The following is a 228677-nucleotide window of genomic DNA, read 5'->3' on the forward strand; positions in this document are numbered from 1 at the left end:
GGCTTTCAGAGAGTCTTTTCAGGAGAAAAAAAATGTTGGAAGAACCGATTCGTTGCCTATTTGTTGTTGACTTTGCATCTAAACTGATCCCCTTAAAAGTATTTATGGGTATGAACGATAAACAATGAAAGGGATCAAAATAGGAATGTTTCATTTACTTTAACCTGGCCCATGCAGTGCACTTCAGGCCCTAGACTCTGGTTTGGACTCTGCGATTTCTACCTTCCTTGGCTTTGTTTGCTTCACTGATCGGAGTTCTGTGAATACAGTAGGTGCTTGATAAATGCTTATTCTGGTTATTGCCATTGATGCCTGTGGCAGTAACTGCAGACCGGCAGGCACCGGCAGGCTCCGGCAGCAACGAGGCGTGGGGCTGGAGGGCCCGGCTGTGGCATCCAACCTGCTCCATCTGACACACAAGCGGTGTGACTCTGGGGAAGCTATGAACCTCTGCGGAACTCTCTATTAGTAAGACGAGAGTGGTAGTAATAATAGCACCTCCCTCATAGGGTCAGAGTGAGGAATAAATGAAATAACCTGTGTAAAGAACCTAGTGTGGTGCCTAGTGTTGTGTAAACTACTCAGGGGACAGGGGACTAGTATCCAGAATATACAAGGAACTCAAACATCTCCACAGCAAAAAACCAACCCAATTAAAATATGGGCAAATGATCTGAATTATTAAAAGAAGACATTACAAATGTGCAACAAGTGTATGAAAATGTGCTCAACGTCACTAATCCTCAGGGAAATGCAAATCTAAACCACAATGAGCCATTGTCTCACCCCAGTACGATGACTATTGTCAAAAAGACAAAAAATAACACATGCTGGTGAGGACGCAGAAAAAAAGGGAATTTTTCTACACAGTTGGTGGGAATTTAAACTACTACAGTAATTCTGGAGAACACTATGGAGGTTCCTCAAAAAAGTACAAATAGAAGTACCTTATGATCCAGCAATCTCACTACTGGGCATTTATCCAGCAGAATGGAAATCATTGTATCAAAGAGTCTGCAGCCCCAGGTTTATTGCAGCTCTGTTCACAATAGCCAAGATACAGAATCAACCTAGTTGTGTGACTACATGAATGGATAAAGAAAATAAGGTATATACGTACCATGGAATACTATTCAGCCATAAAAAAATAATGCAATCCTATCATTTGTAGCAACATGGATGAAACTAGAGGACAGTATGTTAAGTAAGCCAAGAACAGAAAGGTAAACACTGCATGGTTCTCACTCATAATGTTGCCATAGGTGGCTATTAAGGTATTAGCAGGGCAGAAGAGGGCTTCCGCCTACCACTGCCCCAAACACACACCAGGAGTGTTGCCAACCATTAGGTGATGGTCAGGGTGGTTATTAACTGTCTGTCTAAAGTAATAATTGGTCACAGCTGGCACCAGTGAAAAGCAGTTTCCCAAGAGATAGAAAACACCTCTCATCAGCAGCTTCCCAATAAGATCTCAGGAACTGGGCGATTGGGGAGAAGGGACCTAAGACCTCGGAAGCATACCAATGTATAAAACCCCCAAGTCCAAAGGTCAAGGCGCACACTTGCTTTTCAAGTCACCCGCTTGGCCCTATTCCAAGTGTGCTTTCCTTCCTTTCATTCCTGCTCTAAAGCTTTTTAATAAATTTTCACTCCTGCTCTAAAAACTTGTCTCAATCTTTCCTTCTGCCTCATGACCCTCAGTCAAATTCATTCTTCTGAGGAAGTAAGAATTGAGGTTGCTGCAGACCCATACGGATTTGCCGCCGGTAACAATATGTGGCAGCTAAAACAGTTTATCTCAAAGAAATAAAAAGTAGAACAGAGGACAGTAGAGGCCTGGAAGGGTGGGAAAAGGGGAAATAGGGAGAGCTTGGTTAAAGTCTACAAAATTACAGCTAGATAGCAGTAATATGTTCTAGTGTTCTATACCACTGTAGGATGAATATGGCTAACAATAATATATTGTAAAGTTTCAAGCAACTAGAAAGAGCATATTGAATGTTTCCAACACAAATGAGTGATAAACTTTGAGATGATTGATGGATATGCTAACTACCCCTCTTTGATCTCTATACATTATATATATTGAAATATCTCTATGTACTCTGTGAACATGTGCAATTATTATTTGTCAATAAATTTTTTTTATCTTGATCTCATAGCATTAGAGAGTAGAATGGTGGTTACTGGAGGGTGAGGAGGGTAGTCGGGAAGAGGAGAATGGAGAGATGTTCGTCAGTGGGTACAAAGATCCAATTAGATTGAAAGAATAAGTTCTGGTGTTCTATTACACACTAGGGTGACTATAGCTAATAATTCTGTGTTGTACATTTCAAGATAACTAGAAGAGAGGATTTGGAATCTTCTAACTAAGAAGAAAGGATAAATGTTTAAAGTGAGGGGTATGCTAATCACCCTGATTTGATCCTTACACAACATATCCATGCATTGAAACATCACACTGTACCCCATAAATATGTACATTATGTGACAATTATAAATAAAACTTCTAAAAGGAGCTTAGTACAGTGCCTAGTATATAGTGATTAACCAATCAAGTATAGCCATTATTATTTATTATTCCTTCCTCCCAGTAGTAAATTACAGTGCAATGGTTAAAAGTAATCACTTGAGGCCCAGATGTTTGCGTTGGAACCTGGCTCTCCCAATTTCCACTGATGTAACTATGGGCAAGCAAGTTTCAATGCTCTGATCTATAAAATGGTAATGATAATAACAGAGAAAAATCTGGTGATTATATCATGGTATGGATAATTCATAGTGCTGTTTGTGCCTGGCACAGATCCACAAACCTACAATAAATAATAGTAGTAAAATAAAAATTCTAAGCAAGTGTATTTAGATTAACCACCAATGCTTAATTGTCCCCTGAGGTACTAATGTCTTTATCTAATTTCACTTTTCCATTTATTTGCTTATTGGAAGATTGATTCCTAGAGGAAGGCTGAATCCAGAGTGTCTGAACTCAGTGACAGCTTCCCACATGAAGGTCAAGGGCTGTCTGCAGCCCCTGGTGGAATCCAGGCTGCCAACGTCAGTCCTTCCACTTAGAGCAGTTCTTGTGCAGTCTTTGATGCAAGGTAATTTCGGAAGAATTGCCTCAAGGGTGTGCAATGGTGATGATTACTGATTGTGGCCTGGGTAGGTGGAAAGGCTACTCACAGGGACCAAATGCAATGACCTTAGCTCCCGTAGTTATTCATTATTGGAACTTGGTTTTCAAAGTAAGTCAGATGAAACTGAACAACGTTTGCAATAATCCATCACTGCTTGTGGGACAGGGAAGGGTTCTGGAAGGGACTGGACTGGAGAACCCCGCAGGCTTGAGGTAAGTTATGGGTTGGTGCTCCCTTGCCTATGGAATCATTCAAAACAATGTCCCTACAACTTATTGAATTAGAATGTCAGCTGGGTGGATTCTTTCTTCTCTGGCCACTCTTAAGGGACTCACATACTGTTGGATTCAGAAAAGGGCTTTTACAAATTCAGGGAATCACCTTCCCTTACTGAGCTCTAACACTAAGAACCAGAGGACCAATGCTTTTGTGAAGGTCAAATGACCTTTGAAAAGTGGGGGCCTCTTTTTCTCCACAAATGACATTCTTTTCTTTTCCCAGGGGCCTGGGGCTCCCCAAGTTTGTGGCACACCCTGCCTTCAGTGGCTCCTCAAGGCCTTTGCGGTAAAATCCACAGTATTTAGCAAGACAGTCTCCCCTCCCCAGGCATCTGGCCCAGTCTAGTTTCCTCTCTCGCCCCTCCCCCAGTGCTCCTCACCTGCTTATTCGGGTCTAATCAGGTGTCTTAATCAGCTTGGGCTGCCATCACAAAATACCATACTGGGGGGTTTAGACACAGACATTTATTTATCACAGGTCTGGAGGCTGGAAGTCCAAGATCAAGGTGTCAGCAGATGCAATGTATGGTGAAATCTCTCCTCTTGGCTTTTAGATGGCCTGACTCTCACTGCACCCTCACATGGCATCTCCTTTGCTTCTGTGAGGAGGGAAAGGGATGGGGTGTGTGTGCGTGTGTGTGTGTGTGTGTGTGTGTGTGTGTGTGTGTGTGTAGAGATGGCTGTCTTCTTATTGAGGCATGAATCCCGTCATGGGAATTTCATCATGGCCTTCTGCCACATGAGGACATGGCAATAAGGAGCCACCAGATGCTAGCATCTTGATTGAGGACCTCACAGCTGCCAGCACTGTGACACAATCCATTTTTGTCCTTTACAAATTATCCAACCTGTGACATTTTGTTACAGCAACACAAACAGACTGAGACATATGGTGTGGCTTCTCTTCCCACCCCTGTAGTGACTCCTTCTTTGCTAAATTCAGTGAGCATTTTTCAGTCCTCATCTTTGTGAAAGGCTATTTTGCTAGAGTGGAGACTGGAGCTCAGATATTGCTGATGATCAGAGTTGGCGTGTCTCCCCAATTGATTTACAACTGGAGCTTGGATACTGTTTTAAACCTGGGAGGAGCCTCCTAACCATCTCGATACAACCACTGATGTGACTACACTACAGATAGACTCTTTCCACTTAATTCTACCACTCTTGCTTTACTTCATGAGAATGAAAATATAATAATTCACCATGAATTCATTTGGGGAAATATTGATATTTTATTTTTAAAAATATGTATTTATTTAAGCTACACCTACTGGAATGGGAAGGATTGATATTGTATTTTACTTTATTTTGTATTTATTTATTTTTTTTCTTTTTTGAGACAGAGTCTTGCTCTGTTGCCCAGGCCGGAGTGCAGTGGCACAATCTCAGCTCACTGCAACCTCCACCTCCTGGGTTCAAGCAATTCTCGTGCCTCAGCCTCCTGAGTAGCTGGGATGACAGGCATACATGCCACCATGCTGGGCTACTTTTTGTGCTTTTAGTAGAGATGGGGTTTTGACATGTCGGGCAGCCTGGTCTCGAACTCCTGGACTCAAGTGAATCATCTGCCTCATCCTCCCAAATTGTTGGGATTACAGATGTGAGCCACTGCACCCAGCTGGAAGGATTGATATTTTATAACATAATTTATAATTACAGAAAACATGTGAGTCCACTAGAAATTAATAGATTTTGAAGATAATAAAATAGTTTCACTTATGGGGCGGGGCTCGGTGGCTCACGCCTGTAAGCCCAGCACTTTGGGAGGCTGAGGCAGGCGGATCACAAAGTCAGCAGATCGAGACCATCCTGGCTAACATGGTGAAACCCCGTTTCTACTAAAAATACAAAAAAAAAAAATTAGCCGGGTGTAGTGGCGGGCACCTGTAGTCCCAGCTACTCGGGAGGCTGAGGCAGGAGAATGGCATGAACCCGGGAGGTGGAGCATGCAGTGAGCCGAGATCACACCACTGCACTCCAGCCTGGGGGACAGAGCAAGGCTCCGTCTCAAAAAAAAAAAAGTTTCAATTATGTTGTAGTTTTGACATGGTTCGTTATAGGATGTGGAGATGTTAACACTACCACCTAGCTTAATTTTGTCATCTAAGACCTGAAAGGGTTGTGTCTATTAGCTGCACCCCCGGTTAGCCACATAACCTCGGGAAGGCGTCAGCCCCACTCCTCGTACAGCAGGAATGAGAACAGCAATGCCTGTTGGGAAGCTTGAGGGAGGCTATGGATGTGCAGCGCTTGGCAGAAAGTCTCGTCATGGAAGGTACCAGCAAATGTGAGATACTTTTATGATTTTATTTTGTCCAAAAGAAAGGGAATGAAAGGAGAGAGGAGGAAACAAGACTAATCAGGAGATGTGAAGGTGTAGTGGTGAGGGGAGGAGTCAGCAGGAATAAAGTCAGCGTGGAGCAGCCGAGGTGGGAGATTGCTTTCATCACTTCCCAGCATCTATTGCAGATTCCACCCTCAAACATTTTGTAAGGACCCTTTATTCAAGGTAATGTTTGAACTCTGCTGAGCCAGTGGCATGGGTCTCTGAGAGAATAATTAACTTAATTTGACTATCTGGTTTGTGGATGTGTTTACTCTCATATAAGTCAACAACATCCTGGGATTGGGACACACTTTCTGGGCACTGCTGGCCAGTCCCAAAATGGAACATAAGGAAGTGGTTCTTCTACTTCTTTTATTTTTGAAATCAGGTAGAGCAAAGATTTTTTGTATAATAATTATTTTTTCTCCCACAATGTAGTAAAAATACATATGCCATGGCTTTATGTGCAATTCATTTAATTTTTGATTCATGAAATTCCCAGTTCAAAATCTTGTATAAGATTGACGATTTCTTCCAAAAATATGTTTAATTTCCTTGTGAAGACTATCAGTGTGCTGGAATGAATGGGCAGAGAAAATAATGGGTGATTTTTCAAATCTAAATGAGTGGGCCCACATGATGGCTAGTCTAGATGAAAAAAAAAATAGCCATCGTAGCTAACTATGCAAAGGATGGCTACGGTCTTCGCCTGGTTCTCAGTTTGATTAATTTATATCAGTTCTGTTCAGGTGCCATGCTCCCCTCCCTTGCAAGTTGAAACAATGAAATATCTCTTTGAATGTATTCTGTTCCTTGACCAGTTCATGGAGTGGGACTCAGCATTTCTCTCTTTGTTGTGGCCTGAGTAAGGCTTTCCATCAGTGTACATTTGCTTCTTATCCCTGGAGAAATCACACACATCCATTTGCCAGATGATGTTGCAGATAGTGACTCAGCAAATACTCACTTAGTGCTTGGGTTAGGCCCCCACGTTGTTATACATACATATATGCGTACATACATACATACACACCTGTGTGTGAGTGTGTGTCCTTTACAAATACTAGCTTATTTAGCTTGTGGTGTAGGTAGGGTAGTATATTCATCCCCATTTTATACACAAGGACATCTGGACATAGAAAATCATGTTATTTGCCCAGTGACCAAACTCCCAAATCAAGGAAATAAAGGAACCTGGATTGAAGCCAGATTTCCAAGAAAAAATTTAGGACTCTTCTCATTTTTTCAACTATGTTCCAACCTTTGAAAAATAATCTAAACACATCCCAGTGTAACTGAAGAGCAGGTTAGTTGTTTGCCACTTGCAGAATCCAATTAAGAAGAGAGAAGTCGGCTGGGCGCGGTGGCTCACGCCTGTAATCCCAGCACTTTGGGAGGCCGAGGCGGGCAGATCACGAGGTCAGGAGATTGAGACCATCCTGGCTAACACGGTGAAATCCCATCTCTACTAAGAATACAAAAAATTAGCCGGGCGTGTTGGTGGGTGCCTGTAGTCCCAGCTACTCGGGAGGCTGAGGCAGGAGAATGGCATGAACCCCGGGGGAACGAAGCCTGCAGTGAGCCAAGATTGCGCCACTGCACTCCAGCCTGGGCGACAGCAAGACTCCGTCTCAAAAAAAGAAAAAAAAAAAAAGAAGAGAGAAGTCTGGTACAAAGAAAGTGATTTACTTCCAATGCTAGCTTAGGGGAAGAAATACAGGAGTCCTCTTGCACCACTTCACTTTTGGAGCAGAAAGTGGCACTTTTAAAAAGCAGGGGATGAAGTGAACAAGGGTGCAGGGGTCCATGCTAGCTTCAGAGTCTTATCTGTCAGCTGGTTGAGCTGGTGACTGCTGGTGCCTTTGTGAGCAGGCTGTTGTCTCTTGGTGCAACTCCCTGTAGGGTGAGAGTTCTGTAGTGGATATGCTTTGGTTTATAGATGGAATGTGAACTCAGGAGTTCCATCTTAAAGCACATGGTTAGATGAACTTGCCCTGAAGGGAGACTCTGATGAAGGGGAAGTAAAAGGCCATATTTGCATTTCTAAAGGGCTAAGCAGGAAATGGGGAACTAGGAGAATGAGGAAAAAAGAGAAAAAAAATAATGAAGCTATCTTAGAAAAATGGAGGTCCCCGGTCATACTAGTAGGTTCTCTTAAACAGCTTTATTGAGATGTCATTCACCCATTTAAGGCATGCAATCCAATGGATGTAAATATATTGAGAGTTGTACAGCCATCCTCACAATACATTTTAAAATGTTTTCATACCCCAAAGGGCACTCCACTCTCACTGGCTGTTGCCTCTCCTCTGCAGCTTCTGGCAACCACAAATCTATTTTCTGTTTTTATAGACTTGCCTATTTTGGACACTTCATATAAATGAAGTGTCCAAAAGTTCTTCATATAAACAATGTCCAGATGCTTGCAATTTAATCTAATTACCAGATACAATTTTACAAGTTGACTTTAGAATCAAATACATTTGAATTCTGTGGAAGCCATTCAAGAAAATATCAAAGAAAATACAGAGCAGGAGAAGATTCAGCGAAGAGATTTTTGGGGGAAATTGGTGTCCGTGTGTGTGTGTATGTGGGCAGGGGGTATGAATATTCTATTTCAGCCCATGGAAACTAGCACGTGGATCACTGTGAACTTATTCAGCGGGTTACACCCAAAGGCTAGAACAAACTTCTCTGCCACAGGATTAACATATGTTTTAATCAACCTGGGGGGCACATTCTCTCATAAGCTCTTTTGGAAAGCCAGGCTTTCTGTGGACGTGTTATCTTTCCAGTGTGCTGCAATGCCTGGGGAGAGGAAAATGTTTCTTTTACAGCCATGCTCAGTGAGAAGCGGAGAAACATCTTCCATTTCACAAATTACTAAGCTTTTACACATGCAAATATGCATACACATTCGCACACCACAGTGAGGAAGAAATTCTCACACCATTAATAAAATACAGTTACTTCTGTAGCAATATACATCTACATTTGCCTATAACATAAAAATGTTTTTTCTACTGAAAGATTTGTTTAATGTTTCTTCACCAGCAAATAAACCCTAACACATCTCATTGCCATATGAGCCCTGGAGGTGAATAAGAGAAAATAATCCTTGGGGGAAAATTATCGAATTAAAAAGAGGAAAATTTGATTCTGTTTTGGGATATTTCCTAGGGATGTGAGCTGGGGAGGCTATCTCAGCAGTGATGTGCTATGAAGCATAGTAACGTGACACAGTTACAGGTAACTTAAAGGTGGAAACAAATGGAAGTTTCTCTTTTGGAATATCAATTGTAGCCTGCTCTGCTACATTTCAAAAAAACATCTTCAGAAAGTTTAACTTAACTCACCGTAAGACAAACTTTATGGATTTATTGCATGTTTTGAAGTTATACTCTGAGCTATAGAATTTAACAAAGCACAACTCTTCTTGGAAATGAAAATTCCAATGGGAAGAAAATGCAGGTTGAAGACATGGATATGGGCCTAAAATATCGATTTCTCTATGATCTTTTGATACATCTCTCAAGTGCTTTTTAGTGGATTAGGTTTAGAATGCATCAGCCAACTCCTGCTCGATAATCCATTTTTGCTCGCAGCCAAGGATTCCTCCTAAGCCGTGTCCCATCTGTGCGGGACCCCACTGGAAGTTGGACTGTCCAACTGGCCCAAGGCTCTGATTGACTCCTTTCCAGATCTCGGCTTAGCGGCTGAAGACTGACACTGCCTGATTGCCTCGGAAGCCTCCTGGACCATCACAGAGGCTTTGGGTAACTCTTACAATGGAGGGTAAGTCCGTCCCCTTCTTAATCAATACGGAGGCTACCCACTCCACATTACCTTCTTTTCAATGGCCTGTTTCCCTTGCCTCCATAACTGTTATGGGTATTGATGGCCAGGTTTCTAAACCTCTTAAAACTCCCCAACTCTGGTGCCAACTTGGACAACATTCTTTTATGCACTCCTTTTTAGTTATCCCCACCTACCTAACTCCCTTATTAGGTCGAGACATTTTAACTAAATTATCTGCTTCCCTGACTATTCCTGGGCTACAGCCACACCTCACTGCCGCCTTTTCCCCCAGTTCAAAGCCTCCTTCACATCCTCTCCTTGTATCTCCCCACCTTAATCCACAAGTATAGGACACCTCTACTCCCTCCTTGGTGACAGATGATGCACCCCTTACCATCCCATTAAAACCTAATCACCCTTAACCCGCTCAATGCCAACATCCCATCCCACAGCGCGCTTTAAAAGGATTAAAGCCTGTTATCACTCGCCTGTTACAGCATGGGCTTTTAAAGCCTATAAACTCTGCTTACAATTCCCCCATTTTACCTGTCCTAAAACCAGACAAGGCTTACAACAGGTTAGTTCAGAATCTGCCCTTTATCAACCAAATTGTCTTGCCTATCCACCCCGTGGTGCCAAACCCATGTACTCTCCTGTCCTCAATACCTTCCTCCACAACTCACTATTCTGTTCTTGATCTCAAAAATGCTTTTTTCACTATTCCCCTGCACCCCTCATCCCAGCCTCCCTTTGCTTTCACTTGGACTGACCCTGACACCCATCAGGCTCAGCAAATTACCTGGGCTGTACTGCCACAAGGCTTCACAGACAGCCCCCATTACTTCAGTCAAGCCCAAATTTCTTCTCCATCCGTTACCTACCTCGGCATAATTCTTCATAAAAACACACGTGCTCTCCCTGCTGATCATGTCCGACTGATCTTTCACCCCAACACCTTCTACAAAACAACAACTCCTTTCCTTCCTAGGCATGGTTGGATACTATCACCTTTGGATACCTGGTTTTGCTATCCTAACAAAACCATTATATAAACTCACAAAAGGAAACCTAGCTGACCCCATAGATCCTAAATCCTTTCCCCACTCCTCTTTCCATTCCTTGAAGACAGCTTTAGAGACTGCTCCCACACTAGCTCTCCCTGACTCACCCCAACCCTTTTCATTACACACAGCCAAAGTGCAGGGCTGTGCAATCGGAATTCTTACACAAGGACCGGGACCGTGCCCTGTAGCCTTTTTATCCAAACAACTTGACCTTACCATTTTAGCCTAGCGCTCATGTCTGCATGTGGGGACTGCCACTGCCTTAATACTTTTAGAGGCCCTCAAAATCACAAACTGTGCTCAACCCACTCTCTACAGTTCTCATAACTTCCAAAATCTATTTTCTTCCTCACACCTGACACATATACTTTCTGCTCCCCGGCTTCTTCAGCTATAGTCACTCTTTGTTGAGTCTCCCACAATTACCATTGTTCCTGGCCTGGACTTCAATCCAGCCTCCCACATTATTCCAGATACCACACCTGACCCCCATGACTGTATCTGATCCACGTGACATTCACCCCATTTCCCCATATTTTCTTCTTTCCTGTTCCTCACCCTGATCACACTTGGTTTATCGATGGCAGTTCCACCAGGCCTAATTGCCACGCACCAGCAAAGGCAGGCTATTCTATAGTATCTTCCACATCTATCACTAAGGCTACCACTCTGCGCCCTCCACTACATCTATCATTGAGGCTACTGCTCTGCCCCTTCCACTACCTCTCAGCAAGCTGAACTCATTGCTTTAACTCAGGCCCTCGCTCTTGCAAAGGGACTACACGTCAATATTTATACCGACTCTAAATATGCCTTCCATATCCTGCACCACCATGCTGTTATATGGGCAGAAAGAAATTTCCTTACTATGGAAGGGTACTCCATCATTAATGCCTCTTTAATAAAAACTCTTCTCAAAGAGCTTTACTTACAAAGGAAGCTGGAGTCATTCACTGCAAGGGCCATCAAAAGGCATCAAATTCCATCACTCAGGACAATGTTTATGCTGATAAGGTAACTAAAAAAGCAGCTAGCATTCCAACTTCTATCCCTCACGGCAGTTTTTCTGCTTCTCATCTGGCCACTCCCCCACTGACTCTTCCACCTATCAATCCCTTCCCACAAAAGGCAAATGGTTCTTGGACCAAGAAAAATATCTCCTTCCAGCCTCACAGGCCCATTCTATTCTGTCATTTCATAACCTCTTCCATGTAGGTTATAAGCTGCTAGCCAACCTCTTGGAACCTCTCATTTCCTTTCCATCCTGGAAATCTATCCTTAAGGAAATCACTTCTCAGTGTTCCATCTGCTACTCTACTACACCTCAGCCACCGGCCCCCGCCCCCCACCCCGGCTTCCCTATACATCAAGCTTGGGGATTTGCCCCTGTCCAGGACTGGCAAATTGACTTTACTCACATGCCCCAAGTCAGGAAACTAAAATACCTCTTGGTCTAGGTAGACACTTTCACTGGATGGGTAGAGGCCTTTCCCACAGGGTCTGAGAAGGCCACCGTGGTCATTTCTTCCCTTTTGTCAGACATAATTCCTCAGTTTGGCCTTCCCATCTCTATACAGTCCGAAAACAGACTGGCCTTTATTAGTCAAATCACCCAAACAGTTTCTCAGGCTCTTTGTATTCAGTGAAATCTTCATACCCCTTATCGTCCTCAATCTTCAGGAAAAGTAAAACGGACTAATGGTTTTTTAAAAACACCTCACCAAGCTCAGCCTGCAACTTAAAAAGGAGGACTCTGTCAAGGATAGAGTCCAAAAACTTGCCAACCAAGCAAGTAATTACGCTGTACGCCCTTGGGCACCCTCTAATTGGATGTGCTGGATCCTCCCAGTTCTTAGTTCTTTAATACCTATTTTTCTCCTTCTTTTATTCAGACCTTGTATCATCTGTTTATTTTCTCAATTCATCCAAAACCATATCCAGGCCATCACCAATCATTCTATATGACAAATGCTCCTTCTAACAAGCCCACAATATCACCGCTTACCATAAAATCTTCCTTCAACTTAATCTCTCCCACTGTAGGTTCCCACATCACTCCTAATCCCACTCGAAGCAGCCCTAAGAAACATTGCCCATTATCTCTCCATACCACCCCCAAAAATTTTCACCGCCCCAACACTTTACCACTATTTTGTTTTCTTTTTCTTACTGATATAAGAAGACAAGAATGTCAGGCCTCTGAGCCCAAGCTAAGCCATCATATCCCCTGTGACCTGCACGTATACATCCAGATGGCCTGAAGTAACTGAAGAATCACAAAAGAAGTGAAAATGGCCTGTTCATGCCTTAACTGATGACACTACCTTGTGAAATTCCTTCTCCTGGCTCATCCTGGCTCAAAAGCTCCCAGCTGAGGCCCCCTTGGCCACCTGCTACCACAACCAGACAGAAAGCAGCTTTTGGACAGATTTGATTTCACAGAAAAATCAAGGCCATTATTTAGCCCAGGCTGTTCTTTTTTACAATGTCCTCTGAAATTCAGATGCCTGTCAACATCATGGACAGACATATTTCTCCCCACTTAATAGTGGTGTGTCACTGTAGTAAACCCAATACAAAAATTGCCCTCTTTTGTAGGGGAGCTTTTTACCCTCCAGTGTTTTGCTTAATTTTTGTGCAAGATGGCAACATACTTTAGTTCAGTTCTGATTTATTCCCAACATCATCAGTGCACCAAATTTTTTGTATCTCGAGGAGGGACCATTCAGAGGGTGCTTATCACCAGTTAAAGTGACAGTGTCACAACCAAAGTGCATATTGTAAGAAATCAAATAATGGCCTCCAAGTTCCATTTCTACTCAGGGATGAACAAATCAACATCAATCTTTGGAACACAGTTGCCACTGTTGGTGCCTTACTCTTCTATCATGACATGGCAATCAAGAGCAAACATACAATTTATTCTTATTTTAGGTTTTATGGTTAGAATAGGAAGACAGCTAGACATGAGCAGGAGGGGGAAGCCCCTGAGAAAAGGGAAGTGTGGAAAATCTCACACCCTAGAAATTGCCTGAGTCCTGCATGCGAGATATGAGCAGAGGAGGGGGAATACTTAGGCAGAGAGGAATGCCCCTTAACACGCCCAGCAATCGCTCACTCAGTAGTTACCTTTTCCAAGTGTCACGAGGTACATGCTGATAGGGAGGGAAGAGGGCAAAGGAAGAATTCCTAAGAGATACACAAGTGCAGTTAGTATAGATCTGAGTGCTATGCAACCTTCCTGGGGTAGCGGCAATGAGCAATGCAGCCGGTAGGTAGAATTCATATCTGATATGGTTTAGCTGTGTCCCCACTCAAATCTCATCTTGAATTATAGCTCCCATAATTCCCACGTGTTGTGGAAGGGACCCAGTGGGAGATAATTGAATCATGGGGGCAGTTTCCCCCATACTGTTCTCGTGGTAGTAAATAAGTCTCATGAGATCTGATGGTTTTATAACAGGAAACCTCCTAGGCTTGACTCACATTCTGTCTTGTCTGCCAACGTGTAAGACGTGCATTTCGCCTTCCACCATGATTATGAGGCCTCCTCACTCACGTGGAACTGTGAGTCCACTTAACCTCTTTTTCTTTATAAATTACCCAGTTTTGGGTATGTCTTTATCAGCAGAATGAAAATGGACTAAAACAGTATCCAACGCCAGGACGATGCATGCACATCAACTAATACTAAGGGAAGATCCCACAAGCCTAGAGTGGGGACTAGGCTGGGAAAAGGCTAGGACTTAAGGCAGGAGCAAGAAATCTAGACAAGGAAGAAAGGCAGAGACTTAAGACAGAGGTGGGAACTTCAGGAAAGAGTTTGACGTCATAGCAACTCAATGCAGAACTCTTGGAGAGCTGTTGGCTCTCTCCCTTTCAACAGCCTGCTCTGCCTTATCTTTCAGAGCGTGCTGTCTCTCTGTGTAAACTCTCTGCTCTCTATCTTCCTTCCATAAATTGTCTTTTTTGGCTAAATTAGTCACTTAGCAGAATTCTTTCTCCGAAGTAAGACGAAGATCTGAGGATTCTTCCACTTCCAGATAACACTGTATTCATTAATATAGTAACACAGGAGTGGTGACATCATTCTAACCTGTTTATCAATCTAGTTAATCTTTTAATATATTGAAATCTGTGAATGGAAAAGTTTTTTATATAATTTCAACTTTTGAGATTTGGAGGTACATAAGCAGGTTTGTTACATGAGTAAATTAGCCTCTTTTGGCCTCTCACCCTGTGAAGATTGCGTGACACTGAGGTTTGAGGCACAAATGATCTCATTACCCAGGTAGTGAGCTTCATACCCCACTGGTAGTTTTTCAGCCCCTGCCTTCCTCCCTCTCTCCCGGCTCTAGTAGTTGCCAGTGTGTCTTTTATTGCCATCTTTACATCCATGTTTTGAAGTGTTTTCTTCATTAAATATCTTGATTCATAGCTATGCATTCTGCTTCCAGTAAAGCAGAAAGTTTTATTTGACTAATATGAACCAAATAGATAAAAAAAGAACTCATGACAATCAGACTTGGTTAACTGACCATTTGATTAACTGAGCATTTGTTCCATTTGGATCTCCCACCTCTGGGTCAAGGAGAGCCTCTGGATGACTATGTGAATACCCAGGGGGCTTCACTGTTCAGTGTCACTAAGAAGCAGCTGGGGGCAGGAAGCATAGAAGAATGTGCAGCAAAATGTGAGGAGGAGAAAGAATTCACCTGCAGGTATTTCCATTGTCGTTGCACCTACGCAGGAATCTGTAATTCAGATGGCAAGTTATTTATTCACAAATTTATTAATGATTTAAGAGAAAAGAGGAATTTATAGAGTCAGGGTTTGGAACTATATTTGCTCACAGTATCTGAAGCCACACTAACAGCTTCTCATTAAGTTTTATTGGAGTCCCCTTTAGAAAAATACCCCAAAAGGAAGTTATTTATTTTTACACCGGACATAAACATTAGCAGCTATTATTCTTTGCTCTAGTTTTTAACATCATGATTATCAGTAAATGTTTGTTGAGGATCAGGTGAATGAAAGTGTCCTAGATAGATCTGAGCAATGACTTATAGCTGCAAGATCCAGTGCCTGCCCTTTAGTATTTAAGGTGTAGTCAAAGAAACTGGATATAATGTTAAAAAAAAAAAAAAAAAAAAGCCCAAGTGAGGTACTGCAAAGTGGCATAATCAATGCATGCTCTACCCAGATCCAGAGGAAAGAACAGTGCCTAAGGTTGAGGCAGGTAGAGGAGGCTCAGGGAGGAGGCAGGAACTGAGCTGGGTTTGGAGTTGAGAGAGCTCTTGACAAGCACCAGGAAGGTGGGGGATGGTGTGGTCCTGCACCCTCTGATGGGGACCATTAAGAGATCGAGTTGGCTGAAGCATAGGCTTTGTGTAAGTGATTGGCCTGGGAAGGTAGCTATGGAGGCCAGACTGAGCACACCCACGGCAGGACCACATGGATGGGGACGGGAGGGGTCAGGGGCCAGGGCAGGGTGGAATGTGGAGCAGAGGTTCAGAGGAGGTGATCAGAGTCGGGAGGTCATGGAGACGAGCCTCCAGAACTGGGAGACAGTAAACTTATGTCATTAAAGCCATGCAGTTTATGACCCTCTGTTATTGCTGCCCTAGCAAATGGATACAGGTAGCCATTTAGATTGTCTGCTGAGCCCACTAACTAATGTCTGCTGAGCCCACTAACTAATGACTTGATAAATATATACTCATGTCTGCCTCTCTGGGGATTTGTGATAGTTGTTTTGAGTTATATGTCATAAAATAGGATAGCTGCATCATCTGGTATACATATGATCAAACTCACTAAATAATGACAGATTTCTCTTCAGAATCACTCTATCAATTTACGCTTCCTCCATAGTGCAGGGCTATTGTCCGTTCCCCAGCTTCCTGAGCATTTTCAGATTTGTCAGATTTTTGTCATGTGCTTTTAGTATGCCCTGCATTTCCCCTGTCTGGAAATTACATATTCCAGACAATGAATATTCTATTCATAACAATGAATTTTTCTAATTGAAGTGTAGGATGATTCTCTTAATAATCAGAAGCTGTGCCATAAGTACTTTCTCCCACTGTTTGCTCTTTTTAATCTTTTATGCTGTTCTTTGATAAATGGAAACTTTCATTATTCTTTGATAAATGGAAACTTTTATTAATATTTTCCTTCAGAAAAAATGCATTAATCTTTTCCTTTATGGCCTATCAATAGAAATATATAGCTTAGGAATTATCTTCCTATTCTGAAATCATAGAGCTAACCCCACCAAATCTTCTTCAAAATGTTTAAGATATGCTTTACACATTCATGTCTCTGATTCACATAGAATTTTTCTGTATGGTGTGAAATAAGGACAATATTTGTTTCCCATGCTTCAGAAATATTTATTGTCTGATCCATTTTTCCCATTAGGGTGCAATGCCAGGGCCATGATACATCATATTTTCATGGATTCATATTTCCATTGGCATTTATAGTTGGCATTTAAAGTTGATAATTCCAACTTTTATAACCACAAAACATGACTTTGAAGAAAGGTATACAACTTTATATTGTCACCATATATGCTAGAATTGCATATATAATAAAATATTGTCACCATATATGCTAGAATTGCAATGTGTAGAACAACTACTATTAGAGAATATTGTCAGTTATAAACTTGTCACATAAATATATAAATATTATAGCTTAAATTTTTCCAGAGTATCTGTCTTTTGGTCTTGTTTCACAGACCCTGTCTTAAGCAAACATGTGTATCAGACAACTCACCAAATAATAATTTATATTTTGATTATTTTGCCAAATGTAGGTGCTATAAAATTCAAAGATTTTTTATATTACTTCAATTTTGATACGGGATATAAATTGATTTAATTAAATGTAGGAACACTATGAGGTGATTATTCTCACAAGTTAAGATATTCCACATCCCAAGTATGAATTTCAGTATTGAAATTTGTACATCATATTTTTAGATACTCAATATTACATAATTTCTAAAATGTTGCTTAATGTATATGGATTTATTAATTTTTTGAAAAAATGATTTTAAAATTCGGTTTTCATAAAAATATTTTATAGGCCCACCAATATAATAAAACTAATTTTTTTGATCAGCAAATAAATATGTTGTTAAATTATATCATTTAAATTATTCTTTAAAGCCTCCTTTCACTCTCTAGAGTACCCTAATTGGATAATAAATTATATAGTCAGCTTATGTGTTCCCAAACTCTTCATAGTCTGGTTTTGTAACTTTTCTTTTTACTCATTTTCCCTCTTTTCTTTCTATAATTTTTGTTTACTTTCTTGTTTTATTATAAATACATTACTTTGGATGAATAAACATTGCGTCATTATTTAAATTTTCCTTGCTGCTGGTTGTTTTCTTTTTTTTAAAACATGTCTACTTCACTGTCCCCAATTTCAACTTATTTTATATTTTTTAATCTTAAAATTTTGTTCATGAAAACACACACACACTTAGAATAACACTCCCAGGGCCAAAATCCTCTAAAGATGATTATACCCTTAGGCAAACTAAAACCAGAGTGAGATGCTGTTTAGTCCCTTTTGCATTGCTCTAAAGGAATACCTGAGGCTGGGTAATTTATAAAGAAAAGGGGCTTTACAGGAAGTATAGCACCAGCCTGTATTGCACTTCTCGTGAGGCCTCAGGGAGCTTTTACTCATGGCAGAAGGCCAAGTGTGAGCAGGACATCACATGGCAAGGGAGGGAGTGAGGGAGACGGAGCAAGAGAGTGAGGGGTGGGGGAAAAATCACACTCTTAACAACCAGAGTTAACCACTCTCAACTCAGAGCAAGAGCTCATTCATTACTGCAAAGAGGGCACTAAACCATTCATAAGGGATTCATTCCCATTATCCAAACACTTCCTACCAGGCCCCACCTCTGACACTGAGGATCACATTTCAACATGAGATTTGAAGGGGACAAACATCCAGACCATATCAGGTGCCAATTACACCCTGCAGAATAGATAAACTTAAAAATACAGACAAAACACTATTTACAAGGATGTAGAACAACTGAGACCTTCATATATTGAGAGTAGGAGTGTAGAATAGTACACCCACTTTGAACAACTGCTTTTTTCAATTTCTTATAACATGAAATAAATGTCCATGGGGGACTTTAGTAACGAATGCTTATGATGGTATTATTGATAACAATCAAAAAGTGGAAATCATGGCCAAAAATTGAAATTCTTACATCCATCAACAGTGAATGGGTATGAAGTTTGTTAATACTATTACAATGGAACGTTACTCAACAAGAAAAATGAGTGTGTTGCAGATATATATAACAACATGGAGGAATCTTATTGACATTGTAAGGAATGAAAGAAACCAGATACAAACACATACACATGTGTTTCAACATGATAAAAATTATAACAGTGGTTTCCTGCGTAGGAGGGTGTGCTGTGGGGTGAGTGTGTAATTAAAGTCAAGGGAAAAAAGTATTCTTGATTGGGGGAGGGGTTTACACCGGTGTCACAGTCATTGAACTCTACTTTAAATCAATGTGTTTTATGTCAATTGTAACCTAATGAAGATGGTCAGAAATCCCATGGTTTTTATTTTTAACATTTGTAAGTTCAAAAAAAAAAGCAGAAACTATAAGCAAATCTATATTTATACATAATCAATTTATTTTTCAGCATAACTAAATAATTGCTTTAAGCCAGTGATATATTTTGGGGAATAAAAATACAACAAAATCAATAAAAATTCTCTTTGTTAAATACAACAGTCTGTTGGGAGTATTTAGATTTTATTCAATTTTCTTTCCTTGCTATTATTTTACCATATAAAAAACTAAATAAAGTAAATAGATTTGATGCTATTATTCCCAACTCCTGTTAAGGAAACAAAGTTAAATAATTCTCTATGTATGAAAAAATACAAACAAAGAGCAAGTGGCGTCTACATTTTTTGTTACCAGCCAACAGGCTTTATGTTGGATGAATAGATCCCAAACTGTGTTTCATAAAACAGTAATTCCCCATAATATCTCTTTCAAAAAATACAAATTTTTGCAATATATCTTTGCCAATTTTTGAATAAACAAATATAAGGTCATGTATGAGGTATTTTAAGAAGTTGTGCACTATTTCTTGGAAAGTCAGGGAGTTGCTTACAACATCACTTGGTATATAAATGCATTGACATTTAGCCAAGGTGGCATTTTTCATAAGAAACCCGCAGTGGACATGTGTGCTGTCAAGTCTTTCTATGTGTGATTACATATGCATGTGTTTCTTTCTGTATATGGCTTTTAAATATTCATAATAAAGTATAAAGTAAAAAAGTAACATATCTTTTTATGTGTTAAGAGGTTTTAAAGTTCCATGGTTGACACAGTCAGAATGATTTTGTACATCAGTTAATTTACCAGTGAGATGCTTTGTTGTTTTCAATAATCCAAACATGAATTTTAGTATTCATGTTAATGCTCTGTCAGTGGATTTTAAAGAAGTGTTCATGAGCAAAAGAAAGAAATGTTTACAATACATAATAGATCTCATTGTTACTTTATTTTATTTGTTTGAGATGAAGTCTTGCCCTGTCGCCCAGGTTGGAGTGCAACAGCGTGATCTCAGCTCACTGCAATCTCCGCCTCCCAGGTTCAAGTGATTCTCCTGCCTCAGCCTCCCAAGTAGCTGGGACTACAGGCATGCGCCACCATGCCCGACTAATTTTTTGGATTTTTAGTAGAGATGGGGTTTCACCATGTTAGCCAGGATGGTCTCAAACTCCTGACTTCAAGTGATCTGCCTGCCTTGGCCTCCCAACATGCTGGGATTACAGGCATGAGCCACGGTGCCCAGCCTCATTGTTATTTTTAACATTCATCGTCTTGATGGTAGAAATGTTTTTGATACGTACAGCAATAATTCCTTCTTATAGAAATTGATACCTATTTCATGTATGGAATAATTTCCAAGCCTGCAACTTTCGGGACAGTGCACTATTCAAGGGCTCATAGAGGATCTGATTTATGAATATGAAATCCCATAGATAGTGCCTAAACCTAAAGGACCCGCTTTATGGTAAAAAAAAAAAAAAAAAAAAAAAAAAAGTGCAACAGTGAACATATGGCAGTGGGATCCATCCATTTACCATATCAACCAAAACCTCTCTGCCTGTAAGACTGGTCTCTTTTTTAAAAAATAAAAAATTAAAAAACTAAAAAGCTATGGTGTTGGTCTGGGGATGACACCTTCCAAAGTTTTGGCTCTGCCCTCAAAGGTGCATTTGGCTCTGTCCTCAAAGGTGCATTTTCATACTTTGAGTGAATAGCCATCACATGGTGCTTTGTCCCCACTAACTAGAAAACATGGATGATAAACTGGATATATGAATGGACAATGGCTAGACCATATATAAAAACAGGACGTTGACCCATAATCTTCAGCAACCAGTCCAGGAAACCAAATACGCTCTGTAACAATCAGCCCAAAACAGTCAGGACTTAATTAAGAACTTCGAGCTTCCTTAATTTTTGCCACCTTTATAACTTTGGACAACTAGAGAAAGCCAAATATGCTCCCCAAACCACATAGGATTCTACTTAGCCCATCTCCAGCTACCCTGGGCCAACAACCTCTTATCAGAGGATACCTGAAATCTTCCCTTTTTGTCCACTATAAAACTTTCCCGTTCCCCTGCCTGCCATTGAGTCTTTGCCAACTTTAGGGATTCTAGTGATGTTGGCTGCCTCCTCTCTGCTATAAAAATCTGTGAATAAAGAACCTCTGCTTGATCTCACTTGTGTGGTCTTTGTTTATTTCCACATGGACCAGGAACCAAAGGATAGAAGGAGGTGTAGGAGATTGGTCAGAGTGGTGGGAAAAGCTATAGGGAAAGGAGCAGGCCTTCTGAAAAGTCGGAAGGCTCTGCATAGCTTCGGGAGAGAATAAGCTGAAGGCAGCTGTTCTCTTACCCTGAGGGAGAGGGTGAGGAATAGGTACAAGGGAGCATAAGGGAATTTATCTTAAATAGGCTTGTTTACTTATGTTATCCAAAAACCGACCTTTGATCATCCATGCAGGTGACTGCTCCCTGAAAGGGAGAACAATAATGTTAATTACCTGCAGATTGTGTTTGCTCCCGGATTTCGGCATTGTATCTATACTAAATAAAAGCAAGCAGCTCCAGCTGTTCAAGACTGCTCACTCTTTGGCCACTAGTAAGTCTCCTAGCTGCTCTTACACTGCATACCTGTGTCTGAGTACTCCTTTCATCTGTCACTCGGCCAGGGTCTATGAGACAGACCCGGCAAGGAGGCATGACCCCTTTCATTATAATTTCTAGTAATCCATGCAGGAAATTGTTTCCTATCCCAAAACCTGTGGGCCTGCAGAATTAGTGGTTGCCTCAGTCTTGCAAGATGGGTAGGCACTTATACCAGGTAGTAACTATGTTGTTACTTGGTTACTTTGTCTTTTTTTTTCCATCCATAGTCTCATACCCCACTACCCTATCACCTGCACGCTGCCATAACCTCCCATATAAATTATTTGCATTCAAGTTCTTTTTCAGAGGTCTGCTTCACAGATAACTCAACCTAAGATAAACTTCAACAAGATATTTGTGTTTATTATAATAGTTATTCCTGCTGTAATTGATAGTCTTCCATACTTCAGTAACTAAACAAAGAAAAGTTTAATTCTTATGTAAGACTAAATGGCATGAGGGGGTGGGTGTTAACCCTAACAATTCAAGAACACAGATTGATGGAGGCTTGAAAAATATTCAGTGTGTGACTTTCAAAAGTGTCCTCAGCACCAAAATCCAACAAGCAGATGAACAAAAGAGCCGAAAATCATGCGAGTTATTTTTATTGTCCAGACATGACACTGACCAGAATTTAGTCATGTGGGCATACCAAACTGCAGATGAGGCTGGGAAATGAATTGTAGCTGCGTGCCCAGGAGGAAGGAGGTAGGTGAACAACTAAACAGACACTGCCCTGGATGTTCTTTTCTGGTAACCACATACTTGTTTTGTTCCTCTTCTGAGAAAACACACCCCAACCTATTTCCCAAGTAAGCTTCATCTTCTGAGGTGTACCAGCCTAGAACTGTCCTTCCCTTGGCTCCAAATATGCCCCTGAGTGATGGCAATCTAGAAATTTAAAATAAGAAAACCACCCACCACTATCCTTTCATACACCCAATGTACAATGTTGGAACAAAAACAAAGACAGCAATAAAAACTCATAATCAAGAGGAAGCATCAAAAACACACAATATTCTCTGGACATCATAATTTAGAAATCTTTCAGCAAGCCTTATGAAAGTCCCCTACCCTGGATGCAGGCACAGTTCATTAGATGACTCTATTCCTGCTCTCTGCAAGGAATGAGATCCCGTGTCTCTTGTGGCCCATGGATTCACCCTCGGTGAGATTCTTTGCATCCATTTTTCTCCATGGACACATCTGAAGTTGGTTTTGGCAACTTTCCCCTGCTTATGAGTTTTACGGCTTTCATGACCCACTTCATACTGGTACATACTCGACTATTTAAAATTTGTTTTAAAACTGAATGGTTAAAACTTTTTGAAAAATTGTCTCATTTCTTTAATTGCTTAATACTCTGATGTGTATATTTTAAATCAGTTTCATTTACCAATAATCAAACTTAAAGGTGCTTTGCTTTTTTTCCTAGGAATCATGTTCAAGTATAAGTTGCTTTTTTTCTGCCTGTCCCTATTTCATTCTCTTCAACTGGGAGTGATTTCATTAGTGCTACCTGCATTTCATTGGACAGAGATGAGTCATATTACCATATCTAATTATTAATATAAGAGAGGATGAGAACAGAAGTCTAGCTATGAGCTCAGAAGGAAAGGTAAATAAAATTATTGCCAATCGGTTTCTGCATTCTATTCAGCATAAAACTGTCCCATGAAATTTTAAGTAATTTTTATTTTGTTGAAATGATAAAACATGAAATTACTTAAATATTGAACGTTAAAATATATTAGGGTCCAATTCATTCATTTATTTATAAATATGTATTATCTAATGTGCCAGGCACTGAACTAAATGTTAGGTATACAGGAGTAGATAAAACACACAAAAATCCTATTTTATATGGAGCTTACATTAGTGCCAACAATTTATTTGACTTAAGATAAAAATGTGATGATAGACATTGAAAATTATTGCTTCCTAATTTGTACTCATTTGTAAAGATGATTATCTTCCTAGTAGAATAAAATTAGTTGGAGCAAAAATCATAGATGCTATATTGGACATTACCACTAATGAATTCTTTTCAGAGCAATTCCCTAAAGACATCCAAGTGGCAAACATAATTTTAATATCAAAGAAATTACTAGAGGGGCACAGCAGGAAAATTCATACTAAGTCAATTTAATTTAAATTATAAACTGCAGTAGGAAAATTAGTTTTAAAAAATCAAATGGAGAAGCACATGGAGAAAGTCGGTTCTAAGGTGGTTCCCAACATTAAAAAAAGAAACTCTTAATTCACTCCATTCCCTCTTGGCTAATTTACTTGAGTTTCTATAGAAGAAATGCCACAAAGGCATTTATATGTATGAAGTTTATGATTCAACAACCTATAAATTAGTTTTTGAGGCTCAGCAAAATATATATGAAGTCACTGAAAGTTGATAGAATTTATTGTAAAAATCGAAGGTTTTTAATGAAATATTTTAGGATAAAGATATAAAAATATTCATAAGAGTATTATATCATTTTTCTAAATTTATATAGGAATAATTTAAATGCTATTGTTCATTTGTACAATTCAACATGCTGTTTCTAAAGTTTATATGCAAATGCAAAACACCTAGAATGGTCAATAACTTAAAAAAACAACCAACAAAATTAGAGGACTTAAACAACATGGTCTGAAGATATACTATAAGGCCACAGTAATTATGATGATAGATATAAGGTTTAAAAACTAAAAAAAAAAACAAAATACTGTCTCCAGATGTAGACTCACATGTATTTGATAAATTAATTTGATAAATTAATTTTTGATAGCAATGACAAGGTAATTCAATATGAATAAAAAAGACTTTTCAATAAACATTACTGGAATTAATATTGAATATTAATATTCAATAAACATTACTGGAAAATGTTTTCAGTAAACATTACCCAAATGGAGAAAAAATTACCCTACAATATTTACAAAAAAATATTCAAGATGGGTCATAAGCTTAAATGTGTAAGCTGAAGCCATAAAGTTTCTAGAAGAAAATGTAGGAGAATGACTTTGTAATATGGAGGTAGAGAATAATTTCTTAGAGGAGACATTAATGAACCAAACTCGGTTCAACCAGAGAAGCAGAACTAGCAGGAAATGTGGATGGATGGATAGATAGATAGATAGATAGATAGATAGATAGATAGATAGACAGACAGATGATTTATTACAAGGAATTAACTTACACAATTATAACGGATGGCTAAACAATCCAAAATCCATAAAGCTGTCAGTAAGAAAGGAAGATCGTGAGGATGAACTCCATGCATATAGGAAGCTGTTGTCCACAAGTGGAATTTTTTCTGTGCTCTTTCTCTGTCTTTCTATCTCCCCTACTTTCTCTCACTTTCACTCCCTCTCTCCTACCTAAGCCCAGTTTTTAAGGCCTCCTAGTTGATTCACTCAGCAGGCTCACCAAAAGTTTCCAGAATAATCTCCCTTACTTATATCTGCACATTGGCAAACTATCCTCACAATGATACTGAGATGAGTATTTGAAAAACTGAAAACTGCTGGCGGGTCAAATTGATGAATCAAAAATTCCATGTTAAAGAGACAAAGTAATAAAATGAATTTCATTAAAATTAAACTTTTGCTTATGCAAAATTACCACTTAGGAAATGAAAAGTTAATCCACAGACTGGGAGAATACAGTCACAATACTTAAATCTTACTAAGGACTTGTATCAAGAATACATAAAGGACTCCTACAAATATGAAACACAAGTAATTCAATAATAACAGAAAAAAGTTTTAAAAGACAGTTCTTAAGGTAACATATATAAATGCCCAAGAAGTACATGAAAAGGTATTCAACATCTTTCATCAGCAAAGAAGTACAAATGAAAGCAAAAAACAAAGTATTTTTTGCCACCCCCTGGAATAGCAAAAATTACAAAGACTGAGACAGGAATAAATCAGGGTGGTCACAGGAGAATAGAAAATTCCAGGCAGCAGTTTCAGATGACTAGCAAAAGGAAACTGTTGGAAGATCTACAGAGGCTAAGGGCTAATAAAACCCTAAAAAACAGGGTGTGGACCAAGCCGGCTAAGATCAACTGAACCTAACATGGTGCTGGATTTGACCTAGGTTTCACTAGGACCTTATTATATGCTCATTACACACCCACTAGTGCCATGACAGTTCTGAGAACAGTCATATTTGGTTAAAAATGGGTGGCAACCACAGACCTGAGAAATCTCCACCTTTGCCAAGAATTTTCATGAATATTCAACCCCTTGGTTGAAGGGGCCCATAAAGGTAAAACCAGCTTGTGCATGTCTGTCTCTTGAGTACAACTCAACTGCGCTCTCTTTTCTTAAATGTCTACTTTTCCCTTTACAATAAATCTCTGTGCTTTCACTATTTCCTGACTCTCCCTTGAATTCATTCTCATGACAGTGTCAAGAGCCTGGATGGCCCTGGGGTCAAGGTCCCACTAGCATTCAGGAACCTCCCCCAGGCTGCCAGTATCATAACAATACCAAGTGTGGAGAAATGTTGCTGAAGGGAGTGAAAAATGCTACAACCAGTTTGGAATATAATTTGATAGTTTCTCATGAAACCTAACAATTCCATATTTAAGTATTTAACCAAGAAAATGAACACATGTATCTATATAAGTCTTGCAGATGAATGGTACTAGGGTCTTGTAGTAAATTAATAGGATCATTAGATTTTTAAGCTTGTTTTGAAATAACTTGTGTTTGTTTATAAATTTGTTACATTCCTATAATTTAAAAAGTCACTTATATTACAAGTCCCCAGATATCAAGACTGTTATATATCGTTCATGCTTCTTATAAAGACATATACACCACATACACGAGTCTATAAAAATGGGTATTTTAAACTTTCTCCTTTATTATTAAACAAAACAAGTAACTTTTGTGAATTAAGAAGTAACAGATTTTGTGATAAATCTACATGACTCAGAAAATATCATACAAATTGTAGTTTATCATACAATTGTGTAAGGGCTCAAATGGTTGAAATTCTCATTCTGTTTCCTCTAATTACCCCTCCTTCCTCACCTGTCTTTATGGAGAACACACATTGGGCAAAATATGTGTCTGTCCTACTGAGAAAGTTTATCAATTCTACCTCACAGAACTGAGAACAAATGCTGAGAGAGCTAGTGTTTTACCAAGATGAACTTAACCAAACAAAGAGATAGAAACCAAATGCAAAGCCAAGAGCCTTACATATAGATAAAAATGGAGGAATGAGAAAATAGCATTTATCCAAGAATCATGAGTTAATCGTCTTACCAGGCTTTAATCAATTTAATAATCAATATAATATTACATGCATAGTTCTTTGAAAATGTCAAGGAAAAATCTTTCCCATGGATTTTAACTGCTTGAATTCAGAGCATAGAAAACAGAAGAAAACTTGAGTGTAATATTAATAAAGACCCTTTAAAAAAGATGTTATATAAAAAGAAAAATCACAAGCCAATGAAAAATACAGGCAAAATTCTAAATAACATTTTAGCAAACAAAATCTATGCTTAAAAGCATAACACACAAAAAAAGTGAGATTTTTCCCTAGTATGTAACAGTAGTCAGACATTTTATCAAGACATTTACAAATAAGCCTAAAAATAGATGTCTGAGTGCTATTTATGAAATTCAAGATCTAGTCCTCCCATCCAAGCACTAACCAGGCCAACCCTGCTTAGCTTCCGAGATCAGACAAGATCGGGCGTGTTCAGGGTGGTATGGCCGTACTCAAGAGCTATTCCTAATGAACTAAAAAGTGTCATAAAATAAGAATACAAGATTATCACTGAAAAGAAGTTCACAGTTTCATGCACACACATAAAAAAGTTATAGGCCCAAAGCAATATAAACATGAGAGGCTAGGGGAGGTTAACAGCATCCAGTCTGGAGCCAGAGAACTTGAGGGTTATTCTGAGTTTCTCATTTCTCTGTGATCTTGAGCAAGTTATGGGATTCTCTTTGCCTCAAGTCTTTATGTTGTTAAATCAAGTTTAGACCAAAGCTGGCTTTTTACATATTTTAAGTTCAGCCTAAACGTTTCTCTGTACATAGTGAACTATAACCTCAATGAAGATGTAAACAGACTGAAGCCTATTTTTATGCCAATCACCAAGTTTTAGCCAATCAAGGGCTAACTGTTCAAACCATGTTCAAGTTCAAATAAGGCAAATGCCCGCTTAGCTGCAACCAATTTGGTTGTTTCTGTACCTCACACCTGTTTTCTGCATGTCATTTTCCTTTCTCTGTCCGTAAATCTTCTACCAGGTGGCTGTGCTGGAGTCTCTGAGCCTACTCTGGCTCAGGAGGCTGCCTGATTCACAAATCATTCTTTGCTAAATTAAACTCTTATATTTAATTCAGTTGAAGTTTTTTCATTTAATAGATGGCATCAGAAGTGGGATCCAAAGTAGATCCTCTAATGACCCCATGAGTGCTGAGTGACTAAGCAAGGTATCCACTGGACCCATCAAGGACTAAACTCCGATATTTTTTATCTTGCTCAAATTCCTATCTAAGGGGCCTAGGGAGTCATGCTCTACAAACCATAAATTCTCATCAGATGGGGTTTATTTAACTCTGTATATCGTGACTTACTTTCCAATCTGACTCTGGCACAACAAGGAAGAAAATCACAATATTTTACTCCAAAACATGTTTCTCTGCCATATCTTGAAATGGCCCTGCAAAGCTGTCCCTTATGGAAAAAAATTCACATTCTGCAGAGAATCCCCTTCCCACCACCCCTCCACTGCCTTTTTTTTTTTTCCCTTCCTTCCTTTCCAGATCCAGGGAATAATCAACTAAGAGCCAGGCATCCTTTTAGGTCTGATAAGAAACATTTCACAACCTGCTCTCTCTGAAGTCGGCTATCCGAGCGCTCCCTCTGCCCAATAAAACTTGGTCTCCACAATCCTTTACTTTTTTTTTTTTTTTTTGAGACGGAGTTTTGCTCTTCTTGCCCAGACTGAAGAGCAATGGCACGATCTCGGCTCACTGCAACCTTCACCTCCCAGGTTCAAGCAATTCTCCTGCCTCAGCTTCCCAAGTACCTGGGAGTACAGGTATGTGCCACCAGGCCCAGATAGTTTTGTATTTTCAGTAGAGATGGGGGTTCACCATGTTGGTCAGGATGGTGTCGAACTCCTGACCTCAGGTGATCCACCCGCCTCAGCTTCCCAAAGTGCTGGGATTACAGGTGTGAGCCACTGCACCCAGCCACACAATCCTTTATCTTAGCCTAAACATTTCCTTTCTATTTGTAAAAAAGTAAAGTAGAGGTTCCTCTTCAAAGACTTTCCTCCCCACCTAATTAGAAATAAATAGTAACTTCTCTTAGAAGCAAAATTTATTCAAAGACCTGTACTAACATTCTTAAATATCTGCTAGCCGTAATAAAGAAATCAATGTACTTTGTGTTCTCAGCTCCCACAATTTAGACTAAATATTTGCCCTGACATGCTTATACTGATCCAAGCAAGCATTAGGTCATAGCCAGTTTCTCTTCCTTATTTAAAAGTGTTTTTACCTTTCTCAGCATTCCACAAGTTACTTCCTCCTTCCTTTGTTTTCCTCTACCTTTGCCTCTTTAAAAAGTTCTAAGTTGTTAGCCAATCAGGACAAATACAGAATGTGAGGTCCCATTCCAGCCAATAGAAACCAGACACAGCAGTAGGGTGGACATGTCAGGTTATAAATGACCCTGTCTCCTTTGTTTGGTGAACTCTCATGGCAAAACTGCTGGTGAGTGTACCCTTTCTGCAGGAAGTAAAAATGGCCTTACTAAATAAATTTATGTTCAAGTGCTATTTCTTTATGGCACTGGGGAACAAGCATTTCAAACAATTTGGTGTCAATCCGTACAGGGATACATTCTCCTCTAGGGGTGGTCTCCAGTCCTCTCTCATGAGGGAGCATGCTGCCCTACCTCATTGAAGGTGCCTCAGGGATGAGAAATTGAGACCCACCTAGTGTGATGAATAAACCCGGACTCTCAGCAATGCAAAAAAAAAAAAAAGAAACTGGCCAGCAATCTAGCTTAAAGGATCCTCACATACTGCAGCAACAACTCTGTGCACAGACCAAGGAAGGAGAAGCCGCAGGAGCTGGTAAAGTATTTCCTTGATGGTCAGATGGTAAAGCATTCCTTGGTTAGGACATACCAAGGAGAGAGAAACTGCAGGGGTGGTAAAGTATTCCTTAGTCAGGATGTCTTGGAGGTTAGAAACAGGTGAGAAATCCCCATGAGGGGGGTTAAACCTCAGAAAGAGGTGAGAAATACCCAGGGTGGGGGTTGAACCTTAGAAAGAGGTGAGAAATCCCTGGTGGGGGGGGCGGGGGTTGAACCTCAGAAAAGGTGAGAAATCCCCGGGGGGTGGGGGTTGAATCTCAGAAAGAGGTGAGAAATCCCCGGGGGGCATTAAACCTCAGAAAGAGGTGAGAAATCCCTGGTAGGGGGGTTAAACCTCAGAAAGAGGTGAGAAATCCCCAGGGGAGTTGAACCTCAGAAACAGGTGAGAAATCCCCAGAGGGTGTTGAACCTCAGAAACATGTGAGAAATCCCTGGGGGGTGGGGGTTCAACCTCAGAAAGAGGTGAGAAATCCCCGGGGTGGGGGTTAAACCTCAGAAAGAGGTGAGAAATCCCCAGGGTGGGGGGTTAAACCTCAGAAAGAAGTAAGAAATCCCCATGAGGGGAGTTGAACCTCAGAAACAGGTGAGAAATCCCCGGGGGTGGGGGTGAACCTCAGAAATAGGTGAGAAATCCCCAGGGGGAGTTAAACCTCAGAAACAGATGAGAAATCCCCAGCAGGGGTTGAACCTCAGAAAGAGGTGAGAAATCCCCAGGTTAGGGGGGTGGTTGAACCTCAGAAAGAGGTGAGAAATCCCAGGGGTGGGGGTTAAACCTCAGAAAGAGGTGAGAAATCCCCGGGCAGAGGGTTGGTTGAACCTCAGAAAGAGGTGAGAAATCCCTGGGCAGGGGGGTGGTTGAACCTCAGAAAGAGGTGAGAAATCCCCATGAGGGGAGTTGAACCTCAGAACGAGGTGAGAAATCCCCAGGTGGGGGGTTGAATCTCAGAAAGAGGTGAGAAATCCCCATGAGCGGGGGTTGAACCTCAGAAAGAGGTGAGAAATCTCTGGGCAGCAGGGTGGTTGAACCTCAGAAAGAGGTGAGAAATCCCCGGGCAGGGGATGGTTGAACCTCAGAAAGAAGTGAGAAATCCCCATGAGGGGAGTTGAACCTCAGAAACAGGTGAGAAATCCCCGGGGGTGGGGGTGAACCTCAGAAAGAGGTGAGAAATCCCCACGAGGGGGCGCTGAACCTCACACAAACCTCCGGTAGTAAGAAAAATATTCAGAAGCCCCCTTTCCTTTCTTCTTGGGGGAAGAAAGAGTATCTCCACTCCCACCGGTCCTTCCCCTAGGGGAAGGGGAAGGGGAAGGAAAGGGGAAAACAGCAGCATAGGTGGCTGGCAGAGACAAAGGAAAGACCAGCAGAGAAGAAAAAGAAACTAGGAGAGGAAGTCAGAGAGAAAGAAAGCAAAAACAGCAAGCACAGAGCCAAACAGCCAGGCAGGCACACCAAGGGTTAAGTATCTCTCCCCAGCCCAGCTCTATGTGAAAAAGATGGTGGGGACAGGCACCTGGAGGAGAGCAGAGGAGGTGAATGGGCATAATTCTTGCAATTTGCACCCAGCACGAGAAACTAAGTGTAAGAAGAAAGGAAAGAAAGAAAAAAGGGGAATTGGGAAAAAAAAAAAAAAGAGAGAGAGAGAGAAACAGATGGCAGTGTGTGCACGGGGGCCGGGCCCATAGAAATCAGGAGAAGAAAGGGAAACGGGATGACAGAGAGAGAGAGGAAAATAGAGTGCAAATGAGAGAGAGAGAAATAGAAGGAAAGAGTAAGTAAGAGAGAAACCAGAAGAGACAGAAATCAAAGAAACACACAGAGGGTGAAACTAGGAAAAGAAATAGTGTAAAAAGAATGCAGAAAGTTAAGACATGTTGAAGACTGTCTGTGAAAGTCGTAAGAAAAACTATAAAAGGGAATTTATGCAAGAAATATTGTATAATTTAAAAGTAAGTATGCCTCCTGAATATAAATTATTAAAAAACAGTTTATGTACAAGGTATGTAAGAAAAATAAAATATACTTTTAATAACAGGATTATAAGGAGGCATAAGAATATGGATTTTACCTACATTAAAGGTTAAAAAAATTTTTGTTTTAAAGGTTTAAGCAAGTTTTAAAATGTTAATTGTAAAGGAAATTCTGTGTGTAAACATATTGGCTAAAGTTAAATGGGTATCATCCAGTTTTTCTGTGAACTGGACATTAAAATAAAAGCACAATATATTTTTCTTAAAGCACTAACCTGCTCTTTAACAAAAATTACAAAAAGTTAAAAAAAGTCTATAAAAGTTTCACCTTATAGTCAGACATTAAAACTGGATAATGTCTACAAGATTTTATTATAATTAAGTTTAACATTAATAGCACATTAATATAAAGGTAAAATTTAACTTATCTAGTATAAAATCATACAAAAAACATTGCCAAATATAAAATGGTGTTTAGCTTTCTTAAGGCCTGAAGGCAGCCAGGTAAGTCACAAGGCCCCTCATCCCCAAGGCCACAACGCGCAGGGGCGGTAAAGGCCACAAGAAGGCCAAGACATTAAGAGGGGGCAGGGCCACAGAGTCCCCTGGGTGGTGCTGAGCAGGAATGGAGCAGTAGGCATCACCATGAGGCCTCAAGCCCCAGTATATGCAGCAGAAATTATATACTTAATTTATCTTCCACTTTGCCTTCCCTCGAAACTAAAAGTCTTTCAGCACAGGTACCACCCCTAGAATTTCCCGTACATCAGCACCAGCCTGAAAACCACGTCCTCATCAAAAGCTAGAAAGAAAAAACTCAAGCCAGCCTGGGAAGAACCCTATTTTATGCTGTTAACCACTGAGACTGCCATCTGCACAGCTGAGAAAAAAAAAAAATTGGACCCACCATACTCAAGTCAAGAAAACATCTTCCTCTCAGAATCATGGGTTACTGTACTAAGATCAAGCCCTACTAAGTTAACGTTAAAGAAAGATTAATTTTCATATACCTTCTATATTTCTTCCTTTCCTTTCCTTATTCTGTTACTAGCTCCTTTATTATTAATGTAACTAAGTCTGACTCACCTAAGTCTGACTCACCTATTGCCTTTAATACTTGCTCTGTCATACCTTGAGGAAATGTAAAAGATCAACAACTAGCCTTTTTACACAAATATTTATGCCCCAGCCCTCTAATTGACACAGTTACCCCTAGCACTCATTGTTGTAATGACCTGCAGCCAAGACGCTGATTTTCTGCTCCTACCACCTGGCAACCTTGTAGTAAATGGGACTACATCCCTTAAACTACCCAGAAGCAAAGTTGGACTTCCACGAAAAGGTTTGTGCAGATCTAAAACCCCTCATCTATTTCACTAAAAGGACTACCCCTTATGTCAGCCTTATCTATATAACCCTGTCCCTCTCTTTATCACCCCCTCCACCTTAACTAACTCTAGACCTGCCCTTAGTCACTTCTATGGTATAAGAGTTGACATAAATAGAAAAGACTCCCCCACCCCAGGTATTTTAAAAATATATATTATTCCGCCATCTTCCCCTTCTTCAGTAGCCTCAGATCTAGATCCCACACCAGTTGCTCCTACATCTAATAAAAACTAGGGTGTCTATTGTAAAAATAAGAGATCTAAAACAGACCTTAGCCATCAAGACAAAATATCAAGATGCAAATGCCTGGCTGAAATGGACTAAATAATCCATTCGCACTTTAAATAAAAGCGATTATTACACTTGTACACACCGTAGGCCCGAGGCCCAGATTATCCCCTTTCCACTCGGATGGTCTCCTCGTCGACCAGATATGGATATGGACTGTATGGTGGCTGTTTTTCAAAATCCCACAGCTTGGGATAATCCAACATACTGAGCTCTCTCTGCTATTTCCTGAAATTCAACACCCTGCAGGTCAACCCCCGAGGGCAATCCAGCTTCCACTTCTGAATGCCAAGTTTACTTCATGCCTCCCACGGCAGGGGTAAAATTTAGTGTTCCTTGGAAGCATAAAAGGATGCAAGGAGCTTAAGCCTTTCCAAGAGCTTGTCCATCCGTCCTCCCCACACTCATTTATGGTGGTACTGTGGAAGACCTTTACTGGACACTCTGCCAAATAACTGGAGCAGTACTTGTGCTCTAATCCAATTGGCTATCCCCTTCACCCTGGCATTTCATCAATCTAAGAAGGTAAAAACAAAACACCACAGGCCAAGAAAAACTCTTGATAAGTCCTTTAATCCTCAGGTTTACATAAATGCTATTAAGGTCCTGTGAGAAGTGCCAAATAAGTTTAAAGCACAAAATGAAACAGCTGCAGAATTTAAATGCATGTTATTCTGGTAAGTATTAAAAAAAAAGACTAAATAAACTATATCTATTACAATCAGCAATGATTCATAAATTACACTGAGGACACCATCAAAGAGATGGCTAAGCAGTTAGGATCTACCAGCCAGATGGCCTAGAAAAATAAATTTTAAAAAATAGCTTTAAATATAATATTAGCAGAAAAAGGAGATGTTTGTGTCGTAATTAAAACTCAATCTTGGAACCTCTGCAGAAAAAAATTGATTCCTCAGCAGTGTCAAGAAAGCAAACCAGTTAACAAAGCTACAAAATTAATGGCTCAATTGTAACACAGTGGTGATGCGTCTAATTCCCCACAAAGACCAATAAATTAAATGTCTTATACAAAACTCAATATTGTAACTTTGTTCCTAATAATACTGCCCTTGATGGAACTATAGCAAAAGCGCTACAAAGGTTAACAGCCCTATCCAATAAACTTGCCTCAGGAGGTCCTGACCAGACATGTGCCCAAGGTGGTCAGAGCACAGTTTGGTTTTACACATTTTAGGGAGACATGAGACATCAATCAACATATGTAAGATGACCATTGGTTAGGTCTGGAAAGCCAGGAGGGGGCTTCCAGGTCATATACAGATAAGAAACAGATGGTTGCATTCTTTTGAGTTTCTGATGAGCCTCTCTAAAGGAGGCAATCAGATATGCATTTATCTTAATGAGCTTCAGATAATGGGAGGCAGGTTTGGACTAAGCAGTTCCCAGCTTCACTCTTCCCTTTAGCTTAGTAATTTTGGGGCCCCAATATTTATTTTCCTTTCACAATGCATAAGTATTAGGCCACAGAAACAGCAAAGTCTTAACAGAAATGGTGAAATCTTACTAAAGATAAGTTACCATGGAAGGTTCCAAATAAACAACACTGCACTGAAGAAATGCATTTGAAAAACAGGGCTCCTGAATTAGTCTCATCTAGGGATGTCTATTGATATTCAGAAGCTTCTAAAAAGATTTCAATATTTTTATTTAAAGATTTTATGAAAGGCAAAAAGCTTAAGAAACTAATTGATAACAAAAATTAAATCTGTTAATCTTTGCTAAGTTACTATTCCACCCTAAAGGTAGAAAGAAAGCTATCCTAGATAAGGTATTTATAAAAGTTAAGCCCTCAGGTAAAATAGGCTTGTTTCTTGTTCAGACCTATCCATGCGGGAGGCCAGGCATAGAGGATGCTTTCTTGGCTCTGTTCCATAATGAGTTCCCCCTTGAACTCAGTAATTTTAACCAAGAAACAGTGGCTACATTAAAAAGAACACCCTATTGAAATAAAATGCACCTTTCTGGAATTTAATTGGCTACTTTGAAACTCTTTTGTATAAGAAATTTCCATCTATAAAAGAAATCTCAATTTTTAAGGATGTCTGCCTACATACAATAGAAATTCTAACCATTCTTTTAAATTTAAATAATAAGTAATGCCTTTGTTTAAGGTGCCTTTCTATCTTAAGTGACTTTTTACTTGAGCAGTTTTTTTTCTCCTTGATTTGAACAAATAATGAATCAATACTTAGGCCAAGAATCTTAGCTGTGTGCTTATGAAATATACATGCTTTTTGTTACACCTAAGAGTTGCCCCTTTAGAAATGCAAATTTGTTGCTGAGTTAACAATTGCTTAGGGAAATGAAACAGGTAATAGAAAGACTGATACACCAAATGGAGAAAAGAAAACAGTATTTTAAAACTGGCAAAAGCTATAAGATCTGCTTCTGTTTGTTTGTATGTCTATATGTGTTATGTGTATGTGATATCTGGTAAATAAATCTAGTTTTTAATTTGTTGGTAAAATGGAAATGTCTTCAAAATTATCAGTTAAATATAATTAGATACCTGCTTGATTTGACTGTGAGCTTATGTCTTTGGCTTAGAGTCTCTGGATTCAGGGGTCTGGATAGGTGGCCATGATGACATCTGGAGACACGTTCTTAGAGTCTAGACCACCAGCTACAAGCCCAATATGGCCTCTTCTTCCTCTGCTTTCCCTGTTTTGCCTCCTGGCTATTGTGGGAGGGGTTGGATCCTCCAAGTATGGTCTTCACAGCTCTGGCTTCTGTCCTGATGGACTCAGGCCCTGACCTTCATAGTCCTCATGGGGGACACATGGTTTCTTGGGACTTAGAATGACTGGGAAGAGACATTAGGGAGGCTGGCTGTGTCACAGCTTCAAAATTCTTTTCAGTAATTTAAAATCCTAGAGTCATGTTATGTTTAATTAAGTAATAAAAAAATTCACAAAATGAGTCATGTTCAAGTTAAGATACTGAAATATTCATTATTACACACGCATTTAAGTCTATATACCTTGACATATTATTTCTATATAGTATAGAAAAGTAAATATATTTAGATCGATAATAAAAAATAATTTGAAGAACTCTCTAAAAAATTATAAAATGCTTTTTATCTACAAATAACTGATATGAAACAGTTCAAAATTACTTTCTAGAGTTTTCACTAGAAATAAGGGTTACTAACAGTTAAAAACTACTGTCAGAAGTGTTTGAACATGAGCAAATCCATCTTGAATAAGGGCTTCATAAAATGAGGCTAAGACCTACTGGGCTGCATTCCCAGAAAGTTAAGTCATTCTCAGTCACAGGATGAGAAAGAGGTTGGCACAAGATACAGGTCTTAAAGACCTTGCTGATAAAACAGCTTGCAGCAAAGAAGCTAGCTAAGACCCACCAAAACCAAGATGGTGATGAGAGTGATCTCTGGTTGTCCTCACTGCTACACTCCCATTAGCACCATGACAGTTTACAAATGCCATGGCAACGTCAGGAAGTTACCCCAAGAACCCTCTCTTGGGGCCTGGATTGGGACTCCTTTCCTGTAGCATCTTTCTGGTGACCACTAAAGGGACTATAGTGCAGAAAACCCCCACCCAAAAGATAACCGATAAGTGGTGGGGGCCAGTAATATCTTTCTGGTGAACCCTGAGGGGACAATACTGAAGAAACCCCCTGACCCAAAGGAAATAGACTACAGCACTGATTGGCCAACTTTGGGTAAGTGGTGGGGTACCCAGGTAAAGGATGGAATTGGGTTAGAGGCCAAACTTAGGGGAGTTAGAGTCTCTCCTAAGACAGAGTGTGTTAGAGGACGCTCTTGATAAAAGGCAAGGATACTTTACCCACCTTGGGTTAACGGCCCAGTTTAGGAGGGTTAGAGTCCCTTTTAAGATTTAAGGGGTTAGAAGCCCGTTTCAGTAAAGTCCCTTTTGGCTAAGAATGGGTTTGGTATTATGAGATGTTAACTGCTATTCTCTTTGGATTAATCAGCCTTGAACTCTTTGCTGAGGGCTGTGGGCATGTATAGGATTGCGGGACATGGGGAGCTTTTTCCTCCCTAAAAGGGGAAACTCGAGAGCTGATGAGACTGTTGGAAAATATCCCTTTGCTACTGACAAGCAGCCGCCTGAAATGTTCAGTGTCACTGCAATGGGTGCATCTTTCTCTGGCTTCCCTGAGCACCTCGCCTTCCCCACCCTGCCTCAAGCAATGCTTCCTCTCTCTCTCTCTCTCTGTCTCTCTCTCTTTCTCTCTCTCTCTCTGTGCAAACTGGTTGAATGAATGGTAAAAATCATTGTTTATCTCCTCTGTAAAGTTTAGATTAATGGAAAACAGGATCTGTGAGGCTAGTCCTAAGCTATAGTGAATCTGGTGTGCTTTGTGTGTCTTTCTATATTGTTCTGCCATAAAGAGGGGTATCGTAGGATGGAACATGGGTTTAGGACACCAGTAAGCCCACTCTTCAAGATGGCCCAGCAAACTGGTCAGTTATAAATTTTGCGGCAGGTCCCTAAAAACAAAACTGGATGAGATTTCCCTCTTGTCTTGTATATCTTGGGGAGCCTGACCTTGCAGCCATGTAGTGATATTTTCTCTTTTCACAGTGGTGGCCCAGGTTCAGGGTTCAGTTCCTGGCTTAGGGAATGAGTCCTTTATCTTATTTTGTCTATGTATTTATATATGTTGTGTGTGTAATATAAAAGAGCTTTAATCAAATGGTTTAATAAGAGCTTACATCAAATATTTGATCAGAAAAGTAAAACGTGTAATACCTTTTATTTAGTTTACATGATTTAAGTAATCTTTGGGATATAAAGAGCGTTTTAAAGATTATTGGTAAAATAAAAATATCTTTAAAATGTAAACATTTGGTCTAAATTATGTGGGTCAGATGTTAGGTTTTCTAAGTGATTTAAGGTCATAAACTGCTTCTTTGACTTTTGAAAATTGTTCATTTTACCTACTTTGGAGCTTTAGATTCTAGATAAGGCCTGGAAACATGTGGAGCTAGCCACACTCACTAGCTATGCTGGAAAGAGTCGGATCTTATCTGCACTTCTGTCTGGGTCCTAGGATCCACACCTGGTACATAGTTAAAATCACTTACTAACCAGGTTTTCCACTAAAAATAAAAGTTGCTAAGAGTTAACATTGTATGCATTGCAGCCTGGCAACAAAGCAAGACTCTGTCTGAAAAAAAAAAAAAAGAGTTGACATTATAACATGTAATTGAGACTACTGAAGAAACAGCTTTATGTTCAAGGTGTGTAAGGAAAGTAGAATGTACATTTGATAAAAGATTATAAGAAGGCATGGGAATATGGATTTCTTCCCTAAGTTTAGAGAGTTAAAGGACTGTTCTAAGTTAGGGTAAAGCTGAAGGTTTAAGCAAGTTGTTAAAGGTCTGTGAAATATCAATCTCATAGAAGAAATTATCTGTGTGAACATATTGGCTAAAATTAAAGGGATGATATTCAGTTTTTTGATAAATTGAACATTGGAATAAAAGCACAACAGGTTTTTCTCAGAGCAAAAACCTGCTTATAATCTGCTGTTTAACCAAAATTTTTAAACCTGCTTATAACCTGCTGTTTAACCAAAATTTTTAAATGGTTATAAAAGGTTTATTAAAATCTTACCTCATGGTCAAACTGATTAAGATTAAATACATTTGTCTATAAGGTTTTATTAAGATTTGGGTTTAACATAAATAGTACATTAATGTAAAGGTGAAATTTGGCTTATTGGGTACAAAAATCATGCAGGAAGCACTGCCAAATATGAAATGGTGTTTGGCTTTCTTTGGGCTATATTTGAATAAATATGTTATTGGTATGTAATCCAAAATAATGGGAAACTCCTATAATTCTGATATGACAGTATAATTATTAATAATTATAATCATTATATAAATTTTTGTATGCCACAGAAATAACCAAATTTCCTTATCACTTGTGGCTTTAATAGTGGCTGTCCTAAGACTTTTTATAATCCACATACAATTGTTGTCTTGTTTTGGTCCTCTTTAAAAGGTAGTTTTATAATCAACTATAGGACTTTTAACAGGTGCATTTAAATGGAGATTTTCTGATAACTTTGGAGATTGTGACATTAGAATAGAGAAAAAAAACTTTCAGAACTCTCATAGCTGAAATGTTCATGAATATCAAACAGAACTGCATGGACTGAAGTAATAGAAGCTATTTATAGCTTTTAACAATTGAGTATATGCCTGTGACCAAAATTTGAAGCATATTTGTTTCTCTCTACCTAATTTCCCCAAAATTTGGAAACTATTTGTGAGTATTCTTAATTTATGGCAATATAATTATTTGCATAAGTGCAATACAAATCTGTTTTATTTTCCATCAGGACACAATTGGAGAAACTGGTTATTTTATGGAGGCTTTAACTGGAATGGCATGCTTTCCTTTAAGGAATCAAATTTGACTTGTGGAGCCAATGAAAGCCCCTTGAGGAACCGGCCTCAGGCTTTGCCTACACAGTCCCTGTACAGGGTTTCTGTCCTGTGGTAAGTAAAGAATGTCACTTTCTAATAGCCCCAGGAGCCCCCAAGTTATCTTGGAACCCCAAAAGGAGAGGGATTTACTCAAGTCATAGGTATTTGAGGGTTCAAACCCATGGCAGGGCTCAGCTCTAAAAAAAAGTCTTATCTGAGATTCCTTATGGAACAAATAATCAGGCCAAGTATAAAAAAGCAAATCAGTTTTACCACGATTTGTCTTTAGTGAAAATGGGAAACTGGAGAGAAAAATATTATGTTTCAAGAACTGTGGTATGCCTGTTATTAAATTCTGGTCTCATCAGTTGTTTTTAAGTTTGTTTCTGCAATTTAGGCTAATCCTGGTTGTTCCTATGAACTAACCAGTGATCTCTGATTCCTGCTCAGAAGAAGCAAGAGAGATGAGTAATGTAAAAATCTAAATCAATATTCTAATTCTGGGCACATTAGAATCAGCTAGCAACCCCATATCAGCTTGGTTCCAACAGTTGCCAATTCATGGAAAGCCTTCTAATTTAGTTTACTTGAGATAATTTTACTTATTTTGTTTTACTGTTGTAAAATATATTGCTATTGTACTCTTTGTGTAAAAATGCAGAATAAGCTTACTGAATATTTTCTTAAATTGAACACTTATTAATCTTTCAAATAGTGCCTTTTGTTGAAACTTGGATTTTGAATGGCCCTCACCATACTGATGACTTGTGACTGAGCTCCTCACTACTCCACATATGAGAGGCAGGAATAGAATACCCATAATAGATAGACAGGAATATCATCACCCTTATTCAGCCTGAGAAAGTTAGAGAAGATGGATCTTCATCCTTCTGCAACTCTTAGGATTAAGGGTTCTCTTATAAAAGGGAACAGGGAAATGTCAGAAGCATTTGAGCCAGGGCAACTCCATCTTGAGGAGGGGCTTGGTAAAATAAGGCTGAGACCTACTGGGCTGCATTCCCAGACAGTTAAGGCATTCTAAGTCACGTGATGAAACAGGAGGTTGGCACAAGATACAGGTCATAAAGACCTTGCTGATAAAACAGGTTACAGTAAAGAAGCCAGCTAAAACCCATCAAAACCAAGGTGGTGATGAGAGTAACCTCTGGTTGCCCTCACTGCCCCACTCCCATCAGTGCCATGACAGTTTATAAATGCCATAGCAACATCAGGAAGTTACCTTATATGGTCTAAAAAGGAGAAGCATGAATAATCCATCCCTTGTTTAGCATATCAAGAAATAAGCATAAAAATGGGCTACCAGCAGCCCTCAGGTCTGATCTGTCTGTGGAGTAGTCATTCTTTTATTCCTTTATTTTCCTAATAAATTTGCTTTCACTTTACTGTATGGACTTGGCCTGAATTATTTCTTGCATGAGATCCAAGAACCCTCTCTTGGGGTCTAGATCAAGACCACTTTCCTGTAACACTACCAGATATGAGAGAAACAATTTTGTATACAAAGTGTATAAACAAAAGCAAGATATGTGTTTGAAGAGGAAAGTTATGAAGGCATAAAAATGTGTGTTAAAAATTTTGTCTGTTTTGAAGTAACTTAAAGGTTTCAAACTGAAGTAGTGAAAAAACATATAAAGCAAGGTGAATATAAAAAGTTGGATAAAACTGTAAAACAAAAGGTTTATGGAAATCTTGTGTGGTTAAAAGATGACAGCTTTGATAAATTAATTAGGTTGTATTAAAATTAGTTTTAGTATTAATATACTAATACAAAAGTAAAACTTGATTTTCTCTTTTGAATAAAAATTGTGTGTAGTGTTAATAAGAGTAAAATATTTTTATTAATCTTTTGTGTAAATTGCAAAAAGAAAAAAGATAAAAAGGAAAAATCAAAAGGTCTTTTGATTGTTTGGAAAACTGTTTGAGACTCCCTTATCAAAGAATACAAGTTTTTGTTTAAAAAAATCAATTATCACTTTGACTAAATAAATGACTATTGTTTTACAGTAACCTGTGATCCTATTTTGGTCAAATGTTTTAAACCTTTGACATATTTGAGAAGTATGTCAGGTTATATTTTGATGACTGTTATTAGTATATGTTCCAAAATTTTATGGGATTTCTAAACTTCTAATATGTCTCACTATATGCTAACAATCATAATCATGTTAGTATGTTGTCATTGTAGACCACAAAAATAACCAAATTTCCTTGTCAACTGTGTCTTTAACTGATTATTTACAGTCATTTCCACAGTTTATAACTTAATTATGATGCAGTTTCTGAAAACTTCACAAGCATGCAAAATCCTAGCATATAATGTCTTTAAGGAGGTTAATGAAAGGATGAAAGTACCCTGAGAAGCACTCCTCAGTAAAGGTTTCTAATAACTTTAGAATCATATCGTTTGGCCTGGGTAAGAATTCCTGGAACTTTATAATAGTAGCTCATTATGCCATAGTGTATTTTCACCAGGTAAAGAAAGTTTTTCATGGTTCACTGACTGAGAACAATCAACCACTTCTCAATCTAGAACCCTAGAGACTGCTTGGGTTAAACCAAGCAGGACAAATTTAACTGAATAACAAGAAAACACTTTGCCAGATTTCCATGCTAAATATATACAATTTGAATAAACTCCATGATTTAAGTCAAATTACCTATGCTAATTCATCAGTTATCAGTGCTATCCACCTAAATTGGAGAAACAACTGTTATTCAAGAGAATATAAGTCCAATGTTAAGCATGGGCTCATAGAAAATCAAGTTGGCCGCCTTGTCTTTCCTGAGTCCTTAGAGCTTTTGTTATTAAAAGTTATGCATTTTATGGCTCATCATAGAAAGATAAAATAATCCAACTTAAATATATATACTGGTGTGGTGACTTCTGTAAAAGGAAAATAAATCTTGAAACACCAGATCACTAAACCAAAGGGAAAAGTCAAGCTGGAAACTGTTTAGGGTAAACCTGCTTCCCGTTCTATTCCAAAAACACAAACAAACAAACAAAAAAAAACTACTAAGATGAAAAAGCTACATACCTCCCTCACAAGGAATTTTCCTGTTGACAAAGGACAGGCAGAACGCAAAGTCACCCCTCTGCTCACTGAGATAAATGCATATCTGATTGCCTGCTTTGGAAAGGCTCATCAGAAACTCAAACATATGCAACCATTTGTCTCTTACCTACCTATGACCTGGAAGCCCCCTCTCCACTTCGAGTTGTCCCCACCTTTCTGGACGGAATCAATGTACAACTTACATATATTGATTGATGTCTCATGTCTCCCTAAAATGTGTAAAACCAAGCTGTGACCCGACCACCTTGGGCACACGTCATCAGAACCTCCTCTGGACACATGTGAATCCTTAACTATGGTGAAATGAACTTCCTAAATTGACTGAGATCTATCTCAGATATTTGGAGTTCAGACTTCTAAATTGCTAAAATAGTTTGTGACCAAAGTTTGGTTTGTCAAACCCATATTCCTGAGAAGAAAATCAACACTTCAGGTGAATTCTGCTACCTGATGGGCCATTTAAACATTTAAAGAGTGATTTTGTTCAATTGTCATTTTCAATGCATGTTTTCTGGTTGTATAAAAGCTTTCCCATGAAAGAGGGCTGAAGTTATAATAGTAGCTCATTATGCCACAGTGTATTTTCACCAGGTAAAGAAAGTTTTTCATGGTTCACTGACTGAGAACAATCAACCACTTCTCAATCTAGAACCCAAAGACTGGCTCTTCTGAGAACATCAGAAAGACTGCCCTGGCTATCCACGTTGAAGCAAAACTTTGGGACTTTTAACCTTGTGTTCATAATCTCACAACTCAGTAGGGTCCCTCCACACTGTTGGAACTGCATACCTATTGGAAACCTTCAGGTAAAGCTAATCAGGGAAGTTTCTCCCCAAAAGAAGATGGCATCCATGATGTGAACAACTTTTTCTGAAGATCATGGAGCAAGACTTCTCTACTATCATACAACCTTTATCTTTCAATTTTTTTCCTTATCTATCCATTTTTTCCCTTTGTTTATGCCTCTATGAACAATAGAAGTGAAAAGGGGATCTGTTGTGTGCACTTATAGGGTTACAATTTTATTTGTGAAGGATTTTGCAGCCAGTCTTATACATGGATAACCTTAAACCTTGATAGATGGAAGATAAAGACCCAATGTATGTGAGAAATTTTAATGGTACATACATAGCCTCATAGTCAGTCAGAAACAGAACATTGGTCCATTCCTCTTAACCTACATCATGGGTTAAAGAGAATATTGCCAGATGATCTTCACCCTTCTAGAAGGGCTTCATTCGTTAGGTCCTTTTTTCCATGTATTGGAGTAAATGAGGCAATTTATCCCCCATGATAGGCTCTGTAGGAGATCCTACTATAAAGGCTGTGACTACACAACAGACTTGAAATTATCTTGTGAAAGTTATGCTAAATAATAGAATTGCTCTAAGTTACTTACTGGCTAAACAGAGAAGTATCTGGCACTTCTTGTTGCCCATGGAGAAACTTATCACATGGGATAGTATAAAGAATCAGTTATAGGGGATTATCAAAGAGACTACTTAATTGAAGTGAGTAGACTCTTTGTCTAGTTCATTCTTTGATCTATTTGATTTTAGTTGGTTTGGTTTAAGGGGACCCTGGCTAAGGAACATACTGCAAACTCTTGGTGTTACTCTCCTGATAGTCATAATAGTAGTCTCCCTGGTGCACTGTATTCTTGCAAAATTTTAAATGTTTGCAGGCAGCTATCTCTGGAAGTCAAATGGTCTCTCTTCAATTGGAATAACAATAGCTGAAAGAAATGTGTGAACATAAGCGCACCATAACCTCTGAATTACATGCTGAGACCAGAAACTCAAAATGATGGTAACTGAGAGTGGTGCTAAGGCCCTAAATTTTGGTCACACTCTCACCTAAGTAAGAACCTGAGCAGAATGGGGCAGTTTCAGGGGAGGCCATTGTTTTGGTCTGAGCTCATGCACTAGGCCCCAGCAGAACAGACCAAAATAAAATGAAGTCACTTATGCTGAATGTGACATAATCAAACTAAGACTTTAAGGAAACACATAGATCCTAGAACAGATCAGGTTTTGTTTTTTCCTGTACACAGGACATTTCAGGATAAGGAGGTACCCTCTACACAACTCTCACAAAAAACAATCTAAAGTCCTTGTTTCCACCTACAAAACATACCGTTCTGCTATTTCCCATTGAGTTTCAAGATGAAATAAGTACATTTACAATGATGATAGTGACATCAATGACTATAGTTTTGGTCATCCTCTCAAACTCAAAATAATTCACAAATCATGATTGCCCAATTAAAACTTTTAAATTAATTTGGCTAAAGCTTTTATTTTAATAATGTATAAAATGTGAATAAAAATAGTACATACCCTATAGGATTGTCATGAACCTTAAAAAGTATGCTAAATGTATGTTAAACAGACAAGTGCCTGATTCTTGGTAAACACTATTGTTCTGATTTATGGTTGCTATCATTTTTATAATTGTTTATACCAGATTGAAAGAAGAAATTATTAAAAGAAAAACTTTGGCTGAATTAAATTTAAGAGAGTTTAATTGAGCAAAGATCAATTCGTGAATCGGGCAGCCTCCCAAGCCAGAGTAGGTTCAAAGACTCTAGCAAAGTCACGTGACAGAAGAAGATTTATGGACAGAAAAAGGAAAGTGATATATAGAAAACGGAAGTGAGGTACAGAAACAGCCAGATTGGCTACAGCTCAGCATTTGCCTTATTTGAACACAGTTGGAACAGTTGGCTACCTTTGATTGGCCAAAACTCAATGATTGGCACAAGAGCTGCTATTTACAGTCTATTTACAACTTGATATGGTTTGGCTGTGTCCTCACCCAAATCTCATCTTGAATTGTAGCTCCCATAATTTCTACTTGTTGTGGGAGGGACCTGGTGGGAGATAATTGAATCATGAGGGTGGTTTTTCCCATACTGTTCTCATGATAGTGAATAAGTCTCATAAGATGTGATTATTTTGTAAGAGGTTTTCCTTTTTGCTTGGCTCTTTCATTCTGTCTTATTTGTCACCATGTAAGATGTGCCTTTTGCCTTCCACCATGAGTGTGAGGCCTCCCCAGCCACATGGAACTGTGACTACCATTAAATCTCTTTTTCTTTATAAATTACCCAGGCTTGGGTATGTCTTTATCACCAGCATGAAAACAGACTAATACACAACTCCATTTGGGTTATAATTCACAATGTACAGAGAAACCTTTAGGCTGAAATGCGTAAGGAGGCAGTGTATTAGTCTGTTTTCATGCTGCTATGAAGAAATACCAGAGACTGGGTAATTTCTAAGAAAAGAGGTTTAATTGACTCACAGTTCCACCTGGCTGGGGAGGCGTGAGGAAACTTGCAATCATGGCAGAAGGCATCTCTCCACAGGGCAGCAGGACAGAGAATGAGTTCAAGCAAGGAAAATGCCAGACGCTTAATCAGATCTCATGAGAACTCACTCACTATCACAAGAACACCATGGGGGAAACCACCCCGTGATTCAATTACCTCCACCTGGTCCCAGCATTGACATGCGGGGATTATGGGGATTACAATTTGGGATGAGATTTGGGTGAGGACACAAAGCCTAACCATACCAGGCAGCTTTAGGCTAAACTTGGTTAACAGTATCAAGAATATATGCACCTTCTCTTCTGAAGCCTGCCATTGATCTCATTATTAAAATCATTTCATTGAGTTTCATGGAGGAAGCTCTGACATTGCTCAGATTAGCATCTATTTTGAGTAGATGGTGACAGAAGCTGGGTAGGGAAACAGGAAAGATGAAGGACAGCAAAGCCAGCTCCCTTTTCTCTCTGGCCCACATAATTCAGCCTGTGAGACAGTGACTCCATAGCAAATAATCGTGGCTATTTTTTTATCCAAAATAAATCTAAGCCTCCCCTAAACACACATAATATTCAACAGTGGAAAGAAAAAAATATGAAACATCAATAGTCAGTCCCAGATAGGAAACAAGAAACCGGGAAACCACATATAGAAGAAATAGCAACAGATCTTGGCTGCTCTGCCACCTTCACCTAGGTCGCCGAGATCCTGAAACAAAGTTCAGTTTTCCCAACCCCTCCATCCCTCAGGTTATGTTCATTCATTGAAGAAATTGATGCAATATTTCCTAAGTGCCAGAAACTGTCTTTGGTACCAGAATTACCACACTGAATGCAGAGACAAAAATCCAATCCCTCAAAAAAAAAAAAAAAAAAAACTATTCTAGGTGACAAAACATTTAAGTACGGAGAATTCAGTATATTGGCTAATAAATCAAGCGAAGAAGAGGGATGGAATGTGCAGAGTTTGGGATGTGGCAATTGTAGAAATGGTAGCCAGGCAAGGCCTGAGAAGCAGCATTTGAATAATGGCCTGAAGGAAGTGAGAAAATAGCAATTGAAATACCAATGGGGAAGAACAAGATAGTCTGAAGAAAAAGCAAATCGAAGACCCTGGGCATGTCCCGAGTGTCCAAGTAAGGAAGCCTGTGGCTGAGCAAGGTGGAGCCGAGAGAAAGCAGTCAGTGTAATATTAATAGCAGTCCTATTATAAGACACACCAGGATGAGCTAGACTTTGCAAGGAATGTGGCTCTTACTATGCTTCAGGCATGTCCTTATTAAAACTGCCATTGCAAAAATTACGACACTGAGAAAATTATGACCATGAATGAGATTTGAGCTAACCCCACATAGGCACCCCACATCTTGCCTTTCCCTTAATTAATCCTGGGCTACTGGGCTGAGCTAACTTTGGAAGACATTTAGGCTATAGTTTAAATGATAAATAGGATTTGCCCAAAACTCACCAGCTTTTTAAAAGCGAATAGGAGGCCATCAGGCTGGGGATAGGAGAGGAACCTGAGTCCTGCTAAGGCACAGGCAGGAAAGATTGTCAGCCATTATTCCAGAGGCTATAAGATAAGCAACTTCCCTGGTTATTCCTGCAGACAAGACACTATTGTAGATTGGCCTTTTGAGATGTCTTTCAGGTTTTTTGCTTGTCTCACACCCATGGCTCCACCTGGACCCACCAACTCTGATCTCATGGCCCCATCTAGAAGCAATTCAGCCCACAGAAGGACAGATTTGACCCACTATGATTTCATCTCTGCCCTAACCAATCAGTAGCAAGCCTAGCCATCCCCACCCCTTTCCCCAAACTGAGTTTGAAAAACACCTAACCTAAGAGATTTGGAAGAGATGATTTGAGTACTAGATCCATCTCCGACATGGCTTGACCAGCCTTATGTTTATTAACTCTTTCCTACTGCAGTGCCATGGTCTTCATTTTACATACAGTGGGCAAGAAGAACCCCTTGGGCGGTTACAATATTTGTTTTAAAAATATCATTTTTGTTACTTAATAGAGAAGAAGGCAAAATCAAAATAATTTATGGATGAATCAGATTGTGGATGGATCTTATTTTATAATGGGAAGGGGGAATTGTTGGTCTGGAGGTTGTAAACCAAAAATAAAATTTGAAGCCCTCCCACTTGTCCTGCAACCTTCTAAATGGACTCATCCTGGACCAGGGCCCTCCAGATTTAATGTGAAAGACTGGTTCAGGCCATGACAGGAAGCGGGGAGTGGGACATGCCTCAGTATGCCATCTTCCCTTTTGTAATTCAGGAATAGCAGAACAGTATTTGACATAAACACAGCCTTTAATTCTGATAAGAAACATTTGCATTCTATTCTCTCTGAAGCCAGCTTCCCGGAGGCTTCATCTGCAGGGTAAAACTTTGGTGTCCCCAAATATCTTATCATAACCCAGATATTCTTTTCTATTTCTGATAAGTTTTTCAACCAATTGCCAGTCAGAAAATTTTTAAATTTAACTATAACCTGGAATGCCTACTTCAAGTTGTCCCGCTTTTCTGGACTGAACCAATGTACAGCTTAAGTGTATTTGATTGATGTCTCATGTCTCCCTAAAATATATAAAACCAAATGGTAGCCAAACCACCTTGGGCACAAGTTGTCCAGACCGCCTGAGGGTATATCACGGGCCATGGACACTTATCTTCGGCTCAGGATAAATATTTTCAAATATTTCACAGAGTTTGACTCTTTTTGTCAACAAGGTGTTTGAGAGAAATTTAGCGCATAAATTATGCTTCCTTCCTTTCTCAAACTCTTCTTATATCCCAAAACTATTTCGTTTCCTTTCTTGGTTGGATAAAGACATAGTTTTTTTAATTCCACAATATAGAATCCACGGAAAGAATAGCTGACCCTACATGACCTAGGAATTTTAGCTGCAGGCATTAAAGATCACTTTTAACAAAAAGTGATGGACATGATGACATGTCCATCGTATCTTTGATGACAAGTGATGACATGATGGACATGTCACAGCAGAAAGAGAATCTGGGCCTGATGGCTGTTTAGAGTCACCAGTCCAACCTCATATTTATCTGCCTTGAGTCCTCAATATGAGAAGAAAATAAAAGAACATCTCCATGGTTTAAACCTCTGGCAGTTAGTTGGTTTTGTGTTACTCATATTTGTAAACATTACTAACAGATATGCCTTTCTCTACTATTTGATCTTTTAGCCATGTGCATCCAATACTTTATTAAAATTTTAAATATTAAAATATTAAAATTTTAATATTAAAGTGTAAATGAGTTAATTCATTAATCTGCAGAGTCTCTGCCTGTGGAAAGTTATAGGCTAAATAGGATCAAAAGTCCCTTTTTCACTTACTTAGGGTACCACGGAGTATCCACAGAAAAGTTTATTATAAGATCCAGACATGGTTAGTACAACATAGAAAATATTTTGTCATTGCCCTTACGTTCAGTGATACCAGCTTATGGAAAGTAATTCTACTTAATTATATTCACTGCTGAAGACAAGATTTATGTTATTTGAAAACACATTATGATACATTAATTTGGAAAAAAATACCTACAATTATAGTGTAGAAGGAACAGAGATGAAAAGACATGGCAGCATTATTGCCATTAAGATGGATAAATTAGAGGTAAAGAGGTGATTTCTGGATAATTTAGTTTCTTTTGTCACTGAATGTCTGTTTAAAGGGTAGTTGATAAATTAGTGAATATTCAGGCATTAGTGATTATCCATGGTTAAGATACTCCCCTCTTGGGAGTACTTCTATGGGATATGTAGAAAATGCTTTTAATTTAAATACACTCTCTAAGAGTAAATCTTATGGCATATAAACTCCAGGCTTAATTGGGATATATCAAAATTTCATCTATTTTTCCAATTTTTTTCAAATAATACCACAGAGATGACCAAATACTCCAACCACACATGAGAACTAAGTTTCAGGGACAAGCATAGAAGATCTGAAGTAGAAGAGCTGAAGGAACCTGGAATACAGCAGTTTAAAGGCTGTTATAAACATAGCATGTGATTTGAAAATTCAACCAGCAAAGAAAAGCTATAAACTTCACATGAAATCTGACTTGCTTCTGGACTCCGCAGCCCATTATAATGCTTGTCAGCTCTATTTAAGTAGCTCCTCTCAAGTTGACTTTTAGGCTTTTTTTAAGTGTTGATATTGAAGATTTCTGAAGCAAAGCAAAAACAAAACTGGTGTTACTGATATCCAACTGTGTCATCTGTAAAGGTGAAGAAAATAGTATACTTTCTTCCTTTCTCTTGCTTTCATTTTTTTTCTAAAATAACCCCCCTCCCCCCATGAATCACTTATTTTTTCAGTTGACAAAGTCTAAAATTCTGCTTCCCACTTTGGGATTGATATTTGAATTCCTTATTGCATCTCAAACCTGTGAATTGTTTCAGGAATTATTTCCATGTCTTTGTTATATGTTCTTTCAGAGAAAACGAATCACAACACAGTAGCTGGTAACAATTAATAGTACAATATTAGAAAGCTCTTCATCTCAAAGGAAGGCAGAGTGTTGGCAAAGACTATTATGCAAATAATTGCCTCTTCTCTGAAAAATATCACCTTCTGCACACTAGGAAATCAGCATCCATCACACCATGACAAAAAGTAGAGCCTTTTTTCTTATCACCAGCATGGCTGAAGCATGAAGTTTAAAACACAGAAATTTCTGAAAGCAGAGGTTTAAAACCTGTTGAAGTTTCACAGCACTTTAGATAATTAACGGCCACCTACATTTACTCTGCTTGTTTATTTTATGGCTCAGAAATGTAGTAGTTCTCAGAAAACTGCCTTTGTGTACATACTGAGAATCATCAGTGTGTATATATCTAAGTCCTGATCCCACAAAGAGTAAAGCAAATATTACATTATGGATTTTCGTGAGGATGATGACTCAGTTGGGTGCTTTAACTTAATAAGGTAGCTCATGAAAACCACCTATTGTAGAAGTGCCCTGGTCTCAGAAGCAGGAACCTGCAGTCCCACAGGGCAGCTTTGCAGGAGCTCAGAGGCTGTGCCCTACAGGAGTTGTGCAATATGGAGGTACGTGGTCTTGTTAAAGGAATGCTACAAATTAGTGATTCAAAGTCACTTCATCTCTTAGGGCTTCACTTTACTCCTCTCTAAAATGGAAGATTTGCCTTTGGTAATCTTTAAAGAACTTTCTGACTATATAAATCCATGCTTTTCAAAAATCATTCTCAGATGATTAGTCTCTGAGTCAAAAAATCGACCTGTTCTGAATCATGCTAATATTTATTTAAAAGCCATAATATATAACCAAGAATCTCATAAAGCAAAAATAATAACAAGGTGTTGAAGAAGGTATTTGTCTTTCTGAAAAAAATCAAAAAGAAGAGCTAATATGCATATAATATCCTGAAATAGGATTAAACCAACAATTTTTGCTACCTCCACAGATTAGGCAAATAAAAGTTTTTCACTCTTTCCATTAAAACTGCTTGCATTTAATTATATTCTATTCATGAAAGAAAAGTAATCTCGTATGCTATGAGGCCACAGTTGTTTATTCTCCTGTGGATTAACCCTCATTTCACTCCTGAAAAAAGAAAAATGGGTTCCTACTTTCTGAATATAAAGTGGATTTTTAACCAAATGAGATTAAAATATGAAAAGTGATTTATCTTTGTTCTTCTCAGTCATGTTAGAATAGCCTGCCACTTTGTCACCTTGCATCAACCTGTCAAATTTAGTTACTGGCCTTATTTTATCTTTAGCTACTGTCTGTCTAGTCAGAGAAACACCTTTTAATTTCCTTAGATGGCCTTAAATACAGGTTTAATCTCCTCTCTTTCTCTTTTCTGCCATCGCAGTTGTCTAAGCTGTCATCTATGAGTTATTCTTTGCTAGATAAATGTTTTTCAAAAATAAAAACTAATTTTTATTTTTATCATTGCTACCACTTGCCCCTCTCAATGGCTTTTTAGTATTTAGACTGAGAATCTATAAGGTTTTACATAATCTAGACCTCTCTTGATGATTAGCTCAATGCTAAGCTCTAGTGACACTGGCTTCTTTCAGGTCCTTGACAAAAACCATGCTTTCTCACCAAGAAGTCCGTTCCATAGGTGTGGGATGACACACCCACTCTCTTTTAATCTTATTAAAACCTATTCTACTTTTATACTTTAACACCACACCATATCCTCAGGAATATGTTCCCGGACAACCTAACTCAATGCTATATCTTCCTTTTCCATAAACAAAAACATACACTTACCTAATACCAACCGCTTATTCTGAAAAGCACTTTCCTTAATTGTAATTTTATACGTATAGTCAGTTCTCATTATCCAAGGTAGTTATGGTCTATGAAGTTGCCACCAACACTGAGTTAGTGAATACTGAATAATTGTTCCAAGGAGAAATACAGGGTTAGTTTCCTGGGAGCCTCTGCTTACATTTTTGTCAATTGATCAATACATAACCTTGTTTTGTGTGTGTTTCTGGATAACACCACCTTATTTAATATGTACTGGTGATTAATTGACATTGAGCTCACATTGGTACTGATAACTCATGCCTGAACAAAGGCTTACCCAACATATGAATTTTCTCCCTAAGGTACAACATGGCCTTCTTGTGCTTAGAAACACTAGACGGGACCTCAGCCCTAGGGTTAGGCGCTGTTTTAAACAACAAAATCACCATAAAAAGCACAAAATGCAAAACATGTAGCAAAAAATAGGCCACAAAAAGAACACTGGTTTACACAGGGCTGAAACAAGATGCTTACTCAGAGTGTCACCTTGTTTGACATCAGCCTGGAGTGTGCACAGCAGCCACCAAAATTTTTGCCCCTCTGTACATGCCTGTGAATAATTGCAAAACTGCAGTGAGTACTAATCTTGGGATTATAAATAAATTTTAGCACTCAGGCAAATTTGCAAACACAGAATCTGCAAATAATGAGGATCAACTGTATTTACATAAGCATGTGTTTAAGGTCTATTTCTCCACTCTACTATAAGCTCCATGTAAGCAAGAATCATTTCTCACCACTGTGTTCCCAGCACCTGAATGACACACATAGACACACACACACACACAAAACACTTGATTCGTATTTTCATTAATAAAGCAGTCCTAGACATCACTATCAAAACAGTGCTTCCCATCCTGAAAATCTTTCACTTGGTTTTCATTCCCCCTCCATTGAAAATTCAAGTAGTTCGTGTTTTGACTCAAATCCTTCAAACAACCTTTATTCTATTAAAGAATAATACAGCACAACCTAAAAATCCAGTGAGTTGGGAAAGATATGAGAATACAATCATAAGGTCATCACTACTACAAAATAAAAAATATTTCAGAAACTTTATGTTCCATCTAGAAAAAGGCTCAGAACAAACGACTTTTCACCTCAAGTTAATATAAACAACCTTGAATCCAACATCTTGTCTTTCAAATCATATCTGTTGTCTACATCAGAAACCTGTGAGTCAACACTGGCTCTTTCCTACCTAAACTTGATGATTGGTTGATCATAAAGAATAATCTACTTATGGATTATTTTGACATTCTGACTTCCCCTACCTACTAAACAGCATCTCTAAGAGAATGTTACTAATTTTCATTTTGTTAGCCACTCTTCCAATAGACAAACAATGACTCATTAATCAACAAAATACCCCTTCACTCAGCCCTCACTCCATTCTGCCATCCACACCACCTCCAGCACTGCACAACTGCTGAGTGTTCTCACTAGGAAATGTGTTTGTCCTCAAATACAAATGTCTGTATCAGACGTGTTGGATGAATTATAACTTTAGTTTTTATGTAGTACATATACTTTCAAGATATATTAGCTAATTAGAGGCTGCTGGAAATTATTAATGGTGAAGTTATCTTTTTGGGTTCCCTGACATTTCACATAGAACGCTAGTTTCAAGCTATACTAGCAAATTAATACTGTACAATTTATATCATAAATATCTATAACTAAGTTTTTCTTATGAATTTAGGTTTAATAAATATTTGTAAGTTATTTTTACATGATTTCATTTTTTTAATTTGGTCTGTGGGAGATGTAATTTTCACATACCTGTAATGTAAAATTATAATTCCTAGTGCTATTTTATGATCTTAATTCATCTGATACATAGAAATAATAACACCTATTAAGTTTTTTGTCATATATATGTATATACATATGTATCATTAATAAAGTGATACTTGGAAAATCTGCAATATTATCTATACCATCTCTCATTAAGTAACATTATTAAGTTAACAATCACTTTTTTTTGTATTTTGAGTATATTAACTTGATATTCAACTACTCTTATTAAAATTGTACCTGTCAGTAAAACTAGCCAAATTTAAGATAAATGTTAATATTCAACAGAATATTTCAGATGTTTTTTTACTATAATTAATACTAAAATAATTTCCTTTTTATAACTCACCATGTATGTAGTTTTTATTGTGGAATAATTAAAGTATCTGTCTAGTCACTGGAAATTAGACTTTGAAATACAGTTTTAAAAGTTGGAAATAGTGTCCTGAGCTTTGTGCATTATGTTATTTTCTTGTATTTCAGAAAGATCACTCTCAATATAACTCTGTGAATGCTTGCAGCTGCACACTTTTGAAAGATCACATAAAAGTACATTTGAATGTGTAATCATTCTTGCATATGTCAGTATTTTACTTGAAATCTCAACCAAGAAAGGATAAAGCCTTGATAATCACATATAGCATGAGAGAAAAAACCATATATTTCTACTACACATCATATCATAAAGAGAATGGGCGTGGATTGAATGCTAATGACATTGGGACTTCTTTTGAAAGCCCATAACAGATCAACCAGGTTCTATAAGTTCTTCTGTAAGAGAACTCCATTTCTAGATAAATACTTCTCCTAGTTTTTACCTGTAACTTGGTATTTCTAATTTTATTTAGAATTTGGGTAATTTTAACATATTTAAACAGTACGACTATGTTAAAAAATTGGTATCCATTCATCTGTTGATGAATAACAGGTTGATTCCATATTTTGGCTATTGTGAATACTACTGAAATGAACATGAGAGTACAGATGTGACTTCAACAAACTGACTTCAAGTGGTATATATAGGCAGTGAAATACTATTCAGCCTTAAAGAAGGATATTTTGTCATTTGTGACAACACAAATGGAACTGGAGAACCTTAGGCTAAGTGAAATAAGCTAGATACATAAAAATAAATAACAGATGTTCTCACTTAATATATGGAATCTAAAATGATTCAGGTCATAGAGGAGTAGAGTGACTGTTACAGAGGATGGAGGATTTGAGCAGGGGGGTGATGGTTGATGAACACAAAATTTCAGACAGGAGGAAAAAATATATGTGTATATATATATAGTTCTATTGCACAGCATGGCGAATATAGGTTAATAATAGAGTATTAAATATATTTCAAAATTGTTAGGAAAGTACATTTCAAATGTTCTCATCACAAATATTAAATATTTAAGGTGATGGATATGTTAACTAGTTTGATTTACTTACTCCACATTCTATTTATAAACCAAAACATCACTTTGTACATCATACATTTATATAAAGTGTCAATTTATAATTCAACAGAAAATTTTCTAACAATAGGCTGCATAGCAAAATGAACTAAAATTAAATACAAACATAACGTTGGCTCTTAAAATGTCTAAAAGTAGAAAAAATAGTAATAGTTTTTAAAGTAAAACAAAAATAAATTGTTAACATGTGAGCAAATTCTTAAGTAGGTTCTTGTATGCAATCTTTTTTAAATTTTACTAAATGATTAGAGAATAGAAAACTTTGACTTGGAAAATATAGTCAATTTTTTATAACCATTGTAAACATTCCATACTTTCTGGGGCTGAATGAGATAATACATTTTTAGTATCAATAATTGGTGTCACAGATATTAACAAAATATCTCACTAATAATGGCTTTCTGTAAAGACACGTGCACATTTTAACTTTATATTCTAGGTACAATGTTTTTACTTAGTATTATTTTATTGCTGTATACCTATATTTTTTATTAATAAATATAGTAGCATTTGTATAATGTTGATTATTGGTCTTATTTGTACAATTAAATAGCTCAGTCTGCAGAGTTGCTTAAATTGTTGCATTTCTCAAAAACTTTCTCGTAATTTAGCATATTTTCCCAAATGCCATTCATTTTACAGGTAGGCAAAATTAAATATGTATACAACCACACCCTAAAATCTGTCATCTTAGTGACTGTTTATATGTTATTAGACATGGTATATCATCTTACTTACAAAACGCATAATTTTAAAAATTTGATATTTGTTAATATATTTCTTTCAACTACCCGAAGCGATACTAATTTTTCTTTTTTCCCACAAAATTAAAACAATATGCTCAACATAATTTGTTAGTTAATATTTTTCCCATCAGAACTCCATAGCTAATGATCTACTTGATCTTTTTGGTATTGAACTTTAAAAAGAACAAGTCATGTTCTGTAATTATTCTTATTTTTAAAAATATTTCAGCTCATGATGTTAAACCAGATACACGGATACTTATGTTACAATTCCAAATGATAATATCGGTTGTTTATATGGGTTAGAAATTGGTTTTATATTTTACTTTTGATTATTATTTTTTAGTATTTAGTAGCAACATTTATCAATATCTTGTCAGTTCAGTGTCATGACTATTTGTTAATAACATCTTTTATTTTTTCTATTTTCTTTACATTTAAAATATTCTAAGCCAGGTGCAGTGGCTCACGCCTGTAATCCCAGCACTTTGGGAGGCCGAGGAGGGTGGATCACGAGATCAGGAGTTCGAGACCAGCCTGACCAACATGGTGAAACCCCGTCCCGTCTCTACTAAAAATACAGAAAAATTAGCCTGGCATGGTGGTGCATACCTGTAATCCCAGCTACTCAGGAGGCTGAGGCAAGAGAATCTCTTGAACCCGGGAGGTGGAGGGTGCAGTGAGCTGAGATTGCGCCATTACACTCCAGCCTGGGCGACAGAACGAGACTCCATCAAAAAAAAAAAAAAAAAAAAAAATCCTAAATTCCCTTCTCACATCACAGACCTGACATTTGTAATGTTAATTCCATTCCTTACTTCCTTACTGCTTTTAATGGAGATTATTTCACTATGTTAATAGTAAAATGGAGTTACTATGTTAACTCTACTTTTCTCCAATTTTATTCAAGTGGTTATTTATTTTTACTTTGGTCTCATTTCATAACTTTTTTTCACAGTATCTATGCTTTTTTAAGAGAAGAAAATATTTGTGTCAAGCTACCTTCTCTCCTCTCTAGCAGATCTCATAAAGAATTACACTTTTCAGGCCGGGCGCGGTGGCTCACGCCTGTAATCCCAGCACTTTGGGAGGCCGAGGCGGGTGGATCACGAGGTCAGGAGATCAAGACCATCCTGGCTAACATGGTGAAACCCTGTCTCTACTAAAAATATTTAAAAAATTAGCCGGGTGTGGTGGCAGGTGCCTGTAGTCCCAGGTCCTGGGGAGGCTGAGGCAGGAGAATGGCGTGAACCCAGAAGTCGGAGGTTGCAGTGAGCTGAGATTGCGCCACTGCACTCCAGCCTGGGCGACAGAGCGAGACTCCGTCTCAAAAAAAAAAGAATTATACTTTTCAGTGTCAATATTAGTTTCCATTTTGGTTTATGTTGCAAATTTTTATGGGCCACACTTTGGCTTTGTATATTAAGTGAATTAATTTGTATAAGCAGAAATCTGAACAATCTAAATAATTGCTCACAAAATAGTAGATTATTTTTATTTTAATTGTCTTGCCATTTCTGCAGCAACTATTAAAATCTTACATAATCTAAACTCAATAGTCTGAATGTCATAAATGTCTTCCATCAAGTCAATGCACCAGTACTCCTGGAAGAGTTGAAAGATATCTAGAGCCATTGCTTTCTCCCCCGCCAAGATTTGAAACGGCACATTTCCTGTGCGGCTATGGGCTCATTTAGCCTTTATTCTCTTGCTAGGTTCATATTGTGGGCTGTGCATTACCCTAGCCACACACTTTGAGGAAGATAATGCCTGCCAGGTAACGGAAAATCCATCTTCTCAAAAATAAGTCTGGCCAAATTTTATGCTTTTTATTCTGCTGTAACTTATGTGAAAATCCTGCTTCTGCCATTTTGTTTTTAATAATACGTTTTATCTGTCTCAGTTACCACATGAAAAAAGCTACTACATTTTTTTGCAGGTGATTTTTTAAAATTCAGCAGCTGTCTATTAAGTAGACCTTAAGAAAAAATACCATTTTAAAAACTATCTTTTACCATGTATTCTTATAACTATTAAAATTGATGTTAATGTCTATTATAATATTATCTAATGCTATATAATGAGAACCCATCTATGCTTCTCTGAAAATATCCTGGCTTACAGATCTATCCAGCTTGAATTTTACTAATATAACTCCAATCATCATTCATTTTTGGTGTATAAATAAAAAAAGCACAACACAGCTAAATGGTTTTAAATGTATATTTAATCCCTATGGCCTCATTATACTTGATACCTTGTACCAAGGTAAGTAAATACAAGTATGGAAGAATAAATAGGTTAACAGATGAATGGATGGATGAATAGATAATACATAACTTTGTTAAAGCGTATTTAAAAACACCTAACTTATAGACAGATTGTTTGAAGCAATAAGCTTAGATTATTCTGTAACTTATAACATCTGATAAATTTACATTTTTTGCATAGTGCTCATATAACGAGAGGTATTCTATCTGTAACTAAATAAAAACAGTAAAATATCTTTAAAAGCAAACAAATATATTTCCTTCTTTTTTTTTTTTTTTTTTTTTTTTTTTGAGATGGATTCTCTCCCTATTCCCCAAGCTGGAGTGCAATGGCGTGATCTCGGCTCACTGCAACCTCCGCCTACCAGGTTCTAGTGATTCTCCTGCTTTAGCCTCCCAGGTAGCTGGGATTACAGGTGCCCACCACCAGGCCTGGCTAATTTTTGTATTTTTAGTAGAGACGGGGTTTCACCATGTTGGTCAGGCTGGTCTCAAACTCCTGACCTCTGGTGATCCACCCGCCTCGGCCTCCCTTTTCCTTCTTTCTTAAACATGTGCATATTTGTTGTAAGTGTTTGACATTTTCTGGCTATGTTTTTCTATTAAAGATCTTCCTTGAAAAAAAGTTTCAAAAATGGTTTTTTAAACTCCAACTTTTAAAATAAAAATGACATGTAATGGTAACTTTCAAAGTTATTGTTGATATGTGATATATTTTACAAAACTGAGAAATATATGTTAAATTTTAAAACATCAAATAAACACTTTGAGGATTGTGTTTAAATCTGTGTTATTTTCTGCTATATTTTGTGGCTTAATTTTGTGAAGTTTTACTCTGCAGTTGTATTTTGCGGCTATTTTGCTACGAATAATTTGTCAATTTTTTCTATTTCCCATGGAATTTAAAGACAATCAATTTCTCATTTATGAGAGCATGGCAGTATCACCTTTACATTGTAGTTAAAATAACAAAAGATAGAGAAATCACATCGTTTTCTGAGGAATGGAAAAAAATTGTGTCTTTCCTCTCTGGCATTTCTGGATGCTGTTTTATAATGTTTTTTAGATTTAGTCAGCATTTTTGAAAATTGTACAGATTAGAAATCTCTTAAGAAGTGCCCTGACAGCAAGAAAAGCCATGTTATCTTCTATTCATAAAAAAGATCATTTTGGAAAGGTACTTTCCTTCAGTAGCTTTTGGAGGCTTGGGCTTTTTTATATAATGTAGCTGCAAAATAACATTTTCAGATAAAATTTTAAAACTACAGAAATGTAAATAAATTGTATAGTGCCAACAAATAGGACTGTTAATAAATGATAGAAAATGTCTTAAATGTACAAATCCAGAAATATTACTGGCATATCATATTGAATTATAAATGCAGAGGTAACCTGGTGGCTGATAGAAAGAGAACAGAATTTGAGAACTACAACATTTATCTTATAATGGTATAAAAAAAATCAGGAGAAAAAGTACCCCAGGTATTGTAGGAACTTATGCAACTTATATTAGTATTCTGGAGCATGACCAAATTGGTAGTTCACCGATTATTTTGGCCTTTACCTATCATTAGGTTGCCTAGGCGAACGCCAAAATTTTTCTGGGTTAGCAAAGCTACCAGGTCATAGGAGGGAAATTCTGACCAATCACTTCCATATTATGCCTTTTGAAAATTCTAAACACAGAAATTATGTTAGAATTTGAAGCCAGCAAATTAATTCTGATTGGAAAAGTGTCATTTTCATACCTAAACCTGTTCATTTTAATCTCTCTTCTCATTTACTCTCATTCAGTTATTTCTCAGTTGCTTAATAATTAAAATAATTATTAAGTATGCATATATCACACTTACAAATTAAGAAGTTGGCCTCTTATACATTATCTCAATCTCTGCCAAATATAGACTTGCCTTCCTCTCACTTTTTTCTTGTTTACAGTTACCTTGCATTTCATGGAGCATTGGAAGACTCAGTTTCACCCCATTCATCTTTCAAGGATCAGCTCAAATATTATGTTTTCTAATACCACAGGTAAAAATCATTGACTATCCATCAAGACAGATTCTTGACTGAATTTTTAAAAATACGTTTCTACATGTTTTGAATTAAAAATTAGGACCAGTAACCCATATAAATATACATGTATCTTCAAAACTTAACATGTGATGTCTTTAATATTGATAAAACTATCTTATCCATGTACATTATCCATGTACATAAGAGTCATAGAAATGAAGACCAAAAATTCCACCCAAAGAATAACATTAATTCTTGTTGTGGGAAGCGAGGGACCCTGAACAGAGGGAGTGGCTGGAGCCACGGCAGAGGAACATAAATTGTGAAGATTTCATGGATATTTACCAGTTCTCAAATAATACTTTCATAATTTCTTATGCCTGTCTTACTTTAATCTCTTAATCCTGTTATCTTTGTAAGCTGAGGATGTATGTCACCTCAGGGCCACTATGATAATTGTATTAACCACACAAATTGATTGTAAAACATGTGTGTTTGAACAATATGAAATCAGTGCACCTTGAAAAAGAACAGAATAACAGTGATTTTCAGGGAACAAGGGAAGACAACCATAAGGTCTGACTGCCTGCAGGGTCGGGCAAAATAGAGCCATATTTTTCTTCTTGCAGAGAACCTATAAATGGATGTGCAAGTAGGGAAGATATCGCTAAATTCTTTTCAAGGAATATTAATAATTAATACCCTGGGGAAGGAATGCATTCCTGGGAGGAGGTCTGTAAATGGCCACTCTGGGAGTGTCTGTCTTATGCGGTTGAGATAAGGACTGAAATACATCCTGGTCTCCTACAGTACCCTCAGGCTTACTAGGGTGGGGAAAAACCCCACCCTGGTAAATCTGAGGTCAGACCAGTTCTCTGCTCTCGAACCCTGTTTTCTGTTGTTTAAGATGTTTATCAAGACAATACGTGCACCGCCGAACATAGACCCTTATCAGTAATTCTGCTTTTGCCCTTTGCCTTGTGATCTTTGTTGGACCCTTATCAGGACTTTCTGATTTTGTCCTTGTCCTGTTTCCTCAGAAGCATGTGGTCTTTTTTCTCCTTTTTGCCCTTTGAAGCACATGATCTTGTGACCTACTCCCTGTTCTTGCACCCCCTCCCCTTTTGAAATCCTTAATAAAACTTGCTGGTTTTGTGGCTCAGGTGGGTATCATGGTCCTACCGATACGTGATGTCACCCCCGGTGGCCCAGCTGTTAAATTCCTCTCTTTGTACTCTTTCTCTGTATTTCTCAGCTGGCCGACACTTATGGAAAATAGAAAGAACCTACATTGAAATATTGGAGGTGGGTTCCCCTGATAAATTCTTTCTTTCAGAGCACTAAAAATGTTTTGAGTAAAAAGGGAAGAAAAACAAGCTATCAAAATAAAGTCTCAGTGATATGCCACTTAGTTATGCTGTATAACTTCACATTAAAATTAAAATTCTACATTTTAAAATTCTCTGTGTTCTTGGGCTGCTTGATATTTGACTTAAAAGCAGTTAATTAAAGAGCGTAATTTTAAAAAGTAGTAAATGGGGTTTCAGTTTTGTCTTTGTTCGTTTGTATGGGTGCTGGATTGTTGATTAGTTTCTTAATGGGAATCTTTTAACTTAAATGGGAACGTGTAAGACAATGAAATTATGTGAAGCCTAGAGCAGCTTAAAAAACTGTCTTGTGCTCTAGTGATGTTATCACTTTATAGTAATATATTAGATTTCTCCCAAGAAGCTCAAGATCCTTTCAGTATTTCTCCTAATAGTAAAGTAGGGCAGGTGTACAGAGGGGAAATAGAACGTCTATACACCAATAATGGGAAAATTGAAAGAAAAAATAAGATACTTTATATCTATGTGAAACAGGATCAGAAACCAGGTCTCCTTTAGCTACTTTGGTACAGAATGAATGGTGCTCATACTTACAATTTTACTACCATTTACTTTGGAACACTCCACAGTGTAGAAATGGGCTCAGCATAAATGCTAAATATATCAATACAAATACTTCATGTCATGATGATTATATTTGGTCATTTCCCTTACGATCACGTCCTAAGATGGTTATTTTATAACACTTTAATATAAATGCTTAACCTTTAAAAATCTAGTTCTTTTGGAGAAAATCCCAGATGTGCATACAATTAGAAGCAACATCAAATATTTTGTGTTGCCAGATCACTAATTAAACTCCTGCCCATAACCTTTTTCTTCCTGAAATGCAACATTTACTAAATTATTTTATAATTATGCAAACAATGTTTTGTATAGCTTTTGCATTTTAATGAGTTTGGGGGAAACCAATTTAGAATTAAATCAGATTCTGAAAAAAACATGTGTTGTACTAAAGAGCTGCTGTCTAATTGTAATAACACTCTCTACCTTCCGTGAGTCTGTAATTCCTTTGCCATTTAAAACGTCACAAATTTTCTGCTTAATTTTTTTTTTTTGCCCTTTTATGGGAAGATGTTTAAATATTTAAATTCACAAAAGACACACAAGAATCTTCCAAAGTGAGGAAAAACAGTTCTCTCTCCCATAACCTTTTCTTTAATATTACCATTCAAACAATGAGAACACTTGGACACAGGGTGGGGAACATCACACACCAGGGCCTGTTGTGGGGTGGGGGGAGTGGGTAGGGATAGCATTAGGAGATATACCTAATGTAAATGATGAGTTAATGGGTGCAGCACACCAACATGGCACATGTATACATACGTAACAAACCTGCATGTTGTGCACATGGACCCTAGAACTTAAAGTATAATAATAAATAAATAAATAAATAAAATAATAAATAATATTACCTTTCAAAAATGTTTCTACTGCTCCTAAATTCTATTTGGTTAGATTAGCCTTCAGTACACTCAAAGTCCAGGGATGAAAGTAGGCAAAAATATAATGCCCAACTTTATTTCCTTGATTTCATCAATAATTTCATCAGACATTATACATAACAATATTCTATTAATAGGACTAAATATGTATTACTTGTTAAATAAAATGAAATTTATGTAGCAGTGGAATAATTATCTTAAAACGTTGGACTTTTAAAATTTGTTAAATATCTTTAGCCCTCTTTTGATTTCCTGTTTTTCAGAATGTAATGAGTATAAATGACCTGTAGGAAATGACAAACTTATGTCTCAAGGAATCCTATAAATAATCTGAATGAATAGCTCAAGTTGTGGCAAAAATTATGGGAAATATTTGGTATTTTAGCCATCTGAGCCTTCGACTAACGACTTTGTACCATGATCTGCTTTAAAGCAGAAAAATATAGAGGAACAGACAAAGAGGAGTCTAAGTTATTATAGGACTAAGAATACCAGATAGATACAAGCACACACATATGTATGTATGTATGTGTATGCACAATCATTGAAGACGTACATCTTTAAAAACATTACTTCTGAGACTTTTAAGTTTTGGTACAGTTCTTTCATTTTACTTACTTAATATTGACCCCCTACCATCAAACTTCTTTTAAGTATAAAGGTGAAAGAAAAAGATACTTAAGAGAATGTAGAATTCAACATACAAGAACTGCTTAAAAGTTACCATACATATGGTAAAAGACACTAGCTGGAAGTTCGGAAATGTAGAAGAGAAATAAGGGCAATAAAAGAGTCCAATGTGGGTAAATCTAATATTGGATGCATAAAATGGTAACAATGTCTCCTGCTATTTTAAAAATGTATGGAATAATATGTGTGCACATGTATCTGAAAGGGATTAAATGCAGTTAAATATTTATGACCTTTACCTTGCCTGGAATGTGTAACAAGTGCCAATTTCTATTAAAACATGGAAAGCTAATTACAAGTATTGCAATCCCTAGGTTAAGCACTTAAAGTGTAGTGAAAGCAAGTGTTAATATCAATAAAGGGGAAAGTGGACTGACAAAATAATCAATCAAAAATAATGAATAAAACAGAAAAATATAACACAGAATCGATGAAACAAAAAATAGCGTAGGCATATATTTAAACCTTAATATAAACTAACTACATAAAATGAAAGTAGGTGAAGTCTCCAAAGAAAGACAAAGACAAAAGTAGTATCCCATAAATGCAGGTTAAATAAGAAAATATGTTTATTTTATATGAATATGGGTTGAAATAAACAAGATAAAAACTTTTGAATATATGCTAAATAATATGGCTGAAATTTTTAAAGTCAAAATTTTAGAACTCTTTGAAACTTATTAAAACTAACTGGCATGAGGACCTGTAACTCATTCATATTGGGTTCGTGTGTATGTATATACATTTATGTTTATTATAAATAGATGTAAATGTTATATAGTAAAATTTCCAACTTTTTGCTATGCTTTAAAACCACACAAGAGTATCATATATAGATTGAAACATTGCCTTTTCTCTTGAGCACTACTCCCAAATATGTGGATATGTTATATTTGAGGTGGCATCAAAATATCGCTTTCTGAAAAATTTATTCAGGTAATTCTTACCCCCAGCCTGATATATATATCATAGAAAAAGACATTTTAAAGCATATGCATAAGGTAAATTGCTTCCAAATATCCAAGCACTATTAAAAAATTATCACATGCTAAGCCAAGTGTAATGGATAAGTCATAAGAATCCAACATTCCTAACTCCTCCCTCAATTCACACATTACTAACAAATCACAGCAGCATTTCTGCCAAACTTTAGGAATTTTTCTCAGCACCCTTCCTTTCAGCTCTCTTGGTAGACACTAGAAATTCTCTACAATTGAGATAATGATAAGAAATAATTTTACATTTCTGTATTTTTCAAAACAATTAAGAGCAAAAATATACCAAAAAGCAATGATTAGTAATCCAATTCTGTATTAATGATACAATGACACTGAAAATTAGTAACAAAAGAGTAAAAAACATTGCCAAGTAAATTTAGAAGTTTTGTCTTTCAAATGCCATATTTAGACATAAATGAAAATGAAAATCAAGTCTGAAATAACAGTCTATTTGGAAAATAGTACAAATAAGAAACTTTCATTTAATATTTTTAGAAAACAGGCAAAACAATACCCAAAGTATTTGTAGCTCCAAACTTGTTATTATTAAATAACAAAGAAAATAATAAATTGACTAAGGGTTAACAAAAAAGCAAAAATTAAAGAACACAAAGCATTGTAAAGTTTAGTAAAGATGAAGAAAGGATTCTATCATTAAACATATAAAGTATTAAATAAAAAGCAGAAAAAATCTTGAGAATAAATCTACGAAAATAAGTTCTTGAAAATAACAATGATATGGCCGGGCACGGTGGCTCACACTTGTAATCCCAGCACTTTGAGAGGCCAAGGCAGGCGGATCACTTGAGGACAGGAGTTCAAAACCAGCCTGGCCAACATGGTGAAACGCCGTGTCTACTAAAAATACAAAACAATTAGCCGGGTGTGGGGCAGGTGCCTGTAATCTCAGCTACTCTGGAGGCTGAGGCAGGAGAATCACCTAACCCAGGTGGCAGAGATTGCAGTGAGCCCAGATCACGCCATTGCAATCCAGGCTGTGCAACAAGTGCAAAACTCTGTCTCAAAAAAAAAAAAAAAAGGAAAAAGAAAGAAAATAACAATGATATGAAGAAAACTCTAGCTATTATAATGAGAAAATACAAAAGATGAAAAAAATTGATTTTGATTTTATGTCTATGTTTTTTCCTCTTGCTTTATTAGTTTTTGATTGGAACAGCTAGAATTTTACCTATCATCGAATTGTTATTCTATGACAATTATACTTTTAAATGCGAATGATATTATAAGTATCTCCAGTAATATACATTAGCAAATTCTTAGCAAACCCTAAGGAATTTTTAAAATTTTTCTAACCATTACAATTTATCCCACTTTATTTAAAATATTTTAGACTTTAGAGTCAGAAGTGCTTTCTATATCTTTGTATAAAGTCAGCACAAGATTGTAAGGCTGAAAACAGAACTTCTAATAAACACATCTAAAATAACAAAATTGTTAGTGCATGAGTATGTGTAATTTGCAAAATCTTTAAAAATTATAAAAGTAAATTGTCAGTGTATTAAACAGATATTTTGCTATATTATTACTTCCCCTTCTATTCCTTTTTAAAGTGCTTTAAATTAGAAATGAGATCATCTTATTTATCGTTTCCTTAATACCAAGCCAACACCATGTTTAATAACAAAACCTAAAGTTTTTTGAAACTCAGGAACAAAAAAATGGATGTTTACTCTCACCACTGATATTGTACTTTGTCTTGGAAATTTGATCAAATGGTATTAAACAGCAGCATAATACCAATTAAGTAAATAATAAAAAGAAAATAAAAACTATATTTACGGATATGATTCTCTCTAGAAATAATAAGAAAAGTTGTATCTTTAAATTATAAAGAACTATAGCAACTAAGCAAGATACACTTATCAGAAAAAAGGTAAAAAGCCTGTAAAAACTTCACTTTGTAAGTACTCAATCTTTTTTGCTGCTGCAAGAAGTGAAAATCAAAATGAGATGTAACCTGATACATAAGAATGGAGGAAAGTCAAAACCATAATGATTAATAATTGGCATGGTGAATGTGTAAACAAAATGGTACTACTACACACTGTTGGTGAGAGTGTAAATGAGGACAGAGAATTTGGTTGTACCAAATCAACAACCACTCACATGTATTTTTTTTTTGATGTAGCAATTTTCTTCAGGTTAGGTGCATTCATTTAAATAAATACTTTGAAGCCATTAAAAGTGAGGTTGCATATTTATCTTATTGATATACAGTGATGGTCAACATTCATGTGTAATTTTTTAAAAAGGAGGTTATAAACATATGTACATGAAATCCATTGTTTACTTTTCATAAAAGAGATTGTTCTTTCCATGACATGAAAGGGTAGGAAGTTGACAAAAACTAAAGGAAAATGCTTCAGGAGCTCGCCTCTGGGAATTTAGGGATGAATTCTCCTAGAGACAGATCAGCTTCATGGTGACTCATCTTTGGAGTCTACTAAAAGAGTTATGTTGCTTCAAAGATGAGGCTCATTTTCATAAGGAGCCAAATTCTCAGTAAATCGAAAGAGCGGGATCCTGCTTCTACCTTCAATAGAGATCTTAAGCCACTAGCTGAGTGGCTTAAGAGCCAGTATGGCTGAATATAGTGCAGAGTGATGAAATTGAGCTTGACGTGATCCTACAATATGTCTTGAAAGCCCTGAGCAGACACCAAAGGTTAATGGAATTTTTATGAAGAGGGGGATGTACATGCAGCTCCATGAGAGACAGAATATACAGGGATAAATGACACCAACAAAAACACAGTGAATTTAAGGCACAACCCCAGTGACTAAAATCAAACAAACAGAAAATCTTTTCTGAAGGACAACAACAATATCATGGTAAATTTTGGGGAAAACCATGAATACCAGCAACAGGCTTATATAATAATTCCTACTTTCTCCTCTTAGGCATAAATTTAAAAAGAAAATATTATATACAAAATGAAAGTAATTATCTAAGATATAAAAATCAATGTTATTTGTGCATTGGTGTTTTTAAAATATCAGAACACAAAATAGGTTACCCTATAAATTTATTTTCTGTAAAACTATCCATGAGGTCATAACAGAACTGGTGATTATAATGGCTAGGTTAATTCAATGTCTATTCAAAGTAGAGAGGCTGGAATGCGAAGGGAAACACTCAAGGGTAAAAATCTATGCCAGGCACAGTGGCTCACGCCTGTAATCCCAGCATTTTGGGAAGCCGAGGCTGGCAGATCACCTGAGGTCAGGAATTCAAAACCAGCCTGGCCAACATGGTGAAACCCCACCTCTACTAAAAATACAAAAAATTAGCTGGGTGTGGTGGCAACACCTGTAATCCCAGCTACTAGGTAGGCAGAGGTTGCAGTGAGCCGGATCTCACCATTGCACTCCAGCCTGTGTGACAAGAGTGACACTCCGTCTCAAAATAAATAAATAAATAAATAATCTAGCTAATTGGGTCAGTTTTGAACACCTAATATGAAGTAGTTCAATTCTTAAGTGGACGAGATAGTCTAGGGCAGTGTGATCACCCCAGCGAATGCTCTAGAAGTACGAAGGCACCTAGAAGTTTCTATCTTTGTATATACCTCCTTTTTTCCCCCTTTAAGTACTTATAGACTGATTTAGGGAAAATGAAACCATAACATGAAGGAATACAGAACAGTGAAAATTAGGCATCAATAATTGACACTGTAGAGTGGGAGCTGGGTTCCAGCTGAAATGCAAACGTGGTTGAAACATACTACTACACATCTACAGAAATAAAAGTAGACAAGGACAGGAAAAGGGCCTATGGAAAAAAATTTAATCCTGGAATTTTAAAATTTTTTGTTGCCAGGGTAACTTACACCTAAGAATAGAATAAAGTTGTCTGGCTGGCATTTTGGAGAATAGAATCATAAAGCTTTGCAAGTCAAATTTATAATATATAAGACTGTAGCAGAAAAGGAATTTGCTTTAGGATAGAAGCCTCATGGAAATTAGACAAAAACTAGCGAATCTATCAATAAGGTTTATCTCAGCCTCATCTCAAATAGGAAACGGCTGGGCTTGATGTTGTATAAGAACTTGAATCCTCCCGTTGGTTAAAGGAGAACTTCCTAGACTCCTCGGGTAATCAAGACAATTATAAATTTTGATGAGAAGATGGTTACTCAAGCCAAGAAGCATGAGAAACTCAAAATATCTGAAATACGAAGATTATGCTATATAAGAATTTAGCCCACTAGTTGAGAGGCCTTATTTTGACCATGAAAAAATTTTACAGAACAGTAGTGTTCAAAGTGTCAAAAGGACAAGGGAAGAAAATTAACTAAAAAAATCAATTTTGAGTTATTTACTAAATTATTATAGATATGAATAACATTCGAATTGCAAAAAGGTTATAACCTGAAAAAAATTCATTGAAAATATTCCCAGAGTTAAAAATCTTTGGAGAATTTCAGAAAATTGATTGGAATCAGTTTTAAATCATGTAGGATCCACTCAAACATGTGGCCTTACCGAATCAATGTATCAGCTTCTTCCTCCAGAGATTAGTGGTTTTCTGCAGAGAAGATTGGACTAGCTGGTTTCCTCATGCTGTGTTTCATGGTAGTTCACACTCAAAAGTGAATTTTACGTCTTAGGATCCATACAACTCCTCTTCGTTAATATAATTTACTGGGTTTGCAACAGTTTTCTTAAAGTGGTTCGCAGACCAGCCGCTTAAGGATCACCCCAGACCTGCTGAACGCTAGAGCTACCGAAAGAGAAAGTCCTCAGGTGGGGCCAATAATTGGTGTTTTACCAAGACCTCCAGGTGATTCTCATGAACATAAAGTTTGTGATCCTCTGGGCCAGAGATACAGAGACTGACATTTAATCTGGAAATTTGATTGTAAGGCTAACATTTCCAGAAAAATAAGTGATTATACTTGATATAAAAGACGTGGTAACATTGTTTTTAAAATGTTAACAAATGCCTTCAGAAAGCACATGAGTTTGGAGATGGAGGGAGAGAAATCAAATGGAGGGGGCAAAAGAGAGAGCAAGGATAAATCAAATGGAAAGGGAGAAAGGGAAGGAGGAGGGTCATATGATGGGCAGAGAAACCAGATTGAAAGAGAGAAATCAGATGGGGGGAATTCCACATGAAGGGAGCTACAACTAATAGAAGGAACCGGATAGAGGAAGAAAAGCGTGGTGGAGAGAAAGAGGGGCACCTGATTTAAACTGCCCCCAAAATATTCTGCTTTTAGCGGGATTAACTCTGCATCCCTGGGAAAGTTTAGACAGATCAGTTCCTTTACTTCTCACTGTGTGAAGAGTTAGAAGTAGGACTGAACATTTTGAAGTGAGGAAACCCAGAGGATTTTTTATATTTCAGTGGAAAGAAAAAGACACTATAGAAAATATAGGCCTTGCTGATAATATGGGCTTGTGAAGCTTGTGTTGGGTTTAATTTGAAAAGTGAAAGAAACAAAATAGTGTTTAACCCCACCTGGAGAAGTGGGCCATACCAATTTTCTATTACGTTCCAATAATAAGTATTATGTTTCCTAATAACAACCTGCTTTTGTTAATTTTTCTGTAATAAATAATTTATATTTTTCACACTAATTTTATAATTAGCACAAAAGAAAATAAGATATCAACACTTCCTTCTCCTTTGCACCACACACTTCAGCCTCCTGCCTCTCTCCCCTGACCCCCACAAACACCAACTCAGCAATCTGTTGCTTTCTAATGGCCATTGGTTGGAAGCTCATTGGGATGTTCTTAGGGAAGTCTTGCTTCTGATGCATTGGAAGTAGTCCAAAATTTCTGAAATGCCAAGCATTTTGGTTTTAAATTTATTTCCATGTTTTAATTTTCTGGTTTATTTTTAATTTATATTTTCATCAAATACTATGTAAATATTCCTACAATAAATACAAATATTTCTTATAGAATATAGTGTCTTCAGAAAGTAAAATATTATAGTGCCTTTCCATTTCTAACTTATCATGCCACCTATATGTAACTACTTTAAGATGTTTAACTATTTCTGTGTTTTTGTTTATCTCAATATTTCCAAATAAAATACTTTACATTTATTACTTAATTAAAAAAACACATTTAGACATTATTCATTGACTTTATCCTATGGAAGAGAAGTATTTAAATTTCTTACTCTCCTCTTTACCCCAAAACAGACACACACATACACACACATCCACACACACACACACACAGATACACACACCAAGCCCTTATTTCATTCTCCCAATATAAAATTAGGTTAATTTTGTGATAAATTCATATTCATTTTATATAATTATGACTTTAGTGATATCATTTATAGCTGAAAGAGGTAGTATGCATTTACTTTTACAGAACATTTTTGTTTTTCTGGCAGTTATTAATCACTTTAGTTTTGTTTACGTATTCTAAGTACCCAGTCATAATTACTTCCCCGTATCCCTCAATATGCAAAATACACTGGATATTCTCTCAGCCTCAGTCTTTTTGTCCTTAGAAGTGCCTCTTCTGAAGGGGTAGATCCTAGATCCGCAGTCTCACTGCACAGTGTCTTCCGGGGTGACTCTTCACCTTCATCCTGGGAAGGTTTACCTCCTATTTTCTGATTTGGATCCTCAGTTTCCTAAATTCCTCATCTTTTTCCTTACTTGACTTCCTATTTTAAGTGAAGTATATTATTTTTAGGTTGGACCCCTTGAGAACTAAAAATATGCACACATTGTAGATCTGAAAACCATTTTTTTCTACCTTTCTCTTATTACCTTGAGGGCAGTAATCTTAAGTTTTGGGGTTTTTTTCGAAAGTTTAACATGCTCCTCATCTTTGTATTTCCTCTGAATTCTCTCCCCACCTTCCAAACCCCAACTGACTTTGGTCTCTCGCTGTGAAGTTAGAGAATTTCTTAACATATATTGTTATGCTTCACTCTCCACTTATATTGAAAAATAAAAAACCAAAAACTGTGGTTTGAAATTCCGTGTATTCATTGTGAGTGGCTTTCCAGCGACTAACTTTATTGCACTGTGATCAAGCAGAGACCCGGCTGATTTGTTTAAGAGCTCTCTCTCTTGGAGTCTGTATTCTTTTTCCTAGAGCCAGTCAGTCAGTGACAGTCAGTTGGAAGTGGCCTGGCCACCCACATTTTTAGAGCAGTATAGGGAAAAAGACCTTGTTAGCTTTGTTTTGTGAGTAGCCTTTTACTTAATTTCTCCTCTATAGTATTGCACCACATCCCTGGGCTCTGTGTACTGCTCAAGAATGCAATGGGCTGTTCACACAGGATAAAAGAGAGAATTCAGGAGTTTAACTGTTTGCTCATAAAGCTTTCAACCAATTCTTTGATTTTCAGTCTCGCCATGGTCCCACCCTTAGGAATGACGATGAGTACAATGCCTGTCTTTTGAGTGTTCAGCTAGTTTAGTGGCTTTCTCTCTGCTACCCACTTAGTTTGATAGTTCTAATCTGTTGAGTAATCTACTTATTTATTCTACTGTTTCCTCTCCCATGCTCTTTGTTCCCTTTGATCATAATTTTAATAGGTTTTAGAAAAAATAGAAAACCATGTACTACATTGGCCATATTTAACAGGAGTACCTATAAATTTATCTTTAAATTAAAATGATACCATTTTGTCTAATGTACTGTAAATAATTTTTCTAGATGCTTGAATGTCTTTGTAATGTATGCCTTTATAAATTTTACATTTTAATATGACACCTGTATCTGTTTTTCCTGTAACTGCTTCTCAATCTTGTGTCATGTTTAGAAAAGCCTCCCGATTTTAAGATATACAAATACTCACTCTCATTCTCTTCTAGAAAGCGATAGTTTTATTTCATAAATCAATTGTCTGATAAATTTTTAATTGGTGTAATTTCTTTTCTACCATTGATTAGAAATGCTATTTATATTAAAATAAATTCATATAGATAAGTACATATATTTATATATAAGGTATACATATGCGTATGACTCATGTATGTGAGTCATAGTCTGCCTCAGTAGGTGTTGATTTAACACCCCAGAACATATTTTGATACCTTGTTTTAATGTATTTTCTCAAACTCTTATAGTTTTTTCTTTCTTTCAACTTTTATCCTCTATATATACATAGTAAAACAAGTTTTATTTTTGTTTTATATGAGACTATATAGAATTTATATCTGAATTTACAGTTTAAAACATTGAGACTTTCTACCCAAGAACATGCAAAGCAATTGAAAGCATTTAATATCTTTCTTAAATCCTTCATTATAATTTTGAGATTTTCTTTTGTTATGCATTTATAACAGTTTATTCCTAGGTATTTTATCTTTTGGGTTACTATTATAAATAAGATATTTTTCTTCATTTTATTTTCTAAGTGACATTTATTTCTTACTGGAAATCTATACATTTCTCATGTTGATTTTTCAGTAGACCACAATATAAAATTATTTTATTTCTAATAGGTTTTTAAATCAATTTTTTAATTTTACTATATTTATAATCATATCATCTATAAACCACAATAATCGTGTTTCTTCCTATCCAATTTATACTTCATTTTTTTGACTTGTTCATATACTTACCTACTTTCAGGAGCCTACATTAATAGCAGGCATTATTGATTGTAATGCAAAATGCTTTTAGTACATCAACATAAAGCTAAATAAAAACTACTTTTTATCTGGTTTAACACTTGCTGTCTTAAATTCCACCTTGATACATCGAGTCTGTAGTTCCAGCCTTGTTCTCATCACGATCTCTCCAGTAAGTTTTTCTATTATATATTTTCTAATTCTTCTAAGTCAAATTGTTATAATGAACCTCTTAAACAACCGAGAATTGGTCTGTTTTAGTTTGATTTTTAAGGTAATTTCATAGATGTTAGTAACCAATATATCTTTTATGTGTTTATAATATTTTTGTTTTCTGTTTTGAAATGTGAATTGTGTTTTATTTCTTTATTTTGTGAATTGATGATGTGATTTATTTCTTATAATTTTGAAATATTTGGTTTTGATCCTCTGTAAGTTATACTTTTAAAGGTGCATAATCTACTTAGTTTTGTGCTTCTTGTAACAGATACACTAAAATCAATCAGACCAATATTTTCTGTTAATAATACATTTCCGGTTTTTGTAGCACACTCTTTACTTCATACAATGGAATTCATAATGTATCCTACCTACACACCTAATATTAAAAATTAACCAAGATAATTCCCTAACTCTAATATAAACAACATAAAAGGCCACTAATTTATAAGACCACTATTTCTATGCAAAAATATTAAATAATAACTGAACTAGAAGATACATTGAAGTGGTTAGCTGTTTGCACCCATACACAGAATTACCGTGGGTTTGGCAGCCATAAATAAGGACTGATAATAGTCGTTTCCTAATAGATACTGAAGTAGGATGATGTATTTTTTTCAATATGGTTAAGAAATTCTAAGAAATTTCTGAATGAACAATAATATTTATTTCTTTAACATAAAAGATTCATTCCTGATATAGTCAATGATTATTAAAATTGTGTAAAAATATTTCATGCCAATATGTGATGTGAAATTCATATCTAGGCTTAGACATTTATATGTAGGTTTTATATACACATTAACATATGCTGCAACTTTTAGAAATTGTGCAATCCATGAAAAACGTTTTCTTTGCCTGAACTATTCTGTGCATTGAAAGATTTATAACATTCATCATTCACTACCCACATGCTAAATGTCAACTGTTCCAGCCGATTATTCTGAATATTGACAATGACTCTAGAAATTGCCAGGGTGCCCCCAGAAGACAAAACAGTCCCCCTGAAAGCACTGAGCTAAAATAAATTTCTCCAATTTACAAAAGCACTCATCACCTTTCACCTAACCGTGTACTAGTATGTCAAGCATTTTGTCATCATAATTAATAAATTCAAGTAAATGGTAATATATATGTGTACATTGGTACTCAGTACTAAGATAAATGGCTATCACATTGAAAGCTTTTCAGTGAGAAGTACATCAATGTTGATAAAATATCAGTTTTGATGAAAATTATAGTGGCCTACACATTTTATTGAAAATTTGAAAATATTCTGTAAAGAAATTTTCTTTGAGAAATTAAATTGGACTAAAATACTTTATGAATGTATTGCTAACTGCATTATTAAATGTGTAAATTTTAAAATATAGTTAAATTTGAAACAAGTGAATAATATGATAAAAAGTAAAAAGCAGAAGCCTACTGGGTAAAAATCTATAAGTTGAAAATATGATCTTATGTTAAAATATTATAATTATTAGTTTTTTATTAGTTATATTTTTAATGAAAAAATTTTCTAGGAATAGAAAAAATGAAATGTATTACTTTACTTATTATCCTGAGTCCTAAAGTTATGACCCAAATGCCTTATAAACTGTGGATGCTCCACTAATGTTGCTTTAGTATTGTCAACAAATGCATTTTAAACTTGAACAAGCTATGCTCAAGACAAAGGTCATCTTTTTAAATATTCTGCACAAAAGCCTGCATGAAATTCCAAGTCTTGGAAGATAATTTGAACAGCAATACAAAAAGATTATACCTATAAAAACTATTTAAATATAAATGAAAATAAAAATCTGGTTCAGGTAGTACAACATTACATAACATGCATAAAAACATTTTATTGTTTGCGATATGAAATTAAAGTATGAAAAGTCATAAAACCTGAAGCTATAATATAGTCATACTTTTATTTTAAATATATAATATACGTATTTGGGGAAAATATATGGAAGATAATTGTGCATAGATGAGCGAAGTTTCAACCCATACGAGAGTTGAAACTTTATTATCCAAAAGCGCTTCATTTAATGAAGTTTATCATAATAATTTTGGTATGTGTATGGGGAATACAATGATATGTACTCTAGAATTGCTTAAATGAATGATTTCTATATCATTTTACTGTCAGGATTTAAGAAGCAAGATTATTTGGTTTTCCAAGGCATAATAAAGGGAGAAAATATATCAGTGCATGTAAGTGCCTTGGACAAAAAGATTTAGACACTTGATCTAGTGGTATCAAGACTGGCCCAAACCCAAAAATATATTCAATATGGTGTTTTCATATGTAGTTCTATATCCTTTTTGTTTTGAAGTTAAAATGTAAGCACATAAAACTTTTACTTGAAGGCAGAAAACTTTGCATAGTATAGCAAAAATAAGTAAATAAACCTAAAACAAACTATTCAACTTGTTAATCAAATCACTGACATCATGGCAGAAATTACAATACTCTTAGAATAAATAATTACTAGACTTCTTGGATAAGAAATAATTTAAGAAAATCCTGGTCAAATTATACTATATTTTTGTGGCAAATTCACATAAAGCTCTATTTATACAAGCCTCCTGACTCTATAGAAATAGTTTTCGAAACTATACCTGATTTTCTTATGGACTTTTAGATTTTACACTTTGAAACAGAACTTTTGCTTCTAACTGCAAATTATGCTTTGGTTAAATTTAACATTACACAGAAAATGTGAATTTCCTAAAATAGCCTGTAAAGGAAACAGGTTTAATTTAAAACTTCCAGAAAGAAAGCCAGAAGACACATTGCTATAATCAAGCAACTTGTATGTTCAGAAAGTGAAAAAATAATTACTTTAGTACTTTAAAAATGTGTTCACCTTCTAAATGAAATAGAACAACCATGGAATGTGTTCTGAAGAGTGTATAATGTTACCTATGTATAGTACACTACCTGGAGACAGGTATCATGTCACATTGTCATAACGTTTTGAACAATATCTTCCAATTAGAGGATATTCAAAATAATAAATGTACAAATGAATATATTTTATTCTGTTATAATATTTCTGGTAGCAAGTAAGGATTGGTGACTTAGATATAAATTTGAGGCTTCAAAAAGAGGTGGGATTCATGAACACTTCACAGTCTGGGCCTGGTATTAAGAAATTATCATCCCATACTTAGCAAATCTTTCTGGTCTTAAGTAACAATAGGGCTGGTGTGATTTTTTTTATTTTTTGGATCATTAAACATTTTATAAATTCCCAGAAATTTATTTTGTTACGTTTAAAACAAATGAAGTTTTGGTTTTTCTGATAGTCTTTATTGTTTATCTATATTTTGTATTATTAATTTTACTCTTCATTTTATGATTTCCTTCTTTCTACTTATTTTATTTAGGTTTAGTTTCCTCTCTTGTCCATTGTGTTGAGGTGGAAGTTTAGGCTATTGAGGTATTTACAGCTGTAATTTTTTTCCCAAGCACTGCATCACCCACATCCCATTAGTTTTGGTATCCGTTTTCAGTAATCTCAAACTCTTTTCTAATTTCTCTTGTAATTTCATTTTGATCCATTGTTTAATATAGATTGTGTTATTTAACTTCCATATAATTGTAAATTTACCAAGTTACTTGTTTTTGATGTTTAATCTCATTCAATTTTGGTTAGATGTCCTTTTTATTATTTCAATTTTTTGAAATATATTACAGTTTCTTTTGTAGCACAGCGTAGCATACGATCTATCCTGGAAAATGTGCCATGTTGTTGGGTAATGTGTTTTATAGCTATCTGCTATTTCTAGATGATTCGCAGTGTTGTCCACAGGCCTTGTCTGTGTCAGCGCTACCTGCGGTGTGTGGCAGCTGCGCGCCCCTTCCCTGTGGCAGAGCTGGCTAGAGCCACTGCCTGAAGAAACTCGGCTCTGTCCTCCGCTCCGGGGAGGAGAATGTGGCCAGTGGATGCTGAGTTCCTTCTGTTGCCTTCCGCAGCCCACAGCTGTCACTCTGAAGAGCATCTCGCTGGCCTGCGCTTCTGCTTCCCGTTGCCTTCTAGGCGGTTCTGACCGTGACATCCCTTTGCTCCTCCGCTTGTGCCCTTGAATCCTACATTAAGGGAAATGGGGGTCCTGTTTTGAAACAAAATGAGAAAGAATCATAACCTTCAACTTCAAAACACTTCCAGTCTCCTGAAGATTTTTCAGATTCAGAGATCTCCACCCATTTTCCCAGAGTCCTTGAAATGTTTCCTGGAGCCGCGCCTCTCCCGGTGCTCTGGCTGGAGACAGTAGCAGGGGCTGTCTTCCTCTGAGTCCTCGTAAGCACCCAGTTTGGGGTGGAAGAGGCAAAAAGAAAACCCAGGAACGCCCCCACCCTATCGTTCTCAGGGTCCCCAGGGTCCCCCGGCTCCCCCGGGCTTCCTCTCTCCGCCTCTCGTCTTCCTGAGTTTGTTTGACGGGCACTGCCCGAGGTTTCCAGTTGCACCTGCGGGAAGGAGGAAACTGCGCGCCTGTTCCATCTTCTTAGGAGGGGAAGTCTGAGGCTTTTTGAATGACCACCGTGTAGCGCCTTAATTCTCCTTCACTCTCAGCAGTTTTGTCTGCCCCACCTCAGGAAGACTGTCTGTGTTCTTTCCTCCGTAGCCCGGGCACCGAAGGCACATGCCGTGCATGTAAGCTTCCTGTCTCGTTTGAGACTCTACTTGAGCTCATTATTGCTTCAGTTTAATCTGTGCACGTTTCACCCTAGGAGAGTACTGCCCAGATGTGGCAGCTTTTTCTTACATATGGTCCGAGGCTATTCTTGCCCTAAAACTTCAGATGCTCACATAAAACCATCCTTCCTAACAACACAGGCTTTCCCATTTCTACGAGGTTGACCTTTACACCTGAAGAGTCATTGAAGCCCAGCTGGTGATAAAGAAGTGAATATTTCAAAAAATGGAGGGAAGATAGAATCTGGTCTCTCGTTTTCAGGTGATTCCAGTTGCTTGATTCAGTCTCGCTGGAATGTCTGAGCATTTGTGGAAAAAGCCCTTAACTCGATTTGCCAAACCCCATAAAGTAGGAGCTGAACTGACATTTAAAATTGGAACAGCCTTCATTTTGGGAGGCCGAGGCGGGCGGATCACGAGGTCAGGAGATTGAGACCACGGTGAAACCCCGTCTCTACTAAAAATACAAAAAATTAGCCGGGCGCAGTGGCGGGCGCCTGTAGTCCCAGCTACTCGGGAGGCTGAGGCAGGAGAATGGCGTGAACCCGGGAGGCGGAGCTTGCAGTGAGCTGAGATCGAACCAGCGCACTCCAGCCTGGGTGACAGACCGAGACTGCGTCTCAACAAAAAAAAGAAAAGTTGGAACATCCTTGAGGTGCTTGCAGTCTTACTTGTGTCCTTTAAATCTTTCCTGGAACAGGGTTGAGACCGTATAAATGTATAAATGCATGCAAACAGGCAATGAACAGTGTTCATTCCAGCCTCATGTCGAAACCCCTGGAACACGTTTTCTCTCTTGTCTTTTTTTCCTCACTCCATGCAGGTCAAGTCATAGGCCTTTTTCTTTTTCTTCTTTTTTTTTTTTTTTTTTGTCAGATTCTCACTGTGTTACCCAGGCTGGAGTGCAGTGGCGCAATCTCGGCTCACTGCAACCTCCACCTCCCAGGTTCAAATGATGCTCCTGCCTTAGCCTCCCCAGTAGCTGGGATTACGGGCACGCCCCCACACCCAGCTAAAATCATAGGCTTTGTCAGCTGTACCCGCAGCCTCCCTATGCACCCAGCCACAGTTAGAGGGCGCTGTCTTGACGCTGACACTGACCCTTGCTCTTTGCCGTTGTGCCGCTCACTCTGCATCCCTATTCGCAGCAGCTTAGTCTTGCCTCTTTCAAAAAAATTTTAACCAACAATAATTGTATATATTTATTAGGTACAATGTGAAGTTTTGATATATGTTTTCATTGTGGAATGATAGAATCAAGCTAAATAACTTATTACTGCACAGACATCTTTTTTTGTGAAGAAAACATTGAAAATGTTATTTTAGCAATTTTGAAATATACAATACATTATGATTGACTCGTCAGCATGCTCTGCAGTAGATCACTAGAACTTCTTTTAAAAAAGTAACACATTTAACTTTATTTCTTCATTTTTCACTTAAAGCTTGATTTTATAAAACATAAATTTTTTCAAGAGTTCTGTATCACAAGACATTAAACCGCAGAAATATCCATTGCTTCATAGGTTCAAGTTATATAAATTAAATCTGTAAATTCATTCAATATGGAAAGCTATATGATGAAATAAATGTCAAAAGGACCCAATAGAGCAATATTGCATTGCTTATGGATTATTAGTTGCTTACAGGATCTAAACAAAGATTCTAAATATTTAGACTTCTTTCATTGTATTTTATATTTAAATATCTCCCTACCTGTACTGAGTCAAGCTACTTGACCAAAATGTCTGATTTAAGGAAGCATTTCATTTTATAGCAAAAGTTTTTCCATCTACAGTTACCATCTGCAAAGGAATTTACATTACGGTGCTGACAAAAACCTCCTGGTTCCTTTTGAACAATGTGCAGTAAATTCATTATGTCAACCCCATGGTAAGTCAAACAGATATCAAAAAATCAGAACAATTACACAAAGTTCAGTAAAGTATAATATTGGTTTTTCCCATGTAAACATTAATCAATGAAATGAAACATATCAGCTATAGTTGACTTGGTCTCAGGAAAACCACATTTGAAAATTACACTATCTTCCTAATGTCATCCTCGGTCATTGACAAGATTTTGTGGGCCACCACGCTGTGAGCTGTGTGGATGTAGCAGTAAATGAATAAAGGCAAACTTCCTCAGAATGGTTATGAACCGTGGTCCACACTCTTCCCATCTTCCAGGTACAACCAGATCTTTGCATAAATCAAAGATCAAATGAACAAGAAACTTCCACCAGTGGCAGAAATGTCACTAACTGTGGGGCATCTGATCGCAGGATGGATTTTGTCCTGGATAGCTTTCTGAGGCTTTTCTCAGGGTCCACTGTCGTCTTTTCTCAGGGCGCACTGTCTTTTCTCTGGGTTCACTGTTGCCTTTTCTCTGAGTGAACCATCGTCTTTTCTGTGGGTTCCACATCGTCTTTTCTCAGAGTTCACCATTAACATTTCTCTAAGTTCACTGTCATCTTTTCTCTGGGTTCACTGTTGCATTTTCTGTGGGTTAACTGTCGTCTTTCCTCTGGGTGAACCATCATCTTTTCTCTGGGTTCACTGTTACATTTTCTTTGGATTCACTGTTGTCTTTTCCGTGGGTTCACTGTTGTCTTTTCTCTGAGTTCACAGTCGTCTTATCTCAGGGTTCACTGTCGTCTTTTCTCTGGGTTCACCGTCGTTTTTTACCTGGGTTCACCGTCATCTTTTCTCTGGGTTCACTGTTGTCTTTTCTCTGGGTTCACTGTCGTATTTTCTCTGGGTTCATTGTCATCTTTTCTCAGGGTTCACTGTTGTATTTTCTCTGGGTTCACTGTCATCTTTTCTTTCGGTTCACTGCCGTATTTTCTCTTGGTTCACTGTCATCTTTTCTCAGGGTTCACTATTGTATTTTCTCTGGGTGCAAGGTCATCTTTTCTCTGGGTTCACTGTCATCATTTTTCTAGGTTCAATGTCATATTTTCTCTGGGTTAACTGTCGTCTTTTCTCTGGGTTCGCCGTCGTTATTTTTCTGGGTTCACTGTCATATTCTCTGGGTGCACCATCATCATTTCTCTGGGTTCACTGTCATCTTGTCTCTGAGTTTATTGTCAAATTTTCTCTACGTTCACCGTTGTCTTTTCCATGGGTTCACTGTCATATTTTCTCTGGGTTCACCATTGTCTTTTCCATGGGTTCACTGTCTGTTCTCTGGGTTCGCCATCATCTTTTCTCTGGGTTCACTGTCATCTTTTCTCTGGGTTCACCGTCATCTTTTCTCTTGGTGCCATCATTTTTTTCTCTGGGTTCACTGTCATCTTTTCTCTTGGTGCAGCATCATTTTTTCTCTGGGTTCACTGTCATCTTTTCTCTGGGTTCACTGTCTGTTATCTGAGTTCACTGTCATCTTTTCTCTGGGTGCACTGTCTTCATTAATCTGGGTTCACTGTCATCTTTTCTCTGGGTTCACCGTCGTTTTTCTGGGTTCACTGTCAAATTCTCTGGGTGCATCATCGTCATTTCTCTGGGTTCACTGTAATCTTTTCTCGGGGTTCACTGTCAGATTTTCTCTACGTTCACCATCGTCTTTTCTAGGGGGTTCATCGTCATCTTTTCTCTGGGTTCACTGTTGTCTTTTCTATGGGTTCACTGTCGTCTTTACTCTGGGTTCACTGTTGTATTTTCTCTGGGTGCAAAATTGTCTTTCCTCTGAGTTCACTGTCATCTTTTCTCTGGGTGCACGATCATCTTTTCTCTGAGTTCACCATTGTTGTTTTTATGGGTTCCCTGCCATATTTTTTCTGGGTTAACTGTCAAATTTTCTCTACATTGACCATCGTCTTTTATCTGGGTTCACTGTCATCTTTTCTTTGGGTTCACTGTCATCTCTTCTTTGGGTTCACTGTCATCTTTTCTCTGGGTTCACCGTCGTCTTTTCTCTGGGTTCACTTTTGTCTTTTCTCTGGGTTCACCATCGTCTTTCCTCTGGATTCACTGTCATCTTTCCTCTGGGTTCACTGTTGTCTTTTCTCTGGATTCACCGTCGTCTTTTCTCTGGGTTCACTGTTCTCTGAGTTCACTGTTGTAATTTTCTCTGGGTTCACTGTCATCTTTTCTCTGGGTTCACCATCGTCTTTCCTCTGGATTCACTGTCATCTTTCCTCTGGGTTTACTGTTGTCTTTTCTGTGGTTTCACCATCGTCTTTTCTCTGGATTCACTGTCATCTTTCCTCTGGGTTCACTGTTGTCTTTTCTCTGGATTCACCATCGTCTTTTCTCTGGGTTCACTGTTCTCTGAGTTCACTGTTGTAATTTTCTCTGGGTTCACTGTCATCTTTTCTCTGGGTTCACCATCGTCTTTTCTCTGGGTTCACTGTTGTATTTTCTCAGGGTGCAAGGTCGTCTTTTCTCTGCGTTCACTGTCGTCTTTTCTTTGGGTTCACTGTCATAATTTCTCTGAGTTCACTGTTGTCTTTTCTCTGGGTGCACCATCATTTTTTCTCTGGGTTCATCTTTGTTTTTTTTCTGGGTTCACTGTCATATTTTCTCGGGTGTGCCATCATCATTTCTCTGGGTTCATCTTTGGTTTTTTTTCTGGGTTCACTGTCATATTTTCTCGGGTGTGCCATCATCATTTCTCTGGGTTCACTGTCATCCTTTCTCTGGGTTCCTGTCGAATTTTCTCTACATTCACCATTGCCTTTTTCTCTGGGTACACTGTCGTCTTTTCTATGGGTTCACTGTTGTATTTTCTCTTGGTTCAGCATTGTCTTTTCTCTGGGTTCACTATCATCTTTTCTCTGGGTTCACTATCATCTTTTCTCTGGGTTCACTTCGTATGTTCTATGGGTTCACCGTTGTCAATTCTCTGTGTGCACCCTCGTCTTTTTTCTGGGTTCACCATTGTCAATTCTCTGTGTTCGCTATCATATATTCTCTGGGTGTACTGTCATTTTTCCTCTGGGTTCACTGTCATATTTTCTTTGGCCCCACAGTTGTATATTCTCTGGGTCACCATTGTCTTTTCCCTGGGTTCACTGTCATCTTTTCTCTGGGTTCACCATTGTCTTTGTTCTGGGTTCACAGTTGTCTTTTCTTTAGGTTCACTGTCATCTTTTCTCTGGGTTCGCAGTCGTCTTTGCTCCGGGTTCATCGTCATCTTTTCTCTGGGTGCACCATCATTTCTCTGGGTGCACCGTCATTTTCTCTCTGGGTGGGTTCACTGTCTTATTTTATTTGGGTTCACTGTCGTATTTTCTTTCGGTTCACTGTTGTATTTTCTCTGACTTCACTGTCATCTTTTTTCTGGGTTTACCATCATCTTCAGTCTGAGTGTACTGTCATCTTTTCCCTGGGTTCACTGTCATCTTTTCTCTGGGTTTACTGTCATCTTTTTTCTGGTTTCACCTTCGTCTTTTGTCTGGGTTCACCATCGTCTTTTCTCTGGGTGCACTGATGTCTTTTTATTGGCTGCACTGTCATCTTTTCTCTGGGTTCACTGTTGAATATTCTCTGGGTTCACTGTGGTCTTTTTTCTGGGTTTACTGTTGTATGTTCTCTGGGTGCACTGTCTTCTTTTCTCTATGTGCATCATCATCTTTTCTCTGGGTGCACTGTCATCTTCTCTCAGGGTGCACCACCATCTTCCTCTGCGTTTTTCTGTTGTATTTTCTCTGGGTTCACTGTCAACTTTTCCCTGTGTTCACTGTCGCCTTTTCTCTGGGTTCACTGTTGTGTTTGCTCTGGGTTCACAGTCGTCTTTTCATTAGGTTCACTGTCGTCTTTTCTCTGGGTTCACTGTCATCTTTTCTCTGGGTTCACTGTCATCTTTGCTCTGGGTTCACCATCGTCTTTTCTCTCGGTGCACCACCATCTTTTCTCTGGGTACACTGTCATCATCCCTCTGGGTGGGTTCATTGTCTTATTGCCTTTGGGTTCACTGTCGTATTTTCTCTAGGTTCACTGTCATATTCTCTGTGGGTGCACTGTTGTATTTTCTCTGATTTCACCATCATCTTTTTTTCTGGGTTTACCATCAACTTTACTCTGGGTGCACTGTCTTCCTTTCTCTGGGTTCACCATCATCTTTTTTCTGGGTTCACCATCGTCTTTTCTCTGGGTGAACCATTGTCTTTTCTCTGGGTTCACTCTTGTCTTTTCTCTGGAATCATTGTTGTATTTCGTATGTGTTCACCGTCATCTTTTCTCTGGATTCACTGTCGTCTTTATTCTGGGTGCACCATCGTCTTTTCTCTGGATGCACTGTCATCTTTTCTCTGGTTCCACTGTTGTATTTTCTCTGGGTTCACTGTTGTCTTTTCTCTGGGTTCGCTGCCATCTTTTCTCTGGGTTCACTGCCATATTTTCTCTGGGTTCACTGTTGTCTTTTCTCTGGGTGCACCGTTGTCTTTTCTCAAGGTTCACTGTTGTATTTTCTCTGTGTTGACTATCATCTTTTCTCTGGGTTCACTGTCGTCTTTTCTCTGGGTTCACTGTTGTATTTTCTGTGAGTTCACTGTCATCTTTCCTCTGGGTTTACTGTTGTATTTTTTCTGGGTGCACTGTCATCTATTCTCTGGGTACACTGATGTTTTTTCTCTGGGTTCACTGTCATATTTTCTCTGGGTTTGCCATCGTCTTTCCTCTGGGTTCACTGTCGTATTTTCTTGGGTTCATGGTCAGGGTGCCCTTTCGTCTTTTCTCTGGGTTCACCATCATCTTTTCTCTGGGTTCACTGTCATACATTCTCTGGGTTTACTGTCGTTTTTCCTCTGGGTTTACTGTCGTTTTTCCTCTGGGTTCACTGTTGTATTTTCTTTGGATTCATTGTTGTATTTTCTCTGGGTTCACTGTTATCTTTTCTCTGGGTTCACTGTCATACATTCTCTGGGTTTACTGTCATTTTTCCTCTGGGTTCACTGTTGTATTTTCTCTGGGTTCATTGTTGTATTTTCTCTGGGTTCACTGTTATCTTTTCTCTGGGTTCACTGTCATCTTTTCTCTGGGTTCACTGTCATCTTTTCTCTGGGTTCACTGTTATCTTTCATCTGGGTGCACCTTCATCTTTTCTCTGGGTTCACTGTCATACATTCTCTGGGTTTACTGTCATTTTTCCTCTGGGTTCACTGTTGTATTTTCTCTGGGTTCATTGTTGTATTTTCTCTGGGTTCACTGTTATCTTTTCTCTGGGTTCACTGTCATCTTTTCTCTGGGTTCACTGTCATCTTTTCTCTGGGTTCACTGTTATCTTTCATCTGGGTGCACCTTCATCTTTTCTCTGGGTTCACTGTTGTGTTTTCTCTGGGTGCAGCATCGTCTTTTTTCTGGGTTCACTGATATTTTTTCTCTGTGTTCACTATCGTATATTATCTGGGTACACTGTCATGTTTTGTCTGGGTGCATCATCGCCTTTTCTTTGTGTTCACTGCCATCTTTACTCTGGGCTAACTGTCATCTTTTCTCTGGGTTCATCATCGTCTTTTCTCTAGGTTCGCTGTCATATTTTTTCTGGGTGCAGCATCGTCTTTTCTCTGGGTGCACCATCGTCTTTTCTCTGGGTTCACCATCTTCTTTTCTCTGGTTTCAATGTTGACTTTTCTCTGGGTTCACTGTTGTATTATCTCTGGGTTCACTGTCATGTTTTCCTTAGGTTCACATTCTTCTTTTCTCTGGGTTCACTGTTGTATTTTTTCTGGGTTCACTGTTGTCTTTTTTCTGGTTTCACTGTTGTCTTTTCTCTGGGTTCACTGTTGTATTTTCTCCAGGTTCACTGTCTTTCTGTCTGTGTTCACTGTCTTTTTCTGTCTGTGTTCACTGTCATCTTTTCTCTGGGTTCACAGTCATCTTTTCTCTGGGTTCACAGTCATCTTTTCTCCAGGTGCACCTTTGTCTTTTCTCTGGGTTCACTGTCCTTTTCTCTGGGCTCTCCGTCATCTTTTCTGTGGGTTCACTGCTGTATTTTCTTGGGGTGCATCGTCCCCTTTCATCTGGGTTTACTGTTATCTTTTCTCGGTGTTCACTGTCGTATTTTCTCTGGATTCACCATTGTCAGTTATCTGGGATCACCATCTTCTCTTCTCTGGGTGCACCATTGTCTTTCCTCTGGGTTCTCCATTGTTGAAACTTTGGGTTTGCTGTCATATATTCTGGGTGCACCATCCTTTAAACTGTGAGTTCACTGTCATCTTTTCTTTAGGTTCACTGTCAATTTATCTCTGTGTTCACTGTCGCCTTTTCTCTGGGTGAACTGTCATCATTTCTATGGATTCACTGTTGTATTTTCTCTGGGTTCACCTTCATCTTTTCTCTGGGTTAATCATTTTCTTTTCTCTGGGGCCACTGTCATCTTTTCTCAGGGTTCACTGACATCTTTTCTCTGGGTTCACTGTCTTTTCTCTAGGTGCACCATCATCTTTTCATTGGGTTCACTGTTGTATAATCTCTTGGTACACTGTCGTGTTTTTTTCTGGGTGCACCATCGTCTTTTCTCTTGGTTCACTGTCATCTTTTTTCTGGGGTCACTGTCATCTTTTCTCTGGGGTCACTGTTGCATTTTCCCTGGATTCACTGTCATCTTTTTTCTGGGTTCACTGTCGTCTTTTCTCTGGGTTCACTGTTGTCTTTTCTCTGGGTTCACCATCGTCTTTTTCTGGGTGCACTATCATCTTTTCTCTGGATTGACCATCTTTTCTCTAAGTTCAGCATCGTCTTTTCTCTGGGTTCACCATTGTCTTTCTTCTGGATGCAGTATCATCTTTTCTCTGGATTGATCATTCTCTTTTCTCTGGGTCCACTGTCTGCTTTTCTCTAGGTGTGCCATTGTCTTTTCTCTGGGCTCACTGTTGTCTTTGCTCTGGATGCATTGTCATCTTTTCTCTGGAGTCACTGTCATATGTTCTCTGTGGTCACTGTTGCATTTTCTCTGGATTCAGAGAAAAGACGACAGTGCACCCTGAGAAAAGACCATGGTGCACCGAAAGAAAAGACAAGGGGGAACACAAAGAAAAAGTGACAGTGAACCCGGAGAAAAGGCAATGGTGAACCCAGAGAAAATACAATTGTGAACCCAGAGATCATTAAAAAGTCAGGAAACAACAGGTGCTGGAGAGGATGTGGAGAAATAGGAACACTTTTACACTGTTGGTGGGACTGTGAACTAGTTCAACCATTGTGGAAGTCAGTGTGGTGATTCCTCAGGGATCTAGAACTAGAAATACCATTTGACCCAGCCATCCCATTACTGGGTATATATCCAAAGGATTATAAATCATGCTGCTATAAAGACACATGCACACGTTTGTTTATTGCAACACTATTCACAATAGCAAAGACTTGGAACCAACCTAAACGTCCAACAACGATAAACTGGATTAAGAAAATGTGGCACATATACACCATGGAATACTATGCAGCCATAAGAAATGATGAGTTCATGTCCTTTGTAGCGACATGGATGAAACTGGAAACCAACATTCTCAGCAAACTATCTCAAGGACAAAAAACCAAACACCGCATGTTCTCACTCATAGGTGGGAATTGAACAATGAGAACACATGGACACAGGAAGGGGAACATTACACAGCGGGGCCTGTTGTGGGGTGGGGAGAGGGGGGAGGGATAGCATTAGAAGATATACCTAATGCTAAATGACGAGTTAATGGGTGCAGCACACCAACATGGCACATGTATACATACGTAACAAACCTGCACATTGTGCACATGTACCCTAAAACTTAAAGTATAATAATAATAAAATTTAAAAAAAAAGAAAAGAAAATACTACAGTGAACCCAAAGAAAATAAGACTGTGAACCCAGAAAACAGATGATAGTACACCCAGAGAAAATAAGACCGTGAACCCAGAAAAAATATGACTGTGAACCCAGAGAAAAGACGACGGTGAACCCAGAGAAAGGACGACGATGAACCAAGCAAACAGGTAGTGAACCCAGAGAAAAGATGACAGTGAGCTCAGAGATAAGACGATGGAGAACAAAAGAAAATACAACAGTGAACCCAAAGAAAATACGACAGTGAACCCAGAGAAAAAATGACAGTGCACCCAGAGAAAAGATGATAGTGAACCCAGAGAAAGAAGACAGTGAACCCAGAGAAAAGGTGACAGTGAACCCAGAGAAAAGATGACAGTGAACCCATAGAAAAGAAAATGGTGAACCCAGAGAAAAGACGATGATGAACCCACAGAAAAGATGACAGTGAATCCAGAGAAAATGCAACAGTGACACCAGAAAAAAGATGACTGTGACCCAAGGAAAAGATGACAGTGAACTCGGAGAAAAAAATGACAATGCACCCAGAAAAAACACGACAGTGTACTCAGAGAATATACAACAGTGAATCCAATGAAAAAACGACAGTGCACCCAGAGAAAAGATGACAGTGAACCCAGAAAAAAACATGACGGTGAACCCAGAGAAAAAAGGATGGTTAACCCAAAGAAAAGACAAAGGTGAATCCAGAGAAAATACAACAGTGAACCATTGAAAAGACAACAGTGCACCCAGAGAAAAGACGACAGTAAATGCAAACATAAATTGACAGTGAGCCTAAAGATGACAGTGAACTCAGAGAATAAAAGATGGTGCACCCAGAAAATATGACAGCGAACCCAGAGTTTCGACAATGGAGAACCCAGAGGAAAGATGACAGTGCACCCAGAGAAGAGAAGACGGTGAATCCAGATAATTGACAAAGGTGAATCCAGAGAAAATACGACAGTGAACCCAGAGAAAAGATAACAGTAAACCCAGATGAAAGGCAACAATGCACCCAGAGAAAATACAGCAGTGAACCCAGAAAAAAGACGACAGTGTACCCAGAGAAAAAATGATGGTCCAGCCAGATAAAAGACGATGGTGCACCCAGAGAAAAGATGATGGTGAACCGAGAGAAAAGACAACGGAGAACCCAGAGAAAATACAACAGTGAACGCAGAGAAAAGACAACAGTGAACGCAGAGAAAATACAACAGTGAGCCCAAAGAAAAAAAAATGACAGTGAACCCAGAGAAAAGACAAAGGTGCACCCAGAGAAAAGATGACAGTAAACCCAGAGAAAAGATGAAAGTGAACCCAGAGAAAATACAAGAGTGAACCCAGAGAAAAAATTACAGTGGACCCAGAGAACATACAACAGTGAACCCAGAGACAAGATGATGGTGAACCCAGAGAAAAGATGAAGGTGCACCCAGAGAAAAGATGACAGTGAACCAAAAGAAAAGACGACAGTGAACCCAGAGAAAAGATGACAGTGAATCCAGAGAAAATGCATCAGTGGCTTCAGAGAAAAGATGACAGTGACCCCAAGGAAAATATGTCAGCGAACCCAGAGAAAAGATGACCACGCATCCAGAAAAAACCCGAAAGTGTACACAGAGAATACGCAACAGTGAACCCAATGAAAAGATGACAGTGAACCCAAAGATAAATTGACAGTTAACCTAAAGAAAAGATGACAGTGAACTTAGAGCATAGAGAATGGTACACCCAGAAAATACGACAGCAGACCCAGAGTTTCGACAATAAAGAACCCAGAGAAAAGACAATAGTGCACCCAGAGGAGAAGACGGTGAACCCAGATAATTGACAATGGTGAATCGAGAGAAAATACGACAGTGAACACAGAGAAAAGACGATGGTACACCCAGAGAAAAGATGATGGTACGCCCAGAGAAAAGACGACATTGCACCCAGAGAAAAGATGACAGTGAACCTAGAGAACAGAAAGCCCAGAGAAATGACGACAATGAACCCAGAGAAAAGACAACAGTGAACCCAGAGAAAATACAACAGTGAACCCAGAGAAAAGCTGACAGTGAGCACAGAGAAAACACGATCGTGCACCCAGAGAAAACACGACAGTGCACCCAGAGAAAATACAATAGTGAACCCAGAGGAAAGACGACAGTGAACCCAGAGAAAATACAACAGTGAACCCAGAGGAAAGACGATAGTGAAGGCAGAGAAAAGACAACAGTGAACCCAGAGAAAGTATGAATGTGATCCCAGAGAAAAGACAACAGTGCACCCAGAGAAAAGATGATAGTGAACCCAGAGTAAAGACGACAGTGCACCTAGAAAAGATGACAGTGCAACCAGAAAAAATACAACAGTGAGCCCAAGGAAAGGCGACAGTTTACCCAAAGAAAAGACAATGGTGCACCCAGAGAAAAGATAATGGTGCACCCAGAGAAGAGACAATGGTGAAACCAGAAAAAAAGACAGTGGACCCAGAGAACATAGGATAGTGAACCAAGAGAAAAGACGACAGTGAACCCAGAGAAAGGACGAAGGTGCACCCAGAGAAAAGATGACAGTGAACCCAGAGGAAAGACGACAGTGAACCCAGAGAAAAGTTGACAATGAATCCAGAGAAAATACAACAGTGAATCCAGAGAAAAGATGACAGTGAACCCAGAGGAAAGACGACAGTGAACCCAGAGAAAAGTTGACAATGAATCCAGAGAAAATACAACAGTGAATCCAGAGAAAAGATGAAAGTGAACCCAGAGAAGAGATGACGGTGCAACCAGAGAAAAGATGACGGTGAACCAGAGAAAAGACAACAGTGAAACCAGAGAAAAGATGATGGTGAACCCAGAGAAAAGATGACAGTGAATCCAGAGAAAATGCAACAGTGACCACAGAGAAAAGACGACAATGCATCCAGAAAAAACAAGACAGTATACCCAGAAAATATACCACAGTGAACCCAATTAAAAGACAACAGTGCACCCAGAAAACGACAAGAGTGAACCCAGAGAAAAGACAATGGTGAACAAAGAGAAAAGAAGACAGTGAACCCAGAAAAAAGATGACACTGAACCCACAGAAAAGATGGCAGTGAACCCAGAAAAACAGCAACAGTGCAGCCAGAGAAAAGATGTCAGTGAATCTAAGAAAATACAAGAGTGAACCCAGAGAAAAGATGACAGTGAACCCAGAGAAAAGACGACAGTGAATTCAGAGAAAAGATGATGGTGCACCCAGAGAAAAGGTGACAGTAAGCCAAAAGAGAAAATGACAGTGAACCTGGAAAAAATACAACAGTGAACCCAGAGAAAACATGACAGTGAACCCAGAGAAAAGACAATGTTGCTCCTAGAGTAAAGACAACAGTGAACTCAGAAAAAAGATGACAGTGAAAGCAGAGAAAATACAACAGTGAACCCAGAGAAAAGACAATGATGAATTCGGACAAAACACAACAGTGAACCCAAGGAAAATACAACAGTGAACCCAGAGAAAAGTTGACAGTGAATCCAGAGAAAAGACGATGGTGAACCCAGAAGAAAGACGACAGTGAACCCCGAGAGAAGATGACGATGAACCTAGAGAAAAGACAACAGTGAAACCAGAGAAAAGACAACAGTGAAGCCAGAGAAAATGCAACAGTGACCCCAGAGAAAAGATGACAGTGAAGACAGAGAAAAGGCGATGATGCACCCAGAAAAAAGACGACAGTGTACTCAGAGAATATAAAATAGTTAACCCAGAGGAAAAAAAACAGTGAACCCAGAGAAAAGATGATTGTGCACCCAGAGAAAACACGACAGTGCACCCAGAGAAAAGATGACAGTGAACCCAGAGAAAAGGTGACAATGAACCCAGAGAAAAGATGACAGTGCACCCGGAGAAAAGAAGACAGTGAATCCAGAGAAAATACAAAAGTGAATCCAGAAAAAAAGACGACAGTGAACTCAAAGACGATGGGGCAACCAGAGAAAAGATGACGGTGAACCTAGAGAAAAGATGACAGTAAACCCAGAAAAAAGATGATGGTGAACCCAGAGAAAAGATGACGGTGACCCCAGAGAAAAGATGACAGCGAATCCAGAGAAAATGCCACAGTGACCCCAGAGAAAAGATGACAGTGACCCCAGAGTAAGATGACAGATGCACCCAGAAAAAACACGACAGTGTACCCAGAGAATACACAACAGTGAACCCAATGAAAAGATGACGGTGAACCTAGAAAAAAGACGATGATGAACTCAGAGAAAAGGTGACAGTGAACCCAGAGAAAACACAACAGTGAATCCAGAGAAAATGCAACAGTGACCCCAGAGAAAAGATGACAGTGAACACAGAAAAAGCAGTGATGCACCCAGAAAAAACACGACAGTGTACTCACAGAATATACAATAGTGACCCAGAGAAAAGATGACAGTGAACCCACAGAAAATACGACAGTGCAGACAGAGAAAAGATGACAATGAACCCAAAGAAAAGATGACAGTGAACTCAGAGAAAAGATGACAGTGAACTCAGAGAAAAGATGACAGTGAACCCAGAGAAAAGATGACAGTGAACCCACAGAAAATACAACAGTGGAACCAGAGAAAAGATGACAGTGCATCCAGAGAAAAGACAACGGTGCATCCAGAGAAAAGACGACAGTGAACCCGGAGAATATACAACAGTGAACCCAGAGAAAAGACTACGGTGCACCCAGAGAAAAGACGACAGTGAACCCAGAGAAAAGACGACAGTGAACCCAGGGAAAAGACAACAGTGAACCCGGAGAATATACAACAGTGAACCCAGAGAAAAGACAGCAGTGAACCCAGAGAAAAGACTACGGCGCACCCAGAAAAAAGATGACAGTGAACCCAGAGAAAAGACGACGGTGCATCCAGAGAAAAGACGACAGTGAACCCAGGGAAAAGATGACAGTGAATACAGAGAAAATACAACAGTGACCCCAGAGAAAAGATAGGTGCACCGTCGTTATTTCTCTGGGTTCACTGCCATCTTTTCTCTGGGTTCACCGTCATCTTTTCTCTGGATTCACTTTCTTCTTTTCTCTGGGTTCACCGTCGTTTCTCTGGGTTGACTGTCGTTTTTTCTCTGGGTTCACTGTCGTCTTTACTCTGGGTTCACTGTCGTCTTTTCTCTGGGTTCATTGTTATCTTTTCTCTGGGTGCACCCTTGTCTTTTCTCTGGGTGTACTGTCATCTTTTCTTTGGGTGCACCATTGTCTTTACTCTGGGTTCACCGTCATCTCTCTAGTTCACTGTTGTATTTTCTCTGGGTTCACGGTCATCTTTTCTGTGGGTTTACTGTCGTCTTTTCTTTGGGTCCACCGTCGTCTTTTCTGGGTTCACTTTTGTATTTTCTCTGGGTTCACCATCGTCTTTTCTCTGGGTTCACTGTCATCTTTTCTCTGGGTTCACCGTCGTCTTTTCTCTGGGCTCACTGTCATCTTTTCTCTGGGTTCACTGTCGTATTTTCTCTGGGTTCACCGTGATCTTTTCTCTGGGTTCACTGTTCTGTGGGTTCACTGTCGTCTTATTTCTGAATTCGCTGTCACCTTTTCTCTGGGTTCACCATCGTCTTTTCTCTGGGTTCACTGTTGTATATTCTCTGGGTGCACCGTCGTCTTTTCTCTGGGTTCACACTCGTCATCTTTTCTCTGGGTTCACTCAAGTCATCTCTCTGGGTTCACTGTCGTATGTTCTCTGGGTTCACCATTGTTGATTCTCTGGGTCCCTTTTTCTCTGGATGCACTGTCATCTTTTCTCTGGGTTCACCATCGTCTTTTCTCTGGGCTCACTGTCATCCTTTCTCTGGGTTCACTGTCATATTTTCTCTGGGTTCACCGTGATCTTTTCTCTGGGTTCACTGTTCTGTGGGTTCACTGTCGTCTTATTTCTGAATTCGCTGTCACCTTTTCTCTGGGTTCACCATCGTCTTTTCTCTGGGTTCACTGTTGTATATTCTCTGGGTGCACCGTCGTCTTTTCTCTGGGTTCACTGTCGTATGTTCTCTGGGTTCACCATTGTCGATTCTCTGGGTCCCTTTTTCTCTGGATGCACCGTCGTCTTTTCTCTGGGTTCACCATTGTTGATTCCCTGGGTTCACTGCTGTCTTTTCTCTGGGTTCACTGTCTGTTCTCTGAGTTCACTGTCACCTTTTCTCTAGATGCACTTTTGTCATTTCCCTGGCTTCCTCATCGTCTTTTCTCTCACGATAGTGCATCGTCTGGCTGCACTATCATCTTTTCCTGGGTTCACCGTTGTCTTTTCTGTGGGTTCACTGTCATCTTTTTTCTGTGTTCACCGCCATCTTTTCTCTGGGTTCACTGTCTTCTTTTCTCTGGGTGCACTGCCATTTTTTTCTGTGGTTTCATTGTCGTCTTTTCTCTGGGTTCACTCTAATCTTTTCTCTGCGTTCACTGTCCTCTTTTCTTTGTGTTCACTGTCGTCTTTTCTCTAGGTTCACCATCATCTTTTCTCTGGGTACACTATCGTCTTTTCTCTGGGTTCATTGTCATCTTTTCTCTGAGTTCATTGTCTTCTTTTCTCTGGGTACACCATCATCTTTTCTTTGGGTTTCCCGTCATCTTTTCTCTGGGTGCACCGTCATTTCTTCTGAGTTCACTGTCAACTTTTCTCTGGGTTCACTGTTGTCTTTTCTCTGGGTGCACTGTCGTCTTTTCTTTGGATTCCGTGTCATCTTTTCTCTGGGTTCACTGTTGTACTTTTTCTTGATTCACTGTCATCTTTTCTCTGGGTGTACTGTCGTCTTTTCTTCGGGCTTACTCTTAGATTTTCTCCGGATTCACTGTCATCTTTTCTCTGGTTTCACTTTCGTATTTGTTCTGGATTGACTGTCGTCTTTTCTCTGGAAGCACCGTCGCCATTTCTCTGGGTGCACTGCTGTCTTTTCTCTGGGGTCACTGTTGTATTTTCTCTGGATTCACTGTGGTCTTTTCTCTGGGTTCACCGTCGTCTGTGATCACTGTCATCTTTTCTATGGGTTCACTGTCATCTTTTCTCTGGGTTCATTGTTTTCTTTTCTCTGGATGCACTGTTGTCTTTTCTCTGGCTTCACCATCATCTTTTCTCTGTGTTCACTCTTGTCTTTCTTCTGGATTCACCGTTGCCCTTTTTTGGGCTCACTGTCATCTTTTCTCTGCGTTCACCATCATCTTTTCTCTGGGTGCACTGTTGTCTTTTCTCTGGGTGCACTGTCATCTCTTCTCTGGGTTTACTGTCATTTTTTCTCTGGGTTCACTGTTGTATTTTCTCTTGATTCACTGACGTCTTTTCTCTGGGTGAACTGTTGTCTTTTCTTTGGGTCTCCCGTCATTTTTTTCTCTGGATTCACTGTTGTATTGTCTCTGATTCACTTTCATCTTTTCTCTGGGTGTATTGCTGTCTTTTCCCCGGGGTCCTTGTTGTATTTTCTCTGGATTCACTGTCCTCTTTTCTCTGGGTTCACTGTCATCCTTTCTCTGGGTTCACTGTCGTACTCTCTCTGGGTTGACTGTCGTCTTTTCTCTGGAAGCACCATTGTCTTTTCTCAGGGTTCACCATCGTCTTTTCTCTGGGTTCACCATCGTCTTTTCTCTGGGTTCACCATCATTTTTTCACTGTCTGTTCTCTGGGTTCACTGTCATCTTTTCTCTTTGTTCACTGTCATCTTTTCTCTGGGACCACCGTCGTCTTTTCTCTGGGTTCACTGTTGTCTTTTCTCTGGGTTCACTGTCATCTTTTCTCTGGGTACATTGTCATCTTTTCTCCTGGTTGCCCGTTGTTGATTCTCTGGGTTCACCATCATGTTTTCTTTGGGTTCACTGTCTTTTCTCTGGGTTCACTGTCATCTTTTTTCTGGGTTCACCATCATCTTTTCTTTGGTTTCACTGTCGTCTTTTCTCTGGGTTCACTGTCATCTTTTCTCCGGGTTCACCGTTGTCATTTCTCCGGGTTCACCATTGTCTTTTCTCTGTATTCACTGTCATCTTTTCTCTGGGATCTCCATCATCTTTTCTCTGCGTTCATTGTTGTCTTTTCTCTGGGTGCACCATCGTCTTTTCTCTGGGTACACCTTCATCTTTTTTTGGTTCACTGTCGTCTTTTCTCTGGGTTCAACACTGTCTTTTCCCTGAGTACACCATCATCTTTTCTCTGGGTACACCATCATCTTTTCTCTGGGTGCACTATCATCTTTTCTCTTGGTTCACCATCATCTTTTCTCTGGGTTTACTGTCATCTTTTCTCTGAGTTCACCATCATTTTTTCTCTCGGTGCAACTTTGTCTTTTTTGTGGGTTCACTGTCATCTTTTCTCTGGGTTCACCATTGTCTTTTCTCCGGGTTCACTGTTGTCTTTCTCTGGGTACCCTGTTGTATTTTCTCTGGATTCACTGTTGTCTTCTCTCTGTGTTCACTGTCATCTTTTTTCTGAGTGCACCGTCACTTTTTCTCTGTGCTCACCATCGTATTTTTCCTTGGTTCACTGTCATCTTTTCTCTGGGTCCACTGTCGTCTTTTCTCTGGGTCCACTGTCATCATTTCTCTGTTGCCCTGTCATCTTTTCTCTTGGTGCACCGTCATGTTTTCTCTGAGTAACTGTCATCTTTTCTCTGGTTTCACCGTTGTATTTTCTCTGGGTGCACTGTTGTCTTTTCTGTGGGTTCACTGTAGTCTTTTTTCTGGGTTCATTGTCGTCTTTTCTCTGGGTTCACCGTCATCTTTTCTTTGAGTTCACTATTGAATATTATCTGGGTGCACCATCATTTTTTCTCTGGGTTTACCATCATATGTTTTCTGGATTCACTGTCGTCTTTTCTCTGGGTACACTGTCATCTTTTCTTGGGTTCACTGTCATATTTTTTTCTGGGTTCAACATCGTCTTTTCTCTGGGTGCACCTTTATATTTTCTCTTGGCTCACTATTGTCAATTCTCTGGGTTCACTGTCATATTTTTTCTGGGTGCACCCTCATCTTTTCTGTGGGTTCACTGACATCTTTTCTCTGAGTTCACTGTCTAATATTCTCTTAATGCAATGTCTTCATTTCTTTGAGTGTACTGTCACCTTTCCTCTTGGTGCACTGTTGTATTTTCTTGGGGTAAACTGTCATCTTTTCTCTGCGTTCTCTGTTGTATTTTCTCTGGGTGCACCATCGTCTTTTCTCTGGGTTCACTGTCATCTTTTCTCTGGGTTCACTGTAGGATATTATTTGTGTTCACCGTTGTCAATTCTCTGGGTTCACTGTGGTCTTTTATCTTTATGCATCATTATCTTTTCTCTGGGTTCACTATTGTCTTTTCTCTTGATGCACTGTCATTTTTTCTCTGGCTTCACCATCGTTTTTTTTCTGTGTTCACTCTCGTTTTTTCCCTGGGTCCACCATCGTCTTTTCTTTGGGTTCACTGTCATCTTTTATCTGGGTTCACTGTCATCTTCTCTCTGGGTTCACTGTCGTCTTTTCTTTGGGTGCACGGTCGTCTTTTCTCTGAGTTCACTGTCGTTTTTTCTCTGGGTTAATTGTTGTCTATTCTCTGGGTGCACTGTCATCTTTTCTCTTGATTCATTGTCGTCTTTTCTGTGGGTGCACTGTCATCTTATCTCTGGGTTCACTGTTGTATTTTCCCTGGTTTCACTGTCGTCTTTTCTCTGGGTTCTCTATTGTATTTTGTCTGAGTGCACTGTTGTCTTTTCTCTGGGTGCACCATCATTTTTACTCTGGGTTCACTGTCGTCTTTGTGGATTCACCATTGTCTTTCCTCTGAGTTCGCTTTCGTATTTTTTCTGGGTTCACTGTCGTCTTTGTGGATTCACCATTGTCTTTCCTCTGAGTTCGCTTTCGTATTTTTTCTGGGTTCACTGTTGTCTCTTCTCTGGGTGCATTGCCTCTTTTTTCTGGGTTCACTGTTATATTTTGTTTGGGTTCACCTTCGTCTTTTCTCTGAGTTCACCATCATCTTTTGTCTGGGTTCACCATTATCTTTTCTCTGGGTTCATCATCATCTTTCTCTGGGTTCACTGTTGTCTTTTCTCTGGGTTCACCATCTTCTTTTCTCTGGGTTCACTTTCGTCTTTTCTCTTGGTTGCCCATCGTCTTTTCTCTGGGTTCACTGTTGTCTTTTCTCTGGGTGCACCTTCGTCTTTTCTCTGGGTTCACTATCATCTCTCTGGGTTCACTGTTGTATTTTCTTGGGGTTCACTGTCATCTTTTCTCTGCATTCACTGTCATCTCTTCTCTGGGTCCACTTTTATATTTTCTCTGGGTGCACCATTGTCTTTTCTCTGGGTTTACTGTCATCTTTTTGGGGGGTTCACCATTGAATTTTCTCTGGGTTCACCGTCCTTTATTTTCTGGGTTCAACTTTGAATTTTCTCTGGGTTCACCATCCTCTTTTTTCTGGGTGCACTGTCTTCTTTTCTCTTGGCTTACTATTGTATTTTCTCTTGATTCATTGTTGTCTTTTCTCTGGGTTCACCATCATCTCTTCTCTGAGTTCATTTTTGTATTTTCTCTGGGTGCACCGTCACCTTTTCTCTGGACTCTCTGTCATCTTTTCTCTGGTTTCACTGTCGTATTTCTTCTGTGTTCACCGTCATCTTTTCTCTGGGTGCACTGTCTCTTTTCTCTGGGTTCACTGTCGCCTTTACTCTGGGTTCACTGTCTTCTCTTAGTTCACTGTCGTCTTTTCTCTGGGTTCACTGTCGTCTTTTCTCTGGGTTCACCATCATCTTTTCTCGCGTTTCCCCATCGTCTTTGCTCTCGGTTCACCGTCATTTTTTCTCTGGGTTCACTGTCATCTTTTCTCTGGGTGCATTATCATTTTTTCTCCTCTGGGTTCACTGTCACCTTTTCTCTGGGTTCACTGTCACCTTTTATCTAGGTTCACGTTCATGTTTTCACTGGGTTCACCATTGTCTTTTTTCTAGGTTCACCGTCATCTCTTCTCTGGGGGCACTGTCATCTTTTCTTTGGGTTCACTGTCATCTTTTCTCTGGGTTCACTGTCATCTTTTCTCTGGGTTCACTGTCATCTTCTCTCTGGGTTCACAGTCATCTTCTCTCTGGGTTCACTGTCATCTTTTCTCTGGGTCCACCGTTGTCCCCCACTGGGCATCTGTTTGAAGGAAAGGTAACCGTATATCCAAGAGGCATCCATACCCCATGTTACTGTAGCACAGTCATGATAGCCAAGATATGGAATCTATCCAGAGACGAATGGATACAGGAAATGTGGTACCTACTCTATTATATTGAATTTAGCCTGATGCTGCCTCTTTGTAAGTTGGATCTAAAGGTTTCTTCATACACAGTGAGTTTTTAGCTAATTGGAGGGTAAACAGACTGTAACCCACTCTTGTACTAATCACCAAGTAGTAATTAGTACACTACTAATCTGCCGATCACAGGCAGCCAACTGCTCAAACCGTGTTCAAAAAAGGCAAACACCATGCTGTAACAACCAGGTGGTTCTGTACCTCTCTTCCATTTTCTGTGCATCACTTTCCTTTTTCTCTCTATGAATTCTTGCCGCCCCCCACAACCCTGCCACCCCACCAACCAGAGACAGTGTGAGGTCTTTGAACCTTTTCTGGTTTGGGGATTGCCAAATTCATGAATAGTTCTTGCTTAGTTAAACTCTTAAATTTAATTTATCTAAGGTTTTTATTTTAACAATGGAATACTTCAGCCAAATTAAATTTAAAAGAGCTTAGTTGAGCAACAAATGATTCACAAATCGCACAGCCCCCAGAATCACAGCAGATTCAGAGAGACTCCAGAGGTGCCTCATCATCAGAACAAATTTATAGACATAAAAAGTAAAGTGACATGTAGAAATCGGGAGTGAGGTACAGAAACAGCTGGATTGGTTACAGGTTGGTGTTTGCCTTATTTGAACATGGTTTGAACACTCAGCAGTGTATGAGTAGTTGAAGTACAGCTGCTGGGATTGGCCAAGACTCAGCAATTGTTACAGGTGCGGACTCCTAATTTGGGGTTTCAATCTTGTCTACCTATTAAGTTGGGTTACGGTTCATCCACGAGGACTCAAATACCGAAGTACGGAGCCCTTCTCAGGCCACATTTACTTCACGTTAACACTATTCAGCCATAAAACAGAATGAAATCCTGTCATTCATGGCCTCATGGATGGAACTGGAGAACATTATGTAAAGTGAAACAAGCCGAGAACAGAAAGTTAAACACCACATGTTCTTACTCATATATGGAAGCTAAAAATACAGTGAACCTAATTGAAGTAATAAGCACAACAGAGGATACTAGAGGCTGGGAAGTTAGGGGAAGGGGCATAGGGAGATATTTGTTAAAGCACACAAAGTCACAGCCACACAGAAGGAAGAAGTCCTAGTGTTCTATGCCGCTGCAGGGTGATCAGGGTTAACAGTAGTATAATATATAATAGTTTCAAATAGCTGGAAGGAGGATATTGAACATCCCCACCACAGGGAATGATAAATATTTGAGACAATGGATATGCTAATTACTCTGATCTGATCGCTATACATTATATATAACAAGACTTCACTAGGTATCCGATGAATATATACAATTATTGCTTGTCAGTTAATAAAATAAAATAATGAAAATAAAGAGAAAATTACGCTCATTTGTACTGAGTAGCTCTTGGAAAGCGAACTTGTGCAGGAACAGGAAGGGCACTGGTGCACAACAGCCACTTCCTGTGTTCTCCCAACACACCGGGGGAGTGGCTGGGTCTGGCTGATGATGAGCTGAGCTGCAGGCTTTGCCCTGTCAGGGCTGTCAAGCCCGTGCTGCAGTGTTGTGCACTGCAGAAGGGATCATGGGAACGCCTGTGCTGCCCTCCCAGGTCTCTGGCTGAGCCTCCATCCCAAACGCTCTCCCTCATGGTCGTTTTTGGTCCTGGGGCCTGTGTGATTTGGGAAATGTCCATTGGCTGCCTTGTCAGCTGAAATACGAGGCCAGGGCTGTCTTTTTAATCTGGTTCCTGGACATGGCGCCCTCATGTTTGTGGAATAAATGAATGAACCAACATACCAAAGTGCAGGGGGGGAGGGGCCCAGGGGTCTAGATCTTTTCCTTTACATTAATGGAGTAAAATATTTTGTATGTTTTCTTTTTGTGTGTGTAATGGATTTTCCATCTTGTCCCCCAGGCTGGAGTGCAAAGGTGCACTTGGCTCACTGCAACCTCCCCCTCCCTAGTTCAAGCAATTCTTCTGCCTCAGCCTCCCAAGCAGCTTGGATTACAGATGCACATCACATGGCTAATTATTATTTTTATTATTATTATTATTATTTTATTTTTAGTAGAGATGGGGTTTCACCACATCAGTCAGGCTGGTCTCAAACTCCTGACCTCAGGTGATCCACCTGTTTTGGCCTCCCAAAGTGCTAGGATTACAGGCGTTATCCACCTTGCCAAGCCAGTACATTATTTTCATTTCAACCATTGAAAAACCATACTGAGTACAAGAAATATAGAAACACGATTCCCATTCCATTGCTCATTTCTGCCTAAAATTCTTACTCCATTTTTATAACATCTGTTGTCTAGGTTAGAAGCCAGGAGATTTACGGCTAACTTAACCCTCTTGGCCCTGAACCCAAAATTCAATGGAATATCTAATCCCAATGAAAACAAACATCACAAAACCTCACAAAACCTGACATTTTACCAAATACAGTGAGTCCTACACATTTACTCTCAGTGCTTAAATCAGTGTGTGCGTGCGTGCATGCACATGTGTGCATATCACATCTGAGTATATATATATGTATATACACGTGCAATCATTTATATAATATAAAATATGCCTTTGGATATTTTGACTTCTAGCCTATAATATATCAGATGTGCTGGTGGGAATTGGTGAGATGGTGCTAGAACCAGACAAGAATGACTGGTAGCATAATAAAATTCATGAAAGATACAAATAACACATAAAACCACCGTGGTCTGGGGCACTTGATTCCAGAGGCTGGGTCCTGGCTAGGCCCTGAAGGCATCCAGCGGCCTTCCCATGAGGCGCTGGTTCTGAGGGTGGCTTCTGTGGGTCTCTGTGCAGCAGTGGCAGCACCAGCTGAAATGCACAGGAGGCTGGAGAGAGCGCTGGTTGCCTGATGATGCAGGACCTGCTCTCCTCACAAAGGGGAGGCCAGTCATGGACTCAGAGTGGGGCCCAGAGCATCAGGACCCCTTAGGGACAGGGACCCAGCTTTCGCCAAGGCTTATAATCAATAATTTAAATTAGTCTAGAGAAGATTAAATTAGGTTCACGGTACTCAGATTAAAAAGGCAAAGGAGTGTGTAATATGATACAAATGTACTACACAAATATACAAATATATTACAACAAAAATATAACGTGGAATTATGAATTATTTAACAAATATTTGCCACTTACTTCGGGCAGAATCTGGGACACCTGTCAATTTAACCAACCCAGCCTTAAACCTGAGCATAGATGTAACAGCCCAATTAAATGACCTCTTAGGGCCTACAACCTTTATCTGAAAAGAAGTCATTTAACATTCTCTCAAAATTTTGAAAAATTTATTTGGGTCTTCAGGGCCTCAGTGAGGGTTTTCAGCCTCACTGGGAAGTCACACTGTTGAGTCATGATTGTCTCTGAAGTGGGTAAAAGTGTAATTTTGCTAATAATATGTAAACTACCAAGAAACTTTCTGATTATATCAGCAAGGTCATGATCTCCACCTTGCACTGCCAAAAGCTTCCTGAGGTGGGAGCCTGTGTTTCAGGTGCGGCCCGTGGGTGGGGTTCTGTGAGCAGGTCCTTAACGAGGTTGGGGCCACAGAGAAAGGGTTGGGCCCTTTGAACTGCAGACACTGAAAGTGCTCTTTTGTCAATGAGACCTAGTATATAAAGAGTCCGTGACTGGGCATCCCAGGAGAATGCGGTCAGACCTTCACTTAGAAGCTGCCAGAAGGAAACTAGAGCACATCTGAGCTATTCCCCCAACCAGTGTCGAGGAAGGGAGGTGGGAGTGCACGCCCAGACAGTGCAGGCCCTTATGCCTGTTTCCATTGGTAGGGAAAGCCCTGCCCAGAATCTCACTAACACTGGCGAAGGATCCAGTACCCAGCTCAGAGGATGTAAACTCTGGGATCCTGGAGATTAAACAGACTCATTGCCACATCACAGCCTCTAAGAGTAGCCAATGGAGATGAATGTCCCATTTGTGTATGTCAGAGTGCATTACTATGAAATGCCACCTGCTGGAAACTCCTAAGGTCAGAGTCCTCATCTGGAAGGAAAATACCACTCACCATTCAGTACTGAGCCTGAATATGGCTCAGTATATGCAGTTGGGTTAAATGGTGATTTAACCCAACTGCATATACACACCCAGCATTCAGTACTGAGCCACCATTTAACCCAACTGCATATACACCTAAAACAAGGAAATACATACAGCATCTTCCACCATGCAGCCAACAGAGAGACAGACACTTTGAAGCCAGCACAGCTCTTCCCTCTTCAAGGGCTAGAACACCAGTCAAAGTCATCAGGGCACAGAGAGTATGCTAACAAGCAGGAGCCACATGATTCTCTAGGTGCCACAGTCAAAGATATTGGTAGGTCATTATTATAATTATGGAGTTTTATGAACTCTTCGAGTCTGTTTCAGCTCTGGCTACAAACTCTCTCGGCATAGGAAGGGGGAAAGGGCCCTCCTTTCCCATACCTTGATGATATTCCCAGGTGTATGGGGTCCCACAGCAAGGAAGTCAGCAAAAACAATGTATTCCATCACTGCGGGAATCCTGATCTCTAGATCAGGGCCCACTGGTTTTCCTGGAAGACTGATGGACAACAGGATGCAGTAGGAGAGAATGACTCCCAGGGACCGGCAGCCTCCTTAGCCAAAAGCTCTTAGTTTTGGTGCTTTCTTCCATCCAAGACAGACTCTGCAAAAATAACTGGGAGTCCACTCTTTCTGTTCACATTTTACCTTGTTAGCACATTGAATGCTTAAAGGACAGACAGCCCAACATAAATGCCCACTCCTCCTCGAAGCCCTTCCTTTCCCCCACTGGGGGGATTTTCTTTTTTCCCCTGTGGGGTCCATACCATTTCACAGTTGCCCTATGAAAAAAATTATGCTTGCCGCTAAATTACAGCCATGTGTGTTTCATAGATGATCCAGTTCAGTCTCATAACCCCAGCATCTGTCACAGTTCCCAGAGCACAGCAGCCATTCAGTCGGTTTTGGTTGAATTCAGTTGAATTTCCTGTACCCACTATGGGATACATTTAACTTACACTCCCCTCCTTTGGTAACTTCAGTCTCAGAATTGGGTCTACTTCGTGCACTCTTATATAACTGGCCCCTCAACACGCAGGAGGCACTGGACACCATACAACTTGTTGGATTGAAAAGTACATGACTTCATACAACCCTGGACTGCTTTTCCTTTGAAGGAGTATGAAGAGCTGACTACCAATTGCCCCTGGGGGTCCCAATGCACACTCACTGCTCCTAGCGACCCCAGCCCCTGTGCTCTCAGGAAGGGGCTGGTCCTGGGACGGAGGCGTGCGCGGTGCCACCCTCCCATTCTGCGTGTCGCCTCCTACGCTTACCCCAGCGCCTGGCTTGGTGTGGAGGAACGCAGGTCCCACCTTCTCATCGGGCGCTGGTTCCGAGGGAGGGTGGCTTCTGTGGGTCTGTACAGCAGCCGCAGCTGCAGCTGAATTGCGCGGAGGCTGGAGGGAGCGCTGGTTGCTGAGGATGCAGGGCCTGCTCTCCTCACAGAGGGGAGGCCAGTCATGGGCTCAGGGCGGGGCCCAGAGCCTCAGGACCCCTTAGGGACAGGGACCCAGGCTTCGTCACACCTTCCTCCCCCCAAGCTCCAGAGTTCTCTCTCCGCCCCAGCGGGCCTCCTGCCAGTCCCCACGCCTGAGGCCTCAGAGGCCAGCGCACAGGAGGCAGGCCGGGTGGGCTACCTGGCAGGGAGGCGCCTGTTCTTCCGGGGGTCTCCTGTCGACTTACCCGCATGGAATCTTAACATATTTTATTTCTACACAAAAACAGTAGAGTTTCAAAAATGAATGTGTGTCTTTTTGTTTAATCCACGTTTGCGCCAGAGATCCCAGTTGAACCCCTCCTTCCAGCTCCCGCCATGTCCTCCCTAATCCAGCGGCCTGTGCCCGCCACCCCTGCGGTTCAGGACTGCAGGAACTGGAGAGGCCTTGCCAGGCATCCCAGAGCCATAGACTCTCTACCCTCAGCCCATGTCCGCTGCCTCAGTGGATACAGTTGAACGCTTTATTGCCATCTATTCGATTACAGGCATGGCCGTCATCTTCCAGGAACAATCAGTTGCTTCACATAACTCTATAGAAACTGCACAACGAGCCGCTGAAGAGTTTGCCCAAATTCTGTCAAACACAGGGAAACATGGCTAATTTCCTAATCCGCAAACCAAGAACAAAAGTCATTCGTATTACATAATCTGAAAGGCATTTTCCTTTTTCCATTTGACATGTTCATGCATTGTTAATTATTTATTGCTTTCCTCCCAGAACATGTGGGGGTAAATTTTGTAAAAATGAGGTGAAATTAGGTTCTTCCACCAGGACTGTCTTCCAGAGCATGCAAGGAAGGGTAGATGGGTGGGGTTATTTTATCTGGGCTTCGTGCACTGCCGAGGAAAGCAACCCAGCACAAGCAAGAGCACCTGGGCCCAGATCACCTGGTGTGGCGATTTGTAAATCCTGCATTTACTCAGCCATGTTTCATTTGTCCCTTCAACTGGAGATGTTACACCTGTACCTCCGAGACTTCATGCTAACTCTCTGCTTGGGAATCTGCCAGAAGAAGGGCAAAGCTATCAAGATGAGAGGAGATTGCTAAGGGCACTTCGGCAACAAAAACATGCAGTGTGCATTTTTTATGAACATGTATTTTTTTCTAAAGTCAGCACTAGGAGCAAACACATTTCCCCAAACCATCCGTTGTCCCCTTTGATTATTTCCCTGATTTCACATGGGGCTCAGTTCTCTCCTTGCTTTGAGTTCTCCATGGACTCCTGGTTACTGGACATAGAAAGGCCTGGAGATGCGCTTTGCACCTCCTGGTGAATGACCACACAGATGCTGGACTTTGAGGTCGGAGACCCAACCTGGAGGAGCCCTGAATCCCACCACAGTGTTGGTCCAGCAACTCCTCCCACCCCAGCTTTGTGCTGCAGTCAACGTGCTTGGGGGCTCTCTACATTCTGTTGTGTGGACCTCACAAATGCCCACTACTATGGCATAAATCTATCCCTGGCTTCCCACTGTTGGCACCAGGACACACTTATTTTACGTGCCCTCCCGATGGGATCAACAGGAGGTTAGATTCACTATGATGTTTACATCTATAATTTTGGCAAAGTGCAAGAGAACTCTGTACCCATATGTAGAATTTTCTCTGTTTTATGACACCCCTATCCTATCCCTCCAGTGAGCATCAAGACTCGCATCCCAGGTGGTTGATGGAAGAAAAATCCCATTTACCCTCTACCGAGGCTGAGGGAGAAAGACTGAAAAACAGCATGGCTTAAGGGAACTCAGGGGGTCTTCTGTGCCTCCCAAAGATCTTGCCAACCGGGTGGCCAAAACTTAGATATTTTTCCAGTTAGCATTCCCCAAAAACCCCACAAGGAGCACAGAACCTGATTAATTGGGGGCGATAGTAACTATTAATTGGGAATGGACTTTTATTACCATCATTACTTCAGTACTGCTTGAAGGACTATAAAGAACATGACACTTTCATAATAAATGTTAATCAAGACAGAGACACATTGAATTAAGTACATAAACCGAGCCTCCAGTTTTGGAAGCTGTTGCCTTGGGAGAAGTGGTGGTGATGGGTCCCCAGGGTCTCGGCGGGTGCTCCTGGTGTTCCATGACTTGGTCTGGGTGCCGGTTACATAAGTGTGTTCTGTGTAAAGTGCTTCAATCTCTACACGTGCACAGTAATGCCCTCTAATTCATGGTTTTGCTTTCTGTGGTCTGAATATAGGTGAGTGCAGCAGAATAAGATATTGTAAGAGTGAGAGAGACCACAGTCACATAACTCTTATCACAGTATATTGTTATAATTGTTCCATTTTATTATTAGTTTTATTGTTAACCTCTTACTGTGCCTAGTTTTTTATTATTTATATTTATTGATTTTACTTTAAGTTCTGGGATATGTGTGCTGAATGGGCAGGTTTGTTACATAGCTATACGTGTGCCATGGTGGTTTGCTGCACCTATCAACCTGTCATCTAGGTTTTAAGCCCTGCACAGATTAGGTGTTTGTCCTAATCCTCTCCCTCCCCATTTCCCCCACCCCTAGACAGGCCCCCATATGTGATGTTCCCCTCCCTGTGTCCATGTGTTCTCGTTGTTCAACTCCAACTTATGAGTGAGACCATGCGGTATTTGGTTTTCTGTTCCTGTGTTAGTTTGCTGAGGATGATGGTTTCCAGCTTCATCCATGTCCCTGGAAAGAACATGAACTCATTCTTTTTTATGGCTGCATAGTATTCCACGGTGCATATGTGCCACATTTCCTTTATCCAGTCTATCACTGATGGGCATTTGGGTTGGTGCCAAGTCTTTGCTATTGTAAATAGTGCTGCAATAAACATTAAGGACTGACTACTAAGTGCCCCCAGGAGTCCCCATGCATACCACTGCTCCTAGCAATCCCAGCCCACGTGCTCTGCTCTGCAGAAGGGCCTTGTCCTGGGATGGAGGTGTGCACAGGGCCACCCTCCCATCCTTGGCTTGAGTTCTCCATGCAACCCCAGGTTATGAGACGTAGAAAGGCTTGGCAATGGGCCTTTGTGTGCATGTGTTCATGTGTCTTTATAGTAGAATGATTTATAATCCTTTGGGTATATACCCAGTAACCCATTGCTGGGTCAAGTGGTATTTCTGCTTCTAGATCCTTGAGGAATTGCCACACTGCCTTCCACAATGGTTGAACTAATTTACACTCCCACCAACAGTGTAAGAGCATTCCTATTTCTCTGCATCCTTGTCAGCATCTGTTGTTTCCAGACTTTTTAATGATCGCCATTCTAACAGGCGTGAGATTGTATCTCATTGTGGTTTTGATTTACATTTCTCTAATGACCAGGGATGATGAGCTTTTTTTCATATGTCTGTTGGTAGCATAAATGCCTTCTTTTGAGAAGTGTCTGTTCATATCCTTTGCCCACTTTTTGATGGGGTTGTTTGTTTTTGTCTTGTACATTTGTTTAAGTTCTTGTAGATTCTAGATATTAGCCCTTTGTCAGATAAATAGATTGCAAAAATTTTCTCCCATCCTGTAGGTTGTCTGTTCACTCTGATGATAGTTTCTTTTGCTGAGCAGAAGCTCTTTAGTTTAATTAGATCCCGTTTGTCAATTTTGGCTTTTGTTGCGATTGCTTTTGGTGTTTTCATCTTGAAGTATTTGCCCATGCCTATGTCCTGAATGGTATTGCCTAGGTTTTCTTCTAGGGTTTTTATGGTTTGGGGTTTTACGTTTAACTCTTCAATCCATCTTGAGTTAATTTTCGTATAAGGTGTAAGAAAGGGGTCCAGTTTCTGTTTTCTGCATATGGCTAGCCTGTTTTCCCAGCACCATTTATTAAAGAGAGAATCCTTTCTCCATTGCTTGTTTTTGACAGGTGTGTCAAAGATCAGATGGTTGTAGATGTATGGTGTTATTTCTGAGGCCTCTGTTCTGTTCCATTGGTCTATATATCTGTTTTGGTACCACTACCATGATATTTTTGTTACTGTAGCCTTGTAGTATAGTTTGAAGTCAGGTAGTGTGATGCCTCCAGCCTTGTTCTTTTTGCTTAGGATTGTCTTGGCTATATGGGCTCTTTTTTTTTTTTTTTTTTGGTTCCATATGAAATTTAAAGTAGTTGTTTCTAGTTCTATGAAGAAAGTCAATGGTAGCTTGATGGGAATAGCATTGAATCTATAAATTACTTTGGGCACTATGGCCATTTTCACGATATTCATTCTTCCTATCCATGAGCGTGGAATTTTTTTTCCATTTGCTTGTGTCCTCTCTTATTTCTTTGAGTAGTGGTTTGTAGTTCTCCTTGAAGAGGTCCTTCACTTCCCTTGTAAGTTGTATACCTAGGTATTTTATTTTCTTTGTAGCAATTGTGAATGGGAGTTTACTCATGATTTGGCTCTCTGCCTCTCTGTTATTGGTGTATAGGAATGCTTGTGATTTTTGCACATTGATATTGTATCCTGAGACTTTGCTGAAGTTGTTTATCAGCTTAAGGATTTTTGGGCTGAGATGATGGGGTTTTCTAAATATACAATCATGTCATCTGAAAACAGAAAATTTGACTTCCTCTCTTCCTATTTGCATACCATTTATTTCATTCTCTTGCCTGATTGCTCTGGCCAGAACTTCCAATACTATGTTGAATAGGAGTGGTGAGAGAGGGCATCCTTGTCTTGTGCCAGTTTTCAAAGGGAATGCTTCCAGCTTTTGCCCATTCAGTATGATATTGGCTATGGGTTTGTCATAAATAGCTCTTATTATTTTGAGATATGTTCCATCAGTACCTAATTTATTGAGAGTTTTTAGCATGAACCGGTGTTGAATTTCATCGAAGGCCTTTTCTGCATCTATTGAGATAGTCCTGTGGTTTTTGTCATTGGTTCTGTTTATGTGATGGATTACTTTTATTGATTTGCATATGTTGAATCAGCCTTGTATCCCAGCAATGAAGCCAACTTGATCATGGTGGATCAGCTTTTTGATGTGCCACTGGATTCAGTTTGCCAGTATCTTATTGAGGATTTTTGCATCAATGTTCATCAGGGATATTCGCCTGAAATTTTCTTTTTTTGTGATGTCTATGCCAGCTTTTGGAATCAGGATGATGCTGGCCTCATAAAATGAATTAGGGAGGAGTCCCTCTTTTTCTATTGTTTGGAATAGTTTGAGAAGGAAAGGTACAAGCTCCTCTTTGTATCTCTGGTAGAATTCAGCAATGAATCTGTCTGGCCCTGGGCTATTTTTGGTTGGTAGGCTATTAATTACTGCCTCAATATCAGAACTTGTTATTGGTCTATTCAGGGATTCAAATCCTTACTGGTTTAGTCTTGGGAGGGTGAATGTGTCTAGGAATTTATCCATTTCTTCTAGATTTTCTAGTTTATTTGTGTAGAGGTGTTTACAGTATTCTCTGGTGGTGGGATCAGTGGTGACTCCCCTTTATCACTTTTTATAGTGTCTATTTGATTCTTCTCTCTTTTCTTCATCAGTCTGGCTAGCGGTCTATCTATTTTGTTAATCTTTTCAAAAAATCACCTCCTGGATTCATTGATTTTTTTGAAGGGTTTTTCGTGTCTCTATCTCCTTCAGTTCTGCTCTGATCTTAGTCATTTCTTGTCTTATGCCAGCTTTTGAATTTGTTTGCTCTTGTTTCTCTAGTTATTTTAATTGTGATGTTAGGGTGTCAATTTTAGATTTTTCCCACTTTCTGATGTTGGCATTTTTGTGCTATAAATTTCCCTTTAAACACGGCTTTAGCTGTGTCCCAGAGATTCTGGTACGTTGTCTCTTTGTTCTCATTGGTTTCAAAGAACTTCATTATTTCTGCCTTACTTTAGTTATTTACACAGTAGTCAATCAGGAGCAGGTTGTTCAGTTTCCATGGAGTTGTGGGGTTTTGTGTGAATTTCTTAATCCTGAGTTCTAATGTGTTTGCACTGTGGTCTGAGAGGCTGTTGGTTATGATTTCCATTCTTTTGCATTTGCTGAAGAGCGTTTTACTTTTTTTTATTTATTTATTTTTGATGCAGTCTTGCTCTGTCACCAGGCTGCAGTATAGTGGCATGATCTCGGCTCACTGCAACCTCCACCTCCCGGGCCAAGCGATTCTCCTGCCTCAGCCTCCCGAGTAGCTGGGACTACAGGCATGCACCACCACACCCAGCTAATTTTTGTTATTTTTAGTAGAGAAGGGGTTTCACCATGTTGGCCAGGATGGTCTCAATCTCTTGACCTCGTGATCTGCCCGCCTCAGCCTCCCAAAGTGCTGGAATTACAAGCGTGAGCCACCATGCCCAGCCAAGTGTTTTACTTTCAATGATGCGGTCAATTTTAGAATAAGTGCTATGTGGTGTGGAGAAGAATGTATATTCTGCTGATTTGGGGTGGAGAGTTCTGTAGATGTCTATTAGGTCGCTTAGTCCAGCGGTAAGTTCAAGTCCTGAATATCCTTCTTCATTTTCTGTCTCATTGATCTGATTGACAATGGGGTGTTAAATATTGACAATGCGGTGTTAAAATCTCCCACTATTATTGTGAGGGAGTCTAAGTCTCTTTGTAGGTCTCTAAGAACTTGTTTTATAAAACTGGGTGCTCCTGTATTAAGTGCATATATATTTAGGAGAGTTAGCTCTTCTTGTTGCATTTATAATGCCCTTCTTTGTCTTTTTTGATCTTTGTTGGTTTAAAGTCTGTTTTATCAGAGACTAGGATTGCAACTCTGCTTTTTTTTTGCTTTCCATTTGCTTGGTAAATATTCCTCCATCTCTTTATTTTTGAGTCTATGTGTGTCTTTGCATGTAAGATGGGTCTCCTGAATATAGCACACCGATGGGTCTTGACTCTTTATCCAGTTTGCCAGTCTATGTCTTTTAATTGGGGCATTTAGCCCATTTAAATTTAAGGTTAATGTTGTTATGTGTGAATTTGATCCTGCCATGATGATGCTAGCTGGTTATTTTGCACATTAGTTGATGCAGTTTCTTCATGGTGTCATTGGTCTTTATATTTTGGTGCGTTTTTGCAGTGGCTGGTAATGGTTTTGCCTTTCCATATTTAGTGCTTCCTTCAGGAGCACTTGTAAGGCATGCCCGGTGGTGACAAAATCCCTCAGCATTTTCTTGTCTGTAAAGGATTTTATTCAGTTTTGAAACTTAGTTTGGCTGGATATGAATTCTGGGTTGAAAATTCTTTTCTTTAAGAATGTTGAATATTGGCCCTCACTCTCTTCTGGCTTGTAAGGTTTCTGCAGAGATATCCACTGTTAGTCTGTTGGGCTTCCCTTTGAAGGTAACCTGACTTTTCTCTCTGGCTGCTCTTAACATTTTTTCTTTTGTTTCAAATTTGGAGAATCTGACAATTATATTCTTGGGGTTGCTCTTCTAGAAAAGTATCTTAGTGGTATTCTCTCTATTTTCTGAATTTGAATGTTGGCCTGTCTTGTTAGGTTGCGGAATGAGTATTCTCCTGAATACTCATTTTGTTTTACAGTTTTGAAGTGGAAAGTGAATACAAGAAGTGAAAGTAGTACAATAACTCAGCTTAGAAACATGAAGGCAAATATTGAAGGATATTTTGCAAAGATTGCACAAGGAAGTACAATCTTTAAAACTAAATGTATATTCTATTCAAATAGTAGAGCCACTGTTTTTGAAAGGTTATAGATATGGATCCATGTTTATAGATAATGTACAAACTTACTGAATAAATATGGAAAATTTCCCCCCCAAATAGTAGATAGTACGGTGTGAGAAATCTAATAAATAGGTAAACATTCACCAATACGAGTTTCTTTATAGGATATACCACTCTCTGGATGTAGTAGGTGATAATTAGGCATATAAGATAAAAATTTTGTAAGCATGACATACTGGGAAAAAAGGTTAGCCATCACCTTCAATATTATATGGCTGTGGTATTGAATGCTAGCTATCACTCAGTATCTATTCTTTTATGTTGTTTTTTCAGCTTTTGGTGTAGCACATGGTTGCTTAGAATAAGAAGTTCCTATCCCAATCTCCTTTGCAGCTAGGTACAACCAGGATAATATAAATACACAATATACAAAGCCTCGCATTTTACAGAGAACTAATATGTTGGCTTTCTGTTATAATCTACAATTTGTGATTCCCAATTTGATATTGTTGCTGTTTGTTTTTCACTAGTCTTCTGGGTTCTTAAATAAACTTGGGGATCATATATTGGTAGGTGAAAGGGGAGCAAGTATCAGTACATTGAACCAGAAAAATACCTGAGATGATTAGGGAACAACATAGAAGTCAGTGTGATTGGAGCAGAATGAGGTAAGAGAGAGTGACATAAAACTAAGACTTAAACACTAAATAGGCCCTTTAAAACCAGTGTTAAGAACTATTGTATTTCATCCTGAGATGAAAAGCTACTACTGGAGAGCTGCAAATAAAAAAAATGAACTGTTCTCAATTACTTCTTTTCTTTTTTTTTTTTTTTTACAGATAATATGATTTATTTGAGAAGTATAATAGAATTTCTAGTTATCTAATTTTACTAATTTTTTGTAATGTTTAGCTTTGGTAAAATACAAAAATAACGTAAAAATTACCATCTTTACCTTTTTTAAATGTTATAGTTCAATTGTATTAAGTATCCTCACATTGTTGTTTAACCAATCTTCAGAATATTTTCATCCTGCAAGATCAAACCTTCTTATTCCCCTCCCCTGCCCCGCTTCCCCCAGCCCCTATTTTACTTTCTGTTTCTGTGAGTTTCACTATAGTAGATACCTCATACTAGTGGAATTGCATAGCTGAAAGAAAATAATACATACTTTGCTATGTAAAATTTACTCTGATGCATTAAATTTTATTCAGTTCATTGTATTTTATTTTAAAAAGAATTAGAAACTATTCATTGACCTACAAAAGGATATCTTATTGTAAAAAATACTGTTTAGACTTTGAGAGCAACTGGTTCAGCATGGTGTTTAAGATGATCAACTCTGGATGCAGACTGCCAGTCTTTGAATTTGAGCTCCTTCACTTGCAAACTGTGTGTCCTTCTGCAAGTTATTTAAACTTGCTATGCATCCGCTTCCTCATCTAAAAGCAGACATAATAATAGTACTTAGAGAGTTTTAATTAACACATGAAATCATTTAGAAGATTATTTGTTGCATAGTAAAAGCATATGTAGTGGTTATTTTCCCATTATTTTTTAATTAATAATGAACATTATGCTTTACCTTTAGAGAAGAGTTCAGAAACTTAAATGCTGGTAGAGGAAATATAATGATCATAAAACATGAGAAGCGTAGTGTGTATATGACAATAAAATGCTGGTATTGTGACCCTAATTACACTACATTCTAAAATGCTGGGCGAAGCCAAACAACACAGCAAAACAAAATATGTCTAGGAGTCATTATTACCAGCAGATACCAATTGATTATTCTTAGTGTGAACCACAATCATTAATTTAGGACAGCAAATAAACCAACCTAACAAATGTAGCTCTGAGCCTTGGATATCAGAATTTTAAATCCCATTAATTAAACACTTATGAAATGTCCACATTAAAATTAATATTATTTGAAATCCCATTATTAAAATGTAAGACAAATCAGCAATGGTGTGTGTGTATATAACGATATATATAATAAAAAATTAACCTACACACACATACACACATACTTACACACAGTGCACACACACACACATAGTTGAACATCTATAATCATCCTTCCATATCTTTGGGTTCCACATCCATGGATTCAACAAACCACAGATCAAAAATATTTTTTAACCCAATGAATGGTTGCATCTGTACTGACCATGTACAGATTTTTTTCTTGTCATTATTTCCTAAATAATGCAGTATAACAACTATTTACATCACATTTAAATTACATTAGGTATTATAAGTAACCTAGAGATAACAACACATACAGGAGGATGTGTGTAGGATATACGCAAATACTATGCCATTTTCTATAAAGGGCTTGAGCATCCACAGATTTTTGATATCCATGGGACTCCTGAAACCAATGTCCCGTGAATACCAAGAGATGATTTGGTATTGTTTCATATACACACATGCATATAAAACATCATATATATATACACATATATAAAACAATCTTTGCAGTTCCATTAATTTATACAATAATCAGCAGTGCTTCTCTTCTTCAAAAGACTGATGATAATCTACTATATTTCCTAATTTAAAAAAAATTAGTACCTGATAGGAATTCTTAATATGTAATTAACTGATACATTTTAGGTGTAAAATGTTTTATATCGTCACACTGTTTCGTACTCAAGAGATAGTTGATACATTAGAAGCTTTCCAAAAGAGTGTTGATGAACAGACAATTCTATTGAAATTTTTTGACCTGCAATTTGGCAGACAAACTTATGAACACTTTCGGAATTAATTTAGAAACAAACTGATTTTAACTTGCTTTCACTATAATAATTGTCATTCAATTTCTATTTGCTTAAAGTGTCTTGCATTTTATAATGACTATATTCTGTGTCTTATGCAAAAGATATTGCAATTTTGAACAATAATAAACACGAATTATTTTTATAACTTTTATATTATTATATTTCAGCAACTTTGGTATTTATTTGGAGTAAGGCAGCGAGCGGCTAGCAAACAGTATTGAAAAAGAAAAGTAATGAGAGTTGTGATTACGTTTCCTTATGCCAACTTGTTTAAACTACAGTCCCCAGTCATTCATTAAACATTAATGTATTCAATGAGGTAAAAGCATTTTTTTGAGGAGGTGAAAGTACATAATCAATTCACTTTACATTAGGGAGATTATCCCAGATAAGCAATTCTAGATAATCTGAGGGGGCCTGATTCAATTAGTTGAAAGGCTTTAAGAACACAGCCTGGGACTCCTGATGAAGTTGTTCTCCTCATGAATAACAGCTCAAGATTGCCAGCCTGCCCTTCCTAAAGGTTTGTTTTATATGTTTTAAACCTGCTTACCTAACCTGCATAATCACATTAACCAATTCCTTGAAATAAATATCTATATATATCTATATATATAGATATATATACCTTGGTTCTTCCTCTCTGGTTGTGCCTTAACTGACACAGCGTTAGTTGTTAATTGCCTTATCAGACATGAAGGTATGTTTTGAAGTTAAAATTATGAAAATGTTGTCATACCAGTATACAGATCAATACATTGATCAATGGAAGATGGTAAATGATATCTATATGCAAGTCATAAAAAGTGGAGTTCTAAGTCAGTAGAACTTGTAAGGAAATACAACAAAATTCTGACTATCTTCTATAGGTTGACAGTATTAAAAGATGCTGTAGGCCGGGCGCGGTGGCTCATGCCTGTAATCCCAGCACTTTGGGAGGCCGAGGGGGGCTGATCACGAGGTCAGGAGATTGAGACCATCCTGGCTAACACGGTGAAACCCCGTCTCCACTAAAAATACAAAAAATTAGCTGGGCGCGGTGGTGGGCGCCTGTAGTCCCAGCTACTCGGGAGGCTGAGGCAGGAGAATGACGTGAACCCAGGAGGCGGAGCTTGCAGTGAACCGAGATCGCACCACTACACTCCAGCCTGAGCAATAGAGCGAGACTCCGTCTCAAAACAAAAAACAAAAAAAGATGCTGTAAAATAATGTAATTGTATAAAAAGAAAAGAATAAAATAATGGCAATAAGAAAAACATTCTCAATTTTACTATTAAAAACTTACTAATAGAAAACTTTATTCACAGAAATTCACATAGAAAACTGTAAATAATAGATAAAGCTCAGCTGTGTTTGTCAACTGTCAAAACCCACCACCTCCCAGCTGGACCCTGAGGAGATGGTGGGTGATAAAATCTAATGTTCATCAAGGATGTTGGACAATCAATGAAAATCTGCTGTATGTTAATAAAACTGTATTGCCTGTCCTTTACATCTTTACTTTAATTAGATATTTACATTTTGCCCTTAAGAAAATATAGGCAAATGTTTTTCCTATATTTTCCTTGATGAAAAATATTGAGATATAATTTGATTTCTTCCTTTCCCATTATTCCCTTTATTTCATTTAAGATGTATACTCATATTGTATCGAGCTCAGATCTCTGAACTCTTCCTCTTAATAAACAAACCTTCCATTTCTTTTAATTCATTAAATCGAACTATTTTAACCTTTCCTTGATGGTGATTTTACAAACAATGGTTGTTTATCAGAGAAAATAATATCTGGACTAGAAGAAGAGTCAATGAGATTAGTTTTGCAAATTATCAAGTCAGTTACCTAACTTGCTAAGTGCTGCCCAAATATTAGTAGTTTAATAATACTACAGAAACTTCGTGTTGTCCACCTTTATAAAAATTATTCCAAATAATTATATCATTTGTTTTCATTTGAAGAATACATAGTTCAGACAGTTAAGTTAATGATTAAACTCATAGAAGCTGACAATTCAGAAAGAGCAGTATGATAATGTAAGATTAATTTTACAAATATTTTAAAGTTTCTATTAAATATTTTAAAATTATACATCAACTGGGTCTTAAGATGGCCAACTCAATGCAGCTGGGAAGTGCTTCTCCCATGGAGAAAGGCTGAGATTTTGACTAAATCAACATAATTTGAACAGATCTTTGTAAAGAAGATGTCGAATGTGGATGTAGGGAAGATGCAGGCACTGAGGCTGAAGAGGAAGGAAGCTAGAAACTCTGCATTGGGTAACTGAATGCTGGGGCTGCTTCCTGGCCCCAAATGGTGTCTGAGGAAGGGGTAAGTGAAGGGATTTGGAGACTGGAGACCTCACACCTGCCACGGACATTTGAGCTGGTTGGTGGATGTCTTCAGAGATTAGACAGAGACAGAGCTGCTGCAAGCTTGGTGCCAGGAAACTTTGTGCTAGGGACAGCTTTGGCAGAGCCTAACCCACCAAGGGCTGCCTATCTCCCTTTGACAGGCTCTGGCCCTAGCTAACCACTGGGGAGAAAGCAGGGCCACCTTCCCTATGGGACTGGGGCACATCTGTCCCACAGGCCACCTGCCTGTCAGCCCCTCCTAGGTAGGGCTCCTCCCTGGCCACCCTGCAGAAGCCTGTACACAACATAACTCCACTGCCCACTCTGGGTGCTTTGCGCCACCTAAGTGCATTCTGGAAGCCTGGGAGCCCTTCGGATCCGATAGCACACCTGGGACCCAGTCCCAACGGTCTGGAGGAGGGAGCTGCAAGCAGGTCCTGGTACCCCAGAGCCCTGGCCCATGGCTCAGGATTACCTAGCCAAGATCTGTGCCCTGCACTCAAGTCGGGGAGGACCCCACACTCTCAGAAAACTGAGAAGGGTGAATTGCAGAGGTTCACAGGTTGGCCTAGGACCTAGATGTGCCTCCCTCCACAGGGCAGGTCCAGTAAGGATGTGCCCTGTTTCCCTACTGGACTTCTGTCCAAGGGAGCCCTGAGGCTGAAACATCAAATTAAAAATAAATAAATAAATAAATAAATAAATAAATAAATAAATGGAATTGCTGGCAAAGTGCCAGTGATCAGAGGCGGCTTCCCCAGACTCCAGGAGTGGACCTGGTGAGGGGGTCACCTGTCTCCCCCTTGCACCACAGAGCATAGCTGCAAATCCAAGGATATGCAAAGGAGTCATACTGCAAATAAGAGCCTGTCTACCAACCATTGCTGTCAAGCACTATCTACCAGATTGCAGCCCAAACTACCAAAAACAACAACAACAACAAGTCACTCTGCTAATTCTCCCTGCTGATAAACCAAGGGCAAGAATTCAACAACAAAGACCCTGTACAGAGTCTTAGCCCTCTGAAACCTTCCAGAAACAAAGCCAACGGACTATACTAGATTTCCATCACAGTTAAAGGAACACCAGCCTTCTCAGATGGGAAAAAATTAGCATAAGAACTCTGGCAATTCAAAAAGCCAGAGTGTCCCCTTACCTCCAAACAGGCCCACTGGGTCTCCAGCAGTGGTTAATCAGTCTGAAATGCTGAAATGACAGAGATGGAATTCAGAATCTGGATGGCTAGGAAGCTTATCAAGACCAGGAGAAAGCTGAAACTCAATCAAAGGAAGCAAAGCAATTCAGTAAAATGATTCAAGAGTTGAAAGACTAAGAAGCCATTTTAAGAAAGACCCAAACTGAACTTCTTGAGCTGAAAAATTCACTACGAGAATTTCAAAATACAATCAGAAGTATTAACAGCAGAATAGACCAAACAGAGAAAAGAATCTCAGAGCTTGAAGACAGGTAATTGAGTCAACTCAGTGAGGCAAAACTAAAGAGAAAAGAATATAGAAAAATGAACAAAACCTCTGAGAAATATGCAATTATGCAAAGAGACCAAATCTATGACTTACTGGCATTCTTGAGAGAGAAAGAGAAATAATAAGCAACTTGGAAAATATATTTGAGGACATAGTCCATGAAAATTTCCCTAATCTCACTAGAGAGATTGACCTGCAAATCCGAGAAATATAGAGGACCCTAGCCAGACACTGCAAAAGACAACCATCCCCAAGGCACATGGTCATCAGATGCACTAAAGTCAACACAAAAGAAAAAACCAAAAGTAGACACATGGGACTTAAACTAAAGAGCTTCTGCATAGCAAAAGAAACTTATAACAAAGCAAAGAAACAACCTGCAGAATAGCAGAAGTTATTCACAAATCATCCATTCAACAAAAGTCTAATATCCAGCATTGATATGGTTTAGCTCTGTGTCCCCACCTATATCTTGTAATCCCCATATGTTGAGGGAAGGACTTGGTGGGAGGTGATTGGATCACAGGTCTCCCCATGTCTGTTCTTGTGATAGTGAGTGAGTTCTCACGAGATACGATAGTTTAGAAGTGTGCGGCTGGTCAGGCGCAGTGACTTACACCACGCCTGTAATCCCAGCACTTTGGGAGGCCAAGGCAAGCAGAGCCCCTGAGGTCAGGAGTTCAAGACCAGCCTCCCAACATGGTGAAACCCTGTCTCTTCATAAATACAAAAATTAGCCAGGTGTGATGGCAGGTGCCCGTAATCCCAGCTACTCAGGCAGTGAGGTGGGAGAATTGATTGAACCCAGGAGGCAGAGGTTGCAGTGAGCCAAGATCGCACCACTGCCCTTCAGCCTGGGTGACAGAGCAAGACTCCATCTCAAAAAAGAAAAAGGGGTGTGGCTTTCTTTGTGCTCTCTCTCTGTCTCTGTCTCTCTCTCTCTTTCTCTCTCTCCATCTCTCCTGCCACTTTGTGAAGACGGTGCTTACTTCCTCTTCAACTTCCACCATGATTGTAAGTTTCCTAAAGCCTCCCCAGCAATGAAGAACTGTGAGTCAATTAAACCTTTTTTCCTTATAAATTACCCAGTCTCAGGTAGTTATTTATAGCAATGTGAGAATGGGCTAACACAAGCATCTATAGAGAATTTAAACAAATCAACAAGCAAAAAGCATTTACCCTATTAAAAATGTGCAAATCACAGAAACAGACACTCCTCAAAAGAAGATATACAAGCAGCCATTGAGCATATGAAAAAATGCTCATCATTACTAATCATCAGAGAAATGCAAATACAGCAATGATATAGCATCTCACGTCAGTCAGAATGGCTATTACTAAAAAGTCAAGAAATAATGGATGCTGTTGATGCTTCAGAGGAAAGGAAATACTATATACTGTTGATGAGAATGCAAAATAGTCCAGCCACTGTGGAAAGCAGTCTGGAGATTTCACAAGGAACTTAAAGACACCTACTATTTGACCCAGCAATCTCACTACTGGGTATGTACCCAAAGGAAAATAAATCATTCTACCAAAAAGACACATATACTCATATGTTCATTTGCTGCACTATTCACAGTAGCTAAGACATAAAATCAACCTATGTGCCCAGCAGCATAGATTGGATAAAGAAAATGGGGTACATAAATACTATGGAATAATATACAGCCATAACAAAAATGAAACCACGTCCTTTGCAGCAACATGGATATAGTTGTGGGCCATAATCCTAAGTAAATTAACTTAGGAATAGAAAAACCAAATACTACATGTGCTCACTTATAAGTGGGAACTAATCATTGAGCATACATGGACATTAACATGAGAATAATAGACACTGTAGAACACTAAACAGAGAAAGCAGGAGTGGGTCACGGGTTGAAAAACCACCTATCTGATACTATCACTATGTGAGTGATGGGATCTGTGTTAGTCCATTTTCACACTGTTAAAAAGAACTACCTGACACTGGGTAATTTATAAAGAAAAGAGGTCTAATTGACTTACAGTTCCACAGTGCGGGGGAGGCCTCAGGAAATGTAGAATCATGGTGGAAGGTGAAGGGGAAACAAGCACCTTCTTCACAAGGTGGCAGGAGAGACAGAGAGATTGAAAGTGAAGGAAGCCACACACTTTTAAACCATCATAACTCATGAGAACTCACTCACTATCACGAGAACAGCATGGGGGAATACACCCCCATGATCCGATCACCTCCCACCAGGTCCCTCCCTCCACATGTGGGGATTACAATTGAGATGAGATTTGGTTGGGAACACAGAGCCAAACCATATCAGGATATGTACCCCAAACCTCAGCATTACACAATATTCCCATGTAACAAAACTCTACGTGTACCCCCGCATCTAAAACAAAAGTTAAAATTAAAAAATATGTATATATCAAAAAGAATGTATGCATACAATTAAAGCTTCATAAAATACTTTTATATCTGATAAATTTTAATGTTAAATCTAATAATTGAATATTAAATGTGGTTAATGTTTAACATATTATTTCTTGTCAGAAATTGTCTTTATATTTTAGTATGTACTTTCTAAGAGAAGCGTAAGATATGTGAGGCAACCGTGTCTTTTTATTAAGCACCTTAAAATTTTGCAGGTTTAGGAATCCATCTTTTCTTGAAAATTGTTTTAATCAACGTCAAAATAGTTTGAATTAATAAATCAGACTTAACTCCCCAACAATTTTTTTTAAAGTTTTCTCGGAGGTTACTAAACTTAATCACCAAGACCACTGTTGTCAAGGTTACTAACGGGCTATTGTATTTTGCTAAATAAAAAGTAAATAAGAAAAATCACAATCTTATTTTACTTCTCAGCAGAATTTTACCTTGCTGATGGTTCTTATACCTTTTTAAAAAGTATAATATTAACATCAAAATTGAAAAGCATTCAAATAACGTTAAAGTGTCTGAACAAGCAATTGGGAAACATCATCTTATTTTTCCCACTCAGCAGATATAACTATAGTAAGCAGTGCACATGGACATAGTCTATAAACTTTGAGATATGTGTTTATGCACATTCAAATGCACCAAGTCAATAGAAATGTTAAAACTGTTCAAAATAAGTTAATGAGGACAGAGCCTTTATAAAAAATAAAAGAACAAATGGGAAATTATCTTAATGGATGAGGTAATTTGTTGACATTTCCTAAAATAAGAGCTGTGTTTATTTTCCTCTTTCATTCCTGACTCATTTTTGCTTTTCTGAACTATTCCAACATCTGGAAGTTCAGCCCTCTCTTCCAGCTCGACTGAGCTGCTGGCAAATGCTAATTTAAGGTTAAGGCACAAACCTGCTTGTAACACAAGGGAAGCCACCAAGGACCTGTAGGCTTTCTGCTACTTTGGCCCCTTGGAGAACAGAATCAATTCTGCTGCAGATGGTAAAAACCAAGGAATAGCCAACAAATGTTTGAACTAAACAGCAGAATAAAAGAAAAATGAAAACCATCACATGGAAGAATTTACACAAAAAATTATTAAAAACAGAAATTGACATTAAGATACATGTATTTAATATTCTCAGAAATATGCTTAGGTATATGAGAAAATGTAATGGGCAAATAAATTACACAAGAAAGGAAAGCAGGGCTGAGGAATTGAGAGACAAAGTTAAGATGTATACAAGCTGTCAACATACATTTGATGAGGATTTTTGCAGGAGAAACAGGAGAGACAGACATCAAATAATGGAATTAATAATACAATATTTTGATAAAGTGCAAACTTGCATTTTTTTAACGTATGCCTTTTGTGAGCTATCTAAAAATTCTTGGCCTAATCCAGAGAAGTGAAAATTTAAGGTTAAGACCATATATGTGTGGGTCTATTTATGACTTTATTCTGTTTCTCTGTATTCTGTCTGTTGCTCTGTTCCTACGCCAATACTAAAGTGACATGATTACAACAGAAAACTATTTTTATGTTTACGATGCTGATTATTTCTCCACGTTCTTCCATATGATTCTTGGCTCTTTGTATTTCCTTTTTGGATTTTTTTTTTAAAAAGATTTTATCTATATTATTTTGGATAATTCATGTTTTTCTTCTTAATATGTAAGAACATTATCCTTTTCTCTATATTCTTATGTTTGTAATTGCATTTAATTTTGTTTCTGGTCTTTTATTGTTAATTTTAAAGGTTTAGAAACATTATCTGCATTTTCCTTTGTGATTCTTTTTCTCATAACTGCAATGCTTAGATAGTTCCAGAAATCACGAACTTGATCATTTTGCATCTACATTTTTCTTGATAAATATTTCTAGTGAAATACTTTCAATTTTTAAAATTTTGACTAAAACTTAAAAGTAGAGAAAGAGACATAACAAATTTTTTAAAAATCTTAATATTGTTTGCATATGCCTTCAGATGTGACCATCAAAGATTTTTCCTGAGAGTTTTTTCCCAAGTGAGCTATAAAGTGATTTATTTTTCCCTTGGATCCCAGTGGTATAGAATTGTTATCCCAGAGGTGGCAATAGTTTTTTCTCACCACATGGAAAAAAAAACTCCATACACAAAGGGTGCAGATGGCAGCTCTGACTTTCATAGTCCTGTAACCCTGACTGCAAATTACAGCTTGAAATGAGTCACATACAGATTGTGAAAGGAAAATATCCTAGGCCCTTTCATGCTGGGAACTGCTCAGAGCAAATGTGTCTCCCATTCTATTCAAAGTTATTCCTATGCTCACTGAGATAGATGCATATCTGATTGCCTCCTTTGGAAAAGCTAATCAGAAACTCAAAAGAATGCAACCGTTCATTATCTCTCACCTACCTGTGACCTGGAAGCCCCCTCCCCGCTTCCAGTCTTCCAGCCTTTGTTTTAAGTTGTCCTGCCTTTCCAGACTGAACCAATGTAATTCTTACATATATTGATTGATGTCTTGTGTCTCCCTAAAATGTATAAAACTAAGCTGTTCCCGACCACCTTGGCACGTGTCGTCAGGACTTCCTGAGGCTGTGTCACAGGCGTGCATCCTTGACCTTGGCAAAATAAACTTGCTAAATTAACTGAGACCTGTCTCAGATTTTGGGGGTTCACATTTTGGTAACCACAGGGGGATTCTGAGTGAAGATGCCCCTGGCCTGTGACAAATCTCCTGCGGGTTCTTGGTACCCGCATCAGCTAACTTTATGGCTCAAACCAATGGGACAACTTGCTGAGGCCTGTGAGCACCTCCTCCAGTGAATCCCTGACCTTTCAAAATTTGGTCAAGATCTAAAGTTTATTTTGCTGTACAACTTCTTTTTTTTTTTTTTTGAGTTTTACTTGCTTCCCACAAGGAAGGCATGTCTTCCTACTTCCATGACGATGGAAGGCAGGTAACCCCTTTGTGGAGTTTGAGCTCGCTGCCAGAAGGGAAGAGGAGTTTTATTTTTCCGTGCTGCTAGGATGGGAGAGTGAAGTCTACAGCCTGAGACCCAGCACAAGGTAAGAAACTGGCTTGGGATTCTGTCTTGCAAATTCTTTTTAAACAACTAAGGTTAGCATTAACAAGCAGCTGGTTTTAATTTCTGCTTACACTTAGAGCACTCAGAAATCATATAATTTGTGTGATCATTGTTAGTTTTCCTTAACTGTTTTGTTGTTTGTTTCTTAACTGTCTTGTTGGGTTTGTGTGTGTGTTTGTTTCAGTGCTTTCCCTTATCAATCTGACCAACTCCAAACCTTCTAGCTCATTAATGTGGAATGTTCCACTCCAAAGAAATAAGAGTACCTTGCTCCCCTCAGACTTTCCTGGCATTCTCAGGCAACTGAGAATCACCTGAGGGTGTCTGGGAGAAACACTCCCTGAGACATGCAGTGGCTCTAAATAGGTTCCCCCTCAGAAGAACATACTTGGAGTTTAATCTCAACCAGCAGGTACATAGAAGGAGCTGACGCCTCCCGAAACTTGAGGCCCTGACACACTGTGCCAGGTGGCTGAGACATGGGTGGACAGAACAGGTTCAAGGGGTCATGACTCTGAAGAGCTAGGTCTGCGAGCAGCACATTTTGGGGCTGACATACGTCCCAACTTGGTCAGATCCAAAGAGTAACTCTAAATTATGGGGAACAAGGCCTTTGAAGCGGGAGGAAAATGGCCAGCAAAAGGGAAAAAGAAAAAGGGAAAATATTTTTAATTTTGACTACAAAAGGGGCTTTATTTACATAACAAGGCCACCTTTTTGCCAGTCAAACCAAACTGAAAGAGGAATGGCTGTACTACTGAAATAGCAGCATTTTCTCCTAGCTGACATAAGGCAATGAGATTTTAAAATATTTTTTAAAGAAGTTTAATGATTAAAAGTCAGCTTAATTAGAAGGATAACATCCAAGATGTGAGTGTGTATGTGTTTATGTGTGCACGTGTGCATATTTGTATTTAAAAGGCCTTCATTGTTTTGGGTTTTTTTGTTTGTTTTTCTCTCCTAAGACCTTGTCTTTTTTTGAGCAAAAGTTTTTTTTTTCTTTCTTATCAGTTGACTGAATGCTCTTTTCACCTGATTTATTGACTAAAATAGTTACTACAACAGAGGCTACACTGGGGTTTTTAAGGGAGAATGTAGTTTAGACACTCGGAAATGTCTTTGTTTAAAAAAAGTTTTTTTAAGTACACTGTAAAAGCATCTCCCTCTAGTACCACCAGACTTTTTCTCTCTGTACCTTATGATGGAAATTTTGCTATTTAATTTTCAACTGAGTTATTTCCTTTAATATGCAAATTTAAGCCTATTTAGCTATCAACTGCCTCGGGTTGTAAAACAGGTTATCAAGGATCTAAAAGTCTAAGATAGGAAAAAAAAAAAGGTCTTATTGAATCTATAAGATGTGCTTCCATCCGCATGCCCAATACATCTATGTATTTACGTATTGTGTATACAATGTTTCACTACTGAAAAATATATAAAGGGCTTAAAGAAAAATGAAAGCATTTAAATAAAATACTTTATCAGGAAAAAAGAAAAGACTAGTCAAATGCTTTTTCGAGTTTATGGAACTTAAGTAAAAGCTTTAATAAGTAAGCCAGCTTTAAAATTATTAGTAAAGTAATATCAGAAATGTCTGAGGAATTGCCAGCATACTTTTTTTTTGCATTTATTAATCAGACAATTTCATGCTTATCCCTGCCAAATAGTATAAGATGTCAAAATTTGGCATAGGGGTTACAAAACTATAAACCCAGCCCAAAGCAGAGTGATCTTTGCTGTGTAATTTTTAATAAATAAGACATTGATATCGGTTTAATGAACATCTGCATCTTAAATTTAGGAAGATTACCATAATTTCTAATCTTGGCTTTAGGGAGTCTAGTCCACAGGCAGTAAGGAGGTTTGTTTTGGGAAAAAACTGTTACTGTCTTTGTTTCAAAGCTAAACTGTAAACTAAGTTCCTCCCAAAGTCCAGGAATGAAGAAGCACAGCTTGGAGGCTAGAAGCAAGATGGAGTCAGTTAGGTCATATCTTTTTCACTGCCTCAGTTATATTTTTGCAATGGTAATCTATAACTTTAAATCATAACTATCACAGTTTTCATAAATAATACAGGTAAACAATTAAAATAAAATAATTAGGTAAATGTAATGAGATAAATACTTGTAGACAAATGTCATAATTTAGAAACTAAAGTTATATTAAATTAAATAATAGAGATTTCATTATTTGGGTATTTTCCAATCTATATTGTAGGAGAATATTCTTGCAAAAAAAAAAAGTGTGTCCTTTTAAAAAAAAAAATAGGTGAACACGTTTTATCTAATTCAAAGCTTATTTAAAGGTTATGTATAAAACAAGGTAAAAGGAACCAGGAAATAAAAAAGAGATGTAAAAAAGTTATAAAAATAAAGAGATTTTATGTGTGCATGGTAAGAAAGCTTAAAGAGAAACAATTTTATATGAGAAAGAATCTTATATGGCAGATTTAGTCTTAGAGAAAATGACGGGTTGTTTCAGAAGGAGGAATACTCAGGACAAACCAGAAGGTCCCAAGCATGTTATGAACAGTTAGTGTAAGTCACAATAAGAGGATTTATTTTAAGGAAAAAAACCCAAAAACTTGTATATGATGAATTTGTCATATTATGATTAAGTTTTGGTTTGCTTAGGAAAAATAACTGAGATAATTTTTTTGAATTAAGGTTATTACATCCACATATCTTCCTGTATGTGCTTTTAAAGTTTTTGTGACATTGAGTTACAGGGCTTTGACTCCTGGGTCTAAAAAGGACACCAATTCCTGCTAAATCCTAAACACTGACAGCAATTAAAGCCTCATCTTCAGGCCCTGTAGAAGATGCCAGTCAAAATAAACTGCATTCCTGAGACACAGGGCCAGAAATGAAAGCCATTCAACTTCTCAAGGCCCAGGGACTATCACAGAAGAGGTGGGCATGTAAGATTGTAAGGGCCGATTTTAAAAGATAAAATAAGTTCAGTTTCTGCATAAATTAATCATTAATGTCAAAGATACACTGATGCAAGACCAGCATATGGACCACTGTGTCAGATTAGCAAGATTTTCTTGAAGCATTAACCAACTCCTTAATAAAGGTTATAAAAGTTATAAAAGGCTTATGGAACTTATATTTTATGATCAAGATTAAATTTTATAGATTGGTTGCAAAATTTGGGAAAACATTTAATTGGCTTCATGCTATTTTTATTAGGACTTCTTATTTGGAAAGTTAAGTCTCCTCTCTCAAAGAATGAAGGTTTTCACTTTTTTGAAATGTTTGAGTTACCACTTGGTTACATGAATGACTTCACAATGGCCTGTAATCCTATTTTGTGATATCAAGTGTTTTAAACCTTTTATATTTGACAAGCTTTCCAAAGTCAAACTACAAATTATGTCTTTTTCTGACCTAATTAATCCTTTAAGATATTAGTTTCCCTAAAGTCCAAAAATGACATAAGTTGGCTTATTTGGTAAAAAAAATTATACCAGAAGAATTGTCAAATATTAAATGGTGCTTTATTTTCTTTGGGCTGTATTTGTATAAATATGTTATTGGTATGTGTTCCAAAATTATGCAAAACTCCTGTTATTTTGATATGACTTAGTGTACATTATTAGTAATGATTGTTATGTTAAAGTCATTGTGTGCCACAGTAATAATACATTTCTTTGTCAATTGTGTCTTTGACTATGGGTGCGCTAAAACCTTTTTTCATCCATGGACAATTGTATTGTTTTGGTCCTCTTTAGAAGTTGGTTTCATAATCAGCTGTAAAACTTCATCAGGTGCTCTTGAATGCAAGATTCTGATAACTTCAAAGATTGTAACATTGGAATAGAGAAAAAAATGTTCAGGACTCATGGAGAGTTAAAATGTTCATGAGTATCAAGCAGAATAGAAATTAACTGCATGGACTGAACTATTCTTCCTAACTTTTAATGTTTGCTGATCCTTTGTGTTGTTTTTCAGAGTCTTAAAACTTTTGAGCTATTGACAGCTTTAAAAAATTTAGTGTACTCCTATGAACAAAATTTGGAGCATTTTTGTTTCTATCTAATTTCTCCAGAATTTGGAACTGTTTGTGAGTATTCTTAACTTATGGTAATATAGTTATGTGCATAAGTGCAACAAGAAACTGTTTTCAGGCCAGGAGTGGTGACTAATGCCTTTAATCCCAGCACTTTGGGAGGCCAAGGCAGGTGGGTTACCTGAGGTCAGGAGTTTGAGAACAGCCTGGCCAACATGGTGAAACCTCGTCTCTACTAAAATACCAAAATTAGCTGGGTGTGGTGGTGGGCATCTGTAATCCCAGCTACTTGGGAGGCTGAGGCAGGATAATTGCTTGAACACAGGAGGCGGAGGTTGCAGTGAGCCAAGATCGTGCCATTGCACTCCAGCCTGGGTGACAGGAGTTAAACTGCATCTCAAAAAAGAAGAAAAAAAAAAAAAGAATCTGCTTTCATTTGTAACAGGACACAGCTGGAGAAACTGGTTATTTGACCAAGACTTTAACTGGAATGGTGTGCTCTCCTTTAAGGAATCAAACTTGAGTTATGGAGCCAATAAAGCCCTTGGAAAAACTGGCCTCATATTCTGTGTACGCAGTCCCTGTACAGGATTTCTGACCTGTGCTAAGTAAAGAATGTCACTTTCTGGAAGGCCCAGAAGCCTCAGGTTTATCTTGGAACCTCAAGAGGAGAGGAAATATACCCAACTCATAGATATTTCATGGCACGAATTCATGGCTGGGCTCAGCTTTTAAAAAGTCTTATCTGAGATTCCTTCTATGGAACAAAGTTCCATTAAAGCCAATTTAAAAGCCTATGTAAAAATAATTATTCTTGCTGCAATGCATAGAAATAATTAGGCCAAGTATAATAAAGAAAACCATTTTCGATTTGCCTTTAGCAAAATGGGAAACTGGAGAGAGAAAAATTATGTTTCAAAAACTATAGTACACCTGTTGTTAGGATCTAATCTTGCCTAATGTTTTTCCAAGTCTTCAGAATAATGTTTTCTTTTATTTCCTTCTTTTTTTCCATTTTTCGTAATTGGGAGTCACTGAAAACTAAGTTGTGCTTTCTTAAAACCCTGCAAACTCAAACCAGACAATCTAAACTTCAGAAGAAAATAACAGCAACCTATTTACATACATAAGCCACTTTCAAACCTGCCTACTGATGTATAGACTTCAGAGTAATGTGGCCTATATCAGTTTTCCAGGATTGCTCTTTTGTTTGTTGTTGTTTTTCTCCCCTCCTCTCCCTAATTTCTCTTCATAGGATGTGAGACTTCACTACCTGCTAAAAATGAGCTTTTGGGACCTACCCATCTAGGAATAAACCATCCTAACCATAAGAGATCAGGTGAAACCTGACACCAGAGGCTCATTTTCTTCTAAAATGCTTTCTCCAAAAGATTAAGAAGAAAAGGGGGAAAATGTGGAAGGAAAATACCTTGGGCCCTTTCAAGCTGGGAACTGCTCAGGGCAAATCTGCCTCCCATTCTATTCAAAGTCATCCCCCTGCTCATTGAGATAGAAGTATATCTGATTGCCTCCTTTGGAAAGGCTAATCAGAAACTCAAAGGAATGCAACTGTTTGTTGTCTCTCACCTATCTGTGACCTGGAAGTCCCCTCCGCACTTCCAGTCTTCCTGCCTTTGCTTCAAGTTGTCCTGCCTCTCCAGACCAAACCAATGTACTTATTACATATATTGATTGATGTCTCATGTCTCTCTAAAATGTATAAAACTAAGTTTTGCCGTGACCACCTTGGTCACATGTCGTCAGGGCTTCCTGAGGCTGTGTCATGGGCCCGCGTCCTCGACCTTGGCAAAATAAGCTTTCTAAATTAACTGATAAAGTGTCTCAGATTTTTGGGGTTCACATATCCAGAAGTATATCTATAAAAAATTATTTATGTTTTCTTCAAAATTACAATATCCACTGTATAGAGCACCATAGACATAAGTAACTCCATTTTAGAAAAAGACCTCATCTTATATTTCAAATGGCATCATATCAGTGGGACCAGATGTTTGTCTGATCAATAGAGTCTGTACCCAACAAGACTGAGGCGTAAGACAGCCCTCACCAGAGGATGCAAGGAGGTACGAAGAACAGGACTTCATCAGTTCAACACAGTCATCTCATTAGACACTGTCCTGCTGTCACTCTTGGGCAGCGCCCAGCATCTGCTGCTAAAGGCTCTGCCCAAATCAAGAACTCTCCCTTGCAAGACTTTGACAAGCGCCTGGATTAGTCCAAGACAGTCTCCTTGTCCATGTTGCTATCCTTGGACTGGTTCATTAACATCTTTCCCTATACTACACAGTTTTCTCTCAGTGTTAAATGTTACTGTGATGTGGAAATTTTAATCTATCATATGCATGTATTAATTATACTACTATGTATGGTTTGCAATATTGACTAACTTGTAGATCAGCTTGAACCTGTGTGTTCTTGGCTGTGACTGCCAAGTGAAGAGATAATGCTAAGGAGAGTTGCCTCCTTGGGAACTCCCTGTAGCTTGTGGCTTTTATGAACAAATAAGCATCAGTAAAAGCCTGACCTTAATGCTGTACTGAGCAAGTCAGAGAAAATGCCACACTTTGAGATGAATTAAAGAGTCCATTTATTCAGCCGGCGGCCAAGAGACGGCTAAAGCTCAAAGTTCTCTCGGCCCCGAAGAAGGGGCTAGATTTTCTTTTATACTTTGGTTTAGAAAGGGGAGGGGGGGGGGGTCTAGTTAAAACAATTTTACAGAAGTAAAGTAGGCAAAAAAGTTAAAAGGATAAATGGTCACAGGAAAGTAAACAGTTCCAGGTGCAGGGGCTTTAAGACTATTACAAGGTGATAGACGCTGGGCTTTGAGCATTATCAATCGGACGAATTCCTGGGAACTGCGGATATTGCTCACCACAGTATCTTATCAGTTAATTGCATTCTTAGATGTGCTGGGAGTCAGCTTGCACAAGTTAAGTCCTTGAGGAAGGGGCTGCCAGTAAAAAAGCCAAGATGGAGTCTGTCTGGCTCTCTTAGCTAAGGGAGCTAAGGTCAATTCAGGTGGAAACAAGGCTAGGTGATTAAAGGAAAGGGAGAGTCTAAGAACAGGGTTAGTAAAAAACAAGGTTGGGCATTACATTATAAAAAGATACAAACATGCCTGGATCTGATTATGTCTGACCTTGTACATCTCATGACATCCGCAGTCAATGAACATGTCTATTTTAGTCTCTGAATAGGCCTGGAAAGGAAAGGTATACACAAATACTTGATAAGTGGAAAAAATAAATGTTTGCAATTTGGGTACATACCAATACCTTCCTTCTGTTTATTAATTTAAGTTTTGCTTTTGTTGTATGCAACTAAATCATGTTTATGGTATGCCTGTCTTCTGTTTTTTGCAATTATTTGACATAAATACAATGGTCTTGTTTTTATTTTGTTTGTTTTAGTCTACCTTTCCTCAGATAATGAGAGCGCTATCTAAACATGCAATCTTTCAGGAGACAAAGTTGTGTATTATCCATGTCTGCAGTCTTTGAACTTCAGAGAGATGGTTACTTTCTGGCATCTGATAGATCTCTCCATTGTGATTCTACTGAAATAAATCACTTCTGTCTTTAATCATGATTCTGTATCTGAACCATTGGAGTCTACAACAAATAGTAATTTCCACATGTGTTGTTTTCAAGGATTTTCTTTGCTCTCCCCCACTTCAGCAAGTACTTTGTTATTTATGGACCGTATTTTCTAAAATATAAAGCCATATAACTTTATCCACTTCTCCCTTGTCCCCTTTCTTGCCTTTTGGTTTCCTGATAATTTTAAACCATAAATTGTTAAGAGAGGTTTACTAGGAGTATGAAGACACATGAGCAGAGTGCTCACTAAGTAGAAGGAAAGTCAGAACCTTCCCCAGGGTTCTCAGTGGCAAGGTATGGCGAAGGGGTTAAGCTAAGGTGGACCAATGTCAGGAAGTTCCAGTTATACTGTATTTTAGTGAGGACAGAAGACCTCACTTGTCAGCAGTCATTTCTGGCTGCTTTTTCCCAACTTCCTATAATACAAAATGTTCCAGGCATGCCATGAAAAACAGAGAGAAAACAACTCAATGTGGAAGCTTTCCAAACATTTGGGGCCTAATGACTAAGACATTATGAGAGAGGTGAGGGACCTGGGTCAAGAAAAGAAAAGGAAACAATATTCCCAAAAAAAGAAAGCATCTAGGGTGGAAAATCATGGGATAAAACCACACTATTGTGTGAGTCACGGGAGGCTGTCTGCTGATCTCTGAGGGCCACACATATTTTGGGGCAGAGGGGAAGGGGAGTATCTTTATTTACAATTCCTTCTAAATTTTCTAAAACTAAATCTATTGATGTAATATTTTCTGTTCTATCCTTGTTTTTAATGGAAAAATAATTTGAGGATTTTGAAGGAAATGTGATTTATAATCTTATTCACAGTCCAGGAAATGGCAAGATACTTCTTTGAAATGATTAAATGTTTCTCATAATTAAATGCTTTAAAAATCCAACTCCATGGAATCAAAGCTCTTGTATTAAATCATAAAACATCACAATGATAGTTAATTTCCCTGTTTTCAAAACAGTAATTTGTTAGTAGTTACATAAATAAAATGATCACACACCACTCTTGACATACTTTTAATTGTAATATTATTTTGTCTTTTGAATTCCCACAATAACTTACAGAATTGATTGCTTCCTGAAAGGCAAGAGTTTATGTAACAGAACTATTTTTATTCTAACATGTACATTTCAAAGGTGAATCAAGAAAAAAAATTGTTTCATTTATATTATTGTTATTACTATATTTTTAAAGCTTTTTAAACTTCATTCGGAAATTCTATATTTCTGATGGGCAGAAAACAGTCTGATGTACAATGTCCTTTTCACTAAACTACATCTTTTTTATTTTTTTAATGTTGATTTTTAAGAATTTAAGGACAAAGATCCTACCCCTTCCTCAGAGTTGGCCCTAACTCTACCCCTTTCTTTCATGAAAGTTGCATGAAAAGTAGATTTTATGCTCTTTACTTCCACTCTTACTCAACATTCAGAAAACCAAAATTCCTTGAATGACTACAGGATTGCATTAAACATGTTACCTACCCTGTCTAATGTGTTAATAAATGATAACAATAAATTGCTATAGAGGTTATCAGAGTGGTCATTAGGTCCCTCACTCCTCAATCCACTGATACCTGACTTTCACTCCACCCACTGCATATGAGCTCATGTATTGATCTCAAATATTTTACAATTATAATCTGGTGGTATCTTCTTAATCTTCTACTTTTGTGGTTTGCTATAGCACTTGATAAGTAGTAACAATAAGGTTTAGCATTTAAGAAAAGTAGCATTGATTAAAATTTTTATCTCTTTAAAATTCTCTCATGAAACAGATCGCTGTAATAGTAAGACTTAGTTTTCCAGAATTAAACCAGGTTTTTCACACCTCCATCATTTCTGCCTCATGTGTCCTGTGGCCACTTTATCCTCTGATTGTTCAGGATGAGGCTCCTGCTCATGATTTTCACTCTGGAATGTGAATTCCCATATTTGGTTATTCTTTTTTAGCGTCTGTGCTGTTCTATTTACTTGCATGCTGTTGACACAAATGTCCCCATGTCTTTCTGGCCAATCTCATTGGGTGACTTAAAGATTCATCTTAAATAACTCCTAGACCTACATCTCTTGTCATAGATTCTTTCTTTTGTACAGTCTAAATATGTATGTATTTCCAACTGTCTGTAATTTGTTTCATCCTGAAGGGGTTTACAGTTATTTCAATATTGAATCAAATATTAAAGGTATTTCTTCTACATGTACAAATTTATAATGGATTCCATTCTGTGGATTTGAGAAGGTTAATTAAACTTCTTCCCCTGGTTTTCTCATCACTAGTTGTTTAATTTAAGAAAACATAAAACTCTTCATACTCTGGCCTTTTTTTTTTTGAGATGGAGTCTCGCACAGTCACCCAGGCTGGAGTATAGTGTCACGATCTCGGCTTACTGCAACCTCCACCTCCCAGGTTCAAGTGATTCTCCTGCCTCAGCCTCCCGAGTAGCTGGGATTACAGGCACCCACCACCACACTCAGCTAATTTTTTGTGTTTTTAGTAGAGATAGGGTTTCACCATGTTGGCCAGGCTGGTCTCAAACTCCTGACCTCATGATTCGCCCGCCTTGGCCTCCCAAAGTGCTGGAATTACAGGCTCTGGCCATTCTTAAAGGTCCATTCACTTATAGCTCCCTCAGACTCAATTTTCCCCAGTCTTCCCTTCCTTTTTGTTTCTGGTCTGTCTCCTAGAACAGTAGGCAGGATGGGGAAGAGTTAAGAACAGATACAGAGGTGAACACTGAAGACATTTACATTTTTCTCCTGCCCAGGGCTTTCAGTTTAATACCTTTTTGTTATACCTCATTTTAAATGGGAATATATAACACAACTAAAACAGAATCTTGATTAGAGATTCGAAGTCTTCCTTCATCTGGAATAGAGCTTTAATAGAAAATTTTCTTGAATGATATGCTCCATTCTGCTGAATACAATTTTTTCTAGCTTAAAGGTAATAAGGAGTAAGAAAGCCACATAAGTACAATGTGGAGATATTGACAGGCTGTTCTCAATTTGCAGTAGTGGATACAGGGTAAATACCACAGGTTTTCTAGAAAACTACAGCTAAAAGTCAAAGAAACTTTAAAAAATAAAAATGACTTATTCCATCAGCCAAATGGGAAACACTCTGATATATTTATTATTTGTTTATTTAAAAGCAGTATTTGTCAAATAAGTACTGTATTTCAGGGATATAGAATATCTATAACTTACAGACAAGTGCATTTTAGGGGAAAACTAATCAAACGCTTTATTAATAGGCTATTATTGAGAACTCTCATACTGAAATTTAACCCCAACCCTCACCCCTTTAACTGCCTTTTCTATATTTGGGACACAAAGAAAAATCATAAGCCAGAAAGAATAACAGAATACAAACTAGGAGTTTCCTCCTTAGGGTAGCAGATACACATGGAGGACTAAACATCACACGTTTAACTAGAAAGGAGCTGACTAGAAAATCACTCTTAGCTTAAACTCTGAAAACAAGAATTCCACAGCAATCATTATAACAGCAGGCCACACCAACAGGAATTTGTTTTGAAAAACAGAAGAATGTTCTAGAAATAAAATAGTTTGTGTTCTCAGTCCAAATTACTGGAAAATAAAAATGAGAAATTCAAAAGTTAAAAGAATATATCTAAAAAAGGAAAGCATAAATGAATCATTAAAAAGGAAAGCTACATTTGAGGGCTTAAAGCTCTATTATGAGCAAAAAAAAAAAAGAACTGGGCTATAGAAAATTGAATCAATGATGTGGAGGAAATAGTAAGTCCACTCAGAATTCAGGTTAAAATGTGACCAATGCTGAGATAACAGAGAACAAAAAGAAAGAGAATAAAAAGTCCACACAAATACACTTGAGTTTCCTTAACAAGAAAGCAGAAGCAATGGTTTAGAAGCACTAATCAAAGAAATAATAGAAGAGTGTTTTTCTGAGATGAAGAAAAATCAGGAAATTTACCTAATGGTAAATTCACATAAAACGATCTTTTAAATCAGGTCTTTACATAATAAAGGACTATCTTGTACAAATGGAAAACAAAAATATTCAAAACTTCTGTTGCAGGATGTAGCTATAGCTATTGCTTCAAAATATACAGTCCCCAAATACCAGCAGCATACAACAATAAGAATTTTTTTCTCACAGATCTGCACATCCGCCAGTAAAGCTCTGTGATCACAGCTGGGTTCACTCACATGTCTGGGAGTCAGCTGGATTTGGCAGGGTAGCTCTGCTTCACTCCACAGGCCTAGGCTTCTCAGGTGTGCTCCACATCTCATTCTGAGACCCAGGCTGAAGGGGAGCAGCCTCCTGGGACAGCCCTTCTCTTAACAATAGTGAAAACACAAAGGGCAGGTCAAAACAAGCAAGCATACAAGTCACTGCTTGCACCCCACTTCTTAACATTCTACCCACATGCCTGAGCTCCTTCAAGGACATTTTATATACGTATCAGCACTATCCAGTGAAGTCAATGAGACCTGCCATTTCTCATAGGAACTCTAGTTTAAAAAAAAATTTTGAGCCTTATTCGTAACTAGAAGAGAATGCCTATGCTCTTTGCCAAAATTTTAAAAAAAACTAATTCATGTATTTGTATATGCATTAAACAACTCTATCAAGTTAATACTTGTAGTTTCTATTATCCTATTTCTAAATAAAATGTAATGCATAAGTAAAGTTATTTGCAAAGGAGATAGTTTGAATTTTGTCCTTACTGAACAAAGAGGCAAATCTTAGTTCTGTTCTTTTTTTCCCAATGTATTCTCTCTCCTTTTCCTCCACATTTATCTCTAAACATAAAAGTATGCAGTTTTACTTTAGTAAGATTTAGAATTATATTGCCTCTATGACTCACCACTCATGTCTAGCAGAAGATACACAATTTTGGTTAAATCGCTCCCAAAGTAATAAGCCTAAAGTCTTCTTTTCTGGCTTTCAGGAAGCCTAGAGAGAGCTGACCTGCTAATGAAATGACATTTGTGTAACAATGCCTGGGTCTCTTAGGAGTGTTTCCAATAAATGAAATTCAATGGCATTACAAAACGAAAAGTGCTATCACAAGAAAGGATGCTGGGAATTCCAGATGCTGTGTGTGCGTGTGCATGTGTGTGTACTGCATTTGCATAGATAATTGTTGGAGTTTGATAGACAGTTTTACATCTTTTAAAAAGTAATAATGTACAGAAATTACAAGTCAGAAGAGGAGATGAAGGAAAATAGACACTTAGACACTTTCCTGTACCGTTAGTAGACATTTCAAAGGATGCAAACATTCTAGGGAAAAATATGACAATGCTTAGTGAACATTAGTATGAATTGTTTTTACCTGATAAGGAGTTTAAAAATTTTAAACTACATGCAGTTTAGAGAAGGCTGAATTTTACTGGCCAGATTAAAATGCATTATATCAAATGGGCAAAATTATTATATTCTAAAATAAGAATATTAATCCCAATAGCTCCAGTTACAATAGACACTCTTTATATACATAACGCTATAGTAGGAATAAGTGTATGCAGGTAAAACAAGTAACACTGGAAGCCAAGAAAGAGATTCTTTTATAGACTCTGAATTGGAAACAGTATTAAGGTAAAAAATAAGATTGTAGGCAACAGGGCTTGGACAGTAAATCAAGGTAATTTACTGACCTTGAATGTACAAAAGCACTTTGAACGTGATACATTCTAGTCAGGGTCAAAATTCTCATTGATCTGTACTGCCTCACCTGTTCTGCTAGACACTTTGAAATAGTTACAAACATATTTTTACATGTGCCAAGCTGATTACAGATGAGTGAAACCAAATTGGATGCTATTGCAAGAACATAGTCCCTTTTCAAAGATACAGCTGCTACTTGGAAACAGTGTTTTTGTTGCCATAAAGGAGTAAAGACCCAGTGGGCTAGGTTTTGAGTTTTTCAAGAAAATATACAAGAAACAATATTTGCCTTGAATTTCCTGATTTTTTAATGTATTTTATTTTACTTGGGAATTCAGGAACACAAACTCAATTTAGTAATATTACTCAGTATATGATGAACGATTCTAGTCAATTCTATAAGACCCAGTTCTTCTTTATAAATTTCATATTTATATTTTATTAGATTTCATTTTAATACAATTTAAGTATTTCATTTTATTTTTCCCTTCATCATCTTCTGGGTACATACACCTTTCTATTCCTTATGTACCTCTCTAATGTTTTGGATATATAGCTGTGGTGTATATTGTTATAAAATACATGAATATTTACTAAATACGCAATGTACTTTTGTGTATTTTTTCAAATTTACTTTAAATGGTAATAAGCTATTAATAATCTTTAGCAAAGTCAACATTATATTTTTAATCTACATTAGTATACCTTTGAAGAATCCTATATGTCTTAACCACTTAATATTTCTACTGGTACTGTCGTGGACTACCTTGTGTCCTCCCAAAAATATGTGTTGAAATTTTACCCTCCAGAACCTTTGAATGTGACTTTATTTGGAAGTAGGGTTATTACAGACTTAATTAAATTAAGGCAAGATCATTAAGATGGGCCCTAATCCAATATGTTTGATATCTTTTATAAAAGGGGGAAATTTGGGCACAAAGACAGAGGAGAACACCACAGGAAGAGAAAGGGAGAGATTGGGGTGACACATCTATAAGCCAAATGCCAAAGATTGCTGGCAAATCATCAAAGCTGGAAGAGAGGCATGGAACAGATTCTCCCTCACAGCCCCCAGAAGTAATCAACCTCACTGACACTTTGATTTCAGACTTCATGGAATGGGTTCAAAGCAACCAGAGTTGCTACTTTCCAATCCAAAAACAAAAATTAAGAAAACGAGTAAAGAAGAAGTAAAGCAATTGAAACAGAAAGAAAGAGAAAATTATGAGGGAGGGAAGGTAGGAGCATGAGAGAACAAGAGTTACTGCCACGTTGGTGTATTTTGTTCAGTACTTCATCAATGCCATGCCCGGACAACTGAAAGAGGTGGCAGTTCTGAGCTCCCTGGTCCATCAAGAGATTCAATGATCTTTAGCGTGTCTCACTTATTAATAAACATTTGTTTTCTTTAAATAAAGAAAAACACTTATTTGATTTCCTGATTTCTCCTGTAGGTCATTTCAATATCAGAGTAAAGGGCAACAATGTGTGGTAATGGCTGAAAACAGGAAGTCCTCCACAATCATGAGGATGAGATGTCAGTTCATTTGAAAAGAAAGGTGAGTACATTTTCTTCTTCCTCCTCCTCCTCTCCTCCCCCTCCTCTCACTCCCCCTCCTCCTCTTTTATGTCTTTAATTTATGAGACCAGAGAAGGAAGGGACTATGGCGTAGTGAAATTGAATTCTGAGTTATGACAGGATTTGATTACTAATTAGCCATGTCAACTTGAGTATATTATTTCACCTCTTGGGTTTCATTTTTTGTAGTTGTTCAAAAAATGAAGGGATTGGATTTACAAAATCACACCTACCCCTATGACCCTGAAAATGGGATATTTGAAATATTATTTCATATTTAAGGAAGAGATGGGAAGTCTAAGCAATCCTTATGATCTTGGCTTCTTATTCTGCAAGGTCACCACGGCCCAGGTCTCTAATTTCTGGACCAAAGCCTTGTAAAATAGAAATACTGTGGCTTTTTCATCCTCAGTAACAGTCAAATAGGAACAAAAATTCCTTTTTTATTTTTTATGGTTTTGAGAGAGAGTCTCACTGTGCCACCCAGACTGGAGTTCAGTGGTGCGATCGCAGCTCACTTCAGCCTCTGCCTCCTGGGTTCAAGCAATTCTAGTGCCTCAGCCTCCCAAGTGGCTGGGACTACAGTTGTGTACCACCATGCCCAGCTAATTTTTGTAAAAAATTCTTAGCTTTATTCTTAAATTTTCCATGTTTTGGGGGACACGGTCTATATTTTCCTCAGACTCTGAAAAATTTTTTTAATGTGCAAAAGTTGCAGTTCCTTTTCTACAGTTTCTTTTAAAATGTGGATCAGTAGTCTCGTTGTTTAGAATAAGAGGTGGCCTGGATTTCAGTAGAAATTACATGTCTTTTTAGTTATGCAAAAGTTCTACTAAGTGTATGAAGATTTAAAGGGATGTATGACAGTTTAAAAACTGTTTCCTATGCTGTGTTGGTGGCTAGGTATTAAGATGGTTAATAACAACAATTTAGCTCTCCAAAGATTCTGCATCACAGATGTTAAAGAGGAAAGGAAACAAACACCCTAGTTCTTGTATTCTTGATAATGATTTGCAATATTGTTTTTAGTATCACTGCAAACCTCTGTAAGTATGATTTTAAAAAGTACTTCTTTAGGTTGGAATTATTTCTATGCATTGGCTTGTCTTCCTGGGTTTCATTAGCCGCACCCATTGTGCTTTCTTCCTTACCACCGTTTATCTCAAACTCTTGAGATTAAAGTGCAAGCTCAGGAGGGAGCGAGGAGCTTCAGAACTCTCACGGACTTCCAGAACAGTGTAGCTGCCTTATGGAAAAGTGGCCACACTGTTTTCTACAGTGGTCCCTGCTCCTGCTACTCTTCACTGGGCAGAGCACAGCCACCCTGGCCCTGCCTGAACGTTTTAGTCAGTGTTGGCTGTGTGCTTCTCTGGGGAGGAAATCCCAGAGACAACCCACCGCCCCTCTGCCATTGCAGCTGCAGCAATACCGCCCTTACTGCCCTTGGGCTGCAGAAGGAACAAAGGGACCTGGTCACTTCCCTGATGCCTCCAGCACACAGCAGGGGTTATATGGAAAGAATTTCAGTCTCTCTTCCCTGTGAGCTCCCACCTGCTACTCTTCACCAGGCAGAGCTCCTGGCTTGGGCCCACAGTGCAGGCACCTCACACTCAGCTGAACATTTCCACTGGCTGTTGTCTGTGTTTCTGTGGGGTGGAGCTCCCAGAGGCGACTGAAAGTCCATCTGCGACTGCCACTGCAGTGATACTGCCCTTGCTGTCTGTGGACTGGGGAAGGAATAAAGATCATGAGTGCTTTATTCACACGCCAGCATGCCCCAGCCACCCTATGGAAAACAGGCCACTGTATCTTCCCTGCATGCCCCTGATGCCCCACTCCTCACCAGGCAGGGCCTGCTGGCTTGGGCTCACAACGCAGCCACCACACCCTGGGCTGATTCTTCCAATTGGCAGTAGCTCTAAGTTTCTCTGGGGTGGAGCCCCAAGGGACAGGCAAAATGTCCACTCCCACTCCCATTGCCACTGACAAAGTTCCTGCCCCTGCCGCCCCCAAGCTGTGGAGCCAACACAAAGCCTGAGCTTGCCCCAGGGCTACGGTGCACAGCCCAAGAGTGCTAAGCTGAGATCTGCATCCAGCACTCAAGTGGGAGAGGAGCTGGCATTCTCAGGGTACTGAGAGGGAGCATGGCTCCAAATGCGAGGAAATACAGAGGAGCCATGTGGCTGAGCAAGAGCCCACTCACAGGCCATTTAAGAGCCATCTGTGAGTTTGCAGCCCAAACTTTAAAATCAAAAATACTTTGTTAGTATACTCCCCCGTAAAACCATGGATGGAAACTTAGCCACAAATAAAGGCCTTGCACACCACTTTGGCCCTCTGAAAACATCCAGAAATGAAGTCAACTGACTGTACTCAAATTACATCACAGTTAAAGGATCAGCCCACACAAATGAGAAAGAACCAGCACAAGAATTCTGACAACTCTAAAAGCCAAACTGTCTCCATATCTCCAAATGACCACACTAGCTCCCCAGCAATGGTTCCTAACCAGAAGGAAATGGCAGACATAGGAGTGACAGACATAGGAGTCAGAATCTGGGTGGCAACAAAGAGCACTAAGTGAGATGAAGGAGAAAGTTGAAACCCATCCCAAGGAATCTAAGGAGTGAGTAAAATGATTCAAGAGATGACAGACAAAAAAGCCATTTGAAGAAGAACCAAGCCTATCTGGTAGAGCCAAAAAATCTCACTGTAAGAATTTCATAGCACAATCAGAAGTTTTAACAGCAGAATAGACACAGCTGAGGAAAGAATCTCAGAGCTTGAATACCATTTTTCAAATTAACGTTGTCAGACAAAAATAAAGAACAAAGAAGTGGCCAGGTGCAGGGGCTCACGCCTGTAATCCCAGCACTTTGGCAGGCCGAGGTGGGTGGATCACGAGGTCAAGAGATTGAGACCATCCTGGCCAACATGGTGAAACCCCATCTCTACTAAAAATACAAAAAAAAATTAGCGGGGCATTGTGGCACCATGCCTGTAGTCCCAGCTACTTGGGAGGCTGAGGCAGGAGAATCACTTGAACCCAGGAGGTGGAGGTTGCAGTTAGCCGAGATCATGCCACTATACTCCAGCCTGGTGACAGAGTGAGACTCCGTCTAAAAAAATAAATAAATAAAATAAAAAAGAAATGTAAAAAATGAACAAAGCCTCTGAGAAATATGGGGTTATGTAAAGAGACCAAATCTATGACTCGTTGGTGTCTCTGAAGGGGAGAGAGAGTGAACAACTTGGAAAACGTATTTGAGGATATTGCCCATGAAAATTTCCCCAATATCACTAAAGAGGTCAACATACAAACACAGGAAATTCAGAGAACCTCAGTGAGATAGTGTAAAAGACAACCGTCCTTAAGATACATATTCGAGGATATAGTTTCATTTATGTCATGAATCTCATTTATCGATTTGTGTATGTTGAACCAACCTTGAATCCCAGGAATAAAACCTACTTTACTGTGGTGGATTCACTTTTTGATGTACTACTGAATTCAGTTTGCTAGTATTTTATTGAGGATTTTTGCATCTGTGTTCATCAAGGATATTGGTTTGAAGTTTTCTTTGTTGTTGTGTCTCTGCCAAGCTTTAGCATCAGAATGATGCTGGTGACCTCATAAAATGAGTTAGTTCTTCCTCTTCAGTTTTTTGGAATTGTGTCAGTAGTCTTGGTCCAAGCACTTCTTTATATGGCTGGTAGAATTTACATGTGAATTTGTCTGGTCCAAGGCTTTTTCTGGTTGGTAGGTTTTTTATTACTGATTCTGAAACTCAGTTCCTTTTTATTTATTTATTTATTTTTGAGACAGAGTCTTGCTCTGTCGCCCAGGCTGGAGTGCAGTGGCATGGTCTCGGTTCACTGAAACTTCCACCTCCCATGTTCAAGCGATTCTCCTGCCTCAGCCACCCAAGTAGCTGAAATTACAGATTGCACCACCACGCCCAGCTAATTTTTTGTATTTTTGGTAGAGACAAGGTTCACCATGTTGGCCAGGCTGGTCTGAAACTCAGTTTTATGTGCTCCTGAAAAGAATGTGTCTTCTACAGTTGTTGGGTGGGGTGTTCTCTCAAGGTCATTTAGGTGAAGTTGGTTGCTGGTGTTCTTCTGTATCCTTACTGATTGTCTGTCTCCTCCTTCCGTATCCTTACTGATTGTCTGTCTTCTCCTTTATTGACTCCCAAGGGTGAATGGTGATGTGTCCAACTTTAACTGTAGATTAGTCTGTTTCTCTTTTAGATCATAACTCTGTTTTGTGTATTTTGAACCCTATTGTTAGGCACATGTGTATTTAGGATTGTTATGTCTTCTTGATGAAAGGACCCCTTTATCATTATGTAATGTTTCTTCTTATCTCTGGGAACATTCCTTGTTCTGAAGTTCTGAACTCTGTTTATGATGACATGAATACAGCCTTCACAGCTCTATTTTCACTAGTATTTGTTAGATATATCTTTTTCTCAGCTTTTAAATTGATATGCTCAGACCATTTGCATTAAAGTAATTGCTAATAGGGTTGAATTTGCATCTACCATCAAGTTACTTATTTCTCTTTGTCCCATTTAAACTTTGTTCCTTTTTTCATCTTTTTCTGCCTTCATTTGGGTTAAGTGTTTTTATGATTGCCTTTTATCTCCACCATTTACTTATGAGTTAAATTAATATTTAACGGTTTTAATATTTTCCTCAATGTTTACAATATATATCTTTGATGTTTCACATTCCACCTTGAAATGATACTATTGCACCTTGAAATGATACTATTCTATAAGAACCTTACATCCTTGTGCTTCTAGTTCCTCCCTCCCAAAATGTTGTGCTATTGCTGTCTCTAACAGAGATCTATAACATCCACTTTGTTATAGATCTCACAATACATTAATTGTATGACCATTAACTGAATGGTCAGTTGCATTTTAAAGTGATTATGAATAAACATTTTAAATATTTCCTTCTTAATTTATTTTACCATTTCTGGTGCTCCTCATCTTTTGGGCTAGATCTCAATTTCCGTCTGTTGTCAAATTCTTTCTGTGAAAAACAACCTTTAGCATTTCTTGTAGCACAGATCTGCTGCTGCTGAAGTTTCAGCTTTTGCATGTCAGAAGAAGTCTTTATTTTGCCTTCAGTTTTTAAAGTAATTTTGCTGGATATAGATACTAGGTTGAGAGTTTCATTCCTTGCTTTAACGATGATATTCCATTATCTTCTGTTTTAAATGGTTTCTGACTAGAAATCTGGTATTTCTTCCTATGTATTCAATAGTTCCTTTTTCTCTGACTGTCTTTAAGATTTTCTTATCTTTGATTTTCAACAGTTTGACTCTGATGTGTTTATTACTAATTTTTTGTTTTTATTCCGCTTGAGGTTTACTGAGCTCCTTGGATTTGTAGATTGTTGATTTTCATTGTCTTTGTAAAATTCATAGCCATTATCTGTTCAAATGTTTCTTTTTTCACTTCTCTCTGTATTTTCCTTTTTGGACTCTAAGTACCCCAGTGTTAGAACATTCATGTTGTTTCAATATTCCTATAAGCTTGTTCTGCTTTTTTTTTTTTCAGTAACTATTTTTCTTTCTTTGTGTGTTGGTTTGGATGAGTTCTAGTAACATATGTACAAGTTTATGGTTATTTTGTCAGTTGTATCTAGTTGGCTCCTCAGCCCATTGAGTGAATTCTTCATCTCTGATATTATAATTTTCTTCCTAGCCTTTTCATGTTACTCTTTTCTATAGTTTCCAACTCTTCGCTGAAATTCTCCACCTATCCATGCATACTGTCCACTGTTACCACAAAATCCTTTAACATATTAACGTAAGTATTCTACAATTTCAATCTGATAGTTGTCAGATAGGGTCTTCTCTGAGTCTGGCTCTCTTGATTGCTTTATTATTCAACAGTGCCTTTTTCCCCCCTTGGATTTTTGGTGTGCCTTGTCATTCTTTAATCAATCACTAGACATTATAAATGGAAGAACAGTAGAGATTGCAGTAAGTATTATTTATACTTTGATATGGGCACCCTTCTTCTCTTGCAAATATACGTTGTGGGTAATTGAGTCAATGTAGTCACTGGTTGAGCCGAATTTGGGATTTGGGTTTGCTACTTTTATCTTAAGTGCACCAAGGGTTTAAATTCCTCCAGTGATGGGCTACTATTAATATATTTTGCTTAGAGTGGGGCCTGGGATGTTGAGGAGTTTTCTCAGTGTTCCTAATCGATTCTCAGATTTCAGCAGTCACTGCATGCCTGCACTGCAGAGGAGATAGCTTCATACACATAAACTAACCCTACAGATGCTCTGCTGTTTCTTGTTACTGAATGCCCACCTTTTGGTGGATGAGGGCAAATGCACTATCTCATGGAACAACTTCAGTCTTAGGCAAGCTGTGTACAAGTAGGCATTGAAAGGAGAGATTTCTTAGTGTTCTTGCCCCTCCTTCTCATGGAACTTGTATCTGTGGTGAGTTTAAAGAGGAAGAGTAGTAGACTTCTGCTTTGTTGCAATGCAAAATGCTGGGCACTAGAAAATTCCCCATCTCTCCACCAAGAGAATAAGATTTGGGCCTCTACCCATTCTTGAGAAGCAAAGGGTGGTTGCCTGCAGTCTTAGAGGCAGGACCATTTCCTGACCTATCCTCCAGAAGCTGAAAGAATTTGGTCTTGTAGGAGCAGTGATATAGAAAAATTTGCAAGGGTTTCATGTCTGCCCCCCAAGACAGCCAATCACCACCTACAGCCTGCACAGCCTGATACATGGCACTCTGGTCTCCTGCCTTGTTCTCATGAACACCCAGAAGACGTCTATGCAAAACAGCATGAGCATGAGAGCCACTGAGACTGATAGGCACTCTCATCTCTTTTATGGTGTTCAGGTTTTAAAGAAAATCTCTCTAAGAACTCCTTAAGGTTCTAGAATGCTATGAATCTATTGTTTTGTTCTTTATTGGCATGTCCATCTACCTGCTAATATAGAACAGAGCATAGTTGGCATTCTCAGAGAAGACTGTCCTGTTTCTGTCACAGAATTCTTTCCATGCTTCTCTGTTCTCGAAATTACCCAGCTTGATTTCTTCTTTTTGAATTTCAGCACTGACGGAGCAAAGCCACAGGGTCCAGGACTGCTACCATGGTGATGGATTGAGGATCATTCTCCACCACTGTCACAGGAAGGACATGTCAGTCTTGGTCCTCTGTGACACCACACCAGCATCAGAGGACCACAGAATACTACCCAAATGGGTATATCTTCAAGTTTTACCCTAAGAGAAACAGCCACCCACTTACACTTCTCTTGGAAGAGCCATGCTTCCAGCTAACATTTTAAGACCAAATTTCTCTCTGACCTGGGGTGTTGGGCAGAATGTCTCAGGCTTCTTTCTTTGGGCACAGGGTCTGAGAGGAGAGAAATCTCAGGCTGGTTTTCTTTCCTAATACTTTACAGAAGCAGGAGGCTGGTGAGGTCCTATGAACAGAAAGCTCAGGAGAACACATGACTACGTGCTTAGAAATAGTACCATTCCACAATGCCCACTAAAGACCAATGTGATCATTCAACCAGGGAACTCTTGTCATTCTAATCTCCAAGCCCTGAAGTGAAGGTTGTGTTTGCCATTCTCATCTTGGGTCCCAAGTAAAGGATATCTATATTTACATCCAGATCTTCCAATCAGTTTCTCCTCTAACCTGTACAAACACACTGGGTCCTGAGCACAAGGTGTCTGAAGAGCTGTGTGTTGCCAGGACTTGAGGAGCAAAAGTAGGAAGGCTGCTGAGAGTTAGGAAATATAGAGGTTCTGAAGAGTTACACATGCAGGAAGATGGACAGAAACCCATTTCTGACCATGCCAGGCTTTCTGCCATGAAGGATTAACAAATACATGGGAAAAGTGTTTTTACAGGCTGGAAAATAGACATGATAGGCCTAAGAGAATTGAGAAAGGGAATCAAAGGAGATCAACCCCATCATTAGCCTGGCATTCTTCCTGGAGACCCTTGTTGGATGGAAGGGCAAGAGATGGAGCCCAAGCCGACCATAGCAGTCTTGCTGAACTGAGGAGAGAGACTGAAGTTTGTGATGCCTCAGGCAGCTGAGGTGTTCTAGGCTGGCTAAGATTGAGAAGGGATTTATGGAGAAAGGAGATCCAGGAATATGTATAGAAGTCTCCTCAAGGCTTTGGCTAAATAGAAAGCTGCATATGCACAGGGAGAGGTTCCACAAAGAAAGGAGGATAAAGGACAGCTACTGGGGAAACAACAACTGCAGGGGAACTGTGAGCTCAATGGAGATGCCAGAGCTCACATAGCACTGGGGGATATTTGAGTTCTGATCACTCTGAGAGAGACACCTCAATGAACATCTTGGGCATTCATTAGAAACCAAAGAAAGCCATATTTTGGGAGTAGGATCATTGTATTCCTAGAGTAAAGGCAACTCCAGAAACACTCAAGCAAACTTTTTTCCAAGCAACTATAAAAGGATCCAAATGATCTCCAAGTAAATTAACCGCCTTCCAGAAGAAAACTCAACCCTCCTTAGAGTTAAGGAACAAAGTCTAGTTGTTCAGTTATGTGGCTTCTTCTACAATGTGTGACCTCAATTAAAGATTTACTAGACACACAGGAAGCATTTAGTGTGATCCATAACCAGGAGAAAAATCACTCAACACAAACAGACCCAGCAATGATAGAAATGACGGCATTGGCAAGAATATTTAAAATGTACCTATGAGAACTGTGTTCAGGGATGTGAGGAAAACCTGACCATGAGAGAAACAATTGCAGAATATCAAGAGAAAGAAAAAGAATTAAAGAGCCAAATAGAAATTAAAGAACTGAGAAAACGCAATCTGTAATGAAGAACTCACTGGATGGCCTTATCATCACCTTAGACATTACAATAGTAAAAGTGAACTAGAAAATAATTCAATAGAAACTAGACAAACCACAGGAAAGACACACACACACTCTCTCTCTCTCTCACACACACACACACACACACACACAAAGACTGAACCAACTAATCAACAGAGCCTCAACGACATCTATGAAAACATCCAAACATTTCATATACATGTTAAGCATGTCACAGAAGGAGAGGAAAGAGATACTGTGACAGAAATTATACTTGAAGCCATGATGGCTGACAACTTTTCAAATATCCAGAAAACAAGAAACTGTCACAGAGTCAAGAAGCTCAATGACTCAGATGTAGAATTCTAAAGAGGAAAACTCTGTGCTCTACTGGGGTACATAATAGTTAAATTGTCCCAGTTCAAAGCTAAGAAGAAAAATCATTTCTAGAAGCCAGAGGAAGGAAAGAGCCTTTAATGTAGAGGAGCAGTGACAGAAAAAGGCTGATGCCATCTCATCAGCAACAATGCAAGTCAGAAGCCATGGAATCACATCTTTAAAATGACAAAAGAGAAACAGAAGATCAACCTAGAACACTATGTCCAGAAAAAAAAAATCCCTTGAAAATGAATTTATACAAAGGAATATTCTGTACCTCCCCAAAACAAACAAACAAAAATCTAAAAGCCTGTCTGATTGGCAGATTCCCATAAGAAAACATGTTAAGGGCCAGGTGCATTGGCTCATGCCTGTAATCCTAGCACTTTGGGAGGCCAAGGCAGGTAGATCCCTTAAGGTCAGGAGTTCAAGACCAGCCTGGCCAACAGGGCAAAACCCAATCTCTACTAAAAATACAAAAAAATTAGCTGGGTATGGTGGTGCATGCCTGTAATCCCAGCTACTTGGGAGGCTGAGGCAGGAGAATCGCTTAAACCCTGGAGGCGGAGGTTGCAGTGAGCCAAGATCACACCACTGTACTCCAGCATGGGCAACAAAGCGAGACTCCCTTTCAACAGAAAAAAAGGAAAAAAAGGTGTTAAAGTCAGGCGTGATAGCTCACGCCTGTAATCCTAGCATTTTGAGAGGTCGAGGTGGGTGGATCGCCTGAGGTCAGGAGTTCCAGACCAGCCTGGCCAGCCTGGTGGAACCCCATCTCTACTAAAAATACAAAAAATTAGTCAGGCGTGGTGACACATGCCTGTAATCCCAGCTACCCAGGAGGCTGAGGCAGGAGAATCACTGGAACCCGGGAGGCAGAGGCTACAGTGAGCCAAGATCGCAGCACTGCACTCCAGCCTGGGTGACAGAGTGAGACTCTGTTTCAAAAAAGAAAAAAAAAAAAGAAAAGGTGTTAAAGAAAGCTATTTAGGTAGAAGGAAAATAATACCAGGTAAAAACCTTAATCCATACTATGTAATGAAGAAGCCTAGAAATCGCAAATGTCAAGTTCAATGTAAAAGATAATATTCATCTAATTTATTAATGTCTTTGACAGATCGACTCATTGAAGCAAAATGATAGCAATGTATTTTTTTAACATATGTAAAGGTAAAAGTTTGAAAACAGTAACATCAATAATGTTGGGAATCCATGGAACTATACGGTTGTATGTTTGTGATGTTATCCATGATGTTAGGTAATATTAATGTGTGGTTGAATGCAGTAGGTCCGAGAGGGATATTGTGAGTCCTAGAGCCACCACCAGCATTAAACCATAGAGGAATAGATAATAATTAGACTATTCCATTATCCAAAAGAAGGAACGAAAGGAAGAGTACAGAATGAAGAAGATGAGGTCCAGGCAGAAAATGCATAGCATCCTGACAGACTGAAACTCAGCCCCCTCCTAAGTGAATTCCATGAAAAAGGATGACACACTGCATATGAAAGGCAGAGATAGTTGAGTAGAGTAAAAAGCAAAGCCCGCTGAGGTTCTTTTACAATCAGAGCCCTTTAAATGGAAAAGCTGGATGGAAAACCAAAGTATGGAAACGCTATACCTGGAACACGTGAAGCAGAGGAAAGCTGGAGTGGCAATGTCAAGATCAGACAAAGGAGATTTCAGGACAAGAAATAAGACCAAGATCAGAAGGACATTTCATGAGTGAAAAGGGTTCATCCATGAAGACGTACCAAGGTTAAATGTGTTGTACCCAAATAAGAGCCCATCTGATATATGAAGCAATGACTGACAGAACTCAAGAGAGAAATAGATAAGCCAATAATCGGAGTTAGAGGTGTCCTTGCTTCTCTTTCACTGTAGTTATAAATCTTCCCCAAACACAATAGACTAGAACAAATATGCAAAAAATCAGGCAAAATTCTATTATCCCCCCCACAAAATGTTGACCTACTAAACACTATGCCAAACTGCAGAATACACATTCAAGTGTGCATGGAGCATTCGCTGAGGTATACCCGACATGTGGCCTTTCAGCAAGTCTCCATAGATTTAAACGAATTAAAGAGTGTGTTTTCTGAACACAACAGAATGAAGTAATGTATGAATAAGGAAAAGTTTGCCGACTTCTCAAAGAATTGGACGTGAAAAGGCACATTTCAAAATATTCGTTGAGACATAGAAGAAATCACCAAGGAATTTAGAAAAGCTGTGAACTGGATAAGAAAAGAACACAATCTATCCAAACTTGTAGGATGCAATGAATGTTTTTAGGGTTTTCTGTAATGTTAGATGCTCTTAGGAGAAAACAGACATGTAAAAATCAATGATTTCAGACTGCAGTTCTCAAAGTGTGGTCTGGAGAAACCTGAGGACCCTTGAGATACCTTCAGAGAGAGTCAATAAGGCTAAAACACTTTACATTGAGAAAACAAAGATTTATTGGCCCTTTTCACTTTCATATTCTGGCAGTGGTACAGTGGAGTTTTCCAGTGGCTCCATAATATGTAATGGCATCTTCTCTCTGATGGCTAAGAAAATGGGTGATTATCAGTTTTTTGTGTTAAAGAATTTTCAGTTTTGGTTTCTTTCTTTCTTTTTCTTTTTTTTTTTTTTGAGACAGAGTCTCACTCTGTTGCCCAGGCTGGAGTGCAGTGGCATGATCTCAGCTCAATGCAGCCTCCACCTCCCCAGTTCAAGCAATTTTCCTGCCTCAGCCTCCGAGTAGCTGGGACTACAGGCACGTGCCACCATGCCTGGCTAATTTTCTGTATTTTTAGTAGAGATGGGGTTTCACCATGTTAGCCAGGATAGTCTCCATCTCCTGACCTCATGATCCACCCGCCTCAGCCCCCCAAAGTGCTGGGATTATAGGCATGAGCCACCACACCTAGCCCAGTTTTGGTTTCTTTTTTTTTTTTTAGAGACGGAGTCTTCGCTCTGTCGCCCAGGCTGGAGTGCAGTGGCATGATCTCGGCTCATTGCAAGCTCTGCCTCCCGGGTTCATGCCATTCGCCTGCCTCAGCCTCCCGAGTAGCTGGGACTACAGGTGCCCACCACCGTGCCTGGCTAATTTTTTGTATTTTTAGTAGAGACCCAATTTCACTGTGTTAGCCAGGATGTTCTCGATCTCCTGACCTCATGATCCGCCCACCTCGGCCTCCCAAAGTGCTGGGATTACAGGTGTGAGCCACCGCATCCAGCCCCAGTTTTGGTTTCTAATGCAATAAATACTCGTCATGTATATTGAAAAATGAAAGCTCCTTAGGATCCCCGATACTTTGTAAGAGTCTCAAGGGGTCCTGTGAGCAAACACTTGACAGTTGTTGATCTAAGGTCACAGCTTAAGTATCTAGACAAGGAAAAGCAAATAAGATTCAAGGAAAGTGAATGGAAGGAAATAATCCAAACTAATTACATCCAGTGGACAAGAAAATAGACCATCAAGGGAGTAAATCCATGAAACAGAAAGTTGGTTCTTTGAAAAGATCCATATGATTGCCCAAAATCTGGCTAAATAGATGACAGACCCAGGAGGGAGCACAACCATCGCCATTAGGAGTAACAGGAGAGGCACCATTGCTGTAGCATCCTCCAGGTCTGAAAGCTGAGAAGATACTGAGAACAACTGTATGTTATCAACTCAAGAACATAGATAATAGGGACCGATTCCTTAGGAGAACAACAAATCAGCAAACTAGATGCCTAATAGATCACATAGTCCTGTAGAGAGACACAGAGAGCCAGAAGGAGGTACATTTGTATATGCATAAAACAATCTACAAGACACACCTCAAAGTCTTTCTCGGTTAATCTGGAGGAACGTGTTTGGCAGGAGGTGGAAAGAGGGTATTCTGATCCTTTCTTTTACACACTGATATTCTCTCTCAGTTTTCTTCTGGAGCATAGACGACTTTGGATGTGTTATAATAAGAATGATAATCTGTCTTTGAAATGTTCACAGTTGTTTTGAAGTTGAGGATTGTTTGTGCATGTTATGGGACCTTTAGTGAGAATATTTCAAAGTCGCTTGTTAACATTTTGTTACAGCAAAACATAGAGGGTGCCAGATGCCCTTGTATCTTCTCCCATCTCTTGTGACCTGTATTGTTTTGGAATTTGCAGCAGCCTGACCAGGAACAACTGCAAGAATCCAGATGCTGAGATTCGCCCTTGGAGTTACACCATGGGTCCCAGTGTCAGGTGGGAGTACTGCAGCCTGATGCAATGCCTGGTGACAGAATCAAGTGTCCTCATGACTCCCACTGTGGTCCTGATTCCAAGCACAGAGACTCCTTTTGAACCAGGTAAGAAGTATGTGGCCAGACAACCACACCCTCGGACATTGGGATGAACAAAGTTGCAAAATCTTAGTGATACAGAAGACTTCCAAGCTGCACGGGAAGTCGAATGTGTACTCAGGGTCAGCCAATGGGAAGGAAGCCTCAGCGCCTTCTCTGGGAGAACCAGAGCTGTGATGTTTGGCACCCCGTGAGAGGGTGGTGTCATTAGGAAGCATGCAGACCCTCCAGGGCGCTGGACTTACAACTCCCCTGGTTATTCAACAGATCATTTCAGTGTCCTAGCCAAAATGGATATTCTAACCTCCTGCCAAATTTTGTGATGATTAACCAAGCCCATCATAAGCCGTTCCTGGCATTTCTTCAACTGGGCAGCATTCGTTGCAATCTTCAGCTTTGCCGATTCGGAGGAATGCAGTTTCTGAGCCTGTCATCCTTGAGAAACCCAACACTACCTCCTTAGTTCCTCATTGTCTTGGGTCTACATAGTAGTGCATACCCAGCAAATGCTCCATCTTCTTAGCCTGCCTCCATCTTAGGCAGGCCCTGCACACCTAGGCTTTCAGGGGAGGAATTTCTTGGTATTCTTGCCCCTCCTTTTCACAGAAGTTGTATCTGTGTTAGTCTTTGAGAAGAAAAGTAGTGGACATCTGCTTTGTTGCAATGCAGGATCCTGGGCCCAAGATTCCCTGTCTCCCCTCCAAGGGAATAAAATTTGGGCCTGTACCTCTCACTGAGAGACAATGTGTGTTTGCCTGCAAGTCCTATATGCAGGACCATTTCCTGCCCCATCCCCCAGAAGCTGAAGGCTTTGGCTTTGGAGGAGCAGTGGTCTAGGCAAGTAGGCCAGGGTTTCATGTCTGCCCCCCACTGACAGCCAGTCTCACCACCTACAGCCTGTACAGCCTGATGCATGCCACACTGGTCTCCTGCCTTTTTCTCATGAACACCCAGAGGAGGTCTACGCAAAAGAGCATGCACATGAGTGCAATTTTGAATTATAGGTACTCTAATATGTTTTTCATTCCCTGATTTTAATTGAAATATTTATGACAACTTACTAAATTTCTAGAATCCTTTGAATCTATTGGTTTTTTTATTTTACATTTTGATTTGTGTGCTAATATAGAAGCATGAAAAGTGCTAATCCTCAGATTATTCTGCTTCATGTGTCATAAATTTTTTCACATTTCTTTTTTTGTAGACAATACTGAGCTTGATTTCTTCTTTTTAAATTTCAGCACCAGCTGAGCAAAGTCCTGCATTCCAGGAGTGCTACCAAGGTGATGAACAGAGTTATTGAGGCAATTTTTCACCATATCACAGGAAGAACATGTCAGTCTTGGTCCTCTATGACCCCACACTGGCACCGGTGGATTTTACTGCACTATCCAAATGCGTATTTCTATCATGTTAGCCATAAGAGGGACAATAGTCAACTAAAATTTCTCTTAGCTGACCCATTCTTCAAGCTAACTTTCCAAGTGATCTCAAAATAAATTAGTTGCCCGCCAGAAGAAAACCTGTTTAGAGGTAAACAACAAAATCAAATTGCTCATTTATGTGGTATCCACAATGTGTGACATAAATTTAAAAATTTGCTAGACATACAAAAAGCATTAGTGTGATTCATAACCAGGAGAAAAACCAGTCAACACGAATAGACCCAGAAATGATAAAAATAATGGAATTGGCAAGGAGACTTTAAATGTATGTATAATAATTGTGTTCAAAGATTTAAAGCAAACATGAACAAGAAATGAATAAATGAACAATATCAAGAGAAAGAAAAATTATAAAAGGGCCAAATCAAAAGTAAAGAACTAAAAAAAAGGCATCTCTGTAATGAGAAAAATCACTAGATGGCCTTAAAGATAAAGCTAGCTAGAAAACATTAGGTTAGTGCAAACCACAGCACACACACACAAAGCCTGAGAAGATAAATAAACAGAGCTTTAAGGACATCTATGAAAATATCATAACATTTAGTATATGTTTAAAGCAAGTCACAGAGGAGAGGAAAGAGATATTGGAACAGAAAAAGTACTTGAAGCAGTGATGGCTGAGGACTTTCTAACCATGGAGAGAATGATAAATTCACATAGTCAAGAAGCTCAATGGATCAGATATAGAATTGTAAAAGGAAGAACTATGATTTATTTGACACATTGTAGTTAAATTGTCCATAATCAAAGATAAAAAGTAGAATCTTATTTGAAGCCTGAGGGAAAAAACATACCTTTATATAGAGTAACATGACACAAATGACTGATGCCACATTTATTTGTTATTTCAAGCTTCCCAACAGGCAGTGCTGTTCTCATCCCTGGTGTACAAGGAGGGAGCTGAGGCCTTCCACAGGTTTTGTGCCTAACCAGGGGTGCAGCTGGTAGACACAACCCATTCAGGTCTTAGGTTGCAAACTTAAGCTATGTGTACACGTTAGCATATCCACCTCCAATACCAAACTGTGTCGAAATTATAACATAAGTGAAAATATTTTATTATCTTCAAAATTTCTTTATTCCCAGAAAACTCATGTTTTCTGTAATTATAAATTGTTATAAAATATTAATCTTTCCCCCAAATGACTTTATGGCGCATTATTATATTCTCATTCTCACAAAATAAAGCAAGAGTGGTAGCATTAAGTGGAAAGCATCCATCTTAATTTTAATTGTTGAATCTGTACTTTTCCCTGGCGTAAGGCTAGAGCAACCAGGTAGTATATATGCTTTAAAACTTCTATTTTAGTGTTCAAAGATATTTAGGAATAAATCAATTGACCTTTCTATTTTAGGTGTGAAATAAGGACCAGAAAGCATCATTCCTCTTTCCAGGCAGTGAAATTCCTTCCTATTCATTAACTGGCAAAAGAGTAGAGGTGGGAGCCCAGTGGTCTTGGTGGAACGTCCTGCGGAATTCCCTGGGATTGAGGAACCATGCAGAACCCTCAAGAAGAAACCACGCTGGGCAACAAGAGAGTGGCCCCAGGTGAGGGATGGGGCGACCTAATCGCTTTTCCTGATTTCCTGTTTTAGCCTCACTCTCTTCTCTCCTCAAATTCTTACCACTCCCTTTATCCTTTCTGACTCACCTCGTGGTCCAGTTCATTAAAGGGGACAGAAGGTGGAGGCAAGTTGAGAAACCAGCAGTGGGCAGACGTTTTATTTTTAATGTGATGTATCTCTTAGAGGGCTAAGGTTGGTGTGTTTGAGAAAGTACTTTGGGAAAAAAAAACAGACTCAACTAACATATAATGTTTCTAGTATGTGTTCATTTCAACTTAAAATATTATTTTAGCAGTTCCCTGGATAAGGCACCTCAGGAATGATGTTATCAGAAATTCTATACCCGCATTTTTTCTTTTTTTTTTTTTTTTTTTTGTCATTTTGGTTTTGACTTGGGTGGTGTTGGTATAGCTTTTGCCCAACTTTCCACTGGTAATTGTTGGATGCACTCAATTCTACAAATGTGATTTTATAAATCAGTTGCCCTCTCAATGGCCTCCTGGCTGTACATTCTTCCCTACCTTCATAATCCATCAGCATCGTGAAAGCACAGAGGGACCTTGAGCAGAGCTCTGTGCTGGCGCCACAGCACTCTGTAGCCTGTAAGAGAGCAGCAAAGAGGAATGTGTTGCTCAGGTATAGACAGGTGTGGGTGCATAGAGACTTCCGCTGTGGCACGGCCCTTCATGTCCAGGGTAGGCATGAAGCAATGGACTATTCCAGATTGTGCATAGGAAACCACACTGCACTCTTAGAGGGATTTTTGCTCTAAAGACAACTAATTCAAAATAAGGCGCTTTCTACCTGAAAGAACGGCATGAACTGAGAAAAGAGATATAGAGAGAGAGATCTCTGTGTACTACAATCAGGTTGCACATATTCTGAGATTTATGTATTCTTATTTAGTTCAATTCCTTATTTATTGACCACTTACTGTGTACAATATTGTATTAGATTCTTTTAGGATTACAGTTGACCCTTGATCAATTTCGGGGGTTGGCACACTGACCATACACAGTAGAAAATCCAGGTATAACTCTAACTCTCAAAAACTTAACTACTAACAGCCTGCTGTTGACCAGCAACAGTTAATAACATGTATTTTGTGTGTTATATGTATGATATACTGTATTCTTACAATAAAGTAAGCTAGAGAAAAGGAAACGTTTGTAAGAAAATCATAAGGAAGAGAAAATACATCTACAGTACTGTTCTGTATTTATCTGTACAGTAAGTTTACACTGCCTGTTTACAAGATGAATTGTCTGTCTGAAATGGAAGCAACCCCAGCTGCAGACCTGCCTCCAGTACGTATCAAGCAATTCAACTTTCTCTTGTAATGTCATGACTTTTCTCTGCTTCTTGGGAGCACTTCCAGCATCACTAGTGCCACTTCATATGGATCCCATGGTGTTATTCAAGGTTTACAGTACTGCACAAAACAGGAGGAAAAATGCATGCAAACAGGGAGAGGGCACTTTTTACCATGGTGCACAATTCACTTGAGACAAACTGCTCAAGTTGGGATGTTCAGCATCACAGAACGTTTTAAGTGGATACTCGCAACACCTGAGCTCATTGCAACAGCAACAGGAGGAGGCTATGAAATTATTACAGAGGTGCAGTGTGCACTATGGTTAAGTTTATGCAGTTACAATTTTTTTTTTTTTTTTTTTTAGACAGAGTCCAGCTCTGTCACCCAGGCTGGAGTGTAGTGGCGCAATCTCAGCTCACTGCAACCTCTGCCTCCTGGGTTCAAGCGATTCTCCTGCCTCAACCTCTGGTGTAGCTGGGATTACAAGCACTTATCACCACGCCCTGCAAATGTTTGTATTTTTAGTAGAGATGGGGTTTCATCATGTTGGCTATGCTGGTCTCAAACACCTGACCTCAAGTGATCCGCCTGCCTCAGCCCCTCAAAGTGCTGGGATTACAGGCGTAAGCCACTGCACCCAGCCAATGCAGTTACAATTTAATCCTGCATCTTTATGTTTGTTTACACTTCTCTCGACTGAGAATAGCACAGCGTATGATCTGTGAGTGTGTGCATAAGTTTTGATTACTTTTAACTTTTTAATAGTTTTGTGTATATTTAATGGTAGTAAATGATAGACTAAGTATCTAAATACACTTTATGCATTCATGACATACATAACTTTCTCTTTATTTTTTCAATATGTCTAGCTACATGGTTTGTCTTTGAGTATTTTTCAAATTGCAACAAAACTCCAAAACATTTCAGATCTGTGTTGTTCAAGGATCAACTATACATCTAAAAAGTACAAATCAGTCTCTACCCTTCCCCAGCCTCTCTACCCTAAAGAAACTACAGGAAACTTTCATGCACCAGATTTGTGGAGATTCTGCTGCTGCACTTGTAGGAGGCATAAGAATATTCAAATAAGATTGCAGACAAATTGAATTTCCTTAGCTCTGCCCAGCATGAGGCCTGCAATCAAGATTCACTGAGGTCCTGTTATGAAAGAATGGATGTCTCTTACAACATTAAAATGGTAAATTCCTTGCAAGTATTTACAAAGAAAGTCATAAACACTGCTGGGCATGGAGGCTCATGCCTGTAATCCCAGCACTTTGGGAGGCCGAGACAGGCAGATCACCTCAGGTCAGGAGTTTGAGACCAGCCTGGCCAACATGACAAAACCCCATCTCTACTAAAATACAAAAATTAGCCAGGTATGGTGGCACACACCTGTAATCCCAGCTACACAGGAGGCTGAGGCAAGAGAATCACTTGAACCTAGGAGATGGAGGTTGCAGTGAGCCAAAAGTGTGCCACTGCACTACAGCCTGAGTGACAGAGCAAGACTTGGAAAAAAAGAAAGAAGGAAGGAAAGAAGGAAGGAGAGAGAGAGAGAAAGAAAGAAAGAGAAGAAAAGAAAGATGAAGGAAGGAATGAAGGAAGGAAGGAGAGAGAAAGAGAAAGAAAGAAGAGAAAGAAAGAAGAAAGGCAGAAAGAAAGAAAAGAAAGAAAGAACAAGAAAGAAAGAAAGAAAAAGAAAGAAAGGAAGGAAGGAAGAAAGAAGAAAGAAAGAGAAAGAAAGAAAGAGTCATAAATACAAGGAAAGGTCAACCTCACCAGGAGGTGAGGTGGAGTTCACCCTTCTGTCGCACCTGAAGCGGAAACTGCAGCCAGGTCACAACTTCCTAGGTGACGCACGTCCATGCAGGCTGGACTGCATTGCTGGCCTGACATTTGCACCTGCCAGCTCCTTGCCACACCCACGTTCCACCTTCCTCAAGCCCAGGCTCTGCTACCTGGGAACTGCCATTCCAGGCCAGCTCGTTTCATCACCATGAACATCTCTGAATAGCCCCAAGAGGACAGTATCATTTCCAAATGAAAACAGCAAGAACTTAATTAACCTATTAATTAATCTATTAAGGACTCATACAAAGCGTCCCTCTGACATCATAAGGGACCTCAGCAAGTTTATCTGTGTCCTCAATGCCAATGTGCAGATTGTTTTTACGGCTGTTTCACTGTATTAGGGCATATCAGAGAGGAGACTTGTACTAATTAACCTGGAGGTGGCTCTTCTTTCTTTAGTTGCCCTTTTCCACATATTAGCCTTTGTTCATCTCAGTCCCTGGGGCCATGTGATGAGACGCTTATCAGCTCTCATGTCTGGTAAAGAGATAGCTGCTCAGTTAGCACAGTGGTTAAAATGTAATCCACTAGGGGACACTTTCTTTTTCTTTCTCTTTTTTTTTTTTTGGAGATGGGCTGGCTTTGTCACCCAGGCTGTCTTTGTCACCCATGCTGGAGCGTTTGTCACCTAGGCTTTGTCACCCATGCTGGAGTGCAGTGGCACAAACACAGCTCACTGCAGCCTTAACCTCCTGGGCTCAAGTGATCCTCCCACTTCAGACTCCAGAATAGCTGGGACCACAGGAACATGCCACCATACCCAGCTATGTGTGTGTGTGTGTGTGTGTATTTTCTGTAGAGACAGGGTTTTGCCATGTTACCCAGGCTGGTCTTGAACTCCCAGGCTTGAGGTATCCTCCCACCTCAGCCTTCCAAAATGCTGGGATCCCAGGTGTGAGGCACTTTGCCTGGCACTAGGGGACACTTTTTAAGTGAGCCCTGACTAATCTGAGGCTCAGTGAAGTGATATATTTTTAATTGAGTTGTGCTTGAAAAAGTCTAGATACCTATTCATCTTTGAAAAAATTAATTTTCATTGGCCATCTCCTCATCAGACGTGTTACATGCTTAAGACAAATATTAGCAGAGAAGAAGATAGTCAGTCCCAGATAACTTAGCAGTCTGCACTGAGGCGGCACCCGGACTCACCAGAGGAGAAACCAGCGTCCTTCTGCCCTAAGTTCCAGACGCACCATGAATAAAACAGGGATGCACCTAATCATCCTTCCCATCTCTCACATTCACTGATCTCTCAGCTCATTCAGAAAAAAATCCCATCTCACACTACGTGGAGGAGACCAGTCATGCAGAAAACATTTAAATCTTTTCAGAAAAGCAAATGAGTGCACACACAAAAGCGATGAAATCTGAGCAAGGTCTCAGGACTAGTTTCTGACATTGTGCCAATGGCAACTTCCTGGTTTTAATCATGAACTATAGTTACATAAGATATTGCCTGGGGAAGGTGGGGCAACAGGTACAGGGACCTCTCAGTACTGTATTTATAACTCTTTGTGTTTATAATTATTTCAAAACAAAAATTATGTATTTGGATGTATGTATATATGTATGTATTTGCATTTACATGTGCCTATATTTAGATACATGTGCCTATTTTTGGAAGACCTAGGATGATGTAACTGCTTCCATACTAGTGAAGAGAATTCCCAATGTCCAGGGAGAGTCCAGAGTAATAGAACTTCTAACTCAGGGTGTGGAACTCAGCCTTTGGCTGATTCTCGTGAGCTCAGAGGACACATGGGTGGGACAGAGAGGCCTCTCCACCACCACACTCCTTCCCTGGCTGGAGGCCAGATGGTTAAGGACTGATGGGTGCCAGAGAGCAGCAGCCCCCCCAGAGTCCAGAACCCAGAGACTGGAGGAGTCCATGCCTGCTCCTGCCTCCCAGGTATTCAAGGGAGACCCACCATCTCCACACATCAGCAAAACAGAGGCCCTGAGTAATGACTTCTCCTTCCTCCTCTCCTCCTGCAGCCTGACCAGCTCCTGGGTGCTGCAATCCATAGCTGGGGAGGAGAGAAGGGAATGTCAGTGGAAACCACTTTTGCTATAAATGCTCATCCTTCAGATATTCTTTCAGTGGGTACAGTGTTTAGTGCTGTGCTGGGTGCTGGGGAATCAAGAGTAAATAAGGGGCCACCTCTGCCCTCAGGGAGTTTTTGGTCTCATGGGTTTGAGGCAATGCAGGTATGTAAACTGGAATTGTAAAAGTGAAGTGGCCCAGGTCCCATTTGTTATAGTTGTGCACAGAGAGACAGTCTTTAGAGGTGAGGAGACACTTCTCAGAGGAAGTGACATCCAAGTTGAAACTTAGAAGACAGCCAGAGGGATGAGAAAGGAGAAGAATTCTGAGGAGTCCTAATTAGGCAAAAGGAGTCAGGCTGGTGGGACTGAGGGAAAACAGAAAGAGTAAGCAGATGAGCTGAAAGTCTGCCTTTCTTCATGGTCCAGGGCCATAGCCCTCCTGCACAAATAACTCACAATCTTCCTGTGCCCAGCTATCACCAGGCCCTCAGCTGATAGAAAAATGCAGGTTATCCCACTGCAACCTTGGCGTTATCAGTACTGCACAAAGCCCTCTTCAGCACAGTACTGCACAAAGCCCTCTTCAGCACGCAATGCAAGCAACAGCCTGTAAAACCCCCAGCAAGCTTTTGTCTCTTGGCAGTCAGCTCCTCTCTTGCTGGCCTGCCCGTTGCTCCCTTGCAACATATTTTTATACTTTATTTAATAAATCTGCCTTTCTTTATCTACAACTGTCTTGGTAAATTCTTCTTACTGCCCATGGGATACTGGCCTCGGATAGTTACTGATCAGCAGCTACACATTCCCTAAGCAGAAGAAATACATATGCAGGGTCCCAGAGGGAGGAGGTTCAGACAGATCAGAGGAATTTGGCTAATATGGGAAAATGGTCCAACTGTTCAGGCCTCTCACTCTGTTTCAAGAAGCTTAGACTTCAACCAAAAAAAAGGCAGGGACTACTGTTACTGAAGGCTTTTAAAATCCAAGGGTGGCCTGATCCCTCTGATTGTAGCATGATGAGGAGATTAGAAGAAGCACAGGGTAGGAGGTGAGAGATGAAAGGGGCTAAAGGAAGGCAGTGGAGAAAGAGAAAAGGGAATGGATTAGGGGGATGTTGAGAAAGTAGAATTGACATGATTTTGTGACTGATTGTGGGGAATGAAATCAAGGATGCTGACTGAATTTCTGTCTTGAACATCTGGTGGATAGTGACATCATTCATTAAGAAGGAACACATAGGAGCAAATAAGATGAATTTCTCTGGGGACAATGTTATGTTTGGGAACTTGTGAAATCCCAAGTGGAAATTTCCATAAAGGTGTTGGATATCCTGATGTAGAGGAGGGGTTGGCAAACTACAGCCCATGGGGCAGCCCCTATTTTAAAAAATAAAGTTTTATCTACAGCCACACCCATTCTTTTACCATTGTCTGTAGCTACATTTGCCCTACCTTAGCAGAGTTGAGCAGATGTGACAGAGATGGTACAATGACGATAAAATATTTGCTATCTTTCGCTTTACAGAAAAAGTTTACCAATTCCTGGTCTAGAGCCTAGGAAAGAGGTCTGAGCTGGAGATGTGGAATCTGCAGTTTTCAGCAGGTAGGTGGGATTGAAGCAATGGGGGTGGACGAGCTTGCCCAGAGAGAGAAAAAGAAGCCCTGCGGTAAATCCCTCAACAACACAAGGACCCAGAAGAAGAGAATTCTGTAGAAATGACTGAGAACAGTTAGCCAGAGGGGAAAGTTGACAGTGTAAGTCCAGAGAAGTCAGCAAAAGTGAAAATTGTAAAAAGGTGGGAGTGGTGGTGGGTACCAAAGACTTGTGAGAAATAAAGTGAGATATACCCCGTGTGTGCCAGCAGGTAAGGGCAAATGAGCCCAACATAACTGTAATAATACCAATCTAATGGCCCAAGCTCCCGGCAAAGTCTACTCTGGCTACTGCTACAACCAAATATATACAAAACTCAGTAAAATAGCATATTTTAATTAAACAAATTCCTGACCCATATCTGTAATACTCTTTTCCCAACATTTTTGGCCATGTGTTCTTTGGTTGCTTTTTCAATAATGTTGTAATATCATATTCTATGAGAGAAGAATAATAATCCATTTTGCCTCTAGTATTTTATTATTGATGGATTTAAATTTGTCTTTCAGCTGCATAACTCATGACTGATAATGAAAGATAAGTTTTCAGGATTCTTGGCAAATTTAGGAAAACCTCCACCAAACTATTTTTGTGTAGGAGCTGTAAGATTTGGAATAATTCCCAGATGGGAGGAGCTAGAGCTAGACTTTTTTCTAGCTCTGTACATTTCTATTGTTCTTATTTAACTTTTATTTTAAGTTCAGCAGTAGAAGTCCAAGTTTGTTACATATGTCAACTTTTGACATGGGGGTTTGTTGTACAGATTTCATCACCCAAGTATTAAGCCAAGTACTCATTAATTATTTTTTCTGATGCTTTCCCTCCTGCCACACTCTGCCCACCAATAGGCCCCAGTGTGTGTTGTTCCCTTCTATGTGTCCACGTGTTCTCATCATTTTGCTCCCACTTGTAAGTGAGAACATGTGATATTTGGTTTTCTGTTCGTGTGTTAGCTTGCTAAGGATAATGGCCTCCATCTCCATCCATGTCCCTGCAAATCCACATGTCATATGACACAATCATGCATATTTACATTACACCACCACGTAAGTCAGCACAAGGGAGGCTAAGACTATTCTGAAAGCCATTTTACAAATGTTCACAGAAGTGACTCCATACCACATAAATAAATCCCATGGAACCCAAACTCAATGACTCAACTCAATTCCTCTTTTCCTGGATCCCAAAAATGCCCACATCCACTCGACCACTCAACATGAAGAGGTGGAGAGCAAGTCAGGGCAGAAAGAGATCAGAATTTTAGCCAATTACAGTTAAAATATCTGCTTTTGCAAACTTGACCAAAGTAAATGACCAAATGGACACATTGCCAGGGCCCTTCCAGAGCCTCAGAAGGGGCCTGTTGAAGTTGTCTATTGCTAACCGGTTGAAGTTGTATATTGCTATGGGATGAATCATCCCAAAATACAGTGGCTTAAAATAAGAATTGTTTTATTTATCTCACAATTCTGGAGGTCCGCTGGGCTTGGCCAGGTGATTCTCTTCCTTAAAGTATCTCAAGAGGATACAGTCAGATGGTGGCTAGGGCTGAAACCATTTCAACGCCTTCCTCACTCACATCTCATGGGTGAACCCAGCTGTCGCTGGAGCCTCATCTGGGACTATTGGCCAAAACACTCAGAGCTTTTCCATGTGTCTGGGCTTCCTAGCAGAATGGCAGTTGGTTTCCAAGAGAATTGGGCTGAAGCTAATTCTCCTTTATAGTCTAGCCTGGAAATCCTCAAGCATCATCTGCATCAGAGTCACAAGCCTGCCCAGATTCTAGGGAAGAACACATAGACCCCACCTTTCCATAAGAGGCATATGAACCTCACCCTGTAAGAAGGAGTACATATGGCTGGGGTCTTGTGGCTGCCATCTTGAAAAATACAATCTGCCATTGGATTCATGCAAGGAAGGGGCCCTGAGGCTGAGCATTACTAGCTTCCCTGTACATTGGTCTCTATTTACTCATGTTCTATAATTCATACCCTTCCAAATCTTGCCAAAAGTGCCCCCCTAAAATCCCTCCCTCTCCCACCTTGACACAGGTGAAATCCTTCAACTTTGTTGCCCAAATAGCTTCAAGAACATCTGCGTCTACTGAAGGTTGAGCCAGAGCTTAGTCTTCTCCCACTGGCCAGTGGGGTCAGTGGTGGCATGAACCCCCAATGTCACTGTGTCTTTGTTAGGTAAAACAACTTGTATATTTATGGCAGGTGGCACCAGAGGAATAAGCTCTGGCTGCCACTGCACGCAGCAAGTTAGGCTTCTGCTAATTCAGAGGATAGCCCCCCATCATGTTCAGTCGGGGGTGTAATCACACGCAGATTTTTTGGGACTCAAAAGTGTTGCAATCTTTAATTGCCATAAACCTGCAATCCTTCCACAAAGCATGCTGAAGGATGAGCTTTTTGGCACTGTGGTTGCAGGGTTGGCATGGATTTTTGGCATTCGTCCCACCTTCTATCTCAAACCAGTAGTCCCTCCAACCTGACATCATGGTGTTGGGGGAGACCTCTGAGTGCTTGGCACAGCCAGCCATATGGTATGGAGCCACTTCTGTGGCTGTACCACCATCTGACAGTAACCTCACGAGAGACCCCAAGGGAGAGAACTGCCTGGTCACGCACAGCCAACCTCCTTTTCCCCTTAATGGAACATTCTCTCAGGAAGCCTGGCTGTTTCTAACAAATTGATCTTGGCCCAGAGCCATCCCAATTTGTACAAGATTTTATATCCCTGCACCTCAATAGTCATTAGAGTGCTGGCTTCTCAGTATTTTTCTCCCAGGCAGACTGCTCTGGCCCACCAAGTGAATCAGTAGCTGTGTTTAGATGGTTAGGAGGTTCCTTCCAAGTTTAAAACAGTATCTAAGCCTCAACTGTAAATCAATTGGAGAGACTCCCCAACCCTGATCACCAGCACTGTCAGAGCTCCAGTCCCCACTCTACCAAGATGTCCTTTTAGAAAGATAAGGACTAAAAAATGCTCACTGAGCTTGGTGATGAGAGTCAGTAGAGGGGTGGGAAGAGAAGCCATGCCATATGTCTCAGCCCATTTGTGCTGCTGTAACAAAGAGTCACAGTCCTTTATGGATTACCCAGATTACAGCTTGGGTAACCCATATGGGACAGAAATGTATCATCTCACAGTTTTAGAGGTTTCAAAGCCCCCAATCAAGGTGCCAGTTATTACAGTGTCCTCACGTGGCAGAAGGCAGAGGGTAAGAGGATAAACATTGTGTCTTCACACAGCAGGACAGTGAAAGAGCCTGAACCCACTCCCACAACCTCACTTAAAAACAGCATTAATCAGCCTAAATTACCAAAAGTCCCTGTCTCCCAACACTGTTGCATGAGGGATTAAGTTTGTACCAGTCAGGCAGGGCAGACTGTAATCCCGTACTTTGGGAGGCTGAGAGAGTGGATCCCTTGAGCTCAGGAGTTTGAGACCAGCTTGGGCAACATGGGGAAACCCTGTCTCTACCAAAAATACAAAAATTAGCTGAGTGTGGTAGCACACACCTGTAGTCCCAGCTATTTGGGAGGCTGAGGTGGGAGGATCACCTGAGACCAGGAGGTCGAGGCTGCAGTGAGTCAAGATTGGACCACTGCACTCCAGCCTGGGCCATAGAGTGAGACCCGGTCTCAAAAAAAAAAAAAAAAATAGTTTGTAAGACGTGAATTTTGAGGGACACATTCAGACCACAGCGTCACAGCTGAAGAATCAGTGGGAGACAAAATGGAAACAGTACATTAGGATAACTCTGAAGAAATGTGTCTGCGATGAAGTCAAAACAGAAGGAGCTGGAGGCCCCGGGAGTGCAGATGGCATTTCAGTGCTCACAGGAGAGCGTCCGTAGACGGCGAGAACAGAGAAGGGGTTACCAGGGGTGAGTTCCTGAGGAGAGCAGGGCTGTCACTCGAGGAAAGGTAGTCCTGCGGGGAAAGGAGAAAGGAGTTGGGCGGTGAAAGGGAGTCCGCTGTCCTCACAGCAAGAAACGGAAGGAGGTTCCCTCAGGGCTCTTTTGCCTCCCGGAAGTACAAGGCGCCTCCATCTTCACAGCATGAAGGGTGCGGGATGGGGCAGGAGACCGGAGGGAGTTGAGGTTTTGCACCCGATAAGGAGACGCATAAAGGGAATGGGTGGGGACACAGGGCCCCTGCAGCCTCAGGAGGATCAGCAGTGGCCTGGTTTGCTCGTGTCGTCATTCGTCGTAGGCACCTTGTCCCCGGGGCCGGCCAGTTACTTGGCTTCCTGGCTCATCATCCTGCCGGAAGCATCTCCAGCTTGGGAATGTTGGAGGGTCCCTGGCCCCACCTGGCTGGGGATGGAGTGTGTGAGCTGCTCTGGGCTGAATCTGGGTGCGGGAGGAGAGGGGACTTAGAGGAGAGAGGGACAGTGAACTTGGTTTTATGTGACTGGCTGGAGTGACAATGACAAACGACTGTGTTTGAAATATTAACTTTCCTTCTCTCATCAAGAATTCATTGTACCTGCCTGGCCCCTGAAGGTGACTGAGTTTGCAGTCCCTGATGTTATGGGCTGAACGTTTGTGTCCCCCCAAAATTCATACGCTGAAGCCCTGACTCACGATGTGCTAGTATTTGGAGGCAGGGCCTTTGGAGGTGATGAGGGTTAGATCAGCTCATGAGGGTGTGGTTCCCATGATGGGATTAGTGCCCGTAAAGGAAGAGGAAGACAGGAATCTACACACATACACTCACACACCCCGTCCCTTTCCCTCCTCGCAGAAGCCGAGGAGATGCCATGTGAGGGTGCAGCCAGGAGTCGGGCCGTCTAAAAGCAAAGAAAGAGATTTCATCAGACACCGCATCTGCTGACACCTTGTTCTTGGACTTCCAGCTTCCAAAACCGCGAGAAATAAATGTCTGTGTCTAACCCCCAACCCTACCACCTCACCTGCCGTGTGTGGTGTTTTGTGATGGCAGCCCCAGCTGACTGAGACACCTGGTTAGACCGGAATAAGCAGGTGAGGAGTACTGGGGGAGGGGTGAGAGAAGAAACTAGACTGGGCCAGATGACTGGGGGAGGGGAGACTGCCTTGCTAAATATTGTGCATTTTAACCCAAAGGCCATGACAAGCCACTAAGGCAGGGTGTGCCACAAACTTGGGGAGCCCCAGACACCTTGGAAAAGAAAATGTCATTTGTGGAGAAAATGCCCCCCCCCCACACACACACTTTTCAAAGATCATCTGACCTTTATGAAAGAATAGGTCCTCTGGTTCTTAGTGTTAGAGCTCGGTAAGCAAAGGTGGTTGCTTGAATTTGTAAAAGCCCTTTTTTGAATCCAACAGTACCTGAGTCCCTTAAGAGTGGCCAAAGAAGAAAGAATCCACTGAGTTGACATTCCAGTTCAGTAAGTTGTAGGGACATTGTTTCAAAAGAATCTGCAGGCAAGGGAGCACCAACCCGTAACTCACCTCAAGTCCAGTCCTTTCCAGAACCTTTGCCTGTCTGTGAGCAGTGATGGATTATTGCAAATGTTGTTTAGTTTCATTTGACCTACTTTGCAAAACCAAGTTTCAATATATGAGTAACTGTGGGAGCTAAGGCCACTGCATTTGATGTCTCTGAATATCCTTTCTACCCACCAGGCTGCAATCGGTAGCAGTCACCATTGAACATCCTTGAAGCAATTCTTCCAAAATTACCTTGCATCAAAGACTGCACAAGAACTGCTCTAAGTAGAAGGACTGATGTCGGCAACCAGGGTTCCACCAGGGGCTGCAGACAACCCTTGACCTTCAGGTGGGAAGGTGTCACTGAGTTCAGACCCTCTGGCAATCCCTAGCTATCAACATTTTGATAAGAAAATAAGTGGAAAGGTAAAATTAGACAAAGACATTATTACCTTAGAGGACAATTAAGCATTGGTGGCTAATCTAAACATATCCTTACAATTTTTATTTTAGTACTAGCTATGATTTATTGTAGGTTTTCCATCTGTGCCAGGCACTAACAGCACTATGAATTGCCTATACCACGCTACAATCACCAGATTTTTCTCTTTTATTATTACCACTTATAGATCAGGACATTGAAACTCATTTGCCCAAAGTATGCCAATGGAAATTGGTGGAGCCAGGTTCTAACCCAAATATCTAGGTCTTAAGTGATTACTTTTAACCACTGCACTGCGATTTACTACTGGGAGGAGGAATAATAATATCTATACTTGACTGATTAATGCATACATACTAGGCACTTTACTAAGCTCTTTTTTAAATGTTTCATTTCATTTGTAATTGACACAGCAATTGTACATATTTATGGGGTTCAGTGTGATGTTTCAGTGCATGGATATATTGTATAATGATCAATTAGAGTAATCAGCATATCTATCACTTTAAACATTTATCCTTTCTTTGTGGTGAGAAAATTCAAAATCTTCTCTTCTAGTTATTTTGAAATATACAATATATTATTATTAGCTATAGTCACCCTAGTGTGTAATAGAACACCAGAATTTATTATTTCTGTCTAACTGGAATTTTGAAACCATGGACCAACCTCTCTTCTCTCCCCAACTACCTTCCTCATCCTCTGGTACCACTATTCTACTCTAATTATATGAGATCAAGCTTTCAAAAAAAATGCTTGTCAACAAATAATAATTGTACATATTAATAAGGTACATAAGATGTTTCAATACATATAATGTATAGTGATCAAATCAGGGTAATTAGCATATATGTCATCTCAAATGTTTATCATTTATTATATATTTGTGTTGGAAACATTCAACATCCTCCTTTTAGCTATTTGACACCATTTACTATACTATTGTTGACATTCTACAGTGGTGTAGAACACTAGAACTATTCCTCTTTTCAAGCTGTAATTTGTAGCCTTTAACAACTCTCTCCCTATCCCTCCCTTCCTGGGACCCTTCTCAGCCTCTGGTATCTTCCGTTTACTTTTTACTTCTTGAGATCAACTTCTTTTAGCTGCCACCTATGAGTGAGAACATGCAGTGTTAATCTTTCTGTTCCTGGCTTGTTTAACATAATGTATTCTAGCTTCATCCATGTTGCTGCAAATAATAGGATTTCATTATTTTTTATAGCTGAATAGTATTCCATGGTATGTATATACCACATTTTCTTTATCCATTCATGTGTGGTCAGACAACTAGGTTGATTCCATGTCTTGGTTATTGTGAACAGAGCTGCAATAAACCCGGGGCTGCAGATGACTCTTTGATATAATGATTTCCATTCTGTTGGATAAATGCCCCGTAGTGAGATTGCTGGATCATATGGTACTTCTATTTGTAGTTTTTTGAGGAACCTCCATACTGTTCTCCAGAGAGATTGTACTAGTTTAAATTCCCACCAACTGTGTAGAAAAGTTCCCTTTTTTTCTGCATCCTCACCAGCATGTGTTATTTTTTGTCTTTCTGATAATAGTCATCCTAACTGGGGTGAGCTAATACCTCATAGTGGTTTTGATTTCCATTTCGCTGATGATTAGTGATATTGAGTACGTTTTCATATATTTGTTGGACATTTGTATGACTTCTTTTGAGAAATGTCTGCTCAGATCATTTGCCCATATTTTAACTGCATTGGTTTTTTGCTGTTGAGATGTTTGAGTTCCTTGTATATTCTGGATAGTAGTCCCCTGTCCAATTAGTAGTTTACACAACACTAGGCACCATACCAGGTTCTTTACACAGGTTATTTCATTTACTCCTCACTCCAACGCTATGAGGGAGGTGCTATTACTACCACTCTCATTTTACCCACAGAGAGTTCAGCAGAGGTTCATAACTTCCCCAAAGTCACACAGCTTTTGTGGCAGATGGAGCAGGGTTGGATGCCAGAGCCAGGCCCTCTAGCCCCACGCCTCGCTGCTGCAGGAGCCCTCCCATCTGCAGTCACTGCCACAGGCATCAATGGTAGTACCCAGATTAAGGATTTATTGAGCACCTACTGTATTCACAGAACTCTGATCAGTCTGAAAGCCCAAGCAATGAAGCAAACAAAGCCAAGGAATGATAGAAATCACAGAGTTCAAACCAGAGTCTAGGGCCTGAAGTGCACTGCATGGGCCAGGTTAAAGTGAATGAAACATCCCTATTTTGATCCTTTTCATTATTTATCATTCATACCCATAAATACCTTTAAGGGGATTAGTTTTAGTTGCAAAGTGAACAACAAGTAGGCAACAAATTAGCTCTTCCAACATTTTCTTCTCCTGAAAAGGCTCTTTGAAAGCCCTGTTTTGCAGAGACTTGCTCCTTTTGCATGACGGGTAAATCGTAGGAGACCTGGTAGATTATGCTACAAACTTAATGTGGAAAGGTTACTTCATCCAAGAGCCTGGAGTTTTCGTAGACATTGTCCTGATACTTCCCCTTGGGCAATACCAGCGCCTGCAGGCAACAGCTCTGACGCACTTAAGACTTAAATACTACCCACAGAAGTGCTGGCTTGGCTGGGAAAACCTTTTGCTAAACAGAAGAACAACATTTTCTTTTTCTTTTCTGGAATTTGCAAACAGCATTTATTCTCAGCCTTGCCTTCTAAACGTTCCAATTGGACATTGCTGGGCAGCGTGGAAGCAGAAGCGAACGTCACCCAGGCCGGCAGGGGGCGGCACACCCCACACTTCGCTGCGCGCCCTCGCCTCCTTGGGAGGGAGTGTCCAGCTCCCAAAACCTGTCGTGGGTTTTGTCCCAAGTGACTTCAGCCAGCAGATGGTTCAAGTCCTGAGGCTGCAAAATTCGGGGTGGAAGGAGTGGGGCGTAAGGCTGAGAGTGGGGAGAGCAATTCAGGGGCGACAGGGTGGGAGCCGCAGCGGGCCCGTGGCCGCCCGGAGGACACTGATGCTTCTGGAGCTCGCGAAGGGTCCCCCGCGGGAGAGGAACAAGGCCGCTTGCGCTCCGCAGAGGCGCAGGCATGGGGCCGGGGCCCGGGGCGGGGGCGCGGGTGGGCGGACCCCTCCCGCAGGCCCATGATGGCCAGGCCAAGGCCGCTGGGAAAGGCAGGACGCTCGCCCATGCGCTGCCAGCTGGGCTTTTCTCCTTCGCCCGCCCTGTGTTCCAGGGCGCGACCCCGTTCGGTCCAGCCGCTGGCTCCGGGGCTGAGCCCCAGGTAAGGTGGGTCGGAGGCCCTGAGAGAACTGGGGCTTGAGGGCGTTTCTGCTTCCAAGCACAAGCACGGGGAGCCCTGATGCTCCAGCCCCTGGACACTGGATTGGAAACTGGCAAGGGTAGGAGATGTTTTGCAGGAGGCCGCCCTCTGTCTTCCTCTGTTCTAACACCTGCTGGACACAGGGAATCCTGATACCTGTATTTTTTACCAGAAAAAAATTCTAACAGCAGAAAAGTCAATGTGATGGGTTACGCCTCCTTAACGTGCCCCATTTGACCTTGTAAGCTTCCTTCCACAGACTGACCTTGTTTTGTGCAATCAGTATGATCTTTTGTCAGCTATGCAAAACAGTTTTTGTTTACTGAATCTGGTTTAAAAGGCAAGAAGTTGCCTCCCATAGGGCACTTTGATCCTCGGTGGAAAGGGATGTGTATGCCTTGAAACATGGAGAGTCACATGCGATGCTTGGTTTTGTGTAGAACTAACATGAGATAATCTTTTCACTGGTTTTCAGAATTGTGGAGAATTCACTTAGGAAAATAAGCATGTGTATCAATGGATGACTAATATGGACATGTACTTTAACTGATTTCACAGAAGCAGTGCTCCTGATATTTTGAGACACTAATTTTATTTGGTTCTTCTTTACCATATGATCAATTAGCTGCTTACCTCATAAGTTACAGAGGGAGAAGGTACTTCCTGTTTTCTCTTTATATCTCTTGTCCCTTATTTAAAGAAGCAATAGGGCACGTGCAGTGCCTCACTCCTGTAATCCCAGCACTTTGGGAGGCCAAGACAGGAGAACTGCTTGAGCACAGGAGTTCAAGACCAGTCTGGGCAACATGGCAAGACCTCATCTCTACAAAAAATACCAAAAAAATTATCCGGGTGTGGTGGCTGCACGCCTGTAGCCCCAGCTACTCGGGAGCTGAGGTAGGAGGATGATTGAGCCCAGGAGGACAAGGCTGCAGTGAGCCGAGATTGCACCACTGCACTACAGCCTGGGCAGCAGAGCGAGACCTTGTGCCAAAAAAAAAAAATGTTTTTTAAAAAAAGAAGTAATAAAGGAGAAATCTTTTTGCTACGTTTAACTTATCCTCCACTATTCTAAAGTTTAAGCTTCAATAATTTATAAGTACAGTGACATTAATACTTTAAAGTTAGCTGATATGCTGATATGCTTAAAAACTGGAAAATATTTCAATTTTAAAAAATTTTAGGTGGGGTATGGTGGCTCACGCCTGTAATCCCAGCACTTTGGGAGGCTGAGGCGGGTAGATCACTAGGTCAGGAGTTCGAGACCAGCCTAACTAACATGGTGAAACCCCATCTCTACTAAAAATACAAAAATTAGCTGGGTGTGGTGGCACGCACCTGTAATCCCAGCTACTCAGCAGGTTGAGGCAGAGGAATCGCTTGAACCTGGGAGGCGGAGGTTGTAGTGAGCTGAGATCATGCCGCTGCACTCCAGCCTGGGTGACAGAGCAAGACTCAGTCTCAAAAAAAAAAAAAATTCTATTCCATCTAGTAATTGACCCATATGATACATATGCATACATGTGTAAAAGTGTATATATATTCATATGTATATGAAATAGGTATATTTTACATTGTACTGAGTTTATACTTTTATTGGCCATCACTAAGACCCTTTTTGACTTTAAAAGTGGGTTATACAGACCTGTGAAACAAGCAGCAAAAATGAAAACGCTGCACTTTTGTGTGATTCCGTAAACACACAAGAATAGTGGAGGTCAGGATCCATGCTGCTGGCCAGGCGTTAAGTTGGCGTTATCAATAATCAGTGTAGTCTCTGTGGGTGCTGATGAATCTGAATTCCCCACATATCGTGCCTTGGGAATTGCTCCTTTGACTGGATTACTGTTTTGAGGTCGACGCTGTTGTGTTTCTTACAAGAGTAGAAAACAAGTGCACAAAAATGGATTTAGGTAAGTGGAAGTTTAATGCAGTCACAGCAGTGCCCCACACAAACAAAGTGATCTACAAATGCAGCCTTGATAAGGGTCCCTCGCTAGGCCAGTCATCACCTACTCCCTCTGCTAGATGACAGCCCTCAGGTATCTGCACTCAGCTCCCACATTCCTGGAGCTTCTCTTCTCAGACTGCGCAGTGCCCAGAGCTTCAGGTCTCTCCATATCCTTCATCAACACCTCCCGAAAGCGTGAGACCTTGGAGAAGCCCATGTCCTCCAGGTGTGGCCAGGAGAGCTGAGACAGAGCCCTGGGGTCCTTTCTTATCAACCCTTGTTTGGGTGTTCTATTTCTGTTAATCCTCCAAATAGTCATTTTAAAAAATACCATTCATTTTAAACTGGTAGCTCAGCTGTCCTGTGTAAGCTCCACACCCTCAACTCTATAGCTGATTACGTAGTTCATTATTAAGCTAATTTAAGAAATGTTAAATATATGAAAAAGTACAGAGGGAACAAACATTGAAGCAACTTACCAACTTTCCCACAACCTGCAGTTAACAATTGTGAACGTTTTGTCCTTTTAACTTTTCCCCAGTCCCTGGAACTTTCTGGCGCATCCTCTCTTCTCTAACCCAGTCTCCCTCAGCCACAATCATGATGAAGTGTTTACTCATCCAACCTGCTTTGGAACATTTAAAAATTCTTTTAATTAGTTTTTAAAAGTCAACTTTATATATGCTCATAGTTTAAAGAGTCAAAAAGTTCTACAAAAAAGCTTGAATTTCCTTCTCCCCAGAGGCAAACACTTCGACTCTTTAAACTGATCCTGTTGGCATTTACCTTCAAATCTCTAAATAACCTTCTGACCCTGGTACTTCTTTTTTCTCTTTTAATCATTACCTATGGACTTCCCACCCTGCAATATTAGGATTTAATTCTCTTTAATGTACCATCAACAATATACCACACACACACACACACACACACACCATACATACACTGTGTGCACACATACCGCACACACCTCACACAACACACCACACACCCACAACACACCATACACCATGTACACACACAGACCACACACAGATCACCCACCACACGCTGCACACACACACCATACATACACTATGCACATACACCATGCTTACACCATGCACACACACCATATACACACCTCACACATACCACAAATCCATAACACACATACAGTCACACCATGCACACCACACAGCATGCACACACACACCACACCCACACAGTATGCACACCCTACTTTTCATTGTTTGAGGAACCTCCATTCTGTTTTCCATAATGGCCACAATTTACATTTCCCCCAACAGTGTGCCAAGCTTCCCTTTTCTCCGTATCCTCACCAACACGAGTCATCTTTTGCCTTTTTGATAATAGTCATTCTAGTAGGTTTAAGGTGATATTAGAGTGTAGGTTTTTCTTTTGTTTTGTTTTTTATTTTTAGAGATAGGTCTTACTCTGTCACCCAGGCTGGAGTGCAGAGGTGCGATCGTAGCTCACTGTAACTTCAAACTCCTGGGTTTAAGCAATCTTCCTGCCTCAGCCTCCCAAGTAGCTAGAACTACAGGTACACAATACCATGCCCAGCTAATTCTTTATTTCTTTGTAGGGACAGGGTCTCACTATGTTGCTCAGGCTGGTCTCAAAACTCCTGGCCTCAAGCAATTCTCTCTCCTTAACCTCCCAAAGTGCTGGGATTATAGGCGTGAGCCACCATGCCCAGCCCATATATTTCTTTGATTTGCATTTTTCTGATGAGTAGTGAATTTGAGCACCTTTTTATATACCTGTTCTCCACTTGTCTGTCTTTTGTTGATAAATGTCTATTCAGGTCCTTTGCCCATTTACAAAATTGGATTATTTGGGTTTTCTTTTTGCTACTGAGTTGTTTGAGCTTCTTACATATTTTTGAAATTAACCCCAATCAGATGTATGGTTTGCAAATATTTTCTCCCATTCCTAATGTTACCTTTTCATTCTGTTGATTGTTTCCTTTGCTGTGCAGAAATGTGATGCAATCCCATTTGTCTATTTTGTTTTTGTTACCTTTCCTTTGGGGTCATATCCAACAAATCAATGCCCAAACCAATGTCAAGAAGCTTTTCTTCTATGTTTTCTTCCAGTAATTTCACAGTTTTAGATCTTATGTTTATGTTTTTAATCTACTTTGAGTTATTTTTTGTATGTGGTGTGAGATAAAGGTCCAATTTCATTCTTCTTTATGTGAATATTCAGTTTTCCCAGTACCATTTATGGAGGAGACAATCTATTTCCCATTTTGTGTTCTTGTCACCCTTGTCAAAGATCAGCTGAATGTAGATGCATGGATTTATTTCTGGATTCTCTATTTGGTTTCATTGATCTTTGTGTCTGTTTTCATGCCAGTACCATACTGTTTTGATTACTGTTGCTTTGTAATATATATCAGAAAATATAATGCTTCCAGCTGTGTTCCCTGCTCAAGATTGTTTTGGCTATTCAGGTTCTTTTGTGGTTCCATATGAATTTTAGGATTGTTTTTCTTTTTTTGTAAAGAATTATATTGGAATTTTCATAGGAATTGCATTCAATCTGTAGATCACTTCAGCTGGTATAGACATTTTAATGATATTAATTCTTTCAATCCATGAACATGGGCTGTCCTTCCACTTTTATGTGTCTTCTTTAATTTCCTTCATCAATGTTTTATAATTTTCAATGTACAAGTCTTTCACTTCTTTGGTTAAGTTTATTCCTAAGTATTTTGTTCTTTTTGGTTCTATTGTAAATGACATTGTTTTCTTGATTTTCTTTTAAAAATAGTTGTGTATAGAAATGATACTGACTTTTATATGTTGATTTTGTATCCTGCAACATTACTGAATTCATTTTATTAATTCCAACAGTTATTTTGTTGAGGCCCTAGAGTTTTCTACATGTATGATCATGTCATCTGCAAACAGAGATAATTTTACTTCTCCCTTTCTGATTTGCATGCCTTTGCTTCTTTTTCTTCTTTAATTATTTCAGCTTGGTTTTAGAGTACTATGTTGAATAGAAGTGGTGAGAGTGAACATCCTTGCCGTGTACCAGGAAATCTTTCCATTTTCCACTCTTTGATTATGATGTTAACTGTGGGCTTTTCATATATTACCTTTGTTGTGTTGAGATAAGTTATTTCTATGCCTATTTTATTGAGTTTTAATCATGAGTGAATGTTGAACTTGTCAAATGTTTTTTCTCTATTGAGATGATCATGTTGTTGTTTTCTTTTATTTTGTTAATGTGGTGTATCACATTGACTGATTTGTGTATGTTGAACCATTCTTTTAATGTGCTGTGGAATTGGGTTTTCTAGCATTTTATTGGGGAATTTCACATCTGTGTTCATCAGGGATATTGGCCTGTAGTTTTCGTTTCATGTGGTATCTTTATCTGGCTTTGGTATTAAGGTGATGCTAGACTCATAAAATGAGTTTGGAATTTTTCCTTCTTCTGTTTTTTGGAAGAATTCAAGAAAAGTTGCAATTAATTTTTCTTTACACGTTTGATAAAATTTACCCATGAAGTCATCTGGACCTGGGCTTTCCTTTTTAGGAATGGGAGTGGGGTTGATGACTGATTCAACTTCCTTTTGTTATTGGTCTATTCAGCCTTTCTATTTCTTCTTGATTCAGTTTTGGTAGGTTGTATGTTTTTAGGAATTGATCCATTCCTTCTAGATTCTCCAATTTGTTGGTGTGTAATCGTTCATAATAGCTCCTTATAATACTTTTATTTCTGAGATATCCATTGTAATACTTTTTTTCATTTCTAGTTTTATTTATTTACATTTCTCTCTTCTTTTCTTAGTCTAGCTAAGAGTTCGTTGATATTATTTTCTTTTTCAAAAAGCCAAGTCTTAGTTTTGTTGTTTTTTCTGAGGGGAAGGGGGTTCTCTTATCTGTTTGATTTACTTTTGCTCTGATCTTTATTATTTCCTTTCTTCTGCTAACTTTGCTTGGTTTGTTCTTCTTTTTCTACTTCTTTGAGATGTAAAGTTAGGTTGTTTATCTGATATCTATTTTTTTTGATTAAGGCATTTTTTGTTATAAACTTCCCTGTTAATACTTCTTTTGCTGCATCCCATGAGTTTTGAGATATTTTGTTTTCATTTTCATATTTTTAAAACATTCTTTGATTTCCTCTTTGACCTAATGGTTGTTCAGGAGCATGTTGATTGGTTTTCATGTATTTGTGATTTATTTTTACTGTTACTGATTACTAGTTTCATTCCTTTGTGATTAAAAAAGATATTTGAAATGAATTTGCTCTTCTTGAATATTTTAAGATTTGTTTTGTGACCTAGCATGTGATATATCTGATCCTGTGTGCACTTGAGAAAATGTGTATTCATTTGCTGTTGGTTGGAGCAGTCTGTGTATGTCTGTTAGGTCCGTTTTGTCTTTAGTGTTGTTAGTTCTGCTGTTACTGCTTTTCTGTCTGCATGATCTATCCATTATAAAGAGTACAGTATTGAAGTCACCTACTGTCATTGTATTGCTGTCTGTTTCTCCCTTCAGGTCTGTCAGTGTTTGCTTTATATATTTAGATGCACTTGGATGTTGGGTGAATATATACTTGTAATTGGTATATCTTCCTGATGAATTGACCCTTTTATCATTATATAATGACCATCTTTGTCTCTTGTAACAGTTTTTAAAAGTCTATTTTGTCTGAGGTAATTATAGCCACTCCTGTTTTCTTTTCGTTATCATTTTCATAGAATATTTTTTTCTATCTTTTCATTTTCAGCCAAGGTGTGTCCTTAAATTTGAAGTGAGTCTCTTGTAGGCAGCATGTGTTGGATCCTAGTTTTTATCCTGTTCAACTACTGTATGTCTTTTGATTGGAGAATTTAATCCATTTACATTAAAGTAATTATTGATAGGAAAGAATTTGCTTTTGTTATTTTGTTAATTGTTTTTCTGACTTATGCCTTATTCTTTTGTTCCTTTCTTCCTGTCTTTCTGTTGTCTTTTGTTTAAAAAAAATTGGATAATTTTTGGAGTGGTATTCTTTGGTTCCTTTCTTTTTATCTTTTGTGTATCAACTAGACATTTTTTTGTTTTGGTTATCAGGAGGCTTACAATAAACATTTTATAGTTGTAACAATCTATTTTAAGTTGATAACAATTTAAGTTAGATTGCATACAAAAACTACACTTTTACTTCTCCTTCATCCCATTTTGTTATTGATGTCACAATTTACATCTCTTTATACTGTGTATTCATTAATACATTATTATACCTATATTTATTTTTAATACTTTTGTCTTTTATACTAAATTTAAAAGTGAAATATATACCATCATTACACTATTAGACTATTTTGAATTTGACTATATACTTACATTTGCCAGTGAGCTTTATATTTTCATATACTTACATGTTACTAGTTAGCACCCTTTTGTTTCAACTTGAAGAATTCCTTTTAGCATTTCTTTTAAGGGGGTAATTCTAGCAGTGATGAACACCCCCAGCTCTTGTTTGTCTGAGAAAATCTTTATCTCTCCATTTCTAAAGGACAGACTTTTTGTGTGTAGAATTCTTGGCTAACAATTTTATTCTTTCAGCACTTTGAATGTAACACCCCATTCTCTCCTGTTCTGCAAGGTTAATGCAGAAAAATTTGCTGATAGCTTATGAGGAGGGGAGCAGCTGTATGTGATGGTCACTTTTCTTTTGCTGCTTTCTAAATTTACTCTTTGTCTTTGACTTTTGCCAATTTACTTATAATGTGTTTTGGTATAATTTTATTTGGGTTGATCCTCTTTGGGGATTTTTGAGTTTGGTATACCTGATGTCCATATTCCTTGCAAGGTTTTGGAAGTTTTCAGGCATTATTTATTTAAATAAGGTTTCTGTTTTTCTCTCTCTTTCCTTCTAGGACATCCATAATATATATGTTGTTTCCCCTTATAATGTCACGTAAATCCTGTTGACTTTCTTACTTTTTTTCATTTTTTTTCTTTTTATCATCTAACTGGATAATTTCGTTGACCTGTCTTCATGTTCACAAATTCTTCTCATTTTTATAGAGCCTGCTGCAGAAGCTCTTTGTTGCATTTTTTTCCCATTTCATTCACTGCATCCTGCAGCTCTAGAATTTCTGTTTAGTTCTTTTTTTATGATTTCTAGCCTTTCGTTGAAATTCTAATTTTGTTTATGAATTGGTTTTCTGATTTTTATAGATTTATCTATTCTTGTTGTCTTGTAGCTCACTGAATTTCCTTAAAAATGGTTATTCTGAATTATTTGTCATGCAGTTCATGTATCTCGATTTCTTTGGGGTCAGTTACTGGAACTTTATTAGTTTCTTTTGATGGTGCCATGTTTGCCTGCTTCTTCATGATCCATACAGCCTTGTGTTGATGTCTGTTTATATGAAAGAACAAACACTTCTTCCTGTCTTTCCATACTGATTTCTGCAGGTAAAGACCCCCTGCCATGTCCTCAGACTGATGAGACTGCTTCCTGGATTGTAATTGAGTGAGATTGGAGTCGGGTCACATGGATGCTGCAAGGTCTTCAGTTGGATCCACTTGTTACTGGAGGGTGCAGGCAGGCAGGCAGGGTTACTGCTGGATCCCCAGGTGCATGGGACTGACTCTGGGACCACGATCAAGTAAGGCTGGAGCCAAGCTACAGAGACACTTCTTGGTCTGCACTTGAGTCCACAGATGGTAGGCCTGTTATCAGGGTAGACAGGTGTGGCTACTGCTGGGTCCCTGAGTGGGCTTCCACCTGGATGGGTGCCTCTGGGACTGTGGGAGAGCAGAGATGGAGATGAGTCACAGAGCTGCTTCATGGTCTGCAGTCAGGACCAAGGTCGGCAGTCTTGTTACCAGAAGTGCTGATGGGTATAGGGTGCTCTCACGGTCCCTGGGCAGGCAGGCAGGACTGCCTCCAGACCACCATTGAATGGATCTGGAGCTGGACCACAGGGCTGCATCAGGATCCAGTCAGGACTGAAGTCAGCAGGCCTACTACCAGGGGCACAGATAGGTGTCACTGCATTCCTGAGCAGGCAGGACTGACTCAGGACAATGGTAGAGTGGGGCTGGGGCTGGGCCACAGGCCTGCTTCAGGATCCACATTCAGGACAGGGGCAGCAGGTCTGTTACTGGGGGCACAGACAGGCATGGGTTATTCTGGTTTCCTTACCAGATGGAGCTGGTTGCAGGCTGCAGCCAAACGGGGCTGGAGCCAACTCCGTAGGAGGATGGGGCTGCTTTGGTGTACAGCTAGGACCACATTCAGCAAGCCTACTATGGGAGTTCAGGTCTGCTTTCTTAAAGTACCTCTCCTCCGTCTTGGGCTTTACCGGGGTTTCATAACCTCCTACCTGGATCCTAGAGCTCCCACAGAGGCACTTTTGTCCATGGATGGCTGCCAGATTGTTGTTTGTGTCAAGAGACGGAGGATGCAAGCTGGAGACCTCCTGTTCCACCATATTAATCATATCACTCCAATTTTTCTTTTGTTGCATGTGCTTTTGGTGTCATGTCCAAGAATCCTTTGTCAAATTCAAGGTCATGAAGATAAACCCTATATTTTCTTCTAAAAGCATTATGGTTTTAGCTCTTATATATATGTTCTTTTGCATGTGGCTATCCATTTGTCCTACCACTATTTGTTGAAAAGACTGTTTTTCTCCATTCGCACCCCTGTTGAATATCAATTGACTCAGTAATCTTAATATCTTGTATGTCTATAAATGTCTTAACTCTACCTTTATACCTAATTAATGGTTTGGCTGGGTAAATAGTTCATTTTTACTCAGAACTATTTTTTAGTTTCTGTGGCACTGTTAAGATGTCTTATGCCATTCTCATTCTTTATGCTTTGCATGCAACCTGTATATTCTCTCTAATAATTTGTAGGACTTTTTTAATGCTAGTACTCTAATACTTCATTATAACATACACTCATGTGGGTTTGTTTTTTGGGAGGGCCATTTAATTACACAAATTCACGTCCTTTAGTTCTAGAGATTTTTCTTCATCTTCATTATAAACACACATATACACACATACATATGCATACATGTGTTTCACTTTTACGTTGTTCATATATATGAATACACAGACATTATGACATCTCAGTGATATATATGCACACATTTTGACATTTTACCCAAGAAAATATGGATATTCTTTTACATAACCATGATACTCTTTCAACATACTTTTAAACATTAAAAATAATTCCATAACATTATTTAATACCCTGTTTATATTCTAGTATCTCTAATTGTCCTCAAAATGCTTGTTATAGTCGTCATTGTTCTTTGAGTCAGGATCCAGTCAATATCACGTATTACATCAGGTTGTTGTGTCTCAATTCTTTCTTAATCTAGACTAGCCCTACATACACACAGGCGCACACACACCTGCACACATACACACATGAATACATACACACACTTTTTCTCGTTCATTAAATTTGATTTTCCTGATTAGCAGGGATTTGATGTTTTCTCTGTAGATTTCTTCCTACTAGCCTGTTGCAAATTTTTATATTGTGACTTGTTTTTGTTTTGTTTTGGTTTTGTTGAGATGAAGTCTCTCTCTGTCACCAGGCTGGAGTGTAGTGATGCAATCTCGGCTCACTGCAACCTCCACCTCCCAGGTTCAAGGAACTCTCATGCCTCAGCCTCCCAAGTAGCTGGGATTACAGGTGCCCACCACCACGCCCGGCTAATTTTTTGTATTTTTAGTAGAGAGGGGTTTCACCATGTTGGCCAGGATGGTCTCAATCTCTTGACCTCGTGATCCACCCGCCTTGGCATCCCAAAGTGCTGGGATTACAGGCGTGAGCCACCATGCCTGGCTGTTTCGTTTTTAGACACGCACAGGGTCTCTCTATGTTGCTCAGGCTGGTCTCAAACTCCTGGCTTCAGGTGATCCTCCTGCCTCAGTTTCCCATATAGCTGGGATTATGAGCACAAGTCACCACATCCAGCCATTTTTTAAAAAATGTTACCTATCCCTCCCAGTGTTCCTTTTCCAGGTCATGATAAAAGCACCGAATAGAACTGGACCGATGACATGGCACTAGAAACTGCTCTTCAAGTGGATGGTGATCTATCCAGCAAGAATTTTTGGATACAGTAATGTCACCTGCTATAATTTCACTTCATGCTTCTGCTTTTTGCACAGGGCTAGTGTGAGCATCCCTGTGCAATGGCTTATTGGGAAATTGATGTGCATTGCACCGGAAGCAATCTCCTCATCTTCCTGCTTACTCATCAGACTGAAAAAGGAAACACAGACTACCATTCATTGTGTGGCTACAAGGCACTATGCATTTTCATACAATATATCTAAAGCCCATAATACTCACCAAAATAAACCATTGCTGCCACAATTTAAGAGATGAGTGGAATGAAGCTCAGGGGTAAAGTAATGGGTTTAAATTATAGTCTTATCTGACTCCAGAAACCATTCTCTTGCTATTTCTTCATACAGCTTATCAGGATCACCATGTCCTGATCTTTTTCTGAGCATTCAGTCTCCTATTTCCTTTCTAAGTGCTCAGCAAAACATTTGCCAGCCCAATTCTTAATTTCATTATCATCAGCAAAATGAATAATCAGAATTAATTAGTGAATGGTTTCTTCCTAGCACCCCTTTAAGAAACTTTCCCCTGCAATCTACATGGGCACTAGCTTCAGCCCTTGACTATAAATAACAGTCAGTAATAAAGAATGTAGAAGCCTAATAATAAAGAGTCTGGGTTTTTAATTATTAAAAAAAAGTTTTAAATTAAATCTCCTCCAAACATAGACACACACACACACGTACACACACACACACGATGTGAAAATCTCAAAGACAGACAACTGATGATTACTTTTATGCAAATTTATGTGGTAGTAAAGAAATGCATAGTAGGTATGAATCTCTACATTTTCCTTACCTTTCAAGAAATAACTTTAAAGAAAATAGGAATATTGTTTAGTACAGGAAACTCTGGCCAATAAGCTGAAATCTATACCTGCATCTAGAAGCCTCACCTGAGAGATGGCTAAGCCTATTTCCTAGCCCCCAAATCACCTTGGTGCCTATGCCATCTCCTCACGGGTGGTAATCTGAGAAAGCTGTAAAATCCCTTCTTTGATCCCTTCTGGGACTTCGCCGATTGGAGTGGCTCTTTTCTTTGGTTCAATTATATCAGAAAATAATTAAACATGTTGGAATGAATAAATAAGTCAACTTCCAACATTTTCTTTATTTTATTTATGTTTTGAGACAGAGTCTCACTCTATCACCCAGGCTGGAGTGCAGTGGCACCATCTTGCCTCACTGCAGCCTCAACTCCCCCAGGCATGGGTGATCCTCCCACCTCAGCCTCCCAAGTAGCTGGGACTATAGGCTCATACCAACACACTCGGCTACTTTTTATATATTTTGCAGAGACCAAGTTTTGCCGTGTTGCTCAGTTTAGTCTTGAACTCCTGGGCTTAAGTGATCTGCCCACCTCAGCCTACCAAAGTGCTAGAGTTATAGGCAAGAGCCACTACACCCGGCCCAACATTTTCAAATACATAATTGCAAAATATTTGTCTGTTGAAAACTTTACATTATAAATTCTTTAGATAGAAACAAAAAGTTATTAGGAAACCAAAATTAAAATGAAAGGCAATAAAATATTGGTTATTCTTCCATGTATTCATGTAACAAATGGGTGTGGATTGTGCACCGTATCATAGACCCTGGGACAAAGCTGAAATGAAGAACAGGCAAGCATGGCCATAGCCCACACTGAGCTCACAGGTGAGTGGGGTGACAGACAAGGACACAGGCAATTACACTGTATGGGAAACCCACAGTGGGGAAGCAAGGGGTGGTGGGTGTCCATTGGAGGCCTAACCCAGCATTGGTGGAGAGGGTCAGGAGAGACTTCTGAGGTCATTTCTGTGCTGATATCTGAAGGAAGAATGAGTGAGAAAAGTTGGCTGAGGGCGTGGGGATGGAATAATCTTTCAGGCAGAGGGAAGAATATTTGTAGGATCTAAAGCTAATTGAAAGGCACCCATATTGGAGGATATAAGCATAACTGATAGTGCCTGTGAGATGGGTATTGCCAAAATGTGAAGCTGGAGAAGTAGACCAAGATCAGACCATGAAAGTCTTTACAACATACCAGAGAGTGACATATTGGGTTGACATATCAGTAGGGTAATGCTGTGGGTAGGAGTTCAGTTAGGAGGATGTTGAAATAATGCAGGTGCAAGGTGACAGTGGCCTGAACCAGGATAATGGTGATGAGTGTCTAGGGAAGCAGGTGGCCAAGGATGGACTTGGATGGATTGGATTGGGAAGTGGGGGTGGAGTGGTAGGCAAGGAATAGGGAGAGGTGGAGTACAGAACCCAGCTTTCTGATTTGTGTAAAAGGTGATGATGTTCACTGATGAAGGAGAACACAGGAATAGCAACGGATGGCAGGGAATGTGGGAACTTGACGGGTGGGTTGAATGTTCAAATAGAAACATACAGACAGGTATCAGACATACATGTAGTCTAAGGAATATAAGCATGGAGTTCTCAGCACAGAGAGGCTTCTTGAAGCCCCAGGAGTCCACATGCAGGGTGAGAAGGGAAGAGAGATCAAGGCACAATCCCTGAGGAACTCCAGCATCAAAGGAGGAGAGCTTCAGGAGATGAGGAAACATGGAGGAAGACATAGGCTTTTAGGGAGACAGTGGAGTATGATGTCACAGGCTCGACAATGAACAAAGGTATAGTTGCACATACATTGGGGCACAGAAAACATTCTTTCTGAGACCCAAACATGAGCCCACTCGCTTCTTGTTCAGCTACTCTATTCCTGGCATACAGATATGAAGGCTTATAAACAATCCTGGCCTGGGAACTTAAAATCTGTGTGATGAAGCCAAACACAGTAATAATAGCATCAGTGACCAAAACGGTGTATTCATTACAGAACCTGAAAGTGCTCATCACTTTGTGGAATTTTGGTTAAAATGTCTTACTACCCACTCACAGGTAGCCGCCTCCTGAGAGAGGCCCACAACAAGGGTAGTGGAGGCATAAAAAGTCCTTCATTTCTCAACAATGAGAATGAGAGGGTAGCCATTGGTGGAAAAGACAGTGGGCTTCCAGTGGGCCGAAAGGAGAAAGAAGTGGTCACTGATGTTCCAGGCTGGAGTGAGCCCATATAGACACCCATGATATGGGGATGCAGAAGAGAGGGCAGCCCAGGAATTCTGGAGAGGCACCACACTCAGATATGGCCCAGCGTGACCCAGGGACAAGAAGGGAGTGATTGAAAGTCGTTAGAGACAGCATTGACCCTTACTTCACTCACTGCTTCCCACAGAATTCCTAGCAATCAAGACACTCCTCCCACTGCCCAGGCAGGAGGGCAGAAATTTTATCTCTGCAGAAAGGGAAGCGCCAGAGACAGGCCTCTGGACACTGACATCTGGGGCTACCCCCAGAAGAATGAGAATACTCTTCCTGAGCACCTTAGGGACACATTTCGTTAGGGTTGTTTTTTTTTGTGGGTGGGAGGCAGGCTTGGGAGCCGTGTTCTGTGTGAGGGTCGTGAATGGATGGTGTGGCCCAGCAACAAGTCGCATCACCCAAAGGAACTGGGTGCATTGGGTTGATTGTCTGAAGCCTGCCAACCATGATTTTGGGTAGCAGTTCTGTTAGAAAAGCCATGAAATTATATTATGGAAATTGGACCAAGCCCATCGCCATTTAGTTCATTGCTTTATAACCAGCTCATGAGGTTAAAAAAAAAGGAAGTCGACATTAAAAAGTTCCATTCATTGGGGTGGTGTAGACTCTAACTTTTGTCTACCTTTGTTTGCTTGCCTGGTTGCTTTTTGTTTTGGGATCTAATTTATTTGTAACTATTTGTCTTGTATGTAGTAACCATCACTTGCCCCCTAACCATTGAAAAGAGAATTTCTTGACGAGTTAAATCAGAAGCCGTCTCTTACTCAACTTTACCAAATTCTTTCTCTCCCAGTTGTAATTTATTGCACCAGCTGCCTCCCCACCTGCCGATTCTCCTTCAGATATGCCACCTCTGCAGCGACACTTAAGATATTTTTATTAGAATTAGAAAGTGTAGCAAAGTATGTTTATTTTTCCTTTCCCTATTGCTTCTATACAAAATCTCCCCATTTATTTTCTTTGAAACTATTTACAAGCAATTGCTTTAACCCTGCTCCCCCAGCATACCTGTGTTTATGTTATCTTTCTTTTATTACAATACATTGAGCTGGCCCTCAGGTGGATTCCTCATTTTGATATTATTGACACTTCTTTTATCTTTACTGGACTGCTTCTCCGTGTGCTTTTTTGGCAGTCATCCTGTCAAGGTTTTCTTTCAATCTGTTTGACACATTTTTTCCTTTTTTGTTGTTGTTGTTCTTTGTTTTTCAAGATGGGTCTCGCTGTGTTGCCCAGGCTGGAGTGCAGTAGGACCATCATGGCTCACTGCAGCCTTGAACTCCTGGGCTGAAGGAATCCTCACCCCGCAGCACTCTGAGTAGCTGGGACTACAGGCACGTGCCACCATGCCCAGCTAAGTTGTTGTTGTTGTTGTTGTTGTTGTTGTTGTTTTGGTAGAGATGGGGTCTCACTTATGTTGCCCAGGCTGGTCTTGAACTCCCAGCCTCAAGTTATCCTCTTGCCTTGGTCTCCCAAAGTGTTGGGATTACAGGCATGAGCCACCGCACCCAACCTTCCTGTGTTATTAAAGGAGAAATCCTAGTAATGAATAAAAAAAGACTTTAAGGTATAATTGACAATAAGTTGGCCTTTGCCATTTAAATAAGGAAATTGAGGGCAACAAATCCTCTGAACGTATAGAAAATGCTGCTGGGGAGTGGTTTATGAATTTTTAATTAAAGAGATGAGAGCCAGGCAAGGTGACTCACACCTGTAATCCTGGCACTTTGGGAAGCCCAGGCGGGAGAATTGCTTGAGTCCAGGAGACCAGCCTGGGCAATATAGTGAAACCTCTTCTCTGCAAAATAATTTTTTTAATTAGCTGAGTGTGGTGGCACATGCCTGTAGTCCCAGCTACTTGGGAGGCTGAGGTGGGAGGATCCCTTGAACCTAGGAGTTCAAGGCTGCAGTGAGCTATGATCGCACCACTGCACTCCAGCCTGGGTGACACAGCAAGACCTTGTCTCAAAAATAAATAAATAAATAAATAAATAAAGAGATCGGAGGCATTACTACCATAAAGTATTTGCTATTGCTTTCTGGTGTCATTATAACAACCAGCATGTTTTGAATATCAGAATTATCTGTGACATTAAGTATGCATTTCAGCAGCTATTAAAACTATATGTAATGGTGGCTTACATCTGTAATCCCAGCACTTTGGGAGGCCGAGGTGGGTGGATCATTTGAGGTCAGCAGTTCGAGACCACCCTGGCCAACATGGGGAAACCTGGTCTCTACTAAAAATACAAAAATTAGCCAGACGTGGTGGTACACACCCGTAATGCCAGCTACTTGGGAGGCTGAGGCAGGAGAATCGCTTGAACCTGGGAGGCGGAGGTTGCAGTGAGCCGAGATCATGCCACTGCACTCCAGCCTGGGTGATGGAGTAAGACTGCATCTCAAAAAAAAAAAAAAAAAAAGAAAGAAAAAAAACTATATGTAATCTATTGGATTTCTCAGAAATGGATTTTCCAAAGCAAAAGAATTTTATTTGACTAGTGTATGTTCAAACTATGTTATCTTTTATGCATCTGCAGATCAAAGATTACTTATAACTGTGTCAATGTGCCAATGCCCAGAAGAAAGATAAAAATATTTACCAGCATTTCTAGGAAATAAATGATACAGATCAAGCAACAGGATATTTTTATTTTTCATTCACATTTTTAATGAAACCCTTTCCCCTTGCATCACCAAAACTTTTTTCTAGTCAAAAAGAGAGAGAACTCAGTATCACATGTGGAAACTACCTCAGAGTTTCCTATGCGTTATTTGTTGTTAGGAATCTAGACATCATAAAAACTCAGAATATCCTCAGGTTTTGTTTTGTTTTGATTTTGGTTTGGGGTTTTTTTGAGACAGGGTCTTGTGCTGTCACCCTGGCTGGAGTGCTATGGTGCTATCATGGCTCACTGCAGCCTCCACCTCTTAGGCTCGAGCAATCCTCCTACCTCAGCCTCCCGAGTAGCTGGGACCACAGGTGCACACCTCCATGCCCAGCTAATTTTTTGTATTTTTTGTAAAGATGGGGTTTCGCCATGTTGCCCAGGCTGGTCTTGAACTCCTGAGCTCAAGCAATCTGCCAGCCTGGGCCTCTCAAAGTGCTGGGATTACAGGGAGGAGCCACTGTGTGCCACCTGTCCTCAATTTGTACCTTAATGATTTCAACAGCTATTGTTTAGTAGCTATGGAGCAAAGAAGTACAAATTTGTATGTTTGCTAGATAGGGAATATGATTAGTGAAATCTAGAAGATACTTTTACAGTTGCTTTTGATGAGGTCTTATGGCCAGTTACATTATTATTCAATGGTATCTTAATTTCAAGAAGAATGTAGACTCACAGATACGGGACTAATTGAAGTGGAAAGGCACATTTACAGATAATCACAGTCTGTTTTTTTTGTGAGGCACATGAGTAGAGTTTCAACTTACACTGTTGTTAAACCTATAATGGCATATCCATAGCCCTCTGTTAATCATTTTTTTGCCTCTTAGTTTATTTTCATATTTCCTTTGAAAGAAAAATACTAATAAAATTACATAAAGGATTTCTTTTCATAATTTTATGATCTAGAAAAGTAATTAACATATAAGTCCATTATAGCTAAAATTATACTGAAAATATATCTTCACACACCTCATACCACTACTACAACATATATTTGCCTGAGTTCCTTTCCTCTCCACCCCCCAATTTCGTCAAAGCAAAAGGACCATCCCACTACAGAGTAAAACCCTAGGTAGATAGAAACAAAACAGCCAGGGAAGATCTAGAAATCCAGTTAGAGCCAGCATAGCACAAGATAATCAGTCTTTAAAAGAAGTCACATATTTCGGTTTTGCAAAACGTTTTTAAATTTTTTTACTTTAGATATAAAAGGCCAGACTCATTTTTCTAGATTATATCTCTTATATTTTGAGGTTTTACATTTATGAAACAAAACCATAATTTCCTAGGTGTACAATTTCTTGAAAGCATTTCAACAAACATTTAAGTTTTAGTTTTTGTTAAGGAATTTCACCAAAGGCCTCTTTCTAAATCTTTTTTTTTTTTTTTTTTTTTTTAGCTAAAGTTACTATTTTCCAACTACATGGTACAACATGCAGGCAACTCTGGGCATGTGCACACAAGTGCACAACACAGTGTTATGGGCAGAAAGCTTATTCACCAAAGACCTATTTTTAGATGAGTGCTGTGCCAAACTATACTGTTTCTTTTTTTTAGGTTAAGAGCAATATTTCACTTAAAAAATGTTTTTAAAAATGCATTCAAGCTTTCTTGGGAATAATCCAACTGTTTTGCTAAACCTTCCCCTTTCTTCGAGGGTACAGAAGTACAAAGAGTATATTCAATTTGTTACATAAAAGAATACTCAAAGAAGACTGAAGCTACCTCCAGTTAGCAAGTTCTTTGCCATTCAGGTAACAATTCATCACAGTTTGACAAGATCACTTTTTAAATTTAGGCTTAAGAAGGAAGGCAGAAATAGCTCTGGGCAGAGAGGAAAGGTTCACATGGATGTATATAATGTATTGTGGTTTGATATTTTACCCCACGCCCATATTATAAATAAACACGACTGAAGTACAGTGTAAAAATCCTCCAAATAGTCACTGTGCTAAAACTAAGCATGTGTGCTATATTAAGAGAAGTGGTATCTATGGTACTTTTCATGATAAAATGCTTATTTTCCTTTCCCCTCTTAAAAAAAAAAAAAAGACTTTACGAACTTCTTCATAGTGATTGTATAGCTTGTAATTTGAAGTTCAAATTTGTAAAGTGAAGTTCAAGGTTAGAGGAGTGCAGTCAATTTTCATTTACCAACTTTGTAGATTTTGTGTAGGTAGTTTGCTTTCTTTGGCAATCATTTAAAATCTGGCTGGCCTCTGCTTGCTGGCCAAACACTTCCTGGGGTTTCTCTCCTTCCAGAGACCTCTTTAAATTTCCCTAGAGTGTTAGCAAAAATAACTGCTTTTAAAGATAGGCAAACCTACTTACGAGAAAGGAGCAAATGCCTGGGATATCTGAAGTTAATGCGTGTTGTTTTGGTAATCTGCTATTTTGAATGATGACATGAGCAGGCAGTGTGTCATTCACGGAACCAGCCCTGGTGCCAGTCTCCAGCAGTTTGTTTACCTCCAACTCCTCTAGAAACAAGTTAAATGATGACTCAGGCCTGGTGTTGTGCTATATTTTAGCACTTAAAATGATTCAACAGAGTATATATTGATTTTATAGTTCCTTTGTAATGAAACCTTGGGAACCATTGTGTTTTTTAAATATAGACAAATGTATGTATTATTACCTACCTCGCTGAAATCAGCAACTGTCAGGAAGCTTAAAACAATGATTCCTTTTTGGGAGTCCCCTTTTGGGAAACCAAAGCCCCATTATTTTACTTGCTCGTATACTAATATCACACTGATTTGGGATGAGAATTAACCACATGTAATATCTGCAACAGCCATTCTTTCATTAAACAAATGTTTCCTGACCTCCTATTCTGTATCAGGACCATGCCAGGGGTGAGGCATGCAAAGGTGAAGGAGGTAATCCCTGTCCTCCAGAAGGTCACAAACTAAGAAGGAAAAAAAAAAAAGCTAAGGAGGGAAACTGAGCCATAGAGAAATGATTAAAATAGAATTTAGAATATGCAAATGTTAGTGTGTGCACAGGGTTTTCTGAGAACACAGAGAAGATTGGTCTGGGTGGAGCAGGGAAGGAAGGTTTCCTAAGCAAAGACGCCTGAATTGAGTCAAAGGGGATGAGCACCAGCACGCGGCCAACCAAGCAGGGGGAAGATACGTGTGGGAAGCGGGTGGTACTGGCAGCGGGGACAGCAGGCCCATGGGACACAACAGCAAATGCACTAAAGAGCGTGATGCGCCTGAGGACCTATCAGTAGTTTGGCCCTGTTGGCACACGGAGTGAGAGATAAGGAGGAGCAAGCGGGGGAGTTGGAAAGGTAGGCGGGGCTGGTGCATGGAGGCTTTGGGACTTTAATCAACTTGGACTTCATCTTTAGCCCATAGGAAGCCCATCAAAAGTTTTAAAGCAGGGGAGTCATGTGGTCAGAGGTGCATTTTAGGTAGATCAATGTGTAGAGGACAGAACTGAAGAGAGCAGGACTGGACCCTGGAGAAGAGCTGGGAGACTCTTCTAGTAGTCAAGGTGAATGATGAACTAGATGGTGTTAGGAGTGGACGGGGAGATGGCCTCCAGAAATGACAACCTTCAGATCAGCAGAACTTGTTGAGTGATGAGATATGAAGGGTGAAGGAGCAAGAGAAGCCAAGAGCGACTCAAAGCACTCGAGCTCAGAAGAACTGACGGCTGGAGAGACGGGAGCAGGGAACAGGGTCCATTTTGAGGGCAGATGATGGGAGAGGCTTTCCCTCCACCTTCCAGCACACACACACACACACACACACACACACAATTTACATCTTAGTCTTGCTCCCGTAATGCGCCATACTGTCCCCACAAGAACATTGTAGCACTTCATTTTAATTACTTCATTGTCTGTCTTCCTCACTAGACTATAAGCTAACTGACAACATGAATTGTGTTTGCTTTCTTCATTGTTCATTCCCAGAGTCAGCAGACTGCCTGGCACACGGTAGGCATTAATAAATATGTATTAAAGGACTGTGTTCCATTTCAGATCGTAATTAAGAATCAGCCATATATTTTCAGTTAGTTTTTTGCAATATTTTTATGACAGCCATGCTGGAGTTATTTAATAAAGAGACTCTGTCTCAAAAAACAAAAAGAAAGAAATTTCTGCTCTTTATAAATTACCCAGTCTCGGGTATTCTGTTATAGCAGCACAAAGGAGACTAAGAAAACATTAGGTACTTTATGGAGTCAAAAAAACCCAGAAAACCAAAAACTTAGAAAAACAGAAAGCCCAGACTCTGAGTATCATTGCCATTAAACTGTTTCCCAATGTTTTGGATGTATACAGACTCACTAAATAAAAAATAAATCTATTCAAGGCCGGGCACGGTGGCTCACGCCTGTAATCCCAGCACTTTGGGAGGCTGAGGCGGGTGGATCACCTGAGGTCAGGAGTTCCAGACCAGCCTGGCCAACATGGTGAAACCCCATCTCTGCTAAAATTACAAAAAATTAGCCGGGCATAATGGCGGGCACCTGTAATCCCAGCTATTCAGGAGGCTGAAGCAGGAGAATGCTTGATTCTGGATGTTGCAGTGAGCCAAGATTGCGCCATTGCACTCCAGCAACAAGAGTGAAACTCCAGCACGGGAAATGAGCAAGAAGGTCCAGGAAAAAAAGTAATAAATAAATCCATTCAAGAGTGGCATTTGCTGTTTTCTGTGTGGCTCCCCATTGTCTCATGACCCCAGTAGTTGAACAAGGTAAGAAGTGGGTCCAAAGAAGACGTCAGCATCCATCGTGTGCTCCGTGAGTGCCTGCGTTCTCCCCAAAGCCGCTCAGTGTGTGCTGCAAGCTCTCTTTTGTTGCCAGTGCCTGTCCATCCCTAAAAAGCCTTGCATTGATTCTGCTTCTAAATGGCTTCCCCTTTTTGCAAAGCATCATTTATACCCCCAGAGAAAAGAATGTGAGCTCAGAGGCGTCTTTGTCCAAAGAAACTTTGAAGGCAGATTCCTTGAGCTCTCAAGACATTCCACAGACAGTAGTTCCTTTCCTCATGGGTGCATGTATTTAACTCTGGCAGGAACCTTTGACATGTTTTTTCCATAGTTCCTTTTATTGTGATTTCCTAGGAACATTTCAGTGTCAAAAATGTAAGTAGAAAAGAAAGTATGCAATATTCTTGCTAGGTTTCAAACAAACGAGAAACTCTTGTTTTACATTTTTTTGATAATAACTTTCTTATGAAAACTATGGGTATACCTTGCTTACATGGAAAATGTGTTATGAAATAATGTGTACAGATTACATTTCTGTGAATCAAATCCTTCTAGGTGAGATGGTTAAAGGAGTTTGTTTTGCTCTTTGTTTTAAAGTGAAAAGTGTATTTTATAGGGCAGTCTCTTAACTTGCCTGTGTGCTAATCCTATGCATTATTACATCAGAATAACTACTTCCTCTGACCCTGACCCTGACCCAAGTCATGGCTACTTCTTCACTTTGATGACCATTAGGGTCTCCTCACCAGCCCCTTAATTCCACCCTTGCTTTTAGTACAGCATCCTTAGTGATCCCTTTAAAACATAAATACATTTTAAAACTTAACTCCTCTATTCAGAACACTCCAACAGCCCTCCATTTCCTTCAGAGTGGAATCCAGAGTTCCTACAATTGCACTCACCTTTTTGACCCAGCAATCCCGTTACTGGGTATATACCCAAAGGGTTATAAATCATTGTATTATAAAGATATATGCACACGTATGTTTACTGCAGCACTCTTCACGATAGCAAAGACATGGAACCAACTCAAATGCCCATCAATGATAGACTGGATAAAGAAAATGTGGTACATATACACCATAGAATACTATGCAGCCCTAAAAAGGAATTGAGATCATGTCCTTTGCAGGAACATGGATGAAGCTGGAAACCATCATCCTCAGCACACTAACACAGGAACAGAAAACCAAACACCGAATGTTCTCACTCATAAGTGGGAGCTGAACAGTGAGAACACATGGATACAGGGAGGGGAACAACACACACTGGGGCCTGTCAGTGGGGGTCGAGAGGAGGGAGAGCACCAGGAGAAATAGCTAATGCATGTAGGGCTTGATACCTACGTGACAGGTTGATGGGTACAGCAAACCACCATGGCACATGTTTACCTATGTAACAAACCTGTACATTTTGCACATGTATCCCGGAACTTAAACTAAAATAAAAATAAACACACAGGCACTGGCTGCTCCCTCCACCTGGAATTCCTTCCCTACATACCCACGTGGCCATTTCGCTCGTCTCTTTCAAGACTTCCCTCAACTTTCACCTTCCCAGGAGGCCTGCTGTGACCACTCTGTATAAAATTGCAGTCCCCCCTCACCCCCTCCTCCTCCTCTTTCCCTGCTCTCTTTTTGGGGCTTACCTCCTTCTAATACACTATCACGTATTTGCTTACTTATATTTAGTGTCCTCATCACTAGAATGTAAACTAAATGAAGACAGAATTGTTTCCTATTTGGGTGGCTGCTATGTCTGCAGTGCCTAGCCTGGTGCTAGTACAGAAAAGAAATCCAAACATTTATTAAATGAACAAGTGAATGAGTTCATTGGGTGTTTTTCATGTGTAATCTAAACAGAAGCAAATTTTAATTTTCTGTGTAGTTTTAAACTACAAGAAGGGTAAAGTCCATTAATGTGTGTATTTTGAAAAGTAGGTTTTGTAAGCCAGGCACGGTGGCTCACACCTCTAATCCCAGCACTTTGGGAGGCTGAGGTGGGAGGTGGGCCTGAGCTCAGGAGTTCAAGACAAGCCTAGGCAACATGGCAAAATTAGCCAGGCATGACGGTGTGTGCCTGTGGGCCCAGCTACTCAGGAGGCCAAGGTGGGAGGATCACTTGAGCCTGGGAGGCGGAGGTTGCAGTGAGCCGTGATTGCACCACTGCACTCCAGCCTGGGTGACAAAGCAAGGACTGATCTCAAAATAAGTAACTAGAGAGAACATTCTTTCTTTCCTTTTCTTTGTGCTGGTCCAAGAATTTCCTAAACCTGGGTAGGCATAAGAGATAGTAGCAAGAAAGCCCCGAATTAGGGCTTGGTCAGAGCATTTGACCACTCTCAGGTTTTGACTCGGTAAAATATGCGTAATGATAGCTGCTATTGTTGTGAGGATTAGAGATAATGTACATGAAGTGCCTGGCCCACCTCGATGACTACTCCCTAAATAAGCTTTATGACATTCTCTGGATCTGTCCTCAGCAGTCCCAACAACTTAAGACATCTAGAGAGCAAACAAACAAGCAACCAAACAAAAAACTCCTGTTTCCTACCCAGAGCTCTTTGCCCGCCACACCCTGAGGAGCTCTTTTACAGACTGCGTAGTGAGGACATCAAAGCTATGCACCATCCTGCAGTTAGGGAGGAACACTGAGTCAAGGACCAGATCCTCTCCCCTGGCCCAGGATAAAGCAACTGCTTCCTTCTGTAGACTTGGTGCAGCTCGCATTTTGCATCTGTGGGCTTTTGATGTTTTCAAGTCTTTTCCTTGTATCATTGTCCCACAGTAGTCCTGTGACATAGATAAGGCAGCTACAGATACTCTCAGCAACAGGCTCCAAACGACTTGCCTGTGGCCACAGGGTATCCTGGACTTCAAGTGAGTGCCCATTTCTGCAACAAATATTTGACTCCCTGTTTTCTGCCAGGCGCTGTTCTAGGCACTGAGAAGAAAGTAATGTCTCTGTTCTCATGGGACATACGTTTTAGGGGAGGGGAAAGGGACAAGAAGCAAATACAAGTAAATATGCAACATGCCAGGTCCACAGAGTGACGGGCTGCAGAGGTGCTGGGGATTGGCATTTGACGGAGAGAAATCAAGTAAAGCCTTGCTGAGAAGATGACATTTGGGAGGAGACTGAAGCGTGTTGCAGTGCCGATGTGGCAAGGGCAAGGGCCCTGAGGCAGGACCACACCTGGATGCCTGAAGCACAACAGGGAGGCCAAAGAGGCTGGAGCCCGGTGGGTAGGTGGGAGAGAGTCGGGAGAGGCGCTCAGAGAGCACGCAGAGGATCAGGGCTTGCCTGCCTCTCTAGGCCATCATAAGGTTGGATTTTTACTGTAAGTGAAATCAGACAGAAAGCACTAAGGGTTTTCAGAAGGGGAGTGACAAAATCTGACCTACCTGTTATCAGAATCATCTGGCTGAGGCCACCCAGACAGGAGGGAGCCAAAGGGAACCAGGGAGAGCAGCTTGCAACAGGTGCAGCCGGGAGGTGTTAGCAGCTGAGACCAGGCCTGTGGTCATGGGGTGTTGAGAAGTGGTTCAACTCTTGCTATATCTTGCAGGTAGAACTGGAAGATTTTGCTGAAAGATTGGACATGGCGTTCAGAGAAACAGAGATTTTAATGACAAACTCCAAGTTTTTGGCTGGAGCAACTGGAAGAATGAGGTTGCCATGAACCGAAAAGAGAGATTGCAGGTGGAGCAGGTTTTTGGCGTTTTGTGTGTCTGATTGTTTCTTCAAGGGGTGTAGGCGAAAGCAGGAATTAAGCTTGGGGCATGTGAAGTTTATTAGATATACAAGGGGAGATGCCTCACAGGCATGCTGGTAAGATGCTGGTAGGAGCCCAGGGCCTCATCTGATATCGGGATTCATCAGTGTTTAGAGTGTAGGGGTTGCTTAAACCCATGAAAGTAGAAGAAATCATCTTGAAAGTGGTGTAAACAAGGCAGCAGCCAGAGGTTGCAATGCGGTAGGACTCTAGCATTTGCTGGTTAGGGGAGGGAAGGAACCGGCACTGGAAGCTGACAAGGCGTGACCCATGGCAGGAGGGGAGCTGGGGAGGGATGGTGTCCGGGAGGCCAGGGAAGAAGGTAGGGGGTGGGGTGACCTCTGTCTGTCACATGGTGCTGATAAGTCAAGCACCTGAGGTCCGAGATGTGACCATCCTTCTAGCAATGTGGAGGTAGCTTTGGTGAGCGAACCACCCATTCTTTCTCTTCCCAATATAAAAAAACAAAAACAAAAACACGAGATTAAAGTCTCAGGTTTTACTGGTAAAAATTAAAGCTTCAGACTTTAATATTATTTTTTATATTGGCAAGAGAAATAAATTGTTTTCTATATTGGAAAGAGAAATATTTTCAAGAATAAAAAATCCAAGGGGGAGCTTGGATTTTTATTTTTAGGCTATAACTTTAAAAAATTTTTATTTATAGAAACGTATAGAAACAGAAAAATTGCTCATAATCCCATCCTCCAGAGGCATTTTTATGCATTTTTTCTTATATATTTGAGACCATGTTATGCATATATATTTTGGGCATGTGGAACCTTCTTTTATAAGCATAGCATATCCCTAGGTCATTGAAAGCACTATGCGCACATTATTTTTAGTGACTGGCCTTCGTGTCCTATATCATGATATGCAGTAATTTATTTGATTTTTCCTCTTCCGCTGGATCTAGGTTCCCAAATGTTTACTGATATATGTAGTATTGATAATCACTTCCAAGCCCTCACTGGAAGTTAGTTGTTTTGGATAGCTAGCTAGAAGTGATGGAAATCAAAGGGAGTTAACGGTGCAAACATTTAGAGCACTTGCTACATACCACCAAATTGCTTTTGAGAAAGTTTGTATGAATATACACACCCACCCAAAATGAAGGAGGGATGCCTTCTTACCACTCTCTGTTGGCTCTGCTATCATCAATTGTGTTGAAATGTTTATTTCTGATTATTAAAGCAATATTTTTATTGAAAATTTTAAAAATCAGAAGTGCATAGAGAATTTTAAAACACAATAGAAACAACAGTCTTTTAATACTTTTGGGTTTTTTTATTAATTAGAATCATACCTTATGTGTTTACACACACACTATATATATATATATGCATATGTATTTATTTCTTAATTTGGCATCACTTGGTGAAGCATTTTCCACGTCATTAAATATAATTCCCAAACATGGCTTTTAATGACCCTGTAGTCTTTCATTCCATTGGAGTGCTATTACTTATTTGCTATCCTCTTATTGTTGGGTGTTTGTATTAATTTTTAGTATCAAAAATAATGCTTATATTCAAATCATTGTATGCATCATTTGATTTTTCCATATAAGCTCCTAGGCCTGGAGTTACATGGTCAAAAATGAAAATATATTAGAAATTTTCCCCCAGAAAGACTATACTAATTTTTGCTGCTACCCACATTGTGAAAAAGGAATGCTTGTCTACTGTGGCTCCCCCAACACTGTGTATCAGTCATTTTTCAATTTTTTTGATAGTAGAGTAGAGATAGTTTATCAATGATGTTTGCCTTTTTTCATGAGCTTATTATGAATTACAAAGATATGGCTTTTGTTTATATCTTTTATCAGTTTATCTGTTGGGGTCTTGTATTCTTCTTAGTTATCTGGCAAAGCCATTTACATCATAAGGGTATTGATGTTATGCCATATTTGGGGTAAATATTGCCCCCACTTATTTGCATTGATTTCATAATGGCATTATATAATCTATAAAGTTTTAACATCTTATGTAGTCACATTTATCAATATTTTTCTTTTCTTTAAATTTTAGAAAATTCTTTGCCATCTGAAAGTAATATACATCTACGTGTTTATAAACTATAACTCAAGATTTCTTTTAACTGTTTTAAAAGTTATTTATTTCTATGTATAGCTAAAGGTAACACCTTAAACTGTCTTTTTTTCCCTAGAAGTAACCAAATTTACTCACGTAGGCCAGGAATTTCTATGATGTGTTCCAAATTCAGCCTCTCACTGAACACTTCCAGAGCAAGGCAACATAAACAGTAAGTGACCTATTTGAACAGTTCTAATAGTGTGGGGTTTTGTTTGGGAATCAGTCAGCATATCACAGGCTATACTGCAGTCATCAACAGCTCCCATCTCTTCTACGCCTTGTCTGGAAGTGAAACCCCTTATTTCTACCTGTAGCCCATGGGCCAGAGCTAGTCACATGGCGCTACCTAATTGCAGGGGCCTGGGGAAGGCAGAGAAGCCAATGGAATGGTTTGGGAGCATCACTCTTCTGCTTCCTGCCATTTGCTGTCTTGTTGGCCCCAAGAACACAGAGTAAGGCTTTTCCATACGTGTTTTCAAATATTCCAGAATAGCAATGATATTGCCTTTCCCCACATATACCTATTGCCATGCACACACAAACCCTGAGTCCTTGGTAGTATTCTGATTTTCAGGAATACAAACCCCTATTCTTTTGATTGTTCGTTCTTTCTATGATGCAGTTTCTCATCTCCTTGCCGTCCTGGCGACCCCTTTCTGGATGCTTTGTCATTTATTAATACCCAAAATGTCTTGTGATTAAAACAGAGATGTGTATTCTACTTATTTTTCCATTTCATTAGCTTTTGGTCTTATGTTCTTGAAGGCAGAGCCTTTATCTTCTTCTCCTTGATAGCCCCTTCCACTGCACCTTCCTATCCAGCTAGCACAAGGCCTGACTAGTAGCTTCTCAGTTTGCCAAATGAATTGTACACCAGTAGTTTCCATTGACCGGGACTGTGATTCTAACCGACACGAGAACCCGTATCCTAGAGCCATTACCAAAAAGCAATTCGTTCAGCTACTCTAACTGCTTTCTGTTATAATCTGCTCAAGTCATACCGTTACACACCATTTCTGTGCTTCAGTTTCTCAGTGCTCACTGCTGCTACGTGTTTTCCCATTGGGTATTGATGAATCACTGGAGTGTGAAAAAGTAGACAACCTAGAAAAACAACGTCGCCAAACTGACAGTGATTGTGAAAATCTTGAAGTCTCTGCTGATTTAGAATGAGGAAGAAGAAGGGACGTTTTAAGACCTCTTCTCCAACTCCTTGTACTATTTTTAGATAGGAAAATTTGCCTTGATCAGTCTTGTATTCCTTGAACAAAAAGCCTTCCTTCTTTGCCACCCTCCCCAGCAGGGAGCTTCATTGTTCCCACAGAGGCAGATGGTGACGGTGGGGCCAGAGGAGTCTGTAAGGGCCAGACTTTTTCGCAGATGTTTCTGCCAGGAAAATTTGCCCTGGTGACATTTGAGAGTGTTTACAGGGCAGTATAAAGTTGGCTTCTGTATTACCCAATTATCTGTGCCTTATGTATGTTCCAAACCTATTTAAAATGCTAAGCAGAAATACTTGCATCTTACAACCCATGATAAATGCCGTGCTAAAAATCTGTGTGACAGCTGGTCATTACATGTATATTAAATTCTTGATGGGACCCAGAGACACTGTTTGTTCTAAGAGTTAGCCTAGATTCAAGCTTTTATTAGGACACCTAAGTATACTGAAGCTTAAGCTTAAATTTCCCCTTTAACCAACCTAATAGTTTCCAAATACACATTCATCTACTCATTATCTTCTAACTTCCTTCATTATCATGACTGAATGCTAGGAGTCTATTTTTCAAAAGAGCAAGACTATCATTATGCCTCCCTTGAAACCAGTGAAGTTCAGCTCATGTCAAACTGCCATTCATTAAACGCACACTAAATGCATCTTTAAAACCCAGTAGTTCTATGCACTACCCTAAAGGTATTTTCTAACATTATTTCCAAAACACTTTTTTGTTCCAAGTAATGTGAGTAGGCCTAGCAATTAACTAATTTCCAGCCAAGCCTGAAGTATCAAAGGTTAGTCCTCAGAGATGGTAGTGTGCGAAAGAATGGGAGCTCTTGTTTGAAAATTCAGCTGTGTTGATTTTACAAGTCAGGACTGGAAAACAGCCAAAAGACTTTATTAACCTTCTTTTCAATCTTTCCTAAGAATTCTCTCACATCTAGGGTGCCAATTACACTCCACAAAGTCACGCTTATTTTGTGGTGCCCTGGGGGTGCCTGCCTGCTGTTATCAGTAGAGTTAACTGCAGTGTGTAGAGGTTTGGGACTGAAAGAATCCATTTTAACTCAAGGATAGGGCATCTGTTTCCCCTGGCATCTCAATCAAGTTGGGGGCTCGTAGGATGCCCCAAAGAAGAGGAAGGACGTTCCAACACACGTTCATTCTTTGAGGCTTGGCTGGTGGCTTGATGCTTACTATAGCCTGGCTCTGTTGACTGTCCTGACCCTCCTTTTAGTTCCTATTACTCTTGACTCAGAGGTTGGAATCTTTATTGCTCTCTCAACTGTACTTTTGCTTCTCCAGTCCTCACCTCTGGCCCTTTCTATCCTCAGGCCCTAAGACTCTCTCCCTTGGTCTGCCCCAGCTCTGAGGATGGGGTCTGCAGAACTGCACTCCCCAGGTTTAAAAACGCCTGCTCTCATCACTCAGGAACATCGCAGAGAAAATCCAGATACCCTATGTTTATGGTATGATGTGTCTCAATTTGCATATACTTCAAGAAGAGGAACATGAACAGTTGAAAGTGCAAAAAACTGAAATTTGTTCAGAAACAGATGTTAGTAAACTTTTACATATAAATTCAAAATATATAAAAATGGTGAAGTATTTTGTATGGACAGTGACCCCTGCACAGAAACTTTTTTGTAGCACAGCAATAAGCCCAGATTTCAAATAGAAGAAGCTGGGATGATACACAGACTATAAACTTATCAGTCTTTAAAAAGTAACCTATTCCCCCTTCCCCATCAAAAAAACATAGTCATGTGCATTCATTTCTCTCTAGTAGTATTCATTCTGGTAAAGATTGTGTTCATGTTGCCATAATTAAAACTCTACAAATTGAGAAACTTTCATAAAAGCCAACTATCAACATGTCTGAAATGTGTAAAATATTGATATAATTTAAACCCCTCTTCAGTAGTTGCTAAATACATGTTTCCCCTCCCTTAACATCAAATACACCATTGTATAGCTATGTTTGGAGTTTAGGATTACAAGGCCTGGTAGATTCAAAATACCACAGAAAAACAGCCTACTCTGGTCTGTTCTAAATTCATCAATTATTTTAAAAATAACTATCAACTACATAACTGGAATGCTTTTAAAAAAAACTGTATTTATAAAAAAAAGAAATTGTATCAGATTGACTGGTTATTTGGGATACAATACTCTCCACATGGTAGACGATAATAAAAAACAGTCCTAAAGCTCACCTGCTCACGAATTCCGAATAATTTAGGTAGATATTCCCTGCCTCAAGGAAGTGAGACGTAACTCTCCACTCTGCAAATGCAGGCTGCTCATTGTATAGTAATTTCCTTCCAAAGTGTACTAAAGAGAGAAAAGAGTAACTTTACAGTGAGAAACCTACAAACACTGTCAGGCAGGTGGTCAAGGTGAATGCCAAAAGTGATACGTGCCCTTGGTAGGATGTGATGAGAAGGGCACTTCACCTCTGTGGTCTTCCTTCCAAAAACCCATAACCTTAGTCTAACCATGAGAAAAACATCAGAAAAACCCCAGTTGATGTCCTTTCTACAAAACGCTTGACCACTACTCCTTAAAACTGTCATCAAAAAACAAGGAAACCCTGACAAACTGTTAAGAGTCAAGAGGTACCTAAGGCTACATGATAATTAAACATAATATGGTATGTGTGACAGGACCCCTGTGCACTTTAGTTAATAATAATGTACCAGTGTTGGCTCATTAATTGTGACAAATGTACCACATAATCGAGATGTTATTAACCGGGTAAACTGTGTGTGGAGGTTACAGGAACTCTCTGCACTGTGAGTTCACAGTGGTTCTAGAAATCTGGAACTATTAATAAATAGTCCTAACAAACCATCCAAATGGGCCAAATATGACTTTCTCTACAACCAAGTGTGCCTTTTAACAACCGGCTTCCAGACCACCACAGCTGCTGCCTCTGACTCACGCCCAGCCACCTGTCTCTAGACCTAATGTGGGACAAAACGTTCCCCACAACATCTTTCGAATTGTTCCACATATCTGAAGCCAGGTTAGAAATTTCCAGGAGTCATCTGAATGTGCATCTACCCTAGAACAAAGTCTCGTGTGGATGTGTTAGGACATATTTGCCATCCATTGCCTGCCTAGACATTCCTTCCTACAGTCTGAGTCTCATTGTGGTTTCCTGCTACAGAAGTTGAAAATCCCAGCCCCCAGCCCAGGGCGGTGTCCTCTGCTCCACTGTCAGATACACCTGTGCCAAGTGTAGAATAAGGAGACAGGAGGGAGGCACCTGCCCAGCGGCAGTGCTGCGATGTGGCTAGTGGCAGTGTGGGCTAGCAGGATGGGCCTGTAACGGGGCACCAGCGTCCTCCCTGGACCAATTCTGCAGCAGCCTGTGGGCATTTGTTCCTATCCATGGAGCTCCGAACCTGGTTTTCTGGCCCTCCTGGCCAGGCTGAAGCCATGCAGTATTCTTTATATCAAATTGTTTATTTTAATATGCATATGAAAGGCTGCACGAATTGTACAAACATAGCCTAATTTTCACCAAGCAAACAGATCCTTATTAGGACTCATAGCGAGAAACAAGACCCTAGAAACCCCCTTCACACCCCGTATCAGTGCACACTGATCCCAAAAGGTAATCACTCTTGTGACTTCTCAGAAAATGGCTGTCTCATAATCTAGTTTTGCCTGTTTTGAAATGGAATAGTACAGTATGTACTCTCCAGTGTTGGGCTTTTTTGACTTGGTATTTTGTGGTGAGAAGTTTCCTTCTGGTTCGCGTTATTGTAGCTGGTTCATTCTGATTGAGGTGCTGTTTTCCATTAGAGGAATATACATACCGCAATTCATTTATCCATTCTACCATTGATAAATGTTTGGCTTGGGTCCAGGTGTGACTCCTATGAACAGTGGCGCTGTGAACATTCTTGTATGTGTCTTTTGGTGCCAGTATTTTAAAAGATAAATTCCCTTTTTACTTAAACATGCCAGAATTCGCTTTTGTTGCTTTTAACTAAGAACTCTTATGCTTGAAGTTACTACAGCTGTAAAATCTCCAGAGGCTCTGGTCATTTCAAAGCTGAAAGCCAAAGACATTTGGAACAGCAAACGTAGAATTACACGATGATAGCTATATGTGATGATTCATGGCATGATGCCAGTTCTAAAGTGTTATATATTCTTATGCTTAAGCTTTGATATTTATTTTAAAGATCATTTTGTATCTGCTTTTGCTTTTTTAATCTTGCAAAGCTATTTAGCCAAAAACAATGCTTCAATCTGACAATGCCAGTTTTTAATGGGATAAAAAAAAAGATGAATAGTAGTATTTCTTCATCCATCTCTACCCAAGAAACAGTATACGTTCTTGTTATAGTGTGCATAAGAAGATCAACGCTGGGCATTTTGCTACATTTTAGATTCATTTTGTTCAGAGATCTTTAAGGATTAGTAGATCTGAGTTTTTAAAATATTTTATTTCTTGCAGTGCTTAACACAGCGTCTTATTAATATGGTTAATTAAACTGATATTTGCATTATAATGACGTAAGCTTGTGAGAGCACTTTTGAATCAAAGTGCAATTAAGTCAATACTATTATTTTCTTAGGCTCAGCTTGAAAGACATTTAAAGAGGAGTTACAATAGCAGACTGGTTCAGTCACTTATTAGATTGACTGTTGTTTGTACTGAATCCTTCTCGTGGTAGATTAAAATGAATTATTTTAAGGGCTTAGTCCTTTTCCAAGTAATAAGTATTCACATTGTTATAGTCCAGTGATTTATTATTAATGATTTTATAGTGCTTTCAAGTCACCTCTGAGTTATTTCTCCTTCATGTTACTATGGGCAAGGCCCATTCATAACCAGGGTTCTGCAAGGGAATAGGGGAATACTCCTAGTTTATAATTTTTAGCAGGTAGATTCGAATGCTATTAATAGCCCTCTATCTTGTATGTTTTATAGTGGAAATAACTTTGGGGTTAAGTATGCGTGGGTTCAAATATTGGCTCCACCATTTATTGGGTCTGTGACTTTGAGTCACATGGTGACACAGGTAATGTCCCTAAGCCTCCATTCTATAAATGAAAATGGGGTCATGGCACTTATTTTGCAGCATATTTGGGAAGCTTAGGTGAAATAATGCATGTAAAATGCCTACACCGTACTTACTATCAAGTACCTACATGTAAATTTCCTTCCATCTGCATTTCATTTTTAAAAATTCTTCTCTACTTTAGACGTGATGCCTAATTCCTAGATGTTTCTTAGTCGATTAGCATACCATGTGATTTCACTTCTGTCTGCACTGGGCAAAGCAAGCCTTTGAACATCATCCACACAACACTTCTAAGGGAACTACCCACTCAGGATCCCTACTGGCTGGGCAGACAGGTGTGGTGCTCCATCATCTCCATCTTCCCCCAACCCCCCAAGCCATAACCAGCTGGACAGGCATCTGGCCTGAGATAAACAAATCCATAGGCTGGCCAGGGATATATCGTGCTGGAAGTCGAGCTGGGCCAAAACCGTAACCTCTGTTAGGAGAGTGCGCTGGCAAATGCTGGGCAGCAGCTGAAAGGATGTCTGTCGGGAGTGAGAGTTTGGGCCATGCACTGTGAGACCATAAGGCTGTGATGAGGTGGAGGAAGCTCACCAGGAGAGACAAGGGAAGGCAGGGATGGCAAGGAGGGGCCGAGCCTTCATGAGGCCGAGCATCAGCCCCTGACCTGCCTTCTGTCAGGTTCCACTTCCATTCCTCTTGCGTCCTTATGAAAAGCCCTGTTTTTCCTGAGTTGGTTCGAGGATGCTTCTGTTCCTCAAAGCCAAAATAGTCGGGACAGAAAACTGCCTTAAATACACATACTGGAATCACAGAATCCTCCAGGAAAACTGTGATTCACTCAAATCAAAGTTTCGTGGGAAGGAACACCTTCAAAACTATTAGTTTTGGAAGGATAATTGAGGACACTACAGCATGAAAAATGAGATGTTGTTGACTGGTTGATTGATTGATTGAGACAGGATCTTGCTCTGTGGCTCAGGCTAAAGTGCAGTGGCATGATCATGATTCACTGCAGCCTCGACCTGCTGGGCTCAAGTGATTCTCTCATTTTGGCCTCCCCAGTAGCTGAGACTACAGGTGCAGACCACCATGCCCAGTTGTTTTTTTTTTAAATTATTTTCAGACCACCGTGCCCAGTTTTTTTTTTTTAATTATTTTCAGACCACCATACCCAGTTTTTTTTTTTAAATTATTTTCAGACCACCATGCCCAGCTTTCTTTTTCTTTCTTTCTCTTTTTTTTTAAATTTTTTTAATAATTTTTAGGGACAAGAGCTTGCTATGTTGCCCAGGCTGGTCTTGAACTCTTGGGCTCAAGCAATCCTCCTGCCTCAGCATCCCAAATGTTAGGATTACAGTCATGAGCCACCGTGACCAGCCGAGCTGTCATTTAAAGGTTAGGCTTAAAACTATTATAGGATTAGATCTGATCTTGCAATGGAAAATAAGGAGTTGGCATGCCAAAAACACCCCACTGATTCCTGTTCAATGATTTTTAGTGAATCTAAAAATTTCTGTACTTTCCTTCCTGTTTCTCCTTGTGATCATAGGAAGCTCTCTTCCTACGACCACATTCAGATTCTGGGCTAAAAGATGCTGTATCAGCGGAAGCATGATTTTACATGGCAATGATTCTAATATGTTGCTGTCAAAAAGTCTGTGTCAAGTCCAGATGTTTGAAAGGAAGCTAAAATGACAGCACCAAATAAGAGTATCTTTTGCTCGTGTGTTTGCTAACAGCACGAATGTGTCAAACTTGAGGAAATGCATCTATAAGGTCCCGCACGATGTTAAAGGAAGCACCTATATATTCTTATCCCAGGAACTCTGTAAGCCACCAGAATACTTTAACTGATGGCAATGCGTCTCAGTTTGTGCTGAGACAGACATCGTGGCACTGTCTCCTCTCACGGCACTGTGCCTTTTGTACAGCTCTTGGGAACACACATAGACACTAGAGAGGGCATACAGGAATCTTAGGCTGAGCAGGGCTGAAATCAGGGTATGTTGACATTTCCCATAGGTGCACTCAGAGTTCTAAGTGCTTTAAACTGTTTTTTTCTGATTTATTTTACTCATTTAGTCTTACCTAGATATGTTTATTTGTGATTATATGCTTAGCACCTGCTATGCAAAATCCAGTAAAGAATTCCCAATTAATATCTATGGCATTTTTTCTTCTCTTTCATTTGAGCTCCTGAATCTTTTTCCATCTTTTCCATCTGTGTATCCCCAGCACTGGGGGCAGTGGCTGGCTCATAAGAGGAACTCAAAATCTGTACTTATTAAATGAATAACTTTGCAGTGTTTTGACCTCCGAAAGGAACTCAGTCCTTTGAGGTTGATTCTACATAAATGAAGCAGAGAGGATAGAGAAGGTATTGGATTTTACATGTTGGCTCTGATATTTATTAGCCGTATCTTAACTAAGGAAGCTAACCTCTTGGCCTCGATCCCATCCTATAAAATGGGGATAATATTTAACTGCCTCACAGGTTTCCAACAAGGACTAAACGATGGAGTGTATGTGATGCTCCTGGCACAGAGTGGTGTTCATGATCATGGCTGTAAGTCTTCTAAGAGTTAAGTGGTTGAGAACGAGGACTTTAGAATCAGACCGTGGCCCTAGTCTGCCATTGTCTTGCTGTGTGATACATGTAAATCACATGGCACTGAGCCTGGCACATAGTGAATGATGGGTAAATTAGTACCATTATTATTAACAAAAGTCAATTATCATTATGGATATTATTAAGTTACTTCTCTAAAACAACATATAACAATATTCAAATCCATTTAGAAGGAAGAGAAATAAAATTTTAGAAGAACTCAGGACGAGAAAATTCTGTAACACAGCACCAAATTTAGCTTTGGGTTTCTGGGCAACCATGGCAATAGAAAGAAACACAACAGGTTACATCATGATTATCAGTTATAATTAGTTCACTAGAGCTGTACCTCCCAGTACAGGAACTGGTGGCCACAGTTGGCTGTTGAGCATTTGAAACGTGGCTCATAGGAATGATGACGTGCTGTAAAAGTAAAATAACCTGAATCTTGAAGATCTACTATGAAAAAATAAAATATCTCATTAATAAGCTTTTATATTGGTTGCACATGGAAAATTGTGGTATCTTGGTTATTTGGATTAAATAAAATGTATTATTAAAATTACTTTCACTTATTTCTTCTGACTTTTAGTATGGCTATAGAAAATAAAAAATTTCATGTGTGGCTTATATTTGTGGCTCACATTATATCTCAGTTAGTCAACATTAAACTGTTTTTAATCTCAGTATTCTAAGTAGAATTTATATTATTTATATTTTTATATTAATATAAAATATCATTATAAAATCATTATATAATTATATATTATAAACATTATACATATATAATGAAATGTATAATGCATGGTAGAAATATATTAATATATAACAAATATCTATAATATGATTAATAAAATGTATTTATAAAATAGAATGTTATATGTTAGTTTATTTTTATATACTTTCTATTATTTATAAAAGGCTTTGGATGTTCAAATGCGTAATATCTTCACCTACAATTTTAAAGAAAATTTGATAACTATCTTGGCAGGGAGAGAAGTATTAATCCTAATAATCACAATAGCTACCATTTATTGAATGCTTCCATATGTGCCAGACACAGTCCTAGTTTCTTTACATATACCAGTCATTTAAAAACTCATAAGTGGTGCGATGAGCTGAATGTTTATGTTTTCCCCCAAATTCATATGTTAAAACCTTATCACTAGGTGATGGTATGAGGAGGTGGAACTTTTGGAAGGTGATTGGGTGAATGGCATTGGTGCCCTTATAATAGAGGCCCAGACTGGGCGCAGTGGCTCACACCTGTAATCCTAGAACTTTGGGAGGCCTAGGTGAGTGGATCACCTGAGGTCAGGAGTTCGAGACCAGCCTGGCCAAAATGATGATACCCTGTCTCTACTAAAAATACAAACAAACTAGCTGGGCATGGTAGCACACGCCTGTAGTCCTAGCTACTTGGGAGGCTGAGGCAGGAGACTCACTTGAACCCAGGAAGTGGAGGTTGCAGTGAGCTGAGATCATGCCACTGAACTTCTGCCTGGGTGACAGAGCAAGACTCTATCTCAAAAAAAAATAGGCTCAGGGAGTTGCCTTACCCCTTCTACCAGGTGAGGACACAGCAAGAAGGCACTTATGAACTGGGAAGCAGCCCACACCAGAAACCAAATATGCCAGTGCCTTGGTCTTGAACTTCCCAGCCTCCAGAACTGTGAGAATGACATTTCTGTTGTTCATAAGCCACCAATTTATGGTATTTTGTGACAGCAGCCTAAACAGACTAAGACAAGTGGTATGATTATTCTTACATTAAACCAAAACCCTTCATAACTGGCATAAGATATAAAAATATCTTCTTCTACCTCTTTGGTATCATTCACAGCGCTGACAAAGATGCGGTAAGTGGGTGTTCCATCTATTGCTCAATAAGTGGGTGTTGGTCAGTAGAATACCTCCTCTTTCCCTACGTCCCTCAGCTCAGTAATAGCAAGATATTTAAAGATCTATGAAATTAGGGAATACATTGTCACCTGGAATTTTGTTGTGATTTGCAGTCTGCAAGAAGAACATTGTGTGAGAAATATCAAGTGAGAGTGGAAGAGTCTGCGGAGGGCCTCCCTGGGGGCTCACCTGTGCTTTTGCCTGAGCTTCACCGTGTCAAGGTAAACTGAGTCATAAAACCATGTGGGCAAAAAGCATCTCCAATTTTTTTTTAAAGCTCAAGTACTGTGAAGAAATATGTTACAGCTTGTTTTGAAGGAGTCCATAAAAAAAGTCTCAAAGAGGCTGGGCGTGGTGGCTCACGCCTGTAATCCCAGCACTTTGGGAGGCCGAGGCAGGTGGATCATGAGGTCAGGAGATCGAGACCATCCTGGCTAATGCGGTGAAACCCCATCTCTACTAAAAATACAAAAAATTAGCTGGGCGCAGTGGCAGGCGCCTGTAGTCCCAGCTACTCGGGAGGCTGAGGCAGGAGAATGGCGTGAACCCGGGAGGCGGAGCTTGCAGTGAGCCGAGATTGCACCACTGCACTCCAGCCTGGGCGACAGAGCGAGACTCCGTCTCAAAAAAAAAAAAAAAAAAAAAGAAGTCAAGACCTCTGGAGATGGGGAAAGCTTAGAAGTCACTTGTATTAGCCTGTTCTCACACTGCTAGTAAAGACATACCCAAGACTGGGTAATTTATAAAGGAAAGAGGTTTAATAGACTCACAGTTCCATATGACTGGGGAAGCTTCACAATCATGGCAGAAGGCAAAGGAAAAGCAAAGGCACGTATTAAATGGCAGCAGGCAAGAGAGCTTGTGCAGGGGAACTCTCATTTATCAAACCATCAGCTCTCATGAGACTTATTCGTTACCACAAGAACAACATGGGGGAAAGTGCCCCCATGATTGAATTATCTCCACCTGGCTCTGCCCTTAACACATGGGGATTATTACAATTCCAGGTGAGATTTGGGTGGGGACACAGCCAAACCATATCGCCATTCAAAAGAGAGTTGCAGAGGTGGGTGTAGCTTTGGAAAATAGGTCTAATGAGCAAAGAATATGGTAGTTTATGTTATTTTTCTGAGGAAAAGCGAGGAAGCTAGTCGTGATTTAAAATACATGGACATTATTGTACTAGTGTACAGCAGGATTCCATCTGTACTAATGCTGGACAGAATGAATGGTCTTAATTGATCTTAAATGTGGATTTAGGTTTAAAGCTAAAAGAATTTCAAGTCTGAATTGTAAACCATTGGTCTGGGCTAGCAGTGGAAGGTGAATATCTTTCTTCCTGGAAGTCATTCCATCCACTAAGCTCTTAGCTACCTGTGACAGTTTGAAGGTGTTCCATTAGATGAAACTGAGTCCTTGGCCATGCTCACTGGAAAGCAGCACGCTACACATAGCGGTCCTCTCTAAAAACAGTGACCTTGACCTGCACAAAGCATTTTGACAACAGCTGTCCTAAATTTAGGATGCTTCATCCATGTCTTATTAGTTCTCAAAACACACAGGGAGGTAGGAGGTATGTAGTTACTCATTCTTTTACAGGACTGAGTTTGAGAAAATGAAATATAGAGCTTCAGGAATTGGCCCTCATTTGCATAAGTGGATCCAGGGTCACAAAGAAAATGCTTTCTATAAAATATAAGGCTTTTCCTTAAGGCTGTGAGACAATTTGCAGGAAAAACTTTTGAATGTTACGCTTTCTGAATTGCAGCAAATACATTTTAATTCAAAACTCCTTGCACTTGACCAGTATAAAATACCCATGACTGAGGCAATGTTTCACATTTCCACAAGGTCATTCTTCAGTAGTTGATGAAGGCACAAAAATGCACTATGTTGGATCATTAGATCTGTGGAGCCCACAGAGCCCTCCACACCTTGCCACAAATCAGAATACAAATTTGTCTGATCAGCTGGGCATGGCTCATGCCTGGAATCCCAGCACTTTGGGAGGCTGAGGCAGGAGGATTGCTTGAGTCCAGGAGTTCAAGACCAGCCTGGGCAACGTAGTGGTACCTCCTCTCTACAAAAAATAAACATTAGCCAGGAATGGTGGTGCGTGCCTATAGTCCCAGCTACTCGAGAGGCTGAAGTGAGAGGATCTCTTAAGCATGGGAGATCGAGGCTGCAGTGAGCCGTGATCACACCACTACACTCCAGCCTAGGCAACAGAGTAAGACCCTGTCTCAAAAAACAACAACAACAAATTCTTCTGATCACATTGGCAAGATTCTGCAGCTTAAAAGTTGCATGGTTTATTCATTTCAATGAACTACAATTTTTGTTCCAATACAAACATCTCAGTAAAGCCACTGATGATCAGAACCTAAAACTACAGCTAACTGAAACCCGACTCCAATGTTGGTGGTTTTTAACAGCTGCATATGTGGAAGCTGGGTAGCAAGTAGAAACTCATTTGCAGCAGACACAAAGGGCTGCTACTGCCATGGCCATGACTCATCTCGATTCATAAATGTAGACGTGGCTCTTAGGCACTTTAGACTGAGATACAAGTTGATTTTTAAAAAATATTTATGTCGAGCTAAGGTAAAAACATTGTTAGCATCAGAGCATAAAACAAATAACAATTTAAGATAAGCATGAGGGGCCAGGCACGGTGGCTCACGCACTTTGGAAGGCCGAGGTGGGCAGATTACAATGCCGGGAGTTCGAGACCAGCCTGACCAACATGGTGAAACCCTGTCCCTGCTACAAATGCAAAAATTAGCCAGGCATGGTGGCATGCGCCTGTAATCCCAGCTACTCAGGAAGCTGAGGCAGGAGAATCGCTTGAACCTGAGAGGCAGAGGTTACAGTGAGCCGAGATTGCGCCATTGCACTCCAGCCTGGGTGACAGAGCGAGACTCCATCGCGTGCACGTGCACACACACACACACACACACACACACACACACACACAAAAGATAAGCATGACGGATCTCTGGCTTTATCATAATTATCTTTATTGAAAGGGTCCAAGGAGAATAACAAAGATTTCAAAAAGTTCGCTGTGTCTCTTCCAGCATCGCACCACTGGACAGTCTGGGGGCACCTGTGATTGTCATTGAGGTGCTTTTTGTTTATTTGTGGGTTCAGAAATTAGCTCATAATCCACGCTGGGCTGGTTAGGATTGGCCTCAGTGTGATGATGGTTAACCCACTGACCATTACATTCAGAGCCTCCTGCTTGTCAAGGCCACAGCCATTGCCATTGACTCCTTCAAGTTCCTTCTGCTCTCCCGGTTGCCCCTGCTCCTCTCTAGGCTGCCATGGGTGTAAATAGTTGCTCATAAGTCTTGTGGGCTGAGTCCTGGGCTTTATTATTTGACTATTTAGTGAGCCTTTTCCAGGTGCTAGTTGTTGAAGAGAATATAAAAGAAATGGGAAACCTTTGCTCCTCCAGAGAATGCAGTCCAGCCAGGGAACAAATGTAGCACACACAAGGCAATCAAGTTTCAGGCGAAGGCTGTGCGGGAGGAAGTGGCCATGTGGGCCAGGAAAGCCAGGGCGGGGGATGAAAGGGGCCGCCTGGGAGGCTGAGGACCTCATCACGAAGGAGGTGGGGCAGCAGCTGGATCCAGAGGATGGGGGTGGTTTGGCTGGGCAGAGAGCAGAGTGGACACTTACTGTTTGTAGCTGTTACTGAAATGTCATGCGTGCTTGTCTTATCTCCCAGCTGGATTGCACACTCCTTGGGGTAGTGACCTTTCCCTTGGTAATCCGCACAGAGCCATGCATACAGTAGGAGAATAATACACCTCTGCGAAATGAGGTCGTTCTGAAAGTGTTCAGAAATAAAGTCAGGAAGTTAATTCGCAGTTATTGAAACTGCTAATATTGGTAATGAGACATCTTTTGAAAATCATTGTTATTCTCTTCTGAACATCTCAATGCATATATTCATGACAAAGCTTGACTGGTTATCTTAAATTGTTAATTGTTTCATGCTGTGATGTTGACAAGGTTTTTTCTTAAACTCAACATGAGGAATGTTTAAAAAACAAACTTTTATCCCAGCCTAAAGTGCATAAGAGCCACTTCTACAAAGCAGGGAGTGTGATTTGCAAAACATGGCCTAGAGGAACTGGCATTTTGTTTTGTTTTGTTATGTTTTGTTTAATAATTAGGAGATGAGATCATTGAACTTGGAAGCCTGATAGCAATGGGAAGCCGACTCTGGACTGTAGATGTAGAAGATCCACTGGGTGGGATTTGTCCATGTGCATAGTGTGCAGTGAGGCTGCAGTGTAGGTAGTGACGGGTCTCCCTGTCCCCACCTGCTCCCCTGGACCCAGGAACTAGAGGTGAAACTAAGAAAGGAAATTACGGCAAAGAGAAAGACTGCATGTGGAAGGCAAGGAGTATCTTCACACAAATGCGTTTTCCCTATTTTTTTTTTTTTTTGTCTTCCAAAGAAAAAATGAGAGCAAACCCAGTTCCCAGATAAAAGAATCAGAATACCCTCCCACACTCCTGCCCTCATGTGACTGAGGCACTTGGCCAGTTCATAAACAAGCCATGGTGATGACCTATAACAGACGCGTCCCGACCTGGCAGACCGCAGGGGACGTGAAGAAGCTTGGCCTGAAATATTCTGACGTGTCCCAGCCTCACACTCACATAGTTCCTGGGAACCCAGAAAGATGGGGCCTAGGAATACTCTTATTGAGAATCTGGCATGAATGAATCACACCAAAGACTGCCAGCTAAGTGAGAGATTTACAGTCTCCAGCCTTGAGTTCTGAGTGTTTTCAGATGTGGACAGGGTCTGAGACTCTCACGTGACAAGCCGTGGGCCCTATGCCGAGGCAGACTCCTGCTCTGTGCTGCTCCTAGGGAACCACGGCAGCTTCGAAATGCATTCTAATCTGCCCTCTTATTGTGACAGTTTGTATTGTACTTAGAACCTAAAATTAAGACTCTAAACTGAGAAGAGTAACAGGCTCTCCAGTAGCCACTGTGGATTTGCATGCAAAGTGCAGACTGACATTTGAAACTCTTCACTTTTTACCCGCCACTCATCTTTCCAGCCTTGTCACCCAGATCATCTGAGTGGTCTCCGTCCCCGAATCCCTGCATGTACCTTTGCTTTCTGTCCTTCCCTCTCCCTCAGTTCACTCCCACCAGCCATGATTTGAATGCTTGCCCCTTCAAACCTCAGGTTGAAATTTAATTTCCATTGCAATGGTATTGGAAGGTGGGACCTTTAAGAAGTGTTTGGGTCGTGAAGGCTTTGTTTTTCTTACTGTGGGAATGGGTTTGTTATCCTGGGAGGGGAGGGGGTTGACCCCTCTTGCTGCCTCTCCCTCTCCCCCTTTCTGCCCTTCCTCTATGTGATGCCTTCTGTCGTGTTATGACAGAGCAAGAAGGCCCTTGCCAGATGCTAGCAGTTTGATCTTGGGCTTCCCAGCTTCCAGAACTGTCAGCCAATAAATTGCTGCTCATTGTAAATTACCCAGTCTATGGTATTCTGTCATAGCAACATAAAACAGATTAACACACCACCCTTTCTGTCTAGTGACATCCCATTTGTCTCTCAAGGCCCTACTCAAATGCTACCTTGTGCTTGAAACTATCTGTTTAATCAGCCTCCCTTAGAGTGATCCTTCCTTCTCCTCCCAGAAGGGCCCACATATATTGCTTTAGAACAATCATGTTTGGTAAAATGAATAATCTACCAATTTTAGCTTGATGACCCATCGCTCAATGTAATTTATTAAGCTCACTTTGCCACATCAGGTACAGATTTAGACACTAAGGGGAACAGAGATGCAAAGAAAACCAATGAGCTAACAGAACGCTGGACTCTAGTTTGCACACTAATGTGCAGTATTTCTAATGTACCCATAAACATATTATTATGCAACATTTATACAAAGGTTTAAATTTCATATCAATAATTATTCTCTTCAATATAGAAGTATAGTATTATATGTATAATAAATATTTAAACATACTGTATATTTTATATTTAAAATATACTTATAAATCTATTATTTGTACTTATTTCTAAATGTGAACTGAAGAATTTGTTTAAAATATAGATGCCTGGGTCCTGCCCCAGGGTTCTGATTCACTTATTCCTGGATGAGGCCAAACGATCTGTGTTTTCATGTAGAGATTCCTAGGCTAGTGGTCCAAGGACCTGCTGGGAGAGACGCAGGGGCCTCCAGACTATAGGCGAATTTAAACATTTTCTGGTTGACAATTGATTTAGTTTGTCTCAAGACCTGGCGTCAATAGAAAGAAATGTTCAGGTTAAGATAAAAGATTGTGGAGACCAAGGTTCTTTTGAAGTCTTATACAGCCTGCCCTTAGAGGCAATAGATGACAAATGTTTCCTATTCAGACCTTTAAAAGGTGCTAGACTCTTAGTTAATCTCTTGAGGATTGGGAGGGCCTGGAAGAAAAAGATCTAGCTATGCTAATAGAGATTCTTTACAGATGCAAATTTTCCCCCACATAGGACAGTTTTGCAGGGCTATTTCAAAATAGGGCAAAGAAACATGTTTTGGGGTAAAATATTATGACTTTCTTCTTTGTCACATAATGTTATGCCAGAGTCAGATTGGAAAGTAAGTCACAACATATAGGGTTAAATAAAACCCAGCTCATGAGAATTGATGGTTTGTAGGGCATGACTCTCCAGACCCGTTAGATAGGAATTCGGGCAGGAGAAAAAAAAAAAAAATCAGAGCTTAGTCCTCACGGTCTTCTCCCAGTGCTGGACTCGGTGAGAAACCTGTGTACTGGCTAATTTTATGTGTCAACTTGGCTGGGTTATGATGCCCAGATACGTGGTCAAATATTATTCTGGGTGTTTTTGTGAGGGTGCTTTTGGATGATATTGACATTGAAATCAGTGGACTTTGGGCCAGGTGTGGTGGCTCATGCCTGTAATCCCAGCACTTTAGGAGGCCAAGGTGGGCAGATCACTTGAGGTCATGAGTTCAAGACCAGCCTGCTCAAAATGGCGAAACTCTGCCTCTACCAAAAAATACAAAAATTACTAGTTGGCCTGAAGTCCAAGCTACTCAGGAGGTTGAGGTAGGAGAATCTCTTGAACCCAGGAGGCAGAAGTTGCAGAGAGCTAAGATCACACCAGTGAACTCCAGCATAGGGGACAGAGTAAGAGCCGGCCTCAAAAAAAAAAAAAAAAAAAAAAAAATTCCATGGATTTTGAAAGTAGTTTGCCCTCCATAATGTGGGCAGGCCTTATCCAGTCAGTTGAAGGCCTGAATAGAAAAAAAGCCTAACCTCCCCTGAGCAAGAGGGAATTGTATCAGCGTCAGCCTTTGGACCTGAACTGCAATGTCATCTCTTCCTTTAGTTTCCAGCCTGCTGGCCCACCCGACTGATTTTGGACTTGCCAGCCTCCATAATCACGTGCACCAATTCTTTACAATAAATTTCTTTCTATCCATGCTGTAAACCAAAAAGTGTCTGAAACAGGTCTCAATCAATTTAGAAGTTTATTTTGCCAAGGTTGAGGATGTGCCTGGGAAGAAGAGACACAGCTGCAGACAGGTCTGTGGCCTCTGCTTTTTCCAAAGAGGGTTTTGAGGACGTCAATGTTTAAAGGGGAAAAAGTGAGAAGGAGGAGGAAGAGGAACAGTCAATTACGCATTTATCTTGCACTCTGTAAATCTGCATTTTATATAAGATAGAGTAGAAGAAGGTGGGGAGACAATTTCCAGTCTTGTCTTTGTCCCCTACCTGTGAAGATATGCTGTTAGTTTACATTGTCAGGGTGAGGGAGGCCACCTGGGGAAATATGTGGCCTTCTATCTTGTAGCTATCTGTTTAGGAACAAAATGAAGGCATTTTTTTTGTTTTGTTTTGTTTTGTTTTTTGTTTTGTTTTGAGTCAAAGTCTCACTCTGTCACCCAGGCTGGAGTGCATTGGCATAATCTTCAGCTCACTGCAACCTCCACCTCCCAGGTTCAAGCAATTCTCCTGCCTCAGCCTCCCAAGTAGCTGGGATTACAGGTGCCTGCCACCATGCCCAGCTAATTTTTGTATTTTTAGTAGAGATGGGGTTTCACCATATTGGCCAGGCTGGTCTCTTGGCCAGGCTGGTCTCAAACTCCCGACCTCGTGATCTTCCTGCTTTGGCCTCCCAAAGTGCTGGGATTACAGGCATGAGCCACTGCGCCCGGCCTGGAAGGCTGTTTTTTTGTGTGACCCAGTTCCCAAGCTTAACTTTTCCCTTTGGCATCGTGAGTTTGGGGGTCCCAAGATTTTTGTTTCCATTCACAATGCTCTTGGTTCTGTTTCTCTTGAGAACCCTGACTAATATGCCCATGATCATTTGAACTCAGCTCCTTACTGTGGAGCACATGCAATCAAACTCCATGCCCGTGCCTCCTGGCACATGTAACAAGAAGCTCAACTGCATCAGAACCATATAGGGAACGCATGGAAAGTGCAGGTTCCTGGTCTGCCTCCTCAGAGGCTCTGACTCAGCAGGGCTTGGTTGGCTCTGAAATATGCAATTATAGAGCAGTTGGCTATTTTTTTTAGTATGTGACTCTAAATCATTTCAAAATGTGAGTTCCTCTAGTGTAGAGCACTGTGAAAAGCACAAACATAAATAAAAACCCGTCCTTCTGGGGATTTCAGAAATCAAGCAAGAAATTCTATTTTGCAGTATTTTTGAGGAACAGAACCACACTGACCCATTGTGCTTGGTTGAATAGCATCACCCAAAAATACATGTCTTTCCCGGAACCTCAGAATGTGATTATATTTGGAAATATGGTTGTTGCAGAGGTAATTAGTCAAGTTAAGATGAGGTCATGCTGGAGGAGGGCGGGTCATTAATTCAGCATGACTAGTGTCCTTATAAGAAGAGGAAAAGAGACACAAGAGACAGACAGAGAGAAGATGGCCATGTGATGACCGATGCAGAGATTGGTGTTACATAGCTGCAAACCAGGGGATGTCAAGGATCTCTGGCAACCACTGGAACCCAGGAGAGAGGCTTGGAACAGATTCTCTGCTTCAGAGTGCCCCAGAAGGAACCAACATTTCTCACACCTTGAGTTTGGACGTCAAGCTGTTATAACTGGGAGAGAATAAATTTCTGTTGCCAACCAGTTTGTGGTACTTTATTATAGCAGCCCTAGAAAACTAATATGCCCACCCACTGTAAACAACTGGAAAATGGGACAAAATACATAAAACAACTATTTTCAGACATTGAACAACTGGTAGTGCAGGTCTGTGATCCTTGAGAGAAGGCAAACCAATGGGGTGGGGCAGCACCCATGTGAACAAGCATCGCGATCAGGGCTAAGTGTGGCAAGTTCTGCATTTGTAGTACTGGGTCCCTACTGGAAGGAACTTTTCACAATAGGCAGCAGCTGGTTATCTAAACTGCTGCATTCCCAGCTGTAGCCTGCACAGTGCTGTTTAGATTGGGCGCTAAGTAAAATAATTGAGGAATATTCTTGGACCACATTTCCTAAGCTGACTGTCTTTGAAGGTTTGGACCTATAACAGTGATTCTCAACCCTGGCTGGACATTAGAATTACCCGAAGAATGTTTTCAACCGTGGGTGCTGGGGCCGCATCTCAGACGAATTAAATGTAGATCTACTAGAGAGGCGGGATCCGAGCATTACTGTTTTTTTTACAACCTCCTCAGATGAGTGTATCGTGCAGCCAAAGAAGAGACTCATAGATCTTTATCCTACTTTCCAACCACTCACTAAGCCTGTTTTAATAATCCTGCTAAAACCTAATGTAAACAGATATTTTTCATGTGGGTGTCCTATAAGTTACCATCTAATATTACGTAAGTGCATTCTTGCATATTCTTCCAAATATGTAGACACTTTGTGTCACAGGTTATTGTCCTGTTAGTGTCTTCCCACTCCACTCTAGGCACTTTTCCTCTGAGAGCCACACCACAGCTTCTTGATGCCCATGAGGGGATTCCTGGAGTTGCTGCAGGTCCTCTCATCCACTAATGTGAAAGCAGGTGAATTCGGTTCCCAAGGCCGCTATGGCAAAGCACCACAGTGTGGCTTAAAGCAGTGGCTCACGCCTGTAATCCCAGCACTTTGGGAGGCCGAGGAGAGTGGATCACGAGGTCAGGAGATCAAGACCATCCTGGCGAACACAGTGAAACCCCGTCTCTACTGAAAATACAAAAATTAGCCGGGCGTGGTGGCCCGTGCCTGTAATCCCAGCTGCTCAGGAGGCTGAGGCAGGAGAATCACTGGAGCCCAGGAGGCAGAGGTTGCAGTGAGCCGAGATTGCACCACTGCACTCCAGCCTGGGTGACATAGCTAGACTCCGTCTCAAAAACAAACAAACAAGAAACAAACAACAACAACAACAAAACAAAAACAGCAGAAATCTGGGCTTTCACAGTTCTGCAGGTCAGAAGTCCCAAATCAAGATGACAGCAGGCCACGTTCTCTTTGAAGGCTCTAGATGAGAGGATCCTTCCTAGTCTCTAGCATCTGGTGGTTTCTCTCTCGGTCTATTCTCCCCTTCTTTTTTTTTTTTTTTTTTTTTTTTTTTTTTTGAGACGGAGTCTCACTTTGTCACCCAGGCTGGAGTGCAGTGGTGTGATCTTGGCTCACTGCAAGCTCCGCCTCCCGGGTTCACCCTATTCTCCTGCCTCAGCCTCCCGAGTAGCTGGGACTACAAGGTGCCTGCCACAATGCCCAGCTAATTTTTTGTATTTTTTAGTAGAGACGGGGTTTCACTGTTAGCCAGGATGGTCTCAATCTCCTGACCTCGTGATCTGCCCAGCTCGGCCTCTCAAAGTGCTGGGATTACAGGCGTGATATTCTCCCCTTCTTATAAGGACACCACTTACACTGACTGAAGGACCCAACCTACTTCAGTACCTTACTCATGTTAACTTGATTATGTCTATAAAGGCTCTGTTTCCAAATGAGGTCACATTCACAGGTACCAGGGGTTAGGACTTTGCTATGGCTTGAATGTTTATGTCTCCCCCAAAATTCATGCTAGAACTTAAACCCCAACATGATAGTATTAAGAGGTGCTGCCTTCGGGAGGTGATTAAGTCATGAGGGCAAAACCCTTGCGAGTGGGATTAGTGACCTTATAAAAGGGCAACTAGCTTGACCTTTTTTTTTTTTTTTGCCCTTCTGTCCCTCCTGCTATGTGAGGATGCAGCACTTTTTCCCTCTGGAGGAAGCAGCGTTCACCTTGGAAGCATCTTGACCTTGCCATTCAAAGTCACCAAACAGGGAATCTGCCAGTGCCTTGATCTCAGACTTCCCAGCTTCCGTAACTGTGAGCAATAAATGTATGCTGCTTATAAACTATCCAGTCTCATGCATTTTGTTATAGCAATATAAACAGATGAAGACAGACATAAACATATCTTTTTGAGAGATGCAATGCAACCCATACCACCAGGATTGCCACGTTTGCTGATTTCACCTGGTAGCGAGGCTTAGCTATCTTGGCTTGAATGTAATACTCCATCTTTTCTCTTGGTCATCCTTTTTAAGCAGAGGACTTTTATCTACCCAAGCAGAATTCTGTGTTCTTGCTATTCGAAGTGCAGCCCAGCCTCCCGCAGCCACTACATCACTTGTGATGCTTGACAGAAATGCAGACTCTCTGTTCCCACCTCAAACCTACTGACTTGGGAATCTGCAGCTTACCAAGATCTCCAGGTGATCCATGTACATTTCAAATTTTGAAAAGCAGTGGTTTGCAGAACAAAAAGGATTCAGCTTCTGATATGGTTTGGATTTGTGTCTATACCCAAATCTCATGTCAAATTGTAATACCCAGTGTTGGAGGAGGAGCCTGGTGAAAGGTGATTGGATCACGGGGGCAAACTTCCCCTTGCTGTTATCATGATAGTGAGTGAGTTCTCATGAGAGCTGGTTGTTTAAAAGTTTAAAAGCACCTCCCCCTTCGCTCTCTCTTCCACCTTCTCCAGCAATGTAAAATGAACCTGCTTCCCCTTCATCTTCCACCATGATTATAAGTTTCCTGAGGAATCTCCAGCCATGCTTCCTGTACAGTCTGCAGAATTGTGAGTCAATTAAAACTGTTTTCTTTATACATTACTCAGTCTTAGGTGCTTCTTTATAGCAATGCAAACATGGACTAATATAGAAAATTGGTACCTAGCAGTGGGGCATTGCTATAAAGATACCTGAAAATTTGGCAATGACTTTGGAACTGGATAATGGGCAGAGGTTGGAACAGTTTGGAGATCTCAGAAGAAGACAGGAAGATGTGAGAAAGTTTGAAACTTTCTAGAGACTTGTTGAATGGTTGTGACCAAAATGCTGATAGTGATATGGACAAAGAACGAAGTCCAGATTGAGGTGGTCTCAGATGCAGATGAAAAACTTATTGGGAACTAGAGTAAAGGTCACTGTTGGTATGCTTTAGCAAAGAGACTGGTGGCATTGTGCCTCTCCTTTAGGGATCTGTGGAACTTTGAACTTGAGAGAGATGATTTAGGGGATGTAAACCAAAAATAAAAATATAAGTCCCCCCGCAACCATCTGAATGGACTTCCTCCTAGGCCATGGCACTTTAAAATTTAACCTGAAAGACTGGTTCAGGCCATGATAGGAAGTGGGGGTCGGACATGCTTCATTATGCCTATTCAGCATGAACATCAACACATACCTTAAGTCTGATAAGACATATTTACAATATAATCTCTCTGAAGCCTGCTACCTGGAGGCTTCATCTACATGATAAAATTTTGGTCTCCACACCTCTTATCCCAACACAGACATTCCTTTCTGTTGATAACTCTTCCAACCAATTGCCAGTTAGAAAAATGTTCAATCTACTATAACCTGGAAGCCCCTGCTTCAAGTTGTCCCACATTTCCAGACTGAACCAATGTATTTCTTAAGTGTATTTGATTGAAGTGTCATGTCTCCCTAAAACATATAAAACCAAGCTGCACCCCAACCATCTTGGACACATGTTCTCAGGATCCCCTGGGGGCTGTGTCACAGGCCATGGTCACTCATATTTGGCTCAGAATAAATCTCTTTAACTATTTTACAGAGTTTGACTCTTTTCATCAACAGGTATTTGGCAGAAGAAATTTCTAAGCAGCAAAGCATGAAAGATGTGGCCTAGTTGCTTCTAACAGCATAATCTCAAGTGTGAGCAAAGAGACGATCTGAAACTGGAACTTATATTTTAAAGGGGAGCAGAGCATGAAAGTTTAGAAAATATGTAGCCTGACGATATGGTAGAAAAGAAAAACCCATTTTTCTGGGGAGGAATTCAAGCTGGCTGCATAAATTTGCATAAATAAAGAGGAGCCAAATGTTAATAACCAAGACAACAGGGAAAATGCCTCAAAGGCATTCCAGAGACCTTTGTGGCAGCCCCTCCCATTACAGGCCTGAAGGCCTAGGAGGGAAGAATGGTTTCATGGGCCAGGCCAAAGGCCCCACTGGGTGGGCCTTGGGACACTGCTCCTTGTGTCCCAGTCATTCCAGCTCCAGCCATGGCTAAAAGGTCCCCAGATACATCTGAGGCTACTGCTCCAGAAGATGCCAGCTATAAGCCATGGTGACTTCTATGTGGTGTTAAGCCTGTGGGTGCACAGAGGGCAAGAGTTGAGGTGCACAGAGGGCAAGACTTGAGGCTTGGGAGCCTCCGCTTAGATTTCAGCAGATATATGGAAATGCCTGGATGTCCAGGCAGAAGTCTGCTGCAGGGTTGGAGCCCTCATGGAGAACCTCTACTAAGGGCAGTGCGGAGGGGAAATGTGGGGTCGGAGCCCTCACACAGAGTCCCCTCTAGGGCACTGCCTAGCGGAGCTGTGAAAAGAGGGCCACTGTCCTCCAGACCCCAGAATGGTAGAGCCACTGGCAGCTTATACTGTGTGTCTGGAAAAGCCTCAGGCACTCAACACCAACCCTTGAGAGTAGCCATGGTAGCTGAGCCCTGCAGAACCACAGGGGCGCAGATGCCCAAGGCCTTGGGAGCCCACCCCTTGTGTCAGTGTGTCCTGGATGTGAGACATGGAGTCAAAAGATATTATTTTGGAGCTTTAATATTTAATGACTGACCTGCTGGGTTTCAGACTTGCATGGGGCCTATAGCCCCTTTGTTTGGGCTGATTTCTCCCTTTTGGATCAGGCATATTTACCTGATGCCTGTACCCCCATTGTATCTTGGAAGTAACTAACTTGTTTTTTATGTTATAGGCTCATAGACAGGAGTGACTTGCCTTGTCTTAAATGAGACTTGGACTGTGGACTTTTGAGTTAATGCTGAAATGAGTTAAGACTTGGGGGACAGTTGAGAAGGGATGATTGTATTTTGCAATGTGAGAAGGACATGAGATTTGGGAGGGGCCAGGGGTGGGATGATATGGTTTGGATTTGTGTCCCCACCCAAATCTCATGGTAAATTATAATCTCCAATGTTGGAGGAGGGGCCTGGTGGTGGGGGGGTGATTGGATCACGGGGGTGGACATCCCCCTTGCTGTTCTCACAAGATCTGGTTTTTTAAATGTGTGTAGCACAGCCAGGTATGGTGGCTCATGCCTGTAATCCCAGCACTTTGGGAGGCTGAGGCAGGCAGATCACAAAGTCAGGAGATCGAGACCATCCTGGCTAACATGGTGAAACCCCGTCTCTACTAAACATACAAAAAAATTAGCCAGGCATGGTGGCAGGCACCTGTAGTCCCAGCTACTTGAGAGGCTGAGGCAGGAGAATGGCATGAACCTGGGAGGCAGAGCTTGCAGACAGCCGAGATCATGCCACTGCACTCCGGTCTGGGCGACAGAGTGAGACTCCATCTCAAAAAAAAAAAAAAAAAGTGTATAGCACCTCCCCTTCACTCTCTCTTCCTTTTTCTCTGGACGTGTAAGAAGTGTTTGCTTCCCCTTCACCTTCCACCATGATTGTAAGTTTCCTGAGGCCTCCTCAGCCATGTTTCCTGTTCAGCCTGTGGAACTCTAACACAATTAAACCTCTTTTCTTTATAAATTACCCAGTCTCAGGTAGTTCTTTATAGCAATGCAGGAATGTACTAATACACCTTCCTTTTATACTGGTGAATGAGCCTGGTTGTTGGAAACACATAAGGCCCTTAGTTTAAATTGAAAATTAACCACTAGACAGTCTTTTCTCAATTATCCTTCAAGTATGTATAGTCCTTCAATTATATTTTGAAATGAATTTGAGGTAAAAGCATTCTGAAGTTAGGATTTCAAATTCTCTTAGTTTAAGCAAAATGACTTTAGTCAAGTCTGAATTGTCAAGTAAATTGTATAAGCAAAACCTTCTAATAGAATTGTCTCCAGCCAGTACTCTCCAAGTCTGAAAGGAGTCGGGGAAGGGAGTGATTAATCTGGAAAAAAAAAAAAAGATCTTTGTGTTGTCATTTTAGGGGAGAACCATGAAATAATTATTCTCAAATGTCAAGTAGATTTATTTTATATAGTCCCAGATAGACCACCAGCTAGACATAATAGGGAGACAGATTTAGGATTGTTACAAGCTTTAATATCCTATGAATAAGATTTGTCAAAATATGGAACAGACTTCCTTATAGAATTGAGAAATTCAACCATTGGACACTTTTGTGATTGATGGAAAGTCTTGTTCTGAGAATAAGGGTAAATCAGATGCCTTTCAGCACGTTTCCAACTCAAGGACTTCATGATGTGGCAAACTACTCTGAAAATGTAAACTTCAGACGGATGAGTCCTTGACTTTGTGGAACTTATTTCTGAGCCTTGGTTGGCTCAAAATATTTCTGATGTGCACCAGAGCCATATCTCAATAAAAATCAGTGTTTAAAAGTCCATTTCCATATTTATTTATTATTACTTTTTCCTTACTTCAGTCAGAATGATGTTAGAAGCCTTTTGTTTGTTAGTAAGTGTATCTACACAAGCAGCCAGTAGGACTATAAGGATTCTGTACTATCAGTATAAAAATCTAGGTTATTTCTATGCTTCATAATATTTTTGTGACAAAGGGGTTCATGTATTGTGGAGTTAACATGGTTTTTACCCCCTTATACTGAATGTCTATTTTTTTTTTCTTTTTTTTTTCCTCACTCTGTCACCCAGGCTGGAGTGCAGTGGTGTGATCTCGGCTCACTGCAAGCTCTGCCTTCTGGGTTCACGCCATTCTCCTGCCTCAGCCGCCTGAGTAGCTGGGACAACAGGTGCTCGCCACCATGCCCGGCTAATTTTTTTGTATTTTTAGTAGAGATGGGGTTTCACCGTGTTAGCCAGGATGGTCTTGATCTCCTGACCTCATGATCCGCCCGTCTCGGCCTCCCAAAGTGCTGGGATTACAAGCGTGAGCCACCACGCCCGGCCTGAATGCCTATTTTTTAAATATAGGTTTTTCTCCTTACTTGTGTCCACCTTGGTTGTCTCCAATTCTTGTGAATGTCTGTTGAACTTAAAAAAAAACTTGTTTATGATGTTTCTTATAGTCTACTTGTACTACAGTAATTTATATCTGGGATTTATTTCCCCGTTGATATATCCAGGCTGTTGCCCAGGCTGGAGTGCAATGATGTGATCACAGGTCACTGCAACCTTGACCTCCCAGGCTCCGGTGATCCTCCCATCTCAGCCTCCTGAATAGCTGGTGGGAGTGCGCCACCATGCCCAGCTAATTTTTGTACTTTTTGTAGAGACAGGGTTTTGTCATATTGCCTGGGCTGGTCTTGAACTCCTGAGCTCAAGCAATCCTCCCACCTTGGCCTCCCAGAGTGCTGGGATTACTTACTGGTGTGAGCCACTGTGCCCAGCATTCATTTATCAATAGACATTTCACTGAACAATTACTGCCTACAGGGTGTTATTCTAGCTGCTGAAGATACAGTGATAAGCAAAAAACATTGTCTGCTCTTGAGAAGATCACAAGGAAGAAATACACATGTAATCAGTCAAGTATACAGATGCAGATAGGTGATATAGGGCTAAAATAATGGTTTGCCCAAAGTGCTATGGGAACATTGAGGAGGAGCACCTAGCCAGCAGGTTAAGGCAGGCTAGTGGTGGAGGGCAGGGAAGTCTTCCAAGAGTGGTGTGGGAGACACATGAACAGCACTGAAAGGAGAAGTGACTTTGCCATGTGGAAGTGAAGGGCAGAGGCCTCTGGCAGAGGGCATGGGAGCTCCTTGATGTGATGTCATCTCGGTTCTCCTTGCCTGGTTCCATCTCATGCACATGCACTTGGTGATTTTAAGGGATCTGAAAATAATACAGGAACTGCAGCTTGCTGTTTCTGGTTCTCTAGGCCTTGCACATGGACATCTGAAAGAGAAATGAAAGGATGAGAATCAGGCATGGTCTCTAGATGTTTTGGTGGGAAATCACTGAAATCTTGGCTCACAAGAAGAGTGAGCTCCCTCAGGAATTTCCATTTTTTAAGCCATCTGTTCCTCATGTTAGC

At 39.8% G+C, this 228677-nt stretch overlaps 1 protein-coding gene across 1 annotated transcript; it reads left to right on the forward strand.

The window, feature by feature from the left end:
• The first annotated feature begins 3004 nt into the window (after positions 1 to 3004).
• LOC134758709 (apolipoprotein(a)-like) lies at positions 3005 to 155244 on the forward strand. The gene is given in 6 exon segments (XM_063707356.1): positions 3005 to 3101; positions 6025 to 6129; positions 147478 to 147529; positions 147531 to 147629; positions 153766 to 153947; positions 155183 to 155244. Coding segments are annotated over 6 exon segments (597 nt in total).
• Positions 155245 to 228677: the final 73433 nt, after the last annotated feature.

This window comes from Gorilla gorilla, chromosome 5, assembly GCF_029281585.2.
Source record: "Gorilla gorilla gorilla isolate KB3781 chromosome 5, NHGRI_mGorGor1-v2.1_pri, whole genome shotgun sequence".
Taxonomy (NCBI): domain Eukaryota; kingdom Metazoa; phylum Chordata; class Mammalia; order Primates; family Hominidae; genus Gorilla; species Gorilla gorilla.